Below are 264,161 nucleotides of genomic sequence, written 5' to 3' on the forward strand. Positions count from 1 at the left end.
ACGTCAAGAAAGAAAGAAAGGAAAGGAAGGAGAGAGAGAGAGAGAGAGAGAGAGAGAGAGAGAGAGAGAGAGAGAGAGAGAGAGAGAGAGAGAGAGAGAGAGAGGAAAGAAAGAAAATGAAATTTATTTTATTTGCCAAGTAATTGTGTTTTCCAAGTGTTTTCGTTTGAGTATGAAATATATACTTAGTCCCCCACTGGTGGGCTCAGCTGGAGGAAGTTGGTCACTGGGGATGTGTTTTTGGAGCTCTATCTGTCTGTCCTCTTCTCTTTTACTTCTGCTCTTCTTCCTGCCCACAGTGTGAGGTGAAGAAGCCTTTGTACCACAAGCTCCTATATGGATTATTGTCTCAGGTATTGTCTCAGGATTATTGTCTCTGGTAGCAGAAAAGGAATTAAGAAAGGAGCCACATCCCACCTGCAATCCTAGCTACTCAGGAGGTGGAGACCTGAACATCATGGTTCAAGGCCAGTCCAAAGGCCAGGCAAAACCAAAAATTGTTCAAGAGATCCTTTTCTACCAATGACTGGGCATGGCAGTGTGCACCCATTGTCCCAGCTATGGGGAAAACACAATGTCTGGACACAGAGGTGGCCACCTGTCATCCCCAAAGACACAGGGAAACACAAGTAAGGATCACATACCAGACTGGCCCAATGCTAAAGCAAGACTCTATTCTGAAAATAACCAATGCAAAAAGGGGTCGGAGATGTGGCTCAAGTGATAGAACACCTGCCTAGGAAGAACTAGAACCTGAAGTCAATCCCCAGTATGAAGAAGGAGGAGAAGGAGGAGGAGGGGAGTGGAGGAGAAGGGGGAAGGAGAAGAAGTCGTCTACCCAACCAAAATGACCAAAAAGGGGCAAGAACTGGTATTCCAAGGGAGACAAGGTACTGATCTGTTGCCTCTAAGGACACTGGCTGAGCTTTACACTTAAATGTCACCTTGGCTAGGTATAATATTATAAGAAAATAGAACACTAGTGCTGAGGATGAGACCCAGGGCTTTGTACCACTGGCTATATCCTCAGCTGTGGATGCAACAGTAGAATGCAGACAAAGCAAACTCTGGCTGGACAGAGAAGTCTTGCCTAAGCATCGTCATCAACTAAGTTATATTGAAGACTCAGTTTAACCTCCACTCATCTTTAGAATCACAAGGAAAAGACCTTGCAGAACTCCTGGGGCTGTAACATGTTTCACAATTCACAGAGCTGAGACTACGTTTGAATGAATGTAATTTTTAAGCTGTTGAAAGGAATACCTTTTCCCTTCTACAAATATTGGGGCACAAGCTCCATCTTCTCAGGGCAGTTTGGTTGGAGGGAGTCGGGAGAATGGAGATCTGTTTAAAAACAGGAAAAGATATATGGATGGCAAGTGGAGAATCTCAAGAAATTGGGTGGTGACAGAAATAACAGCAATGGGTAACACTGAGGCTGTGGATGCTTTAGAGATGGGCAAGTTGTAATGTTGAATGCTAACAAGCAAGTTGTGAAGGGAGTAAGGCTTAAAGAGGTGACCAATGAGAGCACTTCTTGGAAGCAGTAGGCAGGAAATGGGTTCCAGGGCCTTGAGCTGAAGTGGGAATCTCTCCCACTTCTCTCCTGTCCCCTGTCCCCTGTCCTACAGAACTTCTGCAGCCAGATGGCCTGGCTATGCAGCCAGCTGCACCAAGACAGTGGGACTTTGATCAACTGACTTTTCCCAAGGCAGAGGTTTGCAAAATGAGGGTCAATGGTGCCTATCCTGTAGAGTTAGGAAGACTGACACACCCCGAGCTCTGCAAGTACATGGAAAGTACTCATAACCGAACCCTGCATATAAAAAGTGCTTGAAAGAAGCACTTCAGTAAAAAATTAGCCATTAGCTAATTAGCTCTTAGCTCATTGATCTTGCAAAGCTTGAGAGAAGAGAATAAATATTTCTATGGCCTGTAGAAACCCTGCTTGGGGGGAATGGAGGAAGTGCTCACACTAGCTGTTTTGTTCTTCAGCCAAGGATTTGGAGTTAGAAATGGCTTCACATCATCTCACCATCCTACATCTGTTTTTCTATTTGGAAAAAGCTCCTGCTCAAAAGGCAACGAGCTAGCACAAGGGACGCACACCTATAATCCTAGCTACTCAGGAGACTGAGATCTGAGGGTTGTGGCTCAAAGCCATCCTGGGCAGGAAAATCCGTGAAACTCTTATCTCCAATAAACAACCAAAAAAAGCTGGAAGTGGAGCTGTGGATCAAGTGGTAGAGTACTAGCCATGAGCAAAAGAAGCTCAGGGATAGCACCCAGGCCTTGAGTAGAAGCACACATGCACACACACACACAGAGCAGAGAAAGAGTTCACACCCTAAGTGGTAAGGTATTGTGGCCAGGCAGGCACTCAAGTGCCTGGTGAATTTGGTAGTTCCCACCTGTTCCCTTCCCATTACCACAGATTGACAAGAGCTCTGCAGAGAGGGAGAACAGAGCTGGGATTGGACACGCTTTGATGACGTGCAGGGTGCTCTCAGGGTTCTGGATTGTGGGATCACTCCCACCCAAGTCCAGGCTGATCAGAAAAAGAAGAGAGGCTAAGAATAATGTCAGATGTGAGAGGAAGGAAGGCAAAGCTGGAGAAGAGGGAGCAGGGGAAGGTTTCTGAGGGTTTGTTGTTGTTACTGTTTGGTTCCAGTCCTGAGGCTTGAACTCAGGGCCTGGGTGCTGTCCCTGAGCTTTTTTGGTCAAGAATAATGCTGTACCACTTGAGCCACAGTGCCATTTCCATTTGTTTGGGTGGTTAATTAGAAATAAGTTGTTTCATGGACTTTCCTGCCCAGGCTGGCTTTGAGCCACGATCCTCAGAATCTCAGCCTGAGTAGCTAGTGTAGGCATGAGCCACCAGTGCCCGGCTAGGATTTCTGAATTTTATCAGGCAAACTTCTTTGAGTACTGTGAAATGTCAGCATCACATGTGGCATTTTACAAATGTGACCTAGTCCATCATCCTCCCTTCCCCCAATCCGATACTTAGCTTGTTAATCTAAGGGACTGTCCTTCCTTCAGATCAGTGAAGGGCCTGTGACCCCTGATCAGGTGCAGATCACAAATAGCTCTATATCTTCTGGCGAGGCTGGGGAGGACAAAGCAGCAGGGCCAGTCAGGTTCCCTCTGTATTCATAAGGACCCAGAAGGATGGGAAGGAGGCAGGAAGGAAAATTACAAAGGACCCAGAGCAAGGAACCGTAGCATTGAGTTGTAGCCATGAGGATCACGAGTATGCACTAGAGCAGGGATTAGGAGGAAGGAGAGGTTGTCAGGGAGCCGAGAGGAGCAGGGGCAAGAGGAGGAAACCCTCCCAGCTGCACAGGAGCAATAAAGACCCACTGACAAGAGATGGAGAGAGAAGTTAGCCCCCACCTGGCCTCTTTGCCACCCCCAATGTTCAGGGACCCCATTCCACTCCTCACAGCTGGCTCATGATGCAACTCCACTCCGTCCAAATAACCTCATGTGATTTTTCTGTTCTTTGTAATGAAAGAAATCCAAACAAAACCTATCCCCATTTCTCAGGTGAGAAAACCAAGGCTGTGAAAAATCACGTTTAGTTAAGTGGCAGAGTTGGGCCTGGACTTCAAGCTCCTGGTTTCTCCAGAACCCATTCCTCCTCCTTCTCTGTGTCCCCAGGCCGTCTTCTTCTGGTCTCTTGGGAAGGGTGGCTTAATTCAGGGCTGATTCTGTCTCCCAAGTCCTCTTACTTTAGGGCTTCTCGCTGGCAACCCCTCCCCTCAGCCCCTTATGCCTTTTAGATTTCCTCCATTCTCCTGGAGGGATTAGACATTCATGTAGAAAGCACCCACAGGGGCTCAGCATCCAGTCTTAAGGGGTCTGAGGAAGAGTTCATGGGACCTAGGGCCAGACCTGAGTAGTAGGGGATGAGAATGAAGGTTCCCCCCCCTCAGAATGGGTCTCAAGGACTTAATTATTTATGACCAGTAATTTCCTTGGAGCTGCACAACTTCCTTGTTAAAGTCAGTATTCCCATCCTCACTGTACAGCTGGGGAAACTGCCACTCAGAGATGAAGTCACCTTCCCAAGGCCCTACAGGGTTTCCCCCTCTGCCTGCAGGTTTCATGTCCTGGCACCTCTTGCTGCTGCAGCTACCTGGCCCCTTCCCTGGAGCACAGCTGTTCTATGCAGCAGCCATTGCTGCCCTCCCCTGGCCCGTGTTGAGTGGGAAGGGGGCTCTCAGATTTATGAAGTCAGTTTCTCCATAGCTGGGCCTGCTCCAGGCCACTCCCCACCCACCTCCAGCTCCCTGATAATGAATCTGCAGCCAGCAGGCCCAGCTGAAACACTTTCATCATCCAATTACCGGAGCGGCTGGCACAATAAATCTTGGTCACACAAATGCAGGCAAATCTGCAGCTATTTTCATGGCCATTAGTGTGCATAGGACATTGGGACTCAGGTCATTTGCCTTTCTGACAGAGTCCTGTCCCCCACTGGCATCTTCCTTGCCTTCTTTCATGTTTCCTTAGCAGCTGTCTCCCCCCACCCCTGCCATCCTCCTCCCCTTCATCAGTCCCTCAGTGCATGTTCCTACCTCCCCTAGGCTGAGGGGCCAAGAGCATAAGACTCAGTGTGACCTTGGCAAAGTCCATGTACCTCTCTGTGCTTTCATTTTTCTTCCTCTGGGAACCAGTGACCTCATAAGGTTATGTGGAAATTAAATCACCCAAATGTGGTGGGATCTAGGATGCTTGTCAGTGATCTTTGCTATGTTTTAAATAGCTATGTATTTGCGGTCATGTGCCAAGGGACAAAAACCCAACTCATATATCAAACCTGTGAGTGTCATTGCTTAGGAGACCGTGACAGGTGATATTTACATAAAATATACTAAGGATAAATATTAAGAACAATCGATTTAGCAGGAAAAAATGGAGAAAATACATGATGGAGAGAAACTCTAACAGAGTATTAGAAATAAGGGATGTGTGATGCTTGCCTTCAGGAATGTTTCTTCTTTCTCTGCCCTTCTCTACTTCCTGTAGAGGGAAATGTGAGGCCCGTCAGAAGAAAGGGGTCTGTCCTGAGACACACAGGGAATGGGCTCAGCTCACCCTTTGTTTACAGGAGAAACAGTCCTTGAACCTGTGGGATGCTGGTCCCATGCTGAGTGTTGGGGACAGAACCTCCCCAGGGGAGCGCACAGTCTATCTCTCTTTGACATGAATTCTGTCACAGTCAGCCAAGGTAGGTGTCATGTTTGCATGATAGAATGTCAAGTTAGGCATTCCCTGAGGACTTGCATCTGTGGAATCATGATGGGGACCCCAAGATGCAGACTGGAGTCCCCGAGACTGAACCCATAGAGAAAGCTAAAGGAGCTAGCACAGGGGCCTGAGGAGGGAAAAGTGAGAGGACAGCAGGGGTCTTGTGAGAAGCACTAAACTCATGATGGAGAGTGGAGAATATTCCAGAGCTACTCATGGAAACTAGGTGTGTCTGCAGCAGGGAATCTTCAACCTTATATACAAGCAGGATGTTTGTGGAAGCCATCAATGAGCGCCATTTCAAAGAGCAAGGGGAAGTATCAGGAAGAATCCAGGACTTCCTCCCAGTTCTTCCTGGCTATAGGCAGGCATGGGCCAGTCACAGCCACATGTCACACGCGGCCCCATATACAGGAATGCCTGGGTCAGAAGGACCTGAGGATCTGTGGAGCGCTTCCCATGGTAGCCACAGGGTAAGACTGACTCTATCTGAACAAAGGTGTCTGGCAGAGTCCAGGGAAAGCTCAGCTACCATCTCTGAGCAGAGCTTTGGCAACCAAGGTGACACAGGAAACTGAATGCTGTGCTTGTAAAATCAAGGACACTGATTGTCAGGTAATGACAGGTCTGCTGTGCTACCATCCTCCAGGGGACCCGAAGCAGAGGCTAAGCTCATTCAAAGGCCAACACACACAGCACACAGAACTTCCTCCTCTGGGAAGCCTTCCTTCCTCCACAGGCACCTGTGTTGCCTGGGGACAATAGACTGAATAAACAATGACTCAGGACAGTTGGGAAAATCCAGGTGGAGATGGCTGTTTTGTCACTACCCATCTGTGTAGGCACTGGGGTTTGAGACACCAGGTTGCCTGTGTCCTCCTGGAGTTGGAAGAAGATTGCCACCTGGTGGTAAGTGTTGGTAATGCTTTGGATAGAGCTGTTCGGGGGGGAGGCAGGTGCAGCAGCAGCCATGGATGATTCTGACTTTTTACAAAAGGGTCAGATTTTAGTCTCCCTTGGATCTTTGTCTTACCAATTCCATGGTATATTTTCCAGAAGCAAACTCAGAACTGATCTCTGGCAAAGATACCCAAATCTAAGTTATCTATTCTGTTAAGGCCCTGTGATCCTCTGCGGTTTGGGGACCGCGCTACTTGACACTTACCACTTACAATCTCCCCCTTCTTCTCCCTATAATTTTCCCACATATGTCCATGCATTCAACAGACCCCAGGGTTCCCATACTCTGGGTGATGCCTTGCTGAGTTCTGTGGACATAGAAATGACCAGATATGGTTCCCGCTCGTGGAAGAACTCCCAGTCAGCAACAGAACATTTCATACCGCATAGTCAGTGCTATGCCAGGGGTGGAGCTATCCTGACCTGTGGTCAACACAGGTTCTTCAGTGCATGGAACATGTAAGCAAGACTCTGGGAGGAAAATGAGTTTGAAAGAGCATTTCAAGTGAACAGAGCCACATTGAGGCAGAAACACTGTGGCTTGTTCAGGAATACCCAACTGTCTGTGTAGACAACCATTGTGGGAGGTGAGGTACAAAGCTAGACTGGATCCTGAACCCTGAGATAAAGCCTCTGTCCTATTGGGAAAGGAGCCACTAACTGTGCAGAATGAACTAGAAGGGTAATGTAAAGCTCAAGGGACAGTGAGGACACTGACTGACCAGTCTTGATTAGAAGTGACAGGCCCACAGCCTTACGTCTGCAGAGATCCTTCCATGCCCCCAGTTCAAGCCAACTCAAGCGAAAAGGCGAACTCTGAGTTTACCTCATTGGCCAAGTTCCCACCTACCTGGTTTTAAAAAGTGAGGAGGAGGAGAAGAAGTGAAGGAAGAGATAAAAAAAAAAAGAAAGAAAGAGCTGAAACTGGAATGAAGACTTTAGCTCTACTCTAAGCATCCTTATGATTCCCAGCATAGCTCTTAATTTCATATCATTTGTCCTAATCACTAAGGTTCTTTCAATAAATGATAGCCATCTAAGTATCATTTGTTTCTCTTCCTCTAAGTGTTGTCATGGAAACAGAAGTACACACACACACACACACACACACACACACACACACACACACACACACACACACACATAGGTTTGAACTCAGGGCCTTGCACTTGCTAGGCAGGCACACCAGCATTTAAACCGTGCCCCCAACATTTTTTTTGCTACAGCTATTTGTTTCAAAGGGATCCCACTTTTTGCCTGCCTTTGCTTCCCACAGAGCAAGGAGGACAGGCACACACTACCATACCCAGATTTTTATTGGTTGTGATGGGGTCTTGTGAATTTTTTCATGCCAGGCTGACATCAAACCATAGTGCTCCTGATTACCATCTCCCAAGTAGCTAGAACTCCAGGGATAATACACTGGGCCCAGCTAAAAAGTATGACCTGTTGCAACAATGAGAAGTACAAGGTTATGTTGAAAACGAGCTTTACAACGTTGGTGCGGGGGGAGGGGGGGAGAAGGGGGAGGATTGAGTGGTGGGGAGGTAGGGGGAAGGTAGGGAAGGGATGTGAAGGGTAAACAAAGGAGGAGGCTGCAATGCTTGGTAAGAAATGTATGCATTATCCTGCCCATGTAATTGTAACCCCTCTGTACAGTATGTTCACAAAAAATAAAATTAAAATTAAATTTTAAAAAATATGTTTTAATAATCCCTGCCCTCAAACTAGAAACACCATGATCAAGTCCAGAAGCCTGTTTTGAGCATGATTTCACCTGTAGAAAAGGTATTTCCTAGGCTTTAAGTGGATTCAACCTGACTCAAGTCAAGGTCAACTTCTCTTATACATAGCAAGGAAGAGAGTCAACCTTTGGTCTTAATAACATCCTAAAACAGAAGACATGGACTACCTAGACCAGAGCTCTCAGGCAACCATGATTAGTACCACATCACATACCCCAAACCTGGATTTCCCACTGCCCACTCTGCACTAAGTAGGAAGAGATGCCCCTCTGGGTAGTTGGTAGCCTTATAATTCATGGCTCTACTCTTGGCTAGCTGTCAGCCCCCAGTCCTGGCCAAGCATTTTTATACAGCATATCAAAAGCCTTGCCTAAACACAGCATGATGTCCCCATCTGATCCCCAAATAATTTCTAGCAAGCAAGATCAACCTTGGCAACACAGCAGATGATGCCAGAACCTGAGGCCCTGGATTCGGGTCAGCCCCCATCGAGCTCAGTGATGCCCCAGCCCTGCTGACTCTTAGTATAAGCAAGGCCTGTGCCCTCCTGTGGGAACTCCTGGAATGTTGATATTCATATTCCTGGAAGTGTACATGAACCCCAAACCTCAAGCCCCCTCCTGGTCCTCCTTAGTGTTGTAAGGAAACTAGCCAGCTCACCAGGCTCTTACTTCCATATTCATTGTCACCTTTAGGTCTTCTTTCTCTAATTCCAGCTGCCACCACCACATCTGGACTTTGGAAGCCTCACAAGCCCACTGTCAGGCCTCAAGCCAGATGTGTTCACCCCTTGCATTTCTTAATGCTACAGAACAACAGATACCAGACTGGACTGATCAGAACAGGCCTTAGGGAAGGTTTCTGATGAACAAATAAAGAGCATGGTATGGACTGGGATGGCAAAGTCAATCTTCCTCCCCTCCCAGGCTGGAGGTGGCCCTCCATGAATTCACAGGTTTGCTTTAGCTCATAGTACCCAGGGGTTATTCTCTGGGTCATTTCAATGTCATAAAGTCTCAAGTCCAACAAACAAAGTCAGGAAGGGTAGCACTGTTCATCGCTAAGAGCTACTTAAAAAATATTATTATAAAGGTGATGTACAGAGGGATTACAGTTTCAAAAGTCAAGTAAAGAGTACGTTTCTTCTTGTACAATATCACCCCTTTCCTTGCTCTCTCCAGCTTTTCCCTCCCATCCCCACCCACAGGTTGTATAGTTCATTTTCAACACAGTGTCTAGTGAGAACCATTGCTGCATTTGTTTACCCTCCATCTCTGATCCTCTCCTTAAACTCCCAAAGACATAGAAATGAACAAACAGAACAAAAAGAAAACAGAAACAATAAAGAAAAAGCCTCTTGTTTCCATTTCCTGGATTCATTTCAATAAATATTATTTTATATATTTTATATGACCAGAGAGGCACATAGGCATTGTACTTTTCTGCTCTCCCCTAAGAATATCTTCCTTTGGTCTCACTGTGTGTGAATGCCTTAGCATCCTGTATAATTTATCATGTCCCAGTGTGTTTTAGATCTAGCTTCAACATGAGAGAGAAAACATGAGCCATTTGTCTCTCTGAGCTTAGCTTAAGATCTACTTTTGAGTCCTCAATTTCTCTAAGAGATAAATTTAAAAAAAAAATAGAATCAACATCAATTCGTTCATTCTACAACTATCTATTGAGTCCCTATTATGGTAGAGGAATAATATGATGAGCAAATAGACCTGACTTCTCCTCAAAGATCATAGCTATGAGCTTTGTCCATAGGCAAAATTCCATGCTCTTTAAAGCATCCTGCATTTTTTTTTGTCAGTCATGGGGCTTGAACTCTGGGCCTGGGCTCACTGTCCCTGCTCTTCAACTCAAGGTGAGCTCTCTACTGCTTGAGCCACAATGCCACTTCCGGTTTTCTAGTGGTTTATTGGAGATGTGTCTCACCGACTTTCTTGCCCGAGCTGGCTTTGAACTGTGATCCTCAGATCTCAGCCTCCTGAGTAGCTAGGATTATAGGCATGAGTCACCAGCACCTGGCCAGCCTGAATTTTTTTTTTAAACACAGAAACCCAAGCTTCAAGTCAGGCACATGCCATAGCAAGGAGGGCGCTGCCATGGCTTGACAATTTTCCAAAGAAACCTGAACCTGGGGTCTTTGAGGAGAGCTATGGAGAGAGGTAGCAAGAGGCAGCCTGACATAATGTCAGTTCAAAGTGACCCCCTGGATCTCGTATTTGGCCCTCATACTCATGGGGCTCCAGTGTGGCAACAGTCCAGACAGCTCATGCTCCATACCCTGACACTCATCCCCCAGCCCCACTTTGGTTAACCTAGGAAGTCCCTTTACATAGAGCTGAGTCCTCAGCCACCCAAGAACCTCCATTTCTTCTCTATAGCCTACCCAGTGCTTGGTAAAGCCCACAGGTCATTGAAAGCTGTCCTGCAGATGTAAAAGCACCCTGTGCCCACAGGACCAAGGCTCTGACCAAGTTCCTGGGTCATCATTAGCCTCCATGATATTTGGAAGGAAGGCCAGTAGGAATCTCAGGCAATTACCATGTGGTGGGAAAGCTAAATTTCTGATCCGGGAAGAATGGAGCTGCCTTGGCAAGCCAGGGGCCCAAGTTAAGACATCTGTTTGGGAAATGAAGCTTTGCTCTGCGTGGACAGTAGAGTGACTTCTGTAATGACTTCATAGGTTTGGCAGGAGTGTGGGTAGGAAGAAGATGGGCAATAGATGAGAGGTCAGTACAGCAACATTACTTGAAAGCTGGTTAGAAATAAAATTTCTCAGGCCCTACCCTAACCCTATTGAATTAGCTTCTTGAGGACTAAGGCTTGAGGGAGAATGAGGTGTTGGGAACCTTTATTTTAAATCTCTATAAGTGATTCATATGGATAAAGCAGTCTGAAATGTATTACCACTCAGTCTAGGATGGTATAGCAAAAATACTGCATCCAGTGTAATTTATAAACAAGAAATTCATTGCTTACAGTTTGGGAGCTGGGAAGTTCACAATCAAGGTGTCAGCAGATATGTCTGCCTCTTTGATGGCCCTAGAGACAGCATCTTCATATGGCTGAGGGCAGGGGGACTGGAAGCCTCTAGAACACTAATCCCATTCACGTGGGCAAGCTCTCGTGACTTCATTATCTCCTAAAGGCTCTGATCTAACATCTTGGGTGTTAGGTTTCAACATATGAATCTAAGTAGACACCCACGATGGACTGAGGTGATTACTACAGGAAAAACAACAACAATCAATCCAGTTCTTATTGCTGATTATCTATGTGCTGAGCATTTCCTTTGTGTGTGTGTGTGCCACTTTGGGGCTTGAAGTCAGGTTCTAGGTGCTGTCCCTGAGCTCTTTTCCCTCAAGGCTGCTGCTCTGTCACTTGAGCCACAGTTTCACTTCTGGCTTTTCAGTAGTTAATTGTAGATAAATATCTTACTGACTTTTCTGCCCTAGCTGGCTTCTTTGAACCTTGACCATCAGCTCTCAGCCTCCGGAGTTGCTAGGATTACAGTGTGAGCCACTGGTTCCTGGCTACCTTTTACTTTTATTTAAGTTTAACCTTATCTTACTTCATCCTCACAACAGCCTTATAAGGTACATTTTCTATTCTTTTTACAGATGATTAAGTTATAAAGACACTTAATCCCAACCACATAAACCTTCCCAATGCTCGGTTTCCTCATCTGTAAATTCATGGCAATACTGTCTTTCATCTTTGGTTGTTGTGAAGACTAAAGATGGTATGTGGGAGGGCCAGACCTAGCCACTGTGTGCAGCTCCCGAGACTGGCCTACTGTGGGGAAAGGCAGAAGCAGCATTGCTTACTGAGGCCTAGCACAAAAATCTCTCCCCAACAGTGGCTAGTGCCTACTTGACATTAAGTCAGCCTCACCTGTTTCCAAGTTCTCCCCGTAGGAGACCCCATGCAGTCTTCCTCATTCTATTCCTACTTGATATCAACAAAAATCTATATTTATGATGATTCTGGGTCTTGGAAGGCAGCAGCCCTGAATGCAGGGACACTGGAAAGTTATTCTAGGTCTGGGTTTCCAAGGAAAGAAATGAATGCATTTATCTTGGGCTAAAATGGAGAGATCTTTGGTTGAAGAGATGTCTCCAACACATTATTACTGAGGTCATCCTCTTGGCCTCTTACCAGCTACTGAATGCCCAGCAGATTCCAAGGACTTGAGATATGATCCTTGCTTCACGCCAACTGTGTAAGGTTAGCATCACCACGCTTCAGTCTCCTCTTCGTCTGATGTTACACATACAACACACAGATGCACTTGGAAATAGATCTGTTTTCATCTCTTACTGGTTGTGTGACACTAGAACATATCATGTATCTGTGTTGAATCTAGCTTTACCATCTCTGAAACAGATACATACATACATACATACATATATATATATATATATATATAAAATACATATGTGTGTGCATCTATCTATCTATCTATATCTTAAAGCACATCTCTCTGCTATTCTTTCTTCTACTATGATATGCTGTCCTAACAGTAGGCACAGGGGACAGCAATAACATAGTCCCTTCCTGAATCCTTGGGCTCTTCTATACCTAGGCTAGGTTTTTCTTCGTAGTAAGAGTGAAAACATTTGGGGATGAATTTAGAAGGTTAGGCAAAATCAGGCCAGCAATTTGCTTAGTAGAACGTGGGTCTACCTTGGAGTGCCTTCCTCCATCACCTCATTCTCGAGTCAGATGTTATCAATGCATAGGATAATGGAGACCAAAGGTAAGACAAAGGCAATTTATCTTTCCCCTATTCACACAATCCATCCATTTGAGGATCTTGCTAGCCTATGGGATAAACAGAATGTTCTGGTGAGGTAGCTGGAAAAGGTTGTGCCCAGGCCACAGCAGAATTAACTGGTTTCCAGAGAAGGCCAGTGACTTGCACAAAATCATCCCTCTAGATAGTGGTAAACACCTGAACAAAGGCCTGTCCTGCTGCCTCCTCCTAGAAAGTCCTCTCTCTGTTGAATCCCAATATCCTTTTCGGTAATCTACACTGATCTGACTTTGGTTGATTGCAAGTTCACTTCCGATGTCTTGTCTTTATTCCAGTTAGTGATGAATAGGTTCTGGTGCCAACTCAAATTTTCCATGAGGATGGGTATTTAAATTTTTGTTGTTGTTGTTCAAGACTGGGACTCAAACTCAGTATCTGACTCACCCATTATTAGCTAGAGCTCTACCCACTGAGCCATGCCCCTAAACCCAGTGGATATTTAAATTCTTTGGGTTGCAAGCTATCCAAGGTAGATTTAAAAAATAAAGGTTAAGCCAGGTGCTGATCATGCCCGTAAACCCTGCTCAGGAGGCTGAGATTTGAAGATCATGGTTTAAAGCCAGCGTGGGCAGGGAAGTCTGTGAGATTCTTATTTCCAGTTAGCTACCAAAAAAGCTGGAAGTGGAGCTATGGCTCAAGTGGTAGAGTGCTAGCCTTGAGCAAAAACATTTAGTCCTAGGACCCTACAAAACACAATTGATTAAGGAGTCATTGATCCCCACTATAATGAAGGACACTAGTGACTAGTATCAGGACTCCTCCAACCTGCATCCATTCCTTCAGGTTTCTCCAGCACACCAGTGAAAGGTCTCTGGCTTCAAAAAAGAGAGCTTGCCTAAACTGATGCTCCTATTCTGGAACTACTATTATTAAATCCTAGGGGTTTCCCTAGGTGTGTGTGTGTAGTTGTAGTAATAGTAGTAGTAGTAGTAGGTAATTCCTAAATGCCTAGCAGCTTTATAAATAAAAATTCCCTGGGGTTGGAGGCATGGCTCAGGTGGTAGAGTGCCAGCCAATAAGCAAAAGTGTCAGATACCAAGTTCAAGTCCTGGTCTCAGAGTTAAAAAAAATTAAAACTCCCCAAAGAATAAGTACCAAAGTTAAATCCATGACATCAGTGCTTTGGATTCCATTTTGGAAAAATGATATGTTTTATTAATTGGATGAATTATATTTTATCTACTTTTTAATGGTGTTTGAAATGTTCAAAGGGATCTGCTCTACTCAACTGGTATTTATTGGTAATTGGTATTTATATTTAAGGCAGTTCTGTCAAATTTGTTGTTTAAATATTTAAGAGGTTTTAATGTTTTATTGGATGAGTTTACTAAATTGAAACACTGTTTATGTAATAGACTTGAGTAGTTCTCTCGAGCCCCAAGGTCCCACAGACATTGAACAATCTAATGAAACATGCAAAAGTAAAATAGATAATTAGATTTTAAATGATCATGTAAGTAATTATGATAAAACTATTTTAAGAGGGAAATTAGCAGCATTTATTTTTCTCATTATGGGATTTGGTATGAAGATAAAAGATGCCCATTTGAAACCTTTTTAAAAAATGAATTTGTTGCCAGGTGCTGGTGGCTCATGCCTGTAATCCCAGCTACTCAGGATGCTGAGATCTGAGGATCACAGTTCAAAGCCAATCTAGGCAGGAAAATCCATGATCTCCAATAAACTACTCAGAAAAAGGCAGAAGTGGCATTGTGGCTTAAGTGGTAGAGTGTCAGCCTTGAGCACAAAGAGGCTCAAGGACAGCACTCAGGCCCAGAGTTCAAGCCCCAGGACTGGCAAAAAAAAAAAGCCTTATGAAAACAAGCTGACCTACTAACAAACAGAATGTAAAATGCGTTAAAATATACAGCAAAATCCAGGTAACCCCCTTATAAACATTCTAATGGAACATCATGAAGTTCAGCTCAAATCAGGAGTGATGTTAAATTCTCACCCATTTCACTTAGGTAATATTGTTATAATTTGATAATAACTTCAAGGTTGGTTTGAAAAATACATTAGACATGCAGTGATGAGACCTGGGGCTGGGGTCAGGGTGACTGTGTGGACCCTGATTCCCCCACTTAGAAACAAATGTGTACCATTATGCTATCTAGCTAGCCAGGTACTCCCAGCCTACCTTCCCTCTGACAATGTGCAGAGGATTATCAAAATCTAAAAGTCCTTCTGGAAAGAAAGTGCCCCAAACTTGTATTTTGGAAGTACATACAAGATATTAAGATGATCACCTCGATTTCCTTAACAACAAAAAAGTAAGTGTTCACCAGAATTAAATCTTTATTCATCTGTCGGTGATGATAGTTTCTAGGATATAGAGATACTTCTGATACATGGATGGCATCACGGAGCCCAGTCAGAATCTGCTCAGCTCAGCATCCCCCTTTAAGTCTAGAAGGAATGGCAGTTACAGAAAACCCAGTCTAGCACAGAAGTAATACTGCAGTGAAATGAGCATTCCACACATCGCGGCTTGGCTTTGGCTTGGGCTGTGATACTTGAGCCACCAGGCAGCACCAAGCTCAACCCAGAGAAAAGCCCGTTCCGAGAAAGAATTCTGACTGACCTAAGAATCAGGTCAGCACAGAGAATCATCATTTAGAGCTAGTTAAAACACAGAGGGATGCCACATCCTTGCTGATGTAGAATGCCCCAGGCTTCTTTAGGTAAGTTCCAGACGTCTAACAGTCTTTGAATCACTCATTTACTAATTCATTCATTCAGCATATCTTTTCTGCTATGCTTTTCCTGGCCAATGCTGGTACAAAGACAGGAATAAGATGACCCTTATGTCTGGTCAATCAGAATGCAACAGAGAAAGCACTGTGATTAACAACAAAACAAAAGACAGAGGAGGCCGGGCACCAGTGGCTCACACCCGTAATCCTAGCTACTCAGGAGGCAGAGATCTGAGGATTGCAGTTCAAAGCCAGCCCAGGTAGGGAAGTCCATGAGACTCTTATCTCCAATAAACCACTCACTTAGAAAACCGGAAGTGGCGCTTTGGCTCAAGTAGTAGAGCGCTTGTCTTGCTGAGGGACAATGCCCAAGCCCAGAGTTCAAGTCCCACAACCAACAACAATAACAAAAAGACAGAGGAGTCCCCAGTATGGCAGAGGCCTAGAGGGCACAAGACAGACCGCCGAGCATAGTAGTCTTGGAAAGGCACAAAGGGAGTGCCAGGCTATGCCCTCTGGCAATGCAGAGATGGATACTGTGACACCTCTTAAAGTAATGTGCTACTAGTAAGATGCTGTAGAAGAGTGAGAAGAATAAAAGGACTCTTATCTGTGCCTGCAGCCACTTCAAATCCTATGGCTACATGGTTCTCTTCATGTGGAAAGATTAAAAGCCTCCTACCTGCTTCCCTCTATTCTTCACAGCTACCCCAACTGCCTAACTTTCCACTCCACCAGGATAGCTGAAATGGGCCCAGAGAGGGTGCCAGTAGTTTGGGATAGGTTCCAGGGTCTTGGAAGGATGGAGAAGTTGAACCAGGTTAGAGGACTGGGAGGGGCTGGACCTCCTCTGTAGGCTCACCTGCCCAGGTCTCTCTTCCATGGGTTTCGGTGGACAGCTCCAGCCCACTGTCACTTCTTCAAAGCAGCTGCCCCTCATCAGCCCAGGCCTCGTGTCTGTGCCATTGTCCATCTTTATAAATGCACAAGAATGCCTGTCTTCCTCTTCACAGTTCCCATCACCTATTCTGTCCCTCTCAAATCCTCATTCAGGCCTTCCTTTCTATTTCTATTTCTGAAACAGGCACAGAGGGCTTTTCCAAATTAGTTTCCCTGCTAGGAAGTGCTCCTTCTGCCTTGCCCACACCAGCACAGCATATGTGGGGCTGAGCTCCAGCCCCATACCTCACACATTTCTGAGGTGCCCCTTCCTCCCCAAAGGTGGAGAGGATCAGGACCTTTGAACAGAATGCCCTTGTGTGGTCTCATTTTAGTGTCTTCACCCAGCAGCTCTAGAGGAAGAAATGGATCAGGAATCCTTTGATAAAGTGGAACACTCTGTTCCACAGCCAAAACTTGTAGCATGATCACCAGGAGCCTCTGGAAACAGCAGAGTCTACAATAGACCCTTCATTTCCTTACCCTGGAAAGTGTAAGGGTATCGGTCATTATGCTTTTGGTATATCACTCTTTAACAAATGCTGTGGTTTCCCATTAAGTTTGCTCCAGATTTCTCTCTTCTAAGACCTGGAAATAAAGCTCTAATGAGCCTGTCTCTTCAAAATTCAGACTCAGGTATCAGTGTTCTTATTAATTTTTTCACATACCAGAATGTAATGGTGATGGTGTTTGATGACAATGAGTTCAGCTCTAAAGATGGTACACTAAGACAAGGGCGAGGTTTTAGGGTGACTTGGCTATCCCATTTCTTTAGGAAATACTGACACAGGATTAAAAAAAATTTTTTTGACTGCTTGTGATTAAGGAGACAGAAGCATGAGACTGGGAAAGAGTAAGAAGGGCTATTTAGATGTATCTATGAGCACCGGTAGTAGGCATCTCTGGCCCAGTGTATTGTGATATTAGCCAGCACCAAATCTATTCAGCTCATACCAGTTTAAGGCATTGTCTTCCTAAAATAGAGACACAGAGACAAGAGAATGAATCTCTTATGGTGGAATTTCCAACACAATGGCAGACTACTGGGGAAATAATCTACAATGGAAGCAACCATCTGGTACCAGCTGAGAGACCTGGCACAGGCTAAGTGCCAGAGCTGTTAGATGAAGAGGTGCCTTTGCTTTGCAAGCAGTGATCAAGCCAGGTGTGGTGGTTCTCATTGGAAATCCCAGCTACTCACAAGGGTGGGGTTGAGAGGATCAGGCAATTTAGGGTCAACCCAGATAAACAGTGGTGAGACCCCATCTTAAATCAACAAGTCAGGCATAGGGGCATGTGCAAGTGATCCCAGCTCCACAGAACTTCAGTCTGAGGCTTCCCTAGGAAAAAACTTGAGACCTTACCTGAAACGTATCTAAAGCAAAAGAGGGCTGGGGCATGGCTCAAGAGGTAAATTGCCTGATTAGACAGCACAAGGCCCAGAGTTCAAAACCTAGTTACCACACACAACAAGAAAACCTAACAAACAAACATAAAATAAGTATCAATTGCAATAAGGTCGAACAAATTGGCTTGATTTGGCAGCCCACAGACCCTTCTAATGATGAAGCCCTTCTCCCTAGTTAAGAAGTCATTGGATCACAATAATATTCTGAGTAAAACAAACTGGTGAGAAAGCCAGCAGCCTGGACACTTCTGGATATACCACTCCAGGTATACTAAAGATGCAATGAAATAATGTTAGGAGCTATCATGACCCCAACATCTGCATACTATTTATCACACTTCTTCTAACCACATAAACTGAGGATTCCGGAGGACACAGGCCATGGGAAGTTTTGTCCAATTTTCTTCTTGGCTCTGATTTGATTTTTAGATAAAGGTCTCACTTTGTTGCCCAGGCTTAGCTTGAACTCCTAGGCTCAAACAATCTTCTTGCCTCAGCCTCTATATAGCTGGGACTACCATGCCCAGCTTTGCCAATGCTGTAGAGTCCTAACACGTGTCCTTTCTGATCAGGAAGCATTCTATTTAGTAAATGAACTTTAGGCTCATCTTGCAAAGAGGTGATGGCATCAGAAGCAGTAAGCTCCATTATGAAGGGTGGCTAGCACTGAGATTATCATTTTCCTCTCTAGGAAACTATATTCTCTGGATGAAGAAGGGGAGGTTGATTCAACCTGAAGGGTAGAGACGGTGAGTGACCTTATGATTCTGTGTCTTGCTCAGTTCTTCTGGGTTAACCTGCTTGTAGAGCTCTGAGTATGATTAAAGAATAAAGGTGTTTTGTTATTAAAAATAAAATAGCTGCTGGATACTACTCAGTAGACTGAGATCTGAAGATCACGGTTCAAAGCCAGCCTGAGCAGGAATTAACAACCAGAAAACCAGAAATGGAGCCGTGGCTCAAAGTGGTAGAGCACTAGCCTTCAGCAAAAGAGCCCACGACCAACAAATACAAAAATAAAGAAACCTAAAATAATTAGGCACTGGTGGCTCACATTTGTGATCCTAGCTACTAAAGAGCCTGAGATATGAGGATGGAGGTTCAAAGCCAGCCTGGGCAGGAAAGTCTGTGAACCTCTGGTTTCCAATTAATGATCAAAAAGCTGAAATGGAACTGTGGCTGAAATGGCTCAGGGACAGTATCTAGGCCCTGAGTTCAAGTCTAGAACAAGCACAAAAAAAGAGAAAGAGAGAGAGAGACAGAGAGAGAGAGAAGGAGAGGAGAGAGAGAGAGAGAAACAGAGAGAGAGAGAGAGAGAGAGAGAGAGAGAGAGAGAGAGAGAGAGAGAGAGAGAGAGAAACCTGCCAGTGGCTCATAATTATAATCCTAACTACTCAGGAGGCTGAGATTGAGGATTGTGGTTGTGGTTTGAAGCCAGTCTGAGCAGAAAAGTCTGTGAGATTTTTAATCAGCAAAAAGCCAGTGGTAAAGGGCCAGCCTTGAGCAAAAGAAGCTAAGTGACAGTAGCAGGCCCTGTGTTCAAGCCCTAGTACTGACATCAAAAACAAAAACAAAAAAAACCCACAACTTCCTTCTTGCCACACAAAAACCTGCTTGAACAAGAGTGGACCATCTGAAAAAAGAAGCCCTCTGACCTCCATTCAAGCTCAGTCCTTCATGTAAGCCAGGACTTGCTGACTGTGGAGCACACGGGCACTATCCTTCACCTAGCAATGGGAAGATGAAAAACCACAAGTTAATTCTATCACTTTAAAAATGGAGACCTGAGCCCCCTAGAGTCCAGGAGGCATATCCAAGGTCTTTAAGCAGGTCAGTGGCAGAGCCAAGATCACACTGTGGCCAGCCAACTGGCAGTTCAGCAATTAACTATGGAAAAAACTTTCCTTTTTCTCTTTAAAAAAGAAGGAAAGAGTAAGAGGCAAAATAAGTGAACTGAGCTGTTAGAAAGCTCTGGTACCGCAGCTCTGGTTGTTACTCCCTTCTAGAGATAGCAAGTCAGTGCTGAACTGGCTCAGGTTGCATCCCAGCAGGTCTGGCACAGTCCTCTTGTGTGTGGCTCAGGACATCTAAGTGCGTAAACAGGCGAAAGACAATCTGTTCACATTCATGCTCACTCCCACACTCAAACAAACATCCAAACAAGCCCTGCTCCTCCACAAGAGCCAGATCAGAGTAACCACTGGGTCCGTCGTGCAAGATCCAGGGTTGAGACCAGCCGGCAGTATCCAAGGGGCTCTGGTTGAGGTAGATACCTAGATTGATTCTCTTTTTCTTATTGGTGGGGTGTGAGTACAAGAGCCATGTTCCTGACAATTTTCCAGCTCTTTCCTCCAGCTGCAGTAATTTGTCCATTTGGGAACTCTTCTCCGTGGTGGGAGCATCTTTGTCATCAGGATCCTGGCATCGATGCGGGATCTGCAAGGGCTGGATGCTCAAGATACTGCCTTGGCAGCCATTGGGGGGCTCGCACAGCTTTAGGTTCAGGGCCTGCCTCTGAAAGCATTCACCATGATTAATACTCAGAGCCTCTGCCCGGTACCTGTTTGGTGTGCGGGCGCTACAGTAGAGCACAGGGAAACCAGATTTCCCAGTCACTTCTGCCACTTGGCACTCCACGGTCACCAGGCCCCTAATGAACTTGCCATGGTGCCACGTGAGGCCGAAGTCATCACTGTAGATCATCAGGGAGTGAGCCTTGGTGAAACATGGCAGTGGGAAGCCACAGAACCGGTGTGAGAAATAATAGGCATACGCAGGGATGATCAGCCTCCCTGACTGAATCTGGATGCCGTGACCTGGCCCCACAGCAAAGGTGGCCCAGTGCTCCATCTCTGAGAACTCAATCACCTCCTCTGTCAAATCTCTCAGCTTACTCCATGTATGGCCTGCATCCTGGCTGCAGATGAAGCACAGGCGGGCAGCATTCCTGCCTGACACAATCTGGTGACTCTCAGTGACATGTTCTCGTATACAGATGAAGAACAGGTATACACAGCTGTTCTTCCGCTCCCACACAGGACAGGGGTTCATGGTCCGATGCCCAGGTAATATTGCTTCCATCAGTGGCTCCTGGGGTCCCCACTAGTCAAGAGAAGAGAGAGAAAGAGAATGAGATACAAATGTGAAGACATGAGGCTCACAAAATCTACTAGTACTTTTCAAACAAGAAATAAATGGTATTGAAATCTACAAAATCCTGAAGGCCCAAGTAGTAGCTAAATTCTTAAATGTTCTAAGATAACTTACAAAGCGAGAAAGAAATAATGCTAGATGTTAGATAGGCTATGCTCCATCCCCATCTAGAATGTTCTTCTTTGCTTTGTCTGGACTTCCAAATCATCCTCCAATACCCAGCTCAAATGTCACCTCTTTTGTGAAGCCTTCTGTGAAATTTTCTCTCTTCCTCTAGCAAGTTATAACTTATATAACACTGTGAACTCTTACGATTGTCTCCTTTCTTAGTCTATGAACATTTTGAAGATAGAATCTAAATTGTAGAAATGTTGTATCCCTAGAGTCTGGCACTTGATAGTAGCTAAATACAATTTTACAAGAAAAAGAAAGGAAGAAAAACAAAATGAGAAAATAGGGAGGTTCTAGATGAAAAGAAAGTAGTTTAAGACAAAGGCTTTGACTTCCTGTGCTATCTGGTAGGTCATTTATAAGGGTATTATTAAAAGTTCAAACCTAGAATTAGAGACAGCTAATCAAAGTCTGCCTGCTCCACTACTGGGAAACATTAGTGAGTTACTCAGTCTCACTTTACTTCAGTGTTTGCTTCAGTTCAGTGGAAAATTTCATAATGGAGTAGGTGTTGAAAAGATACAATCACATAGATAATGCCTAATCAGACATACCACAAAGAAAGATGGATCTCCTTTAGATTTAGATTTCCCAATAGAAATGGGCAAAGGGTAAGATCAAATAAGTTACAGACCAAAAAAAAAAAAAAACCCTCACACATACAAAAGAAATACAAATTAAAATGACAACAACACAGCATTTTTCATCTTACAATTTGTCAAAAATCATTAACTTTGGGAAGTGGCGCTCTGGCTCAAGTGGTAGAGCACTCACCTTGAGCTGAAGAGCTCAGGGACAGCACCCAGACCCAGAGTTCAAGCCCCCCGACTGACCAAAAAAAGAAAAAAGAAAGGAAGAAAAAAAGAAAGAGTTTCCTTTATAGATGGGTCAGAGTGCAAATGATTCAACTCTTTGGTAAGATATATAATAATTGTACATAATCTTTCATATATTTAAATACATTCTTTCTCAGGATGTTCAGTTCTGAAAGTTTATCCCAAAACATACCTTGCTCATCAAATTATGTATGTATAGCTGGGTATTTAGTGGCTCATGCCTGTAATCCTAGCTACTTAGGAGGCTGAGATCTGAGGATCATGGTTCAACGCCAGCCTGGGCAGGAAAGTCTATGACTCATAACTCCAATTAGCCACCAAAAAAAAAAAACAGGAAGTAGAGCTGTGACTCAAGTGGTAGAGCACTAGCCTTGAGCAAAAATGTTCAGGGACAGCTAGGCCTGGAGTTTAAGCCCAAAACCCATGTGCCCACAAGCACACACCTGCACATATATACACACACACACACACACAATTAAGTATGTATAGGCAGATGCTGGTTGCTCATGCTTATAATCCTTGCTGCTCAGGAAGCTGAGATCTAATGGTCACAATTTGAAGCTAGCTTAAGCAGATTAATCTAAGAGATTCCTATCTCCAATAAAGCAGCAAAAATCTGGAAGTGATGGTATGGGTCAACAAGTAAAGCGCCAGACTTGAGCAAAAAAGTCAGACAATTCATTTGACAGCCTTATGTGGTAAGACGTTAAACATTAGAAGCACTGGTTAATCTTGACTAATTTGGATTAATCCTTCAAGAACAATTCCTAAAAATGTAGGGAACAGAATCAGACCAGTCTTTCCAGCCACCACTCTGGAATACAGGTCCCATTGTCTTCTGCAATGGGACATACAGTATATATAGCCTATGTCTCAGTCATTCCACTCCAAGAGAGATACCCAACAGAAATGTCCATAGGGCCAAAACTGCATACAAGAGAAGTTTAATATCATTACCTATACTCATACCAGTTAACACAAATGTCAAAAGTACAATAAAAGCTTGATTGTAGTATCTTCATAATAGAATACTACATAAAGATGAAAATAGGTAAATTACAACTACATACTACAATTTAGATAAATCACAAAAATATATTAAATCAAACAGCCAGACATACACAATATATAGATGAAAATTAAGCAAAACTTGACTCTAGAACTATAAGTCAGCATAGCAATTACTGGTGAGAGAAGTTAGGCCATGAGGGAAGTTTCTCTGATGCTGGCAGTATTATATTTCTTGGAATATTGGAAGCAGTTTTTGTGTTCACAAATGGTATATATTTGTCATAATTCCTTGAGCTGACATTAGTGTTCTATGCATTTAACATTACATCATGATGTTTATACATTATCACATTTGGGGGGGAGGGATAATTCAGACTTGAATTCAGGGCCTACACATTGTCCTTTAGCTTTTTTTTTTTTTTTTTTTTTTTTTTGGGTCCGGTCGTGAGGCCTGAACTCTAGGCCTGGGCACTGTCCCTCAGCTCTTCAGCTCAAGGCTAGCGCTCTACCACTTGAGCCACAGCGCCACTTCCGGCTTTTTTCTTTTTGCTTATGTGGTGCTAAGGAATCGAACCCAGGGCCTCAGGCTTGCAAGGCAAGCGCTCTACCACTGAGCCACCTTCCCAGCCCTCCTTTAGCTTTTTTTGCTCACGGATGATGTTCTAGCACTTGAGTCACAGCTCTACTTCTGGGTTTTTGGTGGTTAATAGGAATTAAAAGGCTCATAAACTTTCCTGCTCAGGCTGGCTTTGAATTACAATATTTAGATTTCTGCCTCTGAATAGCTAGGATTATAGGCATGAGTCACTGGTACCTGCCATATTATCACTTATCACATTTTAAAAAAGAGCATTAAGTATATATATATATATATATATATATATATATATATATATATATATGTATGTATGTACTTGTTAACAAAAAATAATATATACTTGCTTTTCTTTGTTTTGTATCTAGAATGTATGTATAAAGGATAGACAAAAAGCAATAATGCCTGGAAGAATAAGAATGGCATATTATTTTTTACGGTACATTACTTCTTATACTGTATTTGCTTTTAGCTATATAAGTATATTAACTGTTCAAAGTAGATAATAAATTTAATTTCTGCATAATTGGGGAAAACAGGTTAAGCAAGGTTCAGATTTCATAGAATCTCAGAGCCCTAGAAGACCATAAGAGTGACCTAAAAGCTGGATGCTGGTGGCTCATGCCTATAATCCTAGCTATTCAGGAGACTGAGACCTGAGGAACACGGTTCAAAGTCAGCCCGGGCACAAGAAAGTCCATGAAACTCTTTTCTCCAATAAACCACCAGAAAACCAGAAGTGGCACTGTAGCTCAACTGGTAGAGCACTAGCCTTGAGCTGAAGAGCTGAGGGACAGCGCTCAGGCCCAGAGTTCAAGCCCCATGACCGACAAAAAAAAAAAAAAAAAAGAGTGACCTAAAACTAATTTCATCCCACAGAGTGTATCCTCTAGTCTTCTGGGTGAATGACTCCCCTTGAGCCAGTGTACTGATAAAACTCATCTCTTGAGCAACTAATTCTATACCAGAATGCCTTGTGAACTCTCACCAGTTCAAAGATAAGAGAGTAAACTTAATGATAAAGTGGAAAGTCAGAAGCTGAGCTGATCTGGATTGTCCAAAGAGAAAATTATTAAATATTTCTAATGTACAGTTAAGGAAGAAGTAACAATGTAAAGGAAGAAAAACAATACACAAAACAGGATAACTTAGAAATCACATGAGCTAGACCAATAAGATATGTCAACTAGGCTGAGGCTTAAAAGAGGTAAAACAGAGTGTATGACCTTGAAAAATCTGTATGGGGAAACATGATTTAAAAACAATATAACAGGTCTGGGAGTGTGGCTTAGTGGTAGAGTGCTCGCCTAGCATGCATAAGACCCTGGGTTTTATTCCTTGATACTACATAAACAAAAAACAAATAAATTAAATTAAATTAAACCAAAACAAAAAAGCAATGTATCTGAGCAGGTGGTACACACTTGTAATCTCAGCCTCAAAGGCTAAGGCAGAAAAATGTTAAGTTCAAAGCCAGCTTTGATTATATACATAGTGAGTCCCTATCTCAATAAACTGATAACAAAAAATAATCATCAACATATGTTTGAAAAGAAGTTCATCATCATTAATCATTAGGGAAACACAAATCAAAGCCACATTGATTTTGTGGGGGAGCAGTTCATTAGTAGAAGATTTGCCAAGCATGTAGCCTTATTCCTCAGCACCACAAAAACAAAAACACAAGATATTGCCTCTTACCCATTAGAATAGTTACTATAAAAACAAACAAAGTTGGGCACCAGTGGCTCACGCCTGTAATCCTAGCTACTCAAGGAGGCTGAGATCTGAGGATCATGGTTCAAAGCCAGCCCCGGCAGAAAAGTCCATGAGACTCTGATCTCCAATATATCACTAGAAAACCAGAAGTGGCACTGTGGCTCAAGCGGTAGAGTGCTCAGCTTGAGTTGAAGAGTGTAGAGACATTGCCCAGGCCCAGAGTTCAAGCCCTACAACCCATAAAATAATAATAATAACAATAACAATAACAATAATAGGGTATTGGCAAAGTTTTGACAAAATTGGAATACTTGTACACCACTGGTGGAAATATGTCAGTTCTTCAAAAAATTAAATGTGAGCTGGGCGCCAGTGGATCACACCTGTAATCCTAACTACTCAGGAGGCTGAGATCTGAGGATTGTGGTTCAAAACCAGCCTAAGCAGGAAGGTCTGTGAGACTCTTATCTCCAATTAACCACCAGAAAACCAGAAGTGGCACTGTAGCTCACGTGGTAGAGTACTTTCCTTGAGCTGAAGATTTCAGTGACAGTGCCCAAGTCCCATGACCGACAAAAAAAAAAAAAATATTAAATGTGGCTGGGCACTGGTATCTCATGCTAGTAATTGTAGCTACTCAGGAGACTAAGATCTGAGGATCACGATTCAAAGCCAACCTGGGCAGGAAAGTCCATGAGACCCTTATCTCCAATTATCTACCAAAAAATCCAAAGTGGAGCTGTGGCTCACGTGGTAGAGTACTAGGCTTGAGATGACAGTGCCCAGGCCCTAAGTTCAAACCCTAAGGCACACACACACACACACACACACACACACACACACACACACACACACACACACACACACACACACACACACACACACACACACACACACACACACACACACACACACACACACACACACACACACATTAAATATGGAATTACCATCTGTTACAAAAATCCTACTTATGGATGTGTATCAAGAAGAATTAAAAACAGTGTCACAAAGAGCTATTCCCATACCTTCATTTATTGTAATGTTACACACAACAGCCAATAGATAGAAACAAACCAACTGTCCAACAGATGGACAAATAAACAAATATATTATACACATGCATTGTTGTATTACTCAGCTTTTAAATAGGAAGGAAATGCTGATGCCCACAGCAACATAGATGAGCCTTAAAGACATTATAAAGTGTACGTGAATCCACTTAAAGTAGCCAGAGTAGCCAAATCTACAGGAACATAAAGGAAAATAGTGGCTGCCAGGGATTAGGGAGAAGGAAAAGTGAGGAGTTCTTTAATGGAAATAGAAGTTCAAGGATTTTTTTGGAATAGGGAGGCAGTACTGGGGTTTCAACTCAGGGCCTGGTACTTACTAAGCTGGCACTCTACCACTTGAATCTTGCCTCTAGTTACAGTTAACATAACACAGTTAATGGTGCTATGCAGCTGCCAAAGGTGTCATTTCACCTTTGGCTGCATTTAAGGACTCAAGATAGGATGATGACCTAGTTGCCAAGCTGTTTCGTCTATAGTTGAAGCTCTTAGGTCCAATTCTGAGCACCACACTTTGAAAAAGTACATTGACATCCCAGACTAGATCCTAAAGACACCAGCAACCATGGCCTAAGGAATCACTAAAAGGACCGATTTAGCTAGTGAATAGAAGCCTAAGAAGGCATGAGGAAACTTTCAGGACTTCAAAGAATAGTTTTCTGAAGGACTATTATCTATATTATATATGGATTGACTGCCCCAGAGGTCAGAACAAAATCATTGGGTACTTATAGAGAAACAAAGGTCACCTTATTTTTAAAAAACAAACATGTTGCATCAGGATTAAGGCCCATTATGGAGCATAATTAATGTTGAGTTGCTGAGTTCTTACTGTGTAGTGTCTATTTCAATCACATCCTGCAGATGGTTTAAAATGAAGAGCTATGTACCAGAATGCCTCACCCAATAAGTAGTTGACTGACCCTAACCACTACTTTATTAGTGGCTCTTAATGGAATGTAGATTTCTACACTGAGGAGGAAACAGAGCTGATGATTCCACTAACTTCCAGATTCTACAACTAAGTTAACTAGAGGAAAAAAAATAAGTAAAGAGAGACTGGGTTTAAAGTGAGCACATATGTGAATCTGTGTGACTACTGAGCAATGAGGTCATGTAACAAGAGTATAAACTTGTTCAACCACACCGGAAAGCAGTATGGAGGTTCCTCAAAAGACTATACATAGAGCTCCTCTATGACCCAGCAATTCCACTTCTAGGCATTTACCCAAACGATCACAAACAAGGCCATACTAAAGCTACCAGCACAACTATGTTTATTGCAGCATTATTTACCATAGCTAAGATGTGGAATCAACCCAGATGCCTATCAGTAGGTGAATGGATCAAGAAAATGTGGTATATTTACACACATACACACAGAGGAATTCTATGCTTCCATCAGAAATAATGACACGGCCCCATTTGTTAGGAAATGGAAAGACTTGGAAAAAATCATAAATCATATTAAGTGAAGTAAGCCAGACCCAAAGAAATATAAGTCCCATGGTTTCCTTTATTTGCAGTAATTAGTATACGTCTAGGATAATCTTATCAGATAAGCAGAAAAGCTCAAAAGCTATGTACATATGACCATATAAGATGATGCTAAGTGAAATGAACCCCAAGATATGGACACAAGAGGTTTCTCTTTGTTATTGCTGTTTATAATGTACTATGTGATTTTTTTGTTTCTTTTGTATGCTCTTTTATATGTTATATGGTATATCCCCTGTTGTCACTGTATTTGATTTTGGTACCCTGTATCTTGTATATACATTTATCTAATTTGGGGAGGGGAAGGGGAATAACAAAATGCTGAAACAAGGACACAGGATGATCCATTCCAACAATGAGACTCACAAGACACTATGTTGGAAATGAACTTTACAACTTCGAGGGGGTGGGGGAGGGAAGGGATAGTAGGAGAAAAACAAAGGAGGGGGTAACAATGCTCAACAGAAATGTACTCATTACCTTACTCATGTAACTGTAACCCCACTGTACAACATCTTTTCAGTAAAATAGAATTTCTTTTTTAAAAAGATTTAAACTAGAAAAAGAAAAAGAAAAAAAGCTGCTAGGCACCAGTGGCTCACGCCTGTAATCCTAGCTACTCAAGAAGTGGGGCTGTGGCTCAAGTGGCAGGGCAGCAGCCTTGAGCAAACGGAGCTTAAGGACAGTGCCTAGGCCAGAGTTCAAGGCCCAGGACTGGAAGAAAAAAGGAAAAAAAAAAAAAAAAAAAAAAAAACAACACTCAATGACTCTTAGGCTATAACAGAACACAGGGCAACATGACCAGAGGTAATGTCTGTCCTAGAGATAATGAAATAGGCTGAGCCTTGATGGTGGCCTGTTATACAAGTCTGTTCCTGGGAAGCCACGAAGAAAACTATAAACAGACTGTGAGAGCATCTCAATGAGGTGATAAGAAGGAGGACTAGAATTCCTCAAAGTAAAAACTGCCCTATATGGAAATGTGAGCCAACATCATCAAAAACAAAGGTCATGGAACAATTGGTTTGAGGGTCCCCCACTGCTCACTCTCCTGAGTGGCCTTTGTTAAAGTTCTCTTTACTAAATAAACCCTTTGTAACTGCACTCATCCTTCCTGGCTTTATTTCTCTACTACCAGAGAACAAGAACCTACCATGCTTATGTATCATCTTGGTGCCCAATGTGGGGCAGAAGACAACAAAATGTAATATAACCCACTGAAAATCTGATCCTTGTCTCCTTGGTGATCTGGACTTTAGAAGCTCAAGTGTTCAGGGGCAGCCCCTTGGCCAAGGTTTGGTAGGGACCAAACTTCCCAGTGTGGCATCTCTTCTCTGTCCTCTCATGAGAGGGCTTCCTGAGGGAGCTGGAGAGCTCCTCTCAAATCAACTTTACAGGACCTTCTCCCTCATGGAAGGGAGTTGCTACCCCAGGGGCCAATAGGGGTGGGGAAGATTACACCAACTGCCCATACCATATGGCATACTTGTTCTACCTCTCTCCCCACCAAGAGTGGCTGGCCCCACAGCAATGGAGGACTTCCTTATTCCCTGGGTCAGAACTATATGTCCCCTGAGATTAAGATTTATGTCCTGCCGGGCGCTGGTGGCTCACGCCTGTAATCCTAGCTACTCAGGAGGCTGAGATCTGAGGATCTCGGTTCAAAGCCAGCCCGGGCAGGAGAGACCCTGAGACTCCTATCTCCAATAAAACCACCAGAAAACCGGAAGTGGTGCTGTAGCTCAAGTGGTAGAGCGCTCGCCTTGAGCTGAAGAGCTGAGGGACAGTGCCCAGGCCCAGAGTTCAAGCCCCACGACCAACCAAAAAAAAAAAAAAAAAGATTTATGTCCTGCCTTTGTCCCCAAGCAGCACAGTGCTCTCCTGACTTCTGAGCCAAGAGAGTCCACACTTCCTTAAAAGGAGCTATAAATTGTAGCTTATCCCTGACATTCACTCAGCCACACTCTGGTCCTCACCATAGTTTGGGGGTTTTTTTCTCTCTTGGGAATTCTTCTCTGATCTCCCTCAGGAGTGGGTTACTTCTACAGTTCTGGAACTCCTATATAAAGTGCTCTGGCATTAGGTTCAAAGCCCCACAGACATGGTCTCCTGCAGCTGTATAGTTACTGATGTGAAAATTCATTCCACAGCTCCCACATTTCTGTAAGCAAGCAAGCAAGTGGACAGACAGTCACACTTTGACAGATAGAGTGATGGTATTCAAAGGAAAACACACTGAGCTCAGCTAAGTGTTTGTCTTTCTTTGCTCTTATTCATTCTTGGTGTTACACTTTTATCACTTGGGCTCAGGATCTCTAAGACTTGCTCTTTAAATTTCTGACTGCACCCCTTCCAGAAAAAAGAAATACAGCCTGCTATGAAACAAACTTATTCTTGAGGTAAGGGCTTTGTGTAGGACAGGTCATTCTCCCTGGCATTTGCCTTATCAGAATGTATATCTTTTTGTGCTGTCCTTTCTCAGTTTCCAGAGCATTTGGACCAGCAGACAAGGTCAGACAGAGGAAGTTTCTCTTCCTCTTTTCTTTCTCCTTGTACTAATATTGCAGCTTGTAAGAGAGTATAAAAAAATAAAGCAAAAAATTACTATTTCTAAGTGTCTAAGTCCTGGCTTCTATTTATCATGCCTCATTTACCTTATTATGCCTTGATTTTACTCTTCCTGGCCAAAGTATAATTTGAGCTTAAGACTTTCCAACTTTGGTGTGATTACTAATAGTAGGGACACAAAACCTCACAGGCAGGAACTCAGAGGCGGGCAGTGGTATGCTGGTAGGGTAGGTGCAATCCAGTCCCTTACTGTTCTTCAATAAACAGTCCTCTCCTGTGGAAGATCCAGTCGGGCCTGTTTCCTTCCTTTCTCTTCCATTTTCCTAACAGTAGTCATTATTAAGTTGGTACTTACACTAGGTAAAATCTCCTATAAATAATTGCCAATCATATAATGGCGGCAAACTTAGCCAATACAGTGTCACCGACCTCTAAACAGATACTACTAGCTATAAAATATTCAGCAATCCTTATCCTTTCTTACTTACATGGCACTAACAAGTAAACGTCATCCTCTAACAGGCTAAATGGTTACAAGAACAGTCCTTACAAACCTACCTATCTTTGAGGTATTAAAAACAAGTATAGTCTTGATTGCTGTCAACCACTTAGCTCCTGACATTTTTGGGGCCACTGATAGGACTGCTCAGACTCCTTATGTATTTAAATTACTAACAAAGTTTGTGCCCTCTTGCCTAGATCAATTCAAACTACAAATAATCATGGATGTAAAAACTAACCACCAACCACTGAGGACCTGAGGACCAACATTACTACAACCACCTTTAAGCCCCTCAGTTTCTCTGTGTCCTCTCTGGCAGCTGTCATGGGCACCCTTAATCACCCCCATTCAGCAGGAAGTAGTCAGAACTGAGTTCAGTACTCCCATGTCCCAACAGCAATCAGAGAAAAACATCAAGGGGAGGAAATGAAGGAAAACATCACCCAATAGGTCCAGGCCAGCTTTCTCCCTCCCCAACTGGTGGCCACCACCCAGGGTAGAATCTGGCTTTTTTCCAACAAACCAATCACCATCTGACAAACTGCCCAGAAGGAAAAGAAAAAGGTGGGTAGGGACAATAGAAAACAGCTGCTCTCTGACCACAATGCAGAACAATGGGTTTCCATATCCCACTGCTTACTCTCCTGAGTGGTCTTTACTTTCCCTTTACTAAATAAATTCTTTAAGACTGTGAGAACAAAAATAAAGGTTAGTAGGAAGGCCCATGTTCAGCAGAATAACATTTGCAGTGAAACAGAACTAGGCATCTGCTATGGATGTGAAGGTTAAATGGCAGGACAAAGCAAAGCAGAGCAGGTTAAGGGAATAAAGGACCCATTATAGAGATACTGTACTCATTTTTCAAAAGACCCGCAAAATCATTGTCTCAGGAAGCTCAGGGAGAAACATGGGGTTTGAGGTAACCTTGCAGCTCCCAGTTTCCACAGCAGTAACCATTCTTTCCCTACTAACAATTCATTAAGACTATGCTGCTTAAGGGCAATGGCTCCAGCTTCAATTCTGCTTATTAGCTGTGGGCCCAAAGCAAATCACTTTAATTCTCAGGCCCAGATTCCTCTTATAAAATGGCAATAACAATATGTACCTCATACAAAGCATTTAGTAGTAATAGTAACTTGGTAGTGATTGTTATTTTCCCTCCATTATCTACTGATATCATCTTAAGTCACTCAGCTGGATACTGGTGGCTCACGCCTGTCATCCTAGTAACTCAGGAGGAGGGTGAGATCTGAGGATGGTGGTTCAAAGCTAGCCCAGGCAGACAAATCTGAGAGACTCTTATCTTCAGTTAACCAGCAAAAAACTAGAAATGGAGGCATGGCTTAAGAGGTAGAATGCCAGCCTTTGAGTGAAAAGCATAAGTGATGTGAAAAAAGCATATTTTCTATCAAAGTAGTTTGCTTCCTTTCTGTTAATCTTGTGAAAATTGTTTTTCTGAAAAGGTCCTGCTTTTGACGCTTTTTTTTTTTTTTTTTTTTTTGTCGGTCGTGGGGCTTGAACTCTGGGCCTGGGCACTGTCCCTCAGCTCTTCAGCTCAAGGCGAGCGCTCTACCACTTGAGCTACAGCGCCACTTCCGGTTTTCTGGTGGTTTATTGGAGATAGGAGTCTCACAGTCTCTCCCGCCTGGGCTGGCTTTGAACCGCGATCCTCAGATCTCAGCCTCCTGAGTAGCTAGGATTACAGGTGTGAGCCACCAGCACCCGGCTTCTGACGCTTTTTAATTACACTTTAGTTACATACATCCTTTTTCTGCTGCACTTTAATGAAGACATCCTGTCAGAAGCTCCTTGAGTTTTTTTTTTCCAGTCCTGGGGCTTAAACTCAGGGCCTGGGCACTGTCCCTACACCTCTTTGTGCTCAAGGCTAGTGCTCTACCACTTGAGCCACAACACCAGTTTTAGCTTTTTCTGGTAGTTTATTGGAAGATAAGAGTCTCACAGAGGACTTTTCTATCTGGCTGAAGAAGTGCCTTGAATTTTAACTGCATCCTGTTAATTAAGTCACATCCTTTTGCAGATTGTGAACCTGAGCTCAGCCAATCTGAGCACAGGGGTGGGGTTAAAAATAGAAAGGGAGGGGTTGGGAAGGTGGCTCAGTGGTAGAGTGCTTGCCTTGCATGCCTGAGGCCCTGGGTTCAATTCCTCAGCACCACATAAGCAAAAAGAAAAAAGCCGGAAGTGGCGCTGTGGCTCAAGGGGTAGAGCGCTAGCCTTGAGCTGAAGAGCTGAGGGACAGTGCCCAGGCCCAGAGTTCAGGCCCCACGACCGGACCCCCCCCCCCCAAAAAAAAAAAAAAAAGAATAGAAAGGGAGCAGCCAGCCTGCTTGCTAGGTGTGCTTGCCTGCCAGATGTTTGGCTGATGATACAGAAGTAAAGTTGGCTTTGCCAACTTCCTTTTGAGTTGGTGTCCTTATTCCTAGGTGATATCCCAACATCCTGATAGTGAGAGCAAGCAACCCTGAGTTCAAGTCCCAGTACTGGCACAAAGCAGGGAAGGTCTACTTCAAAAAAAAAATTTTTTTAAACCAAGTCACTTACCTCATGGAGTACTAACCTTCATCAGCAAAATGGGATTGACAATGGTCACCCCTCTGGGTGAAGAGGAGGATTAAAGAGAACAGAAATGAAAAGCACACAAGTTCTTATCACAAGTCCTCACAGATGTGAACCCCAGAGGACTCTGGAGTCTGAGACCAGGTGTGATGCCTGCTGTTGAACTGTTATACCCTCAAGCAAATGGCAAGTTCCATGAGCTTCACTTTGTTCGTATGTCAGAGTGACTGACAATAGTACCTAATGGCTGTGAGGAGTCCTCATGCCCCTGGCACACCATAATCAATTACTCTGGAGAGCCGTGGTTTTTACTGCTTTTCCCCATTCAGCTCCCCACACAGAATTTTACCCTCAATGACAGGAAGAGGCCAAGACCCATGGAGAGGAAATGAGACCCAGGCCCAGATGTGAGATGAGTCACCTGTACTGAGTGTCCAGTCCTCAGTCCTCGCCTCATCACCAGGTAGAGCACATCCTCATCCTTAAGTGTGGACCGCTTTTCTGCAAAGGCCAGGAAGGTATGTTTGTGGGGAATGTAGAGCAGGGCGGGGATCCTGTAAGTAATCCCATTCTTGTCTTCCTGCTGGAACAAAGGTCTGTTCATTTCTTCCATGACCACTGCAAGGATAGGAGGCAGCTCAGTGTGTGTCTGTACTTACATCCTGGCCTACACACATATCCTCCACAATCCACTGCTGGAGAGCACAAGGGGGATACACAAAGGTATACAAATGTTTATTGTTTTATAGAAAGGAAACATAAGGAACTCAACAGCACAAAGAAAAGAATATCCTCTCTCATCTAACAATCTGTTCTCCAGACTCTGTAGCATGTATATGTGTGTGTAGTATGTGTCAATGGTCTCTTCAAAGAACTTCAGCATTTGCTTCTGCTCAGCGACATTCTAGAAGAACTGCATAGGTAGTTTCAGTTGCTACAATGGCAAGCTTATTGAAGCCCAGGCTTTTAGGTTAGATCAGTAAACATCTAGTGCAGCCAAGGACAGGTTTAGGTACTAATTCCAGTGATTTTGTTTGCTCTTCAGGGGCTTTTCCAGGACCTTTACTTTCTTGCAAATTCAGCTATTAAGAGTTTTGTGGTATTCTAGCTATCATTTTACAGGCTAGCTGACCTGTCATAGTTCTGACAATAGAAGCCTCTAAGTACTCTTCCAAAAGCAAAATAAAACAAAACAAAAACCCAAACAGCTGAGCACCAGTGGCTTATGCCTGTAATCCTAACTACTCAGGATGCACAGATCTGAGGACTGAGGTTTAAATTCAGCCTGGCCAGACAAATATAAGCAATTCTCATCTCTAATTAGCCAGAAAAAAGCCAGAAGTGGAAGTATGGCTCAAGTAGTAGAGCCCTAGCCTTGAGTAAAAAATGCTGGAGGGAGAATAAAAGGCCCTCACTAATACATAAAACAAAACAAAAAAACAGGTATTCCTCTTCTTGGAGTCCCAAGAGGGGAATCAAGCCAAACAAAACCAGGTTAGGATGGTTATTGTCATCAAAATATAATATATGCATGTCTGAAACACACACACACACACACACACACACACACACAAATAAAACAGACTTAGAATTGTTTTGTCTTCCATCCAAGCACTGCCTTAATAAAAAGTACTGTGCAGTAAGAGGTAACCCCTATTCAATAAATATTAATGTTTTTAACAGATCTTAGCCCACTCTTTCTTGCCTGTGTTTTAATTGGCTATTAAGAGCCCAAATTGGCCAAGCATTGGTAGCTCACACTTCTAATCCTAGCTACTCAGGAGTCTGAGATCTGCAGTTCAAAGCCAGCCCAGGAGGAAAGTCCATAAAACTCTTATCTCCAACTAACCACCAGAAATCTGGAGGTGGAGCTGTGGCTCAAAGTGGTAGAGCACTAACCTTGAGTGAAAAAGCTCAGGGACAGCACCCAGACCCTGAATTCAAGCCCATGACTGACAAAAACAAAACAAAACAACAATAAAAAAAAAAAGAACCCAAGATTGGAACAAAGGGAAGCTTTTCTTCTGATTCAATGAGGCCACTTTCCCTACTCCCCTTATGATAGAGTACCATGGTTCTCTCTCAAGTCAGCGATTAAATGAGTCATTCATAGAAATTTATCAACTAAAAGGCTATAGCTGAAACCTGCAAAACATTGCTCTACATTACTCTCTTACTTAATGTATTCTCCAGACTGTAGAAGTCCTGTTCAGTATGTGTCAATTTTTCTCTTGACATATAACTGTATAGGACACAAACACAGGATGATGGGCATGGACAAATATGAGCTGCTGTATCATGTGAGGAGAGCAAGTAATGAGAGGCAAGCATGAGGACAAGCAGGCCCCCACATTGGGGCCTCCGAGGACTCCAGGAGAACCAGTGAGCTTCTGCTTCAGGTGGTTATATGCTGCCTGACACTCTTTTCTCCCATAGTCACATAGCTCTTTCCCTCCCTGCCTTGAGCTCCATTCAGACATACAATCAGTGAAACTCCATGAGGGGCAAAGGTATGTCTGCTTCATTCATAGCTCCTTCACACCTAGAACCATGTTGAGTACATGAAACACACTCAGCCAGTATTTGTTGAGTGACTGGATGACTGAATGAAGAAAGCTGCCTACAGACTGGGTTAAAAACTCTGTTGAGTGCCTTCTTATCTGTGAGATGTGATTAGATGCCAAAGACTCCAGGATTAGGACTCTGCTAAACACCTCAGTCATCTCTGCTTACAGCTTTTACATTCACTTCAATTTATCACACTGCTGTACCATGGCTGTACTGCGGGCCCCACAGCTCTGGTTTTTGATGTCCAGTCCTTTTGTCCTACTGTGCATCCTTAGTTGGCTAGCTCACTGTTCATTCTTTTTTTTTTTTTTGGCTGGTCGTGGGCCTTGGACTCTGTGCTTGGGCACTGTCCCTGTGCTCTTCAGCTCAAGGCGCCACTTCCAGTTTTCTAGTGGTAAGAGTCTCATGGAGGTAAGAGTCTCATGGACTTTCCTGCCTGGGCTGGCTTTGAACTGTGATCCTCAGATCTCAGGCTCCAGAGTAGCTAAGATTACAGGAGTGAGCCACCAGCACCTGGCTTCACTATTCATTCCTCATTAATCTATCCAGTCACTCAACTAACACTGGCTGAGTGTGTTTCGTGTACCCAACATGGTTCTAGGTGTGAAGGAGCAGTGAATGAAGCAGATATACCTTTGCTCCTCGTGGAGTTTCACTGATTATATGTCTGAATGGAGCTCAAGGCAGGGAGGGAAAGAGCTATGTGACTATGGGAGAAGAATGTCAGGCATAGCATATAACTACCTGAAGCAGAAGCTCACCGGCTCTTCTGGAGTCCTCAGAGGCCCCAATGTGGGGGCCTGGTCATCCTCATGCTTGCCTCTTACTTGCTCTCCTCACGTGATACAGCAGCACATATTTGTCCATGCCCATCATCCTGTGTTTGCTGCCTATACAGTTACGTGTCAAGAGAGAAAATTGACACATACTGCACAAGACTTCTAGAGTCTGGAGAATACATTAAATGAGAGAGCTTATTACTTGAGAACAGAGACCTCCCCTGATTTTTTTTGGTCTCCTTAGCAGGTGCCTGCAGTCTGACATAGGTAGCAGGCTATAGCTAAAAGCAGTCTATTGCATAGAGAGCTTCCCCAAATTGGTCTAAGGTGATCTTTCCTCCCAGTTCAGGCCCTTCTTCCATAGAGGGTCAGGCTTTCTTCTGAGTACATTATCTATTCTCAAGCTAGGCTATTGTAAAGCTTCACAAAGGATTGTGACAAGAAGAACTACATACCCTTGAATACTTTATTTAATCTCTCAGTGCTTTAGGATCCTCATCTATAAAAATAAATAAGCCAGGTGGAAATGACTCATACCTGTAATCTTAGCTACTTGGAAGGTTGAAATAGGAAAGATCTTGGTTTGAGCACAGCCTATCCAAAAAAAAAAAAAATGAGACCTCCCTTTTCAACCAATAGCTGGATGCTCTGATGTATACCTGTCATCCTAGCTTTGTGGCTAAAGAGCTTTAAGTAAAGTGTTGTTAAGAGACCTATCACATCACATGAGCACAATACATGCCAGCTATTTTTAAACTACCTATCATTGTATATGATTCCTTGAATCCTGTGAATGATGACGATAAAAGTACAGTCATAGTCAGGTGTTAGTGGTTCACACCTGTAATCCTAGATACTCCAGAGGCTGCAATCTGAGGACTGTGTTTTGAAACAGTACTATCAGACAAATCTCTTATCTCTAACTGGAAAACAGTTTAAAGTAGAGGTGTGGCTCAAGTGGTAGAGCACTATACTTGAGAAAGAAAGCTAAGGGAGAGAGCCTTGAGTTCAAGCCCCAGTACTCAGTTCCCCCCCCACACACACACTTCTCATACACACAACACAAAGTACAGTCAAGAGCAGTGTAACAATGTATAACTTAATGACACACCACATAAATGATGGAGGTCCTATAAAATTGTAATGGTGCTGAAAAATCCCTATTATCTAGTGACATGTTAGTCATGTTAATGTCACAGCATGTTATTCACATGTGTTGGAAAACTTACCATGCTGCCCGTCACATACAAGTGTAGTACATATAATTGTATACAGTTCAAAATACTTAAATAATAACAAATAACTATGTTGCTAGGTTGTGTATTTACTACACCATGTCTTTATCATTAGAATGTACTTCTTCTGGCTAAAAAAAAGTTCACTGTAAAACAAGTATGCTATGTTATCTTATGGCAGACACACACCTGAGTTTCCAATGGCCTCTTGTGCTTGATTTCACTTGTGTTTTGTTCATTGTGGTCCTAAAAGCAATAGGCTAGACAGACAGACAGACAGACAGATATAGATGCTATATAGCCTAGGTATATGGTATATACCATCTAGGTTTATGTATGTATACTCTATATTTGCATGATGAAATCACCTGACATACTTCTTAGTACAAATCTTATCTTCAAGAAATGCATGATTATAGTAATAATTCCCCATTTTTTACAATGGAACTGGGCTTCGAACTCAGGGCTTCCATCTTGAGGCAGAGTATTACTTTTTCCAGGCTGGCCTGGAACCACAATCCTCCTGAATTTAGCCTCTCATATAGCTGGGATGACAGGTACATGCCGATTTGCCCAGCTAATGGTTGAGATGTTGGGAGGTTGGGGGGTGGGAGGAGTCCTTACGAACTTTTTTGCCCAGGCTAGCCTCAAACTGCGATCTCCTGATCTCAGACTCCCAAGTAGCTAGGATGACAGGTGTACGCCACTGGCACCCAGCTACAATTTCCTCTCCACCTCTTGAAGAGATTGGACTTTAAACTCTTATGAGTTATATCAACCATATTGATCATTGGCCAATGAGAGATCATGTAAATAGGAATTCTCAATAAGAATGGAGCACAAAACTAGGAGAGAGGGAGGGAAGGGGTAAAGTTGTACAAAAGAAATGTACTCTTTACCTGACTTATGTAACTGTAAGACCTCTGTACACCAGCTTTATTATAGCAATTTAAAATTTTTTAAATAGAAGGGCTGGGAAGGTGGCTCAGTGGTAGAGCGCTTGCCTTGCATGCCTGAGGCCCTGGGTTCGATTCCTCAGCACCACATAAGCAAAAGGTAAAAAAGCCGGAAGTGGCGCTGTGGCTCAAGTGGTAGAGTGCTAGCCTTGAGCTGAAGAGCTAAGGGACAGCACCCAGGCCCAGAGTTCAGGACCCACGACCGGACCCAAAAAAAAAAAAAAAAAAAAAAGATTTTGGGCTGGGAAGTTGGCTCAGTGGTAGAGCGCTTACCTTGCATGCCTGAGGCCCTGGGTTCGATTCCTCAGCACCACATAAGCAAAAAGAAAAAAGCCGGAAGTGGCGCTGTGGCTCAGGTGGTAGGGCACTAGCCTTGAGCTGAAGAGCTGAGGGACAGTGCTCAGCCCCAGAGTTCAGGCCCCACAACTGGACCAAAAATAAAAAATAAAGAAAATAAAAATTTTTTAATAGAGCACAGGATGAGCAATAAGTAGGATGTAAGGATTAGAAAAAGAAAAGGAAGAGGAAGTGGAGAGTTTGCCATATAACAACTTGTTATATGGCAGGATTCATGTCCCAAATCCACTTTGTACTGGCATCCAGTACTGATTACTCAACTTCTCTGTTTTTTATCTTTTTTTTTTTTTGAGACAGGGTATCATTATGTAGTCCATGCGGCCCATGAACTCATGTGATCCTCTTGCCTCAGCCTTCCAAATGCTGAGTTTACAGGCATGTACCACACAACCTCCTCCTGTTGGTGAGACGTGGATATTATTTACTTAAGAGGACCAAAAATGAAAAACCACTCAAAAGGGCTCTATTAATAAACACTAAAGCAGGCTGATAATGTGGATTAGTGGAAGAATGTTTGCCTATCATGCATGAAGCCATGGATTCAATTCCTCAGTACCACATAAACAGAAAAAGCCAAAAGTGGTGCTGTGGCTCATGTGGTAGACTGCTAGCCTTGAGCTAAAAGGAGTTCAGGGACAATGGTCAGACCCTTAAGTTCAAGCCCCAGGACTGGCAAAAATAAAAAAACAAAATAAACACTAAAGCACTATTCAAACAAAAGTCATCATAAATTTTGACATTTTCCCAATTTCACTTATGGCTCTCCTATCAATATAGATTACAGTCATTATTGTTCATTTTCATTAACTATGATTGTGCTGGTAATTTTGAAGACACTGTCATAACTACAGGGTTTTTGACAGGAATGGCAAGATCCTTTCAGACTAATCTGTAGGCAGCCTCCTGGGCTGAACTGCCGGGCTGTTACTGTTTTTGGTAGTCTATTTAATCAAGATAAACATACAATAACATATGAATGACCTATGGAATTGTCATACCCAATCATAACAGAGCCATGGGTGGAACTTGTGAAGGAATTGGAATTTATAATAGAAACTTCTGTTTACTATGGCTTTAAGAGCTAAACTTTTACACAAGTGTCTAGAGTTAGATATGGGAGACAAACCAGATATCCAGGTCTGCTTTGGAGTTGTTATTTTAGTGGAGAATTCCAATTACGAACTGGACTTCATGTAATCAAATATTCCAAAGTGCTCTCTTCTATCTTTCTGTGTCGAGTGGCGTGGATTCTGGAATCTCACTTGGCTCTGAAGGGGGGTCTGGATACTCATTAGCAAAGCCTGGACTAAGTTCCAGGTCTCCTAAATTCCAGCTCAGGAATTCGTTTTCTTCCAGTGGGAAGAAAGCAAAAATACAAGTGGCCAAGAATACTTTCTGGCTACCTACTACGTATGGCGGACTCCACATTCGCTCCAGACTGCTTTCACAAGTGCAGATAGTGCTGCTGAAAGCCAGAGGAACCCTCTGTTTTTCGGGGGGGGGGGTGATGTTGTGGCCTCTGGTCCCCTGACCCGGCTCACCTTCGCTGCACCCGGCTCTGCAGTGGGTGTCTCTGGGCAGGGGGTGCTCCTCCGTGGGCGCGAAGACAGGCCGTCAGATGTCAGACACCGAAGCCTAGGAGAATGACCTGCACCCGGGTCAGAGAGACGAGCAGAACGGAGGAAACAAGCCAGAGGTGATGGGCACAAAGGCCCGAGAAGAGAAAAAGCCGGGAGGTAGCAAGAGAGAGGGCGCAGAGACAGCACTGGAATGGAAAGACCAGCTGGACGCCCGCGGATAAAGGCTGCAGCCAGCCCGCCGGAAGCCCCGCCCCTCGGGGGGCCGGCCTAGAGCGAGTCCCCGCCCCCTCTGGACTGCGCCCCCTGCATCAGCCTCTGAGTCCCTATGCTCTGTGATCTATTGGTTGGTATGTCGGTAGGTATCACTGTCTAAAACTTCCCCCAGATAGCCTAAGAAAGCAACGAAGGTTCCGGATCTCGGAGGGGAAGGGGGGGCTGAGAGGAGAAGGGGATGGGATACAAAAAGGATTCAGAGCCTGAAGCACACCCTTTGCAAGAAACGCAAAGTACATTTGTGTAGTTTATTTCCATGGACATTTTTCTTTTGGAGCCATAGGTTGGTAAAGTAAATTTACTAAGGTAGGAGAACAAGAGAAATCAAAGGGTAGTTGGCAGCTAAGCAGAGGAGCATGGTGCTACTGTTGCTCCTGCTGTGACCCCTGCTCTTGCTTGCGCTTCTCTGCCCAGGCAGATCTCAGCTCCCTGAATAACTCCAATTATAGGCTTGCGTCACCCACACTAGCCTACTTGACCTGTTTTGTGTGCTTGACTCATTGAACCTGTCAATCATGTCTCCTCAAATGGAATTCCTCCACATTTACTATTTATGTGTATATACACACATCGACACATATCTATTAGAGCACTGAGTTTATTCTAGTTTCTTATAGAAATGAATACACACAAAGGGAAAACAAAGACTTCTCTTCACATAGTGCAAAGGTGGGTCAACAAATGAATAGGAGGCAAAGAAACCCTAAAACAATACATATCAGCCTTTAAGAGCTATGTGGTTAATGAGCCTACCAGGAAACAGACACTCAGAAAAGCAAGTGAGAAAAAAATGAGTTAATTACAGAGGTTTTAAAATAGCAGAACCACTGCATGATGCAGTAGTTAGCTATAAGCTATAATTATTTTTATTGTGTAAAAATAATTTTAACTTTGCTTTCTCTGAAATAATAGGAATGACATTCTCCTAGTGGTGAAATATTGTATAGAACTGTCATTCAGGTATACTATAGTAAATAATCTTTACCTCATCATAATAGTAAAAACCACCCCCAAGGTGAATTTAACATTATGAAATGTGCAATGCATGAATCATAGCAATCAGGTAGAGTGGGGAAATGCAGGCACAAATGGAATTCTACTTCTACCTGTGATGGTGTGGAGAAACAGGGCTCTGTTCACCTGAGAAACATCATAAACCTTTGTTCCTCTTTGATTCAGCTTGAGATTTTCTATTTTTGAATACTGGTTCCCTTACTTTTGGGATAAATGTAAGAATAAAGAGTCTTGTTTCTCTTTGTCAGATTCTTTTTTGTTTTGTTTTTATTATTATAAAGGTGATTATATACAGAGGGGTTAGTTTCATAAGTCAAGTAATGAGTAGTACATTTCTTTTTAGACAATGTCACCCCTTCCTTTGCTGTCTCCCAGTTTCCCCCCCATCTCCACCCAGTTGTATAATTCCTTTACAACATAGTGTCTAGTGAGTGCCACTGCTGCATTTGTTCGCCCTTCATCCCTCCATTTCTGTGTGCTCCCTTGCCCTCCCAAAGACATATAAATGAACAAACGAGGCAAAAAGAAAACAAAAACAACCGGATTCTTCTAAAAGGGAACATAAGAACCCACCAGAGCAGTAACAACGTATGGTCACTTTTAGTTGAAGCCAGGTAAAAGATAAAGGAATTAGGCAAATGTCAACAAAGGGAAAGACAGAGTACTAATTAGAGGATGTAAAAAATGTTAAACTTCTCTTAGTCTGAATTCATGAGAGAGAAGATAGAAGGTAAGTCTGGAATCTTTTGTTGTGCCATAAAGAATGAGTCTGAAAGCACAAGCTTTATCCAGAGCACAGAAGCCAACCTGAACACAGCCTGATGTATTTTTCTTTAAAATTTGGAGGGTTAGCCAGGCATTGGTGGCTAACTCCTGGAATCTTAGCTATTTGGAAGGCTGAAATGTGAGGATACTAGTTCAAAGCCAGCATAAGCAGACAAATCCTCAAAACTCTTATCTCCAATTAATCAGCATTAAAAAGTTGGACTGGAAGCATGGCTCAAATGGCATTATGACTCAATGGTAGTGTGCCAGCTGGGAGAGGAGCCAAGCAGGACTAGAATAAGAAATTAACTTTATAGCAACAAGCCTAAATAGTATTATTTCCTTCTAAAAGGAATCAGGGACAATTACTGATTTCAGATCCAGAGAAGAAAATGGACAAAACAATCTGACAACATCTTATCCTTCTAGAAAGCAAAGGAGGGGAAGGGAAAAAGCAAATAGTTAAAACAGGGATACAGGTTGACCCATTGCAACAATGAGAAATACAAGACTCTATGTTGAAAAACGAACTTTACAATTTAGGTGGGGGGGGGCAGGAGTGTAATTATAGAGATGGGAGAGTAGGGATGGTAGGGGAAAAACAAAGGAGGAGACAACAATGCTTGATAAGAAATGTACTCATTACCTTGCTCATGTAACTGTAACCCCTCCTCTGTACAGTATTCTCACAATAAAAAACTTATTAAAAAAAAAAAGAAAGCAAAGGAGCCATAAAAGGCTATTGGGTCATGTCACAAGAGCCATCTTATTTTTTCTCTTTTATGCATTTTTATTGTTACTGTAAAGGCGATTTACAGAAGGATTACAGCTATATAAGTCAGATAAATAGTATATTTCTTTTTGAACAATGCCACCCCTTCCCTCACTCTCTATAAGGGCAAATTTAATTAAAGGTTTTGAATTTAATTAAAGTAATATACGTAAAATATATGTAAAATGTGCATTATATGTACAATCACAATGAACCCTTTATACAATTAATTTATACTAATTAAAAATCTATTATGGGGGCTGGGAAGGTGGCCCAGTGGTAGAGTGCTTGCCTTGCATGCTTGAGGCCCTGGGTTTGATTACTTAGCACCACATAAGCAAAAAGAAAAAAGCCGGAAGTGGTGCTGAGGCTCAAGTAGTAGAGCGCTAGCCTTGAGCTGAAGAGCGCTAGCACTGAGGGACAGTGCTCAGGCCCAGAATTCAGGCCCCACGACTGGACCCCCCCCCAAAAAAAATCTATTATGCCAGAAAATATCTAAATTGGAAGGAAAATAGATGCTTTTTAAAAAAATGATGGTATTGGCATTTAATTCCAAGGCCTTTAGCTTGTGTTATCACTTGAGCCACATTTGCAGTGTAAGAGTTAGTCATCTTGAACGTGACATCATAGAAATTGGAACTCACTAAATATGGAAAGTTTTGATATAAAGAAGAATAATAATCTGCGAAGGGTTGAAATGAGTTAAAATTCATTAACTTCATAGAAAAATGTCACTTTGGTTACCTCAGAGATTGCTAATGAAAGTCAAGCTTTCATTCTGCTTTCCTATATAAACCATATTTGAGTGACTAAATAGTTGGAGAAAAGTTCTTCCTTATAAAAACAATGTAAAACTAACAACTTCCAGAAAAATGATAAAATATGCTCATTTTGCACTCTTGAATGAAATAATGAATCTGATAATTATCAATGGCTTGCTCAAATCATAAAATAGGTATTACTAAATTTTATAATAGAAGGATAAGACAAAAATCACCTGAGTCCCTTGAGCAATTATCACTCCACACATGAGAGGCAAGTTGTAGCCTCCTGATATAAAACAATAACAGCTACCTGGCCTCCTCTATGAAATCTTCCTGCCAAATATAATCAAACTTGTGATAAAACACTTACAAAACACTTATGAATCCCTCAGTCCATTGCCCAGTACTGAAAAAAGTTAAATAAACAATATAGTGGTGTCTGACACCTGCAATCCCAACTACTCTGGACCCAAAGACTGGGAGACATGTAGTCCAAGACCAACCAGGACAAAAAACTAAGTGAGATGCCCATCTCAACCAAAAGCCAAGTATGTTAATCCATGTTTGTTATCACAGCAAAGCAGGAGACATATGTAGGAGGATCACAGTGGCTTTAGGCAAAGAAAGCTAGACTCCAACCAAATGATAAGCAAAAATGGGGGGGGTGGGGCAGAGGTGTAGCTCGAGCGAGTGCTTATGTTTACCCAGTAAGCACAAGGTCCTGAATGCAAACCCCAGTATAGTCAAGGGGGAAAAAACAAAACCAACAAATTTGAATCTGCTGTAAAACAAAACAAAACAAAACATGTTTAATGCCATTATCAGAATACAATCTGCCAAATCTATAAATGAAAAAGATGGGGAAACTGTTATAGATTAAAATTTAAAAATCAACTAAATAAAGTGTGAACCTTATTTGTATTCCAGTTTGAGTAAATCAACTGTAAAATGGACACTCAGACAATTAAGGTCATTTTACTAGTGACCAGGTATTAGGTGATATTGAGGAATTATTAATTTTTAGGAATGATAATATTGTAGTTATTTTAAAAAATCTTCCCAAGTGACAATGAGCACCAAGTCCCCAGATCTTAGTTTCTAACATTATTCTTTTTTTTTTTTTGGGTCCGGTCGTGGGGTCTGAACTTTGGGCCTGGGCACTGTCCCTCAGCTCTTCAGCTCAAGGCTAGCTAGCGCTCTACCACTTGAGCCACAGCACTGCTTCCGGTTTTTTTTCTTTTTGCTTATGTGGTGCTGAGGAATCGAACCCAGGACCTCAGGCATGCAAGGCAAGCGCTCTACCACTAAGTCACCTTCCCAGCCCTCTACCATTATTCTTTAATAATAAAAGTAATCAAGACTCCTTGTAAACATAGTTGATATTAGAATGGGAAAGTACAGGGGAAAAGTACAAGGTAAGTGTGAACATCTGTGATACATGAAGTTATTTAACTAAGAACAAACTATTATCACACAGGAGCTCCTAATAGCCAAGGTTGGAACCATTGGGTCAGAAAATATTAGCAGTATTAGGTTGTATAACTCATAGAATAAAGTAAAAATGAAGTCCATATTGACACGGTTACTGATTGTATAAATACATTCAGGAGAAGGGCTCTTTTTTTTTTTTTTTTTTTTTTGGTTGGTTGAGGGACCTGAACTCTGGGCCTGAGCGCTGTTCTTCAGCTCTTCAGCTCTAGGTTAGCACTGTACCACTTGAGCCATAGCACCACTTCCAGCTTTTCCTGCTTATGTGGTGCTGCAGAATAGAACCCAGGGCCTCATGCATGCAAGGCAAAGCACTTTACCACTGAGCCACCTTCCCAGCCCCAAGGGTAGCTCTTTTTTACAGTAGAATTCCAATTAATAAATGTAGGAAGAAACAAAACCACGATTAGCTTCCCTCTAAAGGCTGGCCAGAGCACTTTATTCTAACAAGATGACACAGAAAATATAATTTAATTTCTAAAAGACCAAAATGTCTTGTAGGCATTTGTCAGTGTTTCATTCAGAGTCTGAGGCTCTGCAAGGGGATGAGTTAATACAATTTCTTTGATGTGGTAGACCTGCTTTCCAGGTTCTTCTCCACAGCTGTGTCCTCAGCTGCTGACAGGCCATGTCCTTCCCGAGGTTGACCCACAATCTATCCAAAGAACTAATCAATTGGTCTAGCCAAGTAAAAGTCTGGCTTATAGACAGCAGCTGACCACAAGGATGGGGGGAAAAACAACTTAAAATGCAGGAAGAGATCAAAAGGTCTCTGAGAGAAAACACTGTACTGTAATTAAAACTTCCCTACTCACAGGAAAACTCAGCCATGTAAACTGGACCTAGGAATTTCTCATAGGCAATCTCAAATTCCAAAGGCTAATGCTGTTGTTCTCATCCTAGAGAGGACCTGCTTTCACTCAACTAAGAGTGTATTTATGACAGATACTTAAAACTGTGTTTTGCTGCCACAAATTAACTAAAAGCAGGAGAAAAGCCCGCTATCTCTGCCTCCCTTTTGTACATCTCGATGCTAAACTGTTCTCTTTAGTTACTTTGCAATCAACTTCAGTTCCAGGAAAGGCAAGAATGTGTTGTACTTATGACAAGGAACTGAAACTATCCCTAAGTAATAGGCTATCCTTGAAAGACATATTATCTAGAGACAATTACCTATAGTGACAAGGATGCACCCTGGAACAGGAAGAATCATTTTGTGGCAGCCAGATTGTTTCTCTCAAGTCATGACAGTGGTAACAACTTCTCCAGAGCCTGGGAGAACCAGAACTGAGATAATGACCAATCAGGTCACACTTGTAACTGGAACACTTCACATATAGTCTTTGTCCCCTACCCCTAATTTTGCCTCTATTAAAACTTAACACTCAGGTTTGTACCCTGAAGATGACTGAAGATGAACTAATGTGTGGTCTTCTCAAGGCATGCCCCTGCCACATTATAAATCTCCTTTCTTGGCCCTTCATCACATCTGCTTATGTGGCATACAGGGGCAAGTAGCTGAACCTAGCATACTCCTCTCTCTTCTCAAGGCATGCCCCTGCCACATTATAAATCTCCTTTCTTGGCCCTTCATCACATCTGCTTATGTGGCATACAGGGGCAAGTAGCTGAACCTAGCATACTCCTCTCCTAATTGACGATCCTTTCATTCACTGTGTTTTCCTATCTTGCCCAGAAGCAAGAACCAAGGTAGATAGCTGGGCTGCCTACCATACCGTGACCATTCTAACCCAGCTTAGCTCCAGAACAATGCATGCAGTTAAGATTATCTCTAGACTTGCTCATTCTTTCTCTTGTTTGAGGGGATTTTCTATCAAATTGGTTATAACAGCTTTGAGACTATCACTAAAACTAAAAGCTCAAACCTACCAACCTGCATATTATTTTCTTTTTCTTAGGTATATGGCAAAGAATAGTTTATTTGCAAAGCAAAAGCACACCTCAAGGCAGTTGAATAAAGGCTGTGTTGGAGCTATGAACCTATTGGGTCTTGGGGTTTTATTCAATGGGGTTGCTATAGGGTACAAAATGGAACCAGGCTCCTTGTACTCCCTTGCTAAATGGTTTGATGACTGGGCAGTGGCTTTCAGGTGTGAAATCACCTATCTGTACTGTTGAGGCAGGATCCTCTTTGCCCTTGCTGATTCAGTGCCACACAGTGAAAGGTCACATATTCACTCAAGGGATGTGGTATGGAGATGTGGTATCTATAAGGATAAAGGGCCACTATCTGAAACATGGGTCCATCTCAGATGTAGACCAATTCAGGTTTTAAAATGAAATCTTGCAGTTAGGGCTACCTATCATTTTGTGCTAATGATCCACCAGTGAGACTGAAAGGGAAAATACCTAGGGGAGAGAAAGAACAGATAGGAAACCAAAGAATGAAACTTCAGATGACTAAGACATTTGCAGCACCCTAAAATTGAGAGATAGCTGTTTTTAGCACAGTCTAGGCTCTTTTATGTATATTTTAACATTCCCTTTACCATCCTGAAATTCAGAAACGAGTTATGTATATAACTATTTTAAATCACTTCAAACAGCAAGTAGAATGGAAATGAAACACCATTCCTGATAACATACACATTTCAATATGTAAATTCTTTACCATGACTACCCTAAACACATGAGACTGTCAGATATTTGCAAGTGAACAAAATATGATGATAAAGGCAGCTGGAGGACTGGGAAGGTGGCTAGGGACACACTGGAAGTGTGTCCCTAGCATGCAAGAAGTCCTGGATTTGACTCCTCAGTACCACATAAACAGAAAAAGCCAGAAGTGGTGCTATGGCTCAAGTAGAGTGCTAGCCTTGAGCAAAAGAAGCTCAGGGACAATGCTCAGGTCCTGAGTTCAAGACCCAGGACTGGCAATAAAGCAATAAATAAATAAATGCAGTTGGAAATGCTGAGGGGGTTGTCTTACCAGAAATAGTATCTAATCACTCCTGCTTTCTTGCCCTTAAAGTCTGATGATCTGTGTGTGTGTGTGTGTGTGTGTGTGTGTGTGTGTGTGTGTGTGTTGGTATTTAGTTTGATCTTAGGGGCTTACACTCTTGCTCAGCTTTTCACTCAAGGCCATTTGAGCCATATTACTACTGGCTTTTTGCTGGCTAACTGGAGATGGAGTCTCTCAGATTTGACTGCCAGAGCTGACTTTGAACCTTGATCTTTAGATCTCAGCCTCCTGAGTAGCTAGCACCAGCACCTGGTAAAGTCTGATATTTTTGAAATAAGTGCTTTATACCACTCCAACAGAATTAAGTGTGGTAAATATGGTAACGTTCCATTTCTTACCTCACTTTCTCACGTTGCTAGGGTGCTTGCTATAGCACAGTTACCATCTGTCTGAAGAGTCTGCCTCTGAGAATGAGGTCTCACATAGGTATTTACATGAGTAACCATATTAACAGCTGAAGTTCATTTCCAGTCTGTAGACACAAAGAATAAATTGTTTGACAGTCTTTAATCGCTCAAGTGGCAGCTCAGATAAGGCTAACGGCAATAGTTTAAGTCAATAAACATGTAATATGTCTAGCCCCTAAGAATAACCTTGCCTAAATAAGGCAAGGATAAGTTTTCAACAGCTTTTTTTATTTTGGTCAGTTGTGGGTCTTAAACTCTGGGCCTGGGCGCTGTCCCTGAGCTTTTCAGCTCAAGGTGAGCACTCTACCACTTAAGCCACAGCGCCAGATAAGACTCACAGACTTCTCTGCCCAGGATGGCTTTGAACTGTGATCATCAGATCTCAGCCTCCTGAGTATCTAGGATTACAGATGTGAGCCATTGGCACCTGGCTCAACAACTTTTTGTTCTGATGAGACTTTCATTTTCATTTGATGAGGAAAGTCTGAATGACCCAAAATAAGGATCTTAGGCCAGAATTACAAGGTTTTTGAAAATCCTGTGAATAATTCCAAGGAGAACCAAGAAGCGAAGAGCTATCTGCCTCAAGCTGTCACTTAAGTTTTTTTTTTTTTTTTCCTGCTCACAGATGATATTCTACCACTTAAATTATGTCTCCAATCTGACACTTCTGCTAGTTAACTGGAGATGGGAGTCTCACAGATTGTTCTGCCCAAGCTGGCTTTCAAATTGAAATCCTCCAGGTCTCAACATCCTGAGCAGCTACGATTACAGGAATGAGCCAGTGGTTTGGCTTATATACCTTCTTTAAAAGAGTGTACATTATGTGTACAAAGTGCAGGTTTCACCATATAGAATTTTAGTTAAAATAGGGCAGATATGAGCCTGATTGTCCTATTAGTCAGGAAGACCTTTAACAAGATAGTGAATAACCAAGCTACCTTGTATGCAGCTATCTTGGAACTTATTTCCCACTACTCAGCCTACCATCTTTCCAATGCCTGTTAACGAACAGGCTGTATGATTTGGAACCGTTAAGTCTATTCAAGTCAAGTTTAACAAGCTGAGAATTAGGATAACACGATGCTGGTGTTTCCTGGTGAGGATGCTACCAGAGGGTGAGGAGCAGCCCCGCAGCATCCAAAACAGGCTGGAGAAACCACTTGGAAATTCATGTATCAATAGTAGGCCAAAGGTGATCTGTAGGCCTACAGAGTATGCTGGTCATGAGGCCTCAACATGCAAAATGTATTTTGGAATCATGTAATGGGCAACTGTCTTTAAATGCCACAGGTGTGAAGGCAGTGTAGGAAGACTAGAACAAGGGCTGGATGTGGCTGGACTGATACCCACCTTGACAGATCTAAACTGCTAACCTTCAAAAAACTGATTTGCCAAAGGCTTCTAAAAAAAAGGTTTCAACTTCCATCTTGTGCAGTTCCTTAACACCCCCCACCCCCGTTCCCCCCACCCCCCCCCCCACATTCCCAACCAAACAGGAAGTGTTCTATGGGTGAGTTGAGTTCTTTCTTTTTACATTTTCTTTCCTTCCTTCCTTCTCTCTCTCCCTCTTCCTTTCTTTCTTTGTGCCAGTCCTGGGGCTTGAGCTCAGGGCCTGAGCACCATCCCAGAGCTTCTTTCTATTCAAGGCTAGCACTCTACTACTTGAGCCACAGTGTCACTTCTGGCTTTTTCTATTTATGTGATACTGAGGAATCGAACCCAGGGCTTTGTGCATGTTAGGCAAACACTCTACCACTGAGCCACATTCCCAGTCCCTACTGGTGAGTTCTTATAAAGTGAAAATAGTTTTGGGTACTAGATTCAGCTAAGGGTTCAGGGACAATATTCCTAATAGTTACAGGCCCTAAACAAGTACTTAGTACTTCTCTTACCAGGCAGTTAAAATATTGGAAAAGACACTACTGTGCCAACTCTAGGGGAATATAGTGAAACCAGATTATCCCTGTTCTATCACCACCTGTGTGATTTTTGTATCTCAGCTTCCTCATCTGTAAGATGAGGATAATAGTATACCACCTATCTCTTAGGCTTGCTGTTAGTTCACATGAAGTACTTGGAGTATAAAACAAATGCCGAGAATGATTATTATAGCTATGCCTATTATTAGAACTAAGAGTTTCTCCAGTCACAGGTTCTCAGGGGACTCTGAACAATGAAACAGCCCAGAAATACAATATATCTATAGTGGAAGCAAAGCTGCTTTGTCCCTTCCATCAAGACTATGACTCCATTTTTTCACATCTTCTTTCCTTTTATTGAAAAAAATTTTAGAAAATGGCAGTTAATAAAGGGCACAAATCAACAAGGACATACTAGTGGAAAACATACATAATATAAAACTAAAAATGCTATTGGCTTCTTTAATTGGTTAAGAGCACAAAATGTAACAGGCAGGTCTGTTTTAAACAAATTCAAAAGCTTTTTTCTTTTTAAACCTCTCCAAGTCAGATATGCACACACCCACAAAAATGGTGTGCGAAGGAAAGCTGTTACACACAGGAGTTGTATCCTGAATTCATCAGGAAAACAGTTGTTAAAGCAGGTATTAACACAATGTCAGCAATAGGTTAACAATTCTTAAAAATTGAATCTTCAAATGCTGCATGGCACAAAGCTATACTATACAAAGTACTGCTGGGTACAAAGGAAAAAGTCTGTACGGCTTTTAGCAAAAATGCTTTTTCAGAAAAGCAAATCAGAACACAATCAGCAGACTAAGGAAGCTACAGCTAGACATCAGAGCTACAACTTCTCATATCTGGGCTAGAAAATCCTATTTTTCAAGAATGAACTAAATTTTCAGGACGAAACAGGAACATTTTTAGCATTTCTTATTTAACTCATTTTAATTTGTTTCTCCCCAACCACCCACCCAATAATTCAGCATGATCCAGAAGAAAGAGAGCTGATTTTAGAATTGGCTATTTTATTTTTCTTTCTGTGGCAAGACTGTCATGGAGCCTAGATATTTCAGGTTCATATGCATCCATAACCAGTGTCCCGCTGTGGTCAAAAAACTTAGCAATGGACCTGGTGAACTCGGCTTCTCGCTGCTGCTTTGTTCTCCCACTGATGAAGGTCAGCTTCAATGTGTATTTGTCATCGAACCTAGCAGTACAGAAAAGATAACAACTCAAAAACCAAACAGATTCAACCAGTAGCACCAGATGTTTTAAGGATAAGGATAAGCTAGGCATTAATAATCAAGGAAAATAGGCATCCTTATAACAACCCAGGGATACTAACTGCCTTCTTTCCAGATTTAGTTACCATGTATCTCCCTTAACCTTACAGAGTTGTTAAGCTAAGTGGATCATCTCTTACCTCTGGACTTTGCACCTGCCACATTAGACTGATCTTCCTAGATGTTGCTTCTATCTCACTTGACTAGCTCCCATTTGTTAATGTACTTGGCCACAAAACTTTTCTGGGGGCTGGGTGCCGGTGGCTCGTGCCTGTAATCCTAGCTACTCAGGAGGTTGAGATCTGAGAATCACAGTTCAAAGCCAGCCCAGGCAGGAAAGTCCGTGAGTCTCTTATCTCCAATAAACCACTAGAAAACCGGAAGTGGCACTGTGGCTCAAGCAGTAGAGCGCTAGCCTGGAGACAGCGCCCAAGCCCAGAGTTCAAGCCCCATGACCAACCAAAAAAAAAAAAAAACAAAAAACAAAAAACCTTTTCTGGGAAAGCCTTCATAAACCCTCCCAATCTGAGTCACATGTCTCCTTTATCTTTCAGAGCACGTTCAATAGTCATCCAACTTGAATTCTCAGTGCCTAATATATGCCAAGTCCCATGACAGGTTCCTATGCTATCTATCGAATTATCTGTGTTGAAATGATGTTTGCCTATTTGTGCTTTTCACCACACTGAAGAACCCTTGTTTTCAAGGAGGTTTCTCAAGAGTAATGGCAGGGAGTAAGTCTAATCCATGACAGGTTCCTATGCTATCTATCGAATTATCTGTGTTGAAATGATGTTTGCCTATTTGTGCTTTTCACCACACTGAAGAACCCTTGTTTTCAAGGAGGTTTCTCAAGAGTAATGGCAGGGAGTAAGTCTAATCAAGATACACTGCATGCATATATGGACAAAACGTAATCCAATCAAAATCCATGTCAAAATACAATCCCTTTGGACAACTCATTGACATGAATTAAACAATGTAAAAAGGAAGCTCCCCAATTCTGGTTGGAGATTCTAGTTGGCTTAGCCCTTACAACATGTAAACAAACGAACTCCAGGTTCTACTGACCCCAGAGGCCCATTCCCTAGCTACACCCACGGTATCTTTAAGGCCTTTATTATTGCTGTCCATTCAGGAGAGTTTAATAGGGTGATAGAACACTTTAAGCTCAGAGTTCAAGCCTAACACAGCAAAAAAATAAAAAGGAAGGTTTAATGACACCAATTTCTTGTTGGGCTGACACCCCCTCATCACCTGTTTTGGTTGCCATTTATAAGAGCATATTCAATGACTGTTAAACCTAGGGTCATCTTTAGGTGAAACGTTTTGTACATGTTTAAAGTGGAAAAACCTCTAATTACTGTAATTAAATTAAAAAAAACACATAGCTCCTTAATAAATTGTTGGTGTGGGGTAATACAATTTGGATTAGTAATAGTGAAGTTCTTCAACTATTTTCAAAACTTCAAAAGATTCCTCAAGGTCTGACCACTTTGCTGATTGACAGCAGTAATTTTTGTACCTCTGGGTCTAATTTTATTGGCAATTACATTGCTTTTATGGCAAGATATGACCTGATGGGTTGTGACCTGGTGAAAATGTATTAGTTCAAGAATTCATGATACTTTACTTATATGTGTTTTACATGCTATAAAAGTGTTTAGATGCTATAAAAGATATCTGCGTCAGGCACTATTAAACCACTAAGTAACCCTAAAGGGAAAAGGAGAAGGCAAGGCTGGGAGGACAAAGCAAGAACATTCATACTACTCTAATTAACAATAGGGCAGTTGACAAAAGTCAAGAGGGAATGTGAAAATTTTTTGAATTTTTATATCATTCCAGTGGCATTATAAAATGGTGCAGCCACTTTGGAGAACAGTCTTGTGATTCCTCAAAGAGATCAACTGGCCAGATATGGTGATGGAGGCTGAGAATCCTGAATTCAAGGCCAGCGTGAGCTAACTAGTGAAACTCTATTCCTGAATAAATGAATGAATAAATAGTAACTATAAAATTCAGTCATTTCTGTCCTCCATATATTTGCCCAAAGAAAACAAGCCCACTGTTTATGTATCTATCTACACACAAATGTTTATAGAAGCATAATTCATAATTGTCAGAAGATAAATCAAATGGCAACTGACAATAGGTAAACAAAATATTGTGAGGCTGTATAATGGAGTATTATCCAACCATAAAAAAGGACTGAAATACTGATACAGGGGACAACATGGGTGAACCTTGAAAAAATTATGCTAAGTGGCAGAAGAAGCCAGATGCAAAAGGATATATATTGTATGATTCAATTCACATGAAATGTCCATAAGAGATATTTGTACAAAGAAAACACAGACTGATAGTTGTTTTGGGGTGGAGAAAATAGGTAAAGAGGTGATAGCTGAAGATTATAGGATTTTAAGGTGATAAAGATGCTCTTAGGCTGACTGCTGCAAGTAACTGTAAACACACTAGCAACTTTACATGAATGAGTTGAATGGTAAGAGAAATATATTTCAATAAGGCCAATCAAAAACATGTCAAAATAAAAATAACAAAATAAAGAGGTTGTTAAGATTCTAGATCTGTTTCCTTGGCCTGGCAAAGCATGCAGGCTCACAATGATGAGGCAAACGGGCAGCAAGGGCTCCTGCCAAAAAACAAGAGCAAGAGTTCAACTACATCATCAAATGAAGGTCTGTAATGAGTGAGTCCATTTGGTGCTGAAATATAGTTAGCTTCACATATGTGAATAAGAATAGTTTGAGGTCCCACATAATAATGTGCTAGGAAGGATACCAAGTGTTTTGAGTTAGTAATTAAGAGTATGAATTCTGTGCTCAAACTTGGGCTGGAATTCCTACTCTACCACTTTTGGGTAGATCCTAGAATTAAATAAATCTTCTGGAACTAAATTCCTACCTATACAGAGATATTTTAAGGTTTAAATGAACACAATGCATTTGCCAGAAGACCAAATGTAAAAAAAATGCTTAGCAGATGTTTGCTATGACAGATGGCATCTCATCTTCCCAATAAGTCTAAGGAGTCATTTTCGACCTCACTGAATAGTTTACATTTTTTACCAAAAGCTACATAACTAAAAACATACTGGAATATGAATTTAGTTCTGGGTACATAAAATATTCCATCATCCGTCAGAAAAAACCCTTGAAGTGTACTTTTTGGAGTTATATTGAGCACTGCTCTAGAGATGCCTAACTACGTTCACAGTGCAATCAGGATCACAGAACACAAAGAAAGGAACTGGATGTCTACAAAGATAATTGACCTCATATGTTTGGCTCTTATTAACTTACTACAGGGGAAAAAATAGAGTCATTCTTCAGTCTTCTGGTCCAGTTTGTCCTTAGTACATCTGTATGATAATGCAATCTCAAAACTGCACTGCTAGAAAAACCTTCTAGATCATTCGTACCCTTTACTTCACATTTATATACCTAGCACTACGATATGCAAAGAATAGGCACACAAGAGGGCAAATCCAGTACCAGGAATAAAGAATTAGTAGGGATAGTCATTACCTTTTGAGACTGGAGGACAACTGCCAAATATCATCAGGATCCATGCCTGTAGGGTCTTTCCTGTGAGCCACCAGAAAGATGCTCTTCTCCTTATATGAGGTATAAATGGTCAGAATCCCCATCATCACAAAATAGGTTCAAATAAGTTAAGGTGAAAATATATAAACATGAAAACAAAGGGAAACAAAAACTAATACACAAGAGGCATGGAAAATTCTATGTTAGACCTAAACAAGATAGTTTTGTCTTACTTCAAAAGCACAGAAAATATAGCTATTTCACTTTCATTTTCTTTATATGCCAAGAGAAATAAGGTTCTCTCTGGAAACTCTCCACAACACCTCAAAAATGGAAGAAAAACGGTAGAAGGCACAAAGCAGTTCTTATCTTCTTTCTTGATGGACGATGGTATCAGAAGATTGTGTTACCTAGCCAGTCCTGTGTTTTACACCCATAATCCTGGCTGGAGGCTGAGATATGAGGATCACAAAATGTTGGCCAGCCCAGGCTACAAAGTGAGACTCTGTTGGAAAATACAAAAACAAAGCAACAACAAAAAAACCATACTCTACAATCACTAGCCACAAGGAACTTGACCATTTTCAACCACTTTCAAGGGTCATTAGACAATGACTGAATTATTTACTATATGATCAGTTATGTGCTATGTATCTATAAACTTACTATTACAGTCAATTTTATGTGTTTCTGGCACAGAGGATGTGATTAAGTATGGTATTAACTTTGTATGTGTAGTGTTCTCATTCAATTTTATAAACCAGAGAGGCAGGAAAGTATAGTGCAAAAGATATTGATTGACTTTGCAGGGAGGCAGCTTTGGATCTGAATCTTGGCCTTTCATCAGTATAGTTATAATAAATTACTCCACCCTCCCCAAGTATTTTCACCACTAACGCAGGGATAATACTGACATTTTAAAATGGTCATGGGATTTATAGTGTCCAGCACACAGAAGACATTTATAATGGCAATCACTAGTAATATATATAAAACATGTGATTATAAGATGCTGCTTTGTTTTAAACAAATATAACAAGTACCACCAGAGTAGTTTTCTTGGGAGGCTATGTAATGTTACAATTATATCAATGTCATTTCAATTCTCTTTGGAACTCCTTTGGGAATGGTCTACAGAACCTATGACATGTTCATACTGGAATTCATACTGAAATAATCTGATTAGTGAAAATAGTTAAGAATCACTTTGTGCCAATTCTGGGAACTATGATTTGGCACCAATCTGGATAATATCATTTTTGATCAGATGTTTTATTAAATGACTTGTCGACTATCTGAAAGTAGTTTTAAAAAGTATTCCAGAGAGAAATATTTCAGAAAGAGCAATCGATGAGCTTAGGCTGACAGAACTGTAACATAAGAACTGTAGTGGTGAATCTCTATAATATATCCTGGGGGAAGGGAGGAGCGGAAAATCATGCTTAGGATCTCCTCAAGACAAGCAGAGATCTGAACCTGCAAAATCTGATGCTTTTCTAATATTCTGGAATGAGTGACTTAAAACAAAAAAGTTCTGGGTTACAAGCAATAAGAACTATAATTGTTTGTTTTACTAATGAGTGCTCATATTACAAGTAAAATAAATTCTACAATAAAATGTGCCTTATGGGTAAAATTAACACATTAAACCTAAAATATCAACAGTACTACTTAACTTTACAGATGCTTATGAGTCAACAATATACTTAACTCTACAGATATTGTAGCTATCATTAACAGGCCCTAAGATGAAAGTTTTTGTTAGGCACAGGGAGGAGAAACAGCAGAGATATTTAAAAATTACTACTAAAAAACAAACCTGAGCACAAATAAAGGATATGATATGACACATAAAGCCAAAACTGGCTTGGACTCTGGAAAAGGATGCATATAATCCCAAATCAAAGCTACGATGGCAAAGAAACAGGAGATGGTACAGATGGCGAGACGACCATCAATTAGACCAAAATTCTCCACATATTTGTATTTTTCCAGAAGTACCTAGGAAAAACAGCAAGAATCAAACTAACGGAGTGCTTCCCACCTAGCACCTGCTTTTATTCTTCATCTCAATGATAAAAAAGTATGTTGAAAATCATATGAAACATCCCATTGGTATTTTACCATTCTAAAGAAAACTGAAACTTTTTAAATGATTTCAGAGCACAAAGTTTAATTCCTTACATAATTTTTTAACAGTTAATTTTTTTTCAAATAGATGACCCATCATGGATGAATGTCCTATCTTCTCTCAACTTTCAATGGCCTAAGCTAATTAGTTTCAAAACAACAATCAACTGTTTCTATTTTAACATACATTACTCTGAGACTTTTAAATTTTGCTTTCTGGCTCAATTTGTAACACTGAGAATCCAAGTAAGAGAATAGACCCTATACATGTTCATGGACACTTCCTCAATGAAGTACCTTTTTGGCAGAATCATCTAGAGAGTTTTTCACAGCTGATCCATCCCACTTGTCAATTTTTACAGGCTTATCATCAATTTTCCACTGTAAAACAAATAGAAAAGTGGTGCATTACAAACCCTGAGCTACACATTTGTTAAGCAGGTACTCTACTGCCTGAGCCATACCTCTAGCCCTTTCTGATGTGTTCTCCCTTCCCGCCACCCCCCCCCCCCCCCACTCAGTCACGGGGCTTCAACTCTAGATGATATGGCCATTTTTAAATTGGGGGTTTGCTTTTTGCCTATATCGGCCTGGATCACAATTCTATTTGTTTCCTGCCCTAGCTGACTTGATAAGCATGTGCCACATCCCCAGCTTTTTCTGTTAAGACAGGGTCTTGAAAAAGAGTATGGCCTCAAACTATCATCCTCCCCATCTCAGCCTACCAAGTAACTAGGATTACAAACATGACCCACTGGATGTAACTAAAATGAGCTACTTTTCTTAAGAACATCCTCAAGTACATATAGCATTTACTCTGTGATCTGACATTGGAGAGCTAAAACAATGAAAAATAAGTCTAGAGACAATGATGTTTCTAAAATCAGGAGGAACCCAAGCTGTCCAACCCTAAGCAGAAAAGTCAAAACTCATTTACAAGTCCCAAACAAAACATACACACAGGCTAGAGAGACTCTGTGAAGTGTCAACTTTTATCCCAAACTCATTTTACCAAATGTGAGTTTTGAAAAGAGCTCCCTTTGTCCATCCTTTTATTCTGTGATCCCAAAACTCAGAAAATAGAGACACAGTAATAGAGACACTGACAAAATGGAAAGGGTTTCTCTAATACACATTTGTTGGTTACCAACTTTTATATTTTACCCAAATGTCTTAACTCTAAGAAACCCAGTATATGGGAAGTGGCGCTGTAGCTCAAGTGGTAGAGCGCTTGCCTTGAGCTAAAGAGCTGAGGGACAGCGCCCAGGCCCAGAGTTCAAGCCCCACGACCGACAAAAAAAAAAAAATAAAAGAAACCCAGTATATCTACCTTAATAGAATATTACATGTGGTTTTTGATCAAGCATGGCCAATAAATGAATAATCATATAAAAAGAAAATTCATAAGCAAAATTTTGAAATACAACCCATACAAAATCCAGTGCTGGAGATGTGGAGAAGTTCTCGGTCATTCCTATGTTATCATATTTGTGTGAGCTGCTATTTCCTACCCTTTGTTTTGTGAAAATCTGCCTCCCAAAGTAGTGCCCCAAAGCAGACACCCTGTAAGGGTAGAAGGATATGGGTGTGTGTGAGACTTATAACTATGCGATTTGGCTAGCCTAAGACCTTGGGTTAGGGACAAATGGCTATGAGGGAAAAAGTTAGCAGGCAATTCAAAATTCATTTGGCTTTGGAATGGACTTGAAAGAAATACCTCATCAACATTTTCTTTTTAATTGTGATTTTACATACTAGAACACAAACAAAAACTGAAGTTTGTTGAGAGGGAAAAAATGAACTAAAACATTCATACTTGAGGGGATTAAAAGACAGTTACCCCTCTTGTGCCTTATGAAAACAAAATTCTTTTAAAAAAAAATTTCTCAGCCATGTGCTAGTGGCTCATACCTGTAATCTTAGCTACTTAGGAAGCTGAGATCTTAGGATCATAGTTCAAAGCCTGGGCAGATAAGATCATGAGACCCTGATCTCCACCAGAAAAGTGGAAATGGCGCTGTGGCTCAAAGTGGTAAAGCACTACTAGCCTTGAGCAAAAGAGCTCAGGGACAGCACCCAGGCCCTGAGTTCAAGCCCCAGGATGGACCGCCCATCCCCCCCAAAAGTTACTCATCATACTACTTAACAATATTAATTCTCACTTGTCAGTCTACAATGAAAAACGACACCTAATTTTAAAAGTACAAACTGACCAAGAAGAAAATAGGTTTTTCTAGTCATAGTTAGTTTGTATACACTTGTCACATACATTTCATTTTTAAAACCACAAGCAAAAGAAAAGCTTAAGAGTCAAACCCACAACAGAAATTCATTTATGAAATGAAGTCAGAATAAAGCCATTTTTTATTTGAAAAAGAAAAATATAATCTCCTAGTAACCTAGTCAGACACCACTGTGTGGCACATCCCACTGAAGCTTGCTTCTATATTCACAGCATAATTTCTTTTTTTTTTTTTTTGCGGGGGAGGGGGGGGGTCCGGTTGTGGGGACTGAACTCTGGGCCTGGGCGCTGTTCCCTCAGCTCTTCAGCTCAAGGCAAGCGCTCTACCACTTGAGCCACAGTGCCACTTCCGGCTTTTTTCTTTTTGCTTATGTGGTGCTGAGGAATCGAACCCAGGGCCTCATGCATGCAAGGCAAGTGCTCTACCACTGAGCTACCTTCTCAGCCCCTTCACAGCATAATTTCTTAGCAATTTCAGGGATCAAAGGCAGAAACAGCCATTATAATATGTGTTGAACAGCCTTAACTCTAATTCCATTGCCTTGTACCTAAAAGTAATTTTCAGTAAGTGGAACACGAACATTTATAAATGGTAAGAAAGGTTATAATTTTGATTTCTGAGGTGATAGAAGCATCATCCACTTTGTGTGCATAAAAAAAACCTTAGCTCATTTGAAGGCAAATAGGATCCCTGCAATAGCACAGAGAAACATCTGGAAGAGGGAGGAGCCAAGGTCCTAAACCCCAGACATAGACAACACACACACACACACACACACACACACACACACACACAAACAAAACATATACACAAGATGACAACATGAGATTGCCACTCTCAGAAAGTCTGTTAGAAGGTTAGTCTTTGGCTGACTTCTGACAAGTCTGCTAATACATAATTCTCTACAATGAAAAAAAAAAATTCCCTACATGGTAAGTGGATTTTTGTGCCTAAATTATATTAACAAGGTGATTTATGCCAAATGCCTTTCCTTCTGACTCTGGCATAGGCTAGGCAGATGTCTGCAAAACTAGTCCTACAGAAAACTAAGCACTGGAGCTTCTCTGGCAGACATTTCACATGTATACTCACAATGCTGTTGTTGGAGAGATTAAACATGTTGTATGAGACTCCAACAGAAAAGGCCTCTTGGAATCTTGTAGCTATCTGGCTTCTGCTCAACTTCATTCCACTTAGCTTTCCTCTTTATTGCTTGTTGCCTTGCATCCTTTTGCTGTAATATCCCTTGCCCAGGAGTAGCATATAGACTAAGTCCCATGCATCTTTCTAACAAATCACCAGTTAGGGTAATCTTGAGAACCCACAGGTATTGCTAAATACAAGGTATTTCAGATGTTATAACTTCATACATAATTTCTCCTCATTCCCTCTTGTATATTTTATACATGAAGATTGAGTATAACCAACAATCACATGAATTTACTTATTTGTACCTAATATCATCTATGTACATAAAAAAAAGTCTCACATTAAAATAGTAACAGGTCCCTGCTTTCCCTTATCTTTGTCATTATCATTTCTTACCCAAAGAGAGGGATAGCTGGGTTTTGTTTTTACTTCTGTTCTCTTTTTAAGTTTGCACTGTTTTTCTTTTTCTTTTCTTTCTTTTTTTTTGTCGGTCATGGGGCTTGAACTCTGGGCTTGGGCGCTGTCCCTGCGCTATTCAGCTCTAGGCGAGCACTCTACCATGTGAGCCACGGTGCCACTTCCAGTTTTCTAGTGGTTTATTGGAGATAAGAGTCTCACAGACTTTCCTGCCCAGGCTGGCTTTGAACTGTGATCCTCAGATCTCAGCCTCCTGAATAGCTAGGTTACAGGTGTGAGCCACTGTCACCCGGCTCTGTTTTTCTTTCTTTCTTTTTTTTTTTGTCAGTATAGGGATTTTAATTCAGGGTGAGCTTGCTCAACTGGTGGTTGACACATCTCCAGCCTGGCTTTTTGCTGGTAATTTTGGAGATGTATTCTCTTGGACTTTTCTGTTTGGGCTGACCTTACAGGGTCATCCTCCAGATCTCAGCCTTCTGAGAAGTTAGAATTATAGCATGAGCCACCAAGCCCTGACTTACATAGTTTCTTTCTTTTTTAAAACTGGGGTTTGTAGAAGGACAGCCAACTAACTGGGAAAAAGTATTTACCAGCATTGTATCAGACAAAGGGCTAATATCCAGTATATACAGGGAACTCAAGAAACTAACCCCTCCCAAACCTAACCAACCAATTACTAAATGGGCAAAGGAGCTAAAGAGAGACTTCTGCTCAGAAGAGATAAAAATGGCAAAGAAAAACATGAGGAAATGTTCACCATCCCTGGTTGTAAAGGAAATGCAAATAAAGACAACCCTGAGACACCACCTTATTCCAGTCAGAATGGCCCACATCCTAAATTCAGCAAACGACAAATGCTGGAGGGGATGCAGAGAAAGAGGATCCCTATTACACTGCTGGTGGGAATGTACTCTTAAACAACCACTTTGGAAAGCAGTCTGGAGGGCCCTTAGAAAGCTAAATATAGACCTCCCCTATGACCCAGTCATACCACTCCTAGGCATCTATCTGAACAACAGGAACCAGGATACAAGGACACATGCACCTCCATGTTTATTATTACCTCCATGTTTGTAATAGCCAGGATATGGAAACAACCCAGATGCCCCACTACAGATGAATGTATCCAAAAATTGTGGTATCTATATAAAATGGAATATTATGCAGCCATTAGAAAGGACAAAATAATGGCATCCGCAGGGAAATGGATGGAACTAGAAGAAACCATGTTGAGTGAGAGAAGCCAAGGGCAAAGAGACCAATAGCACACGGCCTCCCTGGTAAGTGGGTATTAAATCCAAAGTAATGAGATACAACAAAGGAAACAAGACTCGACAAAGTAAACAAGGTAAACAAGACTTGTGAAAAAAAGGACCTCCACTCATCTGGTCAAATCATTACTAAATGACCCCATGCTGATGACCGCATGTATGGTATACATATATGTGCACATCGGAGGGAAACTAGGAGGACACGGAAACAGGGAAAAGGGAAAACATACAACAGCGGGACCCATCAGCTGCACTGGTCATTGATCTAAGCAACTCAATGGCAGCGATAGGAGGGAGGGAAATGAGTAGGAAAGAGGGAACAGCTCACACTAAGCAAAAGGAAAGAAATGTACATATCATCTGATGTGGAAGAAATAACTGTATTGTCAAAGCTCATAGAATTCATAAACCTTATAGACCACAATAAAGACAATTTACATGAAGGTTAGAATGTGTTTGTGACTTTAAATAAGTATCACTATCCCACAATACTGTGAAATTTGTGAAGTTTATGTAATCACCTAATCACAATAAAAAAAATTGTTAAAAAAAAACAACTGTGGTTTGAACTTAGGCCCTCACACTCATTGGACTTGCTTACTCTTCTGGCATATTTAGTTCTGAAACAATGCCAGCCATACCTGATTGGCTAATTAGTGCACAGAAAATAGGCATTTGATGACTCTGAACATTATGGCAATTTGTTTTATTTACAAATCTCTACTGCCTATTTGAAGAAAAAGTTCACAGAGATACTTCACTATAGGTATGGTATCAGGAATTCCATTTTTTTGGGGAGGGGGGCCGGTCGGGGCCTGAACTCTGGGCCTGGGCGCTGTCTCTCAGCTCTTTACCTCAAGGCTAGCGCTTTTCAACTTGAGCCACAGCGCCACTTCCAGCTTTTTTTTTTCTGCTTATGTGGTGCTGAGGAATGGAACCCAAGGCCTCATGCATGCAAGGCAAGCGCTCTACCACTGAGCCACCTTCCCAGGAATTCCATTTTTGAGTACTGAGAAAGATTTTTTAAATTCAACCCATGATGTAAGGATCTGTAAATACTGCAGGAAGTTATTTTCTGAAATAGCCTTCTCATTCTCTGGCTTTGAGGGGGATTGGTGGTCAGTCATAAAAGACAAAATCCTGCATCACCATGGCATGCCAAGCAAAACAAATTTGTCCTGAGTATGACATGTATCAGCATGAACATTTTCCATTTTCTTATTTTAGCAATAGTGAAAGTAGAAGTTATGCAGTAATTTCAAAGACCTCAGTGGACTGCTTCACAGATCTCCTCAGCTGGACAGGTTAGGACTCAAAGTTGATTCCTTAGTTCACACTGGCATGATGGAAAGCAGGAGTGAGAGGGTATCAATGGAAAGACCCCATTCTGATTTAGAAACAATTAAACACATATCCTTCTTTAGTCTATTCCAGTTCACAAAGTAGATAATAAGCTACAAAAAGGAAAGTGGTAGAAAATGCAGCACTTATGATGAAGTACCATATCCTAGATGGCACTGTTTTCAAGGCTAAAGAATTTTATTCTGAGGCAGGTAAAGGGAGAGTACTTTAAGCAGATGAATAACAACCACATTTATGTTACATTTTACTGGCAATGTGACCGATGGTCTGGAATGGAAGTAACATCACAGACAAATGCATCAAGATGAAGCCTGATTTAAGGGAAGAAACTGAGTGCTCAAGACATATTACTGCCTGCTGGTGATAAACAAGTGGAAAGTAGAGGAAGAATAGTGGGAAAGGACTACCATAGGCTGTGGTGGGCTCACTCAACAGGAAGGGGTGAGTTGCATACCAGTTTCCAATGCTCTTATACCACTCCAATCTCCAGAACATGTTATTGTTCCAAAGGAATGGTGTGACAGCATTCATGAAGCTGAAGAACAAGATTTCCTATTTTCACTGGCCAGGCTGCATAGCCAGTCCCAAACCCGCATGTGCTAAATACAAAGCAAGACCTTATCTCAAATTCAAATCCAAAGACACACAAAGACGTGCAGAGCTGCAGACGTGGTAGAGTACTTGCTTAGAACATACACACACGTGGGGAGGGGGAATGGGTTGATCTGGATCTGAATTAGGTACCTCAGTATGATCAGTTATTCATTTTTAAACATCTACCACTTGTCAGGCACAATGAAGCATGAAAGCTTTTCAAGTCAAGTAAGGAATCCTGTTCGCTATACTAAAGATACTGTGCTTTTACCTTATTAAACTTTGCCCAGAGCCCTACAATGAAAGAGAACTGGGACGGGACCTTACTGTTTACTACGGATAAACCCTTCATTTTGAAGATGAAAACAGACATAAAGAGAACATATTTTAATAGTCACATTGCTAGAAGCAGAACCCTGTTTTCTATGCAGCCGCTTCTTTGTAAGCAAGGTCAACCAAGGAGCAGTTTTCCACTCTTTTTTCTTTAAGCCTTTATTGCTGGGACAATTAAAGAAAATTGAAAAGAAATTTAAGAAGAATGGGCAGAGGGGGGGAGGGGCAAAAGCTGGACCAGGCAGCAGTGCCCTTGGTGGAAAGCAGGAGAAACGAGGGGGGCGAGGGCAAGGGAGGAAAGAGAGGAAAACATTTAGCGGTCGGGTCAACCCAGCAAGGCAAGACTCTATAGTTATCCAGCGTTATCATTAATAAAAGTGGCTTAGGAACTACATCAGCCAAAAGGCCGAGGAACACTTTGGAACCTGTAGCAGCCCGGGAAGGTGACGATGACAGTGGTGATGGCGGGGGATGGGGGGGGGGGAACTAAAGGATCACTAACTTCGGGAAGATTCTTTCAGCTCGCTCAGAGTAGGTGAAATGGGGCGCTTTCAAAAGTCTCCCCCCACCCCGCCCCCACCCCCGCCGTACCGCAACGGAAAGGCGAAGGCCGCGTAGGATCATGGGGGTGACCAATTACGCCAAGCCGGTGAGGCTGGAAAGATGCTTTGAGAAGGAAAGACAGCCCGAGAAGGCTGGGGCTCGCAAAGGCTGGGGCGCGCGTCGGGGATCCAGACAGGCGCTCCCCACAAGCCGCAGAAAACGAGGGGGGCGGGGATGGGAAGGTGGGCCAGCCATCACCTGCTGGGCCTCTCCAGGGTTCCAGTGTCCCCTGAGGTGGGGGCTCCTCCTCACCTTATCCAACAAGCCGCTGCGGCTGCTGCCCGCGCCGGAGCTGGGGCCACCTCCACTACTACCACCGCCACCACCGCTCCTCCCGCCTTGGGCAGCCGCTGCCGCCGCCGCCGCCATTTTGCCTGCCTCAGCGTCTCCCTCCCCCTCCGACTTGTCCAAAGCGGATTGGCTGAAGCGGCGGGTCTGACGAGCCACTAGATGACCGTGCCATCGGGGGATCCGTACTTCCGGAGGTGTGCCGACGCGAAGTTGAAGGTGGAAGTGGCCGCGGAGCTTGCTGGGACTTGTAGTTCGAAGCTCCGACTGCCGGTTGCCGCCTGCGCCGCCAGCCGTGGTGGTCGCGGTTACTAAGGAGGGGTTGGGGGAAGGTTAGTGGTCAGCGCCACGGTGGAGCGGCTCCGAAATCCCCGAGAGGCTCGTCTGCGCGCGAACAGACTGGCCGGCAGGTCGCCTCCGCGAATCGCCCGGAGGCGGAAGCGACGCCGGAGGCAGGTGTGGCTGGAAACCTTACTCGCCTGAGTCTTCCCGCCTCGGCTGCGGCGTCCCCGAAAGAGCGGGAAATAGACCTTCCTTCTGTCTTGCCCTGTTAGGTGACCTAACCCAGTTAATTCTTCTCCGTAGCAACTGTCATCTTGCCTGCTTCGTAAACAACGCACATTTATTGAGTGTCTCCTGGGCCGTGGCCTACGTACATTTCCATCCATTCTGTCATTTAATCCCCGTACAGCCCCGTGAGGTTGAGCAAACTAAGGCGTTCATGCAAGGCCAGAAAGTATGTATCCGCGCCCAGAACCGATTTGATGCCAGGTTGTCTTTGTTTTATTTTGTTGTTTTAGACTTCGAAACCCATGGTATTTCCTCTCTGGCATCTCGTTTTTAGGATGTAAATAGTATTCTAGATTTAATTTTTAATTCATCTTTTTTTTTTGGCAAGTTTTTATTGAGCATAGTTATTGCCTGGCATTGTACTAAGGTTTAAGATAGAACTGGCTGCTACTCTAAGAGATGTAGTCATTACATGGCGGTATTGGATTTTATTATATGCTGTTAATTTGCATTATAAGTTGCATCATGCCTTTCGCATCCTCCGTTAATTGTACAAATGATGGGGCAGATAATTATTGAATTGCTTAGTAATAGCCTCTATTCTCGTCACTCAAGATATATCTTTGAATAAAGCAGACAAAAATCTGGCTTGGCAAAGCCAACATGAGAAAATAATAATCAGATTAGACTTTTATCACTTCTGTCAATTCCCCCTCCCAGTTTTTGTTGTTGCTGTTTATCTTTCATAACTTCTCATTTTTCTTTTCTTTTTTTGTCGGTCATGGGGCCTGAACTCTGGGCCTGGGCACTGTCCCTCAGCTCTTCAGCTCAAGGCTGGCCCACCACCATTTGAGTCACAGCGCCACTTCCGGCTTTTCTGCTAATGTGGTGCTGAGGAATGGAATCCAGGACTTCGTGCATGCAAGGCAAAGCACTCTACCACTGAACCACCTTCCCAGCCCACTTCTCATTTTTCAAGACTCAGTTCTAATTTTTCAAGACCTGCTGTGTGAAACTCTCCCTGATCCTTGCATCTTCCACCTTTGTAGACAAAATGAAATTACCAGTAGCATTGTTCATTGTTCAGTTTTGTTAAGATTCTCTCTTAAGTAGACCTGTTCCTGTATGAGGTGCTGTGGAGAGAGTTAACATAGGCCCAGGCTTGGCCTTGGAGCAATTCAGCCTCAATCTGAAGTTAGTGGGTGGAGAATAGTCAGAGATGCAAGTCATTATAATACAGTATGGCACAGGGCTTCTGAAGTGAGGCAGAAGTGAGCTTGAGGTGGTACCTCAGCTGAGAGTCAACCTGAGGCTAGGGAGAAAGTTACCTGCATGAGTCAAAAAATAAGGTAACAGTATGATAAGCCATGGGATGAAAGGATTACATATATTCAGATATAGGTGAGGAGCATTATCGCCTTTTTTGTGGTGGTATTAGATCTTGAACACTCAAGACCTCATGCTCTCACTTTTCATGCTCAACTTTTCTGATGCTCTGCCACAGCTAGCTTTGAATAGTGATTCTCAGATCTCAGCCTCCTGAATAGCTAGAATTAGGTGTGAGCCACCAATAGCCAACTCTGTCTACCATTTTTATGCTGCAGAAATGTATTTTATTTAAATGATTGTATAAATGATTTTTTCCTTTCTGATTTATGTTTTTTGTATTTTACATAACCAATCCAAGAATACTCCATTATCATAAAACTATTTTCCTATACTCTCTGCCATCTTTATCCATGTCTCCTATCTAGGTCCATACACATATTTTTATGAATATACATTCCATATATCCATATGTATGTTCAGCTATTTCTTCTACCATATGGTTTTTCCCCTAAGCCTCTGATAAGATGCACTGTAGACCAGAAGGCTCATTGTAAGATACAATTGGAAAAAAAAACTTTAGGACTGGTGGAGTGGCTCAAGTGGCAGAGCATCTGCCTAGCAAGGTCCTGAATTCAAACCCCAGTCCCACAAAAAAAACAAAAAAGTCCAAGAGCTCTGAGTGACAGACTAAGAGGGATTTAATATCTATTTTACAGGTCAAGAGACAGATCAAGAAACAAAAGAAAAAGGAAAGCAAGGGTTTATTGCCAAATTTAAAGCTCAAGTAAGTACTATGTTGAAAGCTGGGTCCCAATATTCTAGAAGAAACTGGATGCTTTCCCAACAGCCATCATCTTTCACATTTCCCAGGCAGTGATTTACTCCTTTATTCCTTTATTCACCTCTTTAGTAGAAAGGATTTCCACTGAAGGGCAGATCCACTGAATGTGAATCTGTCCTCATTCATCCATTTAGCCAAACAATCTTTCCAACATATTTTGAGTGAGTACTGAGTGTTAACCTTAATGGGAAGTTAGTGATGGGTCCAAACCAATATGATAAAGCTGTAAGTAGTGTACTAGAACAAGAATGGGTACTATAGGAACACATAAGAATACCTCACCTTTTGCAGAGGAGGTCAGAGATCAGAAAATCCAGAGAGAGAGAGAGAGAGAGAGAGAGATAGGGAAGCTGTTTTATGCCTTGTGTTATATATATTAAGGAGTGTGTGTGTGTGTGTATACGCAAACGCACACGCGCAAGCGCACACCAATCCTGGGGCTTGAATGTAAGGCCTGGGCACTGTCCTTTATTTTTTTTCATTCAAGACTAGTGCTCTACTACTTGAGCCACACTTCCACTTCCAGCTTTCTGGTGGTTAATTAGAGCTTAGAGTCTCATAGACTTTCCTTCCTGCCCAGGCTGGCTTTGAACCATGATCTTCATATCTCAGCCTCCTGAATAGCTAGGATTACAGGCATAAGCTACCAACTCCTGGCTGATGGTTTAATACCATAAATGGTGCTCTTTCCCATGAGGATCCTGGAGTCTAGTAATTAATTCAGTTACACATACACTTGTAGGTCCCAAGAGTGCCATCATATCCTTCATTTGGCTCACACATATCTATTGGGTCTTTTTTATGAGCTGGGTCCCAGGAGTGGAAGAGAGACAATGAATTGGACATAGATTTGGAGGCTTATAGTTCCATGAAGGAGCCCTTCATGATATTTAACAATCTTTTTTTAAAATTAAGTATTGTAGATTGAACTCAAGGCCTTGTGGTTGGTAGGCAGCTGCTCTACCACTAGAGCCACACCTCTAGCCCACTTTTGCTTTGATCTCTTTTCAAATACGTTATATTTCTGCCTGGGATGTCCTGGACTTTGATCCTCCTATTTATGCTTCCCACATTGCTGAGAGGACAGATGTATACCACTGCCTATGTGTTGGTTGAAATGGCATCTCATGGATTTTCTATCCAGACTGGTCTCAAACTTTGATCCTCTCTGCCTCCTGATCAGTTAGGATTATAGGCATAAAGCACCGTGTCTGTCTCATTTAATTTTTACTAAAAGTCTTAGGAACACAGAACTTTTATCTTCATTTTTGATATAGGAAATCTGAAGCACAAATAGGTCAAATAATTTGATAAAATCAGTCAGCTTTCTTTGTAATAAAAACTAAATTCAAACTTAAGCTTCCCATTCCCCCAAATTACTTCTTTTCCTACTTTCACTCCAAAACACTTGGATCCCAGCTCTCCTCACTGGACCTGCCTGCCTTTTACTGAACGTTGCCCCATCCTGTTAAGTCATGATTCCATAGTCTTCATTGGTCTCCCTTCCTCTGGCTAGGGGCTTACAAATCCCTACAACTTTGCCACTTCAAATTGTGTGGACCTGTCTTAAAGCAGATCTGAGAATGGCTAGATTCCTTTTAAGAGAAATTTCTAAGAGCTCACGACTTAAGGAACTTAGATCTCTAGTGTGGCCCTGGGGTTGAATTTTAAAGGATGACAAGGTGGGAAAGGATATTCAAAAGAATACCTAGAACAAGGCTCACATGTGAATGGTGTGCGTTAGGGTTAAAGTACAGCCTAGAGAGCCTGAATGGGCAGGACTGGCTGGAGCTAGAAAGGTTAGAGAATAGGATGCTAAGGTCCTTCAGGACCAGGCTCTGGCATCTAGCCTTCATGCTCAGATGACAGTTGCAGTAGTCTACCTGGGAGATGATGCAGTATTTTTGAGCCCAAAGTGTCACTCAATAATCACTTAGCTACATGAGATAAGAAGAGGGGCATTGGTCTAGGATGATATCCAGGATGCATTAGTAATGCCCAAATGTGCATTTTCAAGAGAGAAGGAAATATTTGTTATTGAAATTGAAAACCAAAGCAAAGGAGTTGGTTTATTTATTTGAATAGGACCTACTATATTCTTACACCATGAGATCAAAAATTTCAATCAGAAAAAAATATACAGGAACCCTTTGGGTTGAATCTACTCCCCACTGGTTTGGCCTATACCTTATTTCAAAATGGTATATTCATTACCAGCACTCAAATAATCAGGAGTTTTTCTGCAAATGGCAGAATTCTTTGGAAAAAATGGGAATATCTGGCAACACTGACTCATATTTGTATGTGGTAGTGGTTGTGAAAGCTAAATAGGAGCCAACTCGTTTGCTGTCACTGGCTTTTGAGACACAGGGTCTTGCTATGTAGCGAGGCTGGCTTCCAATTCATGATTCTTTTACCTTAGCCTCCTGAGTGCCAAGACCGTAGATATGCTCCACCATGTCTGGGTGTGATCTCTGTAGGCAGATGCATACTCATACACTTGCTCCTCTTCCATGCTCTTCCCTCCCACATTCAGGTTTCTTCATTCACATGGTCTAGCCAACTTCTATAACCATTTGTATTTCTAACTCTTGATTAAAATGCAGGGGTTTTTGCAAGGTTTGTCATCAGATTGTGACAGAGTTCAGTATTAACTTAAAAAGTTCTGTTTCAGATTTTTTTATATGGTTGGTTGACTTTTTTGTTGTTGTTGCTGTTTTTTGAGACAGTATCATTCTGTAGCTCAGGCTGGCCTCAAACTCACTGCAAAACTCATGCTGGCTTGGAGCTCATGATCCTTCTACCTTTACCTCCCAAATGCAAGGATTACAGGATGAACCACCATTCCTGGCTTTATGGACTAGTTTTTATCCTAGCCTTGCCTGACTGCTCTTTCTTTTTCCTGGAACTTTCTCTTCCATTGGTTAACTTGACAGCTTCCTGCCTGACCTCTACCCCTTAAATCTTTTCTACAATTCCTTTCTTAATTCTCCAGGTCTGCTCCTCTTTGCTTCTAACTTAAATGCTTGTACTTGCAGTTGATCTGTTGCTCTTTTTCTTGCCTTCCCTTTCTTCTTCTCTTCTTTCCTTCTGCTCTGTTTGTTTTGCTTTTGTTACTCAGTGTTTGGCATGGACCCTCATTGCTACAGTGGTCTTCATACAATCCCAGCTGTTAATCACTTTCATCCAGTACGTTTTTGTCAGACCTCCCTTTCTAAAGCATATTTGGGGTCATGGCTCTCCCCAGCTCTCATCATGGCTCTCATTATTCATTATTTGCATATCATCTTCCCTAAAATGTGAGCCCCCCTTCTCTTGAAACTCAGTTAAAACAGAAGAGTTTGCGAACTTGTAATATGTACTTGGTGCTCCCCTTCTCACTTGATGCTAGTTTCTCTATTAAAGTGGGATTATTATGCAGGCCTAGTAATTCTAGCTACTTGGGGTGCTGAGAGCAGGCAGATTGTCATTCTAGGCCAGGCTGGGCAGAAAAGTTCATGAGACTCCATTTCAACAGAAGTGAGGTACAGTAACATGCCCCTGTTATCCTAGCTACAAAGGGAAATGTAAAATAGGAGGATCACAGTCCACGTATATTCTTGGGCAGGAAGCCAGTCACAACCCTGGTATAAATAAGGTATACTTCTCCCTTGCCATACCAGTACAAAAATGGGCTGGAGGCATAATACAGTATAGAGTGCTTAGCTAGTAAGTGTGAGGCCCCGAGTTTAAACCCAGTAACATAACAAAGTAAGATTGTTTGTAACCATTTTACACATGAGGAAACTGAGGATCCCAAGGAAAGAGCTTGCCCAAATACACAATTTTCTTAGAACCAATATTCAAACCAGGTCTGTATAAGCCAAAAGGTAATGCTGTTTTTAGTTTTCTATTGCTAGTATTTCTAGTAGAGTTAGACTGATTTGAGCTGGAAAACCCAGGACCCGTCTCCTCTCACTTAAATGACAGCCCATTTCTGCCATAGAGTGGGTGTGGGGGGAGGGGCATCTCTGGAACCAAAGAGGCAGGTATTCAGGGCACAGTGGTCCTACAGGGCTCATGAGCTATTCTGGAGTCAAAGAGTTCAGCTGCTACTTCTGCTTATCTTACTCCTTGCTGTCCTTGCTGGTCCTTAGGGAGATGACTACCTCAGGAATATACAAGCTGGACGATGGGAAACCCTACCTGGGCAACTGCTTTCCAGCCAGAAATCTGCTACGGATGCCTGAGGAAGGTCAGGTGACTTCACATTCCTCATATCCATGTCATCCTCCCCAGCTCCTTCATAACATTTTCCTCTGGTACTCTCAGTGCTGTCCCCTCCCATCTATCCTTCTCACAGCCGCCTCAGTGGGTCTCCTACAGCAGTGCCCCCTGCTGTTCAGTAGCCTCATTGCAGACATATGTCCTATCCTTTATAGTCTCTCTCACCTGTCCTACTCTCAACTACAGCCCCATTGCTTTACTTATGACTCATTCCACAGTACTCTATTTTCACGCAGCTTTTTGATTTGCTTTGAATGTTCTAGTCTTCATTCCAGAAATCTAAACTCTTCCCATCCATGAAACCCACTCTCCACCTTTTTCAACAAGCCAGCCCTAGTCTTTGGTGTACCTTTCTGTGTCACTTACTTGATAAGCAATCATATTCTACCCAGCTCCTAACTCAAAGTGCTGAAACTTCACACTGCTATCCCTCGGACCCCCCCTCCTAACACTGAGCAGAGACCTGTAGATAGAATACTTTCTAGATAGAATGCTTTGATTCTTTGAAAGGGCAAGAGAAAAGTACACCTTGTTTATGCCAGGGTTGTAACTTGTTGTTAATCCATTTATATTTGTGGAATATGTTCCAAGAGCCCTAAATGGTGCCTGGAACCTATACAGACTGTCTATATATATATATATATATATATATATATATATATATATAATAACATGTAATTTGTAAATTAGGCATAGTACAAAATTGACATATATGGTTATAGTTACTCTAGTTAGCTAATGAAACAATTATAACAATATATGGCAAAAAGTTCATTAAAACTTAATGAATTTTCTACTTCCAGACTTATCTATTAATATATTTAGATTGTAGTTGATTGCCAGTAACTAAAACCACAGATAGAAAAGCCTTAGATGACAGAGGACTGCTGTATATAGAAAGTTAAAGGAACCGTGTCCTCCAGTCAGTCCTTCCATTTTTCTAGAATAATTTCATTTTTGTATATGGACCTTCCTTGGAAATGGACTTGTTTAAAATCCTGCAAGAGATCTATGAATTCATTCATTCATCTTCTCCCTACCCTACAGATGGAGAGCTACAGAAATATAGAGCTGTTATCTGTGTTTGTATACCTATGTATATTTCTGCTGAGAACACCACCACCTTAGCAGTAAAGAACATACTTCTTAGATCTTTGGTTTGTAAATACCATTCTCCAGTGAAAGAAGCAAGGACTCCTGAGAGAAATAGATGTTTCTCCATTCTTGGCTGAACCAAATTGGGCCTAGTGTTATCAGAAAGTAAAGAAGTTCTCAAAGTGATGGGGAAAGATTGAAAAGATACTAGCGCCAAATAACAGGGACCAAGCTGGAACAGTCTAAGCAATGAAATAAACTATTGAATAAATGAATATTTATGAGTCCATAGTGATACAAATAAATATTTGAATAAATATATAAGTGGGGGAGAAAGAACAACTTTTTCATATAATAGAGCCTAACTAATAAATATAAAAGGAATGAGAGAAATAGGAAATCACTAAAATTTTACAGGTAACAGCCAGGACTAGTAGGAAATAGAAGTAGAGATAGATAGATTAGATAGATAGATAGATAGATAGATAGATAGATAGATAGATAGATAGAGATAGATTGATTCCTGTTCTCACCAGGAATCAGCTTATTGATTTTTTTGGGGGGGGGGGTTGAGGAAACTGTAAGAGCTGATACTGTAGTATTTTTTTCCTGGTATAAACATTGGTACCAAGGGCCTTGCACATATTAGACAACACTGTATTACTAACTATACTCCCAATATCAAGGTATATTTATTAATAACAAGGGAAAGAGTAATTTTTCAGTCAAGAAATGAGACAGCACTTCAACTGAGTGATCAAAATTAATATCACAATTCTAGATGTAATGACACACACCTGTAATCCCAGTACTCAGGAGGCTGAAGTGGGCAGATTGTGAGTTCAGAGTCAGCCTGGGCTATATACCAGATAGACCTTGTCTTAAAAAAATTAACATCACCAGAAATGAGGCATAATGGCTTCACGAACTCTCTGAAATCACATGCTAAGGAAGTTCCATCTTTGCTTCTGTGGTAGCTTTGCCAAAGGCATGTCTTCAATTTAATCATGGAAAAGTATCCAGTTCGAACTTAAAAATAATTTAGAAAACAATTGACAAGTGCTTTTCACAAATGTTAAGGTTACACAAGGGGAAAAAAAGCCTGCACAGACTGGGACACACTGAGGTACTATGACAGCTGAGTGGATATGAGGCCCTGAAGCAAAACAAGAACATCAGTGAGAAAACCGCAAAAGGAAAAAGGGTGAGACAAGTAACTGATACCATACCAGTATTAATTCTTGGTTTCAATCACTGTATTACAGTTACATCAAGAGGTGAGCAGTTAAGGTAGTTAGGTGAAGGCTACATGGGAATCTGGACTACTTTTGCAATTGTTTTTGGAAATCCAAACCTATCTCAAGATGAAAAAACATGAAGGAGAATATTGTCTCCCTTGATGCTCTTCCTGGTAAAAGCCTAGTTCCATGACAACCCTTCGTGTGATTTTTCAGGACCTCTTCTCATAGCCTGACTCTGCTGACCTCTCCAGCCTCATCCTTATGTCTTCACAATGCTCTTCTGACATGCTCTGGGCCTTTCTTCCTAGCCATGTTGAGAATTTTGGTACAAACTTAGACTGGTGTCTTAAGGAATGGAGGATTTGAGGATAGGATCAAAGAGAACTGAAGTCCATGTCTGGATAGTGAAATAGTGGGCAATGGGTTACCTGGACTATTTGGCCCAGAGTGGGAGTGAGAAATGGTTCATGCAAAAACACAAGGCAGGAATTGTCTCAAGTCCCCAATGCAGGGTTTCAGCTGTACCAGAGGACAGCCAGTGGTAGGAGGCTGGTTCCCACAACTATTTGTCTCTGCTTGGTCCTCATCTCTATTTCTGTGTATTGCTTCTGTGCTTTCCTCTGCTTGGTTTCCAGTCTTCACATAGCAAACTCCCTTCAACTTACTATATCCACTCATGCCCTAGTCTGGTAGCTTCTTCTCTGGGCTTGCATAACAACTCATAAATCGTTAAAAGTTTTTTGGGTTTTTTTTTGGGGGGGGGGAGTCTTATCCATTCATATATCCCCAGGTCCCTGCACAAAGTAGATGTTCAAAAAAGGACTGAATGGGCGAGTTTGTGGGTGGGAGCCATGGCTCAGCCTTCACTAAGTCAGCAACATTTACAATATGGTAAGTTCTGTACAAGCATTGGCTATACCAGGTTGAGTTAGACAAAGTCCCTGCTTTTTTTTTTTTTTTTCTGATTCTGGGGCTTGAACTCAGGGTGCTGTCCCTGGGCCTCTTCGTGCTCAAGACTAGCTCTCTTAATACGTGAGCCACAGAGCCACTTCTAGGTTTTTTGAGTAGTTTACTGGCAAAAGAGTCTCAAGGTAACTTTTCTGCCTGGGCTGGCTTTGAACCATGATCCTCAGATCTCAGCTTCCTGAGTAGCTAGGAATATAGACAAACCGTTGGCACTTGGCACCTGATTTTTGTTAGGTCAGCTTACTAGTAAACTTCATCTTTTTCTTTTTGCTGACAAATTTCTTGTGTTTTTTCTACAGTGAACATAATTGTTTGTTGTTGCTTACACCTCTTTTTTTTCCTCCTTTTTTTTCTTTCAGTGATGGGTATCAAACCTGGGGTCTTATGCAAGCTAGACAAATGCTCTGAGTTATATCTTCATCCCTCTTCTCGCTTTCTTATTCGAGTTTTCAACATAACTTTCTACAGTGATAGAAGTCTGGGAAGAGGGATCCCACTGAGTTGAGGTCTTTTATCTAAACTATGACCAACCAAGAGAGTAACTGACTGACATAGGAAATAGGGAATCCAGTCCTTTGTTGGGGTCAGGAAAAACTTCACAGAATAGAAAATACTTGATGTTGGGTCTTAAAGGAACAATAATGAACATGTGAAGAAAGAAATTGAGTAAGCATTCCACAAGAAATTGAGTAAGTATTCTTTTAGTCTAAGCCTTTTCATCTGTAAAATACAATCAGTAACATGTCCTTCATTTGGACTATGGGAGGCAGTTAAATGAGATAGGTATGGTGACATCTCCCACCCCTAGCAGAAAGAAGTACAGCATCTGTTGTATGGTAGTAATTAGGAGCTATTTTTGGCTGAGTGTTATGTAATTGTACTCACTGTAACTTTAGAGGACTTTACCCCTTTCTCAGTGTTCTGATCTTTCCAACAGGCCGAGGACACTGGTTAGTGGCTCGGAGAAGTAGTGCTAAGAAGAAAACTGTGCATGAACCTCAGACATCTGTTGAAAGTCAACAACAGCTGAAGAAGGTTTCTTTTGAGATTCTGGATAAGAAAGCATCTCAACAGGAAAGCGAAGTAGACATTTCTAGATACATTATGGACCGGGCTTTTCTGGTGAGAGTAAATGCATCCTAGAATGACTGGCAGCATCAGCTGGGAGATGAGGAGGAGGAAGAGGAGAAATGACAGGACTGCCCTGACCTACCCTTGTCCTGACTGGGGTAAAGGGTCACCCTGACTGATACAACTACCACAGCTCATGAGAGTGATATTGGCAAATTCCATGAGGAAGGGCCCAAGACTTTATATGTAAAGCCTCCTTTGGATACACCTTGTGAAATGGGCATGTTATTGCCATCCTTATTATATTGTTACAATTGGGCACATGGGAAAATGAGGCCCTGAGAGGTCATTGGCCATGGCGGAAGTCCCACAGTCAGTATATGGCTGGGTCAAGATTAGAACTCTGGTCTATTAGCTCCAAAGCCTGTACTTTCACATTATATGAAGTATTGGAGAGGCACCACAGCAGTTGAGTGGGAGTCAATTGAGAAGACTATTCCAATGCATAGGAAGATCGAGATTCCTGCTCTGCTCTGCCCTAAGGTGACTTTTCTAGGAGCTGGTGGAATTGGGGAGGTCTTCCTTTCCCATAGCCTTTGTCTCTTGGCTTTAGCATTTAGCTAAATGCCAGAGGAACTGACCAGTTATTTCTCAGAACCTAGGGTAGTCTTTGATGAAAAGAGCTAAGGTGACAGGGTTGGAGACCTGCCAGCTAGTTTCACATCTGCTCTGTGCAATGCTTCAGGGACTTTGCAAAGAAAGACTTATTTTGTAAATCAATATTAATGAGCAGTCTGGTTCACATTGCTTCCTGGGAAGAATTTCCTGGTAGCCTTCTTTGTTCTCAGCTTCTGCCCATGGGTCCCAAGAAATGGTTTCTGCATAGATCAGGAGTTGCAAGAGAATGTGGCTGGTTTCATTTCACCTCAACTGAGTAATGCAAGCTTTTGTGCAGAGCCTATGGAATTGGTTTCATTGTTACCTTCCTTTATGCACCTCATTAGAGGTGGGGAGGACTGAAACAGTAATACTGAGGCGAGGCAGAAACACTTGCCATGGTGCTCCTTCTCTTTATTGCCAAATGACCATTGGCCCTTCATATGCATGGGTATGAAATATTCAATCCATAGATTGTAAATATTTGAAAAAGTGAAATAAAACATTTCTCTCTACTAAGCATGCACACACTTTTAAAAGTCACCGTTCCTTAAACAATACAACAATTTTCATATTATTTATTTATATTAGGTATAATAAGCTAGAAATGGTTCTAAGTATACAGGAGGGTTACTCAGACTACATACAAATAGGACACCATTTTATGTAAGGCACTTGAGCACCAACACATTTTGGTATTAGATGAGGGTTCTAGAACTAGTTGCTAGCAGATACTGAAGGACAACTATATACATATATGTATATATATATATATATATATATATATATATATATATATCCTCCCATATTTCATGGGTATGGCTTATTACCCAATTCCACTTTGGGTAGAAAAAGAAAGCAAGTTTGGTTTGTTGTTTGTTGTTTTTGGAGTAACAAGATACACATTCTGCCAGTTGGATGGTTCTACTTGAATGCTTTGCTGTCAAACCCTTGTTAAATTGTCCTCCCTCTACAAGTCCCCAAATTGTTTTTCTCCAGTATTACTATACTTTATGTTGGCCTGACTATTTACCTAGTCCCAAGCCAATAATCTGGGGGAATACTTTATACCTTCCTCTCCCTCACTGTCCCCAACACCAACCCTTACCTAATCCTGGAATTTTGTGTTGTTTTTTTTTTGGTTTTTTTTTTTTACTAAATTTCTATGGCCACCATCTTTAACTTGGCTACCATCATCTCTTATTGGAGTGATTGATAACTTCCTAACTAGTTGAACAAGTGAGGATGCCTTTTATTAGGTAGATTAATTTGCTGGTTGAATAACATCTTACAAGGTTCAGGTTCCTTCCATCCTCCTTCTCTGACATCCATCATCTTCTGTCATCTTCGGATGATAGCCTTCATGATCCTGAGGTTGCTGCAGCAATTCTATCATCACATATAGAGGATAGCCAGTGTCTTACGTCAATTTTTAGAAGAAAGCTTTCCTTAACTGGTCATCCAACCTTACTATCAGCAGCAGCCAGTGTCTCATTGGCTAGTTTATGACACATGTCTAAACAGTCATCAGTGAGAAGGAGATCTCTAGGATTAGCTTAGGCAGGTTAAGACTTGTATCTTGGAACTAGGACTTAAAATATATTCACTTAAGGTGAATATAATCGGTCCACTTTAACATAGAAGGAGCAGAGAAGTAGTTATGGGAAAGTAATTAATAAATCTGGTACATTCTTCTCTTCTGTCTTCTTATCCTTTATTTGTTTCTTGCTTTAAAGAAAATCACCAACAGCCTTTTATTGGTTGTAGGATAAAAATCATAATTTGGTTCAGAACCAGCAAGTATCAACATGATGACCACCTTTCTACATTGTTATGTTTGTCATTCCATTAAAAACACCTTATCTTTTCCAGCCTGGTAGACTTCACCATCCCTGATACCCACTTCATAGGACTAACTCCTGTTCAACTCTTAGCTCTCAGCTTAAATATCATTACTTCAACTTATCATTTCCTCACTTTCACACTAAGGTTAGGATCCTGTTACTGTCTCTCATAGGACTTCAAATCTTTAAAATACTTATCACATGTATAATACTTGTTTATCACTCTTCCATGAGAGTTTAGAGTCTGAAAAAGCATGGACTGCTTCTGCTTTGTTTCCATTGTCTTCCCACTGCCCAGCATAGTTCAGAGCCTAAATATAGCAGTTACTGTGAATAATTAATGGAACAAAGGAAAGAGTTCCAGTAAACATGAATAGAGGTTGAGATTTGCTTTTAACTTGTGTGTGTGTGTGTGTGTGCGTGCGTGCGTGCGTGCGTGCGTGTGTGCGCGCGCACTAGGGCTTGAACGCAGTATCTGGGCATGATTTCAGCCTCCTAAGTAGGTAGGATTACAGGTGTGAGCTACTGGTGACCAGCTGCTTCTAACTTTTTAAATATGATATATGGCAGGCAAATATGTGTAGAGTTTAATGATAACAGATTTGAATTCAAATCATAACTATCAATTACTTACGCAAGGTATTTGTCCGTTCTTGACCTCATGAAAAAAGAGAGAGAGCTGGAGGCTTAATTCAATGGTAGAGCATTTGCTTAGTTTGTGAGTTTTATCCCCAGTACCACATACAAAAAGAATGAGATAATTTTACTTATGACAAAGGGCTTAGTTATAAGGCAGTGTGCTAATATATTTAGTATGGTATATAGCCCAAAATAGTGCTTAGTAATTACTGTGCTATAGATAATGAATGAATGAGCAAGCAAGCAAATGATAAATGTGTAAGAGGGCCCAACAAGAAAATACTGAACAAAAATAGCTTTTAATTGGTTGCATTTTGTTGTGGTCTCGAGAGCTAACTCTGTATCTTGTGTCCCAAGCTGAAACACCATAGTGTGACAAGGCCATCAGACCTTTGCAACATCAACGTGAGTGGCCTAAAGTTATCCCAGGTAAGACCAGTAGTAAACACGTGACTAGAGTGAGCCAAACATGAGAGGTACCTGGTTCTTCTGGTTTGTGTGTTGCCCCTCCAGAGTTTCTGTGGATTAGAAGGAAGGAGGGACAGGTTAAACGATGAGTGGAAAAAGTATTCAGAAATCAATATTTGCTAGAGATTGGGTTTTGCCATTGTCCCATTTGGTGTGAATTAAGAGAACTCACCATAGAAATCTACCTTTGAACTTGCAGTAGAATTTTGGTGGGCTTTCTGGCTGGGCATGGAGGCCTAGACATTCAATGGAAGTTACTTAGGAGATGGAAATTAAGAGGAATTTGGTTTGAGGCCAGTCTGGGGAAAAGGGTTAGTGATACTCCATCTCAATTAATAATTTTTGTGATCCATCTGTATGGGAAGCATAGGTAGAATTGTGGTGGTCTGAGACAAGTCCTGGACAAAAGCACAAAACTTTACATGACAAAGAACTAAAACACAGAGGGATCAGCTGCATGGCTCAAGTGGGGATAGAACACCTGCTAACAAGTATAAAGCCCTGAGTTCTGTCCAGTACTCCCCCCACCCCAAGAAAGAATTTTGATTGGATTTAATTCTTTTTATGACTCTTGAGTTTCCATCACAAGTTCCCACTATCTGGTAGGGATATTAGAGAAACTCTTCTGATGGGAAGGAATGTACAAAGAATGAAAGTTTGGGGGCTGGGAAGGTGGCTCAGTGGTAGAGCGCTTGCCTTGCATGCATGAGGCCCTGGGTTCGATTCCTCAGCAAAAAGAAAAAAGCCGGAAGTGGTGCTGTGGCTCACGTGGTAGAGTGCTAGCCTTGAGCTAAGCTGAGGGACAGTGCCCAGACCCAGAGTTCAGGCCCCACGACTAGACTCCCTTCTCCCCCCCCCCCCAAAAAAAAAAAGAAAGCTCGGAAATAAACTAGGAGAAGCTATAACTTATAAAACATTCACACAATGGGAATAGTACCCAGGAATTCAAGTGGATTCAAGTGGATGATCTAGAGCAATACACATATATGTATATGTATATCAACACAAATCACAGAAATATACTGTGCAAATGCACAATGAAGCATATCTACCATATTGTTGCACTTAATGTAAAGTTTTAAAGTATTTAAACAGCACTATAATTGACTGATGGATACACATGTAGATATGTGCATGACTATAACATAATACAAAACAGGAATGGAAATGGTCACCAATTCAAGATAGTACATGATTGGGAAATGTGGAGGGTTGTGGTGAGGGTCAACCCTCTAATAGTTCACTTATTTCTTCAAAAAATTTCAAACAAAGATAGAAGGTTTTATATTTATATATTTTATGATTTATATATTTTATAGTGGTCACATGGGTCATCAAAGTATCATTCATGATGATTTTCCTACAGGTGAATGAAAAGGACTTCAAGCATTTTACTTCTGTGATTTATATCAATGCCTCAGAAAACCTGCTGCCTCTAGGTAAGCTTTTTCTTCTGGAAAACTATCTTCTGCCTCCTGGTTGGCACAGCTATTCACCTGTGTTAGAATTTTTCTGTCTGTCTGTCCATCCATCATCAGCCATTCATGTCCTTTGTGGAGCACAACATGCTGGGTGCTGGAGAGTAAATAGAACCTCTTCCAGCCTCATGATGACTGCTTACTTAGTATATTTCTCTGAGCTGAAGCTTTTTTTTGTTAGATTCTTTTTTTTTTTTTTGGTTGTTGTTGTTTGTGCCAGTCCTGGGGCTTGAACTTTAGGGCCTGGGCACTGTCCCCTTGAGCTTTTTGCTCAAAGCTAGCACTCTACCACTTAGCCATAGCTCCACTTTCAGCTTTTTGGTAGTTAATTGGAGTTAAGAGTCTCACAGACTTTCTCTGCCCAGGCTGGCTTTGTACTACACCCCTCAGATCTGTTTCCTGAATAACTAAGATTACAGGTGTGTGCCACCGGTGCCCAGAGTGAACTGCAGAGGTTTTTTTTTGTTTTGTTTTGTTTTTTGGTGTCCTCTAAATGAGATAATCTGCTACCTACAAACTCAGATGAAAGTTTGGATTTAGCTCAGTGGAAGAGCATCTGCCTGATAAGTGAAAGGCCCTGAGTTGAATCTTCAGCTGTGCAAAAAAGCAAAAACAAAAACCTCAGATGAGATACATATTTACACCTGCAGATACTTCTAGAGGAAGAAAAAGTTTTGTTATTCACCAAGGCCACAGTGACCCCTGCTGGTGTTAGAACTACTATGAGATTGTGTGAACTGTAGAGAATGTGTCTAGTTCTTCCCCTGGTGATCCAGTGGCTTGTTAAAACTTCAGAAAAGGAAAACTTAAGCTAAGATTAAAAAGAAGGAGAAATAAAAGTAGTTCAGGAATTTAGAAGGTAGAAAGGCATTTCAGGCCAGTGAAGCAGATGGAATAGCAGAACTGATCAGGGAGACTGAAAAGGTTTTGGATGATTACAAAGGAAACACGAATGGGAAAATTGAGAGTATACATTGTGTCAGGGACTTGATCATCATGTATCTTCACAGACTTGGACTTAATCCTTCCAACAAGAAACAGTCTTAGCTGACTTTCAGTAGGAAGACTTAATGGCAGCTGTCAAGAGGATTGTACACTGTAATATGATTCCATTTTTGTAGAAAGAAGTGTGTGTGTTTCAGTATACACTGGAAAAAATTACTATTCTTATTGAAAATAATCATGGAATATTATTATCATCATTACTATTATTATCTGGGTGTTGGGATTAAAGGGAAATTTTGTTTTCCTGTGATGTTTAACTATTTTAGTGGGTATGTTTAACTGCTATGATCAGAAATATTAAAGATAATTTTTAAATGGGCTTTGTGATTGGGAAGACTTAGAGTCAATGCTTATTTCTTTCACTTAACAGCAATTTCATTTCTAGCAAATCACTTAACCAGGCTGAGCCTTAATTTCTGCAGCCATAAGAGGACTAGCAATCCTTATCTGTGAGGATCATCAGAGATTTAGAGGCCAGGTGTGTAAAACGCCATCCACAGTGCTTGGCCTGACCCAGTGGGAACTGTCCTTAGTGATATCTTTCTCTTAAGTCCTTTGAAAGCTGCAGCTTCTCTCTTTTTCTTCCCCATGTAGAGGCATTTCACACATTTCCAGCCTTAAAGGAGCTGGAGCTCGCATTCAATGGCATCAAGACAGTCTATGTGAAATATGGAGACTTTAAGTTATTGCAAGTAAGTTGGAGGGTAGGGAGTTTTTGGTGTCCACCGATTTCCCAGAGAGTACAGGGCTCTCTCATGGTTATTACTTTGGGAAAGGAAATCGCTGGGCCTTTACAAGTAGTGTTTCTTGGCTCACCTTTGTGAGGGTAGTGGTGATGACAGTGATTGATAGTGGGGTGCTAGTGATGATATAAATGGTAGGGGGATGGTAATAGCATGATAGCAGTGGCAGCAGGGAGATACCAAGGGCCATGGTACATGATTCTAGAAAGTAAAGGTCAAGGATTATTTACATTGAGGGAGTTTTGTAGAACTGTATCTGAGAAGGACAAATTTAAGGGAAAATCTTGACCTAGTGAGGACTAGTTGCAGAAGATTGTAGCTGCTGTCAAAAGGCCTATATTGGTCTTAGTAAACTAGATCAGTCCCAGCAGGCTACAGTAGAACAGCCTACAGTTCTAGTCCATAGACTCAGCAGTGAAGATGAAACACAATTAGGCAACTATGATTCTACAGCCAACTCTAGACACAAGCACAGCACAACCAAACTGGTCTTCAAAGCCCAGATTCAAAATTTTTTTTTTAATCGTTTATATTCCTGGTTTTCTCTTGAATTAAATTTCCATAGTCATACATTTTCCTTGAATGTCCTCATACTTCAATTTTGTCTCTTGAGCTTTCACGAAGACTTTAGGGACACTTTAAACAAAGGGATAAAACATTTGTTGCTACCTAAAAGTCACTGCTTTCATGAAGCCAAGAGTGGCTCACTCACTTGCTAAGAAATGCACCCTTTCTTACATGCCAGTCTTAAAACCTTTCTTATTTGTACTTCAGCAAACTGTCTACAAGCTGTGAACCTTGGAGTTAAGCCCAAAGAGATGGTAACTGAAATGATCTAATCTGCAAACATCAGGAGTAAACCATTCTTCACATAAGCCTCACATCATCTTAAAGGAGTGAAAGGCCTTCCCCAGGACCAGCATTTTTACAGTTCATCATCATTATATGCATGAGTTGTAAAAAGCTTTAAACTTTTTTTTTCTTTTTGGGGTCCGGTTGTGGGGCCTGAACTCTGAGCCTGGTTGCTGTCCCTCAGCTCTTCAGCTCAAGGCTAGTGCTCTACCACTTGAGCCACAGCGCCACTTCCGGCTTTTTTTTTTTTTTTTTTGCTTATGTGGTGCTGAGGAATCAAACCCAGGGCCTCAGGCATGCAAGGCAAGCGCTCTACCACTGAGCCACCTTCCCAGTCCAGCTTTAAACTCTTGGAATGAGTATCTTCCCCAGATGGATCATATGTCTTTATATTCTTCAAATATGTTATGTTGAATGTATTAATAACTTCTCCCTGAAGTCTCAAATCACATTGAAGGATAGCATCAGTTTACTATGATTTACCCAGGAAGCAGTTCTCAAAAGTCCCATGAAAGTAAATCTGCAACAACTGATGCAGTTGGGGGCTATGGGGTGTGTGTGTGTGTGTGTGTGTGTGTGTGTGTGTGTGTGTGTGTGTGTGTGTGTGTGTGTGTGTGTGTGTGTGTGTGTGTGTGTGTGTGTGTGTGTGTGTGTGTGTGTGTGTGTGTGTGTGTGTGTGTGTGTGTGTGTGTGTGTGTGTGTGTGTGTGTGTGTGTGTGTGAGAAAATACTGTACAGAGGGGTTACAATTACATGGGCAAGATAATGAGTGCATTTCTTTTTGGGGGGGGCGGGGGTCCGGTCGTGGGCCCTGAACTCTGGGCCTAGGCGCTGTCCCTCAGCTCTTCAGCTTAAGGCTAGTACTCTACCACTTGAGCCACAGTGCCGCTTCTAGCTTTTTCTTTTTTGCTTATGTGGTGCTGAGGAATCGAACCCAGAGCCTCAGGCATGCAAGGCAAGCACTCTACTACTGAGCCACCTTCCCAGCCCTGCATTTCTTATCAAGAATTTTAGCCTCCTCCTTTGTTTTCCCCTTCCCATTCCATCCTTCCCCCCGCCCCCCCCCTGGGTATTTTTTAAGTCTGTTTTTCAGTAGACAGTGGGAAATGGGTCCTAAACACTCTAGAGATCCAGGGAACCATGACCTTCAGACATGGAAGCGTCTTAAGGACTTTTATTTGTTCCTTTGACTTTTCAGAGCCAGTCATTGAGTTCTTGCATGTTGTTCAGTGTGCCAGGCATCTCTCTTCCCCCCACCTCCCCATTCCAAATACTTATTTCAAGTGTTAGTGCCATGGACAGGTGACATGGCCACAAGCTCTGTCTGTACAACTGACTAGCTTTGTTTGTTTGTGCCAGTCCTGGGTGATGTCCCTGAGCTTTTGTGTTCAAGACTAGAGCGCTCTGCCTCTTGAGCCACAGTTCCACTTCTGGTTTTTTCTTTGGTGGTTAACTATAATGCTAGCTACTCAAGAAGCTGAGATCTGAGATTCACAGTTCAAAGCCAGCCTAGGCAGGAAAGTTTGTGAGAAACTTATTTCCACTAAAACTACCCAAAATTGCTAGAAGGGGAGCTGTGGCTCAAATGATAGAAGACTAGCGTTGAACACAAAAGCTTAGGGACAGCACGTAGGCCAGAGTTCAAGTCCCAGGACTGACAAAAAAAAAAAAAAAAAGACAAAAATGAGTGTGTCATGAACTTTCCTACTCAGGCTAGGTTTGAACCATAATCCTCAGATCTCAGCTTCTTGAATATCTAGGATTATAGGTTTAAGCCACTGGTGCCCAGCTCTGAATACCTTTTTAAAAAATTTATTATTATTTATTTATTTGTGTGTTTATTTTTTATCGGACATGGGGCCTGAAGCCACAGCGCCACTTCTGCCTTTTTCTGCTTATATGTTGCTGAGGAATTGAACCCAGGGCCTCATGCATGCAAGTCAAACACACTACCACTGAGCCACCTTCCCAGCTCCTACTTTTTTTTTTTTTGGTCTGTTGTGGGGCTTGAACTCTGGGCCTGGATGCTGCCCCTTAGCTCTTCAGCTCAAAGCTAATGCTCTACCACTTGAACCACAGCACCACTTCTGGCTTTTTCTGTTTATGTGGTGCTGAGAAATTGAACCCAGGGCCTCATGCCTGCAAGGCAAGCACTCTACCACTGAGCTATCTTCCCAGACCAACTGCTTTTTTTTGTGGTTTTTTTTTTTTTTTTTTTTGGGTCCGGTCGTGGGACCTGAACTCTGGGCCTGGGCGCTGTCCCTCAGCTCTTCAGCTCAAGGCTAGCGCTCTACCACTTGAGCCACAGCGCCACTTCTGGCTTTTTTCTTATGTGGTGCTGAGGAATCGAACCCAGGGCCTCGAGCATGCAAGGCAAGTGCTCTACCACTGAGCCACTTTCCCAGCCCCCAACTGCTTTTTTTATTCAGATTGTATTTGTATTCAATTGTATTCAATTTGTAGTCAGTGGTTGATCACCGTCAATTTTTTGCATGCCCTATTTTGTAGTTGGATAGCATTTGATGGTGATAATTTATCCAGCAGACCCAACCGTCCCCAAGAAATTTATTTATAAAAACAGACCTAATTTAGGATGCAAAACATAAATGAGAAAAGGAAATCTCTTGGCCAGTCATTTGTTTTCATCTCTCCATGATTTGCAAAGGCTCCTTATGAAAAAAGATAAACCTGTCAAATATCCCGGATTTGAAGCTTCCAGTAATGAATACTTCAATGTGTAATAAAACTTGATGTGACTCAGCAGATACAATCACCAAGTTAGGAGTCTTTGTCCTTGTTTATCAGAGAGGCTGCCCCAAAGAGAAGAGCCTAGAGGAGAAATCTTCATACATCAATATAGAAAAACTTACTTGGGGCATGATTTGATTCATTTATTTTACAGACCTGAAACTATTCAGTGGGATCCCTGCTCTGGCAATCAGAAGACCTTGTTTCATGTCTTGCTTCTTCCAGTCCTTTGCCATGCTTCCCTGGCCAAAGAACTTGCTCTTTCTGGGACTTAAGTTTTCCCTTTTTAAATTCTAGGTCAGCTCCAAAGTCTATGATCTGTGATTCTTAAGGCAGATCTGTTCTTTGAGCTGTCCTTATATGTATATAGAAAGCAAATTTGCATTCAGTCGTAAATACCCAAAGCAGCTGAAACAGATTCCACAGGCTTTTTCTGTAGGAGGTCAGGAAGTAAATATAGACTTTTCAATTCATAGGGTCCTAACACCTCACAACTATCATGATGGTCAGCTCTGCTGCTGTGACCAGAAAGCAGCTGGAGACAATTAGGCCTACCTGGCTTTCAAAAAGCCTTTATTTATGATACTGAAATTGGAATTTCACATCATTTCTGCATGTTAAAAAACACTTTTGGTCTTTTATTTCATAAATGTAAAAATTATTTGCAAGCAGACATTAGGCTGGATTTGGCTTTCAGGCCTCTGTTGGCCAACTCCTAAGTACAAACACAGATAAGATTATAGAATGGACATAGAGACCCAGTAGAGGCTGGTGTTGTATGAGCCTGGAGAGGTGGCTAGAGAGACCATGAAAACCTTGGCCAACTTGGCTAAGGAGCTTAATTCTTAGGGATGCTATCTGGGAAGTGGTCTGATAAGAACTGCATTTTAGGGTGGCTATTTTAGCTGCTCTATGAAGAATGGATTGGAATGAATAAGTACTATAGGCCAGACATAGGTCTTGATGACTGTCCACATATGAGCTTGAGGATGAGGAAGAGAGATTTCTCCTCCCTTGACTCTGCTTCTCTCTGCTGGCTTTCCAACCCATTCTTTTCTCTTTGCTCCAACCTGGTAGAATTGCCCCCTTGTGTGAACAGACCCTCCATTTAGAATTGACTTGGTACTCCCTTGGTGCCTGGTGTGTATCATGGCCTGCCAGTCTTTATCAAGCCCTCTTCTGATAACATAGGGTAGGTCATCCTCAAAACATTTGCAGTGCTCGGCTCAAGTGAGGCTGCCTCCTGCCTCCTCTTCCTGCTCCTTGCTCATCTCAATGCCTCTTTGCCCTGAACAATTTTGCAAAGATACAACTACTAAGGACAGCTCAGATGTCATCTGCTCTCTGAAGCTTGTCCTGACCCCTTGGTAGACATGACCATTCTTCTTTTGTGCTCTGTGTATACATGTGTGGCCATCTATCCTGGCAGCATCCCTCTGAAATGGACATAGGTATCTAGCTGCCTCAAAAGGCTGCCAGTTCCCAGAGGACAGGGATTGGTACAAAGTTAGCCTTCAGCAGGGGACTGATGAATGAAAGGAAGAGGAGGAGGACAAACATTAATTTAGCACACTCCAGGCTAAAGGTTTCATCTACATGAGAATGATTTCTTTCTACTTTATAGATAGGGAAGCCCAAATTAAGTAATTTACCCACATGGCACAAGCCACAGTGTAAACCCAGTTGTTCAGAGCTCATCAGTTAATTACTATTGCAGAGTGAAACCAAACTCAATCCTTGGGCAGAGACCTGCCATGTGTATAAGTCTGACTGTATGAGGCTGATCAGAGACATTGCTCCCACTCCAGCTTGAACTGTTTAAGCCACTGAACCTAACCACACTGAACAGGCTTTGTTTGCATATGATGGAGAGTCCAGGTGCACATAAGTGGGGAGAGGAGGAAGCTGACTTACGCAGAGTTTCTAGAGAGGTTCAGGAAACAGAAGGCAGAAAATGAGCAGATATCATTTGTCCCAACTGCCTCTGTCTTTGTAGAGAGAAGCTAGCTTCCTGGCTGGTCCCTTAGCCCCAATGAACTATCTTATGAATCCAGGAAGCTAGTCAGAAGTTGGCTGATGATGACATGTCCATTTGGGGCCAATGTCAAAAGCTAGCTCATTTCAGGTAGTTTTTTAAGTGCATCTTCCTTGTGCTAGGTCCTATGCTAGACTACAAGTGTTATTGTGGCATGGCCCTTGATTTCAAGGGCTTGTGATTTCAAGGTCATCCATTGTGGGCCAGACATTGTACAAAGCACATCCACTTCCCAGTGTCCTATTTCCTCACAGGTGCCTAGCTGTCTTGGATACCTGGAAGACTGATAAGTACCCTGAGACCTGCTTAGATAAGTCAGCTAAATTACATCTAGCCAGGGATCAGGAAAGATTGTATAAGGAGGCAACTTTGATTTGGCCTTTGGAGGCCGGGATTTAGATGCATGGGGGAAGGGAATTCTGTATAATTGGAAGGAAAAGGTAGGAAGCTATATAAGTGGAATGAGGCAAGAAATGGAAAAGAGTCCATGGGTCCAGTACCACAGGAAAGACAAAATGTGCAGTGGCAGCAATGGCTAGAATATAGATAGAACTGACTATACTGGGCCTCGAATGTTAGCTAGAGAAGGCTTATCCTGTTGCTCATGGATCTGGGAAGAGGGATGCTGCCAGCCTCTGCCTCATGTATTGAGTGCTCCTGTTCCCCCTTTTGTTTTCGCATGGTAGTTCTTGGACCTTTCCTTCAACAACCTGACTGGAGAGGCCATCCGTGATCTGGGGATTCTGCCACACCTGCGTGTCCTGCTTCTCACCGGCAATGGGCTCACCTCCCTGCCAGCCAATTTGGGCGTCACAGAGCAGTAAGTTCTGCACCCTTGAGTTTATCCTGTGTGTTCCCTCAGAGCCTTTGTCTGGGTACCAGTATTCAAAGAACTAGTCCAAAGAAGTAGCTTGGAATTCACCATAAAGACAGGCAGGAAGTACTCAAAGCCAAGATAGCAACACCTATTGAAGGTCCCAGGAAAGACTTCAGATGGATACCTACACTTTCCTGGTTAAGAGAGACCCAGATATTTGTCATGACACTTTCCCTACCTCTGATTGGTCATTTGTATACTGTAGATGTTATTTTTGCCAGAAGATTCACCTCATTTTACATTCTCACCCAGCATCTTTATTGAGGCCATTTCTTCTTGCCAGAACATACTGGATCTCTCTGTGTAAATAACAACACATGTAGTTCTTATAATGTGCCAGACATAGTTCTCAACACTTTACATATGTTCACTCACTGAATCTCACAACAGTTCTGTGAGGTGGATGTCCTACCTTATTTTTACTTTTGGGTTGAAGAAATTGAGACAAAGACAAGGTTACAAAACAAGAGCCAGACTTTGAGGCAAGTAGACAAAGTCATGATCATCATATTCTTGCCTTATACAATCTAAAGTACCATAAAATTTTCCATTTCTTTTGATCAGATGCCTAGAGTCACTCAATGTAGAATCCATTTAAATCAAATTCCTGACTAAGCTATAGTTTACAAGACCACCAGTCTCCCCCTAGAGCTTCTCTTCACCTTAAGACAGTTTTCCTGGCTATGAGATGAAGCAAATGTGTTCATTTCTGATTTATGCTATCCTAACGGTAAATCCCAGATTCATGGAGGGAGTCTCTGATTGCCCAAGGCACACTCACTGTTACACCATGGTTCCATTTCTTTGGACCCATTTCAATTGAGTATAGTTCCATTTCTTTCCCTTCTGTTCTCCCTTACCTCCCTCCCTCCCTTCCTCCCTCCCTCCCTCCCTCCCTCCCTCCCTTCCTTCCTTCCTTCCTTCCTTTGCTCTCTTTCTTTGTAGCACTAAACTCAGAGCTTCCTATTTTCTGGGCAGGCTCTCTACTGCTGAGCCATGCCTCTGTCCCTTCTTTTTGTACTGGCTATTTGTGAGATAGGGTCTTGCTTCCTGTCTGAGTGTGAACTCAGACCATGATCTTCCCAAGTTTCCTATAGTGGTATGACAGGCACTAGCCACCACACCTGTCCTCCATTGAGATGGAGTCTAGGGCATTTTCCTGCCCAGGCTATCCTTGAACCATAGTCCTCTCCATATCTGCCTCCTCTCATGTAGTAGATTACAGGCATGAACCACTGGTATCCACCTTACAGTTCAATTTTAAATGGGAAGGTGGTAAGACAATTCACTGAGGATTAACTGGCTTCTGATGTTTGATTTCTCTTCAGGATTTGGATTTGCCATATTGCCTCCTTTCTTCCTTCACATCTCTTACATGTGTTCAAATCATGGATCTCTTTCTTTCTTTATAAATTTGATTTATCATTCTAGAAAGCCTTGGGTTTTTTGTTATTGTTGTTATTTGGTCAGTCATGGGGCTTGAACTCTGGACCTGGTACTGTCCCTTAGCTCTTCAGCTCAAGGCCAGTACTCTACCATTTGAGCCACAGCACCACTTCTTTCTGGCTTTTTCTGTTTATGTGGTGCTGAGGAATTGAACCCCGGGCCTCATGCATGGAAGGCAAGCACTCTACCACTAAGCCACCTTTCCAGCTGGAATGCCTTCTTATACAAAGTAACATAAGTCTCTCCCTGCATTTCCATTGTATTTCAGCTTTTTGTTACTGTGACAAAATACCTTAAATAAATAATTTTTAAAAGGGAAAGGTTTATTCTGCCTCACAATTTCAAAGGTCACTTGGTTCCATTGATCTGTGTCACGGCCGAATATCAAGGTGATGCAGTGTGTGTATATAGGGCATAACTGCCCAATTTAAGCTGGCTAGAAAGTCAAAAGAGGGAGGGAGGGAAGAAGGGACAAGATATGCCCTTCTAAGGCATCTCCCCACCATGACCAACTTCTTCCCATGAGTCCTCACTTCTCACATTACACAGCTCCTAGGAATGCCATCAGCTGACAACCAGACCTTTAATTCATGGCCTTCAAGGGTCCACTTCAGATCCAAACCATAATACATTGCCTTGTATATGAGGGGCAGAGTGGACATGCTCTTGTCTGCCTCAGATTACCTATTGTGATACTGCTGTAGAAACTGCAGGGCTTCAGGCAAATGTTATCAGTATTATTTTCTTTCCTGTTACATGTCTACACTCAACTGTTCTGTGCATTGTTCTTCTATCAGCCTCTTGTATATTAATGTGACCTGATTATCTACTTTTAACCCTTTAAAAAGGTAATTTATTTTGCATTAGCATATATTGGAGGCTTCATTGTGATATTTCCACATATGTATACAATGTCCCCTAATCAAATACACCCCTTCTATTACTCTTTGTCTCCCCTCTCCCTTCTTCAATCAACTGCAGCAAGTTTCACTGTTCCATTGTCATACATGTACGTAAAGTGCTTCAACCACATTAATCCATGTTCACCCTCTATGTTCACCATCCTCCCTTTCTCTGGTACTCCACCATAGAACCTGCTATATATAGTCTCATCATTCACTTTAGTATATGTTCATTCTACAAAATGAATTCACTGTAGTTTTATATATATATATATTGAGTCATTTTAATCCCCTCTATCATTCTCTCTTTCCATCTGTTCTACTATCCAACAGTTTCTTTATGCCAGCCTTATGCATAGACACAATGCATTTTGATATTATTTACCTTCCACTTCAACCAACCTTGAAAAAATACTTTTTCTTGGTGAGCTTGTCCTTTCCGGAGGATTTCATCTGTTTTCAGAGCTCTAAGCCCCTACTGCCTCCTTATCATACCAAACTCACCACCTCACCACTCACATCCTGTGCCAAATTCTCCTTCTCTTGGTTGATGGTTTCCTCTCTCCTTCTCCCCCCTCCTCCCTCTCCCTGTGTAGTCATCTCAGCTGGATAGTTGAGGTCTACCTGCTCTCTGCCCTCTCTCACTCCTACCAGATGCTGTGAACCACTCTTCTTAAACGTTCTTCCAGCTTGCTAATTTTGCGTAGTCTTGTTTAGTCTCAGCCACCAGGTTCGTGCTTCCTAACACTTTCTTACCATCAACTAAAGTGACCTTTTTCTTACAGGCACACATGCAACTCTATCACTGTCTTAGACCTCCAACTGCTTTCTAGTGTCCTAAAGAAAAGCTGGGCATCATGATGTAAGTCTGCAATCCTAGCTATGCAGGAGGCCAAGATGGAGAAATTCCACAGCTAGTCTTGGGAAAAATTAAGTAAAACAAAAAAGGCTGGGAGCATGGTGGAATGCCTTCATGACAAGCACAGAGCTAGGAGTTCAAACCCTAGTACCACCCCACAGGAAAAAAAATGTTCTAAATTCCATTGAGGGTGCTCACAAGGCTTTTCATGGCCTGACTCTGCCTACTTCACCTTCTTTCCTTCTTACTTTTTCATTTTATGACACATCTAATCTGTTCTGAACTGGTTCTGTCTCCATTCTGGGGCACCACATTCTTCTCTCTGGGTGAGTCAGGGGAATCCTCCTTGATCCACTCCATCTTTACACTGCTCAACTACTTGTTTTGAGCTGAAATCTGCTACTTGGGCTTCTTTAACCCTGTTCCCCTTCTGCCTTGGACCACTCATATCAGCTTCCTCTGGCATGACCAGCACAGAAAAGAGGGGACTGTGACTCTCTTTCTAGTCACTTTATCCCTAATAACGACACCTAAAAGAGCTCCAGCTGTTTACCAGCCCCATCATAAGTCCTGTTTAATGCAAGTGGCCAACCCTCCCTCATCCTAGGTGTGGATTTCCTAGAGTGGACCTTCCGTATGTTAACACAGAAGTCGGTCTCACATTTGCACCAGTGTACAAATGCTGAGATTCATCTTGTTTGCTTTGCCACAGCATTTAGTTCAGTCTTTGGCCAATATTTTGTCCTAATTCAAGTTCTTATAATGTAAGTCAAAAGAAATCCCCATTTATATATTGCATATATATTTCACATTATAATATATGTATATATATGTTTGTGTGCACACACAAATACTATATAGACAAATGATCTAGGTCCAGAGATGCTCAATACCAGCCATAGTCATACAACAAGCAAGGCAGCCACACCACAGGAGGCAGAGCTCAGAGCTGCTGGACCCATTCTCAGGTATCTTATGATAGGACATATGAATTCTCATGATGGCTCCAACTACTGGCCATATACTAAACTTCTACACTAAATTGATATGCTAAATTGGTAGGATTTTAAGTGATGGTAACTTCACTTGGTCAGAGAAAAGATAGTAAAACTGGAATCATTCTGAGCAGCTGAAATCCCAGCTTCACCCTTGGAGAGCTCTGTCACTAAAGTGCTCATCCAGTATGAGCAGTAGAAAGGCTCTGCAGCTGCCGCTGTTCTTTTAAGGGGATTTATATTTCTAAGACTAAAATGAACATTTCTATTACTATTGTTAGGGTATAACTTTAGAAAGTCAAAGCAGTGTAACTTGTCACAGAGAAGACTGAACCAGCTTCTCTTTGATGGCATGTTAGAGGATTTTTTTTTTCTTGGAAGGCTTATTTCAAGTGCCTTATATGTCATGGAGTAAAATAAAGATTGGCCAACTAATTATAAGTCAACAGAGCTATTGTACACCATTCTGTTCTTAACTTCAAGTAGAGATGAAAAATTCAGTGTGTGAAAGTTGGTCCTTCTAGGAAAGGGAAAAGAGTCCCTATGACTTTGAAATACCAAGGCCCCCTGCTCTGCCCTATCCAATGTCTTTGGATCTTTGAACTTCAGGCCTATTCCCCACACTGCTGCCACAGTGTCCCCTACCAAGATCTTCCCTGTACCTTCTTTAGTCAAAATTATCATGGTTATCATCAGTAGAAATCTGTCCAGTTTGCAATAAGCAAAAGGGGGAATTCATGATCAGAACACAGAGGAATCACACAGCCATGCCTCAGAACCATGCTTTAGTGCCCTTGTTGAAGAATGTAGGTAGTAAGCATGGTAGACCACTCAGCTCATCTGTCTCCCAGCTTCCTATCTGTTCCTCTCTGTGACTCACTGCATGTCTCTGAACAGCTGGACTCTATGAGTAGTGTCTTTGGTAGGAAACATGGCTGCCCAGAGCTTCTAGTTCTGTGACAGACCCAGCCACCAAGAGGTGATCTTTCTCCCCATTCTTCTCTCTTTCACAGTAGTTAAGAGCATGGCAGGGTTGATGGCTAAGCATTACCTTCCCTGAGCCTTCAGCTGCTTCTGTTTCAGCATTTTGTCCCACTGTATGCACTGTGCTGGTCTCTTTCAGGAGATTATAAGCATCTTTAGGGAAGAGCCACAGTCTTTGTCTCTTTGTGTTCTCATACTTGGCTGTGTAAGAGATTAAAAAATGTGAATGAGTGAATGGCTATATACCCTCTCTAAGTTTACCTGTGAGATATTTTTGACCTAAGGTGTATGTTCCACTACTGTCTACCTTTGTCAAGCTGTCCCTAGCCCAGAAAACAGCTGTCCCTTCTCCCTCCCCACCCTTTAACCCACATGTCGCTTGAAGATGTGAATGGGAAAGGTGGTCAGCAGAATACAAAGGGCATGGGATTGGGTATCAGACAGAACTAAATTCTAGTTGAGCTCTGCCTCTTTCTAGCTATGGGACTTTCAGCAAGTTGCTCAGAGCTTGAGTTTCCTGATCTGAAAAGTAGGTAAGTAATACTTACCCTCCCTATGAATAATACATAAAAATAACACATATAAAATACCTAACACAAAGCTGGGTGCTTGTGGCTCATGCCTGTAAAATTCTAGCTACTCAGGAGGCTGAGATCTGAGGGTTGCAGTTCAAAGCCAGCCCTGGAAGGAAAGTTTGTGAGACTCACATCTCTAATTAACCACTAAAAAACCAGAAATGGAGCTGGGGTTCAAAGTGGTAGAGTGCTAGCCTTGAGTGAAAAAGCTCAGGGACAGCACCCAGGCCCTAAGTTTAAGCCCCATGACCGACCAAAAACAAACCAACCAACAAACAAACAACACAGCTGGACATGGTGGTGCACATCTGTTACTAGGTAGACAAGAGATTAGGAGCATAGTGGCAAAAAGTTAATGAGACTCCATTTCCACAAACAAAGCTGGGTATGGTGGTGTATGCCCTGTAATCCCAGCTGTACTGGAGGCATAGTTCAAGACTAGCCTTGGCAAAAAATGTGAGCCCCTAACTGGAAAACTATAACTAAAAAGGGCTGGATGTTGCTCAAGTGGTAGAGCACCTGCCAAGCAAGATCAAAGTCCTGAGTTCAAACGTACACCCCCCAAAATAATAATAGTAAAGAAATAAAACACCTAACACAGTGCTAGGAGTTCAGTAGGATCTGAGTAAATGTTCATTTCCTTTCCTGTCGTGTCTGTGTTTGTGTCTTACATAGGTGAATATCTGTCTGTGTCTGTACTTCCAGACACTTGGTATGTAAGTAGAACAAAATATGGAGAGAAGAAGGAAATAGTGATTTGAGTCCTCTGCCTGTGGGTATTTAGTTACCCAGGCCTTAGCCACCTGCATTTACAAGGTCACAGGAACCATAAACTAGGGCACCACCACTTCCTGCCCATCTGTGGAATTCAGGGCTTGGCTTATTCAATCCCTCTCAGATGTTTCCATGAATTCTCAGAGACCTTAGCAAAGCTGTGATTAAGGCCAAGAGCAAGTGCTCCTCTGCCAAAATTGTGCTCTGTTCTGCCTGCAGAATGCTCCCCTAACTTGGTCATGTCTCTTTCACTCTGGTCTAGTCCAGAGCACCACCAGTGCCCACCCTGCCCAGCCTAGCTAATGGTGTGTGTGTGAACATTCTCCATAGAGAAGCCTGTGTGTATCAATGGTGTTCGGGAAGGTGTTGGGTGGAGAGGCATTTATATCTTATGTCCACCTCTACAGGGACTTCCCTGAGGCACAGAAGAAGTTCCCAAGCTGGTTAGTCCTCTCAGTTGATTCCCTGTCCTCCATGTCATCTTGAGGATGTTGGAGCTTGTTCCCTGCCCTTGCTTGGTACCCAAGATCTCTGCTCTCACAGGGAGGCATCCATAACATCGATGACAAGCAAGAGGTACATCCTGAGGTTCCCAGCACTGGAGACACTGATGCTGGATGACAACAAACTCTCCAATCCCAACTGCTTTGCCAGCCTGGCAGGGCTCAGGAGGTAAAGCCACAAGCCTTCCTCAGCAGGGCCCTTCCCAACTCCCAGCCCTGCTCACACCCCAAGGGTTACTCAACAACCCAAAAGGCCTGGTTAAGTTCTGGCTCTGTCACTTACTTCTGCTGTGTGGCCTTGGATAAGTCATTTCTCCCCTCTGAGCTTTAGCTCATATAAAAATCAGGGTACCAATAAGGCTATTTCTGGTCATATGACTGGCTGGGAAGTGGCAAAGTGAACAGAGGGTAGAGGAGATACTACCCAAGACAGCTTGCTCATGTGAGAGGAGACAGACCCTCTCCCGTCCCCCCAAAATTAGAAGTTTAACTGCTGAGTTCTACTTATTTGGTTAAAGGAAAGAAAACATTGGCCTTTAAAAAGTTAAGTTTTAGACTCCTGAAAAGTTTCTTTTGAATTCAGCTAGCATTGACTGAATATTACATATCATCCCATTCAATCTTCCCAAGGACCTTGAAAGGTGAATAAACATGCCCAGTTAGAAACAGGCACATTGAGGTCAAGTCACTAACTCAAGGTCACACAGAGGAAGGAGTACATGTCCAAGCCTGCTTTCAGGTTGTTTCCTAAGTTGCTTGGTAATATTGCTGAGGTATCATTACTGCTGTGATTCTGTATTCACTTTCCTTAATTGAAGACTGAAGAAGTTAAGCCTGGACCAAAACAAGATTTCCCGGATCCCGTACCTACAGCAGGTTCAGCTCCGTGATGGGTCTGGGGAATGGGTTGGAGGCAGGGCAAGTCCCAGGAAAGAGTCCCAGTCTGTGCTACAGTCCAAGTCGTGGAAGTCAGAGGCCCAGGATGAGCAACCAGATTATACTGTTCTGCCCATGAAAAAGGACGTTGACCGCACAGGTGAGCCATGCTCCTGGTTCCAGCCACTAGCTAGCTGCTCTTACACTGACTTACTTCCTCAGGGGTTTTTACACTTAAGATGCTTTTGAAATCCAACATAAAAGCAAATCATTTTGAAAAATCTCAAATAATGAGAAACTCAGAAGCAAGGCTTTCCAGAAATGGTTTAGCTCTGTGGCACATCAGTGGCCTCAAGGGACACAGGCCTTTCCATCCTCTTCTCTCCACTGCTAGCCTGTTTGCTTCTGACCTTTTAGGGTACCGAGGTGGACAAACACCACTGCTCTAAGATTCACATCCACATGACAGTGTTCAGAGGCAAACCTTGAATCATAGACCCAAATCCCTTTAACAGAGGAGTGTATTTTTGAACTAGATACTATTCTACTGATCTAGTTGTCTATGATTGTGCCACTGCCTCCTGTTTGTTTAAATGTACTCTGCATTGAGGAAAATAACTTACAGTGGTTAAAATACAGAAATCTTTCACAGAACCAGAATTTTTACACACGAGCCCTCTTAGCAACAATTCACGTTACAATGCAGAACATTTCCAGTGTCTCAGTAGTACCCCCTGCCATCAATACCTTTTCAGAGAATTACCACCATTCCAACTTCACGTTCCTCCCACCTCTCCCCACCCCTCCCTCTCAATCTCTTTCCTGCTTGTCAGTACTGGGCTTGAACTCAGGGCCTCAAGCTCTCACTTGGCATTTTCGCTCATGGCTCATATGAGAGGAGACAGACCCTCTCCCGTCCCCCCAAAATTAGAAGAAAGAGTCTTGCAGATTTGTCTGCCTTCTCTGATCTCAGCCTCCTGAGTAGATAGGGTTTTAGATAGGAGACACCGATACCTGGCTCAAGTTTTCTTTTATAGGAAGTGGTTGGAATGTGAAAAAATTAGATGCCCTAAAAAAATAGAGTCACCCTAAAACTTAGACCTCAGGGCCTGCTTAACTACTGGGACATGTGAGCTCAGACAGTCTGGGGTGGCAGAGACCCAGACTTTTTAGGAGGGGACACTGGCCAGCATCAGGCTGTGTCTTGAAAGTGGGAAATTTACCAACTGGATTCAGGTGTTGCTAGGATAAAGCAGCATGATTCTGTTGGCAGTCGTAGAAATCACAAGCAGGCAGGAAACCATGGGAAGCAGATGAGATTAAGTGGGCCCCTTCTCTTCTTTCCCAGTCTTCTCTCAGTCGTTGTCAGAATCGAACAGGAAACCAGCTGTAGAAGTATTCTTCAGAGCCTCAGCTCCCACACTCCAAACAGGCTAGAGAAAAAGATATAGAGAAGGGTGGGTTTGAGATAAAGACACCGAAAAAACTGTCACAATTATGTTATTCAGGTTTTCCCCATAAAATTTTTCTACTTAGTTAATTTGGGAAATAGTTACATTGAGTCTCTCACTGCTCTTGAGGATTTGTCACTATCTAGGTTTATTTCTGGCATCTTACTATTAAGTTGGTTCCATTCTGTTATTAGGTTTGCAATCTGTGTGTATGTGTCCATGTGTCTGTGTGCACCTGTGTATGCATGCATATGCGTACACGTGCTCTGGAACTGGGGCTTGACTATAAGGCCTTGAGCTCTCATTTTACTTTTCACTCAAAGCTGGGGCTCTACTTCTTTAGCCATACCAACATTTCCAGCTTCTGCTGGTTAATTTGAAGTAAGAGTCTCATGGACTTTCCTGCCCAGCTTCAAACACAATCCTCAGGTTTCAGACTCCTTAATAGCTATGATCACAGGCCTGAGACACTGACATCCAGTTCATTTCTATATTTCCAAATGATTATCCTAAAGCCCCAATTTCTAGTGGTTATTCTAAAATTCTATCCGCATTGCAAAACTTTGTCAATAGCGAAATCAACTAAATGCAAACCTTCCCTTTAATAAGAAGGAAAAAGGTTGGAGGAAAAGGTGTACTGGGTTTTGAACTTGAGGCTTTGCTAGACAAAGCATTCTACCCCTTGAGCCACATCCCCAGCCCTAAAAGAAAATTTAGTAGGCATTTATTCTCTCCATCTTACTAATAGGTATAAATCCTAATAACAATTTGGACCAATTTTGATTTTTTTTAAAGTTATTCATCAATCTTCAGACTAAGATACTGTACTGCTGGCTTCATTTCTTTCTCTCTACAACTGCTGATGTGTCAGATCTTCCTCCTCAGGGGGGAGTAGGTGTGGGAGAGTGGTGGAGGGCTGAGTCTCATCACAGTGCCTGTACAGATATGCCACAACGAAACCCCCTTCTACAACTCACTGGTGCTAATTTTTAAAAATGTGGCTTAGAACAGATCACAGAGTTGTCACATGTAGGTCTGGGCAGCTGGCTGGTTTGAGTATCAGTTTGAAGTGGCTTGTATGTCACAGACAAGGAAACTGCTTAAGTTGGAGCCAGAGGACAGAGGCAGAGGTCCTTGCTTCAGCCATTTCCTGGACATAGCTTACAGCTGGTAACCATATGGTGGGGTAGACATGCATGCCACATTGGTATCTTCTTTTATATCTGCTCTCCTCCTTTTATACTCCCAGATGAGGGGTTATGTCTGGTATAACTGGTAAGTTTATGTGTGTCTTGTGTTTCTGATATGTTTTATATATTGTTTACTGGTACAAAATATCTGTTTGTACCTCAAAAATTCTTTCTCCTTCTCTGATTCTGTCTCATGTGCCCATGTGTAACTTAGAAAAGAATGGAGTTCACAGCACAACCCGATTGCATAGGGTAGGGATTGTACCACACAAGATTGTTCTTGCCCTCCTTTATTCTTCTATTTTGCTATTCTCATTTCTCTTCTATTTTGCTATTCTCATTTCTCATTTGCAAATAAATACATGTTCTTGTACTGTTTTTTGATCCATGTATGTGTCTTTGTAGGGTATGTTTTGAATATAATATGTTTTAATTACATAGTAGATATATACTATTGAACCCATTCTGTTACATAACATCATTCAGCACCATTTTGAAGACCTTTCCTTATCATGGTTTATTCTTGTCATATTTCTGAGATCCTGGGGTTAGGTTTTCATATAAATTTGAGGTGTTAAAAAATATCTCTCAACCCATAATACCAAATCTATTGAATTTCACCTTGCAGTTCATGAGTCCAGATTCTTAGAAATACTTTCTAGTAGGATTTCTTTTAAGACATGCCAAAAAAAAAAAAAAAAAAGAAGGGAGGGAGGGAGGGAGGGAAGGAGGGAGGGAGGGAAGAAGAGAAAGGAAGAAGTTAGGAGAACGTAGGGAAAGAAGGAAGGAGAAGGAAAGGGAAGGGGAGGCCCTGAGGAGGGAGGGAAGTAAAGAAGAAAAAAATCTATTTTCCTTTCTTAAGCTCTTTATCCAGGGGATCACTGCTCAACACCCACAGTTGAAACATAGCCCATCCCCTGACAAACTGTGACTTTGTTTGTGGCTCAGACCTTTCCTAAATTCCTTGCAGATCCACATCTAGAATAACTTACTTTTAAATAAACTTACTGTTTATTTTCACTTGATCAGTCTCACTACCACTAATATGGGGAAGGGGGCTCATTCCCCAGGGTAACAGGATCGAGTCCCTTTCTTGGGATGAGTTCAGCTGTTTGGTGGATAATCTGTCTTATGATCCCAAGAATGAGCTCATTCTGCAGCTTCCTCCTTAGGACTGTGCTGCTGAATTCTGTGACAACACATTCTCTTCCACTAATAGGACAAAGAGTATTTTCAGTCATCTCACAGAATACCCCGATGCACATTTCTCTCTTCTAAGAAAGCTGCTTCACTTTCTATTCAGTACAGACTCTCTAGTGAAGCTTTGCATGTTGCAAAGTCAAGAAGAAAGTCTGTGCACTGAAATAGTGTCAGGGAGAGGGTCCTGAATATGAGATGAAATTGGAGGAGTCAGCAGAGGCCTGACCACATGGGACCTCAGGTGTCGGGCCAAGGAACTTGGACTTCATCCTGTGTGCAAAGGGCCTTGTTACCTGATGGCTGTCACTGCTGCTTCTTTACCAGTTATGATTGGAACCAGTCTGGGAAGCCTTGCTGTACAGAGTGGGGGGCAGACCCAGACCATGCCTCTCTGGGGGTCAGTTCAGCATTCACAAACCTTGTCTGTTTCCCTTTGTTTCAGAGGTCATCTTCTCATCTTACCCTGGATTCTCAACCTCAGAGGTAGGAACTGCCTGTTTCTCACTTGTATAGTTGAGTTGAAACATCAGTTTGTTTTCATTCATTCATTCATTCATTCATTCATTCATTCATTCATTTGCATTCCTGGGCTTCACACATGCTAGGCAAGTGCTCTACCTCTGAGCAACATTCCCTAGCCCAAGAACATTAATTTTAATAGACTAAACAAATAAATGACAAGGGATATAAAAGACATTTCTATAGATCATGCCAAGAAAGCCCATCTATTGAGCAGATGGTTGCTGGGCACACAGTATGCACCAGACACTGGTGATGGAGTAGGGACCTGTTGGGGCCCTACCGTCCTCCACCTATAGTCTGGCTCTCAGTGCCCTCAGAACTGTTAGTGATAGACCTAACTGAAGGGACCTGCCTTGGGGCTGTGGCTCAAGGTCTCTCCCCACACCCCACAAAGCTGAAAAGCTCTTGCTAGATATACCTAGAATCTAACCTTCGGTGTCAAAGGCTTAGACACTTGATTGTTGTCAGCACAGGAAATTGGTTTTTGCCTTGGGTTCAGATCCTAGTAACCAAGCTCCTGGTGATTAATGCACCTAACTAAGTGTCAACATATTCATTGATAATAAGAAGTACAACTATATATTTGGTCAACCTGTATCCTCAGGAAACAGCTCAGTACCTTGCCTCCTCACAGATATGCCTGTATGAGGATTAGAGGGATGATACCACGTAACAATTGCTGCAGAGCAAACTCAGTTGCCAACTTCAGACAGTAGCAATTCTTACTTGTTACTGTTACTGGAGCTAGCAATGCAGTTCTGCTGGTTTCACCCCAGCATACCCTGCAACTGCAGTCTGCTGATAGATTAGTTAGGAGCTAGGCTAAAATGAACAGTTGCCATAGCTGGGCCTCTCTGTCTCTGTCTCTGTGGTCTTTTCATCCAGATAAGGACCAGCTACCTGAAAAGCCCATAAGGTGAGATCTGGAAGGGACCCATGCCCCCATGGAGTCAGAGGCATTGCATACTCACCCAGCAAGTATGCTTCCCAGCTAGGAAGGTCACCTTCAGAGCCTTTCTTGGAGAATCTTTGGCTCCATGCTTGAACTCCATCTCTACCCTACTTTCCTTCCCAGAGGTCAGCTTGGTTCAAAGGTCCATCCTCATCTAGCCCCCATCCTCATCTCATTAGCAAAACCTCAGGCATAATTAAAAACCCTGAATTAAGAACCCTGAACCTATCACTCAGGAAATCTCAAGACTTTTGGAAAAGTTTTAGTTAGAAACTGGGTACTAGGAACTTGGGACTAAGACCAGACAAATTCTATATTATACAGAAGCCAGTCAGATTTCAAGGGAGTAGAAACATAGATTCTTCTACCCCTGAATGGGAGGAGCAGCAGGGTGACCCTGCAAAAAGACCTGTCCATGAGCAGGACTGTGTACCATAAGAATCAAGGTAATTCCTAGGACTGTTCCATGTTCAAATCCTAGTTGTCTAGCATTTGAAAATCTAGAGAAAACGTTGGATGATTGAGACTTTCAGTGGACCCTAAAAGTCAGATGTTTGTCCCTCTAATATAGGGTCCTCTGTGCTCCTCAGCAGAGCCAGTCATACCCTAAGTTTAGTATACTCAGCCTGAATCTCTGATTTCTCCTATTCTGTGTTCCACTGTGACTTGCTCCCTTCAGCTCACCTAATCCAAATAGGAGTCCCAGAGTCCTAGGCCAGAGACCTTCCTACCAGATTTGTCATCCACCACTTCAAGATAGGGCAAGAAAGAACTGTATTACTGAGAGTAGCTACACTAGAAAACCAAAAAACCAAAAACAGAGGAACACTGGTCTTAACCCTTGTCTTTGGAAGTACTGGTAAGAGCTTCAGGATTACATAAGGGAAGGATAAAGCACCAGACTAGGTGAAGGAGAGAGGGAGGGGGTAGAGAGAAGTGTACATACACAGTCCTCTGGTTTGGTTGACCATTATCCCAACTCTGGTTCTGAGAGTCCAGCTGATTTTCAATTATGGCTTGTGAAGGAAATGATGACATGAAATGATAAAATGTCTGCTTCCACTTGGTGGGGACAGCCTCGATTCCTTACCAGGGATGTCTGCCTAGAAGACTCCTTGGAATCTTGAGACTACCTTCCTCTTACCTTGGTGTCTTCAGCCTTGAAGGGAAAAAGGAGAGGTTATATAAATTTAGAGCTAATCAACCTTGTATTACTAGATTTTAGGCAGCTACTACTCAAATGATTAACATGTTTGTGTGAGAGTTCAACAGTACTCTGACCCAAAGTTTAAGGTAGCAAAGAGGACAGATTCAGGCCCAAGTAAAGAGTCTGTGTGTTTAGCCAAATCAGCCTTTAGGGCCTCTGTTTCAGGGAGTCGCATGGCAAAGGGAGATGCCACATCAGATTGCCACAGTCCGCCTTCTCAGATTGTGTGGGGGGTCACCTGGAAAGGGAATCATATTAGCCTTTGTTTTACTCTCATCCATGACTGACCTGTCCCATGGATGGGGCTTTACAAGTTGGCCTAGGAGGACACAAAATACTTGGCCCAAAGTATGTATCCCACAGATATTCATTGAATGAACACATGGAAATTGAATAATTTGCTCATGATTACATAGTTGTTAATGGAGCTCAGAGCATTTAGTTTATCTTAACCATTAACCCCACTTCTACCCTTGTAATACCCTCCAGTCATATGGCTCTCAAGGAAGCAATAAGTGAAATTAATGTTAGATGTGGTCCATGGTATTTCCATTTTGTGCCTGATTAAACACATTGACCCTGAGGCAGAATTGAGTAGAGAGACCATGACCCTGCAAGTGACCCATATGGACCTTACCACATTCAGGCCCCAAGGCCTGGCTCACATCATTCAGACTTAGCTATGGGTTCATCCTAGAACAAAGAATCTTCACTGTGCTGGCCCATTACCAATGCAAGTACTTCCCTTTGCCTTCTGGAGAGATTTTTGTCCATGTCTGTAGAAGGGCCAAGCTGCTGTGGGAACAGAGGGTAGGAGGTAAGGCAGAGAACCTCTCAAGCCCACCTCAGTGTCACCATGACCCCTGGCTCAGAGAACTTGAAACTGGAACTTTCGGTGCTAGAAAATCAGATCACTATGTGACCTCAGAGAACTTGGAATCAGAATTCTGAACCCTATATGCATCTCTTTGCCCAGGCACAAAGCTCATGACAGTACACTCCATAGGAAGGGTCTTAGTCATCACCAGCTTCATCTCCTTTATTATTAGGACACCTTGACTTTTAACTTTTTTTTTTTCCTTCTAAGACAACCAAGGTATGTTTGTTCCCTCCCATATTCGAGATACTTCCTGTGAAGTCACTGAAGGTCAGGAACCAGACGTTGGCCCCACCCTTCCCAGAGCTGAGGTACCTTAGCCTGGCCTACAATAAGGTGACTCTCTGCCTCTCTACCTGCTTCCTCAGGGGCACAGATGGGTGGTGGGATGAAAGCAATTCTGGCCTGAGCCCAGCCTTTTAGTTCCCTGTGTTATAGGTTTGTGGGCCCAGGAATTCTCAGGGAAGGGCAGATATTTATTTGGTACTTAGTGTGTGCCCAGCTTAGTGCTAGGCATTGGGCACACAGCTGGAAAAAAAGACTTGGCCTCTGTCTTTGTGAAGCTTGTCAGCTGTAGGGAAGACAAATACTGGACAACCACAAAGTAGATGTGCCTGTGCTATGATGTAAGTACTATGTGGGCAGTCTAATCTAACATTTGGAATCTGAGAAAGTTCTCAAGGTAAAGTGTTTAGGTTAAGGTCTGAATCAATGAACCTAGACAAGTAACAAGGAAAGAAAAAGCAGATATAATGTCCGTGGACAGATTTCATATTTCTCCATGTTTATCCAATATTCCTGTCCTCTCTGATGTTCTATAAACTCTCATTTATTTTTGGGTGCTGGGGAGCAAACCCAGAGCATCAAGTATACCAAGCACATGTGCTTCCATTGACCTAAGTTCCAGCCTCTATATTTCTGTCTTCCTTCAATTAAGATATTTTTAATTTTTCCTATCATTTTTGTCTTTGATCCATGGGTTGTTTAGTTTCCAAATCTATGGGGCTTTTCTTGGATGTATTAATTTTTAACTACTTCCCTTATGGCCAGATAGTATAATCTATAATTTCTCTCTTTCCATGTGTGTTAAAACTTGTTCTATAATCTCTGATGTGACCTATTTTGGTGGATATTCCACACACACTGAGGAAAAAAGTGTATTCTGTAGTGTGGTGGGGGTGTGGGGAGGTTTTAAATGTCATTTAAGGAGGTCGGTCCAGCATGTACTCTTCTCTGTCTGTTGCCGGGCATGGTGTGTTGAAATCTCTGTTCCTTGTGATTTGCTTTATTTTATTTCTCCCTTAATTCTGTCAGCTTTTTTGCTTGTTTTTGTGTGTGTGTGTGTGTGTGTGTGTGTGTTTTCTGATCCTAGAGCTTGAACTCTGGGCCTAGGCACTGTTTCTGAGCTTTTATGCTCAAAGCTAATGTTCTACCACTTGAGCCACAGCCCCATTTCTGGATTTTTTGTAGTTAATTGAAGAGTTTCATGGACTTCTCTGCCCAGGTTGCCTTTGAAGTGTGATTCTCAGATCTCAGCCTTCTAAGTAGCTAGGATTACAGGCATGAGCCACTGGCATTCAGCAGTTCTGTCAGTTTTTGCACTAGGTAATATGAAGCCAGTTACCCAGTACATATACATTTAGAATTGTTATATTAACCAATTGTATAAACCCTTCTTTATTACAATTACTCCCTTGGCCTGTTAACAGTTGTCCTTGCATTAATGTCTTTTTGTTGTTATTGTTGTCTAATTTTAATATAGCTGCAAAGCTTTCTCACACTTACTATTTGCATAGATCTCTACCCCTGGGCTGTCAGCCTGCCAATACCCGTATTGAAAACACATCCCTTTCAGCAAGAGACCTGGCCCTTGCTAGGCTCCCAGGGCTCTATCCTTGTGTCTGCAGCTCAGGGTCTAACTCCACTTTTCTTCCCAGCCTGCAGTAGGCTGTTATAATTGCATGCTTGGTGCTTGCCAACCTGGAATAGGGACTAGAGTAGGTTCTAGCCCCAGTTTTTGGCAGCCCTGATGGGTCTAGATTCTCTGGAATTTCTTTTCTCAAAAGAGCTCCACTGGGGGCTGGGAAGGTGGCTCAGTGGTAGTGCTTGCCTTGCATGCATGAGGCCCTGGGTTCCATTCCTCAGCACCACATAACCAGAAGAGGCCAAAAAGTGGTGCTGTGGCTCAAGTGGTAGAGTACTAGCCTTGAGCTGAAGAGCTGAGGGACAGTACTCAGGCCTAGAGTTCAGGCCCCATGACTGGCAAAAAAAAAAAAAAAAAAAAAAGACCTCCACTGTACCAGATAAAGTGGGTTTCCTGCCCCTACCCAGTAGTGTGGTAGTATTTTTTCCCTACGCCTGGATACCATGCCTGGGTTAGCAAGGTTTTCTGTCCTTACTTGCCAACCTGTGCTCTAGAAGATCTAGTATTAAATTCCCTCCAGCCCCCCTCTCCTAATCTCTCCCTCTCTCTCTCTCTCTCTCTCTCTCTCTCTCTCTCTCTCTCTCTCTCTCTCTCTCTCTCTTTTTCTCTCTTTCTCTCCCTCTCTTCTTCTCTCCCTCCCACCCCATTCTCCTCTCTCCTAAGGTACAACTTCAAATATTCACTATCCCATGAAAAGTGGCTCTTAAATGCGGGCTCTCTTCTATATTCCAGACCAGTGTCCAACTGCCTTCATGGAGGTCTCAAAGGGGCCTCCAAGATGAGTTGATCCTCCTCTAAATTTTATGTCCTTCCATTGTCTTCCATCTTAGTGACTGGCTCCATCATTTACCTGCTTACTCAAGCTGGAATCTTGTGGCCATCCTGGATACTCCTTTAAGTCCCATCTCCTGTTCTGTACATAAATCCATCACCAAAATCTTGTCCAATCTCTGTTGGCTTCCCCCAGGGCTACCCTCTTTAGCATTAGTGTGGCTCCGCCATACATCTCCAGCTTCATTTCATAGTCCTCCATGCTTCCTCCCTGTGCTTAATCACCCTAACCTTCTTTAATTCCTCTAACAGGCATGCAGCTCTCATTGCACTAGTTAGAGTAATACTAGAGTAATATTGCGGCAGCAAACTCAAGCATCTTAGTCACTTAGCACAAGAAAAGTTTAGTTCTTATTTTTATTTCTTGTTTTTATTTCTTGTTTTATTGTGGATATTCCTGGTTGGCAGAAGGCCTCCACATGGGCATGTGGGCACGGTGCTGGAAGGAGCATTGATCACTTACGCCCACATTGTACCAGCTACAGCCGAGTCACGTGACTTCACTGAGCTGCCTGTCCATGCTGGGGTGGAAATGCCTCCTTCACACATTCTATCCCCCACTGCAGTTGCTCATTACCTCCTACCTTCTTCGGTCTCAGCCACCTATCTCTTCCCTCTCTTCCTAGGTCATCTCTCCTCCCCCTGTCCCATCTCCTGCTTCATGCACTTCTCTGGTGCCATCTTTAGGTCCTGCACCCAACCCAGCTGCAACATGGTCCTGTGTGTTCCAGTGACTCACGAAGGAATGTATTGTTTACCTACCAGAGGCTGGCTTGGTCAACAGTCCATCACTTACTAGCCAGCTTCATATGGGATAGAGCAGTCTCTTGGCCATGAGGTGCCCCTTACAGCTGGCCCTGCTCATCCCCCCATGGTTGAGTTCCTGAACTCCTGCCTCATTAGACACATGATATCTAATGCTGACCTTAGGAATGTAAAGGGATCCTTCACATCCATCCCAGGGGACCATGCAGAAGCAGGCAGGCACAGGAGAAAGATTATTATAAGGTTTATTAGAGGAGCCATATTTTCCCCAAGAGGGAGCATGTGGCACCCTTCACTATCCAGGTAGCAGGAGGGCCTGGGGATAGGAAGTGAGGTAGTGGGAGCTCAGGTGGGCCTGAGAGGAGAGAGAGGAAGTAGCTAGCTGAAGGTTGGGAACTCCAGGACTTGGAGGAGCTCAGGTTTGGGTGGAACTGAAGACCCAAGTTGGGCACAGTGCTTCCAGAAGGAAGCCCTCAGGAGTGGATGATTTGCTGCTGGGGTGTGTGGAGGTTTGCCTGAAGGAAGGTGACATGTTAGCTACTAACTCTAAAGTTAGAGTCAGTGCCTGGACAACCTGTAGCCTCCTTGCCCAGTCCCATGCTCTGTGTGTTCATTCTTATGGTCTCAGCGATCTCACTGATACTTGATAAGGGCTACATATCCAGTGTGGAGGAGGGAGGGTGACTCTCGGGTATCAGACATGGAACCATGCAGATGGAGTCTTAAAGACAGTGGGCAAAGCATCCTGGGCATGAGCAGGTAGCACAGGAGAAGGCACTGCCCACAGTGGCACCTCTTCTCCAGTGAGCAATGGGAGCCTGATGTACCCTGGTAGAGGTAATGGGTGCCATCGACCTCATATCTGCCCTGCCTTTGTTACAGATCTCAAAGGAGGATGCCGTCCTACCAGTGGCTCTCTTCCCCTCTCTCTGCGAGCTCATTCTTCATAACAACCCTCTGGTGTCCCACACACGAGGTATGAGGCTCACAACCTTCCCCTCCAGCCCAGTGTACAGGAGCAGTGTGGGCACCCACATTCCCAACTCCTGGATACCAGGCCTGGGCTCTGTTTTGGGCTGGGGTGGGCGAGATCGATGAGGCACTGGGAAAGGAGAGACAGCAGACACTGCTGAGTACCCCCTCCATAATGTTCATCCTGCTTGCATTCATTGTCTCCTGTGGACTTTGATGGGAACTGAAGCTCAGGGAGCCTTGTGCTCTGTCAGGGTCACACAGCAAGAAAGAGTGGAAAATGGAATTTTCTAGAGCTTGCATGCACTCTTTGAGCTACACCTTGCTTTGTAGAGCAGATGTGGTGTGGCTTCATTTCCTACTTCCCAAATGGTAGGACCCTCCCTGCCAGAGCAGGCTGAACACAGGGCACTGTCCAGTGGTGGAGGCTGCTGTCTCAGACAGCAGCTGGGCAGGTGAGTGTCCTGGCTCTGCATCAGTTCCAGGGAGTCTAATCCTCCCCCATCCCCACCCCCACCTCAGGCAAATTCTTTAACCCCTCTGGGCTTCTGTTTGCTTGTCTATTGAATGAGAACTATATGGTACCTTCTTCCTGGGGTTGATGAGAAAATTAAGCTGTATTAGCAATTTGAATAGTGCTTTTAGCACATAGGAAGCCCTGGTCACTGTGAGCTAACATCCTGTTTTCCCCTCATGGAACCAGGGGTCCCACCACTGTTAAAGAGCTTCCTCCAGGAGCGACTGGGAATCCACTTAATTCGAAGGAAGTTAATAAAAGCTAAGCATCATATGTTGATGCCTCGGAAGGAATCACGAAAGGTAAGTGTTCCAAAGCCCCAGAGACTATATGAATGAATGCACCCACTCAAGCCTGAGCAGAGAGGCTCCCTCTTACCTTCCCTCTCCACAACAGACAGTGTCCTTTCCTGTAAAATACAGATTGAAATGGAAGGGCCTGACAGCCAGAGAGGCCCCAAAACAAAAGGAGGGGCCTTAGATATCAGTGAGTCAGGGATCCCCTGATTTTACAGAGACACTAAGGCCCACCCGAAAGGAAAAATAAGTCTTGAGGTTGGAAAACTTAGGGAGAGACTTGCTCTGACACTTTCCATAGCTGCCTGACCTTAAATAAGAGTTTCTATCTCTAGTCAGGTGCTGGTAGCTCACAGCTGTAATCCTAACTAATTAGGAGAACAGGAGGATTGCAGTTCAAAGCCAGCAAGCCAGAGAATCTTGAGAGACCTCTACTTAGTCCATAGGTAAGCACATAGCTGTCATACCAGACTAAGAGACTGGGGGGGATCACAGCCCAGGTAGCCTCCTGACAGTGGAGGTGAAGGAGGAGAGAATAGTTAGGCTTTTGCTAGTTAAGGAAATTGAGCCATTCAACAGGAAGGAAGTTTTCCTTTTGTCCAAATCCTAAGGGAGATTTGGCATTTGAGATTTGATATGCACATGTACTTTATATGCTGGTATACATATACCCTAAAAGTGGCCCTCAGAGTCCCAGAGTAAGGTCAAGATCACTGTGGTAAACCTTCATCAGCCCCCTAGGGCAGAGCAATATGGTCAGGGATGATGCAGCCTAAGGATGAGGCCTACAGTCCAAGTTGGAGTCAGAAAGGCCAGGCCTTGCAAATGGGGCCTTCCTTGGTCTGTGTACCTTTCTAAGCCCCAGTTTCATTACTATAAAATGAGGGTGATTGAGCCAAGCACGCTAGCTCACACTAGTAATTCTAGCTACTTTGATGGGCTGAGATCAGGAGATTGAAGTTCAGGGCCAACTTGGGCAAAAAAGTTCATGGGACTCCATTTTGATGGCTATGATGACACATGCCTGTCATCTCAGATTTGATGGGAAATGTAAAATAGGAGGATGGCGATTCAGGCACTAACCCAGTCAGAAAGTGAGAATCTATCTCAAATAATTGGTACAAAAGAGGGCTGGAGTCATGGCTCAATATTAGAACACCCGTCTAGCAAATTCAAAGTCTAGTACTATCAATAATAATAATTAGTAGTAGTAGTAGTAGTAGTAGTAGTAGTAGTAGTAGTAATTGTTCCCTGGTGATTCTGAGGGGTAAATAAAACAGTTATGCATAGGATAAACAGATACACAGTTGTATTATTTCCTTCCCTGCCTCACAGTTTTCATACCCAGCATTCTCAGGTTGGTGAAGCATAGGAATAACTCCTGATCCACCCCAGCCTTCCTCCCACAACAGGTGAAAAGCCAGATCCCCAAGGTGCCGAAGCGGCCTGTGATACCCCAGCAGCTATACATGGTTACAGCTGAGTCGCCCTTGCGGGATGTGACAGAGCCAGAGGCAGAGCTGGAGGAGGAGCTTCCCCGTGCCAGGAGTGCCACTCAGGACATACACCTGCCTGCCGAAGGCCTGGAAGGCCTCTCCCTATCCCGCAGGACCTTCGTGCCGCTGCCCCCCATCTGCTCTGACTCCACCCTGCAGAGTGAAGAGAGTACATCCTGCCCAAGTGACACAGCTGGCCGTGTCAGTCCCGAACACCTGTCGGATGAGGACATCAAGAACACAGAGTCCATCTTCCTGACCCAGGTGCCTAAACTCCATTTGCCCACCCATTGTCTGCAGAGCCCATAGCAAGCACAGGACAAGTCTGGAGACCCAAGGGCAGCCCTGTTGGCAGGGCTTGTGTGCCCACCCTGCGAGCTCCAGACATGTGAGATTACAAAGTCACCAAAAGGCACAGGCAGCATCTGGGGTCTGTCTGGATGGGGTGCTGTCTCTGCCTCCCTGTGCCTCACCTCTCATGCTGCCCCTGGGTACCAGGAGCAAGGATGCTCAGGGGCAGGGCCCTCGGAGCACCTACAGTCTACTGGGAAAGCTGAGCCTGAAGGAGACCTAGAGGAAGGTGGGACACCTCTGCCCCACACCAGATGAGCTGAGTTTTGTAGGCAGAGTAGGAGCTAGCAAGGTGGAGACTTGGGCCGCAAGGGCTTTCTGGCAGAGAGCACCACATGAATCAGGGTAGTATAAAGGAAGGTGCTATAGACGGATGACATATTGGGAAAGAGAATACAGGTTGAACATCCCTAGTCTGAGAGTCTGAAATCCAAAATGCTTCAAAATCTGAAATTTTTCCAAGTACCACCATGACCACAAGTGGAAAACTCCACACCATAAAACTTTGTTTCATGCATAAAATTATATAAAATATTATGTAAGATTTCCTTCCAAGTGTGTGTGTGTGTGTGTGTATATGTGTATATAATACACACAATATAAACAGATTCAGGATTGGGTCTCATCCCTGAGGTACCCCACATATGTGTGTGTATGCGCAAATATTCCAGAATGTAAAATGTTTCAAACCCGCACAAGGGTCAAAGATTTGACAAAGTCTACTTGAGCATCTTTATTGTATTGATCTCCCTGCATCCAGTCTTCCCCTTCAGGCTGCCCATGACCAGATCTCTTCAAGAGGTACACCATCCATACATTATGTCTAATTCTCTACTCATTTCCTTTAGTCCACATAGAGAAGATAAATTGATAGGGCATAAAGGTACCTCTGTGAGCTGGCTTAGAACCTTTCTAGACAATGCAGAGCTGGGTGCTAGTGGCACATCTGGAATTGTAGTTTCTCAGGAGGTTGAGATCTGAGGATCTCAGTTTGAAACTTTGTCTGCCCCAGCAGACAAATCTGTGAGACTCTTTCTCCAGTTAACCAGCAAAACAAACAAACAAAAACAACCAGAAGTGGAGATATGGCTCAAGTAGTAGAGCACTAACCTTGAGTGAAAAAGCCAATCAAAAGCTTAAAGGTGTGAGTTCAAGCCTGAATACTGGCATACAAGGAAAAACAAAACATTTAGGTAGGCTAAAATCCTCCATAGTTTGCCATCAGATAAAGAAAATGTAGACAAAAAAGACACCCTCAATTTGGCATTTAAAGGCCCTTACTCATCTGGGCCCTGACTGTCACCTGTGACTACTTGGCTCTCCAGCTGCATCAATCTTTAGTTGCCCTACATTGCACCTTGATGTGTCTGGCCTCTCTACCTTTGCACATTCGGTTCCTTACCTGCTAGTTCCCTTTTCTCAGACTTGCAGTCCTTCTCCCCACCTTGCTTATGGATGGTTCTCCTGGCTCCTTCAGACTTGGCTCAGGCTAAGAAAACTTCCTGGTGGGATTGGTTTTCCTCTGCAATCAACCCAAACCACTTGCCTCCTCTGGTAACGGCATTCATGGAAGTGTTTGGTCCTTACCTTGTTTCCTATCTGCTTCCTCAGTCCCAATCTCCGTCTTGCCCTTAACAAGGCCTAGCATGGAGACCAGTGCAGAGCTGATTCTTGAAAGTGGGCAGGGAATGAGCCGTGTGTTTTCTTCCCTGCACAGGTGAATGACCTGCCTGGCCCTAGTACCCAGAAAGGTGATTTGAAGGAGAAGCACCAAAAGAGACCACTCACAGCACCCAGAGAGGTGAAGAGGACTAGACGGAAGCTCCCATCTGCTACCACAAGCAAGTATGCGGGCTATGAGGAACTGCTGACTGCCAAGCCTGATCCAACCTTCGTGGAGCCCAAGGGTATGTCTTCACAGATAAGGTCATGGCCAAGTCAAAGTGGTGCCTAGCAGCCTTTGCCAGCCAGGATGCTGACTTCTGTCTAAATGTCATCAGAGGTCTCTTTACCCGGTCCTGGCTTGAAGCCCTGCATGTTGGGATCCTTATCCATTTCTGGTTCCCCACTGGCCTTGGGGGCCCGGGGCTTGCTCAGCTTGTCTGGCTGGAGAAGCCAGGGAAAGGTAGTTCCCAACACAGCTAAGCTCCAAATTGCACATTCACAACCTTCCTTATCTGGCTTGAGGCAAGGAAGGCATCTCCTTCTCAGAGCCCCTCCTTCCTTATTTCCTATGCTCAGCTGGGCTCTTCTAGGAGTGAGGAGGGGGGTGTTGGTCACATGGCAACCAGCCTTTACTCCAAAAAGCCAATACTATGCTTCCGTTAGGACCTGTGCTCACAGGGGACATGTGATGAACTTTAGGCCCTGGAAGGTTAGGGAGCTCCAGGAGCGGTGCTTTCTTGTTGAGGATTACCCTTTCTAATTGCGGAGGTTGCACTTGGAGGCTGGGGAGTGCAGAAATAGCGCATGCCCTTGTTCTTTCCCCCCAGGCATCCAGAAGAACGCCCAGGCCCTGCAGCGCATGCTCAAATACCCGCTTCTCTGTCGCTCTTCTAAGCCCAAGCTGGACTCTATTCAGAAACCCTACATCCCCAAGCGGAAGCGGGTAAGCACCCAGCCGCGGAGACTCCCGAGGACCCTGCGGGTTGGGATGGGGCTGTCTCCGTGGGACCCTCCAGGCCTGATTTCCCCAGGCATCCCTCTTCCTGCTGCTAAACTGTGTGAAGTGAGGCTCAGAGGGTCTGCAAGGGGCCTGGCCCTAACCCCCTCCTTCCCCAGGGCGCGAGGGTCCCGGTCCCACCCCCGCAGAAGACCCGCGCGCAGGTGCTGGACAACATCCTCATTCGCATGCGGGACCCGCGCAACGTGACGGAGGCACCACTAGGTACGGCTTGGCCTCCGGCCTCCGCGGTCCTCGCCCTGTCTGGGTGCCCATGAGATCAGGGGGCCTGGCCCCGGCGGGAGGGAGGTTGCCCCAAGTCCCAAGGCCGGTTGGGATCCGCACCATAGCTGGAGTAGATGCCGTGGGCTGGCGGCCGCCAGCAGAGTGGCGGGTCTCGGTCTCCGGGAGTGTCTGGGTGGGAACCGGGCGAGCTCTGCGGCGCCCCCCGCTGGTCCTCCTGCAGGTGCGGTGCTGCGTCGGCGCAGGGAGCAGCGGCTCGTGACTCAGAAGCAGTACCGTGAGGCCAAGAGGCTGCTCAAGGAGTTCCGCGCGCGCTACCGGCAGCTGGTGCGCGGCTCCCTGAGGACAGTGTTCGGGTCGACCCCGCCCCAACCCCACCCAGCGCTGAGCGCGGGGTCCCCCAAGTTCGGCCGCTTCCTCGAGATCATGGATGAGTTCTGCCAGGAGCCCACGACCAGCGACTCACCAGGCTAGGCCTGCGCCCCGGGTCGTGCGCTGCCTGCCTGCGCCCCAGCCCTCCCTGTGGACTCTGCGCCCTTGTCAGGGCCTAGGAGGCTGGGCCTGGCACGGGCCTGAAGGTTCAGCTCCAACTCGAGGGACGCAGAGTAGGGAGCTCGGCAGGTTCTCCCCTTCTCGGGCTGGGCTGCACCTGGTGCCTGGCCCAGCAGCAATAAAGAGTGGTGCATAGAGCAGTGGGGTGCGCGCGGGCGTTCTTTCTTGGAAAACGGGTCAGGGCCACAGCCCTCATACCCTGGAAGGAGCCTCCGGGAGGCAGGCACCCTCAAGGAGCCAGTGGGAAACACCTGAGCCACGTGTGTAAGACAGAAATGGGGTGAGGTGCTGGAACAGAGAAGCCGTTCCGAACCTAAGGCCCAGAAGTTACCTGTCTTGCCCATGGTCATTACAAAGGGGGGTAAAATCGAGGCTTTGAGGCCTTGTGTTTTCTCTATGAGGAAAGCGTTTTCTCTTGTTTGGGGGAAAAGGATGATGGGACCAACAAAGGCCAACATTTATGTGGGATTTCCCACCGTTCGGAAATCCAGGACACAAATTGAGGACTCAGTACAACCGCATTGGCTTTGCCTCCACAACAGACCTCTGGCTTGTGCAGTGTCAGTGGTCAAGGCAGTCTGCCCCATTCTTGGTGCATGCCCAGTTGCCAGCATCTGCTACAGAAGAGGAGCTGGACAAGGCCACCAGGCTGGATTCCAGGATGAATATTTGGGGACAAATGTTGGATAGATCCAGTCATTTGGACAACTCTTGCTCCAAGGTTCCTTTCCTGAAGATGCCACCTGGAGATGGCAAGCCTGCAACCCCTAGGATCCAGGAAGCACTGGTATAGGGATTATGGATCCTCAGCAAGCAGAGACAACCTGATTTGCAACTAAATATGTGCATGTGAGTGTACTCAATTTTTAGTCTCACACAACAGCCAATATTGACAGGATGGTATGCCATCATGCAGCATAAACACAGGGAACACCAAGTGAAAAAGGCTCCTGAAGAGATGCATGTAATGCATGCTGACCCACAGCAGCAGCTATGTTTAAGGGCATGCTGCTGACAGCATGGATTTCCTGGAGTACCAAACATACTGCGTTGTAAGAATCTACCCAACAGTCACATCACCAGCTTCAAGTTCGAATACTGGAGAATCCCCTGGACTGCCCCTTTAGTCAGATTGGTGATCAGACTGTAGACACATCCCTGTACAACCTCAAGGCAGCTTCTATTTAACCAGCAAAATGCCAGAACTAGAGGTCTGGCTCAAATAATAGAACAACTGTGAGCAAAACTGCTGAGCAAGAACGATAGTTCCTGAGTTCAATCTGCACATGCACGCACACACACACACACACACACACACATACATACATACACATAATATCAGATTTCTAAATATAGCCCTCATGCAAGGACAATGTCATCCTCCACATTCATTCTTTACTCACACTCTGGGCTGAATTGATCATGAGAGAATAAGTGGTATATTGGAGACAACTTACATCATAACATATCCAATGTCATCCTATACCTTGGAAATCTCATCCCAGATTCTAACTTCTCCCATCATTCGGGATGTAGCAGCAAAGCATTTCAACATGGGGGATCTCCACGTTCACAGAACCCAACACATCGTACAGTTGAAGCTTATTCATGTTTGTCAGACATAGCTCTCCAGAGTCAAGACTGATAAGAAGCAGAACATTAACTTTTCATGAGTTTGCTTTACTGTATTTTCAACTTGGGCCTTGCCTCAAGCAGGCAGACAATACATTGAAAAATGCACTTTGGTACTGTTGAAATAAACACATCATCCCACTCAATTCCACATCATTTCATTGTGATAGAAGCATTCCTGACAAGTCATCCCTGTTCCAAGTTCTGTCTTTGTCAAAATGCTCTTTATGATGAATCAGGCGAAGGGAAGTCCACAAGGATCCAGGCCTTCTTCCAGTTCTAATGAAGACAGCAAGTTGAATATATTATCACTGGACCACCAGGGAGCTGCAGCAGGCTGACTAAGCCCAACAGACAACCCATTTTCCATTTCCAGGAGAGAAGGGGAAAGTCCTTAGGCAACTGTATTTGTACACATGTTAAGGGTACATTGTGCACAAAAGAAAAATCCAATAGTTGGCATTTAAGTTCATCATAAAACCTGTTCTCTCAGGATTTTTTAAGTGCTCTGCTAGAGGCCCAGCATTGGTGATGCCATGTTTGATGCAAACCTGATTGAGGGAAAACCCCTGCTCCTTTTGTGGCATAGTTCAGAGGGTAGGTGGTGACGACCATGGAGAATCTGCTGCCATATTAACTTGTAACCTGGGCCAAAAGGTACTCGAGGTTTAATAACTTGATACTTAGCAAGTACATTATTTGTACCTCAAATTAAATGACAGGAAAGGAAGATGAACAAACCTTGCTTTATCTTGGCTTTCTCTCTAGACACTAGAAAAGGGGTGGGTGGGTGGGAGCCTGCTTTAGAATCTGAGGTTGCTTTTCACATATAAAAAGTTGCCACCTTCCTAGCAAAACATTAAAGACCCATTTACTCACAAAGAAAAGAGTACTTTTTTTCTACGTAGAAAAAAATACACACTGATAACACATAAAAGCAATCAGCCCATTCAGTCTTGGCACTTTTCCTCTTTATCCAACTGGGCTAATATCTAAACAGGTAACCTCTGCATATCTCTAAGTCTCTTTTCTACAGATGGTGGTCTTCAGAATGTTCCAGTAATGACCATCATGTATAAAGAAACAATTCTGAATCATCTTCAGAAGAAAATCTGCTTAGCCCTCTTGCCCTAGAATCTGACTCACTTTCTACTGAGTAAGAATTCATAGCCGGGTCAGTTCATTCCAAAGACCAGGCCAAAAGACCACTTTATTTGTTGATGAGAAAAAGATTGGTTAAGAAACATTTAAAAACACTAAGGAGTTTCTGATTTTCAAGGAGAAAATGAAGGGCTGGATAGATTTTAGCCCTTAGTAAAAATGAGTTACACCAACCCAAATCCTATCCGTTTCCATGATTCCACTCTTACATTACATCATGGGGGTTTTCCCTACCTGAGTGTATACTTAGGGGATTAGGTATATTTTAATCTTAATAAAAAAATAAGAAAAAGCTATTTAAGAACCTCCTACATAATTTGGGTATGCCTTTTATTCACAAAGTGTGTGTATGTGTAGAACTTCATTTGTTAGAAAAAGGGGTGAGGAATTTTAGCTTGAATGATTTCAATGCCTATTCCAGCTCTACCATTCCATGATTATCATTCTTTCTGCACTTTCGCCATTCTTGCTCTTGACAGCAAAAAGTCAGTGAGAGAAAAGAAAAGGGATCTCAAATTGCTGCCAGATCTGGTGAGAGGTGAAACTGGAGGTGAGGTTGGGGAAGTGGTTAGGAAGTTGCAAAAGTGACCATGTCAGTGATCCACAACTTGTTTCATTTCTAGGGGCCTGACTAAAAGCTGCTCCTGAAGAGGGGTGATTCTTCTGTAATCATTACAGAAGAAGATTCATTTTTCCCTGGTAAAATTACTTTGGAAATGAAAAGCACTGTTACAATCAAAAGCCTAAATACTGATGGGGTGTCTAAAATGTTCAAGGCAGCCTGCTGGGTGCTGGACATGCAAAATAGGGTCATGAAAGAACACTGCTATAAAATTAATGGCCTTCTGTAAGACCATTATCATACTGTCCAGTCACACACATACACCCACCACACACATTCAAGTACATTCCACTGGACATTAAGCATCTCCAGAGCAGAGACTATCATTGTATCTCACGACCCACCACAGGATTGGCACAAGTTTAAGATCTCCTATGTATGCATCAAATTAACAAAGATAAACACTGCAGCCTTTAGTCCTCTGCCTCCCATTTTAGTCAGTTTGTATTCAAAAAACCAATGAAGTAATTTTAATCTCTGGAGGACATTTTTCCCTTTTTCTTAAAGGAAAACGAGGAAAATATCTGTGACTAGCATTTCCTTCAGGACAAAAAAATCTTAAAAAAAATTAAAAAAACAAATGAAAACACATAGAAAAAGGCTTCTCTGGCAGGCCTCTGCCAGATGTAATCTTTTCTAAAAAGAGGCAAGTCAAGGAAAGGGCCTGGGGCTGGGTGCATAATCCTTTGATCTAAAGCCAAGCCAACAAGGCTCAAGATAGATGACTTCTTCCAACTGGGACAATCAACAAGTCATGAACATGTTCCCAAAGTGTAGAAAAGGCTAAGAGACTCCTGAGGGCGACACATTTCTTGGACTTTCCATCAAAATGACTCCCATTCTTCCACCTCTCAAAATTTCCCTTTTTGCATGGAAACACAAGGTATACACACAAGGAACACTGTAGGACTACTTCAGTGATTTGTGAGCAAAACAAAACGATTATTTTGTGTGTCTCATTCTATTTTCCCTCCCCCATTATATTTTCTCCTCTTGTCTCTTGCTATGCTATCAATTCTGTGACCACGTTCACAGATGAGCAACAAGAGATGGAAATTTTTCTGAAGGTGTTCAGGTTTCAATTATTAAGTATGAAAAGAATCTTAAAATACAGATAATACCTTAGTGATGTTTTTTTTTCCTTCTCCAAAGCCAAGCTGATTACAGAGTAAGTCTCTTCCCTCCTTAACTAAACTGTTGAGCCTACATTTGAAGGACTGCTGTTCAGCAATCGGTGTGGGAAGTGGCCTGGCCCACACCATCTTGGCCGTCACGGCAGGTGCACAGGGAGCGATCAGGAAGCTGGATCTAGGGTTTGGATTATCTGCTACAAGAAAGAGCTTTTCATTCTGCACCTGAAAAAACTTGTTGCTGCTACTATGCACATTCTTAAAGTATTCACTTGGGGAACTATTTAAAATATATAGCTTTCATCTATTAAAAATATTTATCTTTTTACCAAAAACAAAATTCCAACTGAAAGCACTTTTCAAATTATTGGGGATATAGAAAACGGTGGCAAGTGGAAAAATACGTGTTTTTGTTTCTACCATCAAGATTAGCCTTCCCCATAATATTTACTATGATCAAAAGTGGAGATATAGGAAGTGGTAAGTTTTCTTTACAAGCATTTAGAATGGTCACCATCCCTGTCCTCTGTAGACCAGTGCCAGCTCTTCTCCTGGAACCACTAACATGCCCTCTCACAGCCCCGAGAGGCCACAGATGCACAGGTCCTAGAATTGAAGGGAGCAGTGTAAATATAAAGTATGAGACCGATGCATGTTTTTACAACATACACATCTATACACATGCACACACGCACACACACACACACACACACACACACACACACACACAGAGGACACAGTATTTACCACCAAAGTGGTCACTGAAGAGACCCCACATGTCCCACTGATGACCACAACCCGCCTGGCACCTCTGGACATCCTCCTCTTTGAGAACTGTGTGGGAAAGGTGCGCTACAGAAGAGAATGGCTCGGACTGCTTCACAGTGACATCTTATTTTTGACTCAACACCCTTGATTTTGATAACCTACTTGTCTTCCAAGAGACTCCAAGTCATTTTTGGCTAGTTCCAAATTTAAAATCCTCTCTCTTGTAACTCTAAATTTGAGATAAAACCTGTCCTGAGAAGAATGTGCTATTCGTATTCTATGGCCAATGAGTCTGTTCTGGCCCTCAGCCTCTGCCTTAGCCAAAAGAGTAGACTAGAACAGAAGACTATGTTCTTTCCCATTCTAACATTTTAGAGTGAGTCTATGCCCCTAGGTGTTTCCAGACTTTGAAGGCAGTTTCAGAAACGTTTTGACCAAAGGTAACACCATTAGGGAAAGCTGTAGTATCCTGATTGGGGACTACTCAAGGGGAATATCACACATTGCAATATACAAGCTCCAGGAGGTTTGTTAAAATGCCAGTCACATGACTATGGTAACAACTCATACAATCACAGGGAATGCTAGCCCATCTGAGATTCTCTAAAATCATAACCTAATCTCTATTAATGAGCCCAGAAGGGCAGAAGCACCAAGCACCACTTGGGATGCAAAAGACACACAGTGTCAGCTGCTAAGAAAAATAACCCCAAATGTCCATGGGACTGAATTTACCAGCTGCATCCAGCTAGATACCTTGTTTCCATAGTATGGAGTTTCAGCATTGTTCTTTGCCTGACTTTGGGACAATTTGTTTTTAGGATTTTAAATCAACATTGCAGATAACCATTGCCATGTAAAAAGTAATCATAAAGCCCCAATTGTATTTTGTCTCACAGGCTGGAACCCCTAGGAAAGCTTAAGACTATAGACTAGGGATGGGGGTGGAGGGCACAGTAGATAACTTATAGCACATGTTTATGCTCCCCATCCATCTAAGGACTTGAAGGTCAGTTTTGCACTATCAGTGCTTCTTCTAGGTATCACTGACAGTTCATTTGAGCAACCATCACCGTGGACTATACTGCTTAGTAGCTGCAAGAAACTGAACATGTGCGCTGCAGTTTCATCATCTACAGTTGGGGCTAATATCACTTACAAGTCAGGTCTCTTAGGATAAACAAATTAAACAATGTCTATGAATGTGCTCTCTCAGCCATACAGCATTTGCCAAATGTCATTTTTAAATCGAGAATGTAAGCCAAGTTGCAGAAGAATAAGCTCCACTGATTTAGGATGACAGGGTTATCTGTGGCAAGAGGAAAGAGAGGAAACATATCTAATCTATCCTTTTGGATATTCCAAAGTACCACACAGCTCCACTTCTTTGAAAAAGATGGGATAAATGTTTTATCTGCAAGGCTGATTTAAAACAAGACACAATTGAAAAATGTCAGGAGGTCTATCTATTTGAGAAGGTATCCCTCTTCCCTCTACCATTTCTAACTCTGGCCACTGTTTTCCTGAATGAGGCCATTCCAAATCTCATTCCAAGTGGGTGCTACCAGATTTGACCCAGAAGTTCTCCAAGTTGGGTCACTCAGGGAGGAGTGCTTCTGGCCTGGGTCAGAGAGAACAGAGATGCAGTTCCCTTGGATTTTAACTTACCAAGACCCTGGTACCTCTCAGAACCATTATTAGACAGTGTTTTGCCATGAAAAGAAACCCAAAGTGAGCACACTCAGCTCTTCTAGATGAATGATCCAGGGCAAAGACCTCTTAAAAACAGATACCACTGTTCATTAAATGCTACTTGGCCCCTGCCATGCTGCTGGACCTTAAGAGATACTGATCCACACGTCCTTTTCGCCGACTCACAGTCCGCCTCTCATTGTCAAACGCACGTTGCAACTGCAGAGCTAGCTGTCGGTCTTGTTCTTCTTGCTGCAATTTCTGCTCCATCTCTCGAAGTACTGGATCTTTTGGGACCAGACCCACTTCACTGCTAGTTTGTCGCAGTTTCTTAAGGGAGCCATTTTGTTCCAGGTGCTTGGTCTTACAATGCCTTTTCCGACCCCGACGCAAGGAAGGAAGTGGCTCCTCATTGAAGCCATCTACCAGAACACCATTAGCCCCATCAAAATGATTCAATGCCTTTAGCTGTTTCTTTGTTTTGAGGACCCCATCCAAAACATTGTTCTGGGGTAACACTGAATTAACTGCAGAGACTTTCATAGCTGTGTTTATACAGGTCTTGTCTAATGTAGCATCTGCAATTGACCCCGACCCCTCAAATTGCTTCCCATCCAAAGAAGTCCCACTGGTTGCCCTTTTGAGTTCTATGGGATGGCAGGTTTCCAGTGGGACCTCGGTGCTCCTTTTTCTACCACTGTCTTCTTCTGATTTTGTTGGGCTATCAGAGGAGAAATTCTCAAGCTCAGCAGAGGTGACACACTCACAGAGTATCTGCTCACTGGACCATCTTGTAGTTAAAGCCAGAATTGGCTTCTCCTTACTAGAATACAGAACTTCAGAACTGGGTAAATCTTCCCCTGTTTCAGGGGCCAAAGAGGTGAGAGTGGCTTTTGAAAGGGTTTTTTTGATCTGCCGTTCCTGAAAGATCTGCTCCCATTTCTTGAGAATTCGTGGACTGGCCTCATAAGAAGTCTGCTTCTGCAAGCTTCTGCTGAGGTTTCGAGGGGTCGATTTGATGATGAGGGGACTCAGAACACGCCCATCAGGGAGTCTCTTGGGAGGAGTGCATGGAGAGCAGACAATGGGCTTGAAATGGTTTAGTTCTTCGGAGATGCTATCATTGCTTTCAGGACTGATGGAACGTTCTGGCTTATGCAAGGAGGCCAAAGATGAGAGGGAACTGAAGGGTAGACGTTTTTCAATTGTTAAGTCAGGAGCTGAGAGGCAACGATTGTTTTGAGTAGACAAAAGGACACCAATAATGGGGTTGGAGGCTGGAACCATAGTTGTGACCTGAAAGAGATTTCAGAGGTTTTATGTGTGGGTATATGTGTGTTTCTACATAATTACTACAGATGGTGGGAAGATAGGGAAGAGAAGGACAAGATAATGAATGAGTAATGTGAACCTATGAAACAGGAAAAAAATCTAGGTACCAGTGGCCCACACCTGTAATACTTGCTACTTAGAATGCTGAGATCTGAGGTTCCTGGTTAGAAGCCAGTTCAAAGCATCCAGGCCAGAAAAATCAGTGAGACATCCTATCTCCAATTAACCAACAAAAAGCTGGAAATGGAGTTGTGGTTCAAATGGTAGAGCAGTAGCCTTGAGCAAAAAGGCTCAGAGACAGCACCCAGGCCCTGAGTTCAAGCTCCAGAACCAGGCCAAAAATTAAAAAGGAGGGAAAAAAATCTTTAACCTAAAATTTGTATCATTTAACAGAAATTCCTACATACTTGAAACAACAAAGACTTGAAGAAGTGGACTAATTTAGAGCATTTTTTTCTCGAATGGCCTAATGACATCCATCTGGTTACTAATTTAAACCTTCCTCCTTCACACCTTTGTGTAGAATTCTCCACTATAGCCAATACAATGTGCCTAGGACCCATTATGCCTCTTCTCACTTGGAATCATTCTTTTGTGGCAATGTGCAGAAGAAGCCATGTGTGGCTAGGGTACCCTGGAAGCCTGTGGCTGCGGTGTACCTTGGCTTTGTTGGGTTGAGCTGCTCTGAATCTGCTCTTCACTCTGTCTTGGACTGTGTCACTGCAGCTTTGACTCCTCTGCACTTTAGAGTTGAGCTTCCTGCAAATAAATAGATTAATAGATGAAGGCAAATGTCAAAATTAGACCATATAATTGAGGGAAAGATAATCTCTTTTCTGCATTCTAAGTCACTAACCAAGAAAGATCCCTTGTTGTGCTACAATAGAAAATGAATTAATTTATTAATGAAACACACTCTAAGAGCAAATCTTGCCAAAAGAGAAAGAATGTTCTACAGAGAACACCTTGTTCAAGCTTTTACTTCCACAGTAGACAAAATGAAGCAAGATCAATGTCTATTCTGCTCATGTTAGAGACATATTAGGACACTTCATCATTCTTAATAGGGTGCATTCAGCAGTAAATCATTCTTACAAACATTTTCTAGTTATTAAGCTCAAACCTCTTCTCAAACAACCAAAACTAGCCTTTCCAAACGCGCGCGTGCACGTGCGTGCGTGCGTGCGTGCGTGCATGCGTGCGTGTGTGTGTGTGTGTGTGTGTGTGTGTCAGTCTTGGTGCTGGAACTCAGCCTAGGCATGGTCACACTGTCCCTGAGCTTTTGTGTTTAAGGCTAGTGCTCCACCACTGAGTAACAGCTCCACTTCCTACTTTTTGGGCAGTTAATTGGAGATAAGAGTCTTGAGGGCTTTACTGCCAGGGATGGCTTCCAACAATGACCCTCAAAAATCTCCTGAGCAGCTAGGATTACAGGTGTGAGCCACTAATGCCTGGCTCATGGTAGGATTTTTATGTAAGGTATCAAAATTAAATGTAGTCTCTACCTTAACTCATTACATTTTAGTTTCCAAAGTCTAAATCTTGGTTATTTAAGAGGCTTTGAGAACACATGATTTTTTTCTTATGACTTACACTATGACTTTACAAACCCAAATGAAACTCCACAGTACCTATTTGTATTTTGAAGTCCACTAAATTTTAGCAAGATGAATGCTGAGAGAAAACAGTTCCTATGTAGCTAACTCCCTTCCCCCAAATGTTTTCTTCTAAGCATTTTACAGTTTGGGTGCTTGCGTTTAGGTCTCTGGTTCATGCTGATTAAATTTTGCATATGATATGAGGCTGGGGTCCAACTCCAAATTTAGGTGTCCCAGCTAGCTATATGTAAATTTTATGTTGTGATAGAATCACATGCAACTTTCATCTTCCCTGCAGACCATAATTAATTTCTTACCTTTATTTCCTACTCCACAATTCTTGCCTAATATATCTCACCAAGCAAGCACTTATCATGTACTTACTACAGGCCAGACATTGAGAGGTACTATCCAGACACTGAGAATCAGAAAATGAGACAGTGGAAATGTGTAAAAAATCAAAGCCCAGAGGGTAGGTCAAATATGTAATGCAATATGGTGATGGGGCACAAAAAACGTGTGTATAAAGGCAGGAGCAATGATTACATTACACAAACATAACAGGGCATATCTGCACATGTCTAGATGGTATAACCTACTTAGGCTAGCACTTAGGCTATCTAATATAGACTGTCATAGTGATCTACTGATCAAAATGTTACGGTGCACACTGATTATATTGTAATGGTATAGTATAATGTGTATAATAGTATAGTATACAATATGCAAATCAGATTTCTCCCCTGGATTTGTTGTTTTTGTGTACTGCAGTTGTTTGATGAATTTACTTTTTAATTTTTGTATGTGCTGTTACTGGGACTTGAACTCAGGCCTGGGTGCTGTCCCTTACTTTATTACTTAGGCCATAGCTCCACTTGCAGCTTTTTGATGGTTAACTGGAGATAAAATTCTCATGGATTTTCCTGCCCAGGTTGGGCTCAAACTTTGATCTTCAGATCTCAGCCTGAGTAGCTAGGATTATAGCCACCTGGGTCTTAATTAGTAACTTTTAAAAACTGATTTTGAAAGTCTATTATTTGTTACATGTGGCCACTGAAGTCTCTAATACAAGTTGGCTTAATAGTCAGTTATTAATTGAAGAATTCCTTAAATGCCAAGACTCAGCTCTCTTCTTTCCCCCTTAATTAAGCATCCATTAATTGCTATAAACTTTTGATTAGTTTCTGGAGTTCCAGATAGTTTTAACTGTAAAAGAAATGGGCTTTTTTTTTTTTTTTTTTTTTTTGCCAGTCCTAGGGTTTGAACGCAGGGCCTATGCACTGTCCCTGAGCTTCTTTTGCTCAGGGTTAGCTTTCTACCACTTGAGCCATAGCACCACTTCTGACTTTTTCTTTTTATGTGGTATGGGCATCATGCACGCTAGGCAAGCACTCTACCACTAAGCCACATTCCCAGTCCCAAGGAGATGGGCTTTTGGAGGTCCTGGCTCTGCCAATTTTTGTTGATATCACTAGGTAAAGTATCTTTTTGATACTGCTGAATATCTAATTACTGGACAAGAAAGGGGTTTTATTACCAGTACTATTCTGAAGCCCTCCTGCAGATATGGAGTAATACAAAGAGTCACTAAAGTCATAAATATATTGTATAAAACATCAATATAGGCCTAGTGCTAGTAGTTTAAGCCTGTAACCCTAGCTACTCATGAGGCTGAGATCTAAGAATCATGGTTTAAAGCCAGCCCAGGCAGAAAAGTCCCCATGAGACTCTTATATCCAATAAACTACTCAAAAAAGCCAGAAGTAGTACTGTGGCTCAAGTGGTAGTGCACTAGCCTTGAGCACAAACAGGCTCAGCACAGCACCCAGGCGCTAGGTTCAAGCTGCAGGACAGGCAAAAAAAAAAAAAAAAAATCAATATGTTATAAAGATATTATTATTTTTGTTGTGTAGCTTTCATTAAGTAAAGAATCTTCAAAATGCTGGCTCAGAATATTCAAGAACTTGTTAATGCTCTTAGGACTGAAAGAATTCAAACAATACTTTCACTAAAAAATAGGGAAAGTAATTACTTCTCCCTCATTCTTGCACATTCATTGCTGTAACCCCAAACTCAAACATAGTATGTCTTACAAATAAATAAAAACATGTGCAGAAATGTCTCTCTCTTAAGAAAAGGGGGAATTTTTGAACATTCATTTGGACCCCATTTTCTGTCAGGTACTGTGCTAAATATTTTAAATATATTTTCACATTTAATCCACACAGAAACTCTGAGATGGGTATCATAAATTCCCAATTTGTAGACAGAGAAATGAGAGACATGGTCTTCTCTTTCCTCCGTTTCTGGGATGAAGCTTAAAACCAGAGAATCACTATGAATCTACACTTATGTTCTTATTGCCACAGAATACTAACATTCTACTCTACTCTGCCTTAGGAGAGACCCGATACATCTAGGAAAGCACTATTTGAACACATAATGAAGTTATAAACAAGAGAAAGCAGCATTGTCTAAAAGTCAACAGGTTTAAATTTTTCACTGCCAAGAGCCAGATGGTTTTCTAGGACGCCTAGTTGGCTAAAAATACCCACAACCACAATGAGTCTGACTTACAAAGAAAAGCAAGGCGGCAGCTGGTATAAACTTGCAACTAGAAAGCTAGGACACTTAATGCTTGTAAAATGCTGTTTGAAAGAATTCAAATGATAATAATATGACATAAAACAATAATCAGATCATGCTATTGGTTCCTCACTCAGTACTTTTATCTTTCAGACCTCTACACCACACAATTTTCTTGGGTTCTTTTGTTGTTATTGTTTGGTTTTTGTTTCTTATAGAGTTTTTTTTTTTGGGGGGGGGGGAGTTGGTCGGTTGTGGGGCTTGAACTCTGGGCCTGGGTGCTGTCCCTCAGCTCTTCAGCTCAAGGCTAGTGCTCTACCACTTGAGCCACAGCGCCACTTCCGGTTTTCTGAGTGGTTTATTGGAGATAAGATTCTCACAGACTTTTCCTGCCCTGGCTGGTTCCTCAGATCTTAGCCTCCTGAGTAGCTAGGATTACAGGCTTGAGCCACCGGTGCCTGGCTAGGGTTTTTTTTTTTTTCCTTGTTTTTGTTATTTTTTCTTTGGCAGTAACTGGGTTTTGAACTTAGTGCCTCAGGCTTCCTAGGGCTGGCACTCTACCACTGAACCATGCCCCCAGCCTACAAGTTTCTTAGTTAAGAAACTGGCATACCTTCAAGTCACATTTTGAGAGGATGGGGATACACACATATGAACATGTGTGCATAAGTGTACACACACACACACACACACACACACACACACACACACAACTACCAGAAGCTTCCTTAAGCTTTGGCCCAGCTGCTATGCACACAAAAATGAGTGAGATTTTGTTACAACCCTCTTCTTGTGTGTTCATGATCTGGAATACCTCCTCTGTCTATACTACAGCATTCATTTTATGTTTAAGTATAAAACATAATAAATTTTAGTATATTCAGAATTCTTTAACTATTTCAACAATTAATTTTGGATTACTTCCAAAATTAATTGGAAGGAATTGAAAAGGAAGCCAGTGAGAATGAGGGTGTGGCTCAGGGGTAGACAGATTGTTTAGCAAGTTTGAGGCCTTGGATTCAACCCCTGGTACTGAAGGAAAGAAAAAAGAAAGCCAGTATGCTTATTTGTCTATTCTGAACATTGAAATAATAGAATTCTAACAATAAATCGATCCTCCCTCCCTTCTTCTCTCCATTTCTTCCTTTCTCCCTTCCCTAATATATTAACTATAAGTCCATCTTTTCCTTCCTTCCTGCTTTCCTTCCTTTTTAGTACTCAAGTTTGAAATGAGAACCTCCCAGGACCTTGTCCTTGCTAGGCAAACACCCTAACACTTGGTTGTATGCCTGAAGCCCTTTGTTTTGTTTACTTTTCAGATAGGGTTTTGATTTTATTCAGGGTTGACTCTGAGACTGCATTTTTTTTCTATCTTCATTTCCTATGTAGCTAGAATTACAGGTCAGGTGTGCATGACTAAACCCAGTTTTCTTCTTGCTTCTTTTTTCCTTCCTTCCTTCCTTCCTTCCCTTTCTGTCTTTCTCTGTCTTGCTCACTCTCTTTTTTTTGGGGGGGGAATAGGACTTCTCTAACTTTTTTGCCCATGCTAGCCTTGAACTACAATCCTCCCATCTCTGCCATTCACACAGACTACTATTTATTTTGCTAAGCAAGTGAACAGGAACACTTTTCTTGGCTCTATTCCAAAAGGCCTAGCAGAATATAAAAGTATTTAAGTTTCCTCAAACAGTCTTTCACCTTCCTCTGTAGTAACCTTGTATTAAAAACAACAACAATAACCAAAAAAAAAAAAAAACAGAAACAGTCTTCTGTTCCAAAGACAGATTATTTCAAGACAAATATTCAAATACAGGGCCTCTTGTCACAGAGCTTTGACAACTGACAGAAAGAACATATGCATCTGGAGTCAAAAGAGAACTAGGTTCTAATGCTAGCTGTCACTCCACTGAGTGGACAGGTTCTTGAGGCAGTACTGAACCAAAGTTTGTTTACACATAAGCACATACACAACAGCTTCTTGGAGAATGGTCTTAGGATCAACACTTCTGGGGGAGAATGTGTGACAGCAGAACTGGGAGAGGGACAGTTCAAGTGTAATGCATCAACCAATCCCACTAAATGCTCTGTAGCTAGAATGCCTAATGAAAACCTCTTTGAACTGCAGTTTCCTTCGCTATAATCTAAACATATTACATGAGGTATAGAAAGAACTAACATGGCAGGAAGAATTAGGAAGCATTAGGCAAAAGCCAGTTCCCCTCATTCTATCCCTCACCTTATTCTAGGCTTTTCTGGAAACTACAGGACATTTCCATTCTAAAATGACAAAGACACTACAGACATCTCTAAACTCTGTTGAATTTCTAACATGCCTAGTTTTTTGTTGTTGTTAAAACAGGGTATTGCTAACTTTTGCACTGACTAGTCTTGAACCTCTGAATCTATACCTCCAAAGTAGCTGATATTACAGCTAACATACCCAGTAATAACAATAAATCCTATTTTGGGGGGAGGTAGGGGATGCTGATACTGGGGCTTGACTTGGGACCTCACACTCTCAGGAAGCTTTTACTGAGCTGGCACTCTTACCATTTGAGCCACACCTCCAATTTTGGCTTTTTTCTGGTTGGTTGGAGATGAAAGTCTCCAAATTTGTCTGCCCTGGCTAAGTTCACACCTTCATCCTTAGATCTCAGACTCCTGAATTTGGGTGAGAAATTTCATCAGCTTTATACAAAAACAAACTGGAGTAAAGATCGTACATTTTTGCATCATTAAAACAGACCAAAGGTACACAGTAGCTAGTCCCAGAATGTCTCCTGAATGAATGATTCTTCCCACCTTTCCTATCTCCATGTCTCCCTCCCTTCCACCTAATTATCTTTATAATATTCATCTAGTTCCTCTCTTCTTTCATCCCCAGAACATGAAAAGTCTAAAGGATCAAGAGATTTCTTAAGAAAGGGCTTAAAAATGTTTCCTTTTTGAAACACATGAAGATACAGTTAGTTAGTTGTAGGCAATCAAAAGGATATCAACTTTGGCCTCAGTTCCTACTAAAATTTTTTTTAAGTCCTGAGAGAGAGAGAAAAAAAAAAGAAATAGTAAACACTATTCACCTTAAGCTGTAGAACTGAGGGACAGCACTCAGGTCCAGACTTCAGGCCCCACCACCGACCAAAAAACAAAAAAGAACCAAAGGGAGAATCTATGGATGTTGTCAGACCAAAGATGACTTTGTTGTTTCCCTTTAGGATACTTTGCAGCAGATAAATTAGCATAATTCTACCCTGAGGATGGCAGAAAATATTGCTTTTCTTTAACAATTCTCCATCTATGAAAACTCCCCCAGAGTAGCTACAACAATACCTGTGCACCCTTGGTCTGTTTTGTCACCATCAAATGAAAGAACTTGAACAGAATTTGACATCAGTCTCTTACCCTGCCAGGAAAGCTAAGGAGTAGGAGTTGTTCTTGGAAACAAATGCCGAGCGATGTGTTTGTGTCATCTGGCCTCGAGAAGGTTCTTCATTCTCTGAATCTGAGAGACGTGCAGGACACTGACAAGGAGACAAGGTAGACAACACTGTCCATTTGGGATTCTTGTGGAATATGTTCTAGCTACAGCTTCAAAGCTTGCTTTTTCTTAATCACTTTTTGAGTTCTGATCGATGTTTGCATATGCATCCTAGATATCCCAAACCCAAATGTAGTTCAAATTCATATATCCAAAATCAAACTCACTATTTCCCTTCTCTAAGTCCTATCACCAACTATCTAGACACCTCAATGCTATCTATGACTCTTCCCCCCCCCCTTACTTATAAGCTATTATACATTTAAATAGAGGTTTTTGGATACTCTAATACTTGTAAATACTTCAACAATTTTTTATATCAGACCTACTAAAACAATGATTGTTATTATCTTTCACTGATGGTGAATAGACTCAGAATAGTAGCTTGTGCTAGCCTGATTCTCAATCCTCCTATTTATACTTTTTGAATACCTGGGATGACAAGTACATGCCACCATGCCAGCTTTTATTGGTGGAGACAAGGCCTCGTGAACTTTTCTCCAGGCTGACTTCCAATCATGACCTTCCTGCCTCAGCCTCCTGAATGCTGGGATTTTATAGAGGTATGTTACCACACTGGCATCTATGTAGTATTTTTTAAAATAATAATTGAAGAATAGTTACTATTATTATTATTATAACTGGAATCAGAAGCCCGAAGCCAGGCATTAGTGGCACACATCTGTTATCCTGATTACTCAGGTTATCCTGCTGAGATCTGAGGATCAAAGTTCAAAGCCAGCCCAAGCAGGAAAGTCCATAAGACTTTTATGTCCAATTAACCAGGAAAAAGGCAGAAGAGAAGTAGAGCTTTGGCTCAAGTGACAGAGCACTAACCTTGAGCAGGAACAGTGCCTAGGCTTCAAACTCCAGGGGACACAGACACGGACACACACACACACACACACACACACACACACACACACGCACACGCACACGCGCGCGCGCACACACACACACACACACACACAGCATATGGCAGTCAGAAAGTATCATTGACCCAGTTTAAATAAATTTCAATTTCTGAAGTTCAGGGCAAATGTCTTTGTGTAAAAATTAAACCAGAAGTTCAGACATTATATAACTTGGCTAACAGTGTATAGTTAGCTGCAACACAAGGGCCTAAGAGGTAGACTTGTGTTCCAGGATTTTTTTTCTACTCTGCTATATTTTATATATGCTAAAGCTTTATTAACACCAACTTACTAAAAAGATAACCTAAAATACAAATAAATCTGCATCAAAATGTTGTAAAAGATGTACAAGTCTAATTATATCCAGTTTAGACTAAATAGATAATATTGAGGAAGTATCTTAAAACTAAGCACTGTTCTGTTTACATGACAGTAAACCACAGAGCAAAATACACCCTTTAAGGAAATCTATGGATATAACATATACAAAACTTAAATGTCAAAGACCAATAGTGAGTCTAAATGACATTACACATATAAAACATCACATGCGCTAAACGACACTACATTTTCCTTTTGCTGTTCTCTTCCTCTTACAGATCTCACCGTCCCACTTTCTCCAGCTCTCATCTGGATGAGAGCTGCCCTTCTTCGCTACCCTTAAATGACACAGCCAATGACTATTACTGGTCTCTTACTTCACCAACACAGTTGCTTTCATATTCATGTTTCTAGGCTAACTACTGATTTGTGAGGTGTCCATCCAAAAGGTAAATGTACTTACATGTTCCAGATTTGTTTTCAGTACTAATGGCTCATCTTTTTTTTTCTGATCATCCATTTTCCTTTTCCCTGTTTCTGTATCATCTGGTAATAGTTTGTGGATGTGATCTTCAGAAGCCTTTTCTTCTTGTAACTTTTCTCCTCTCAACTAAAAAATACAAATTACACAGAAATAGTAGAATTTTAGGAAATTCTGGACTTAAAATCCTCTTCTACTCTAGTCTAGAAAAAAAAAAAAACATATGAAATGGTTGTTTTAAGATTGCTTTTCACTGGGTGCTGGTGGCTCATCCCTATAATCCTAGCTACTCAGGAGCCTGAGATCTGAGGACTGCTGTGTGAAGCCAGCCCAAGCAGGAAAGTCCATGAGACTCTTGGGGTTTTTTTTTTTTTTTTTTTGGGTCCGGTCATGGGTCCTGAACTCTGGGCCTTGGCGCTGTCCCTCAGCTCTTCAGCTCAAGGCTGGCGCTCTACCACTTGAGCCACAGTGCCACTTCCAGCTTTTTTTCTTTTTGCTTATGTGGTGCTGAGGAATTGAACCCAGGGCCTCAAGCATGCAAGGCAAGCGCTCTACCACTGAGCCACCTTCCCAGCCCTGTCCATGAGACTCTTATCCCCAATTAACGACCAAAAAGGCCAGAAGTAGAGTTGTGGCCCAAGTGGTAAAAGTGCCAGCCTTGAGCACAAAAGCTCAGGAACAGCAGCCAGGCTCTGAGTTTAAGTGCCCCCCCAAAAAAAAAAATCTAGTCCATTGATCTATATTTTTACTATCATGTCTTCAATTCCCTCTTTAAATAGCCAAGATTCATGGTCACAATAATTTGTAGGGTTCAGTGATACATACTTACAATCCCACTACTCAGGGAGAATTAAGGAGTTTGAGGCCAGTCTGGGCTTCCAAGCAAGACTCATGTCTCAAAAACAAATTTTTAAAGATACCGCTAATAACTTCCTTGTATATGCCTTCAATTCTACTCCATCTCTCCATCAAACTTTTGTTAAAATCCAAATTCTAGTTAATCCTAATACATTATTTTCACTACAAATATTCAAACTGGTCCTTTTTAGTGTTTTTAAATTTTGTTTTTTATTATCTTGTATGTTGAACAAAGACAACTCAATTCAACATGTCAATTTATGAGTATAATACCTAACTGTGCTTATCTCCATTGTTATCCATGAGGCAGAGACTGCTAGCTATCTAACCAGTGTCCACTTCTTTCTTCCTCACTAAGAACACTCTGATTTTATTCAAGAAATTCATATCCCTGCAGGGGAGGGAAGGGATAGTGGAAGAACAACAAAGGAGAACAACAACAAGAAATGTATTCATTACCTTACTCATGTAACTGTAACCCTCTGTACAGCATTTTTAAAATACAATAATTTTTTTTTTTTTTTTTTTTCCGGTCGTGGAGCCTGAACTCTGGGCCTGGGTGCTGTCCCTCAGCTCTTCAGCTTAAGGCTAGCACTCTACCACTTGAGCCACAGCGCCACTTCCGGCTTTTTTCTTTTTGCTTATGTGGTGCTGAGGAATCGAACCCAGGGCCTTGAGCATGCAAGGCAAGTGCTCTACCACTGAGCCACCTTCCCAGCCCTACAATAAATTTTTTAAAGAAATTAATATCCCTAGCTTAGACAGTGTATTTCCCAGCCTCCTAGTAGCAAGAAGCCTATAACATTAGAAAATAAAATATAAGTCACAGGGTCAGGGGAGCTTTGGAGAAAGCTTTTAAGATGACATCATTCAACTGGCATGTGCCCTTCTATCTGGTGAGTGAACATGCATCTAGCAAAGGACCAGCCATCTCATCCCACAAGGAAGAATGTATATAAACAGAAAAATAAAAAGAAGCTCAAACCTCAATGGTGCAGAACTGCTGTATCAGCCATATACTGTCTCCTCCACATCTGTTTATTTTAAAATATATTTTATTGTGTATATTTAAAGTATATAATGTTACAAAGTAAATATAGGCATAAAAATGGTTATAATAGTGAAGGAACTTAACATATCCATCTCTCAGTTACACATTTTCTTTGTTTTTATCACAAGAACAACAGAATAAAATCCATTCACTTGGCAGGATCCTCAAATATTTCATTTGTTGAGTCATTATTTTGGGGTCACTAATATTCACAATAAAAACAATTAGACTCCTAGACTTATTATAGTTTTATGTCTCACACAGTGACCTGAGACTGCATTATCTGTTTCCTGTCAACCTAAAATAAATTTATGCTGTTTACCAGGTTAACTAGGTCTTCTTTGACCTGGCTTTTTGATATCTCTCAAATCATTTCTGTCCATATCTCTTACTGCCCTTACACCTCTACTTATACATAGCTCTAGATGCACTGAATTATTCTCCCCTAGAACAAGCCAAACTTGTTTCTGCCTTGGCACTTGCTGCTCCCTTTGCCTAGAATCTTCAGTCTATATACCTTTACTTATTTCAGGTCTCACCTCAAATGCTGCCTTCTCTGAGATACTTTCCCTAACCACTCAATTTAAAATTGCATTTCCTCAGTTTTCCCTCATGCTCCCCTTCTAACGCTTTCTATCTTGCTTTATATATGTTTTAAATTATTTGCTTATGATTTGTAGGTCTTCCTTCCTAGAAAGGAATCTCCCTGAGGCCCAAGACCATGCTACCCTCTTCACTTCAGCATATACCTGGCCCATACTAGAGGAACAATAGGTATCTGATTAAGAAATGAATATACAAGGGAAACTGAGAGAAAGCAAAGGAAGAGATGACAATGTCTAAAGGTGACATTATCTAAAAAAGGAATGTACTCATAAGCTGACTTATGAAATGGTAGCCCCTCTGGGTAACACTGTAATAGTAACAATAAAATGATTTTTTAAAAGAAAGAAATATACACCTAGCAAGTGCTAGGCCCTGAGTCTAACCCTGGTATTGTCACAAATAAATAAATAAATACACACCATGATCCCATTCATACTGAAGATTTTTCTCTCTCTCCTTCTCTCTCTCTTTCTCTCACTTTCTCTCTCTCTCTGTGCATGTGTGTGTAAATACATAAGGGCCTAACTTACCCATCATTAGTACTAGTTACCTCTAGGAAAGGAAAAAGTAGGAAGAGACGTTTTGTTCTGCATATTTCTACATTAATTTTATGTTAGAAAGACATTATAATACATGATAAAAAGAAAAAGACTAACATATTTGACAATATGAATCTACTCGTAGTCACAAAATTTAGCAACTCCTAGTAATCTCAAAAAGCAGAAAGTCGGTCTGAGAAGGTGGCTCAAGAATGCTAGTCTTGGGCTGGGAAGGTGGCTCAGTGGTAGAGTGCTTGCCTTGCATGCCTGAGGCCCTGGGTTCTATTCCTCAGCACCATATAAGCAAAAAGATAAAAGCCGGAAGTGGCGCTGTGGCTCAAGTGGTAGAGCACTAGCCTTGAGCTGAAGAGCTGAGGGACAGCGCCAAGACCCAGAGTTCAGGCCCCACAACCAGACCCCCCCACCAAAAAAAAAAAAGAGTGCTAGTCTTGAGCTGAAGAGCTGAGGGACAGCACCCACGCCCAGAGTTCAGGCCCCACAACTGACAAAAAAAAAAAAAAAAAAAATAGCAGAAAGTCAAGGATCCTTGACTGGGATACTGAGAGTCCACCTCTACTACATGAGTGAATGTTGGTGATTACGGGGAAGGAAATAGGAAAGACTTTTCAAACCTAACTTCTGTGCACAATCCCCAGAAATTAGTTTGAAAACAACAAAAATAATATCATGTGGAAACAATTAAAAGCTTTCCCAGTAATAAACATTTCCTAATTAGATAATTTTTATTTGTCTTCATTACAGTTCTTCTAGAATACTTATCAAAGTAAGAGCAACAAAAATAACAATAGCTCCATGTGATTCCTAGCAAGACAAGGAAAAATAATATGAACAATTGCTAGCAAGAGCATTTGCCAAAGTTGCCAAAAATACCTTTCTTTCTTGGTGGCTAGCTATTGTAGCAGGTATATAATAGATCATCTGATTTACATTTCTAGCTTTGTAAAAACTCAAAAAAGGAATTCTTAAAGTTTACTTTTAATTTAGCTCTACATTTGAGTAGAGTGGCATAAAGCAGTAATTAAAAACAACAAAAAAGCAAAGCACTGGTGGCTCACACATGTAATCCTAGCTACTCAGGAGGCTGAGATCTGAGGCTCTTTGTTCAAAGCCAGCTCAGACAGGAAAGTCCATGAGACTCTTACTGCCAATTAACTACCAGCAAATCAGAAGTAGAGCTCAAGCAGTAGATCACTAGCCTTAAGCCAAAAAGCTTAGGGACAGCATCCAGGCCCTAAGTTCAAGCTCTAAGGTGCGCGCGCACACACACACACACACACACACACACACACACACACGCGCGCGCGCGCACACATGCACACACATGCACACACATGCACACGCTCTATGCTGTAAAATTTAAAACCCCAGTGAATCAAAACTCCCCACTAAACTTTCTTTAATATTATTATGCCAATTAATTTTAATGAAATAAATACTGGACTGGACATAGGGGCTCAAGCCTGTTATCCTAGCTACTTGCAGGGCAGAGATAAAGGCTCATGGTTTGGAGCCAGCCCAGGCTAACATGTTTGTAAAACACCATCTCAACCAATGGTGGTACACCTCTGTCATTTCAACTACAGTGTGGAACCACAATGTCTAGACACAATTGCACATGACTGTCATACCAGTAACATGGGGAAACTCAAGGAGGACCACAGCCAAGGCCAGCCAGAGTGTAAAAATAAGACCCTACCTGGACAATAACATAAACAGGGGCTGTAGGCTTGGCTTAAGTGATAAAGTGCCTGTCTAGAGAGCATGAGGCCCTGAATTCAATGCATAGTACTACCAAAAGAAAGAAAGAAAGAAAGAAAGAAAGAAAGAAAGAAAGAAAGAAAGAAAGAAAGAAAGAAAGAAAGAAAGAAAGAAAGAAAGAAAGAAAGAAAGAAAGAAAGAAAGAAAGAAAGAAAGAAAGAAAAGAAAGGAGGGAGGGAGGGAGGGAGGGAGGGAGGGAGGGAGGGAGGGAGGGAGGGAGGGAGGGAAAGAAACAAAGAAAGAAAGAGAAATGCTATGATAATATGTATACTATACCTTTCTTAGGCATTCATATTCCTCACGAAGTTCACTTGGCTTGCTTAATTTGATTGGTGCTCTGAATATAAATTCTGGAGGAAAACAAAATGAAAATATTTTTAACAGGACTTTTAGTCTAACAGATGTCCCATATTACAAATTATATATAAAGTTGTAGTCCTCTTAATTTGATCCAAATTAAGTTGGATGTGAGCTCAAAGCCTAGGTATTGTCCCTGAGCTTTTATGCTCAAGGCTGGTGCTCTACCACTTGAGCCAAATCTCCCTTCCTGGATTTTTGCTGCTTAACTGGAGATAAGAATCATGGAGGGTTGGGAAGGTGGCTCAGTGGTAGAGTGCTTGCCTTGCATGCATGAGGCCCTGGGTTCGATTCCTCAGCATCACATAAGCAAAAAGAAAAAAAGCCAGAAGTGGCGCTGTGGCTCAGGTGGTAGAGCGCTAGCTTTGGGCTGAAGAGCTGAGGGACAGTGCCCAAGCCCAGAGTTCAGGCCCCACGACCGGGCCCAAAAAAAAAAAAAAAAAAAAGAATCATGGAATTTCCTACCAGGGCTGGCTTCAAATCACATTCCTCAGATCTCCTAGGTAGCTAGGATTAAAGGTATACACCCCAGCACTTAACTCTCAAATTAATATTCTTAAAGGCTATATAAATTTATAGTTCCATTAACAATAATGAATACCATTTTTTCACATCTTTTCCAGTATAACTGAATGCTGAGAATTTAACTTTGTCAATCTAAAAGGTAATGTTATTCCTTATATACTTAATGAGTGAGGTTGAGTTCTTTTTACAAAACTAAGAGCAATTTGTATTTATTTTAGTATGAGATGTGGGTGCACATTATTTCTTTTTCTTCTTCAGTTGTTAAAAGCTATCCCTATACTAGGTACTAGTGACACCTATATTCCTATAGCTGACATCCTATAATTCAACACCTAAAATCCTAACTACTCAGGAAGCTAAGATCCAGAGGGTCATGATTCCATGTCAGGCCTTAATAGAAAATAAGATTCCATCCCTAAAATAACTGGCAAAATAAGGGACATAGGCATGGATCAAGTGATAGAATATCAACCATGCATGTGCACAACCCTGGATTCACAACCAGTATGAAGGGAGAGAAGAAGGGAAGAAGGGAAGGAAGAAGGAGGGAGATGTCACTATACAAAGAAAAGTAGCCCTACATCTCATGAAAAGTATTACTTTCCCCAGTTTATATTTGTGTTGACTTTTGCTTATAGTAGTTATTTTTGTATAGCTATGTTACTTTTCTTTTATGGCTTCTGGGTTTTGTATACTTTGAAAGATGTTCAGAGCAAGATATAATCAATTCTATAATAATTTTTTTCTGGTACAAAATTCTTCTCAGATCTACTTTTAAAAATTCTAAATCTTTATTTCTATTTGGGAAGAACATAAGGAGTATAATCTTATTCAGACTTATAAATAAGTCTACTCTCCAACACAAGAAACCAAAAATACTTTTAGTGATTGCCTTGTAGAAATGATCATTTTAACTGTTAAAATTTTTTTCTAAAATAGTTCTTGCTGACATTTAGTACAAAATGTCTCTTCAATGAAAACCATTATTTTGTACAACTAATATGTTAATAAAAAATTCATAAATGTCTCAAGAGCTTAACATCTTCATCTTGTAAATTACAGAAAAAGAATTTATTCCCTACATGCAAGTTTCAGAACTCAGTAAGTTAGTTTCAACTACTTCTCCTCTAAAATCAGACTATTACTGAATATATTTCAAGTTAATAACAATTAAATCATGGCAAGCTATTATAAGTATCAAATAAGTATAATGAGTGAAAATATTTTATAAACTATTTTGGTTAGTAAGTGTGCAAGACACTTCATCAAGTATAAAATTATCTCCAGTATAATATAATCTACAGTGATTATATTCTTTAAATTATAATCAGATTTGCAAGCATAATTTATATGAAACAAAGACAATGACCCCACTACCTTGATATGTGCATTACATGAAAATATAAATTCCTTTTGGAATATTTATTTAAAAATCCTAAAGTTTTTGTAATGCCTTAATAAGTAGAAATATAGGATATTGACTGAAATTTGACTATACTTCTGATTGAGATGAAAAGATACAGGAATAGACTGATCGTATGGCACAAGTGGTAGAATATCAACTAAGCAGCCAGCCAAGTACCTGTGCAGCCTGAGTTCAAACCTGGAACCAAAAGAAAAACTTTTAAGGCAATAAGCAGGCAGGCACTGGTGGCACATGTTTGTAATCCTAACTACTCAGGAGGCTGAGATCTGAGGATTGTGCTTTTAATCCAGCCCAGGCACTGAAGCCATGAGATTCTTATCTCCAATTAAACACCTAAAAAGCTGGAAGTGGAGCTGCAGCTCAAGTGGTATAGCACCCAGAACTGCCACAAAAAAAGAGGTAATAGGCAATAATAAGGCACAATGGCACATATGTATAATTCCAGTACTCATCTAAATGAGACAGAAGGCTAGCAAGTTCTAGGCTAGCTTCAGCTACATAGTAAGACCCTGAGTCAAAAAATAAAACAATAGAGCTAGGGCCGATGGCTCACTTCTGTAATCCTAGCTATTCAGGAGGCTGGTATCTAAGGATAGCAGTTGAAAGCCAGCCTAGGCAGGAAAGTCCCTGAGATGTTTACTTCCAATTAACCACTTAACATCCAACTGTCCAGAAATAAAGTCCTGTGGCTTAAGTAATACAGTATTAGCTTTGAGTGGCAAAGCTAAGGGATAACACCCAGGATTTGAGTTCAAGCCCCAGTACAGGCATAAAACAAAACAATGGGCAGGAATAGGGGTAAGATACCAATTTAGTGTCTATATAAATCCTCTTAATCCTAGGTTAGGATTAATGATGCTTTTGTTTTAAGAGTATATACTACTAGCTGGGTATTCGGATCACTTCTATAATCCTAGATACTTGGGAGGCTGAGAATGGGAGGATTATGTTTCTCAGCCAGCCCAGACAGAAAAGCCCACAAGACTCTGTCTCAACATACAAAACCAGGCATTGTGGCATGCCTGTCATCCCAGTTTCAAAAGTAGATGTAAAATAGCAGATTGTGGCACACACGCACACACGCACACACGCACACACGCACACACACACACACACACACACACACACACAGAGTTAAGATACTGACAAAATAGGCAGATTGTGGCCCAAGCCCAAGTACGGCGTGCGCGCGCGCACACACACACACACACACACACACACACACACACACACACGGCTACCTCAAATGCATAATACACACACACACACACACACACACACACACACACACACACACACACACACACACACACACACACACACACACACACACACACACACGGCTACCTCAAATGCATAATCCTCCTGATTACTGGTGTGTGACCCTAGGCCCCGGTTTGAAATCTTTTTATATCTCAGTTTTTACCTGAGAAATGAAGACAACATATTAGTTAACTTCTGAAGTTATAATACTTTATATATAACTTCTGAAGTTATAATAATACTTTTTTTTTGGGGGGGGGTCCGGTCGTGGGGCCTGAACTCTGGGCCTGGGTGCTGCCCCTCAGCTCTTCAGCTGGAGGTTAGCACTCTACCACTTGAGCCACAGCGCCACTTCCGGCTTTTTTCTTTTTGCTTATGTGGTGCTGAGGAATCAAACCCAGGGCCTCATGCATGCAAGGCAAGAGCTCTACCACTGAGCCACCTTCCCAGCCCCTATAATAATACTTTTATTTCACTTTCATTTCCTACTCCATGTTTCTCTAAATTCTATAAAACTCCATTGAAGTTTAACATGATAGGAAAAATGCTATTAGGATTTTAAACTTACATAAAAGTAGTTACCAAAATAGGTCAAGTGAAAACCAGAAAAATGAAAATCTCATTTATTTATTTGTCTATTAATTTTTGGCAGTACTAAAGTTTGAACTTGGGGCCTCATGCTTATTTGGCAGATACCATCCTACTTGAGCCACACTCTCAGCCCTGAAAATCTCCCCTTATAAAGTAAGGTCTTTCACAATGTCTCTTATAGTTGAATGGAGAACATGTACAGAGAATTTAATAGTATTAATTATACTAAGACCACTAATAGTAGGTTAATTAATAATTCAGATTCTCTGATATTTACTTTAAAAAGAATAGTCATTTACAATAAAACAAACCCTAGGAAGTTAATTTTCTCTTCACTTCTTTCTTCTTTCAAGGGTAATACGTCAGCTTCCTCTACTCCAAAAGAGGAAACTGTGGTTGAAATGCAAGCAATACTGCTACAAAAGCAGAGCAGCAAAATGTCACATCAGAATCAGAAAAGACACCATCTCCTTCCTTTGTCCAAGGTGCTAGCAACAAACTTACCAATTCTACCACCAGCTTTTAAGATTTTCAAATGTTTTAATAAGACAGGAAAAAAAAAACACTCTTCCTTTGCTTTATAAAGAAGAAATGCTGGAACTACATCCATACTATTGGGATGCTGAATAACTTAGCATTCATAAATGAATCTAATGGAGGAAATATTTTTTAATGCCTATCTTATGGCTACAACTATGCATAACAGGAAGAGAAATTCTTGAAGGATATGATGGATGTCTTAAGAATGATATACACCTGTGGCCAGTGACCTAGAGCTGAGTATTGCCTTCAGTCTAAATGTGAATTATAGAAACAACTATACTTCCTTCAAGGTCATTCTTGAAAAAGATTTTTACACGGGGTGGGGTGACTGGTACTAGTTATATATAAAGACAAACAAAAACAAGCTACAAGACAGATATTTGCTACATGCATCAAATCAACACATCCACATCTAACACAATATTAGAAATGGAACTTACTCAACTGTGTTGAGAAGACACTAACATAAGAACTCTCAAATCCAAAGTAAATGGTCCCTGGATACCTAGATATGTTTGAATTTTTACCCCTCCCCACCCAATCTTAATTTCTTATGATTGCAGTAGAATAAAAGTGAATTTTGGAGTTACTCTGTCTTATAACTGATTAAGTATTAGATTCTAATTTGAATAGTCCCACTTACTAGCTATTTGACCTTAGATAAATCTCTTTGCTTGAACATCTTCATCTGAGATCTGGAAAAAATATAACCATATCTCAGAACTTACATACCAATAAAATCAATGAATTTGGGAGCTTATAATACTAATAATTTGGTGACTTTACTTAGCAGTATGAAAATATATTAGTTGTTGTAAAATAGTTAACTGAGAAGTAATACATTTTCTTTAAACATAAAGGGATGATTGTCTGTAAATACTACTTATAGTTTAATATAGCAGACATAAATCTGTAAGACATGATCTCCTCCTACCTCTTTAGTTTACATCACTTCATTCCTTCTCTACAGTCCACCAACAGTTTATAGTACCTAGGATAAAACTATCTCTATCTCCATCCCTTGCCTAAAATGCTCTCAACTTCCACTCCTGTTCTTCCCAGCTACCTCATATCAGGCAAAACAAAAACAAAAAACAAAAAAGCCTCATCCTCAAAACTCACTTTAAATTTCTACAGAGTAGAGGATAATAAAAGCCAAAAGACAAAGTTGGAAAAAATGTTTAGCCAATCCATAATAAATGAGAATTTCTATCTCTATTATCACCAACAGCATCATTATGATACAGGCAATTAGGCAGCACTTACGCCTAACACATTTAATTTTCATAATGATCTAGCAGGGGCAGAGAAACTTTTTTTTTTTTTTTTGCCAAGGGCTCTTAGGATTCCTGGGCCATACAAAATTACCAGTGTAAGAGTTGATGATAAGTATATATGTCTGTCCCATTATGTACCAAATTATTTTGAGGACCTTATATGGCCAGGGAGTCTCAAATTTATATCTGAGTCAGCTTCAATTGCAATTCTATTTATACCAGCTTCTTAACATTCTTTCACAGAACTTTATGACTTTGTAATCCTACTACCTAGAGGAGTGCTTGACACAAAACATGTATGTACAAGTGATTAAATACATATAACAGCTAATTTTTATTAGGTATTTTATTTGTACATGCACTTAGCATGTATCACCAATTCATTTAATTCTTACAACTGTATGTTGTGGTTATTTCAATCAACAAATTAGAAATGAAGACATTTAGGCACAGATTTTAAGTAGTTTGCCCAAAGTCAGTCAGCTAATAATGTGACAGGACCAAGATTCAAACTTACATCCACTAATTTTCAATACTACATTCTTTACAGAATGCTATGTAGGATATAAAATTGTTATAATAGAGTATTAAATGGAAAATATTATCATGAACATATTTTATAATTCTTTTGATCTCATTAGAAGTATAAACATGTAAGAATATTGCTATTCTTGAGATTCAGTAGGTGAAACATTCAGTAAACTTAAAAAGAAAACTGACCTGCTGGTACATTTGAGAAATGACTATTCTTGTTCTCCCTTTCACACTTCACTTACACTATTATTTTTTTATGCTACTATAATCAAGTCATATATGCTGATAAACACATGTAAAAGTTCTTTCAACAGTATGAATGAAATTCAGAACAGTAAATTACAGTCTATAAATCAATCAGCTTTCAGTTAAGAGATTGACTAGTTGGGAAATTCTAAATTAGGCTATAGTAAAGGCATTAATTCAACAAATGCTTAAAAACCTACTATATGTAAATTAGTGTATCACCATGGAAATCAAAGCCATCTTTCCTAAATCTCATCCCTGATCTCAGAGTTTGATGATGAGAACCAAAAGCTCAATTTAACTCCTTATAAATTACTAAAATCAAATTATTTTTCACTGGCAAATGTGACTAAATCTATGCCACTAGATTTCCAAACAAATATAAATACATAATTTGATAGTATATATCCATTACAGAGTAAATGCTGCTAACATTTATTGATGATATGTTATACTAGACAGATACTATACAGTACCTAATAGCTTTCAAGTATTTTTGAACATAATTCACAATAGGAAAAACGTTTTACATCATTCCCCAGTTCATTCCAGAAAACTCATATAAAACTGAAATTATTCATTATTTCTTAACTCTTTCTTTTGAAAAAATTATCTCATCCCATTAACCTGGTTTTACTTTTTTTTTTTTTTTTTGTCAGTTATGGGGCTTGAACTCAGGGCCTGAGTGCTATCTGAGCTCTTTTGATCAAGGCTAGGGCTCTACCACAGCATGACCTTTGGATTTCTGGTAGTTAATTAGAGGTAAGAGTCTCACAGACTTGTTTGCCCAGGCTGGTTTTGAATTTCAGCCCTCAGATGTTAGTTAGCCTCCTGAGTAGCTAGGATTACTGAGGTGAGCCATCAGCACCCAGCTTTTTTTACCATTTAAATATCATGCTAAACTTTACAATGGGTATCTTGTTTATGCCTTAAAATAATCTTTGAGGGTTGTTACCATTATTATACCCACTTACTAGGGAAGCAGAGGCTCAGAAAGGCTAATACCCTATCCAAGGTAAAAGAGAAAGAGGGATAGGGGGTGTAAATGAGAGAGCAAGAATTTAAACCAGAACTCACAGAGTAAGAGTGACACTGTATAGGACCTACCACAGTGTGATCCAGAAAAATGCATAACCAGTAAACTAACACTTAATGTATGTTTAAGTGTCAGGCACTGTGCTGTTTCCACATATCTACTTTTTTTTAACTTAAATTTTATTGATGTACAGAGGGGTTACAGTTACATAAGTAAGGTACATATAAAATTCTTAAACCTTAAAACAATTCTATGTGATTTGTGGTATTTATTTCTTATAAACCAGAAAACTGAAACCCAAAGAAATTAGGCAGCATTTGCCAGGGCCAATCCAAAAAAGGTAGAAGAGTTAAGACTCAAATCCAGGTTTTCCCTTTCCCTAATCTACATGATTTGCATAAATAGTGATTTCCATTTAAAAAACAGGATTCAAGGGAATCATTCATAAAGCTAATTCAAGTTGCCAATGAGAAAATTAAAACCTTTCTTATTTTCCCAACTGCTTTACATGTTATAGAAGCATTTTTCATAATGCTCAAGAGCCAAACACTCAAAACCATAGCAATAGGCTTTTTAAAGCTGAAGTCTGTATGATATGATGTAAACAAACAATGAGCCATTTAGTTAAGAAGTTACTTTTATGCTAGTATACATAAGCAACAATAGGGCAGATGGCAATATACAAAAACAGAAAGAAAATCTAATGTTTTTGTAATGCTGGGTATGCTGACTTAATTGATTGCAGAAGTCTATTCTTTCCTCATCATTTACTTAATGGAAACACACTAGCCAACAGGCTAATTGTATGTGGGGTAGAGTCTAAAGCAGACAATAAACATATTCACATACATTATTTTCAGAGGAACTACAAGCAGCTATTCTGTGGGGATAAAACAGCTACTGGTAGATGTGGCCCAGCACCAGTGCCTTATTCCTCTAATCCTAGTTACTCAGGAGGCTGAAATCTGAGGATCATGGTTCAAAGCCATGAAAGTGAGATTCTGATCACCAACTAACCACCAAAAAGCTGGTAGTGGAGCTGTGGCTCAAGTGGTAGAGTGCCAGCCTTGAGTAAAAAAGATAAACAGCAACACTCAGGTCCTGAGTTCAAGCCCCAATAATGGCGCACATGAAAGCGTGTACACACACACACACACACACACACACACACACAACATCACACACACCACACCAATTTGGAAGATCATGTTCCATAGTCTATACAAACAAAATGAACAAACAAAAAGCTTCAGCCAGGCACTGGTAGCCTAGCTACTCAGGAGCTGAAATCTAAGATCGAGGTTCAAAGCCAGACGGGGCAGGAAGGTCTGTGAGACTCTTATTTCCAATCAACCACCAGAAAACTGGAAGTGATGCTGTGACTCAGTGGTGAGCACTAGCCTTTAGCAAAAGAGCTCAGGGACAGCGTTTAGGCCCCCAAATTCAAGCCCCATGACTGATAAAAACAAAACAACAACAACAACAAAAACCTTTCAGCACTATTAGGCCTGATCCTGACATACTGTGAGCCGTAACTTTTATTCTATTATCTGCTCTCTCCCCAAAATTAGATAAATATCTCCATCATCTGAAAAACTAGTCACAACTTATAATCAAACTGGTAGCTTATTTATTGTTCCTATAATATATAACAAGAGAAAAAAAAATCTACCACTTAGATTGTCAAGTTCTACCCAAACTTCAGGAATTGTAGGCTTTCCAAAAGTACCGTGATGCCTAGTTCTGATTAAATATACTTTCTTGATTCTACACAATTGTTTTCCTGCCCTTTCTTAAGCAAACTATTTTCCTTCCTTTCATTATCAAGCCCTTTGAAAGAAATTGATTTGTCCCTGTTTCTCACTCCTTTACCTTTGAAATGACACCTAATTTGTGTACCTTTTTTATTTGTATAAATGGTATCAAATGAAAGTCTTTTGAAACTTTTTTCAAAATTTGTTAATAAAGTTCATTCATTCTAACCGCTATAGGAACCATTCATTATATTCATCCCTTCTGCTGAGGCAAACTTACTTTTTCCAACACTCCAGTGCTATAATAAACTGTCCCCACCCCTACCCCTTGTGTGTGTGTGTGTGTGTGTGTGTGTGTGTGTGTGTGTGTGTTTGCTAGGCAGGCGGGGGAGAGAGAGGAAGGGGGGAGAAATGAGGAAGATGAAGAGGGAAAGGTTGGTAGGGGAAAAACAAAGGAGAAGGTAACAATGCTCGATAGGAAATCTACTCACTACCTTACTCATGTAACTGTAAGCCCTCTGTACAGTGTGTGTGTGTGTGTGTGTGTGTGTGTGTGTGTGTGTGTGTGTGTGTGTGTGTGTGTGTGTGTGTGTGTGTGTGTGTATGAATGTATCTCTTGGAAGTGGAGGTGAGGCTTAAGTGATACAGCATCAACCTATTAATTATTAATTTGTTTCTAACTTTCACTTCCTTTGGATTTAATTTGCTATTACTTTTCTGACTTCTTCAGTTGGCCACTTGGTATTGTTCTTCAATCACACCTTACTTCTTCTTGCTGTTTTGTCCACGACCAGGACTTGAACTCGCTATCTGACACTTGCTTTCACTCACTGGCTAGCACGCTACCACCTGAGCCATTCTTCCAACCTCGATTTAAAAAATTTTTTTTCAAACATCAACTGGAGAAAGATGGAATTAATTTATTTCCCTCTCCCCAACTCCACACTTCTCTCCTCCTCCCTTCTTTCCTCCCCTTCACTTACTCTTCTGTCTCTCCCTCCCCAACCCCCAGCTCGTTTGTTTCATAGCTAATGCTCTACCACTTGAGCTATGACTCTAGTCCAGCTTTTTACTAGTTTGGTATGAATCATAGGACTTTTCTGACTCTGTGTGTGTGTGTGTGTGTGTGTGTGCGTGTGTGTATGCGTACACACATGCCAGTACTGGGGCTTGAACTCAGGAGCTAGGCACTATTTTGCTCAAGGCTGGTACTCTACCATTCAAGTCATAGTTCCACTTCCAGCTTTTCAGTGGTTAATTGGAGATAAGTCTATCAGACTTTCCTGCCAAGCTGTTTTCAAAGCACTAACTTCAGATCACAACCTTCTGAGTAGCTAGGTGACATGTGTTAGCCACTAGTGCCTGGCTTGCTTAGGCTTTCAAACTTCTCTGGATTTCAGTCTCCTTAGTAGCTAGGGTTTACAGGCATTGAACCAGGGGTGCCAGGCATATTATTAATTTTTACCTTTCCATACGAGAATCAAATGACATGGTTTATACAGATGCTTCTCAATTTAGGAAGGGTATGCATCTTTTATGCCCATTTTTACTTGAAAATACCTTAAGCAAAAAATTCATGTATTATACCAAACTTATAGAACATCATAGCTTAGCAACACAGTATAGAGTATCATCTGTTGTGATCTCACAGATCACTGAGTAGAGCTGCAGCTTGATACCAATTGCCCAGCATTACAAGAGAATCATACTGCATATCATTAGCCTAACAAAACATCAAAACTAAAATTTGACATGAGATTTCATTTATACTCCCGTGAGGCAAAAAAAAAAAAAAAAACTGGGCTGAGGGTGTAACTTTGTGGTACAGTACTTGCCTGTTATACAAGGCCCTGCATTTGATCCCCAGCACTGAAAAAATAATTAAAAACTCCTATATTCACTGTGAGGAACATTGTTCTATCAGTTTTCTTTATCTATTCAAACTTTATGCCTAAATATTAGTGCAAGAAAGCAATGTAAATGTTCAATGGTTATATGTTCACATCAGTTTAAAGAGAACGTATATCCCTAATTTAGGTGCTATACGTTTTACACATATATATGTATATATATATATATATATGGAGTAGATGAAGTTATACTGTACAATTTTAAAAAGCTTCCCTTGAATGCTTTCTAAGGGTTGGGTTTCATTTTGTTTGCAGTTAGGCTGGTACTCTTCTACCACATCAGCCATGCCCCCAGTTCCTTTTGCTTTTTAGTTATTCTCCATATAGGGTCTTAAGTTTATGCTCATAGCCAGACTGGCCTAGACCTCAGTCCTCCTATTTATGATTACCACATGGCTAGCATGAAATTTGTGTACCATCAGAGACAGATTTTATTAAGATAGGGTCTTGCTAAGTTATTGCCTGGGCTAACTTGAAAATGAATCCTTTCCAGACGCTGTCTCTGGGGTTAGCCCAACTAGGTATAAAGTTAATCATTAGCTCTATCTTCCTACTAGTGTATATACAGAACTTTAGAACTGTTAACAATTACCACTTTCATTTCCAGTCACACATTTTCCTTGGTTTAAGCCTCCTATAAATTAGTCTTATTTTTGTTTTACATAGTCAATATTGCTTTACTTACTTATTGGCCTAATTTTTATTTTATTTATATCTCACTTGATCTCCTTACATTTCTTTCCTCCTGTAGGAAACCATTTAGTATAACAGTTCTTTCAGAAAGTATAGTTGGGCTGGGAAGGTGGCTCAGTGGTAGAGTGCTTGCCTTGCATGCATTGAGGTCCTGGGTTCGATTCCTCGGCACCACATAAGCAGGAAAAGCCGGAAGTGGCGTTGTGGCTCAAGTGGTAGAGCGCGCTAGCCTTGAGCTGAAGGACAGCGCCCAGGCCCAGAGTTCATGCCCACAACCGATAAAAAAAATATATAGTAATCCCTCTCTATATTTTTGTCCAAAATTTATCTTGCCCTCACTTCGTGTGTGTGTGTGTGTGTGTGTGTGTGTGTGTGTGTGTGTGTGTGTGTGTGTGTGTGTGTGTGTGTGTGTGTGTGTGTGTGGTGTGTGTGTGTGTGGCGGGAGGGGGGAGGGGGGAGGGGGGGGAGGGGTGTCCTGGACAGTCTTTAAGCTTTTTTTGCTCGAGGCTAGTTCTCTATCACTTGAGTCACAGAACCACAGATCTATTTCTGACATTTTGGTGGTTAACTGGAGGTGAGAGTCTTACAGACTTTCTTGCCCTGGCCAACTTTGACAGCTGATCCTCAGATCTCAGCCTCATGAGTAGCTAGGATTACAGGTATGAGCCAGCAGCACCCTGCTTGCCCTAACTTGAGTATAAAATTCTAGTCTTTCTTAATACTTTAAAATACCTAATTTCTCCTTAAGAGGTATCTGTTCTTAAAGCCTGATTGTTGCTCCTTTTGGGTTTTATTTAAAGTTGTCTTTTCAGCCAGGCACTAGAAAGTCCATGTGACTCTTATCTCCAATTAACCACCAAAAAAGCCAAAAGCAGAGAGATAATTCAAGTGATAGGATGCTAGCCTTGAGCAAAAAGCTCAGGGACAGTGTCCAGGCTAAGTTCAAGCCCCAGGACTGGCACAAAAATAAAAAGTGCCTTAGTTGCAAATGTGACTCAGCTTACCTAATATGCACAAGGCTGATGTTCTATAATTACACATGCAATGTATTTAGTTTGTGGGATTATTTTGTTAATTCTTTTCCCTTCTTTCTCTTTCCTTTTTTTTGCGGGGGGGGGGGGAGGAGAGAGGGAGTTAGGGCTTCATGAATCTTAAACCTATGGATTTGAATTTTTAATTCAGAAAAATTCTCAAGCTACCATTTCCTCCAATGCCACATCTCCCTCACTGTATCTGCATTTTTCCTATAATATTGTATGTTGGACCTTCTTTGTGTAAGTGTATGTGTGTGTTATGGAGCTTCTTGTTTTCTATTTCTCTCCATAATTTCCTTCATTTCATCTTGTATTCTCAGGAATTTCCAAATATTTATCTTCTACTGATTTTCTCTTCATCTGTATAAACTATTTAACTTATTTATTAAAACTTTTAAGCTGACTAGATTTTTCATTATATTCAGTCCTTTTTCAAATGTGCCTGTCTCTGGGAGAAAAGGAAAAGAATGATGAAAGGGGTGACATCAATCAAGATGCACCATATTCATAAACTCATTTGTTAAATGATAACTCCTTTGTACAACTAATGATTTTTAAAAGTCTGCCTATCTCATGATTGCTTATTCATTTATTAGAATGTCAATTATCTAGTCATATAAAATGGTAAAGTATCGTTCAAACTACCATTCTACCATCCCAATTGTTAGAGCTATAATCCTTCTGATTGTTCTATCTGCTGACTCTCATTTGTGACAGAAAACTCTGTTTATATCTTGTAATTTTTAATTGTAAAAATAGTTCATCTTTGGTTTAGCTGATTTCTTCTCTAATGATCCCTAGGACCTGAGATGTAAGAATACTCCTCAGAATTTACTTTTTAATTCTCTAAGTAACTCAGATACATAATGAAGTCAGTTTTGTTTTTTGGTCATGGGGTTGAACTCTGGGCCTGAGCGCTGTCCCTCAGCTGTTCAGCCTAAATTAGCGCTCTACCACCTGAGCTACAGCACCATTTCCGGTTTTCTGGTGGTTTATTGGAGATAAGAGTTTCAGACTTTCCTGCCCCAGCTGGCTTGAACCGAGATCTCAGATCACAGCCTCCTGAATAGCTAGGATTACGGGCGTGAGCCACAGGCACCCGGCATGAAGTCAGTTTTTATATTAATATCTCAGCACAGAGATACCTGAGCCAGGTAACAAACTTGAATCCAAAATGTGAGCAAGGCATGTATCCTGTGCCTCAATTTCTTAGGGAAACTTTTTTCATTTTCTCTTTCTATAGAGCCCAGGAAAATCAAGACCAGATTGTGTGTGTGTGTGTACACACACATGTGCATATTCAAGTCTTACAGCTTGAATTTAGGGCCTGCACACTGCCCCTCAGCTCTTTTGCTCATGGTTAGCATCCTACAAGTTGAGTCACAGCTTCACTTCGAGCTTTTTTGGTAGCTTATTGGAGATAGAGTCTCATGGACTTTCTTGCCTGGGCTGGCTTCAATCCAAGACTCTCCCATTTCAGCCTCCAGAGTAGCTAGGAATATAGGTGTAAGATACTGGTGTCCAGCTCAAGACTAGATTTATGTAGAAATCTTGGTTACTTTTTGTACATAGCACTCCTCTAGGAACCTCATCTTTTTAAAAACATTCACACCACCCTATGAGTGTGCTTCAGAGTAACACAGGCCTCAAGAGCTTAGTTTTGACTTCAGTTCCATTTTTGTTCCCGAACCCTCAAGATTACCTTGTCTTCCCAGCAAAGTTCAAAAATGCATTTAAAACAATTGCTCTGAATTATATAGCTTTTCTGGATATTTGTAGCATAGGAGTTTTCAGCTTATCTTGGCCATCTTGCAAAGAAAATTTGGCTCTCCAATCTATTTGCTATTTATTACCCTCATGGGAGTGATCTCACTAAAGCACAAAGATGAAGAATTCTTTGAAATTCTTCAGGAGATCTTTATTCTTTGGCATAACATGCAAAGTCCAGCAACTGCCTCGTTCTGCTATTCCTCATCCATCTACTCTTATGTACACTCTGTTCTAGCCACTCCTGTTTACAATCCCCAGAATATGTTGTTTCGTGCTCCTGTGTCTTTAAGTACACTCATTTTTCCTTCTCCTTTTTCCCTGCCCTCATCTACCTGTTGATGGTCATTCCTAACCTATCCAAATTGGGTTGTCTTCTTTGTGAAAATTACAATTATTGAGCTCTATATATGCATAACATTGCTAACAAGTTATTTAATACAATTTTGCTACTATTACTATCCCCATTTTCTAAATAACTAAGTAAGAAACAGAGAGGTTTAGCAATTGGCCCAATTACATGTAGCTACAGCTGGCAGAGATGGAATACGAACACAAATGGTTCATAACCAGATCCACCTCTCCTAATCTGTTCTACTAATATAAATCATATTGCCTTTTACAATTACGCTTTGCATTACAATTATTATTGCACTTGTACCACATGTCAGAGCACATCTTTATACCAATCTTCCCAACTATACTTTGATCTTGAGACAGAATCATGTATTTTATATTTGTAGTACGATGACAAGCACATTGAAGGCCCTCAAGTGGAATGAATGAATGACTGAAGGTAATATTCTACGGACATTGTTTTAGCTCAGGTCCTCTTTATCTCTAGCCTGAACTAGCTGGACTTACTCCCTCCAGTTCATACATTTTCCTCCTTTAACCAATACTCCCTTTCTTAAGCACATGGTGATATCATAGTGCTACTTACAACTCTTTACAGGCAACATCCTATATGTAGAATAAAGTCCAAAATTCTTTTAGTATGATCTAAAATATGGCCTTTACCATATGATTTCTGCATGCAGTCTCTCCAGCTTCCCTACTCCACTCCCACACAGCACCTATACTTAACTTCTTGTCAATACATGAATATACATACAATGGCCTTCTTGACTTTGGTTATCCAAGTGCTCTTCTGCCTGGAATGGCAATCCCTTCTCCCTAGCATGGTAAATTTCTATTCTCTTCAACATATATAATCCAAATGCCTTGCTAAGGTTTTCTCTAGATTACCAGCCCATTCCTATAATTTCTTGGCATTATATATTTTCCTCACTTACAACTTCAGTTTGTTATTTCGCTGTGCACTTACCAACCAGACTAAGGAGAATGGAGGAACAGGGACAAAAATATTCACTGATTATAGAATGAAATCTAATTAACGGATCCTATATAATAGTCTCAAGTAAAGTCAGCTATTAATTCAAACTGGGTAACCTCTTCAGAAATTAACTGGATGTCAGGCAGGGAATGGAAATATGAGTAAACAAAAATAAATACCTGAAGCCAAGTGCTGGTTGCTTATGTTGATAATCCTAGCTACTCAGGAGACTGAGATCTAAGAATCTTGGTTCAAGAGGAGGAGACAAATCTCAAAGACTCTTATTTCCAATTAACCAGCAAAAGGCAAAAGAGGAGAATGACAGCTATGAGTGAAAAAGCAATGCCGCAAGCCGGGCGCTGGTGGCTCACGCCTGTAATCCTAGCTACTCAGGAGGCTGAGATCTGAGGATCGCGGTTCAAAGCCAGCCCGGGCAGGAGAGACCGTGAGACTCCTATCTCCAATAAACCACCAGAAAACCGGAAGTGGCGCTGTAGCTCAAGTGGTAGAGCGCTCGCCTTGAGCTGAAGAGCTGAGGGACAGCGCCCAGGCCCAGAGTTCAAGCCCCACGACCGACAAAAAAAAAAAAAAAAAAAAAAAAGCAATGCCGCAGTAGAGCAAATAAATAAACACCTTCTAAATTACTGCTGCTCAATCTTGAAATTCTATAAATCAGGGCAACTCTTTTTTAAATTATATTTTTATTATTTTTGTTGGTGGTGGTGGTTGTGGGACTTGAATTCAGGGCCTGGGTGTTGTCCCTTAGCTTTTTCACTAAAGGCTAGTATTCTACCACTTCAAGCCACAGTGCCACTTCTGGTTTTCTAGTGGTTAATTGGAGATAGTCTCATGGACTTTCCTGCCCAGGCTGGATCCTTGGATCTCAGCCTCATGAATAGCAAAGATTATAGATGTGAGCCACTTGTGCCTGGCTTATTTTTATTTTTTTTTATTTTTTTTATTTTTATTTTTATTATTTTTAAGTAGTGGTACAAAGGAGTTACCATTCAACAAACTGGAGCAATCCTATTGTTAATTAATTGGTAAAATATGGTGAGATAATCTCAACATGAGTTTTGGAAAATACATAAGCAAGCACAATGCACATTTTCAGGAAGGCATAACATAAATTCTGGACTATGTGTCACTGAGGTTAAAAGAATGAGTCATTTTATGCATTTTGAAACAACCCTCATAGACTAGGGAAATCCCTGTCCTTTTATTTAACAGTCACATAGTTTCATTATTCTCTAGTCTTAAACACAATTTAGGTGACAAAATTAGCAGATATTGTCAACTGAGTAATAAAGCAGAACTATTTTTTTTTGCCTCCCCCCTCAAACCAGAACTATTTTTTACTAAGGAAATTGTTAAAATGTATATAAGGGAGTGTTTACAGAGAGGATACCGTAGGATAAACAGTAAGAATAATTGAAGCACTACTCAATACTTTTTATCTACTTAATTTTTGAAAAAAAATTGGCTGAGTGCCAGTAGCTCATGCCTGTAATACTAGCTACTCAGAAGGCTGAGATCTGAGGATCTGGGTTCAAAGCCAGCTGAGGCAGAAAAATTCCTGAGACTTCTATCTCTAATTAACCACCAAAAAGCTGGAAGTGGAGGTGTGGCTCAAGTGGTACAGCACCAGCCTTAAGCAAAAAAAGCCAAGCAAGAGTGAAGAGCAAAGAAAACAAGAGGTTTCTTCTTTGTTGCTATTTTTGTTTTCTTTTTTTGTCTTGTTTGTTCATTTATCTGTCTTTGGGAATGTAAGAGGGGCACAGATACGGAGGGACAACTGGGAAACAAACAAATCAGTGGTACTCATTAGACACTATATTGAAAATGAACTATACAACTTGTGGATGGAAGGAGGAGGGAAAGACTGGGAGGGAGCAAGGGAAGGGAGATATTGTCCAAAAAGAAATGTGCTCATTACCTGACTTATATAACTGTAACCCTTTCATACATCACCTTTATAATAACAATTAAAAATTTTTAAGAGAGCCCTGAGTTTAAGCTCTAGAAATGACACAAAAAAATAAAATTCAAAAATTCTTTTCTTTTCAATCATTGTCTACGTAGAATTGTCACAAAAAGTAAAATTTTGAGCTTCAGATTCAAAGGTATTATAATTTAGAACCATTTTGACTTCAAAACAATTCTTTTTTAAAAAAAGAATTACTAAAATACATTTTTTTGGGGGGGGGGGTCCAGTCGTGGGGCCTGAACTCTGGGCCTGGGCGCTGTCCTTCAGCTCTTCAGCTCAAGGCTAGCACTCTACCACTTGAGCTACAGCGTCACTTCTGGCTTTTTTCTTTTTGCTTATGTGGTGCTGAGGCATCGAACCCAGGGCCTCATGCATGCAAGGCAAGCGCTCTACCACTGAGCGACCTTCCCAGCCCCACATCAATCATTTTTAATGAGGTTTATGGTAGCTGCTATGTATAGTTCTAAATCTAACTATGAATACAACTGTGTGATCAATTTTTTTAATACATTAATAGAAGCTTCTATAGCAATAGAAGCAAGACACTAGTAGTTCATACCTATAATCCTAGCTCTTTGGGAGGCTGAGACTAAGACCTAGAAGACGGTGGTTGGAAACTAGTCTAGGCAGAAAAGTCTGTTAAACTTCATTTCCAGAAAATGCTGGATTAGAGGCCTGGTTCAAGTGGTAGAGTGTGAGCAAGAAAGCCAAGCAAGAGTATGAGTACCTGAGTTCAAGCCTCCATATTCATACCCACTCTAAATTTAGATTATAAACTCAAAGAGAGAGAATGCTTTAATATTCATTCACTGATGCTTTTCAAGGACCTAAAATAGTACCTAGCACTGAGATAGGAGTCATAAAAATCCCCAAATACACATCAAGATGGTACAAATATTTAGTATGCTAAATAGACATGAGATGGAGATCCTCGAAGAACATGAAATTGAAGTCTAAGTCTACCTCAACAGGATCACTGTTGCAAGCCTTCACACACAGCGTTTCACAAATCAACAAAAAAACAAATCCCCAAAAAAGTATATTGATAATGCATATAAGAAATAAATTAAAAGTTTACACCCCAGGAGTCATTGAGGTTCTGAAACCTTAAACTTACAAAAAAACTGTCATAAATAAACAAATCACAAAAATGTCACCAGCACAACCAACATTTTTAACATAAATGAAGCTTTGTACTCTGTTCTTAAGATAATCCAATTAAACAAAAAAAGATACTAAGCTTCAAAATAAAAAAAAATTAAATTAGCCAGTATGGTGATACATAACAATAATCTCAGCACTCAGTAGGTTCAGGTAAAAGAATGTCAAGGTCAAGGCCAGAATGAGCTACTTTGAAAGACCCTGTCTAAACAAATACAACAAAGTAAATTTAAAAATGGGAGGGATGAGATTTAACTTAAGTGGTAAAGTGCTTGCCTGGCAAACAAGAGGCCCCAAATTCAATCCCTGGGATTTCAAACAGTAATTTAAAAATAAAGCTAGCTGTGACCACACACATCAGTATCCCAGCTATTCAGGAGGCTGAGAAGGGAGAATCACTTGACAGGAAGAGTTCAAGAACAGCCTAAGTGGGCTAGGAAGGTGGCTCAGTGGTAGAGTTGCTTGCCTTGCTTGCATGAGGTCCTGGGTTTGATTCCTCAGCACCACATAAGCAGAAAAACCAGAAATGGTGCTGTGGCTCAAGTGATAGAGCACTAGCCTTGAGCTGAAGAGCTGAAGGACAGCACCCAGGCCCATAGTTCAGGCCCCAAACAGAGGACCAAAAAAAAAAAAAAAAAAAAAAAAAGCCTAAGCAACACAGAGATCTTGTCATAGACAAATACATACTAAATATATAAAGAATACGATTTTCACTTAAATACCAGCATATCTGCTATAAAATTTCATTTATAATCATAAGGAAAGTAGGCCTTTATCAGCTCATTTAACTATGCTAAAGGAACAATGCTAAGCAATATATTTCTGAATATTCTTAAAATTGCTAAACAACTAGTGGATTCTAAGTAACTCAACAGATCCTAATTTAGAATCCCAATTTAGATAAACTTCCTTAATCAATAGTGTTTTATGCAAAAAAAATTTTTTTTCTTCAAGGGCAAAACATTTACACAAATCAGAAAGTAAAACTCTCATGGCTCAAAACTGAAATATTTTGCAATGGCTCCTAGGCTCAGAAAAATTTTTAAGAAATGTCTAATCTGTTTGACTATATAATCAACAATACCGGTAGGAAGACCAGATTTTTATAATCTCAGACTTTTATTTTTATTTTGCCCTCATTGACATTTGAACTCAAGAGTCCTGTGCTTACTGGCCTGGTACTCTACCACTTGAGCCATACCTCCAGCCTTGCTTTCTACTTACTGGTTCGAATATATAACCTTTTCTGATATGTTTCCTGCAAATATCTTGCTAGGTAAGCATTTTTTTGAATTTGATTCTCTGGATCTCAGCCTCCTGAGTAGCTAGGATTTTACAAGTGTAAACCCATCCACACCCAGCTCATAATCTCAGAATTTGAGGTAAATTAACTGAGCAGCTCTCAGAATTTGAGGTAAATTAACTGAGCAGCAACCCAATGGAATTGGATTTCATTCTTTGGCAAGGTACTTAACCTCCCAGGGCCTCAACTGTGCCTACAAAATGGAAACAAAGTTGCCTATCTCGCAGAGATGTTGTGATGCTTAAAAGGAGTACCAAGAAGCATAGAGACTAAGAGAGGAAACAAGGTATCCTAGAACAGAGCAGTGTCTCAGCTGAATCAAATCAGATTGCATTCTGGAACTTGTAGTCTTTAGGGAATGCACTTTTCATACATAAGCAATGCTCCCCTTCCCTTACTAAAAATAACATCATAAGGCACAATATTAATTATATGGACTTTTCTGATTTGTGTTTCCTGAAAATATCCTGCTAAGTAAGATTTAAAAAAAAAAAATCAAACAGCTGTAGATGTGGTGACTAGATGTGTCCCCAAGAAGTCTCAGTCTTGGTTTGTGTTTTAAGCGGGACAATTTCTGTCTCGAAGCTCAGGACCGAATAATAAGCTGCTGATGTTAACAAAAGGTAAAGAAGTTCGGGTCAGAGTCCCACAACAGACTTTATATTTAACTTGCCAGGATAGTGGAAATCTATACAGCTAGGGAGACAGAAGAGACCCTGGCCAATCAATCTTGGTTTACAAAACTTTTAAACCCCACCCACCCAGCTTTTCGATCGGGCGCTAGTGGAGCTTTGCCCTCGTCTGGTAACAAGTGGCCATCTATCGCCTCCCCACTATGTGCCACGCTCGGTGCTCAGTATGCACTTTTCAGGATTTCATGAAAAGAACTGCACGCGTGAGCTCATTCTGCAACCCCACTCGGCTCTCAACTCTGTCCGTCCGTACCCTCAGATCCAACCTGTCTTAACTCCACTCGGGCCCAGGAACCCACTTCCTCCCAAGCAATCCGACTCCAAGCCCAACACGGAGCCAAAGCACTTGTGGGCTCCTCCAGAGCCCCTCCCGCTCCGCACCCCAGCTCCAACCTGCCTCTAAACTTGTTCCAAGAATTGATTCCCTGCAAACTTCGGACTTAACGCAAGGCGCGGGGTCCCCTCACCGTCCCCCCCCCCCCGCCTCCAAATCCCAAGGTACGCGGTAGATCGATTACCCCACACAGTTCAAAATTCACACACAACACAGAGGGCCCGGGCACAGCCGGTTCCGAACCCACGCCAACTCCCCACACTCGCTCCACCAGGACCCAGGGCCGTCCACCCCCACGAAATCAGGCCCGGCCGGGGCCGCGGGGCCTGGCACCCGGACCCCCCCCCCCCAAGGGGAGGAAGGGAAGGAGGCTCCACCTGGCTCCGCGGGCGCCGCGCGCAGCTCCGGCTCCGGCCTGGGCCCCGCGGCGGCCGCGCCCCCGTCCCGGCGCGGGCGGCAGCGCTCCGGCGGGTCGCGGCGGGCGCGCTCGCCCGGCAGCTCGGCGTCGGCCTGGCCGTCGTCGCGGGCCCGACGGCGGGCCCAGCCCGGGCCGCGGACGCCGCAGCGCGAACAGCCGGGGCCCACCGCTTCCGAAGCGCGCTGGGTGCACGCCCCGCTCAGCGAGTGTCCGCACGGCAGGGCCCGCGCTTCCCCCGGAGTCTCCAGGCACCCGGCGCAGCCCGACCCCTCCGGCCGCGGCGGCGGAGGCGGCGGCGGCGGCGACAACACCAACAAGGCAGAACCAGAGGCCGAGCCTGGAGCCCCAGTCTTGGCGGCCGCCATCTCGTCACAGCGGCCTCGCCGGCCCCGCCGACTCAGAGCCGCCGCGGCCGCCGCGGAAGAAGCCCGAGTACTCGGACCTGCCGCCGCCATCTTGTTTTTCGTTTGAAGGGAGAGTCGGTTGCGAGGGAGAAGAGTGGCGGGCGGGACGGCGCGGGGCGGAGTTCTCTATCTGCATATTCATGAGGGGGCGGGTCTACGGCGGGCCTGGAAGAGGTTCTCCGACCTGGTTGGCGAGAGAGGACACCTCATTAATATTTATTAGTCATTCTCTTTATATCCGGTCTTCGGCCTCGCCCTAACAGTCTATTGCTGAACCCAGCTAGGATGGTTCCCTGCTGAAGGACTTTATTTGGAAATTCCGGACGATCTTAAAACTTCATGAAATAATTACGTATTCTATCTTGCAACATCCTGGTAGAATGAGCAAGCTACGGGGAGTGGGAATCATATGAAGTTTCCAGAAACCTGCCTAGGGGCTGCATTGGATATAAGGGTCTGGGCTTACTCTGAAGGATAGGATCACCCAATACCTGTGATCTGATTATTGACCTACTATGGCCCATAACTAATTGAATCAATAGCTGCTGAAAGTAACAGCCTCTAGTCAGTCCTGACTAGAGTCAGTCCCCCTCTTTACACATCCTTTCTTGAAACTCCCCTCCCTTTACTGGCAAAACCATACATCCTTGTTTTTGTTGGCTTTCTTCTCTTCCCTATTTCCTAGCTCCTCCAGTTCCTTATCTGAGTCATACTCCTGTCTAGGGCTCAACTGTAGATATTCTAATAGCCTCTGGTCTCTGTCCCCTTCTCTTCTCACTCTGCTTGCTTCTCTGGTCCATCTCACGCTTTCTTCTGAAACTCTCTAATTGGTTTCTGCAGGCCAGACTTCCTGAGACCCACCATGAAAATTTAGTTGCCTGATGGAGGATGTCTGCATCCCTTATTCCAAAACTAGCATTGCTTGCTGGTGTTACATTTTATTTGGGGGGGGTTACACTTTGTTAAAAGAATTTGCCAAGGGGCTGGGAAGGTGGCTCAGTGGTAGAGCACTTGCCTTGCATGCCTGAGGCCCTGGGTTCGATTCTTCAGCACCACATAAGCAAAAAGAAAAAATCCAGAAGTGGCGCTGTGGCTCAAGTGGTAGAGCGCTAGCCTTGAGCTGAAGAGCTGAGGGACAGTGCCCAGGCCCAGAGTTCAGGCCCCACGACCGGACCCAAAAAAAAAGAATTTGCCAAGAGAATATAAAAAAACAAGGTTTATTAGGGTATTGATTGAAAAAAGACAGACAAATAACAGGCAGCTAGGTAGAAAAGCATGGTGCTGTCCCTGCAACTGCTCCTATTGCTTCTGCCCATGCTGTTACGTAGATGTGGAGTTGAAGACAGGCTTTTATGGAGTTAGTGGGGCTTTTGTTGATTGGCTAACTTTTTTTGTGGACCTATTGGTTAGCTGTCTCTTTTTCAGACCAAATTTGGGGGGAGCTGTAGCAGCTTGAGCATTCCAACCTGGTCTGTCTGATGGGCTAGGCTCACTGTATTTCGAGTAGATTTTGGTATCTCTCTGTTCGCCATGTCCCTTTTAATGGAGCCTCCTCCACGTAACTGTCTCCCACCTGCCTTTTAAAGCAGCTGTCTACTCCTATTATAGGTCCAACCTTAAAGCTCCAAACCTAGTCTTTAACTTTAGCCTCATCTTCCATATCTGCTTAGTCCAGTCAGTTCTTCCACAGAAATGACTTTCTCCACCAATCCTTTCCTTCTTATCCACTCCCACTGCCCAAATCATTTCTCATCAGTTTTCACTTAGATTATTGCAGTAGCTTTTACAGATTGCCCTCTTATTGCACAAACTCTCTTTTAATCACAGTCTGCTTGTTTCAGAGTTGTTTCATAAAGGCCAGCTTTTGACCATGTCATTCTAGCTTGGGCCAGGGGGAGGTGCTCAAACTTCATTACCCTTCTCTTTCTGAATGCCCGAGGGGTGGGGAAAAGAGAGGCTTCCCCTCCGAAGCCTGGAGAGATGGTTCTGCTACAACAGGCCTCCCACTCTGCTTCCTTTGCCCTAAGGTAGATTTGGAGCTAGAAAGGCATTACATAAAAGGCATTGTTGCTTTATAGAAAAGCAGAAGCTGGGCTGGGAAGGTGGCCCAGTGGTAGAGCACTTGCCTTGCATGCATGAGGCCCTGGGTTCGATTCCTCAGCACTACATAAGCAAAAAGAAAAAAGCGGAAGTGGCATTGTGGCTAGAGTGCTAGCCTTGAGCTGAAGAGCTGAGGGACAATGCCCAGGCCGAGTTCAGGACCCACGACTGGACCCAACAAAAAAACAAAAACAAAAACAAATAAAAGAAAGATTGATTCTTGAAATGAGAACCACATGTCTAAAGGACAATCAAAAACTGAAGGGAGCTGGGAAGTTAGCTCAGTGGTAGAGCGCTTTCCTCACATGCATGAGGCCCTGGGTTCAATTCCTCAGCACCACATAACCAGAAAAAAGCTGGAAGTGGTGTTGTGACTCAAGTGGTAGGGCGCTAGCTTTTAGCTGAAGAGCTGAGGGTCAGTGCCGGAGGAGGAGGAGGAGGAGGAGGAGGAGGAGGAGGAGGAGGAGGAGGAGGAGGAGGAGGAGGAGGAGGAGGAGGAGGAGGAGGAGGAGGAGGAGGAGGAGGAGGAGGAGGAGGAGGAGGAGGAGGAGGAGGAGGAGGAGGAGGAGGAGGAGGAGGAGGAGGAGGAGGAGTCAATGAGTAATGGATACACAGAACTGTGGCTTCGTGGGTTGTCCTTTATCCATGGGACTTCACTCCTCTCCCTTCTTGAACTTGTTGAGGTTATTTTTCCCAGTTCTGACAAGAGAGGCCTATAGTTCAGAGATCATCTTTTGAAATGGAGTCCTTTATGTGAGCTGTTCACTTCTTTTTTACTGTATATTAATTGTACAAAGGGAGCTTATTGTTATATTGTCTATATATATATAACTTCCTCTATTAGTCTTTCATTTCTACCTTTTTATTTTTACTTTTATTTTTATTGTTATTATAAAGTTGATGTACAAAGGGGTTACAGTTACATAAGTAAGGTAAAGAGTACATTTTCTTTGGGACAATGTCACCCTTCCCCTTTTTTAAATTTTGGTGCCAGTCCTGGGGCTTGAGCTCAGGGACTAAGTGCTATCCCAGGGCTTCTTTTACTCAAGGCTGGATCTCTAGTTTTTTGTTTTGGGGGTTTTTTTGTTGTTGTTTTTTTGTTTTTTGCTTTTTTTTTGGTCAGTCATGGGGCTTGAACTCTGGGCCTGGGCGCTGTCCCTCAGCTCTTCAGCTCAAGGCGAGCGCTCTACCACTTGAGCCACAGTGGCACTTCCAGCTTTCTAGTGGTTTATTGGAGATGAGTCTCCCGGATGTTTCTACCCAGGCTGGCTTTGAACCGCGATCCTCAGACCTCAGCCTCCTGAGTAGCTAAGATTACAGATGTGATAGCTCTCTAGTTCTTGAGCCAACAGCTCCACTTCTGGCTTTTTTTGGTAGTTTAGTAGAGAAAGTCTGTGAGATTTCCTGCCTGACTGGCTTCAAACCATGATCTTCAGATCTCAGCTTCCTGAGAAGGTAGGATTACAGGTGTGAGCCACCAGCACTTGGCTCCCTCACTGTTTAAATAAAAAAAAACAATTTTAATGATTTCATTATTGTTTTCATACTCTGGATAGCTTGGCCCTTTAAAGAGCTTATTTACTACTGGCCTGCAATGATGTAGCACCCTTTACTAGCTGCAAATAGAGACAGGAAGTTTCCTTTTACAGGAGGGAAAAGTAAGAGGTCTTAGAAGCATTGGGCCAGATGCCAGGAGATCACAGCTTAGATCTGGCCCCTTGAATTCATTGTGTGATTTCAAGCAGCTACCTTCTCTATGGGCCTCAGCCTCCTTTAAAACAAAGGTTATAATTCTCAGCTGATATTCACCACATAAATATGCACCAAGGTTCCACTTCAGTGTTTTAGTGGGACCTACTCTTGAGTGGGATACCTGGATATGTATTTTTTTTAACGTTATAATAATTCCAATGAATACTCCTAGGAAAACCCACCACTCTAGGTACGTTCAAAGGTCTATTCTGGCTCTAACATTCTAGAAGTCTGACTCAATTTCCAGTCTCTCTGCTCCCCTATGCTGTTGCCTACTAAAGCAGTAGCAATGACAGAAGGCAAGGCAAATCTTAGAAATCCAGAATTATTCCTGATGAGAAAGGGAATGAGATAAGAATAAGTCTTAAGTTTCAAGCCTAGCAGCCTTGAATTGTAATCACAATTGCCTACTGACAATAACAGAACTAGAAGACTAGCCTAAGCGGGGGAAGGGGGTGGGGAGACTGAATTGGGCATGGTAGATATTTTGCTTGTTTTGCTTTGCCCAGACAGCATTCAAAACTCATTCCTGCCTGGGACAATGCCCCATTCTAAGGATAAAAGGGAAGAGGCTGAAGCAGGGGGCTATTCTGCTACTCTTCTCCCTGCCCTCAGCAGCCAGGACATGACACATGACCCGGGCTCAGCCCCCTTCTGACCTTCTAATCTCCAGTGAGTGACACAAAGACATAGAGACAATTGGAGTTGCTCTTAGCAACAGAATTAGTAGGTATCCAACTGCAATCGCAGCAGTGGCTGTCAGATACAGACTTGGAAGAGGGGTAGTTGATGTTGTTACCTTGGGGATGGTGGCCGTGCCAGATTGTCCCTAAGACAGGAACTCAGTTGTGCACCCACTGCCTGGTCTTTCTAGATTATAACCACATCTGACTCTCCCACCTTCCTGTCACCCCTGCATCCTTTCAACAAATTCTCTTTTTTCTTTTTCTTTCTTTTTAGGTTGTGGGACCTGAACTCAGGGCCTGGGAGCTGTCTCTGAGCTTTTGCTTAAGGCTTATTATACCCTACCACTTTGAGCCGTGGCTCCACTTCCAGTTTTTAGGTAGTTAATTAGAGAAGAGTCTCATGGGCTTTCCTGCCTGGGCTGGCTTTGAACCTTGATCCTCAGAGATCTCAGCCTCCTGAGTAGCTAGGATTATAGGCGTGAGCCACCAGTGCCTGCCTTCTAAATTCCATTTTTTTCTGAAATCATTTACAATTTCCATCATTTGCACTAGGGTACTCTGACCAAGATGCTGGTTTTGTTTTTCAAGGATTACCTTTAAAATGGTAATTAAGAGTTCTCTGCACTTGAAAATGATCCAAGAAGCTTAGTCTAGAGCAGAACCAGCCCAAATAGCACATGTTGCTCTTTTTTCTCAATATCTACCTATGTCATAGACCCCAGGGAAAGTGGGATTGGAGCACTCACTTCAATGCAGGGTAGCACCTAGAACAACTGACTGTGTAACCACACACACACACACACACACACACACACCGATACTTCCTCCAGCTGCTCCTTGCTCTACCATCCATGCAGTACTTCCCGAGTATTGCATCCCTGCCAGAATCTTCTTCCATTCCTCCCTGCAGTGCCTACACCCAAGTAGCTCTGCATGATGCTGAACTTCCATTATTAAGCCTTCCTCACTTCCCATCCACATCACTGCAAACCTTTACTCCCTCTGGATGGTGACTCCAGCTTCTCTCTCTCGTATTGATTGACTCGGACTCTGGTGTGAATCAAAACCATTCTGAGCCAGGCACTGGCTGCTCATTGTTATAATCCAAGCTACTCAGGAGACTGAGATCTGAGGATCCTGATGAAATGGCTGTGAGACTCTTATCGCCAATTAACTAGCTTTAAAAAAAAAAAAAAAAAAAAAAAAGCCTGGCTGGAGGTGTGGCTTGAGTGTTAGGTGGAACACTAGTCATGAGTGAAATGAGTGAAAATCCCAAGTGAGAGTGGAAGGCCTTGAGTTCATACTAACACACGGGCTGGGAAGGTGGCTCAGTGGTAGAGCGCTTGCCTTGCATGCCTGAGGCCCTGGGTTCGATTCCTCAGCACCACATAAGCAAAAAAAAAAAAAAAAGCCGGAAGTGGCACTGTGGCTCAAGTGGTAGATAGAGCACTAGTCTTTAGCTGAAGAGCTGAGGGACAGCGCCCAGGCCCAGAGTTCTATTAGAAGACCTTTCTGCAGACCATGAACTCCCTGTTTGCACTTCTCTTCCCCCTTCATTTCTTTGGTGACCACTTCTTCCCTTGCCACCTTCATAATATCATTCTCCTACAATTCCTTCCCTTTTGTTTCAGAGGAGGAGGTGGAGTCCTTTTTGCCAAGCTAAAATCTCTACCCTTGATGTTCATGCCATCTTCTCGGCCTCCTTCACCCCTTTCCACACATTCCACGAATACAAAATATAGTAAGACTTGGTCTCTGCTCCCTCCAAGTCAAGATTCATAAAAGAATAACAGAATTATATAACGAACAGATGTGAGGTGTTAAGAAGAGAGCAAAAGTGGAGGTCCTGGGGAAGGTGTCTGTAAATGAGATGTTTGAGCTGTGTTTCGAAGGATGGGAGGGAATTCACTGGGCAAAGACAGGGGTAGGCATCTCAGAGTGAAAACTGAGTGTAGGCACAAATATGCAAAAGTTTAGAATCTGTGTGGAACTAATGAATGAATTGGATGTGGCTAGAACATTGGGTGGAGTAAGACTAGAAAACAGAACATGAATTAGAAAAACTGTAACTTATTGAGCCAGGTACCATGCTAAGCAATAACATGCCTATTTTATCTAACACTCCTGTAATATGTCTCTTTTATAGAGCAATACACTTATGATATTAGGGGAACCATTGAAAGATGTAATATTTGGATCAAAGGAGTATTCCTGATAGATTTCTATTTTATAAGGATAACTATCAGACTGTAATTACCAGCAAGGAAAACAATAATCTTGTTTCAGGAAAGTCAATGAGTTATCTCAATTCTTGCATTAGAGTAGAGAATTCAGGCAAGACTTGAAACATAGTGCAAGTGGTAACAAAGCTCATTAGGAAAGGAATACAGTTTCAATAGACTGAAAAGAGGTGTGTGTGGGGGGGAAATGACAGGATGAGCCTTTGAGGTTTGAGTACATACGGAGATTGGCTATGAGAAATGTCTAGCCCCAGTTTCAGCCTAGAGTTAAGGTCACCAGTAAGCAGCAGTGTCACAAGGTTAGAACTTTGCAGAACTACAATGTACACATCAGTATGGGGGCTACCGGATCCCTAGAGTAAAGTAAGTTAAAGATCCATTGCTCCAGGAACAGTTTGTCTCTGACCCATCTTAGACTGAAATAAAACCTTGGCTTAATCTTTAGGTGGATGAGGAACTCAGAAACATCTTAGGATATCCTATGACTTTAGGAGGCTACTTTGATCTTAGCAGGGATTGGTCCTCTATGGGTTGGAAAGTTTAATTACAGTGTTGTCTCTCAGAGACCTTGTGATCACTTTCTTATGATCTCTTCATTTCTGGTTCCCTTTGCATTTCCCCAGGCCCATTTCTTATGTTCCAGAGACTCTGTGTGTGTGTGTGTGTGTGTGTGTGTGTGTGTGTGTGTGTGTGTGTGTGTGTGTGTGTGTGTGTGTGTGTGTGTGTGTGTGTGTGTGTGTGTATGCACGCACCCCAATCCTGTGGCTTGAACTCAGGATCAGGGCCTGGGCATTGTCCCTGAGCTTTTTGGCTCAAGGCTAGTGCTCCAGTATTTATGAGTCTATGAGTATGTTATGAATCTAACATACTTTCTGCCTGGGCTGGCTTTGGACTGTGATCCTCAGATCTCAGCCTCTTGAGTAGCTAGGATTACAGGCGTGAGCTACCAGCACCCAGATCTATTTTGTCATACGTAAATGGATAGACAATTATACTGAGAAGAATGAAGAATTTGCCTCAGAAGAAAATGTCAGAGGAGATACAAAGCAGCTTCTCACAGACTGATTTTTCTCTAGAGAGCACTGATAGAAGATGGGCCAGTTGAAAGGTGGGAACAGATTGCGTGCTTTCCCATCCCAAGTTCCTTTGTCCTGAAGGAAGACAGGTTTGTACCACAACCTACCAGTGATCAGTGAGAAACGTGGTTGCTCTATTTATTCTACAGTGATCATAACCCCACAGTTCTTTGTTTACTAGGCATGAGCTCTCCCCTCCCAGAGAATAGTCTGCTAGTGTCTAGGGACTGTGATATCTCTGAGTGACCACAAGGGGGCAAACTGAGACTAATAGTCTCTCCCACTCGGTTTCCATGGAGCCTAACAGATGTCAGAGCTGGTACTGTTTTAGAAGCCTTAGATCTGAGGCATCTGATCAAACCTCTTTGTTTACAGAGAAAGAAAATGAAAATCTAGAAAGGGTAAATAATTTGCCAAAGTCATGTAGTAAGTTGTAGGAACTAGAAACCAAGTCTTATGATTAGTCCAGTTCTTTAAACATTCTACCACACTAAGATATATATATATATATATATATATATATATATATATATATATATATATATGTCATATTTAATTCTAGGATACACTAATTTTTAACTATATAATTTCTATGGCAATGACTTTTCCCCTTCAATTTAGCTTTAAGAACATGAAGCCAGGGACCTAGTTTTGAACAGCATTAACTATCTTGTCCAGGTACCTAGCTCATCATGCCACAGGCACCCCAAGCCCCATGCAAGACTGGGGATTTTGACAAATACTGTGCAATTGCTATGTGGCAGATCCAACAATAGCTCCTGAGCACACAGATGAGTTCAGTGTCTAGGAGGCAAGAAACCTTTAGCTGAGGGGGGGGGGGGAGAGAGAGAGAGAGAGAGAGAGAGAGAGAGAGAGAGAGAGAGAGAGAGAGAGAGAGAGAGAGAGAGAGAGAGAGAGAGAGAGAGAGAGAGAGAGAGAAAGAGTCTGTGTGCTGGTCCTGGGGCTTGAGCTCAAGGCTGGAGTGCTGTTCCTGAGCTTTTGTTGCTCAAAGCTAGTGCTCTACCACTTGAGCCTCACTTCACCTTCCTGGCTTTTGCTGGTTAGTTGGAGATATGAGTCTCATGGCCTTTCCTGCCTGGACTGGCTTCAAACTGCAGTCCTCAGATCTCAGCCTCCTGAGTAGCTAGGATTACAGGTGTAAGCTGTAGGCACTCAGCTAACTGAAACCTTTAAATGAAATTCAGGAGAGGAGCTGTGAGCAGTGGTATAGAACAAAGCCACATGGAGGGGTACAAAATTGAGTCCTAAAGGAAGAATGGGAAGTCATCAAGGCAGGAATAAGGGAAGAATAAGTAGAAGAACAACACAAAAGCCAACACATGGAGGTAAGAAGCTGTGGGGTACAAGGTGAAAAGATTGGTTTTGAGCAGCTGGAGCATACTGTTACCAGAGTCAGTGCAGCCTTCTACCTGAGCCCTTTGCACCCAGCAGGAGAACAATTCAGGCAACACATAAAATGTAATGAAAAGATCATCTATTAGGAAAAGACTATGCCAAGTCTAATCAGACATTACTATGTCAAACATTGTGAAGAGCAAAGAAATACTAAGTGGCAGGGGCATGGCATGGGATGATCGCACTTTGGTTTGTCTTCAGCCATCTTTAGGGTACAAACATGTTAGCTTTAGAGGAAGAATTAGAGGCAAAGGTATACATAGTTGGCGTCCTGGTTATAGGTGTGATCTGCTGGTCATTATCTCCATTCTGGTTCTCCCAGGCTCTGGGGAAGTTACCACTGTCATGAGTTGAGGGGAGCACTCTTTTTTTTTTTTAATTTTTATTGTAAAAATACAGAGGGTTACAGTTACATGAGTAAGATGAGTACATTTCCTATGCAGCATTGTTGCCTCCTCCTTTGTTTTTCCCCTACCATCCCTTCCCTCCTCCCAACCTCCCCAACTACTGTCCCCCCATCGAACTTGTAAAGTTCATTTTCACCATAGTGTCTTGTACACCTCGTTGTTACAGTGGGTCAACCTGTATCCTTATTTAAGCATTGTGTTTTTTCCCTTCCCCTCCCCGAATTAGAGAAGTGTATATACAAGATGCAGGGCACGACATCAAATACAGTGAAAATGAATTCTACTGTGGGGGAGGACATACAAAAGAAAAAAAAATCACATAGTACATTATAAGTACATGAAGAACAGCAACAAAGATAAAACTCTTGTGTCCCTATCTTGGGGTTCATTTCACTTCACATCATCTTATATGGTCCAATGTACATAGCTTTTGACCTTTTTGGCTTGTTCTAGACATATACTAGTTATTGCAGATAAGGGAAACCATGGGACCTATGTTTCTTTGGGCCTGGCTGAGGGGAACATTCTTGTTGCCATGAGGTGATTCCTCCTGCTCTAGGTACAGCCTTTTCACTGTAGGTCCCTCTAGGGTCTGTCCTCTGAGGCCACCCTTAGGGATAGTTTCAGTCCCTCATCATAAATGTGACAGTCTTGCCTTTCCTGGAACCCAAGGTGACTACAAAGTGACAGTAGAGAGGACAGCTTACCGCAGAGACAAACAAAATGGAGGCAACGATGACAGGCTTTTCTCCTTTTATTATTTTGTAGGTCCAAGTAAAGAGGCAATGCTTTTTAGGAACAACAGAAAAAGCTGGCTAAACACTTGTTGTAAGCACTTGCAATAAACCAGAAACAGATCATCTCCAGGGCCAACTGCATTCATGGATGGGTTCTGAGCATTTATTGAGATGTTCTGTGAGAAATTCTTATCCGTGGCTCAGTCTATAGGACTCAGGACACTGATGAATCAGGAAAGGTTGTGGGGTGTGTGTGTGTGTGTGTGTGTGTGTGTGTGTGTGTGTGTGTGTGTGTGTGTGTGTGTGTGTGTGTGTGTGTGTGTGTGTGTGTGTGTGTTACTTTTGTACCAGTCCTGGGGGCTTGAACTCAAGGCCTGGGTTTATCCCTAAGCTTATTTTTGCTCAGCTCTAACACTCTACCACTTGAACTCCAGCTCCATTTCCAGCTTTTTTTTTTTTTTTTTTTTTTGAGTAGTTCATTGGAGATAAGAGTCTCACAGACTTTCCTGCCTGGGTTGGCTCTGAACTTTGATCCTCAGATCTTAGCCTCCTGAGTAGCTAAAATTACAGATGTGAGAGTCACCAGCACCCAGTGAGGATGTTTTAATTACAGTACAATATTTCTCTCAGAACACTTGTGATCTCTTCCTCACGTGATCACTGCTTATATCTCTCTATTATTTAAAATTCCTCAAGGACTGGAAGCCTTGAAGAATTTTCCATTTTAGGTCTTCTTTGCATATTCCCATCATTTACAGCTAGCAGCTACCTATTCATACTATGTGAAAAAAGCTGGACTCTAGGCAGAAGTGGAGTAAATAAAACTAGAAAGGACATTGGCAGTCTGTTATAAAGTTGTTGTTCATTCATTCAACAAACACTGAGTACTTCTGGTGCCTGGCATCCCTGTTGTTTTTGTTGTTGTTCATGATGATGATATAATGAAGATGACAATGATGATAATTTGTGTGTGTGTGAGTGTATGTGTGTGTATGAGAGAGAGAGAGAGAGAGAGAGAGAGAGAGAGAGAGAGAACAGTGAGACTTGTGATGATGAAAATCTTAAGCTGGCAGGCTGGCTGAATATCAAATATTTAGAGGTTAATTCTTCACAGGACTCAGATAATACAAATAAATATTCTGTCGTCCTCTGCCTTTTTTCTGTTCACCGCACTTCCAAACATGATAAATGTTCCTAAAACTTAGTAGCCTTTCTGTAGAAGTGTAGCAAGCACCCATCCCACAAAGCAACACTGTATAAGGACAGGATTCTCTGTCATTCCAGGGAAATTAGTGTAACAGGAAGCGGAGGGCTCTGTGGTAGGCAGACAAAGCCAATTTCTCTGGGAAAAAAAAGGCTAATACTACAAAAAAAAGACTGTGCTGAGGCTGGCATACGGTGAGCCTAATTGCAGATCTAAGAGAACAGGCTATTAAAAGGGGCAAGCATCATGAAATGGGAGGAGACGGAGTCAAAAGGACTGACTGATCCACTTCTAAGCTTCATCATTTATTATGAAGACAAAGTCTTGAGGTCAAGTTCACACCTACACACACACACACACACACACACACACACACACACACACACACACACACCAATCAAGACCTTCCTCTGTGCTAGGCACTGTTCTAATCTCTAAGGATATAGCAGTGATTGGGACTAAAGGCCCACTTGGGCATTGGTGGCTCACAGCTGTAATCTTAGCTACTCAGGAGGATGAAATCTGAAGATTATGGTTCAAAGCCAGCCTCGGCAGATAAATCCAAGAGATGCTTATCCAATTAGCAAGCAAAAAGCCAGAAGTGAAGGTGTGACTCAAATGGTAGAGCACCAGCCTTGATCAATACAGCCAAGCAAGAATGCTAGGCCCTAGGTTCAAGCCCCACGGGCTGGAGGCATAGAAATGGTAGAACATCCACCTAGCAAGCATGAGGTACTGAGTTCAAGCCCAAGTACCACAAGAAGATAAGGTTCAATCTGTACTAGACCTTTCATGCTCATGGGGGAAGACAGATCACATACAAGTGAGGAAATGTATGGACATAAAAGAAGACACTATATAGAAAATAAGTAGAAGGCAGACACTGCTACCTAAGTTAGACCAGGGAACCTCACTGAAGAAGTGATATTTGAGCTGGGCAGAGTGCCATTGTGGGAAAGCATTAAAAGCAAGAGAAACAGCCAAGGCCAAGATGCTAAAAGGAGCTGAGCAACTCGGTGAATTCAAAGTCCAGAAATAGAGCCAGTGGGCCACAGCACAAGGGAAGGAGGTCTGAAGCTGTCATATAGGCAGGGGAAGCTCAGAGAGGGGTTTACAAATAGTAGTACAGATTTGGATTCTAAATGCAAGAGGAATAATTTATCAGGGATTTACTTGTTTGTGTGTGGTGGTAGTACTGGTGTTTGAATTCATCATGATTGCGAAGCAGGCACTCTACTACTTGAGCCATGCTCCCAGTCCTTTTTGCTCACTTGTTTTTCATATAGGTCTTTGCACCTTTGCCCTAGTCAGTCCCAGATCACAAGCCTCCTATCTCTGCTTCCAAGCAGCTCCAGGCATGCTAGTGCCTGGCTTGTTGCTCCTGTTAACATTTTACTTAGGCTGACCTGATCTATTTATCTCTGCCTCCTGAGTAGCTGGGTTTACCAGCATGTACCACCACACCTGGCTCTGACTGACATTTTTAAAAAGAAAAAAGACTTGTACTTATTACTTGATTCATGTAACTGTAACCCCTCTAAATATTACCGCTATAATAAAAAAAGAAAGAAAACGCTGATAGCTCCTGATTCCCACCTTTGGGTGTATACAGATCCTACTGCCATCTGGGCTGTGTGTCCCAAGTTATACAGCACCACCCAGTGGCACTCTACTTCTCAGCAGACCTATTGACAAAGGCAGAGGAGGAACTGCTTTGTAGAAGTCCCCTTGAGTGATAGAAGGTCCATTTGCCATGATGCTTTGTTAGTGAGAATGTCTGCAGTAGAGGAGGCTCTAGAACCTAGATAACTACGTTCCATGTATTCCACTAACAACACATCATCTCTACCCAGTTTCCCCCAAGATGGCTCTTTGAAATTAAGTCTTATGGGTTCTCTAATATGGCTTCTTTTTTCCTTCCCTCCCTCCCTCCTTCTCTCCTTCCTTTCTTCCTGCCTTCCTTCCTTCCTTCCTTCCTAACTTCTTCTTCTTCCTCCTCCTCCTCCTCTTCCTCCTCCGCCTTCTCCTTCCCCTCCTCCTCCCCTCCTCCTCCTTCCTTTTTTTCCTGGAGTTTTGAACTCAGTATCTCATGATTTCTAGGCAAATGCTCTACCACTATCAGTGCTTTTTGCCTTAGTTATTTTTCAGATAAGAGTCTCAACTTTTTCCAAGATCAGACTGTGTTCTTCCTACCTAAAGCTTCCCCTAGAGCTGGGATGGCAGAATCATCACATCACCAGCTAACCCTGGCTTCTTGATACTCCCTCCACCACACTTGATATATATAAGTGGGAGGAAATGGTCCATGAGAGCCGGGGAAAGAAAGACAAAGATGTTCATACAGTTACATAAAGCTCAAACAAATAGTGAGCTTCACTTTGAGAAAATCCAATCACTCATTCACATAGATGTTTATGGAGCACTCACAATGCACCAGCTACTATTGTAGATAGTAAAGATTCGTCTATCCATTCCAAAACATAATAAAACTATGTGCACATTATTGGAGGTCCAGGTGAAGTTGGCCTAAAATAATAGTAGGTTTTAAAAATACACATAGATTGGGGACTGCGGCAGAGTGGGGATTGTTCACTTTACAATTAAATTCTGATAGCTCCTTTAAACAAGATTTTCCTCTGTGTGTGTGTGTGTGTGTGTGTGTGTGTGTGTGTGTGTGTGTGTGTGTGTGTGTGTGTGTTATCTGTGTTATTCTCATGTAATCATCCTGTTGAAATTTTCTTTTTTTTTCTTTTTGTTTTATGATTGTACTAAGGTTTGAACTCTAGGCCTATGCTTGCTAGGCAAGTACTCTACCAACTGAGCCACATCCTGAACCCATTTCTTTTTTTTGCCAGTCCTGGGGCTTGAACTCAGGGCCTGGGCACTGTCCCTGAGTTTCTTTTGCTTAAGGCGAGCACTCTATCACTTGAACCACAGCCCCACTTCTCCTATTTCCATTTTTAAGAATTTAAGTTTATATTAAATTAGATTCTGTCACTGGGGTTTGAACTCAAGGCCTTATATTTGCAAGGCAGGCCCTCTACCACTTTAGATATCTATCCAAGCCCTTCCCCTTTTATGGTTTTAGTTATTTTTTGGATTGGGTCTTGTGCTTTTGCTGGGACCAGCTTTGGACCCTGATTCTCCTATCTATGTCTCTCACATAGCTGGGGCACAGACACTCACTATCACACCTGACATTGATTGAGAGAAGAATCTCACCTGGCCTTGGAATCTTCTCAGTTTTTCCAACTCCCAAATAGCTAGGTATGAATCACCATGCCTGGACAGTTTTATTGTTGCTTGATTGGTTCATTGGTTCATAGGTCTTTTTTTTTTTTTTTTTTAAAGCTGGTCTCAAACTCATGATCCCTGTGCGGCCGCCTCCTTCTTGATTATCATCATGTGCCACCAGGGCTAGCCATCCTTTTTGTTTGGTTGCGTTTAATAAAGTCTTATACTTTTGCTTGGGTTGGCCTCAGACCTTGATTCTCCTACCTCTGTCTCCAGAGTAGCTAGATTACAAGTGAGTACCACCATGCTCAGGCCCTGTGGTAAATCTATTTTAGAATCATACTGTCAGAATTTAGTAGGCTATGAGAAGGCTTTCCTTGACCCTAATACTTATATCCATATCACAGTGACAATTTCACATAGTTAAGCAATCTACTTTCTAGGAGGAGGCCTTTTAGCCACAAATAACATGCCACAAGAGGAAAGGTTACAGTAATAGAGTATTGCTCAATAAACTATTTACTACTGGCAACGCTAAAGAAGACAGGAGGTAAAGAGCAGTTTATAGCTAAAGGCACTCACTGCAGAGGAGGTCACAGTAAACTTACAGATAAAACAGTATGAGAATGATGTAATGGAAGAAGAGAAGTAAGGAAGAGGAGAGCAGATGCTTTACTTTATTTTTTCCCCATGCTCTGGTCTTGGGGTTTGAACTCAAGGCCTGGGTACTGTCTCTGAACTTCTTTTGTTCAAGGTGAGTGCTCTACCACTTGAGCCACAATTCCACTTCCAGCTGTTTGGTAGTTAATTGGAGATAAAGTCTCATGGACTGTCCTTCCAGGGCTGGCTTCAAACTGTGATCTCAGATCTTAGCCTCCTGAGTAGCTAGGATAATAAGCATGAGCCACCAATGCCCAGAGAGCAGCTACTTAAAAGACAACCTGGGTTCTGTTTTCTGTGTGTGTGTATGACTTGAACTAAGGGCTTCTTGCTGTCACTTCGCTAGTTCACTAAGGGTGGTACTCTACCACTTGAGCCACATCTCCACTTCTATCTTTTTGTTGATGAACTGGAGATGAGTTTGTGGATTTTATATTTCTGCCCAGGTTAGCTTTGAATCATAATCCTCAGATGGCAGCCTCCTGGGTAGCTAGGATTACAAGTGTGAGCCACCAGCTCCTGGCTCATTATCTATCTTGTTCCTCACTGTGTCTCCAGCACCTACCACTCTGCCTGCCACTGACTGTGCACTCAGTAATTGTTGCATGCAGGAAGGATGCTGGTAGCAATGACCTTGACCTTTGAAAAATAAGTAAGTTTGCTAGACAGCAAAGGTGGGTACAGGAAGGGCATTTCAGGCAGAAGAAACAGTATATTCAGAGGTACAGAAAATTAAGAGCTCAGCACATTTGAAAAAAAAAAAAAAACACCTCACTGTGGCATAGGGGCCTGAAGACAGAACTGGTAGGGGCACAAGTGTGAAGAGGAGATCTTTCTCCCTCTGATCTCTATAAAGCTCTCAGAGACAAAAGGAGGACCGAGTGTATATATAATATAATATAATCACAGCTGCTCTGGAGGCTGACGCAAGAGGATTGAAAGGTCAAGACTACCCTGGGCAATTTAGTGAAACTTTACCTCAAAATTAGCAAGGTAGATACTGGTGGCTCACCCTCTCATCCTAGCTACTCAGAAGGCTGAGATCAGAGGATCATTGTTTGAAGCCAGCCCAGGAAGAAAAGTACATGGGATTCTTATCTCCAATAAACTTCCAAAAAGCTGGAAGAGGAGCTGTGGCTCAAGTGGTAGAGTGCTAGCCTTGAGCAAAAGAAAGAAGTTCAGGAACAGTGCCCAGGCCCTCAGTTCAAGCCCCAGGACTGGTGCGTGCGTGCACACATGCACGCGCGCACACACACACACACACAGGAGAGAGAGGGGGGGGGATCTGGGAAGTAGCTCAACAGCAACCCACTAAGCTTACACAAGGACCTGGGTTCTACTCCCAGTACTAGAAGAAGATAAAAGACAAAAGGAGTTAGTTTGTTGTGTAGATCCATGGGAGTGAAGTCACAAAGCATCTGATTTCAGTTTCACATAGAGATCTGACAGAAATGTCTAACACTGGGGTAAGCTGTCTCAAGCACTGAGCCAATTTCCCCAGCACAGAAGCAAGCAAACGTCTGACAAATTCTCTGTTCGGGAGATGCATTATTTCTTTTCCTGACTAGCTTTGGAAGAATTTGTCAAATCTCATTTTTAAAGGATATTAGATAATAGATGGGTGAGTATCTTCAATCCTTTTTCTGCAGAAATCCCAGGAACTTTCTTCAAATGTTTGATTTCTTTTTTCTTTTTCCTCTTCTCTCTCTCTCTCTCTCTCTCTCTCTCTGTCTCTCTCTCTGTCTCTGTCTCTCTGTCTCTCTGTCTCTCTGTCTCTCTGTCTCTCTGTCTCTCTGTCTCTCTGTCTCTCTCTCTCTCTCTCTCTCTCTCTTATTTTTTTGGCTATGGGGCTTGAACTCAGGACTTGGGCACAGTCCTTGAGCTCTTTTGCTCAAAGCTAGCACTCTACCACTGTGAGTCATGGCTCTACTTCCAGTTTCCTGGTGGTTAATTGGAGATAAGAGTCTCATGGACTTTCATTCCCAGACTGGCTTTGAACTGTGATCCTCAGATCTCAGCCTCCTGAGTAGCCAGGATTATAGGAATGAGCCACCAGCATCTAGTTCAAATGTTTGATTTCTTTCTTCTCCCTCTTACCCCTTCTTCACCTCTATCCTAGGTGCTGGGGATCCATCAGGGCCTTACTCTGGCTAACCAAGCACTCTACCCTTCCCCCCCCCCCCGAAAAAAAAAAAAAAAAACAGAGCTAGGTGCTGGTGGCTCATGCCTATAATCCAAGCTACACAAGAGGCTGAGGATCAAGGCTCAAAGCCAGCTCAGGCAGGAAAGTCTATGAGACTGTTATCTTCACTAAACTACCAAAAAAGTCAAAAGTGGAGCTGTAGCTCAAATGGTAGAATGCTATTCTTGAGCAAAAAGAAGGTCAAAGACGGAGCCCAGGTCCTGAGTTCAAGCCCCAGGACTGGCACACATACATACCTACACACACACACACACACACACACACACACACACACACACACACACACACACACACACACACCTTATGTTTCCTACTGATTAAATCTCAGGCCATAAGAGTGTTAAAACTCTCCCTTGAATAGACAATGTTTTTCAAATTGCTAGTCTTTACTCAGTAGTGTAACTATCATTATTACTATTGTCAGATGTGGGGCTTAAACAAAGGACCTGGGCACTGTCTCTAAGCTCTTTTGCTCAAAGCTAGCACTGTACCTCTTTGAGCTATAGCTCTACTTCCTGTTTTTGAGTGGCTAATAGGAGATAAGAGTTTCACAGGAACTTGTCTGTCCAGGCTGGCTTTGAACTGTAATCCTCAGATCTCAGCCTCCTGAGTAGCTAGAATTACAGGTATGAACCACCAGGGCCTGGCAGTAGTATAGCAGTTATTAATTCAAAACCTTTATGTGCTAGAGACTTTGCTGAGTGCTGGAAATTGAAGCCTAAATGAAAGGAGAAAAAAGCTCTGTACCTACAGTGCAGGGCATTATGTAGATAATTATTTATACTACAATAGTTACAACACAAAAAATTCATTTGTCAGACAGGTATGGTAATGTGCATGTCTAATCCTTACTACTTGAGAGGGAGAGGTAAAATGATCTTGGTTCAAGTGTAGGCCAAATAAAGTTTGGGTGACAATAAATACAATACAATACAATACAATGAAGGCCCAGTCTTAATGGGTCACTCTTGTCATTCTACTTACTCAGGAGGGTGAGATTGGGGAAGACTTAGGTTCAAGGCCAGCTGGGCAAAAAGTTTGAGAGACTTCATCTCAGTCAATAAAAGTCAAGCCTGTCATACCAGCTACTCAGAAAGTGTAAGTAGGAAGATTACAGTCTGAGTCAGCCCAGGCATAAATACAAGATCCTATTCAAAAACTAGCTATGGCAAAATGGCCTGGGGGCATGGCTCAAGTGATAAAGCTAAGCTTAGGTCTCTGGGTTTAATTTCTTTTTCTTTTCTTTTCTTTTTTTTTTTTTGGGGGGGGGGGTCTGGTAGTGAGGCCTGAACTCTGGGCCTGGGCACTGTCCCTCAGCTCTTCAGCTCAAGGCTAGCGCTCTACCACTTGAGCCACAGTGCCACTTCCAGCTTTTTTCTTTTTGCTTATGTGGTGCTGAGGAATCAAACCCAGGCATGCAAGGCAAGCGCTCTACTACTGAGCCACCTTCCCAGCCCCTCTAGGTTTAATTTGTATGTAGCATAAATAAGTAAATATGAATAAATTAAGTTTTGTATCACTTTGTCTGGAGGGCATTTGGAAAGACCTCAGAGGGGAACTGACTCAGAGACGACTTTGAAAAGCAAGGTGGCATTCATTAACCAGGTATAGTTTACACATCTGTAATCACAACTACTCAAGAGACTGTGGCATGAGGATCAAGAGTTCAAGGCCAGCTTGGATAAGTTGGTGAAACACAGTTTCAAATAAGAGTTTTAAAGGGCTGAGGATATAGCTCAGTGGCAAAGCAGTTGCCTAACATGCTCTACTCCATGGGTTCATATCCCAGACAGGGATTCAGTATATGAAGGAGGAGAACATGGGATCCAGGAAAAGGAAAATATGTACAAGGATGTGCAGGTATGGAGATGAATGGCTACTTTGGGGATGTGAGTGGTTGGTAAAAGTGTAAGGTAAGTGATAGTGAAAAGAAACCAAATGTTCATTGTCTTGAAACCAACAGTGAATTGTTTTAATTTTATTTAACCTGTAAGTGATAGGAAGGCCATAGTGGGTTTTTTGGTAGGAAAAGTGATGTAATGAGATCTGTAGTGGAAATAGTCAGTAGAACTCTTATGGCAAATGTGAGGAAAATATATTGGGGTTGGGTGACCCAGAGTAGGAACAGAAGACTTGCTGTTTAGTGGATGCTAGGGAGCTGGTAATGCACATCTGTAATTCCAGTTCTCAACATGGAGGATGAAGTAGGAAAGTCATGAGTTCCAGGCCAGAGAAAACAAGCAAAGAAGGAAGGAAAGGAGGGAGGGAGGAAAGGAAGGAGGGATAGGGAGGGAAGAAAAGAAAAGAAGAGAAAGAGAGAGAGGGAGAGGGTGGAGGAAGGAAGGAGAAATAAATGGAGAAATAAATTAAGAAAAAGGAACAAAGTAAGAGACTTAGACAAGTCTAAATAAGGAATGCTGAAGTGCTGAACTCCTGCATAAGGCAGAGGGAGGGAGAGGAGAGATGAGAAGTGGAGTCATTTTTGTAAAGTAGGATGAGTAGAATGAAGGGAAGGTGAATCTTAAACCACCTCTTACATCTAAGCCATGAATATATGTGTACACATATTTTAAACAAAGATGGAGAGCAGTAAGATCTCATTCTCAGACATTTGGGATGAGCTTGTACAAAAGTCAGACATGAAACTGAATTCTCCAAAAGCCAAGGCAAGGAGGGATTCATAAGGGCACACATAGCTTCAACTATCTGTTAATACGAAGTACTGCACCCTCAGGGAGAGGGAGAGATGGACAGATGCGTAGTGGAGAAGTAAATTTGAAGGACACTGGGGACAGGTCATGTTGTTATGTGATTCTGAGGGCTCTATCTGGGCACACTGGTCGTTTCTACTGCTCACTGTTTGAGGGGCCAGGGGTGCCCAGGGGAGCCCAGCCTTGGCCCAGGAAGTTGTCTTTACACACTACCAGTCACAATATTGGAACCTGGGGGAGTCAGGTGTGACTCCACACTCCTTCTTACTTCTTAACTCCTGTGTTCTCCTCTACATGCCCAGAGAAACTGGGCACCAACATAATGGAGCCAGGACATGACTCTGCCTTTTTGATTTCAGAGCCCAAACATTTCTTTTTCTTTTTGTGCAGTTCCTGGGGCTTGAACTAGGGACCCGAGCTTTGTCCCTGAACTTTTGTGCTCAAGGCTAGTGCTGAGCCACAGCTCCACTTCTGGCTTGGGGGGAGGTGATTAATTGGAGCTAAGAGTCTCATGGACTTTCTTGCCTGGGCTGGCTTTGAACCAAGTTCCTCAGATCTCAGCCTCCAGAGTAGCTGGGATTCCAGGCGCCTGGCGAGCCTGGATATTTGCGGCATGGAAGGAGCTTGCTTGTTTTTTCCTTAGGGTCCTGTTGGTTTATGTGCTCACACAAGGCATGGAGCAACAGGCCACCGACTGAGGGAGGTTGGGGGCCCTGCCCTGAAGACTTGGTGGCCTCAGGTGACACTCTCCTTTGACCCAGCTCTGGCTGAAACTGAAACTGACATCACCTGTGAGAGGCAAGGCCACACACACACACACACACACACACACACACACACACACACACACACACACACACACACACACACACACACACACACACACACACAGGTTAAGAAGAGGTCTCTAGGAGAGAAGGCTTCTTCGGAAAGTTGGGGCGGGGTCCCCCCCCCATGCGTCCAATGCAGTCAGGGTTGGAGGGCGACGCTGGGGAAGGGGTGGGAAAGGCAGCTGACACCCAAGACACCTGGAGTTTCTGCCATCTTCCCTTTGAGGCTCGAGTGATGTGCCCTTCATGATCTCATTCCCCACCACTGTGGGAAGATATTAAAGATATTATAAAGGCATTAAAACCCCTACTTTAGAGCCGGAGCAAGAGACTCCGAGGTGGCGTGCCCGAGACCACAAACTGAATTAAGAATGGCAAGTGTCCTGATTCCATCCAGATGCCGAGCTGCAGGCACGCACCGCCCGGCGCCCGGCCCGGAGCGGTCTCCACCTCCCCATCGGATCCCAACAGCTCCTCCTTTCCCCACCTGAAAGTCCTACCTCGAGCCTAACTAGGCGTCGCCCCCTCGCCTCCCGCCCCGCACCACTCCCCCCCCCCCCACCCTCGGCCTCCCCGCCCCGGATCCGAGCACTCGGGGCAACGCGGGGAGTCAGGGGTTAATACCCCCTCCTCCCGGAGCCCGGGCGGCCCCTTCCCCCTCCCCAGCCTCCTGGCCTCCCCTCGGCGGGCGCCGCGCCTGCAGCGTCGGTCCCGGAGACCGGCACGCGGGAGGAGGGGGGAGAAAGTGGGGCTGCATCGCGAGTGGCCAATCCACGAGTCCGCGGAGCGCCGGGGGCGGCGCCAGCGCCGGGCCAGCGCCAGGCTGGGGCTGCCTGCTTCCCGCGGCAAAGTACAAATGCGCCCGAGCGCGGCGCCTGGCGCCCTTGGCGAGCAGCGCCGGCTCGCGCTCAGCCTCCCCCGCGGCCGCCGCGCCGGAGCCGGAGCCGCAGCCCACCGAGCCCCGGGGACTCCCCGCCGCCGGCCGCCCGCGCGCGCCGAGCCCCGCCTCGGCCCCGCGCCTCGGCCCGCTGCCTTCCCCTCTCCGCCCTTGTCTTTGGTCGCGGACCTTCCTCCTCCCCATCGCGCCCTCCGTGTCCACCCTTCCCCGATCCTCTCCCATCCTCCGTTCTCCGACTCCTCCCAGGGCGCAGCCGATCGGAGCCTCCGGGGCCCTCTCGGCTCAGGGCCGGGCTGCCCAACGCCCCCGGGCCGGGGGGAGAGGAAGGATGGTTCCCGAGGTGAGGCTCCTCTCCGCCTTGCTGGGACTGGCGCTGCTCTGGTTCCCCTTGGACTCGCACGCCCGTAAGTGGGGGGCTGAGGCTGGGCGGGCGGAAGGGTGCGGGTCCCCCCTCTGGGGTGCGCAAAGGGGCCGGGGGGGGGGTGGCCGGGACCTGGGCGCTCCCTCCTCCTCCTCCCCCGCCCCAGCCGTGGCGACCGTCATCCGGGCAGCACCTGCCACCGAGCGGGTGGAGACGCCTTTGCCCACCAGTACGGACTGGTGAGTCTGGGTGGACCGGAGCTGCGGCCAGCGGAGGGGACAGCGCTGCCGGGGACGGTAGACCGAGGGCAGCGATCGGTGGGCAGGGCACCCGCGTTTGGAGAAGGGCATTAATTCCTAGAGAGGAGTCGGGGCGTGTTCGGCTGCAGCAAAGGGGAGTGACAAGACAGACTGTTGCGTTCGGGAAGAACCTTTGAAAAGCCAGGAGAGTCAGGAGCCAGGCACCAATGGCTCACGCCCGGAATCCTGGCTGCTCAGGAGGCTGAGATCTGAGGACCGCGGTTCAAAACCAGCCAGAGCAGGAAAGTACATGGGACTCTTAGCTCCAGTAAGCTAATTAAAAGCCAGATAAGGAGCTGTGGTTCAAGTGGTAGGGTGATAGTCTTGAGGGGGAAAAAAGAAACTCAGGAACAGAACTCCTAGTTCAAACCCCAGGCACAAAAGTAAAGAAAGGGAAAGACTGAAAAGGAAGAGGCAAGAGGGAAGGAGAGAGAGACAAGGAAAGGAAGAGAGGGAGAGAAAGGGAGGGAGAGAGAGAGAGAGAGAGAGAGAGAGAGAGAGAGAGAGAGAGAGAGAGAGAGAGAGAGAGAGAGAGAGAGAGAGAGAGAGAGAGAGAGAGAGAGAGAGACTTGGAATTTACAGAGCCATCCAAACCCAGAACTCTCTTACTCCAAAGCCTGCCCCACAGTGTCAGGAAAGGACTTTATTTTGGAGTTGTGAGACTGGAGGCAGCAGGACACAGTGAAGTCCACCGCAGTCTCCACAATGCAGGCTCCACGGACTCCCAACTGGTGGGAGGCAGGCCTGGAAGGCATCTCTCGGAGCTTCAGAAAATCTAGAAAATGAGAGGTTGACAACAAAAATCACCTCCAGGTTTGTCATAATAATTCAATGATAGAAACCAGGTAAACAGCTAGCACAAGGGTGGAGAGTGATAATTATACACACACACACACACACACACACACACACACAGAGTTGTTAAAGCTGGGCATGGTGGTACATACCTGTAACCATAGCATTTGGGGAGGCTGAGGCAAGAGAATCACAAGTTCCAGGCCAGCCTGGGCTACATAGCAAAATCCTCTCTGAAAAACAAATCTGTGTGCCTATTTCAAGTGCTTCCACTTCATACACAGCACAACCTCAAGCAGTTTATATAATTTCTCTGGGCTGACTTGTCACTGCCCCACACATAGACTAGTTAGACCCCTTCGTGTCTCTTGACCTAATCGCTTAGAATACTGTGAGGATGCAAAACCAAACGAAAGATTCTTTTAAGGAAAACTAAGGAGCTCAGTGCAGATGCTGAAGTGCTTGAGAAAGAAACCAGGGCAAAGGAGAGGAAGTAGTTTATTCAGGTCACAGGGGGCTGAGCGTGGCATAAAGTTCCCATCGCCTAGCTCCTAGCCTAGTGCTCTTTTGTCTCCACAGCTCAGTGCTAACTCCGTGCTTTTCTTTTGCATGTGACTTTCTGGAGCTGGTGGGATTGGCTTTTGTTTCAGAGAAACATCTCTGCTAGTGAGGAAAAGGCTGACATATGTCTGACATCTTTGGCCTTCCAGTGGCATACGACTCACGGCCGACCTTAGGAACAGGTCATAGAAAGAGCTCAGCACTGGGTTCAAGTCCTAACTCTGCTTCTTATACCTGAGTGACTTCCTAAGTCACAAGTTCTCTGAGCCTCAATTTCTTCATCATGCCTAAAAGAGATACTACCTGGAACTGGAAAGGTTCTAGAAAGATAATTAAGGCTGTGTTAAACCGCCCAGTACAGTACTGACTACTCTGTAAATACCACCTCCCCTTTGACAAACTCTGCAGTGGGCTTCCTTTCTAGTACTTGCCTGCTCTTGAAATAGAATTAGTGCCAAAGGACCTCCATGCTTTGCCTGCCTTTCCCTCTGCCTTTATCCTTTATGCCCCAAGACTTCGCTCCAGATATCACTGCCCTGGTGCATTGTGGAAAGATGTTCTAGAAGATAGCACTGTGTTGGATTTCTGGTGTATTCCCCATACCCTTTACCTCTGTATCTTATCAGCTTTTCACAGCTTGACCTTCCTCATCTCTACCAGAAACCTCTATTTGATGACCTGATCCCCTGTGACCAACCCTCCTGTGCCTTTCTGGCCTTTGAGTGTGCTCATCTGCCACCAGGCTCTGACATTATGCTATTTCCCCTACAGGCTTATAAAGATAGGGCTCCAGATTTGGCAAAAAGCTGAGGTGTGCTGGACTGGCATTGGGGAGAAGGAGGAAGACTTTAGCAAGTTAGAGCTAGAAGAACTTTCTCACCTGTTTTTACCCATCAGATACCCTGTCCTTAGAGTTAAACCCAAGACTAAAAGGGAATGATTTGTCACAAGGTCACACAGTAATTTATAAAAGAAAAGAACAGAGATCTGCACTCTAGTCCCTGATTTGTCATTTATTGGCTATGTGAACTGGAACAAATCACTTCCTCTCTCTGAGCCTCATGTTGTCTAGGGCTGACAGTCTATGGGTCTTAGATGATCCTGCAGTCATTCTCTAGGATCCTGTCTGCAGTTCACTTTTGAAGGGCCTCATCTGAGTGTGCATGAGATCTCCAGCCTACTATGGATAGGACATTTCCTGGTGCCATGCTAGGTGCTTTCAAAAGTGATGCTAAAAGATAGGAGTCCACACTCCCGGGTGGCCATATCCTGCAGGGGTGCCAAACCTCCTGTAGGCAGAGGTTTTAGTGTGTTCCCTAGCCAGCATCCAAGGCTGCTGAGCAAAGGTTATTCCTTCTTGGAATTTTATTTCTAGCCATAGATTTACACCTGATGCCAATCAGCCACAAACTGAATCCTAACGTTTCAACTCTGACCACTGACTAAACTTCAGCTTCCCCTACCCCCTTTCTGCAGGGCCCCTGGCCTGGTTACTGATTGCAACTGACTCTAACTCCAGGCTACGCCATAGGTGATGTTGGTAACTCTGCTGGGACCTGGAAGTGGTTCTTTCTCCTTTGTTGGCTCTCTTCCTCCCCCTCCTTTATACTCTTCTCTTAATAACTGTCCCTTGTAGATGGCCAGCATGCTTCTGCTTTCCCCTCCCTGCCCCATCCAGTGGTGCTTTTGAGAGAGTCAGTTACCCAGTAAAAACCTGCTCTTTCTTTAGGGCTTTGTATATGATGGTTCCCAGGTGATGAAACTGCAGAACCCAGGCCTTGACAGGAAGGAAGTTCCCCATAGTGTGATGTTGTTTAGAGGGCAAACTTGGAATCAGGTCATGAATCCTTGATTATTTACCTGACTCTACCCTGATTCCAGCTGTGACCCAGGGCAAATCACCTTTCTCTGCCCCTCAGTTTCCCCATCTGTAAGGTGAGACAGTTGGACTCAAATGGATGAGCAATGTCATGTTTTTGTTTGTTTGTTTGTTTGTTCCCAGGGCTTGAACTCAGGGCCTGGGCGCTGTTCCTGAGCTTCTTTTGCTCAAGACTAGAGCTCTACTACTTGAGCAACAGCTCTGCTTCTAGCTTTTTGGAAGTTTTAAAAAATTATTATTGGAAATAAAAGTCACTTGAATTTTCCTGCCTGGGCTGGCTTTGAACCACAATCCTCAGATCTCCTGGTAGTTAAGATTACAGGCATGAGCTACCGGCAGCTGGCTGAGCAACATAATTTCTTAAGAGCCTGTCATTCTAAGCGTCTAAGATCCAAAAGTGTGGTTGCTTTGTTCCTAAGTCACTCAGACCTTTGGAAAGGAAAGAAGAGTTGAAGAGTTGTATATATTCCTGCCCTTTTAGGGAGGATCAGACCCTTAGACACGAGGAAAAAAAGTTCTTAGAGGGCCTGGGGCAATGGGTATAGTGGGAGACTCACTATGCTTTTCAGCTTCAGTCAGATCCTATCAACTTGTCCAGCTACACATGGAGAAGGGGCACCCAAGCAGCGGCCTGAAGACTGGCTCCAGGCAGGATTCCCTCCCCGTTTCTGGCCAGGCGGCACTGCACTTCCCTTCTCCCACCAGTAGAGGTCTCTGCCTCACTCACTAGCTGCTGGGCTGCTGCGCTTTCAGACAACAGCTGCGAAGTTGCTCCAGCTGTTGCACCTGTTCCAGGACTGGCCTCTCAAGTTCCCCCCGCCGCCGGCTGTGGCGCCGGTTCTGAGAGAGGACCTTGAATCCCTTGAACTCCTGAAGAGAAGGACTGGTGTTGAGAGTGGCGTCCCTGGGAGGTGCAGTGCTGGAGAACATTGAGTATTCTGCCTCCCTTCTTGTATTTAGGAGTTCTTTAGTGCGTTTTCTCTCACTCCTTTTGTTTGCAAGTCAAAGCCATTTTCCTTCTGACCCTGTCCCTTAGAGTGTGGGCAGCCCAACAGGCATCCTCTCCAGGTGTGCAGACTGGCTTTGGGAGTTTCTGCCTGAACAGATCAGTGATCAGGCAAGTCCTATCTCTCTCTCTGGAGCTCAGAGTAGATAACAGAGCTCCCCTTCAAGGCCCTCCAAGGCCTGTCTGTGCTGCTGGATTGCTCGCCTGTGCTAAAGGAAGAGAATCAAGTTCAGAGAGACCCATTCATTTTCCTAAGTTGCACAGCTCAGCCATTGAGGCCCTGACATTTTTCTTCTGATGCCTTTCAGAGATCTCCCCCATGGGTGTCAGAGCCCAGAGCACAGCTTATGTCTCAGAGGGGAGCAGGTTTGTTTGTGTGAAGAGAGGACTATAAATAAATAGGGAAAGTATGGCTGTGGGGGTGGGAGGAAAGAGATGAAAAAGTCCTCACATTCTCCAGCAGCCTGGATCACTCAGGTTTCCCGAGTTCTTGCAGGCTGGAGACAGGCCAGCCACAAGAACAGATCTCTCTCTTCTCACCCTGGTCCCTTCTGGTTCATTTTCATAACTTTCTCCAGCCTCCCCTCCAACCCAGAAGCTTCTTGCTGATGGACTTTTTTTGCCTCCTATTGAAAAAATTCCCAGCCACACTACCCATCCCTATCTGATTCCCAATGAAACCATTATCGACATAAGAGTTTTAGGTCAGACTGTGGGCTGTACTTGGATTAAGATTACTTTGGAAATTTTGACTTACATGCGTAGATCATGATTATCCTCTTAGCTACCCCAGGCTCCTGAGCTTTGTGTACATGGTGTTCTTTGGTGTGATGGATGGTTAAGAAATCAGTAGCCAGGAGCTGGACAGAGAGGTCAAAGTCTAATTGCCATGAGGTGGCAAGGTAAAGGTGCAGAAAGAGACTTGGCTCTCTTTCAGTAATGAAGTTCTGTCTTTGTCAGAGACCTTTCCACAATCAAGTGCTGTCAATCAAATCTCCCATAGCCGCGAGGTCTTGGTCACCTCTATTCTCCTTCCTTCACTCATTCAGCAAGACCAGCTTGATGGAGGATTTGTCCAGAACCCAAAGTGCAGTAAGATCTGGTCCTTCCTCTTAGGAAGCTTACTGTTCAAATAAGGAAGACAAATCCATTACCATGGCCTTCCAACTCACAATGAAGAGAGTTGTAACAGGACAGAACTCAATCCTTTGAAAGAGAAACAAGGGCCCTACAGGGTGGAGGTGGATATACATACATATTATATATATATATATATATATATATATATATATATATATGGGTATATATACGATATGTATGTATATGACATTTATATATAACATATACATATGTGTGTGTCAAATGTTCCTCCCGCAAAAAGCCTGTCTTTACCCTTTGGGCTGATAAAGCCCTTCTTTTTTTTTTTTTTTTTTTTTGGTTCCAGTCATGGGGCCTGAACTCTGGGCCTGGGCGCTGTCCCTCAGCTCTTCAGCTCAAGGCTAGCGCTCTACTACTAAGCCACAGCGCCACTTCCGGCTTTTTTCTTTTTGCTTATGTGGTGCTGGGGAATCGAACCCAGGGCCTCAGGCATGCAAGGCAAGCGCTCTACCACTGAGCCACCTTCCCAGCCCCTGATAAAGCCCTTCTTAAGTCTCGACCAATCTCTTCAGCTTAAAACTTCTTTTTTTGTACTGGGACTTGAACTCAGGTCCTCCAAGTCTTAGCTTTTTTTTTTTGCTCACAGCTAGCACTCTACCACTTGAGCCATGGCTCCAGTCCAGCCTTTTGCTGGTTGCTTGAAGTTGGAGTCTCACAAACTTTTCTGCTAGTGCTAGCTTTGAACCTTAATTCTTTGATCTCAGCCTCTTAAGCAGTGAAGATTAGAGGCGTAAACCACCAGCATGTGATGAGCCTGCACTCTTTGTTCTCATTCTTCTTCCTACTTTCTGCTTCAACCTTTAGAGTGATTTTCATCTCTCATCCCAGCTGAGCTTTGTGAGGACACAAGTGAGCAGTACTGAGGGATGGAGCTGGCTTGCAAATGCAGCTAGGGAAGACTACAAAGTCCTTCTGGGAAGCTGGGAGCTTTGACCTCTGTGCTCACTGTGGAATTCATGCTCTAAGAATTCTTTTTTTTTTTTTTTTGGGGTCCAGTCGTGGGGCCTGAACTCTGGGCCTGGGTGCTGTCCCTCAGCTCTTCAGCTCAAGGCTAGCGCTCTACCACTTGAGCCACAGCGCCACTTCCAGCTTTTTTCTTTTTGCTTATGTGGTGCTGAGGAATCGAACCCAGGGCCTCAGGCTTGCAAGGCAAACGCTCTACCACTGAGCCGCCTTCCCAGCCCCTCATGCTCTAAGAATTCTATGGGGCTGCCCCCTACAACTTTTGAACTAAAAAAAAAAAAACATAGAAGCCAACTGTTAAGAAAGTTAGGAGCTGGCACCTAGATCTGGCTTTTGTTTGTCTATTCTCATCTATTATTTAAATGATCATCAGGCACTAGGCATATTACATATACTATCTGATTTAATTCTATAATAATCATGAGAGGTAGAGGTGATCACTAGTCCCATGTCACAAATGGGGAAACAGGCCCAGAATGGTTAAGTAGTTTGTTTAAAGTCAGGCTATGAAAGAAGAGTAAATCCATGATTGAAATCCTGCCCTGTATAACTCAAGGTACTTAAGAGAAGATGCGCTTGGCCTCTAAGTTAAGGAGAAAGCCCTGGGCACAGGTGGGAGCGAAGAGGAATGGTGGTAGGTGAGAGAGGAAGTAGAAGAGGGCCAAGGTAGGAGAAAGAGGAAGGGGGGGGGACACAAGGAAGTTGGGGAGATAGGAGAGAGACAAATTTGTCCTCCTTTATTATGTCACTCAGGATTGGCCTCAGTGGCTTAAAAAACCTGAGAAGTTGCTGTGAATGGAGCCATCAACCTCTCCAGGAATCATAGAATCTTGAAATGAGCCATTTTGGAATCACAACATAGTGCAATTCTACAGACTTCAAGTTCTAATGAACTAACTGTAGCCTCTTAGAAACATGGATTTCTCACATTCTTTCCCCTCCCCCCAGTGCTAGGCACTGAACCCAGGGCCTTGCTCATGCTTGGCAAGTACTCTACTGTTTGAGCTACACCAACAGCCTTTTGTTTGTATTTTCAGAGATAGAGTGTTAGGACATTTATTCAGGCTGGCCTGGTACTCACAACTCCAGAGTTACTGGGATTATAGCTATGAGCTACCATACCATGCCTGGTGGAATTCTCAAATCTTGATTCTTAGAAACCTAGAACTTGGAGTCTCCCAATCTGAAATCCTAAACTCCTGAATGATGCAGGCAACCTTGGAAGAGCATGGTTTATCTCTACCCTCTTGGTTTGCAAGTGGGAAACTGAGGCTCAGAGAAGGAAAGAGACTTTTCCTGAACCCTACCACAGTACATTTGCAGCTCAAGGAAGGAGAGCTCTTCCCACCAGCCATATGAAAGGGCAGTGGCTGGCACCAGGGCAGCCAGTGCCCAGCCCAGCAGGTTCTCTTCCCCGTGGCGTGGCCTTGAGCATTCACCTCCCTAGAGGAAGAAGGAGCTCCAGGCATTACTACCTTCCTGGTGCCTCTCATCTTCGAGGGTGTGGTGTGGTGGGGACCATGGCCACAGGCCAGGCCCCCCACAGTCTCAGCTTCTGCCAGGTCTGTTGGGGGTAGGGGTAGGAACCTCCTGGACCAAGCACTGACTGAGCCTCTCCCTGTCTTCAAGCTCTGAGCAGGCGGGAGGTAAGGGGCTGCCAATTGGCACAGGGGCCAAGGCTGAAGAGCCACCCCAAGGAAGGTAGGGCAGGGTTGATTTTTTTTTTTTTTCTACAACAGGCTGAGACCTAAGGTGACCACAGTGTTGCAATCACCCCTCCCCTGGGTAGGGAGGGGACTGAGGAAGAAAGACATTATTCACTCCTTGGAGAGTCAGTCTGGCTCTAACCTGCATCCCAGCTGGGCCTGGCTTCCACCTGATGCCAATGGAGGCTGAGAGATAAACACAGCGCATTTGATACAGGCCAGCCAGGGGCCTTGTTGGCTCTTTGGGACTGGGATCTGATGTCTGGTCACTACCTCCCCTAGAGGAGCTGGGAGGGGGACCTAAGCTATGTGTGTCCATGGTCCTCAGAAGCATGGATCATTGAAGCATTGTGATGATGGCCTCAAATGTTTTTCCTGGAAGGCCTGAGTGAGCAGAGAAGGCACAGTGTGAGGAGCTTTTCAACTTTCTAAGGGTTAGGAATGGCTCGGGAGCTCCTGTTCCCTGGTGGTATGTGCTAGGGGGCCTTGGGAGTGAATTAGTTATGAGAGGTGAAAGAGAGATGGAAGGTTCCAGAAGGCAGGAGAGCAGGAGGGATGTCACACTAGTATTTCAGTTATTTTTAGAAGAGTTCCTCTATCTGGTAACAAGTGAAATGCAGATTACTGAAAGGTCAATAAATGAGCCAACCACTGCTCAGAGTAGCTGCAACAAACATTTTAAAGGATGTGTAAACATCCCTTTCTTAGTTATTTATCCACCATGGCTAGCTGAGATACAGGGACATTGTATGCTATGAAGGTAGGAAAGTGCTATGAGTTGCTTTGTTGCAAATGGAGATCACAAACTAGGGGCCAGTGATGCACACCTGTAATTCCAGCTACCCAAGAGGCTCAGGTGAGAGAATCAGAAATTTGCAACAGCTGAGGCAAAAACACTAGTGAGACCCTGGATTAAAATAAAACAAAACCAAAAGGAGCCAGATACCAGTGACTCATGCCTATAATCCAAGCTACTCAGGAGGCTGAGATCTGAGGATTGTGATTTGAAGCCATCTCAGGAAGAAAAGTCTGTGAGACTTATTTTCAATTAACGTCCCCCGGCCCCATCCTCCCCATAAAAAAGCCAGAAGTGGAACTTTGGCTCAAATGGTAGAGAACCAGCTGTGAGTAAAAAGCTAAGGAACAGCATCCAAGCTCTTCATTCAAGCCCCAGTATTGAAGGGAATTTTTTTAAAATAAAAACTGAAAGGGTTCAAGATGTAGCCTTGAGCAGAGTTCTATCTCAAATACTGAAAATAAAAAAATAGAAAAAAAATAGGTAGGTCACAAGATCCAAAGATGGGTGGGGGGGGGGGGAGAAAGAAAGAGAGAGAGGGAGAGAGAGAATATGAATGGGGAGGAAAAGAAAATGGGATGAAGGAAAAGGAAACAAGCACTTATCAGGGCTGTCACCTCTGCTTGGTGGTTGACTTGCTGCCTGGCCTTGTAATTTCTTCTCCTGTGCCTCCTATTATCCTTCTAGTTGTACTAACATTTAGAGCCCCAAGTTGAACCTGGAAGGCCTTTTCACTGCTCCATCTCTAACTTCCCTGGAGGAGAAATGTCTAGGCTTGGAGAGCAGCAGCTACATCTGCCACATCTGGGTGTGGTCAAGCTGAGATTCAGACACAGGCCCCCTGACATGGAGCACATGTTCAGTGGGTGTCTTCTGCCTCAAGCGAAGACCACCTGAAGGATGGTCCAGATGACTCCCAGAGAGGTGGGGAGAGGAATCTCCTGGATTAACAGCCCTTGTTGCTTTGCCAGGCCCAGACATGTTCTGCCTTTTCCATGGGAAGAGATACTCCCCTGGTGACAGCTGGCACCCCTACCTGGAGCCCCACGGCCTGATGTACTGCCTACGCTGCACCTGCTCTGAGGTAGGTTCCTCTGGTCCCCAGGCCAGAGGCACTGGAGGTCAGGGGCACCCTAGAACTAGGTCTCTGAACCGGGCTGTTAGAGGTAGTTGAGGGCCTTGGGCAAGCCATCTCACTAGGCAGGACTAGATGGCCTCCCTAAGCCTCCGGAGGTGAGTCCCACAGTGGTTCTGTGGCGGGGCTGGTAAAGGCCTGGGTCTCCATCTCTCATCCCCGCCTCCTCTGCGGCTTGCGCTATTGTCTATCCATCTGCTTCCCTCCCATCAGCCAGCCAGAGCCTTTGCAATCTTCCTTCCTGTTCCTCCTTCCTTTCTAGGTACCATTGCCTCAGCTCACCTTCCTGGCCCTGCCTTAAGATTCTTTACCTCAATTTGACTAGCTCTAAAATGTGTTCTTGGAGATTTTGTTCAAAAAGGAAGAAAATAACATTAACCCCTCATAAGTTTCTCTGTCCCATTCTCCTGGTCACTGTGGAAAGCTGTCTGTATCTGTCACCCCTGGCCCTAAGAACAGATCACATCCATGGCCCAGTGTGATGTCCTGGCAAAGGCTAGCCAGCAGGGCAGAGGCTGAGTCTTAATTTTCACATTGTCCATTCCCACTTCACCCCAACTGTTAGCTTTCCATCATGCTAACAAATAGCCTGAGGCAGAAGGATTGTAAAGAGAAAAGTTTGACTTTGGTTCACAGCAGCTTCAAAGGTTCCAGTACACGATTGATTGGCCCGATATCTTTAGACCTGGGGCAAGGCAGGGCAACATGATATGTGTGGCAGAGCAAAACTGCTCACCTTGTGGCCAGGGAGCGAGGAAAGGAGTTAGGGACAGAGAGGGAGAGAGAAGGAGAGAAAGAGAGTAGAGCAAGAAGGAGGGAGGGAGCAGGAGAGGCAGTGAAGGGGGAGAGGAGAAGAGATCAAGATAAAAAGGAAGGAGGGAAGAGAGAGAAAGAAGGAAAGAAAGAAAGAAAGAAAGAGAAAGAAGGAAAGAAAGAAAGAGAAAGAAGGAAAGAAAGAAAGAAGGAAAGAAAGAAAGAATTCAGAGTCCCATAAAGCCATTCAAGTGTGCATTTTCTAAAGGTGTACAACACCTCCCTAGGGACTAAGCCTTTACCACATAGGCCTTTAGGAGACATTCAGTATCCAAACTATAGTTTCAACTCAGTGCCTCTACAGAGCCTTTCATATCAGCTAGGTGGACTAAGGGAGATCCCATGTGGTCCATAAGTCTCTGTCAAGGTATGAGGATGGAAGGGAAGGAGAGGGGGAAGGGACTTAGGAGAGTTGGAAAACCCTTGGCTTTAGCTCAGCTGGTGGGAACCAGTCAGGGTGTCCCTCTTTTTTTTATCTGGATGTGGTGGCGGGAGAAGCTCCTAGCAAATGCCCCTGAGCCCCCCCCCCTCTTTCCCTCACAGGCAGTGAAATCTCCTAGTGAAGACAGACCCCTCTGGGGTTGGGGCAGAGAAGAGCTGCTGGGGATATGGAGGACAGGGAAGGGGCACAGTTTTTCTCCAGGTTTCAACTCTGGGGACTCACTTTTCTCTAGGATTTTTTTCCTCCCTCTGACTCCCAACTGATTTCATGGTGATGGCCTCAGATAGAAGTCTAATGCACACAGTGCTGGTGGCTCACACTGTAATCCTAGCCACTCAGGTGGCTGAGATCTGAGGATGGAAGTTCAAAGCCAGCCCAGGCAAGGAAAGTCTGTGAGACTCTTTTTTTTTTTTTTTTTTTTTTGTCAGTCGTGGGGCCTGAACTCTGGGTCTGGGTGCTGCCCCTCAGCTCTTCAGTTCAAGGCTAGCACTCTACTACTTGAGCCACAATGCCACTTCTGGCTTTTTCTGCTTATGTGCTGCTGAGGAATTGAACCCAGGGCCTCATGCATGAAGGCAAGCACTCTACCACTGAGCCACCTTCTCAGCCCCTGTGAGACTCATATCTCCAATTAACCACCAGAAAACCAGAAGTGGCACTGTGGCTCAAGTGGTAGAGTGCTAGCCTTGAGCTGAAGAGCTCACGGACAGGGCACAGGCTCTGAGTTCAAGCTCTAGTACTGGCACACACACACACACACACACACACACACACACACACACACACACACACACACACACACACACACACACACACACACACACACACACACACACACACACACACACACACACACACACACACACACACACACACACACACACACACACACACACACACACACACAGAGATGCCAATGGGACACAACTTGGCCTCCCTTTGATTTTCCTTAGTCTGTCTGAGGCCAACCAGCTTTCTCAAAAAGAACTTTTATGAATATAGCCAGAGAACAGAAAGGAAACCATAACAGAAAATTCCAGACGTATCATGTAGTCCAATTGACAAAGTCCAAGCTTTGTGATCCATTGGCACCAACTCACTTCTCTTTCCCCAGAGTCCACTCTGTTTCCTCAACCTGTAGAACTGTTGCCCATATTTCCAAAGTCCACCCTGCTCCCTGTCCTTCCACCATGTTTCTCATTCATTTCTTCATTTAGCCACCTCCATGTCTCACCTAGGTAGTTACACAAACCTGAGACTCCATTGCCCACCAAGAAGTAGAATGATCTTTTCTGAACATACTAGTGATAATGTCAATATAAATGTTACCTCCTCAGGAGGGCTTCACATATAGCTGTATCTAAAACAGTAGCTGATCCCGGACCAGGCATATTGGTACACACCCATAATCTCAGGAGACAGAGGTAGGAGAATCATTATCTGGGGTCTGCTGGAGCAAAAGCATGAGATGCTATTTGAAAAACACTAAAAGCAAAAAGATAGAGACAAGTTGAAGTGATAGGACACTTGCCTAGCAAGCATAAGTTTGATCCACCTAGTGTGCGTGCAACAGTCAGCTCTGTTAATCTAATCACATTACCTTGTTTTATTATTGCTATAAATTTAACATCCAATATTGGTTTGTTTCACTTTGTCCATTCCCATGATGTGTATGTGTGTGTGTGCACACGTGCGCACACACGTGCACACACACATGCACACATGCACATATACACATGCATGCCAGTCCTGGAACTTGAACTTGGGCCTAGGTGCTGTTCCCTGAGCATTTTTTGCCCAAGGTTAGTGCTCTACCACTCGAACCACAGATCTACTTCTGGCTTTTTTGGTGGCTAATTGGAGATAAGAGTCTCATGGACTTTCCTGCCTGGGCTGGCTTTGAATCATGATCCCCAGATCTCAGCCTCCTGAATAGCTAAGATTATAGGCGTGAGCCACCGACTCCTGGCTTGATTACTTTACTTTTTTATAGTCTTTCTCTAACCTCTAGTTTCATAGAGGTTAGAGAGCATAGAAAGCTTGTCATACTCACTCCTGTGTTCCTAGTGCTTAGAAGAGGGCCTGGCACCCAGTAGATTCAAGGCACATATTGAGTGAGGGAAAGAGTGAATGCTCTGTCCACCAGAGCTTGCTCGGCATCCAGAACAGTGCACAGGTCCTGGCCACAGTGTTTACCTATGATCATAGGCAGTTAACACCTGGATATAATACTGATCGTGCCAATGTAAATTTTACCTTCTTAGGAGTCCTTTTTTTTTACAACTCTTTCTAAAACAGTTAAGGCCAGGCCAGGCATGTGATTGCACACCTATAATCCTAGCTACTCAAAGGCAGAGGTGAAATCTGTGTGAGTTAACCTTATAGTTTTTTCCTTTCAAAAGTGGGAATGGGCTAGGCACTGATGGCTCATGCCTGTAATTCTTGCTACTCAGGCTATGACCTGAAGATCACAGTTTAAAGCCAACCTGGACAGGAAAATCCATGAGACTTTTATCTCCAGGTAATCACCTGGAAGTAGAGCTGTAGCTCCAGTGGTAGAGTCCTACCCTTGAGCAAAAGAGTTCTAGGACAGTGCCCAGGCCTGAATTCAAGCCCCATGACTGACAAAAAAAATTAGTATGAATTGGGGGGGTGTTGGAGGCATGGCTCAGATGGTAGAGAGCCAACTAGTGAGCAAAAACACATCAGATACTGAAACCAAGTCCTGGTCTCAGACAAAAAAAAGTATGAATGGGCTGGGCATTGGTAGCTCACACCTGAATCTGAGCTACTCAGGAGGCTGAGTTCCAGAGGATAGAAGTTTGAGGAAATCCCAGGCAAGATGGGCACCCGTGGCTCATGCCTATAATCCTAGCTACTCAGAAAGCTTGGGATCTGAGTTGAGCAGTTTGAAAACAACTGAACAGGAAAGTCTATGAGACTCTTATCTCTAGTTGACCACCAAAAAGCTGGAAGTGGCACTGTGGCTCAAGTGATAGAATGCTAGCCTTGAGCAAAAAAAGCTAAGGGATGGTGCCCAGGCCCTGTCTTCAAGTCCCAGGACACACTCTCTCTCTTTCTCTCTCTTTCTCTCTCTCTCTCTCTTTCTCTCTCTCTCTCTCTCTCTCTCTCTCTCTCTCTCTCTCTCTCTCTCTCTCTCTCTCTCTCTCTCTCTCTCTCTCTCTCTCACACACACACACACACACACATGCATGCATGCATGCACACATGAAGTGAATGGCTGTTCCTTCCTCTTGTGCTCTTGTTAAAATGAACCCCTCTGTGCACATATACTATGAAGCTCCTGCCTCTTGGCTTCTCCACAAGGGATGCTATGCCTTTCCTGAGAGGTTCTCTTGAGCTACAATGGGCCCTACCAGGTGCCTTGCCTGTACCCTTCTACCCCTAGCCTGTCTCCGCCTGATTCCTGCTGACCACCCCTAACCCATGGCTCCTACATGGCCAGAGTAAAGGGGAAAATTCTAACATTTCAGGTTAAACACTTCTTCCCATTCCAATTTGGTTTCTAATCTGAGGACCTCAGTTTACCATCTCAACATTGAGCAGCCATGTGTGCCAGGCCTTTAGAAGGCTTCATTGGAACACAAACAATTCTGTAGACTTGGCCATACCTCTTGGCATTCACTAGACCTTGCAGTTACCTCTGGCCATCTTGGGCAGCAGTGACCCCAGTGGGCTCAGGCAGTCAGACCTTGTGCCTCTATAGAAAGGCTCTCTAGAACTTGTGCTGTGGGAAGGGCAGGAGGAAGGACCCAGGGGATAAGAGGTAGAAGTCAACTTTGCCGCCTGCAGAGTCTTGAACAAAGCTGGTTTAGTTCATGTAACAGAGCCTCTCTGCCTCCTATTCTGGCTCTCGTTGCTCACTTTCTCATTCATTCACTTATTCATTCATTCTTTTGGATAGCAGTCATTTTCTTGGAGCCAGGCCATAGGCTGACAATTCCTTTGGAGCTCATGATTGAATAGCAAAGCAGGTGTGAATGGCTGGTCACCTGGTAATTCATTGAGCCTGTGACTGGGAAGAACAAGGCATAGGCATGCTGAAGAAGGTCTAGAAGCTGCCTGGCCAAACTGGGAACACTTTGAAAATGGGCAGTGGCCCCTCATACTATTCTGCTCATTTGTCTTTGGGGATCTTTCTCCAGCCAGTTTTCTCCTACTTACTATACTTGAAGAAGCAAACTTTGGAGCCTCTTGTTTTCTGGTGCCAATTCTAAAGGCTCTGTCCAGAGTTGGTGATTTAGGGAGACTCAAGTAGTCGCCCTCCTCCTCCTCCTCCTCCTCCTCCTCCTCCTCCTCCTCCTCCTCCTCCTCCTCCTCCTCCTCCTCCTCCTCCTCCTCCTCCTCCTCCTCCTCCTCCTCCTCCTCTTTCTTCCTTTTGGTCGGTCATGGGGCTTGAACTCTGGGCCTGGATGCTGTCACTGAGTTCTTCAGCTCAGGGTGAGCACTCTACCACTTGAACCACAGTACCACTTCCGGTTTTCTGGTAGTTAATTGAAGATAAGAGTCTCACAGACTTTCCTTCCCCAGTTGGCTTTGAACTGTGATCCTCAAATCTCAGCCTCCTGAGTCGCTAGGATTACAGGTGTGAGCCACTGGTGACTGCTGACTCAAGTCTTCTCTGCATCTAGCTTTTAGTCTTGTTCTTATCCTGACCTGCCCTCATATGGTCTATTCCTCCCTTGGGCCGGTACTGGGGTTTGAATTCTGGGTCTCATGCTCTTTGTTTAGCTTTTTCATACAAGGTTGATGCTCTACCACTTGAGCCATTACCTCCAGTTCTGGTTTTGCTGGTTAGCTGGAGATAAAAGTTTCTCAGGTTTGTCCATGTGAGTTGGCTTTGAACCCCAATCCTCAGATTTCAGCCTTCTGAGTACCTAGGATTACATGTGTGAGCCATAGGTGATTGGTCAAGTTGTCCTGTAGGATGCAAACCACAAACAGGCCTACCTTCCCACAGGTGGGAGGGGGGTTCAGATGGGATGAGTGAGCCAAGTGAGCAGGGGGAGGGGCTGGGCTCCCAGTTTGCTTTTAATCTCCTTATTGGTTTAGGACTAGGTAGAGTTCTGCAGCTGGGGTGAAGGTTTGGGAAGAAGATCCATGCAGGCAGAACCACCGCTGACTCTTGTGTCCTCTTCATCTTCAGAATGCCCATGTGAGCTGTTACCGCCTGCACTGCCCACCTGTGCACTGCCCGCATCCTGTGACCGAGCCCCGGCAGTGTTGTCCCCGATGTGTGGGTAAGTAGCCTCGCTCCTCCTCTTACTCTGACCTCTCCCTTGCTTACTGACCAGCATCTCACTCCTGATGCAAGCCCCTGACCAAGTGAAGCTCCTAGGAGGAGAGGGGAAATCTCTGCCCAGCAGAGGTGTTGAAACACTGAGATTCTCCTAGGATGCATCTTGGATCCCCAAACGGGGCTGACATCATAGCTAATTTCTGTTTCTTAAGTCTGTGTGCATGTCAGAAAGAGGAAGAAAAAGTAGAAACTAGTTAATGGAGGTAAGGACTTCACCATAGGAAGTGAAGATGTGTTGTCTTAGGCTAACCGACCCTTGTATTAGTTCATTTGCTGATGCTAGAACACAATATAAAGACAAGAGGGTTCTTTAGCTCAGTTTTAGTGGCTGACAGTCCAAGATCTGGTTGCCTCATCAGTTCAGCTCCTGGTAGGATCCATCTTGATGGAGTCATGGGGAGGGAGCCGGCTGCACGTAGAAAGAGGCGAGTGATGAAGTTGCTTTATTAGCAACTTATTCCTGCTAACTAACTAGAATTCCATGAGAACTACATTGTCCCAAATAGCTAGCCAGGGCCTACTTCTTGGGTCATACCAGCACCTAAGACCTCCATACTGGGGACCAGACTTTCAGCACACAGACCTCTGAGGACATAAACAATATCTAAAGCATAATAGTTCTGTAGAGGAGACTTCATGATTACCACCTTAGGGCCGGGAGTAACCAAAGGGGTTAGTGTATGAACTCAGAGAGTCTTCCCTGGACTGAGATTTGGAGGCTCTGTGGGGCCTAGTATGAAATGTTTATGAGTCCATGAGTCAAGACTCCAAGAGTCTGGGAGCCTGGAATTCTCTGAAGTAGAGGTGAGGGAGGAGAATTGACCTGAGAAGAATCTGGCATGACTGAGTAGCCCGTGCGAGAGAGCCAGGAGGAAGGGGAGAGCCTGAGAGGAGAATAAATGTTCAGAAGTATCATGAAGGTGATCAGGGATGTGGCTTACTCCTGGAATCTTAGGCACACAGGTGAAATTGGGAAGATCCCTGCTTTAGGACACCACAGGCACAAATAGTAGTGAGACCCCCATCTCAATTAATAGCTGGGTCCAGTAGCTCATGCCTTTTATTCCAGCTATAGTGTAAATCGTAAATAGGAGGATCAAAGACCAGGCTAGCCCCAGGATTAAAAAAAAAAGTAAGACCCTATTTTTAAAATAATTGTTAGGGGTGGGGAGGGAAAGAGGGAGAACAATGAGAGAGGGGGTAACAAGTTCAACAAGAAATGTAATCACTGCCTTACTTATGTAACTGTAATCCCTCTGTACATCTCCCTGACAATAAAATTTTAAAAGGAATACATAAACTATTAAAAACCATAAAACACATTAAAAAATAAAACTAATTGTCCTAAATTGGGTGTTGGTGGCTGATGCCTGTAATCCTAGCTACTAAGGAGGCTGAGATCTGAGGATTGAAGTTCAAAGCTAGCCTGGGCAGGAAAGTCTGTGAGATTCTTTTCTCCAGTTAACCACCAGAAAACCAGAAGTAGAGCTGTGGCCCAAAGTGGTTGAACGCTAGCCTTGAGCAAAAAAAGCTCAGTGACAGCACCCAAGCCCAGAGTTCAAGCCCCAGGACCACCACCACGATGATGATGATGATGATGATGATGATGATGATGATGATGATGATGATGATGATGATGATAACAGTAATTGTCTTGATCCTCACTACACTGCAGAGTCAGTGCTGTGCCTTGTCTCTACCCAGTCAGATTGTGAGCTTCTTCATGGCAGGGGCAGAGTCTTGGTCTTCACTTCATTTATAATGCCCAGCATGGGGCCTGGTCTATGGGGAGGAGCCTAGTATAGGAATGAGCAGTGTTGTCTCAGGACCAAGGGATACACACCTCTACCCAGAAGGATGAGGGCTGACAGCATGTAACTCCCAAGGGTGAGGTCCCTGTTCTTCCCCAGCTGTATGGCTTAGCATCTAGAACAGTGCCTGGAACCCTGAGATGCTCCACAATGCTTCTGGGCCTCAAACACTAAGGGGCTCTGGGGCTGTGGTGGAGGGAGATATCCAGTGACACATAGGTATCAGCAGGATCTCTTAGATACCTAATATGGAGAATAGCTGGGAAGACAAAGCCAGGGCCTAAGTAATTTGTTTATTTTGATGATATTGGGGTTTGAACACAGGGAATTACACTTGCCAGGCAATCACTATCCCCTGAGCCACATGCCTCTGTATGTTTGGATTTAGTTATTATTTTTAAAATAGGTTCTCAGGCTTTTGCCCAGGGCCTATCTTGGTCTGTAATTTCCCACCTCTGCATCCTGCATAGCTGGACTTATAAACGGGTACCACATCTGGCCCAGAAATTAGTTTAAATGCCAAGAAGAGATTTAAAAAATGCAGGATCTTAATGAAGAAAGGAAGGGTTGGCCAAGGCAGTCACACTATTCAACGTACATATGTGAAAATGATACCAAGCAAATTGAGGAGATGGGTGGGGTCGGGAGAGATGGGGGAGAATAATAAAAGGGGTGACATTGACGGAGATGTGTTGTACTCACAAACTCCCATGTTGAATTGAAACCCCTTTTGTACAACTTCTTAAAGATACATTAAAAAAAAATCTTCAGAAAAAAATGGCCTAATTCTATTGGGGATCTTTGAGCCACATGAAACCTCATTTTCTTCTTCCCCCTACTCTTGGTCTCCTACAGAACCCCACACACCCTCTGGGCTCCGGGCTCCCCCCAAATCCTGCCAGCACAATGGGACAATGCACCAACATGGAGAGATCTTCAGTGCCCAGGAGCTGTTCCCCACACGCCTGCCCAACCAGTGTACCCTGTGCCGCTGTACTGTAAGACCTTCTACGTCCCCATAGCCCAAGCCAGTGCCCACCCCACAAAGAACACAGCTGTGTGGGCAGGGGTGGGGGAGCTGAGACGAGAATGAGGGAGCTTAGGGGGAAGGGAACGTCTGGGGCCCTGGATGCCCTACTTCTAAGGTAACCTTTCTTGGACTTCTATACACTTCCAAGCTGCTGCTGCTGCTTTGATCCTCCTCCTCCATCTCCTTCCTCCTTCTTCCTTCTTCCTCTTCTTCTTCTTCCTCCTTCCCCTCTTCTCCCCCTCCTTTTCCTCTCTTTCCTCTTCCTTCTCCTTTCCTTATGGTATCAGGCCTTGGGCTTTGCCTGGGCTCTTTACTTGAGCTTTTTTATTTTTTGCTCAAGACTAGCACTCAACTCCTTGAGCCACAGCAGCACTTCCAGCTTTTTTTTTGGTGGTTAATTGGAGAGGTGAGTCTCACAGACTTTGCCTAGGCTGGCTTTGACCCATGATGCTCAGATCTCAGCCTCTTAGCTACTCTCCTGAGTAGCTAAGGTGACAGGTGTGACTAACCAGCATCTGGCCTCCCAAGCTGCTTACTAAGCACTGGTCACCTGGTACTGACAGTAGCCCATTTCTGGTTTTCCCAGGGGACACTGCACTCCTTGAGAGGAGAAGCATTTTGTATCTGTACCCTCCACTGCTCCCAGGCCAGAAATCTGACACACAGGGGATGCCTGTAGTAACTTCAGAGTGAGTGATCAGTCACAATCAATCATCAGTCCTGGGCCACAGAGACAGGATTTAATTGGAATTTTCCTTGTCAGTAGTCAGAGCTGGGCCTGGAGACAGACAGCAAGATGAACTCTGCCATGTGGTCAGAAATAGAAGCCAATGAGCGGTGACTGACCTGGAATGTCTTCATTCACCCTTTCTCCTGTCGGGTTCTAGGTGTGGATGCTTCCAAGCTGGCGAGAGGCTCCTGGCATATTATGTTTACCTTGGGGCTTAACAACCAGTCACTGAATGGTGGGAGAAGCCTCTGTTCTCCAAGCTCCTGACCAGCTGAGCCTTCTCTGGCATGAGTTCCTCTGAGCCCATGAGAAGTAGGATGAGGTGATCACTGACATCCTCTGTAGATGAGGTGTCAGAGACCCAGGCTGGGGCTCCAGCTCTGTCCTGGTTCCCTGTGTGACCTTGGCAAGTGACCTTCATTGATAACTTCCCATCTGTGTTTCAGTCCACAACTTATGAACAATGAGGACTGAATCCTTAGTAAATTTACCGATGTTTATATATAGATGTATATGTGTGTGTGTGTGTGTGTATGTGTGTGTACACACACGCATACACACACACACATATTAACTTAATGGCCCTAGAAGGCTATTTATTACTACTCCTCTTTCAGATGAGCATCCCTGAGTTTAGAGCCGTTACATGGCTTTCCTAAAGTCACAGAGCTTATAAATGGCAGAGCCGAAAGCCCATGTTATTCTCCCAGGAAGGGAGAAGCCTGAGTTAAGAGGGGATTGTGGGAAGAGGCAGACATGGTAGTCTTGGGCTGGTGAAAACATTCTAGTAATTCCTTGAACCCATTCTCCCTGGAGACATGAGTTTCCCTTCTTCCTTTTTATCCCTAGCTATGGGACTGGCCTGCTTTCTGGCATCAGTGGAGGCCATGTCTCTGGGTCATGGAAGGAACAGAGAAGGGACTCCAGGTCACTTGCTCTGGGAACTCAAGGCCTTGCAGTTATTTTTCACAGCTCTGCCCTCTACTGATCTTCACAGCCCACATGGACATGCCCCTGGGGAGAAATGCACGCCCTTATCTCCCAGAAAGCCCTGTGCCCTGCAGTGCTGCCATTCTTGAATAGGCCCTGAAGTTGGAGGTGAAGGGCTTCCAATAAGATCAATTAAGCCAGACATCACCCACCCCCACCCCCACCCCCCATCCCCTGTCCATGCTTGGATCCTGCTCCAGGTCAGCAAAGAAGGATGGTGGTTTCTATAGAAAAAGCCAGAAGAGCAGGCTCTGGTCTATTTTGGCCCCATTGTGTCTCTGAGCAGACAGCAGGGCCTCCATCATCTGTGGGTTGGGATTAAAAAAAAAAAACCCTTCCCTCCTCCCTACACAGTCTGCTATGAAAACCTGGGGAAGACTGGTTTTGAAGTGATCTTCAGGGCCTAGGGTAGGAGGGTACTGGGGACCCCTCTGAGATCACCAGGCAGTTTGCTCCCAGCTCTGGAGTCTGGTCGGTGGTCCTCAGGCCTCATTTCCAGCCCTGTTTTGCTGTTTCTCAGGAGGGCCAGATCTACTGCGGCCTCACCACCTGTCCGGAGCCTGGCTGTCCCGCACCCTTCCCCCTGCCTGACTCCTGCTGCCAGGCTTGTACAGGTGAGTACGCCCCCAGCGCAGTTCTTTTTTTTTTTTTTTTTTTTTTTTTTTTGGTCGGTCGTGGGGCTTGAACTCTGGGCCTGGGCGCTGTCCCTCAGCTCTTCAGCTCAAGGCGAGCGCTCTACCACTTGAGCTACAGCGCCACTTCCGGTTTTCTGGTGGTTTATTGGAGATAGGAGTCTCACGGTCTCTCCTGCCCGGGCTGGCTTTGAACCGCGATCCTCAGATCTCAGCCTCCTGAGTAGCTAGGATTACAGGCGTGAGCCACCAGCGCCCGGCTTGCCAGCGCAGTTCTTAGGCTTAGCCTGCACCCCTTAGAGAGGCTTCTGTGACCATTATTATTGCTGTCCTAGGCTGTTTACCCCCAAGAGACACACACTGGGCCCAGAGATTATGCATAGTGAAAACCAAGGCCTAGTTACTTCAAGTAGAGCTGAGTAGAGTGGTTGCCTGGGGGACTGTAGCTAAGCTGGCTGTAGGAATGGGGTTCTGGCCACTCATGATGGCCACTGAGGGATGCCCAGGGTCCTAGAAGAGGTGACTTAGACAAAGAGACCAAACAAGATGCTCAGTCCAGGCTTTAGGGCCATCGCCATAGCCCAAGGCTGACCCAGCTTGTTTTTGAATTTTCAGATGGAGCAAATGAGAAATCTGCTGAAGACCACACCATGTCATCGCTTCCGGGGGTGGTAAGTTCCCTGCTGTCCAGCCAGGATGGGGACCCGCGGCTATCCCCAGGGCCAAAATCTGCCCGACTCAGGAACGAGCAGGAGGGCTGGTTATTGTCCTCATTTAAAAAACATTTTTATTTTTATTTTTTGTAATGCCAGTCTTGGGGCTTGAACTCAGGGCATGGGTGCTGTCCCTGAGCTTTTTTTTTTGTTGTTGTTGTTGTAAAGATACTATACAGAGGGTTACAGTTACATGAGTGAGGTAATGAGTACACTTCCTCTTGAACATTGTTATCCCCTCCATTGTTTTCCCCCTACCATCCCCTCCCTCCCTCCCTTCCCCGAGGTTCTTTTTTTTTTTTTGATTGTGATTAAGTGATTACTTAATTTCCAGAAATTCACAGTATTGTGGAATAATGATGCTCATTTAAAGTCACAAGTTCATTCTAACTTTCCTGGAGCAAATTGTCTATCACAGTCTGTAATATATAACGGTGCTCACATGTTATATACCATATATGTGATCAGCAGCATGGGGATATTTGGTAGTGGTTCAACCAGATGAGTGGAGTTCTTTGTTTCTTAAGTCCTGTTTGTCATATCACCTAACATTTTGGATTTATCATCCACTTATCAGGGAGACCATGTACTGTTTGTCTCTTCGTTCTTGGCTTACCTCGCTCAACATGATTCCTTCTAGCTCCATCCATTTCCCTGCAAATGCCATTATTTTGTCATTTCTAATGGCTGCATAATATTCCATTGTGTATAGATACCACAATTTTTGGATCCATTCATCTGTGGTGGGGCATCTAGGTTGTTTCCATATCCTAGCTATTGCGAACAGTGCTGCAATAAACATGGAGGTGCACGTGTCCTTGTATATTGGTTCCTGTTGTTCAGGGTAGTTGCCTAGAAGTGGTATGACTGGGTCGTAAGGGAGGTCAATCTTTAGCTTTCTAAGGACCCTCCAGACTGCTTTCCAAAGTTGTCCCTGAGCTTTTATGCTCAAGGCTAGCACTCTACCGCTTGAGCCACAGCTCCACTTCAGCTTTTTAGGTGATTAATTGGAGATAAGAATCTCATGGACTTTCCTTCCTGGGCTGACTTCGAACCATGATCCTCAGAGCTCAGGCTTCTGAGTAGCTAGGACTACAGGCATGAGCCCCGAGTGCCTGGCTTTGTCCTCATTTCTGGCTTGCCTCCTGGGTCAGCTACACCCTGCTGGCCACACTTTTATCCCCTCTCTCTAGCCTGCCATTGGCTCTCCTCAAGTTGCAAGGCTCAACCCTCAGATTCCCTTTTCAGAATCTCTGACCCTCTTCTAGCCTCCTGGCAAAATGGCCTCTGGCCTGGGCTAGTCTTCCTCAACCAGTTCCTGGAGTACTGATTCCTTTTCTGGGATTGGGCCTCTCTGTTCTCCTCCATATTTTGTCTCCTGTCAATCATGTCTAAAGTTCAGATGATTTAAACATACTAGCTCTCTGGAGTCTGAGGGGAAAGAGATGGAAGAATGGGCCTGACTTGGTTTCTCTTTTGTTCCTCTATGTCTTGTCTACATGTAAAAAACTCCTTCCCTTTTCAGTCTGAGTCCCCTGAGCCTGGAATACTGAATGAAGCCTGGGCTCCCCTTGTCAGAAATCCCCAAGAGTGTGAGCTCATGACCTTTCCCCTCTATTCTAGTCTGAGTTCAGGTAGGGCCTATGCCATGGGGCAGAGTTACTCCATCCTCTTATGTCCCATCCCATCCCTAAAAGACTGTGTGGGTACTGAATCACTAGGCATGGTACTTGGTCTGAGTTGTTGGGTCACTTGAGCAGGTCATCACTTGGGGGTTAAGTTCTTGGAGTTCTTTGTTACTATTCTTCCTTTCTTCCTTCCTTCCTTCCTTCCTTCCTTCCTTCCTTCCTTCCTTCCTTCCTTCCTTCCTTTCTCTTTCTTTCTTTCTTTCTTTCCTTCCTTCTTTCTTTCTTTCTCTCTTCCTTCCTTCCTTCCTTCCTTCCTTCCTTCCTTCCTTCCTTCCTTCCTTCCTTCCTTCCTTCCTTTCTTGCTCCCTCCATTCCTACCTTCCTTTCTTCCTGCCTTCTTTCCTTCCTTTCACTCTTCTCCCCACCCCTCTCTCTTTTGGTGTTGGTCCTGGGGATTTAACTCTGGGATTGGGTACTGTCCCTAGGCTTTTTTTACTCAAGACTGACACTCTACACTAGAAGCACAGCTCCACTTCCAGGTTTTTTGAATAGTCAATTGGAGATAAGAATCTTATGGACTTTTCTTCCTGGTCTGGCTTCAAACCACAGTCTACAGATCTCAGCTTCCTGAATAGCTAAGATTATGGGCATGAGCCGCCAGCACCTAGCTTCTCTTTTTTAATTTTTTAAATTGTTATTATGAAGGTGATGTACAGAAGGTTACAGTTAAATCAGTCAGGTAAAGAGTACATTTCTTTTGGGACAATATCACCCCTTCCCTTGCTGTCTCCCAGTTTTTTGGTCCCATCCCCACTCACAAATTGTACAGTTCATTTTCAACGTAGTATCTAGTGAATACCACTACTGCATTTGTTCACCCTTTGTCCCTCACAAAGACAGATAAACAAGCAGACAAGACAAAAAGAACACAAAAACGACAAAGGGGAAAAAAAACCTCTTGTTTGCATTTCTTGGGGTTCGTTTGGTTTTTCAGAGACACATACATTGGCTTCTGAATCTTTCGAAACATCAAGATCTTCACATTCCTGACCAGTTGTGTGTCTCAGATCAATATCTCAGCACTCCCACATCTCAACACCTCAGCCCAGCCCCAGAGCCCCGGCTCTGGCAAAACGTGAGGGCTTGCTGGTGGCTGAGTTTTCAAACCACTGTTCTTTGTGAGTTTGCAAATATGTATTGCCTGATAATACCTTAGACTCCATCCAGATCATTCTATCCCAAGCTTATGCCCTCTCCTCGCAGGGTCCACACTCGGGCTTCCTGTTGTGGCTTTGCTTCTGGCTCCATCACCAGCGATGGCCTGTCACACTGTCAGTGATCCACACTTTTCCTGCCATTTGCAGAGACATTCCCAGCATCCATGTTCTGGCGATGGTGGGAGGAGAGGCCTGGGCACGCCGGCCCCTACTGGCTTCAGCTCCCCTCTGAGCTTCATCCCTCGTCACTTCCGACCAAAGGCAGCAGGCAGCACGACTGTCAAGATTGTCCTGAAGGAGAAACATAAGAAAGGTGGGATCTGGGCCCTCCTCAACCTTTTGATGGGAAAGAAGGACCCCAAGTGCTCCTACCAGCTGCACCCTCTACTCTGGATCCCCAATCTCAACTTGACCATGAGTTTTGTGAACTCATAGACTATCAAAACTGAGAGTGTGTTTGAGTGGTCATGAGGTCTAGCACCTACTTGACAGCTGAGGACACTGAGGTGCAGAGCATTGAGTCAGACACAGAACCAGTCCTGGGACAGTACGACAAGATTAGTTTTTGTTGTTTTGTATAAGACAGGGGCTTTCTGTGTAGCTCAAGCTGGCCTTAAACTCATGATCCTCCTGCTTTAGACTCTGAGCTAACAATATATTTTGTTATATCTTTATAACAGAATAGAATAGATAGAACAGTAGGACTCACAGGCATGGTAGTACATGCCTGTAATCCCATCACTCGGGAAGTGGAGGTAGGAATATTTTGAGTTTCAGATCTGTCTGGGCTTCATATTGAGACTGTATCTCAAAACAAGCAAGCAAACAAACAAGAACAGAGAGATGGGGGCTGGGAAGGTGGCTCAGTGGTAGAGTGCTTGCCTTGCATGCATGAGGCCCTGGGTTCGATTCCCCAGCACCACATAAGCAAAAAGAAAAAAAGCCGGAAGTGGCGCTGTGGCTCAGGTGGTAGAGTGGTAGCCTTGAGCTGAAAAGCTGAAGGACAGCGCCTAGGCCCAGAGTTCAGGCCCCACAACTGGACCAAAAACAAACAAACAAAAAACCACAAAGGACAGAGCTGACAGATTAATTGAGGGGGACAGACAGATGAGTCAGTTTAATTTCATTTAATATGAGGTGGCACTGAGGGAAATTTTGGCAAAGGCAAGAGGGAACAGAATTGGACTACAAGAGGGCAATGGGGCTAGCATGGGGGGAGTGGTAGTGTCAGAAAGGGGAAGAGACACCCCCTGCAGGGCTTTCTGACTGATGAGAGAGAAGCCAGAACAGACACTGAGCTAAAGAAGGGGAAAAGGACCTGCCAGAACTCCCACAACCAGGTGGTAATAGAAGGTGATCTCAATTCTGCTGTCAGTCAGAACTCCCCTTTTGAGGCCAGGAGAGCAAGTTTCTATCAGGCATCTCTGAGATGGATTCTGAGATGGGGGGTCAGGTATTCTATCATGGTCTGCACTTTGCAGGCAAGGTGGCTGGGCTAGATTGTGTGTGTGGAGAAGGATCGCGGGGAGGCTTTCCCTGAGGCGCCTACCACACTCATTGCTAGGTCAGGGTCTCTGGCCAGTTCCTGAGGCCCTGAGTCTCCTCCCTTCCTGCCCTCCTTCCTCCAGCCTGTGTGCATGGGGGGAAGACATACTCTCACGGTGAGGTGTGGCACCCGGTCTTCCGCTCCTTCGGCCCCCTGCCCTGCATCCTGTGCACTTGTCAGGATGGTCACCAGGACTGCCAGCGTGTGACCTGTCCCACCGAGTACCCCTGCAACAACCCCAAGAAAGTAGCGGGGAAATGTTGCAAGATTTGCCCAGGTAAAAGGAAGTGGGGAGGGGGATGATTGGGAAGGCAGAGAGAGCACAGGCCAGTGTGAACTCTACCTCTGGCTCCAGAGCTAGAGTGTGTGCACCTAGAGCTACACGCCACAGCATTTGCAGATGCAGTTAGCAGCACAGAAATGGACATGTCAGGCCTGAATGAACCCATTTAATGTTACAGTAAAGACTTAGAAATGATGCTCTGGGCTCTGTTGTAAAATTGTAGACTACCAGAATTGTCAGGAGGAATAGTCAATGTGGATTTAATACTTCATCAGCTTCGTGTCTCCCTCAGAGAATAAGGTTGACCCTGGCCATAGGGAGATCAGTTCCACCAAGTGTCCCAAGATGCCTGAACAAGTCCTCATCCACATGTCAGACTCCCCAAGCCCAGACAACCTGCACCGCTTCGCCCTTGAGCATGAGGCTTCTGATCAGGTGGAGATCTACCTCTGGAAGCTGGTAAAAGGTGAGTGGCCTGATGGAAACTTGGTGGTCCTCTGGCCTGTCCCCTTTCCTGTCCTCAGACCCATCAGATGCCCTGGCTGCCCTGTGGGTACAAGAGTCCCAGATTCCAAGATGTAGGGAGATTGTGATTGTGACCATTGTGATAAACTCACTCGCTCTGAGATGCCAAGGCCTCCAAGTGCTCCCTCTCCTGGAGGGATGGGGTTACTGCATCCTGCAAGGAGCCAACTCATGCAATCCATAGATGTCTAATGCTAGGATTGCAGGCAGAAGGCCCTCATAGCATTAGGCCTTGAGACTAATTTCACTCAGCCTTTTCCGTTACTCTGTGGTAAGTTGACATCAGAATGTATTTCTCATTCTGTGAGAACTCATGCATTTACCAAGGCTGCTCCTACCACCAAGTTGGGGGTCAAGAGAAGTTTTCATCAATAATGGGATTGTTGAGAGTTGCACCTCTTCCTATAAAACGTGAATTCCTGGGTAGAGTGGAACATTAAGCCCTCATCCAAACGATCAAAAGTTATAAGTGTGGCTCCACTGGTGGGTTTGGCTGGGGGTGGAGGTGGAAGAGGACGAGGGAAATAACAGCCAATGTGTGCAGCACTTTCTGAGTGTACAAAGTGCTTCCACATTCACTGTCTCCTTTGATCCTCAACGATTCTGAGAGTTAGGTATTATTATCCCCATTTTACAGATGAGGAAACTGAGGCTCAGAGAGGTGAAGTACCTGGCCCAAGGCCACACAGCCAGTAAGTGAAGGACGGGTGCTAGAGCCCATGTCTTGTGGCGTCAGATGCGGCTCTCTCCCTGCTCTACTCTGCCCCCCTGTCGTAGGAGGAATGGAAGACGAAAGTGGAGCTGTTCAGCCTGGAGAAGAGAAGACTCAGGGGGCCAGGACTGCTGGCTTCATGGTTCTGAGGGGCTGCCCAGGCAAAGGGAGCAGCTGTGTTCTGAGTGACCACAAGGTCAAGTCATAGAGCAGGAGCTTTGGAATCAGGCAGACCCTGGGTCTGAACCCCAACTCTGCCACCTCGAATCCTGGCTCTGTTCTTTCTTAGCTGTGTGATCTTGGGCAATTCACTTGACCTCTCTGGGCCTCAGTTTCTCTTCTGTTCATTGGGAAAAAGGGATTTTGGGTGCTTACATAAAATGTCGTAGGGATGGCCCCTAACCTAACCCTAACTCTAACCTTACCTCCAACTCTCTTCCATCCTACAGTAGCCACTATAAATGACATTATCTTCTTCTTACTAGGTAGGTTGGTTTAAAAATGGGAGAGGCAGATTTCTACCCAAGGAGGATTATACCCAGCCTTGCACAGGGGAAGGGAGGGAAAACAAGGCTACTCGTGGCAAATGTGCAAGCCAGCGCTGCACGGGGATTATTAGAGCCAGGAGTTAGTCAGCAGCTCTTACCATTGCTTGAGTCTTAAGATTCTGCAGCCCCTGGCTGTACATTAACTCCAGCTTCCTGCAATCCCTGGTGCTGGGAAGGTAGAAAGAGAAATGCTCAGATTCTGTGTTCAGGAAAACAGGCTTAAAGGCTGGTGCAATAGGAGCTTCAAGTGAGCCGAGGCTACGCAGGGAAGGCTTCATGCAGGATAGATCTCCTGAGGGAGACAGAGGGAAGTCAGAGGGATTCAGAGTCATGAGGCGATGACACTTTGCAGACAGGATGGCAGGGAAGTCTCGGATTCATGCTCAAGAGCCTACGCTTACCTGCCTTGGGCTCTGGGGATAGATCTGGAGCAGTCCCCATGTGTAATGGGACTGCATTTAATTCTCATGAGAAACCCACCGGGTCTGTGCTAATGCCCCCACTGCATGCCTAAGAGCCAAGTATGGCAAGTCAGGTGACTCGCTGACAGTCACAGAACAGTAACACAGATTCAAAGGCAGGTCTGGCTGTTCCCAGTGGTGGCACCTGCTTTGAGGGAGGGACCTGAAGAAGACCAGGAAGTGCCAGGATGGCACAGGAGAGGGGGGGTTGGAGAGGCTGCCAGGAAGAACAAATTGCTAGCGCATTGCCAATCACAACCTCACTAGGCCAAGCAGGTAAAAGAAAATGGGGTCGGGGCAGAAGAGGGAGGGCAGCTTGTCATCTTCGCGTGCCAGGCCTACTGTGTTGTGTCAGATGGCCCCCACCCTGTCTGCAAAGCCCCTGGACTACTCTTCATTCTGGCCTTCTCACCCAGTCAAGCCCGCCCAGCACACATTGTCAGATACCACTCACTGCTTCCTTCCTCCATGTGGCCAGTGGGTACTGAATCTGTGTGAGGAAGATGGGACCAGTGCAGCCAGCAGAACCACAGCAGAGTGGTTCAAGGTTAAGGGCCTGAGATTCTGGGAAGGTATTAAGAAGGGGGCAGGGAGTCCTCAATTCTTAGGCCCTGCCAGGGCTTCAGCGCTCTGCTCTTCAGTCTCTGCTCCTGTCTGCACTGCCTCACGCTCAGCCAGAGAGGTGCCAAACCTGTTCTGTTCCTTGGAACTCACCCTGCGTGCCAGCACTACCCTGAGGAACCCACAGGGCCCAGCTGCCGTCAGACTTGGCACAGCCCTCAAAGGGCAAGTGGCACCATCATGATCCTCACACTAGCTTTTCACTCCCAGCCAAAGAGCCCAGCCCTTTTATGACGCCTTCCATCATGACCACAGTGTAGGGACCCCCACCCATCCCTGTCACCTCTTCTCCCATTTTACTGTGTCATGGGAGTGTGCAGAAGGGCCTGTTCCTGCCTCATCTCACACTAACACCAGGCCTGTGGAGCTACCTGCTAGCCTGTGGCACTTAGGCTGAGGCCTGAAGGACCAAGCTGGTATTTCTTAATGACTGCAATGCAAACCTGGGATCTTTGCTTTCTGTCTCCCTTGATGGGGTCCCGCTCTGACTCCATATGCAGGTCTGCTTCTGGGCTTTCTTGAAGGCTGTGCTGGCCTGGCTGAGGTCTCACTGGCTACATCTGTTGTTTCTGGACAGAGGCCTTGGTGGGTAACAGCTGGTGCAGCCTCCCAGCTCATGAGCTCAGGGCCTCAGGGCCTGCCATGCATGGCACCAGGGGCTGGCTGCCCTTGAGATGCAAACATCAGGGGATCCAGCAAATACCTCATTCTTTCTCAGGGCAGACTGGGTACAAATGTATTTGTCAATTCGTCTATCTACACATTCATCCGTCTATCTACTCACCCACGCATCCATCCATTGACCATCCATGGCACCTGTGACAGAAGCAACATCAGAAAAGAGGCTAAAGGAGTTGGGTTTTATAGTGGAGGTGACAGGAAGTCAGGGAAAGGGAATGTCAGGGTCCATGTTTCCACCATCCATTCACAATCCATCTACCTATGTATCCATCGGTTCATTCACTGTCTATCTGTCTGTCCACCCATTCACCCATTCTCCACTCAACCATCCTTCCAGGGCTTCATTTACTCTACATGACTAACTTGAGCCAAACTCAGGACCCAAGAGGAGAGAGGAAGCAGGCATAGACGTAACGAGAGCATCTAGGAATGGTATAATGATAAACAGAATCCAAGTGCCACTGGTATGCCAAGGCGAAAAATAACTGCCTTCCTTGAGGGTGGATCAGGGAGGGACTTCCTAGCTAAGACCGGCCAGATGGGTATCGGCGGACGGTTGTCCACATGGCCCAGTAGCAGTAGGTAGCAATAGTAGAGGGTCTTACAGTAGAAGGGTTGGTGTTTGTATGGCCTTGGTCCCCTCCAGGGGTCTTTAAGTCAAGTTAGAGTAGACTGCAGGCAAGGCACTACAATCTCCAAGTTCTTTGTGGTCCAGATAAGTACAGCTGTAGACTCTTACTATATATGCCATTCCCAAAGAAAAGATGGACTAGCCCATTTGGGCCAGCCACCAATCTCTCCTGCCCTCCCTGCCAGCATGGTGGACAGGGGACACTGTGAGAGCAGATGGCACTGATGACAGAAACAGCATCAGCAAAGAGGCAAAGGACATGGGCTTCAACGGTGACTGGATGTCAGGGAAGGTGAATGACAGAATCCAACAGGGCATGGTGTCTGCCCAGGACGGGAGCAGGGAAGAGGAGGTGGCTGGGTCAGTTCTGAACCTGACATGTTGTCCAGAGGCCACAGAGTGTTACCTTCTGTGCTCACATGGATCTCTTCCCCCCCACCCCCTGCCCCCCAGGAATCTTCCACTTGATTCAGATCAAGAAAGTCAGGAAGCAAGACTTCCAGAAAGAAGCACAAAGCTTCCGGCTACTTACTGGCACCCAGGAAGGTGGGACGTTGGGGCTGAGCATGGGGCCTGGGAGGAGGCTGGGCCTCTGGGGACTTCCAAGACTGCTGGTGCCAGGGGGGAGGAGCTGGGGGGTGTCACTACAGACGTCAGTTCCCAGCACAGGAATCCAGTGGGCAGGGGGGGGGGGGCAGTTGGAGTGCTGAGATTTCTCAACCTGGCAGCAGGAGAGAAAACGGGAAGCCAAGCTGCTGGCTTTGGCCTTGGGATTGGCTGCAGGGAGGGGGGGGGCGGGGGGTGGAATAGGGCTGCAGAGGTGGGTCTGAGCCCCAAGTTTTCATACTACCCACTTCATTTCCACTACAGCCCTCCTAATCACTTTCCTCAATGTCCTTAGTTTGCTGTGCATTACTCAAAGACTTCAGGTAGGGGAGAGCAGGTTCCGGAGGAGAATCATTACCCACAGTGGTCAGGAAAGCAGCAGCTCGGCCCTAAGACAGGTTGTCGGAAGGCTGACTGGGACACAATACCATGGGCTACTCACCCCCACCCCTCCCTGAGGGCTCCAACCTCTGGCTCACACAATCCCTTCTGCCCTGAGCTTTTTCTGCTCATAGCCACTGCTGTACACTCAACACACACACACACACACACACACACACACACACACACACACACACACACACACACACACACACACACACACACACACACACACACACACACACACACACACACACACACACACACACACACACACACACACACACACACACACACACACACACACACACATCCTTTCCTTCTTCCTCCCTCCATGCAGGACACTGGACTGTCTTCCGAGCCCAGACTCCGGAGCTGAAGGTCACAGCCAGCCCAGACAAAGTGACCAAGACCTTGTAACAAAGACCTAAACAGTTGCAGACATGAATTTTATTGTTTTTGTTATTATATATTAATAAAGAAGTTGCATTACCCCCAACTTGGCCTGTTGCATTGACATTCATGCTCCTCTGTGCTCCTGCAGAGACTCTATAAGGAGGCCCAGCCTCTCACATTTTATGGAAGTGTAGGCAAGTACAGAAGGGGCAACCGCAGGCTCCAATCCAATGGTAGGTTGTCACTGGAGCCAAGAGTAGTTCCTACAGCCTCCCCATCCAGACCCTTGTCTTCTGCCCTGCCATTTCTTCTGTCCCCAAGCCCTTAACCATAGCAACTTCCTGATTTTATGGGTGGTCTCCTTCCCTGAGCTTAAGGAGGATTGAGCCAGGTACCTGTGGCTCATGCCTATAATCCTAGCTACTCAGGAGGCTGAGATCTGAGGATCAAGGTTTGAAGCCAGCCTGGGCAGGAAAGTTCTTGAGACTCCTATCTTCAACTAACCACTAAAAACCAGATGTAGAGCTGTGGCTCAAGCGGTAGAACGCTAACTTTGCACAAAAGAAGCTCAGGGACAGAGTTCAATCCCCAGGACTAGCACAGAAAAGGAGAAGGAGAAGAAAGAACAGGATCAACTTTAGTAAGGAGATTTGCAACCAGAAGTCAGGGGGCCTTACAATCATCAGCTACGAAGACACAGTGTGTGGAGGACAAGAGACAAGAGACACAGATCACACCCTTCTCCAGTTCCACACTGTAGACTAGCATTAGATGCCCAGGCTTCCTCATCTCCCAGGGTTTTCACGAGTGTAGTCAGATGGCCAACTTAGCCCACAATCTGAGAAGAAAGTCTGACACAATTAAAGGCAAATGACAATCCATCTTTCCTGTGTGTCCAAGTCCTTGTGATGTCGAAGATGTGTGAAGGCCTCGTATTTCACCGTAGGCAGACAACATAGGACTTACCTACATTTTACAGAGGAGGATTTGGAGGCTGAAGAAGAGCAGAGATTTTTCCCAAAACCTCACAATGATGAGCAGTAAGGCAGGACCATAGCTCAGATCTTTGGTCTCTCAGCTGGGCTCTCAGGACAGCTGATCAGAGCCCTGCTGCAGCCTCACCCTCCTCACCTCTCCCAGCCCAGGCCCATCCAAAGCTCCATAGAGCTAATAGAAGGAGCTTCTGGATGAATTTATGCACCTGTTTAGCCAGCTCTGGTGGTTATCTCCATTGGCTTGGTTTCTGATCCAGGAAGTCCATTAAACAGCCCATCAATGCCAACCTCACTAAGTAGGGATGAGAGATGGGTGTTACACCTTTCTCTCCAGGTCAGGAGGAGAAGGTGGTGGTGATGATTTGAGAGTTTGGGGTTTGAGGAACATGGCTTGAAACTCTCTCTTGCACCCCTGAAAGAGAAAGCACTTACTTTCTCCTCACGTGTCCCTCCTAAGAAGATTTATTTTGAAGCTAGGTGCTAGTAGATTCTAGGTGTGAGTTGTTAATCCTAGCTGCTCAGGAGGCTGCAATCTAAGAATCATTGTTGGGAGCCAGCCTGGGCAGACAAATCCATCAAATTATTATGTCCAATTAACCAGTAAAAACCTGGAAGTGAAGGCATGGCTCAAGTGCTAGAGCTCCAGCCGTAAGAAAAAAAAGCTAAATAGACATAACCATTAGAAAGAATAATAGGGCTGGGAAGGTGGCTCAGTAGTAGAGTGCTTGCCTTGCATGCAGGAGGCCCTGGGTTTGATTCCTCAGCACTATATAAGCAGAAAAAGCCAGAAGTGGTGCTGTGGCTCAAGTGGTAGAGCGCTCACCTTGAGCTGAAGAGCTGAGGGACAGTGCCCAGGCCCGAGAACCAAATGGGACATATTTTCTCTCACATGAGGAAGCTAGATCTAAAATACACTGAGAACGATAAATTATACAGGACTCTAGGCATTCACACACAGTGAGATCAAAGGAGGATACTCTTTGGAGAGGAACACAAAGGCGCAATGCCTATGCACATCTGATCATATAGAATAATATTTATCAAAATGAACTCCCCTCCCACCAAAAAAAAAAAAAAAAGCAGAGCTCCAGGCCTGGAGTGCAAAATGGGCCAGACAGCAAAAAGAAGACTCAGCCAGGTGCTGGTAGCTCATGCCTGTAATCCTACCTAGTCAAAACACTGAGCTCTGAGGACCTTGGTTCAAAGCCAGAAAAGGCAGAAAAGTCTGTGAGACCCTTACCTCCAGCTAACCACCAAAAAGCTGGAAGGATAGCTGTGGCTCCATTTGAGCAAAAAGGCTAAGGGACAGCATCCAAACCCTGAATTCAAGGGATCAGGACAGAGCCCTCCAGCTTCAGTGAGGGAGCAGGGGAGGAGGCCAGAGGGAAGGTAGGAGACTGGCAGCAGAGGGGTGCCATAATAAGACCTGAAAGGGCCCTCTGTGGAGACTAGCAATGTCCCGGGAGCTGAGAAGCAGAAGCTGGATTGGGGGAGAAGGAGGAATAGGTGAGATGGTGTCCAGGAAGTAAGGAAACAGATAACTCTTTTAAGAAAATCTCTTAAAAGAGTTATCTGTTTCCTTATTGCCAAATCGGCAATAAAGGAGGAGAGTGGTAGGCTGCTCCTGTGGAATGGAAGAAGGGCTTCCAAGGAAAGCCATATTCAAGCCAGTCTTGGTGATGAGAAGAGGCAGAGAGAGGGAAAAGGAGGCTCCTGCCTTAGGAGCCAGGCTGAGAGAGACAGATTGAGGGATGAACTAAAATCCCTTCCTCCTCCTTTGTTGTGTAGTGACTACACTTGCCCTCCTCAAGGGGAGAGAGAAGTCTCCAGGACTGCCTTCTTGTTCCTTCTGGGGTTCTCCCGAGTCCAGCAGAGAGCCCCAAGGATCTGGTAACTACTAACTCCCCTTTCTCACTCACCGCCCTCCCCCTGCCCCATGCCTGGCTGTGACACAGTCTCATCAGCTCAGTGGAGCCACCCAGTGAGGTGGGCATTAGTAGCCACATCACCAAGGTGAGGAAATCAAGGTTCAGGGAGGGACAGTGGCTAACCAAGACCACACAGTAGTGAATAAAGTTGGATTCCAACTGAGGTCCATACAGATCCCAGAGTGCTCGAGGTGCGAGGTCCTGGGCTGGGGCAGGTGTAGACCTACTCTCCCAGCCTCTGTTCCACCTTCTTTAGTAGCTCCTGGGCCCCAAACTGGACCATCCTATTATGATGCCAGGCCTGGCATCCACATTTCCTGGGGTGTTTTCTCTTCCTCTTTCTCAGTAGCTATAGAGCCATTTCTTTTCATTCCCCCAAGAAATCCAAGCAGTATTTCTGAGAAACAGGAGGTAGCCTATGGTTTCAAGTTGGCCTGGGGGCCGGAGGAAGGCCTGGGGCCCCACTGCGTACAATGATGTCTTTCTCTAGGGCTGGTTCAGCAACTCCTCTTTCCTTATTCTGGTCCTTGAAAGATACCCTTGCTGCCTTCTCCTCCTCCAGTGTCCACTTGTGGAGGATCATAGGAAGTGCTGGAGGAGGGTGATTACAATTGGAAGGGGCTGGGTTGGTAAGAGTTTCTGTAGCTGGACATTCTATGCATCTGGAAGTTTTTTTCTCAGACTCTCCAGGGTTAGAACCTACATACTGAACCTGTATACACAACTGTATCTCTAGACCAAGGCTAGGGTGTGTGTGTGTGTGTGTGTGTGTGTGTGTGTGTGTGTGTGTGTGTGTGTGTGTGTGTGTGTGTGTGTGTGTGTGTGTGTGTGTGTGTGTGTGTGTGTGTGTGTGTGTGTGTGTGTGTGTATTCCCCCCTCCCTCCCAAAAAAAGAAAAAGTCTGGGATTTATTTCAATTCATAGGAGCAAATGTGAAATCATTTAGATCCTGTTCTTTGAGATACTCAAAACTAACCCATCACATGAGTAGTAGCAAAGATTTAGAAGGATCACTTGAATCTCATATTCTCATTGGACACCAGACAATGTGTCCAGAGTCAACTATTGACTTTAGGCTATTCAAGAGTGATGATTTTTCTCGATCTTGTGCCCAGTGTAGTGTCTTACACACATCATGCTAGTTCGAGGTTTGTTTAACGCCTGCATAAAATCAGATTTCTCTCCCCAATACCATCTTCATCGCCCTCTGGAACAATCAGATTTCACCAAATTGTGTAAAAGCAAACAGCAATGAAAGTTGGGACTGGGATTAGAACTCTCATGGTTAGACTGAATTCAACCTCCCCCGTCCCAGGATGTCTAGATTAAGGATGAGAGGTCGGCCTGCTCACAGCTGTCCTACCATGGAGGCTGTGGGAAGTAGCTTCCTTCTTTCCAGTAAATCCTGCATAGCAATCAAGAATGACCTTCCAAAACCATAATCTGAATCATGTGGCCGTGCCTGTAATCCTATCTAATCAGGAGGCTGAGATTTGGGGATCATAATTCAAAGCCAGCCTAGACAGGAAAGTCCCTGAGACTCTTATCTTCGATTAACCACCAAAAAGCCAAAAGTAAAGCTCTAGCTCAAGTGGTAGAGTGTCAGCATTAAGTGTAAAAGCTCAGGGACAGCATCTAGGCTCTGAGCTTAAGCTCTATTACCAACACACACACACACACACACACACACACACACACACACACACACACACACACACACACACACAACCAAAACAAAAAACAGCCTAACAAAAACAAAATAAAAATACCTCCCATAATCTAACCCCCCCATCTCTCTTATATATTGTATATTAAGGCCCCATTTTCATATGTTCTCACTATCCTCAGGATAACACCAAAGCTCCTTTTTTGGGGGTCAGTTGTAGGACTTGAACTCAAAAGGTTCCTTCTTGTGGCTCCTGCTGGCTCATCCACCTAATCCCTCCTCTTTGCCTCCTAGCAGTAGTATAAGCTCCACTCAGAGTCCCACTGCCCTCCCCGATCAAGTTGGGATGGATCCCAGATCCTGGAAGACCTGAATCATGGACTCTGACAATGGCAGGATATACTCTTCTTTCTCAATCTTTTTGACCCTAACTATCAACACACCAAGTCCTGCTTAGCATCTGATAGCTCACAACCACATGGGGGAAAAAAAGTCCTCATTTCCCAGTAGAAACGCTCCTGGTGGAGCATACAATGTATCCCAATCAAATTCAACCCCTGTCTCACACGCCCACTCCTCCTCCCCTTTCTAAAACAACAGGTTTCATTGCTCTGTTTTCACTTGTGCAAACGAACAGCATCCATCATATTCATTTTCATTTATCCTCTTCGTTACACTTCTCTCTCTTTGGTACTCCCAATCATGCCTGTTTCACTTTTTGCCATTCACTTTTTTGTTTGTCTGTTTTGGTTTTTTGTTTTGGCCGGTCATGGGGCCTGAACTCTGGGCCTGGGCACTGTCCCTCAGCTCTTCAGCTCAAGGCTAGTGCTCTAGCACTCGAGCCACAGCGCCATTTCTGGCTTTTTATTTTTCTTTTTGCTTATGTGGTGCTGAGGAATTGAACCCAGGGCCTCATGCATGCAAGGCAAGCACTCTACCTCTGAGCCACCTTCCCAGACCATTTTTTTTGTTGTTTTGTTTTTATTTTTTGTTTTGTGCCAGTCCTGGGGATTGAACTTAGGGCCTGAACTCTCTCTGAGCTTTTTTGCTCAAGGCTAGCATTCTCCCTCTTGAGTAGTTTTTTAGAGGTTAATTGGAGATAAGAGTGTCATGGAATTTCTTGACCTGGCTGGCTTTGGACCTTGATCCTCAGATCTCAGCCTCCTAAGTGGAGAGGATTATAGGCATGAGCCATTCAATTTTTTAAAGTGTGTGTTAATTAGAGCAAGAAGTTTCAATGTGGTAAAATATATTTTAACTTTTTGGTTAAAAAAGAAGTAGGGATTTGAACTCAAGGCCTTGTATTTGTTAGGTTGGAGCAATAGCACTAAGCCTTTGAGTACCTTTTTTTTTCCTTTAGTTATTTTTATTGTTATTATAAAGGTTATATACAGAGGGGTTAGTTACATAAGTCAGGTAAAGAGTACTTCATTTATTTTTGGACAATCTCACACCTTCCCTCATTCTCTCCCAGTTTTTCTCTCCTATCCTCACCCACAAGTTGTATAGTTGTTTTTTTTTTTTTTTTAATCAGTCATGGGACTTAAACATGGGGCCTGGGCACTGTCTCTGAGCTTTTTTGCTCAGAGACTAGTGGTCTACCACTTTGAACTACAGCACCACTTCCAGCTTTTCTGATGATTAATTGGAGATAAGAGTCTCAAGAACTTTCCTGCCCCAGCTGGCTTCAAACCACAATCCTCAGATCTCAGCCTCCTAAGTAGCTAGGAGTACTGGCATAAGACACTGGTGCCCAGCTGTCTAGTGAGTGCTACTGCTGCATTTGTTCACAATTTGTGTTTCCATTTCTGTGCCATGCCTTGCCTTCCCCAAAATAGATAAATGAACAAATAGAAAAAAAGGAAAGAAAACATTTCTTGTTTCCAGTGTTCCTGTTTCCATTTCCTGGAGTTTATCTCAATAAATATTATTTTATATGATCAGAGGCACAAAGGCATTGCTCCTCTGTGAATTTTTTTTTTCTTGTTTGTGTGGTGCTTAGGATGGAACCCAGAGCCTAGGAAAATGCTTTACTATCCCTAGTCCCAAATGTAAACTTCTTCTTTTTTTTCTTTCTTTCTTTCTTTTTTTTTTTTTTTTTTTGGTCATTGTGAGGCCTGAACTCTGGGCCTGGGAGCTGTCCTTCAGCTCTTCAGCTCAAGGTAAGCACTCTATCAGTTGAGCCACAGCGCCACTTCCAGCTTTTTCTGCTTATGTAGTGCACAGGAATCGAACCCAGGGCCTCATGCATGCAAGGCAAGCGCTCTACTACCTTCCCAGCCCCCAAATGTAACCTTTTAATGACCTTGAGGACTAAGTTCAAATACAGTGTTCTGACTTCTTTGAGTTCTCTGCCAGGACATGGAAATATAGTAATAACCGATCCTTGGCCCTTGCTTTTCAGCTGTTAGCTCACTTCTCTTCTTTTTCCAGTTTGTCCTGTACTGCACAAACAGATACAGATGGACAGCTTTTATACTCCTCTTATAGTCAGGTATGGCCTGTATCTCCTCTTAAATCTAGGTGGGCTGTGATCATTTGTACCAAAAATATAAAGGAAAAGAGGCCAGGAATGTGGCTTCGTGGTAGAGTGCTTGTCTAGCATGCATGAAGCCCTGGGTTTGATTCCTCAGTACCATATAAACAGAAAAGGCCAGAAGTGGTGCTGTGGCTCAAGTGGTAGAGTGCTAGCCTTGAGCAAATGAAGCTCAGGGACAGTGCCCAGGCCCTGAGTTCAAGCCCTAGGACTGGCAAACAGTAGCAACAACAAAAGAAGAAAGGAGAGATTAGGTCAGACAACTTCCAAGACTAGGTCAGAAAAGGCAATATGATTACCATTTGGTTTACTGCAACTTACATTCAGAAGGCTAAGCCACTATGTACCAGGGCCAATAACTCAGGCCACCATGCTATGAGGAAGCCAAGAGCACACACAGAGGCCATATCTACATGCTCCAGTCACCAGCTCCAATTGAGCTCCAGTCCCATTAACTGGAATGACAGCAAACTATATGAATAAGGACCAGATGTTTCCAGCCTCCAACTCTTATTGAAACTTCTCAACTAAGGCCACAGACATTGTGTGGCAGAGACAAAGCATTGGTTGTTTCCTGTTCAAGTTCCTGATCCACACAGTTCATGATCTGGATGGAGTCAGGAGGATAGAGGCAAACCTTGAAGATAACAGGAGGTTCTTAACTGAAAAAGAAAGAAAGGAAGAAAGAAAGAGAGAGAGAGAGAGAAAGAAGAGAGAGGAAGGAAGGAAGGAGGGAAGGAAGGAAGGAAGGAAGGGAGGGAGGGAGGGAGGAAAGAAGGGAGGAAAGAAGAGAGGAGGAAGGTAGGGAGGGAAAAAGAAAGACAGAAAAAAGAAAGAAGAAAGAAGGAAAGAAATAAAGAGAAGAGTAAAAGAGAGTAAGAAAGAGAGAGGAAGGAAGGAAGGAAGGAAGGAAGGAAGGAAGGAAGGAAGGAAGGAAGGAAGGAAGAAGGAAGAAAGGAAGGAAGGGAGGGAGGGAGGAAGGGAGGGAGGGAGGAAGAAGGGAGGGAAGAAGAAGGGAGGGAGGGAAAAAGAAAGAAAGAAAGAAAGAAAGAAAGAAAGAAAGAAAGAAAGAAAGAAAGAAAGAAAGAAAAGAAAAGAAAGATAGGAAGGAAAGAAAGAAAGATAGGAAGGAAAGAAAGAAAGATAGAAAGGAAAAGGAAATTAAAGAAACTAAAAACATGGGTGCCAGTGGCTCAAACCTGTATCTTAACTACTCAGAAGGCTGAGATATGAGGATTAAGGTTCAAAACCAGATCAGGTAGAAAAGTCCTTATCACCAATTAACCATCAAAAAGTAGAAAGTGGAGCTGTGGCTCAAATGGTAGATTGCTATCTTTGAAGTGGGGTAAGCCCAGGGACAGTGCCCCAGTGTTGAGTTCAAATCCCAGGATTCATACAAAAACAACAACAACAAAAACAACAAGATAACTAAAAACAAAAGGGCTGGGGAGTGTAACTCCAGTTTAAAAAAGAAAAAAAAAAAAACAGCAGTTGTTTTAAGCTGCCAAGTTTGGAGAAGAGTGTAATTTGTCATCAACCAAAGTAAGTGGAACATGTCAGATTTTACCCATAGTTGCCTGGCCACCTCCAGAGGCAAAGATCCCTGAGGTTGAGAATAGCCTCAACCAGAAGACTGTGCAGTCTCCCAAGCCGACTCAGCTCTCCCTGCAGAGAATTTAAGGCTTCTGGGGTTTTGAGCATGATCTAAGGGAGGAAGGATGCTATGGTTAATAGTTGCAGGTGAGCCAAGGTCTGCATGGGACTGCTAAAGGACTTGGCCTGGGATGGGGTTCTTCCTGACTGAGCTTCAAGCTGGTCTGTTCTTCACCACTACCACCACCACTAGCACCCTCTACCACAACTCCATCCTTAAAAACCACAAGTCTGAGCCAGGCATGATGAGCAGGAGGATAGCATTCCAAGCCAGAGGGGCTATTTATTTATAAGACCCCCCCACCCCCAGCCTGTCTTCCCCAAAAGTTCCTAGTTTGGTGAGGTGAAAGATACAGTGTCAAAAGAAAGTGGCAAACCCGCAGGAGAACTGAGAATCATGGCTGTGGGGGGAGGTGAGAGAATGGGCAGGTGTAGAGAAAGCTGCAGGGGTGAGGGATATCTGAGAACCTGCAGGAAAGCTGGGCTGTGGAGAGCGTGGCATCAGCAGACAGTGGAGGTGATGGGAGGGACACTGTGTCTACAGCAAAAGCCTAGTGTGGCAGCAGAGGCCAGCGCTTCTGGGGCCAGCCAGGGCTGATGTTCAAGGAGGAGGTACTGCTAATGCCTGAGTCTGTCCTGACGTCCCAGGGCCCCTTTCCAAACCTGCAGTTATTTTGACTATCTCTCTCAGTGTTAAGCTTGGGAGAATCTGGAGCTGTGGAGAAGCTTCATCAGAGTTGTGTTCTACAAAGATTCCTCAGAGCTGGGTGCTGGGGGCTCAATACCTGTAATCCTAGCTACTAAGGAGATGCATCTGAGGATCACAGGTCGAAGCCAGCCTGGGCAGGAATGTCCTTGAAACTCTTATCTTCAATTAACCACCAAGAGCAGGAAGTGGAGCTGTGGTTCGAGTGGTAGAGCACTAACCTTGAGGAGAAAAGCTCAGAGATAGCACTTAGGCTCTGAGTTCAAGTCCCAGGGTGCTTGAGCTCTCTCTCTCTCTCTCTCTTCTCTCTCTCTCTCTCCTCTCTCTCTCTCTCTCTCTCTCTCTCTCTCTCTCTCTCTCTCTCTCTCTCTCTCTCTCTCTCTCTCTCTCACACACACACACACACACACACACACACACACACACACACACACACACACACACACACAAAATCCCTTAGGCTTCTGTGCAACAAGATTCAGAAGGAGTCAGAAATGGAAAGAGGACTATGAGTTAGAAAATACTACAGCTCTCAGTGATGGAAAGATGATGATGTAAACTGGATCAGGACATGGCCACAGAGAGAGAAGTGGGTGCTTTGTGAGCTATGTTGAGGGTACAATCAATAGGATCCAGGATGAGTCAGACACAGCCCTCCCCACAAAGAATTCAAGGTACAATAGAGAAGAAATGACGTACCATCTCACCAGAAATGTCAGCGGCAGGTATCAGTATTCCTGCTTCACCACTCAGAGAAACTGATACCTATGGCATGCTGTTGGCTGCCAAAAGCCTTTGTCCAACTTACTCTTTTCTGATAGTTCCTCACTGGGACACATGCTCAGACTTGGCAATTCAACTTTTCTTGTTGGTGACTGATCTATGCTGGGAACAGGACCCAGTGCTGATGAAGTTATGATGGGACATTTTCTTCCTACAGGACAAAACAATTTGCTACTGCCTTCCCTTTGCTTCTTGCTTCAGATGTGAAGAATTAATGACAGGAAACACAATGCTAAAACAGCCATCTTGTGACCAAGAGGCTGGGCATTTGAGTCTTCTGTGACATGGATGGGACCCATTGAAGCAATCAGGGCACTATCTTCATTCATTGTTATTTATTTGTGTGTGTGTGTGTGTGTGTGTGTGTGTGTAGTAGTAGTAGTAGTAGTAGTAGTAGTAGTAGTAGTAGTAGAACTTGAACTCAGGGTCTGGGCACTGTCCTTAGCATTTTTTTTTTACCCAAGGCTGGTGCCCTACCACTTGAGCCACAGCTCTACTTCTGTATTTGAGGTAGTTCATTAGAGGTAAGAGCATCATATACTTTCCTGCCAGGGCTGACTTTTGAACCACAATGCTGAGATCTCAGCCTCTTGATTAGTGAAGATTACAGGCATGAGCCACTGGTGTCCATCTTCCATGTTTCTTATTAGATGTCCTCACAGTTCATATTGCTGCAGAAGAAACCCTCTCTCAATCCCTCCCACCCCTTGCCTTATTCGCAGGCTGCCAGTATTGACCAGCATCTACCTTCCTTTTTCTTACTAGAGAACTGCCCTTGCCTGGGCTCACCAGAATCCACTTTGCCTGGAAAACCAGATGAGCCTGGGAATTTACACTCCCCTGCTCTTGTAGGGACCCTTAGCCAATAGTGACTGGTGGCATAAAGTGCTAATCCTGCTCCCTTGAGTTGGTATGGATGATGGAGCATCCTGCAGACCCCAAGAGTTTCTCTGGGAAACTAAGGCAAGTCCCCAAAAGGCTTGTGTCACACTTGCTTTTCATCTTTCCCTTCTCATATCACTACTGTCCTGTTTGAGGAAACAAGCTCAGGAAATACATTTGGGAGGGGCAGGGGCAGTCATGGAGCTTGAAGTCAGGGTCTGGGCACTGTCCCTGAGGTCTTTTGCTCAAGGCTAGCACTCTACCACTTTGAGCCACAGCTCCACTTCTGACTTTTGAGTGGTTAATTGGAGATAAGAGCCTCCTGCCTGGTCTGGCTTTGAACCTCAATCCTCAGATCTCAGCCTCCTGAGTAGCTAGAATTATGGGCATGAGCCACTAGCTCCTGGCTAAGAAACACCTTTGAACACATCACTGTCACATGACCTCTCATCTCAACTTCTGCTTCTAGGAATCCCAAGTGAAGATAACTGCCATCAGTCAGGCATTTCATACTTGCAGCCTAAAGCATCCTAATGGTTACGTATCCAGCAAGAATGTCTCACTTCAGGTTTGCTCCAATATGAGGTTCTTGCCTGCCAAAGTCTATGATTTTTTTTTTTACAGTAATGGGGTTTGAACTCAGGACCTCATGTTTGATAGACATTCTACCACTTGAGCCATATCCCTCTCTACCTATGGTCTTTTAAAAAAATGCTAATTGGTGAGCTGCTGATTGAAACCATATTTTTGTAAAGCACTGTGTCCTAAGTATGACAGTGGCAGCTAATGACTGCCAAATTATTGAGTGCCAAGACCCACACCTCACCTCAATAGCCTGGTTTGGTCTTTACTAGAACCCTTTAAGATGGATACTGTTGTATTTGTCTTCTAGGATGAGTAATAAATTACCACAAACATAGCATGTTGAAACATTTATTATTTCACAATTTCTGTAGCTCAGAAGCCTGCCACAGTTGTCACTAGCCTGCAATCTACGCATCAGTGACGGCCGTGATCTCATCAGGGACTCAACTGGGGAAAGACTGACTCCCAAGCTCCCTCAAGTTGGCTGTGGGCAAAATTTCTCCCTTTGCAGTTATAAGATGAAGGTCTGGGGGCTGGGAAGGTGGCTCAGTGGTAGAGCGCTTGCCTTGCAAGCATGAGGCCCTGGGTTCGATTCCTCAGCACCACATAAGCAAAAAGAAAAAAGCCGGAAGTGGCACTGTGGCTCAAGTGGTAGAGCACTAGCCTTGAGCTGAAGAGCTGAGGGACAGTGCCCAGGCCCAGAGTTCAGACCCCACGACTGGACCCCCCCCAAAAAAAATGAAAAAAAAATGAAGGTCTGTGTTTTCTCTCTGATCATCAGACATCTTGTTCCCAGAAGGCTCCTGAAATTCCTCTCCACATGCATTTTCCTAGGTCCTCTCATAACACAAGAGTTTACTTCTTCAAAATCAAGATCAGAGAGAGGTAGGCAGTCTCCAGGGAAGGTCCAGTTCCTCTTTTAAGGGCTTCTACCTGATCAAATCAGGTCCACTGAGGAATCAATTACCTGTCAAATAACTCAAAATCAACTAATTTGGGGCCATAATTACATCTGCAAAAATATCTTACACTTAGCCAGGCATAGTATTACATGTCTGTAACCCCAGCACTTGGAGGTGGAGCCAAGAAGATCTTGAGTCTGAGGCCAGCCTGTGCTACACAGCTGCAGTCCAACCTGGGCTACACATTGAGACAGTCTTTAAATACATACATGCACACACACACACAAACATACATGCATGCATGACTAAATACACACAAACATACATGCATGCATGAATAAATACATACACACATATAAACATACATACACACATACAAACATACATGCATGACTAAATACACACAAACATACATACATGCATGAATAAATACATACATACATACATAGATGCATACACACATACAAACATATACATGCGCACGCACATACAAACACACATACACATACAAACATACATACACGCATGAATAAATACATACATACATATATACACGAATAAACACACACATACAAACATGCATGCATGCATACACATATACATACATACACACACCTATACATACATGCACACACATGCAAACATACATGCATACATGAATGAGGACATGCAAACATACATGCATACATGAATAAATAAATACATACATGAATGAATACATACAAACATACATACATGAATGAATAAATACATACAGACATACATCCATGCATGAATAAATACACACAAACATACATACATGAATGAATACATACAGACATACATGCATGCATGAATAAATACACACAAACATACATGCACGAACACATACATGCATGTATGAATAAATATGTGTAAATATACATACATGAATACATACATACATGCATGCATGAATAAATACACACAAACATACATACATGCATGCATGAATAAACAAACAAAACATAACTTTAGCTTTGCCATATTCCATTGGCCAAAAGCAAATCACAGGAGGATTACACAGGATGTCAGTATTCTGGGTGCCACCCCAGGCTCTGTCCTGATCTGGAAACTCAGGCAAAGAGTTGTTCAGTCATCAAGCAGTTAGTGAGCAGGAGTAGAACTTCACTGAAGCTCTAGGTCAGTGCCTATACTCTTCATTATGACTCTACTTCCCAGATGCTGCCTCAAATACTTTCCCTTTGTGTCCTTGAATCTTCTCACTTTTCATGAGCAGGAAAAGGAGGCTCAGAGACATTAAGGTCACACAAGTGGTAGCATCTGAACAACAAACTAGGTTTCTCAAACTCCAGAAGTGGTTGGCTGCTGGTGATTCATGTCTGTAATCCTAGCTACTCAAGAGGCTGAGAGCTGAAAATCAAAGTTGGAAGCCAGTGAGGGCAGGAAAGTCCATGAGACTCTTATCTTCCGTTGAAAAGCCAGAAACGGAGCTGTGTCTCAAGTGGTAGAATGCTAGTCTTGGGGGGAGGGGGAAGCTCAGGGTCAGTGCCCACAGCCTAGTTCAAGCGCCAGGACCAACCGAAATAAAACAAAAACCAAAACCCAAACTTCCAGAAGTGAATATCTTAACCAGCAGACAAGGTAGACAGACCTGAGCCAAAGAAGCCAAAAGAAGCAGAGAGACAAAGATCCAGGACTGGGGGATAAGGATGAAGGAGGAACACTTCCAACAGGGTTATTAAAAAACAAAAAAAGCAAAACCTAGCTCCCCCTGTCCTCCCCACACACCAAAACCTAGCTATCTGAAAGTAGAGGAAGGAGGGGGGGGGACTACATATTTTCAAGGCAGTGACAGCTCCCAGAAAGGCAATGAAGCTGGTGAGCCTAGGCATTTGGAATGGGGTGCCATTGTGACCATTTTATGAGGAAAGGCCAGGAGGCCCAGTGGGGGGCAGCTAGGCTCGGTGGGGGTAAGCATGTCCCCGTCATTGCTGGGGAGATGGGGACCAGGACCTGGCTCATCCACTCCCCAGAGTCCCACCTGCGTGCAACAGCATCCACATGGGGACTCTAAAGGGGACTTTGGGGGTCCTGGAGGTTCAGATGCAGGCAGCATGGGCTGGCTTTGGTGGGCAAGTGTTATGGCAGAGCGCCCCAGGTGCGCGCAAAACATCTGGCCACCCTTCAAGAATCCCTCCAGAGCCTAAGGGTCCTAACGCTGCTTCCCCAGGATCCACACCCCCGGGGGGGGGGGGACTCACACATCACACAGCTCCAGCGTCAGCCCCCCCCACCCCCAGTCTCCGCAGGCCCTCCCCGCCTTGGATCCCCCCTCCCGTGAGCATCCAGCCCCCTTACCCGCACTTGTGTCCCCTAAGAATGTCTCCGCGCTTTGCCCCAGGGCTGGCACACCTGCAAACCTAACTTCTCCCAGCGACACTCCTGGGCAAGGCCTGCCTGGCTAAAGGTGCCGTGCTCTTCCTGAGGAGGAAACTGAAGCCCAGGGAGACTCGAACTCCTGGAGGGCGGAGTCCCCCGGGGAGCGGGAGGCGGGGAGCCGGGGCTCGGGCGCTGGAAGAACGCGGGCTTTGATTCCCGGCTCCCGGCGCAGACCCAGACGCTAATTAAAATCTCCTGGGCCGCGGGGCGGCGGGGCGGCCACAAAGCCGGCTTTGACCCGGGTGGGCGCGGGGGGCTCCCGAAGCACTGAGGCCGCCTGGGGCGCGGGGACCGTGTTTGTGTTTGCTCGTAAAGCGCCGAAGCCTAGCGGTGCCGGGGCGTCGAGGGGGGGGGGCGGAGCCCGGCGAGGGCCCCTGAGGCCACGATCGATCGATCGATTGATCGCTGCCCCTGTGGTCCCCGCGCCCACCGCGCCCACCGCGCACGCACGCTCGCACCACGGGCCTTGGGCCAGGAGCTACACCCCCACACACCCCTCAGCCTCAGTTTCCCCCTCTATTCCACTGTGCTTGGAGTGTTGTTGGGTTCCAGGCCCAGGGCTAAGGCTTTTCCCACACGTGTCATCTTGTGCCATTCTCCCAGATCGGGGAATACCCTGTTCTCAGACGAAGCTTTCCTGACTAGTGGTGCGTGGGTCAGCCTGAGCTCCCCAGCCCGGGGTGTCCCAGTCACTAGTGGGGGCGGGTTCCTTCATCTTGGGCTGGGCTAGGTGAGGGATGATGGGAATCTGTATTGTTCTCATAATCCAATGCTGCCTTCATGGCCCCCCTTGACAGCCCGCTCCCTCCCCTCATCTCCACCCAGGGCCATTCTTGGAAGTCCCCACCTTGGAGCAGTTCTCCGAAAAACTTCACCTGTCTAAAAATATGCATTTGCCGGCAGTGGAGCCTTTTGCCTTGACTCCCTGAGCTGACTTCCTTGTTTGACTTGAACCCCGGACCCCTACTTTCTGTGCTCTTTGATCTCCGACTTTGCTTGGCGGTACTTGGTGCCCCTCTTCAGTAATGAGTAAAATATGATCTGATCTGTTGAGGTCTCTGCCTTCTTTCTTTCCTTTTGTCTGCTTGATCTTTGACAAGGGGCAGTGTACCAGGACTGCAGGGTACAGGCATGTGCACATACACATGGACCAGGAAGATGGGAGCCTCTTAAAGCCAACATGGGTGGAGGGACCCTGAATCACCAAATCATACATTTATCTTGGACCTTTGGACTTCTCTTGGACTAGACTTCTACTGGCCTTCAATTCTCTGCTCAACGCAGGCTCCCACCACTTCATCCAAACACCCATCCCAGGGTAATGGTGGGCTCAAGACCTTGTTTGGTCGTACCAGACCAGGAGTTGTGTTGCTTGCTCCCTGTCTGTCTTGACTACTTGTTGTCTGGCCTAGACAAATGCGCAAGGAATGCTCTGGTGCCTCTGGGCCAGGCCTTGGCCTAGCACTGGCTGAGGGACTTTGGGAGATGGGGTGTGGGCAGAGAGCTACAGAGCCTGGCTGAGGGCCTAGGTTCACTGCCCAAAGAGGTGACAGACAAATCGACTGACAGTTCCCATCCAGAGACATGACAGAGCCACCCTGCCTCTGATACCTGCTCCTCCAGCAACCTCGGCTCTGTGCCTCTGCACTCACTGGTCCAGTGTGTGTAGTTGGACATCTCGGGGCGGGGGGAGGGAGCTCCTACAAGGATGGAAGTCTCCCCCTGATCCAAGCCACCTGTGAGGAACATAACACAAACAAGGACAAGGAGGAGATGGGGAAGGAGGGAGGACTACTCAAAGGCTCTCCCCCTCCCTAAGCCCTGGGAGCCAGAGCTTGGACAGAGACACTATTAATACAAAATTTGCAAACATGACTTCTAAAAATAGCCCAGGCTGGCAAGGCCCACCTGGCACCAGCTGCACCTTTGCGGCTGCTGGCCTGCTCCTCGTGGAGTTCTGGCCATTGGTCTGTCAGCAAACATGTAACTCTGCCCTCCCCCACTCGTGGAGAGGGGTGGCTACAGCCCTGGGATGGGCCCAGAGGAGACCAGCAGGACAAGAAGACTTGGCCCAGTTAGGATATACAGGCACCAGGGGTATGGGGAGAGGACTTGTGATCTATAGGGTACTGGGGAGACCATTCTGTTGCTCACAAGGAGTTCTCAAAATGAGGTGGGATGAAGGAACAGTGCATGAATGTATGCAAATGACCAACACTTAAACTCTACAAATGAGAACAGCCCCAGGGCAGAACATACCTAGACGATAAGGATAAAATGGGGGGGGGGGAGACAGTAAGACATTATGGATACAGATTGTGGGGGAGGCCATGTGGTTACCCCCTGCTCACCCTCAGGATCTCAAAGCTAAGAAAGAACTTGAGCTCATTTGCCTTGTCCAAATCTTTCACTAAGACAGGGAGAAAATTGAGGCCCACACTTCTGGGGTGACTCACCAGGCCCCTCAGCAAGCCAGTGGCAGAACTCAGGTCTGTGGGCCTGCTGCCATGGCCAACAAGCCCCCAGCCTCCCTTTCTTAATTAGCAATGAGTGTCAAGTCAGGTGCCAGGGGCTCACGCCTGTAATCCTAGCTACTCAGGAGGATGAGATCTGAGGATGGCAGTTCAAAGAGAGCTGGAGCAAGAAAGTCCATGAGACTCATATCTCAAATTAAACACACACACACACACACACACACACACACACACACACACACACACACACACACACACACACACACAGAACCAGTAACAGAGCTATAGCTCAAGTGGTAGAATGCTAGCCTTGAGCACAAAAGCTCAGGGTCAGTGTCCAGGCCCTGAATTCAAGTCTCAGGACTGGCACCAAAATATAAAAATCTAAACTATAATGAGTGTCAAAACATTCATTTGCCATCATCAATTGATTGAGAAAGGATTTACTGAGCACCTATGGTATGCCAACTACTGAGCTCACAAAAGTGACTACACAGGCAGACCCCTGCTTTCCAGTAAATTCCATCTTAGTCTGATGGTAAGAATGGCTCAGGTGAGCCCACACTCTACTGTACTTAGGTGCTTTTCCATAAACTCACAGGGTAGTCCACATACTGTGTCCCCCAGGTTAACACTAAGGAAACAAAAGCTCACAGTGGTTAACCCATCCGAGATCACCCAGAAAAGTTGGGATTGAATCCTGCCACGTTGCTTCTGGAGGCCTGGGGCCCCCATGGGGTCACTGGGGACAGGCTTGCAGGAGGCCTGCTTGTGGGAGCATCCTGTTCCTGATGGACCCCTGGGAGAGAGCCACAGTGCATGCTCTATACACATTACACACAGAGCTTGTGAGGACACCTGGCTGTTCTCTTCTGATTCCACCAAGCAATGCACAGATGCCATTCCCAGAATAGCAGAGTGACATAAGAGCCATAATCTTCCTCCTGGGTCTCATAGTGGCCCGATTCACAGACACCAGGGGTATGGGGGTGGGGAGTAGGCCAGGAAGTAGAAAGACAGTGATCATCCTCAGAAGTCCCTGACTGCCGAGCCCCTCACAGCAGCCCCGGTGTCTTGTGCAGAAGCCCAGGCTCACTCTAGGTGGAACCTGGGAACCAGTTCCTCTCTCCCACACCCTGCTGGCTTCCCTGCTGAATGAAAGGGAACCACCCTGCCCTGTCCCCACTCATGTACATTACCCCATCTATACCTCCCTGCTTGCTGCCTACAAATTGCCAGAACACCATGATACCATCCTTGCCTCAAGTCTGACCAGCTGTCACACACATTGAGGGCTGCCTGGGCTCTGACCATGGGCCCAGGGAGGAATAGCTGTCTTATTCTGCTCACAGCATCTGGAGATCCACCTGCAGCATAATTGTCCCATGTGGGAGAGAGCCTGTGCCCTGCACCGCACCTTTGATGCACACAGTCATTCTGCACAGAGAGTGTCAGTTTGGAGTCACATGTCCCTGTGTTCTCCTGAGAGACAACTGCCCTGTAAAGTGGGTTGGCTCTGGAAGAGGGTAAGTAGAGGCCAAACCCAATTGAAAGGCTCTGAAAGTAATGGTAGCCATTCCTTCCCTGTGCAGTAGTTTTACTCTTGGGGAATAGCTCCCCCACCCCTTTCAAGGAAGCTGTGCTGGGAGGTCTTTCTTTGCCAGGAGAGGCCACTGCTTGGACTGAGTTGGTGAGAGCACCAGTTCATTGGCTCCCTGAGCTCTCAGGGATCCATCACCAAAGTTGTGATGGATCCAAGCTGTCTGAGGTCCTCTCCAAGGTTTTAGATCAGGTTCAGCTCAGAGCACTGGGCTCTAAGGTGGCATGGAGCATGCAGATGGAGGCTGGGGTGTTCCTTTCCCAAAGAAGTTTCCCTAAGACAGGTCCAAGCTCAAGAGCCTGAGCTCCTTGCAATGAAACTGCCTGCTAACAGACTTCACCTTCTAGGGGGTGAAATGGGAGGCCGAGAGAGAGCACAGAAAGAGAAGCAGAGACTACGGGAGGCCCAGAGTCAGGACTAAGCAAGGCTGAGTGAGAGAGGAGTTCAGGCTGCTCCTTTTTACTACCCTGGAGTGACCACCAGGCCAACAGCTGCAGCTGCAACCCTAACACCAAAAAGGCTGTGTTGCTGGGTGCTGGTAGCTCATGCCTATCATCCTAGCTACTCAGGAGGCTAAGATCGGAGAATCGATGTTTGATGCTAGCCCAGATGGAAAAGTCCATGAGACTTATCTCATGGAAGTAGAGTTGTGGCTCAAGTGATAGAGTATCAGCCTTGAGTGAAAAAACTAAGAACCAGTAACCAGGCTCTGAGTTCAAGCTCTAGTACCGGGTGAGAGAGAGAGAGAGAGAGAGACAGAGACAGACAGAGACAGACAGAGACAGACAGAGACAGACAGAGACAGACAGACAGAGACAGACAGACAGACAGACACAGAGACAGAGAGACAGAGACAGAGAGACAGACAGAGACAGACAGAGAGACAAACAGAGACAGACAGAGACAGAAAAACACACAGAGAGAAGGGGAAGAGGGAGAGAGAGAGACAGAGAGAGAAAGAGAGAGATACTATGCTGTCTGAAAAGTCCTCATATCTCCATCTCCACGATCCCTTAGTGGCTCTCTACTCCTGAACATGAACAACCCAAACTGGACTCCTGAAAAATAAAACTGGGCTGGAAGAAGTGTCAACTATGGTAAGAACTATAACATGACCGAGACAAGTCACTCGGCCCCTGCCAAGCTCAGCTTTCCCATCTTGTAAGTGGGGAGAGCAATCCCAGTTTCTCCATGTCCTCCTGTAAGATACGATGTTAGCAGGCTGTAGGGGTTGGGAGAAGAAAATGAGTTTACAAACCAGAAACCACAAAGAAACTCACAATCCCAAGTGACCCATCCTGTGTAACCTTAGTCACACAGAAACACCAGATGGCAAGTCCTTGCTCACAAGACCGCAGCACAAGCCTCCAAAGGCTTCAACTCAGAGATCAGCCCCAACATCTAGGGGTGCTGTCCTCAGTCCTCACAAACAGATGATGGCCCTGAGCTTAAGAATGCCTGCTGGGTGGCTTGTCCACTGTCATGATGGGTAGTGAGGAATCAGGATGAGTTGTCCGGGGCCTCGGCAGCAGCCCTGGTTGCCTGTGGTGCTGCTGAGAGGAGAGGGGAGGTGCTGTTCCTCATTTCACCTCCTGAAGTCCATGCTGGTCTGGTATCCAGGGCCAGAACCTTGAACCTCAGCCCCCCAGAATGCATAGTACAGCCACAGCAGACTCAGCTCTCAGCTCAATGCTCCACCACAGTGTACCTAGCCCTGGTACCATATTTTAACCAGGAAGAACTTCAGGCATGCATCTCCCCAAATCCTGTGAGTTCCTTGTTTGACAGGTTGAAGAACCTGCCAGCACATGGCACTCAAGAGTCTCAGCAACAGAGCCCAGTGTAAGCTCGGGACGTCTGCACAATCACACACATACCGTTCACCTTGGATCAGCGTGTGCCAGGCTCCATACCAGGCTCTGGACTCAAATCATCTTATTTCATGAGCACATGAAATTGTCACTGTTCAGCTTCACAGAGGAAGACATAGAAGCTTGGGGAGGCTGAGTGGCTTGCCTTGAACTCAGGGCCTAGTACTCTCTTGGCTCTTTCATTCAGGGCTGGTGATCTATCACCTGAACCAAGCGAAAGAGCTTTTTGCTAGCTAACTGAAGTAAGTGTCTCATGGACTTTTCTGCCCAGACTGGCTTTGAACCTCAGTCCTCTGATCTCAGCCTCCCGAGGAGCTAGGATTATAGGCGTGAGCCACCAGCACTTGGCTCAATCATCAGCCTTTGGAGTAAACATCAAATTTTTCATCATCCAAGATGTTTTCCAAGATGACCTTAAAACCACCCACTGGTCTGCTTCCCCTCCACCTTACCCTGCTTCTTCTCACGGATCTTCCTGGAGCTCTTCTCTGTCCTTCTCTATCCTGAGACATGAAGGTACGGAGATGGCATGGTGGAGCCTAGGAAGGAGAGGTCAGGGGCAGGAGGAGAAGGAGGTGCCAAGACAAAGATGACACAGGAACACAGGAAGATGGACCAGTACCTCCTCAGGGCTGGCTGGATTTCTTCTTCCCCCACTCCCCCCCATGAAGGCACTCAGTGTTAGTCACATGGCTGAAGGCTTCAGACTGAGTGTGACTGAGGAAAACTCAGACCTTCTCCAGAGAGGGTCTTCCATTTCTTCCTGTCTGGGAGAAGTAGGCCTCAGATCTCTAGGACCTCATGTGCTCTGATAGTGCCTCTGAATGGGGCATCTCTAAGGCCGCCTTCCTCCCAGAGCACACCTCAGCTGCAGGTAAAGTGTGCCCTGGATGCACTGTAGCTCTTACCACATATATAGTACTCAGCGTGGAAAGGGGTCTTCATAGTCCTGGGATGAAGCAGGAAGCCTAGATCCTGGGTTGGCTCTTCCAGCTGGTGTCTAAGTGTGCTCCAGTCCTAAGATGAGGAGTTTCATGAAGGGAGCAGAAGTGGAGGCGTTGCAGGCATTGGTGGGGAAGATGGGCTAATTTTCACCCCTGGGGAGCAGGGCATTTGGCCAGAAGCACACTTGTTCTCCCACACAGGCAGCCTCCTGGCACAGCTGAGCAACAAGTACAGGAGGAGATGGGGGCAGAGGAGACAGGAAGGAGGCGTGATGGGGACTTATAGATGATAGGAGTCAAAGGAGAAGACAAGGAAACTAGGCTGGGCAGAAAACACAGAGGTCAGACAGGTGAGAAAAGGCCAGTAGAGGAGCCATGCCACATGGGGGCAAGAACTGTCAAGGGTGGGTTGACATCACTGGGCTACCAAAAGCCAGATGTGTGAAGAAGCCAGTCCCATAATTGGCCACGCCCCTCCCCGGCCCCGGGAAAGAAGCTGGCCGTGGTAGCTCTTGCTGTGACCCCACTGAGCACTGGAAGTCTAAACCAGGTAGACTTCAGTTCAAGGAATGCCCAGGTAGTAAGGGAGACCTTATTCTAAGAATTAAAAAAATAAATAAATAAAAACATGGCTGGAAAAAAGGCTCAGCAATAGCTTGCCAGGTTGGCATGCTTAAGACCCTGAGTAATCTTTCCTTGCCTTAAAGAGAAAATCTTGAAGAGGGAGGAAAAAACTGAGCAGTAATCATGCCAGACTTTAATGACCAATCTTAATTGATAATGGGGTGATGTTCCCCTAATAAAACCATTTTAAGTTTAAAATATCAATTGAAAATGCATTTCACACACTTTTCCTTCATTATGTCCAGAACACTTAATCAGGCGACCAAAGTCACTCAACTCAAGCTAATGTGTGTGTGTGTGTGTGTGTGTGTGTGTGTGTGTGTGTGTGTGTGTGTGTGGGTGTGTGTGCGCGCGCGTGCGTGCACATGCGCGTGTGTTTATCCAGTTCTGGGGATTGAACTCAGGGCCTGAGCTTTTTGCTCAAAGCTATCTCTCTACCACTTGAGCCACAGCTTCACTTCCAGGTTTTGGGTAGCTAATTGGAGAAAAAAGTCTCATGGACTTTTGTGCCCAGACTGGTTTCAAACCACGATCCGCAGATCTCAGCCTCCTGAGTAACTAAGATCATGAGGTGTGAGCAACTGGCACCCAACTTACAATGTTGATTTTATAATAAAGTATCTAATACCTCTGTACAAACACAGATGGACATTTGTTTATATGATGGGATGGGAAAATCCAAAACACCTATCTAAAACTCACTGGCAACACAGTATGTGTGAAGTATGGACTGTGTTACGATGGTATTGCTGTTGGGAGCTATGGCTTATTGTTGCCCCAGAGCCAAGAGGGAATATTATATGGTCAGGGAAAAGATCACCATTCAAAATTCAAAGTTTAGTTTCTAATGAGGTCTTATCATTTTCCCACTATTGCGAAGTTGAAAAATCCTAAGGCAAGCCATTGTAATCTGGGGACAATCTGTACAGATGTAATAACTTATTTCTTAAGCTGAAGGGTAAGAATGTGGGTGTTGATCATATTATTCTTACACTTTTTCACACGTTGAAGTGTTTTATTTATTTGTTTGTTTGTCTGTTTGTTTTGTGCTGTGGCTTAACTCAGGGCATGGATGCTGTCCCTGAGCTTTTCTGCTCAAGGCTAGTACTCTACCACTTGAGCCACAGTTCTACTTCCAGCTCTTTTTTTTTTGGTACTTAATTGGACATAAGAGTTTCATGGACTTTCCCATCTTGGCTGCCTTCAAACCACAATCCTCAGATCTCAGCATCTTGAGTAGCTAGGATAATAAGCATGAGCCAATGGCACTCAGCTTGGAGTATTTTATATTTCTCAAAACCCTTGTAAGGGAACTTGCCAAAATAGTGATTCTTTGGGAATTTGTAATTATCATGATTGTTATTATCTTCTTTTTAGTTGTGGTATTTTCCAAATGTTCTACATTGAGCAGATATGGAAAAAATAACTAAACCTTCTAAAATAAATAAACTCTTTGTGCTATGATCATAACTTTACTCTTTACTGGAAATTAGGCACAACTGATTGAGCCACTGCATTCTCACACCCTCTCTTTCATAGCTTCACAGACTCAACAAATCATCTCTTCACCCCCTTCTCCACTCTACCCTACAGCTGCTGCCTCTCCAGAGTAAGGCTCCTGTCTTAGTCTCAGACTCAACAATGAATGCTCTTAGGGGAAAGACAATAGCTTTGTAACAGGAAAGATCTTAGAACTCAGCTTCAATACCTTCTGCTCTGTCAGTTCACTGACATGAATCTGTTTCTTTACTGCTAAAATAATCCAAGATTTTGTGAGGACCAGATGAAAGAATAAAAAATAAAACATTTAAGCTGGGCACCAGTGGCTCATGCCCATAATCCTAGCTACTCAGGAAGCTGAGATCTGAAGATTGAAGTTCAAAGCCAGACAAGGAAGGGAAGTCCATAAAACTCTTATCTTCAATTAACAAAAAGCCAAAAGTGGAATTGTGGTTTAAGTGGTAGAGTGCTATCCTTGAGCTAAAAGAGCTCAGGGGAAGTACCCAGGTCCTGAGTTCAAATCCTAGTATCAGTAGGAAAAACGGAAGGAAAGAAGGAAGGAAGGAAGGAAGGAAGGAAGGAAGGAAGGAAGGAAGGAAGGAAGGAAGGAAGGAAAAGAGAAAAAGAAAACATTTGATATTAACTAGCACAGAGTAAGTGTTTGATAAGCTGTCATCATAATAGAGATCATCAGTGATTACCATCATTGTTGATGACTATGCCTATTACTTTGACTAGGAAAGTTTCTGAACTTAATAAAAGAAATATTTCTGCAGAAATGGAGAGACAAAAGATAAACAAATGTGGCAATGCTACTCACTAGACACTATGTTGAAAATGAACTATACACTTTGTGGGTGGGGACGGGAGGGAAAAACTGACAGAGAGCAAGGGAAGGGGTGATGTGGTCCAAAAAGAAATGTAGTCTTGCCAGGCACTGGTGGTTCATGCCTGTAATCCTAGCTACTCAGGAGGCTGAGATCTGAGGATCACGGTTCAAAGCCAGCCCGGGCAGGAAAGTCCGTGAGACTCTTATCTCCAATAAACCACTTGAAAACCAGAAGTGGTGCTGTGGCTCAAGCCACAGCTCGCCTTGAGCTGAAGAGCTCAGGGACAGTGCCCAGGCAGAGAGTTCAAGCCCCACGACCCACAAAAAAAAAAAAAAAAAAAGAAGAAGAAATGTAGTCTTTTTTTTTTTTTTTTTTTTTTTTTTTTTTGCCAGTCCTGGGGCTTGAACTCAGGGCCTGGGTCCCGTCTCTGAGCTTTTTTTTTTTTTTCTCAAGTCTAGCACTCTACCACTTGAGCCACAGTGCCACTTCCAGCTTTTTCTGTGTATGTGATACTGAGGAAATGAACCCAGGGCTTCATGCATGTGAGGCAAGCACTCTACCACTGAGTCACATACCTAGCTCAAGAAATGTACTCTTTACCTGACTTAAATATCTGTAACCCTTTTGTACATCAATTTATAATAACAATAAAAAAAGAAATATTTCAGTCTAAATGGGGCACCAACCTGGCCTTCTATTCCTGCCAAAAGATCTAGGTTCTAGGCTTAACTCTGCCACTCACTGTATGAATTCCTTCCATGCTCTGTGCCCCAGCTGCCTCACTGGCAAATGGAAAGCATGGGCTTCCTGCTCCGTCATCTGGGACTAGGGTAATCACATAATGCATTCTTAAGATCAGTTTTGAGAGTGAGAGGGGTTACTATCACCAGTGTGCTCACTCCTCCACACTCAACAGATCCATTCCACTGCTTCTTTGCCTGCCAACGTGATAGCAGCATAATGCCCCACCACCACCACACACACACTAAAGAAGATGGCCACCTCCTCATTCCTAGAGCCTAAGGATATGTCAGATAACAAGGCAAAGGGAGATAAAGAGATGATTTTGATCATATGAGTGAGCCTAACACCATCACAAGGATCTGAATACACGTAAGAGGGACACAGGAGTGTTAAGGGTTTCACAACAACCAGACAGTTTGAATTTGGATGTGCAAAGGGCCCAGAAGTCAAAAGATGCAGGCAGCTCACAAAAGCTGAAAAAGAGGTGAGAACATGGAATCATATCTAGAGCTTCCCGAAAGGAATTTGGATCTGCTAGTTCTGGGTCTATTGGCAGCCATTTTGAACTTCTGACCTCCAAAACAGTGAGGTGATAAATCTGTTGTTTTGAAGCTACCAAGTTTGTGGTGACTTGCTAGAGCAGTAGTCACAAACTAAACACTGTGAGTATGGCTTTACGCTCAGCAGGTCTCTTTAGCTGGATGCTCTACAAACACTGTCCCTGACATGGAAGAGGTCTAGTCATAGCTTCAAGAGGGTGGGATTCTAGTTCCTTCTCTGCCACCAATCTTCAAGGGACCTTGAATAGATCAGATAACTCCTTTTGAACCTTAGTTTTCTCTATAGAATGGGGATTAACACCCCTTGTCTTATTGTTGTGTGGTGGGGGGGGTTCAACACTCAATGAACACTTACTTATTAGTGATCCATCCAGGGGCTGTGGGTTGGGGTCAGTGGGGAGAGGGGGGACACACAAGGTGAACCAGGCTCCATCCCAACCATATGAGAAAGTCTCATTCTAGTTGGGGGAGACAGACATGTTACAGATAATTCACATTCATGTGGTAAGTATATACATTGATTATAATTATATAGACTCGCCTGTTGGGGGTAAGGTCAAGAAAGGCCTGATGATACCAGAGCTGGGCTTTAAAGGATGGGCAAGAATTAGTGGGGGCAAAGCAGCCAGAAGGGTGGAGGATAGGACACTCTAAGCAGGACTGGAGGAAACAGAAGCAAGACCCTAGAGATGTGAGTCAGCACTATGGGGGACAATGAGAGGCAGAGGCTGTAGGGAAATTGACTTGTAAAGCATGAACGTAAAGGGGATGCAGTGGGCTGATGGACGAAAGCATGACGTGAGCCCGGCTTGTGTTATCAGTCTGTGTGCTCTCTGGACCAGTGCTAGGTCAGGAGAAGGTTTGTAACACACAATTCCTCTTGACCTGGCTTGAAGTGATCCCCACTTGTGTCTCATCCTCACATCCCCCTAGATGTGTGCCAGAGGCCTGACAGCTTCCCCAGCTGACAGGGGTGTAGGGGGTGTGGGGGAGAGGTGGGAATGGGGCCACTGCAGAGAGGCCGGCGTGACCTCAGGAGCTGGGTTTCATCATTCTGAAATCATGCTCCTGGCCTTAGCCAGAGCCAGAGAGGTGGGGAGGAAAGGGTGGGAAAGCACAGTGGGTGGCAGAAGGTTTGGGCAAGGTGCCAGGGCTGGAAGAAGGAGACAGCTGGGACCAGCAGGGAGTTAGACTACAGCATCAGAATAGCCTGATGCTATCCATCAGGCTGTGTGACCTTAGCTCAGATCCTTGCCCATTTTGGGTCTCTCTGGGCAGCACAAGCCCTTTGATCCCCAGGTCATTCCCAGTGGTCCTTCCTGTGGAGATGAGAACTACAGGGCTTTTGGTCATTTCTGTGGATGTGGCTTATTGTGGGTGAAGCATCCATACATGCTTCTGGGACAGTTGTACTCAGAGGCTAACTACCTGCCCTCAGGGGCAAATCCATAGATAGCGCTAAGCTTTGGGCTTCTCAGCCAACAGCCCACATAGCCTAGGCTCTCTATTTGCATTCTGCATTCTCGGCCAGCTCACTTAAGGGGTAACTGCTGGATAAGGCCAGGTACATTTGTTTGCTAAAGCTTCCACCACAAAATACCGCAGACAATGACTTTGCCTCCCCCCCTTCTCCTCCTTCTCTTCTTTCTCCTCCTCTTTCTTTGTGCCAGTACTGGAGCTTCAACTCAGGGCTTCATGCTCTCCTTTAGCACATCCACTCAATGCACTACGACTTGAGTTACACCTCCATTCTTGGCTTTTGGCTGGTTACTTAGAGATGAGTCTCATGGACATTTCTGACCCAGCTGGCTTTGAACCACAACCTTCAGATCTCAGCTTCCTGAGTAGCTAGGATTATAGGCATGAGCCACAGGCACCTGGCTCACTGAACTAGAGCCTATCTTAATAACATCATTACTCTGAACTATGTTTTACAGACCTTATTTCCAAATATGGCCACATTCTGAGGTGCTAGGGATTAGGCCTTCAACATGTGAATTTTAAGTAGACATAATTCAGACACTGGGCTTGGAGTCCCCAGCGAGGCTCTTATCAGTTAAACACTTTGAGGACACGGGTTGTGCTGCTGCTGTATCCCTATCACCTGGTATATGGTGCGTGGTATATGGTATGTGCTCACTAAGTACCTGTGGAATAAATGCACTATTTCCTAAGCTTTCTTAATTCCCAAAACATTTGGCAATTCTGTGTGTGTGTGTGTGTGTGTGTGTGTGTGTGTGTGTGTGTGTGTGTGTGTGTGTGTGTGTGTGTGTGTGTGTGTGTGTGTGTGTGCGCGTGCCAGTACTGGGGCTGGAGCTCAGGGGTCTGGATGCTGTCTTTTAGCTTTTCTGCTGGAGGATGGCACTCTACCATCTCAGCCACAGTTCTAGTTTCAGCTTTTTGGTGGTTAATTGGAGATAAGAGTCTTATGGACTTTCTTCCCAGATGGCCTTCAAACCAGAATCCTCAGATCTCAGCCTCCTCAGGACAATAAGAAACAATCTAGCTCTTTCTTTCCTTTCTTTCTTTCTTTCTTTCTTTCTTTCTTTCTTTCTTTCTTTCTTTCTTTCTTTCTTTCTTTCTTCTTTCTCTTCCTTCCTTTTCTTTCTTGTTTCTTTTCTTTCCCTCCTTTCCTATTTTCCTTCCTTCCTTCCCTTCCTTGCTCCCTTTTCTTCCCTCCTCTCTTCCCCAAACCTCCACTTTCAGCTTTTTGTTGGTTAATTCAAAGTAAGAGTCTTTTGGGTTTATCTGCCAGGCTGGCTTTGAACCATAGCCTCAGATCTCAGCCTCCTGAATAGCTGAGATCACAGGCATGAGTCATCACAGACTATTCCATGGTTTTTATTAGTATATATTAGTTGTACAAGGAGGTTTCATTGTGACATTTCTATTCATACATACAATGTACTCCATTTCTTCACTCCCTCTGTTGTTCTCCGTTACCCCCTCTCACTGCTTCTTAAAACAATTTCAACAGACTTCACTGTTCTTTTTCATACACGTATATAAAGAACTTCAGTTCTAGTCCTAGTCACTGGCATTCACCTTATCCATCCCTCCTGCCTAACCTCCAAAGCCTGTTCTACTCTCCTCTCATTCATTTCCAGACTTGAATTCTACTCCCATCTCTCTCTTGCTGCTTCAGAGACATTCCCTAGCTCCAACCTTTAGCAACCTCCTGCCTTCTCTGGGCCTCAGGTTCCACAAAAGGAAGCAAAGGGGTTGGACTAGATGGTCACTAAGACTCTCTAGAGCTCTGGCCACCAAGATTTAGGACCTATGTGGCCACCTTAAAGGTACATTTAAGAAGATTGGGTCCAGGATGCACACAGATTTCAAGGGCTCATCTCGTGGGCCTGGGAAGAACTGGACAGTTTCTCTAGGCTTCCTGTGTAGGACCTTTCCCGAAGGTCTGGCAGGCCCAATGGGACCCTCAGAACTGAGGCTGGCCACCTGTGGAGCATAGAAACTTGGCCTGGCCTATTTTGTGGTGAAGCCACACCACTTCTCAACCTAATCCTGAGGTGAGGCTCCTGAATGTGGCTGAGCAGCATCTTTCACAGCAAAGCCTGGGACTCTGCACAGCACATCTGGCAGGGTAGGGCCCAGTCAGTTCCAAGCCACAGGAGCCGAGGGACCAGGTCTTTGGCCATGCCAACGACCTCTGTTGGCCTGGTGCTCCCTAGGTCCTTCTCCGCCAGGACAGGGGCCTAGGGGCCTGCTGTCCTGGGCCAGTGCCTGCAACCATTCTCTGGACCATGATTTCAGATTCAATTGGTGAAGACAGGGCTCTCAGGAGGAGCCAGTTGGCCTCTGCCTTTTATTTGCTTCTCAAAGTTGGAAAAACTATGCTGTGCACCTGGCAGTACTTGCTGCTGCTGTTGCTGGTTTGTTTTTTTTCTTTCTTTCTTTTAAAGAAATAGAAAGTAACAACTGTGCTTACTGCAACCAAATCCATCTCCCACTGCAATAATAAACCTCTTACATTTGATGAGTCTTTTAGTATTTATAAAGCAGTGTGTGTGTGTGTGTGTGTGTGTGTGTGTGTGTGTGTGTGTGTGTGTGTGTGTGTGTGTGTGTGTGTGTGTGTGTGTGTGTGTGTGTGTGTGTGTGTGTGTAGACTTGAACTCAGGGCTTGAGCACTGTCCCTTAGTTTTTTCTACTCAAGGCTAATGCTCTACCACTTGAGCCATACCTCCATTTCTGGCTTTTTGGTGGTCAGTTGTGAATAAGAGTGTTATGGACTTTGCTGCCCAAGTTGGCTTCAAATCACAATCCTCAGATCTCAGCTTCCTGAGTAGTGAAGTTTGCAGGTGTGCGCCTCTTCCTCTAGGCTTACAAAGCACTTTCTGCTACCTTCTTCTTTGACATCCTGCAACAATTTTGGAAGTGAGAGCGGGCTGGCATTCTTGTCTCTAATGACAAGAGAGGGAACCGAGCCATAGACAGCAAGTTCAGCTGCCCAAACCCACACAGTACCATGGAGCTAACACCAAGAACTTGGGTCTTTTGACCACAGTCTGCCTGGGGTACAACACACTCTCTTATTGTCTGAAGGCCCAGGGCCTTAAACACCCTCATCCCAAAAGAAAGAAAGGCAGATGGCTCAGCTGCCTGCTTTCTGTGCTTGCATTTCTGTGTTCTCCCCCCCCTTAACTTTAACCATTTCCTCACCTGAAACTATTACCTCTAAGTCGTGACTCAAACCTTTGCTTGCCTCTGAAGCCTACGATCTTAGGCTCCTCCCTGCCTCTCAAACTAATGGCAAAATATTTTCACTTAGTTCTCCAGAAATGCCTACTGAGTGGGATTGAATGTCCAGTGTCAGTTTTTAAAAGCCAAGAAAAAAAAGAAAATAAAATAAAAACTCCACATACTTTGTTTTTGTGTGTGCTGTTTTTGTGCTGTACTGGGGCTGGAACTCAGGGAGGGCCTGGACATTGTAGCTTTTTTTGCTCATGGGTAGTGCTCTACCACTTGAGCTGTAGCCCAACTTTGGGTTTTTTGCTTGTTAATTGGAAACAAGAGTCCAAAGAACTTTCCTGTTTGAACTGTCTTCAGACCACAATCTTCAGATCTCAGCCTCCTGAGTTTCTAGGATTGCAGGCATGAGCCACCATCACCTAGCTCAGCTTGGTAATATTTAATTGAGGATTTTTGTCATTTATAAAGATATATTAGTGAATATTTTCTTTCCTTGTGATATTTTTGTCTGGGTTTTGTACCAGGGTAATACGGACCCCATGGAATGAATTGGGAAGTTGTGAGGACTTGGTGAAGAATCAGTATCCAATCTTTATTTATTTATTTATTTTTTGTTCAGTCATGGGGCTTGAACTCTGGGCCTGGGCGCTGTCCCTGAGCTCTTCAGCTCAAGCCACAGAGCCACTCCTGGTTTTCTGGTGGTTAATTAGAGATAAAAGTCTCACAGGCTTTCCTGTCCGGGCTGGCTTGGAAACTGCAATCCTCAGATCTCAGCCTCATGAGTAGCTAGGATTACAGGCGTGAGCCACCAGTGCCCAGCTCCAATCTTTAATTGTTTAGTCCAACTCATTCTTTTTTTATTGTTGAGTTATATTTTATCATATGGATATGCTAGAATTTGTCTATCCACTCATCTCGGCAGATACTTACGTGTTTCCAGTTTTAGAATAAAGTTGCCTTGAGCACTGGTGTTCAGGTTTTGCAGGGACATAGATGTATGTATATATGTATATATATAATTTTGTAAATATTTACAAGTAGAATTGCAAGGTCATTTGGAAAATGCATGTTAGCTTTCTGAGAAAGTTCTAGACTCATTTTCAAAGCACTGGCATCACTTTATATTGCTACCAGCCCAGCCTATGTCCATGGAATTTGAATATAAGAGTGCTCCAAGCCCTACCATACCAGGTATTACCTGTCTTCATTTATAGCCAGTTTGTGGGCATGTTGCGGTATCAGTGGAGATTTCACTGACATTTTACTGATGAATAGTGACATTAAGCATTAAAAAAACTGTACTGGGGTTTGAACTCAGGGCCTTACACTTTCTAGGCTGACATTCTAAGTCCAGGCACTCTAGCCCAGCCCTTAACCACATTTTAATGTACCATATATACATTGTGTGTGTGTGTGTGTGTAATCCTTTAAAAAAATATCTATTTGCCTATTCATATCTTTTGCTCATTAAAAAAAAAACTGATTTTAGCTGGGCACCCATGGCTCATGCCTATAATCCTAGGTACTCAGGAGGCTGAGATCTGAGAATCACAGTTCAAAGCCAGCCCGGGCAGGAAACTCTGTGAGACTCTTATCTACAATAAACCACTAGAAAACTGGAAGTGGCGCTGTGGCTCAAGCGGTAGAGCGCTTGCCTTGAGCTGAAGTGTGCAGACACAGTGCCCAGGCCCAAAGTTCAAGCCCCACGAGTGACAAAAACAAACAAACAAACAACAAAAAACCCACATTTTAGTTGGGTCTTCTTAATATTGAGCTATAATTGTTTATATATTCTAGATAGAAATGCTTTGACAAATATATAAAGATAAATGTGTAGTATACATCAGTGAATATTTAATCTCAGTCTGTGGCTTATTTACTCATTCTTTTTTTCTTTTGGTGGCACTGGGGATTGAACTAAGGGCCTCTTACTTGCCAGGAAAGCACTCTACTCCTTCAGCCATGCTTCTAACCTCTTTATATGTTAGTTATTTTCAAGGTTGAGTCTCACTGTATACCTAGGGCCTGGTCTGTGATCCTCCTACCTGCGCTTCCCTGTGTTTCTGGGGATGGTAGATGGGCACTACTGCCCCCTGCCATTACAGCTCCTCTATAGCTGAGATGAAGATGGGTTCCACTGCCCCAGCCACTGGCCTGACTAGCCCTGAACCATGATTTCCAAGCCTCAGCCTCTCAAGCAGCTGGGCTTCCAGAGCTAAGCCACTGTGCCCAGCTCCTCTACTTATTTTTCTTAATGGGGTCTTTTAGCATGGGGATTGAGCTGAGGCTGGGAGAGAGGGAGGAGAGGGAACCCTAGGCTAAAATACCACAGACACCAACTGTTCCTACCCAAGGTACAGTAATTTTTCATAAATAAGTGCTTCTTAAATTGTTGTAGGCCTGGGGGAAATTTTTGTGTTTGCCTTTTCCATCCCAGTTTTAACATAATGACTTATTTTTGTTTTTTGAAGGAGTTTCTAAGCTCCTTTTCTGCCATTCCAATTATCCTGCTCTCATCACTGGGAAGCCTTCTCGGCTACGGGCTTCCTTACTTCTTTGCTCAGTTCTGTCCATTTTTACTTCGTGAGACAGTGTATGTAACTGTAGTACTCTTGAGGAACTGGTTTTCTTCTTACAAAGAAATAGGTCTCTTTACATCTGGCAATCCTCCTTGTCCTGAAGTCTATTTTATTTGCTATTAAAATAATGATTTCAAGTTTCTTCTAATTTATGATTGCATCTTGGGGGGGCAGTATAGGGGGCTTGAACTCAAGACTTCAAGCTCTTCCTTGGCTTTTTTCTACTCAAAGCTGGTACTCTATCGCTTGAGCCCACACCTCCACTTCTGGCTTTTTGCTGGTGAATTGGAAATAAAAGTCTCATTTTTCTGCTGGGACTCGTTTAAACCAGGATTCAGCCCTAGAGTAGCTCCAGGATTATCGGCATGAGTGTTGTCACCTGGCCATATTGTCTTCTTTTTATTCCTAGACTTTCATCTTAACTTCATCATCTTTAACATGCTCTCTTGTTGACAGTACATTTTCGTCCAGCTTGTTTTTTGTTGTTGTTTTTAATTTTTTTGAAGTCTGATCTGAGTTTCTACCTTTAATTGTAGTAGTCTGTTTATATTTTATGTTAATATAGTTATACTGAATCTATCAACTTTCTAGTGCTATTTATCCCATGCATTCTTTGGTTATTTTTCTTTCCAATCTTCTTTAGTCTGAGTATTTCATTTTCAGTATTCCATTTCATATCTGTTGTGCTTATTAGCCATATATATTTTGTTGTTTATAGTGATTGCTCCCATGTATGTGTATCTTATAAATCTATCTATCTATCTATCTATCTATCTATCTATCTATCTATCTATCTATCTATCTATCTAGCTAGCTATCTATCTATCTATCTATCTTATTGTGGTGGTGAGGTGCATATGCTAGGTAAATACTCATCACTGAGCTGCACTCCAACAGTTCATTTTAAAATTATTATACCATTGAAATATAACCTAAGAGTCATACAAGAATATATTTTCACATTTCCTCCCTCTGTCATTTGTACTAGTTTTGTCATGTATTCTTTTTTGTATTATGGGTCCCATATTATTACTTTCCTTCTTAAGCATTGCCTTCTTAGATTCTTAGGATATGATTTTTGTTCTGATTCTGTTGTTATTGTTATTTTTGAGACCAAGTCTCACTCTGTAGCAGGAACAAATGAGGGAATTGTAAGTATGAAGCACCACACTAGACCCTCAGGTTGCAGTCTTATTTTGTGCCAGTACCATGGCCTTGAGCTCTTGTATGGCTGGGGCTCTACCATTTACACCACACCTCTAGTCTAGCTTATTTTGATGCTGAGCAAAAAGGAATGGAAGTGGCAGTAACAAACCAGATTTTACCAAGGAATGCTGTCATGTGAAATACATTTGAAACTCAAGAAGGAAACAATTGAATTCCCAAACAGGTAAATATATATGGCCCCCAAAATGAAGTTGTTTTTTGTTTTTAAAGTCCCACGTTCAGTATACAGCAAAGTCCATTCAGCCCCTTCAGCATGCCCAAAACAGCCATGAAGTGGCTGTCATGGGACCCCTGCTGGTGCTGCACAGGTCCTGGAGCAATGAGGCTCTGATGGCAGCCTCCAGCTTCGCTTGCTCAGCCACCATCCTTGTGAGGAGAGCAGCTGTGTGATCTGCACAAGCTCACATCAGGCTCATCCTGTGCAGCCAAAACTGCATCCATGACCATCTCTGACACGAGACTCCACATGGTGCCTGTACGTAGTTTTCTAGAAAGTCAGAGGAAGGCCTTCTCTAAGCTAGAGTAACTTTTAGCAGAAATGTCACAGTGCTTCTGAAGGTTCTTTTGGTAGAAGAAAACAGATTTTTGCCTTCACTTTCTTGTCCTTAATAGACCCTTGGCTTGCTATACATCATGATGGAGATGCTTCCACATACTTGCATCAGACCACTGTGCTTGTCAGGCACGACCTTTCAAGTCATTCCTATTACGTCAAATAACTAGGCCTGGAGCTGGCAGGGTGGCTCAAGTGGTAGAGTGCCTGCTTTGCACCCAGTACTGCCAAAAACAAACCCAAAAACAAACCTCAACAAAAATAAACTGAGCGGGGATAAAACAGTCACTTCTCAGCCTACCAGATCTCTCCTCTGTACCCCACACATTGAACTTAATAGTTTATTCTTGGTGGAGAATATTCAAGGCGGCCATGTATGATGCAACTCACCAAATATTCCATGAATGTAGTTTCTCAGTACTACCACCACAAAGCCAGATGTTTACCTACTGAGCTTAAAAAATTCTTTGGTGTGGGGGCTGGGAAGATGGCTCAGTGGTAGAGTGCTTGCCTTGCATGCATAAGGCCCTGGGTTCAATTCCTCAGCACCACATAAGCAAAAAGAAAAAAGCCAGAAGTGGTGCTGTGGCTCAAGTGGTAGAGCGCTAGCTTTGAGCTGAGGGACAGCACCCAGGCCCAGAGTTCAGGCCCCACAACCGGACACTCCGCCCAAAAAAAATTCTTTGATGTTTTACGTGTGTGTGTGTGTGTGTTGGGTCAGTTTGGTCAGGCTTGAACTTAAGGCCTGGGCAATGTTACTGAGTTCTTTTCCTCAAGGCTAGTGCTCTACCACTTTAAGCCCCAGAGTGACTTCCAGTTTTCTGGTGGGTAATTGGAGATGAGTCTCATGGACTTTCCTGCCTGGGCTGGCCTTGAATTGCAACCCTCAGATCTTAGTCTCCTGTGTAGTTAGGATTACAGGCACGAGCTCCAGCTCCCAGCTATGTTTTGTAGAATAACCTTTTGTCAGGTATGTCCTTTGCAAATATTCTCTCCCAGGCAGTGGCTTGTTTTTTTCATTCCTTTAATAGTGTCTTTGACAAAGCATGTCTTTTTTTTTTTTTTTTCCATTTCAATGAAGTCTAGTTGATCAATTCTTTCACAGAAATTGCATTTGGTGGTATATTCTCTTGTTATCTTTGGGAGTTTTCTAGCTTTATGTTGCACATTTAGGGCTCTGATCCATTCTGTGTTAATTTTGGGGAGGATAGGTCTTGCATGGCCAGTTTTTCCAGCATCATTCATTGCAAAGACTGGCTTTCCTGTATTATATTGCCTTTGCTCTGTTGTCAGTGAAAGGTAGACTAGGTTAATGTGATCTATTTCTTCTCTCTTTATTGTGTTCCATTTATCTATTTGACTGTTCTTTTACCAATACCATACTGTCTTGATCACCGTAACATAGAGTTTGTGGATTGTTGTTGCTTTTTTAAATAGGATCTCATCTTGAATTTGGGCCCTCAGCCTCTCAAGTGCTGGGTGTTTGCTGTCATGATGGCCTGAAGATAAGTAGTGGAAGTTCTTTGGTTTTGTTCTTTTCTTTCAATATTGGGTTGATTATTCTGGGTCTTTTGCCTCTCCATATAAACGTTTTCTACCTGAGTTGGTTTCAAACTACAATCTTCTAGATTTTAGCTTTGAGTGGCTAGGGTTATAGGGATGAACCACCAGCACCTGACTTTTCATATTAGCTTTACAATTAATTTGTCCACAAAATAACTTGCTAGTATTCTCCCTCTCTGCCTCCTCCCTCATTAGTCTTCCTTTTATTAGGGGTCATATTTCTAGCCTGCTTGCTGTCCAGTATATGAAAACAACTATTTCATAGGTGATCAGTTTTAGTTTTTGAGATGGAAGGGGTAATTCACAACCAGTTAGTCTACATGACCAGAAGCAAATATCCTCTAGTTAAAACATTTTTAACTATGTGATCATGAGCAAGTCACTCAGCCTCTCTAAGCCTCAATTTTATTTGTTATTTTTTAGCAGTAGAATGCTTGCCTACCACTGGGTTTGATCCCCAGTACCAGACTAAAAAAAGACTGTATTTAGCTGGGTATGATACCTATAATCCCAGTACTCAGGAGGCTGAGGATTATGAGTTTGAGATTAGCTTGAGCTGCATAGTAATGACTTGAAGGTGAGACTGGGCTACCTAGTGAGATTCTGTCTCAAAAACTAAAATAGATAGATAGATAGATAGATAGATAGATAGATAGATAGATAGATAGATAGATAGATAGATAGACAGACAGGCAGACAACAATAATACCCAAATTAGGTTTGCTAGGCAGGGCATTATGGAAGATAAATGAGGCCTATAACACTGGCCCTGGAGACAATCCAAGGGTGAGGGTGACAACCAGCAAGATCTCTGGCTCTTGAGTCTATGTCTGCTGTTAGTGTCAATACTGCTTCTCCCAGGTACCTACCTGGTCTCAACTCCGCTGGTGACCAGTCTCCACCATTCTCTCACAATACTGATGCTCCACCCCATCTACCTCTGACAGGCTTCCCTTTGGTCTGTACTAATCAGTCTCTGTAACAACAGGACTTGTCCTCAATAACTTCCCTTTGCCTTTATAATGACACCTCTGACCTGCAAAGTTCTGAGCAAGCTTTCCACACCAACCTCTCCAACCTCATCTTGGGGACACCCTCTCTGTTGACCATTGTGTTCTAGCCACATGCCCACCCTTGGTTTTCCTGGCTAAACATACCTATCTTCAAAGTCTGAGCTTAAATTTCACAGGAAATCTTTATGGACATGGCTAGATTCCACTAGCAGAGCCTGTCATTGTACCATATAAGGCTTATCACAATGGTCATTAAATCTTTATTTATGGAGCCAGGCATGGGTGCTCATGCTTACAATCCTAGCTAATCAGAAAGCTGAGGCAGAAGGATCACCAGTTTGAGATCAGCTCAGAGAAAGGTAGCAATGAGACTCAAGAAATACAAAAGGTTCTACAATAGATGAGAGGATCAAAAAATATGGTATGCATACATAGTGGAATTTTACTCATCCATTAGTAAGAATAATATTATGTCACTTCAGGGAAATCAATGGACCTAGAACAAATAATGCTAAGTGAGGTAAGCCAAGCTCAGAGACAAATGGTTCATGTTTTCTCTCATATGTGGAAGCTAGACCTAAAACACAACTGGACATGACAACTTACACAGAGGTCTATGCATTTTCTCACACATACACACACACACACACACACACAGACTAAAGGAGGATACTTAGGGGGAGAAACACAAAGGCATAACTCCTCTGAATATCTAAAGTACTTCTTATCAAAATGAATTCCCGTAAATAGAAACATGTTTTTGTTGTTGTTATTGTTGGTGTTGCTTGTTTTGTTGATGTCTTTTTAGGGGGGCAAACAGGGAGGCATAGAAATAGACAGAGGAAGGCTAGGAATGTGGCTCAGAAGTCGAGTGCTTGCCTAGCATGAATGAAGCCCTGGGTTCAATTCCCCAGCACCACATAAACAGAAAAAGCTGGAAGTGGCACTGTGGCTCAAGTGGTAGAGTGCTAGCCTTGAGCAAAAGCTCAGAGACAGTGCCCAGGCCCTGAGTTCAAGCCTAAAAAGAAAAAAAAGAAAAGAAAAGAAATGGATGAAGGAAGGATGAACAAATGTAGTCATGGTATTCAATGTATACTATGTAAAAAGTAAACTATGTACCTTGTAGGCAGGGATGGGAGGGGAAAGTGAAGAGGTGACAGTATCATAAAACAAATGTACTAATTCCTAAGTTATGGAATTGTAACTCTTCTGAACAACTCCTTAATAATAAAATTATATTTAAAAAAAGAAATGAAAAAGGGCTGGGAGCATAGTGGTAGAGTGCTTGCCTAGCCTATGGAAGGCCCAAAGTTCAATCCTTACTGCAAACAAGCAAGCAAAACAAAAACAAAAACAAAAAACCCCAACTCATTCATGTAATTATTTATTTGGTTGCCCCTCTTTTAAAACTCCATGAGGGAAGGTCCTGTTTCTGACCTGTTCATGGCTGTTTGCTTATTCATTCATTCATTCGTTCGTTCATTTTGCTGGTACTCATTCATTTAATCATTCATTTTGCTGGTAGTGGGATTTAAACTCAGGGCCTTATGTTGGCTTGGCTTTCTTGCTCACAGCCAGCACTCTACAAATTGAGCCAAACTTCCAGTCTGGCATTTTGCTAGTTAACTGGATGGAGTTTCATGGACTTCTCTGCCTGGGCTGTCTTCAAACTTTCATCCTCAGGTCCCATTCTCCTCAGAAGCTACGATTACAGGCACAAGCCACTAATGCCCAGTTATGGCTGTGTATTTTTTTTTTTTTCTTCTGTCAGTCAGTCCTGGGATTTAAATTCGGCCTGGGTGCTGTCTTGAGCTTCGTTTTGCTCAAAGCTAGCACTCTACCATTTGAGCCACCACACCACTTCCAGCTTTTTCTGAGTAGTTTATTGGAGTTAAAAAGTCTCATGGACTTTTCTGCCCAGGATGGCTTCAATCTGCAATCCTCAGATCTCAGCCTTCAGAGTAGGATTACTCTGGCTGGGTATGTTTTTTTTTTTTTTTTTTTGGTAGGTCATGGGGCCTGAACTCTGGGCCTGGGCACTGTCCCTCAGCTCTTCAGCCCAAGGCTAGAGCTCTACCACTTGAGCCACAGCGCCACTTCTGGCTTTTTCTGCTTATGTGGTACTGAGGAGGTGAACCCAGGGCCTCATGCATGCAAGGCAAACACTCTACCACTGAGTCACCTTCCCAGCCCCATGGGTATGTATTTTTGAAATCTTGGCAGAATGCCCAATACAGAGGCAGAATATAATTTCTTAAACATATATATATATATGCATATATATATATATATATTATTTAAGTCTAAGACTAGGACTTTTGTTCATTGACTAGTACTCTTATCAACTGACCCATGCCTCCAACTCCTTTAAAATCTTGATATATCAGGGAGACCCAAGGGCTTCATTTTGGAATTGACAAAACTGAAGCCTGGAGAAGACAAATGACTTTCTGAAGGTGATCACATGGCCATCTTTGGGATTCATTCATTTGATAAATATTTTCTAAGAGCCTACTAGTTCCAGTCACTGTCCTAGGTGCTGGAGCTAGAATGATGGGCAAGACAGTCCCTGGGTTGCTGAAACTGGCATCGCAGTGGATGGCAAGTATGCAGATAAATAGATAACACATCTAAGATAGTGATTACTACTATAAAGAAAGCAGCACCCAGTAGAAAGAAGTCACACAACCCAGGAGGGCTCACACCCCTGCCTTCTGCTTCCAAGGGCAAGGCTCTTTCCACTACACCATGCTGTCTGCTCGAAGTAAACAAACAAAGCCATAATTTATGAGGCTCCCTCAGCTGCCCGTGTGTGCACTTGGTGGGGTGAAATCCTCATGCTGTCCATGAAACAGAGCCAACATCATCAGAAGCAGCAGCTGACTGGCCTGCCTGCTAAAGCAGGTGTCATGGCACTAGCCAGCCTGGCTTCTGCTGCCTTGAAACTTCACATCTGGTGCCCAGAGAGGGGGCGTGTTTAAATAAGACAGCTATTGAGTGAGTGTACTTAGGGGGGAGGGGCACGTGGAGTTGGCTGGCCTCAGAGAATGATGCAAACCACAGGGGACAGTACTTAGGGGGTGGACAGAGAAAACAGATGGGCTCAAACTGCCGGCATGACGACTGCCTGAGCACCCCATACATCACTGGGGGAGGCCTCTTCACTGTGGGAGATCTATTTATTCTTTCATTAATAAAGACACCCTGCGATGTCTGGCCTTGGGGAAACAGAACATATACTCAAACAACTAGCTTTCCTCCACACTGTGGCAAGCAGAAATGTGGGTGAAACAAGTATATTCTATATGCATGGAGCCGGACATGCATATAGAATATGCACCTAAGGTGCAGTGCTGGTGGCTCATGAGTTTGGCAAGTAAACAGAATCAGAGGCTGCACTTGAACACTGGCCCATTAGCATGCCCTCCTCACTCTGTTAGGGCATCAGTTCTGGTAGTCCAGTGTGTTGTCTCTAAGGTGGGCACTCTAATACAGGCTAACTGAATCCAGGTGCCAATGGCTCACATCTGTAACCCTAGCTGTTCAGGAGGCTGAGATCTAGTGGTCTGAAGCCAAGGAAAACAGGAGAGACCACAAGATTTTTATCTTCCATTAATTACCAAAAGCCAAAAGTAGAGCTGTGGTTTAGGTGGCAAAGTGCTAGTCTTGAGCAAAAAAGCTAAGGGACAGTGCTCAGACCCTAAGTTGAAGCCCCAATACTGACACAAAAAAAAAGAAAAAAGAAAAAGTTAACTGAAAACATTTAGCAAAGTACAGAAACTCATTTTTCTCCCATAAGTAAGATTAAAGCTCCCAAAGCATTGTTCTGATAATAATAATAATGAACATTTATTACCAACCACTATGAACTGGGCACTTTCTATTTATCTCTAATCCTCAAAGCAACCTTGCAGTAGTTATTTGCTTCATCTTACAGGCAAGCTGAGAGACTCAATGAGGTGACTTTTGGAAAGTTACACTAAGTGGGAATATGGAACTTCAGACTTAAAGGTCAAGTACTTTCTGCAACACCAAAAAGTGATCATCTCCAGCTGCTCCACAGCTTCTAAAGTACACAGGCTGGGAAGGCTAGGGGACTCCAAGATTCATGCAGTAACTTCACAATAGCTGTCCCCATATTTGAAGGGTGAAGTTTGGGATTCACAGCAAACAAACTTACTGCTAGAGAAGAATTAGATCATCCTATAATACCAAGTTCAATGGCTGTTCAATCAACGCCTAATATGAACACCAACTATTATACTTAAGATTGCTTATTGTATTTCACACCACTAGAAACAGCTCAGATAAAAAATGGATGACAAGGGCAAGTGATGTAGCCCCGTGGTATAGTTCTATTATGTATAGGGCTGTGAGAAACCAACCCCTCCCCCCTCACACCCCGAGGACACTCAGCCTGTCTCCCAAGTGCCAACTTTGCTATCCACATACTAGGTGGGCAGCCTTAGTGTCATTAAATTCATGTAACTGGGCTGATTATATCTCACAAAACATAATGATTCAATGATATAAAGTGTTTGGCAGGCCTTTGCAATAGAATGGATATATGATAAACATGACCTGGGTTGAGTTTAGGTGACCAGTCTGAGACTATGGGTCACTTTGGCCCAAGAATTCCAGGCAGATGGAGTCAGTTCCAGGTCCAAATCAGAGTGTGTGCATGTGCGTCAGAGAAGGGCCTACATGAATTCTGAGTGGAACGGTGGAACCAATCCCATCTCCATGCTTTAACTAGGACCATGGCTCAGGCAGGAGCCAGAGGATTTCCAAGCATGAAATGACCCAGTAAGGGAGGATCACTCCACACTGAAATTGCTCCTAAAACACTCCTGTCCTGAGTTTCCAAGTGGATCAAGGAGTCATCTGCCTCAAATGGAACAAAATCCAACTTCAAATTCTTTTCCTCTGCTTGTTCTGTCTCAAGATGCAGATACAATCTGGCTCTAACTTTAGCAGTTCTCTTTTCAGGTAATAAAGGGTGGTTTTTCTAATTGCCAAACTTAATGTATTTAAAAAATCTTCCTGTGGCTGATAGTACAAAGTCTAAACTATTTAACAAAAGGCCTCTGTGATCTGGTCCCTGCCTAATCATCTGGCCTCTAAACCCACCAACCAGACTCTCACAAGACCTAGGATTCCTCATGGCCCTGTTTCTTCTGCCTAAAATAGCCGTCTACTCCCACGTTTAAGCCCTCCTTCCTTGCTAAATCTTTCCTTACTCCCCAAGGCAGGCATAGGCCACCCTCTCATGGGACCTGTGATTGCACCCTCCTCTATACAAGGGAAGGAGATGGTATAGTAGAAAGCTCCAAGTTCTTTGAGGCCCCAATTAAAATCCCAGCACAGAAAGCTTCAAGTTCAAGCTTCGAGCCAGAAAGCGTAGAATCCATGCTCTGGTCCTCCCTCCAGGATCGCTAGAACACAACCTGAGGAGTGTTATTTTCCATGTGTAGGGATTGACTCAGTGACTGTCGGCAAAGGGCTGTGTGCTGAGCCACTGTGCAAGAACATCCTACTGCAACCTGCAGTTTTAAAGGTGCCACATGCTTTGGTTAAATCCTCTCTTGTGGCCACCTTAGTTATGGGGCAATCACTGAGCATCCAAAGAATTGAGGCACAATTATGAACACACCACACATTTTGCTATCCTGTGAGTGAGTCACAAGATGCTAAGTTTGAAGATCTAGGATTGAGCCTTGTTATACTCACTGTGAGATGCTGGCCCTACCCAGCTCAACTCCTGGGCTTGTTTTCTGTAAATATGGACAAGACCTTGCTGGTGATTGTAAGGATGAGGCATGATAAAGAAAAACCTTGTTTACATAAATGTAAATCCTACCTAAGAGGAACAAGAGAAACACTCATATGAGGTGCTTTGGTTTGTAGAATAAGGGTTCTGACTTGTGTGCATCCCAACCCAGGAGAGACTAAACAGCATTCTACTATCACCATGCTGTGTGTCAGCTTCACACACCTTTAAGCAACTCTCACTGGAAGATATGGTTTTGATATTCACAAGAGACATGGCCCTAACCTAACCAGGTACAAATCAGGGCAAGTGCCCTGGAGCCACTTTTCTACCAGAGACAAACTTCTTTTTGAATTTCAAACATTCTTGGATTTCTTATAAAGGTTAAGTCAAGGGCAATGCCAAGAGTTGGGTAATTTTTTTTTCCTCAGGAAGTGCTCTTTCCTGATGATCTAAAATTAATCAGAAAGTTTTACTTTCTTCTAGCTTCTCTCTCTCTTTTTTAATCTTTATTGAAAAGGTGATGAGCAGGGGAATTACAGTTACAAAAGTAAGGTAAAATGAGTTCATTTATTTTTAAAGACTGTGACCCCATGCATCATAACATTTATTAGTCTACTTATCTAAATTTGTAATTTAGTAAGTATGGTATACAGAACATAATGCATCTTTGTTTGTAGACTCAGGACCACTTGGCAGGGATGCTATAGAGAGAATTCAGCCATCAGACAGATGAGTAGCTGACTGAGACAAACATTAGGATGGTTTGAATCTGATCAGCTGAGATCTGAAAAGCTAGTTGTACTTTTACTTATAAAAATAAAGATCAGGGCTGGGAAGGTGGCTCAGTGGTAGAGTGCTTGCCTTGCATGCATGAGCCCCTGGGTTCGATTCCTCAGCACCACATAAGCAAAAAAAGCCAAAAGTGGTGCTGTGGCTCAAGTGATAGAGCCCTAGCCTTGAGCTGAAGAGCTGAGGGATAGTGCCCAGGCCGAGTTCAGGTCCCACAACCGGCAATCAATCAATCAATAAACATCAACATTGGACAGTAAGTATGGAAGTACAAAATAACATAGCCAAGAGCATATGTAGCCAATATAGCATAGTGGTTAAGACTGAGGGAAATGGGGTGGAACTGCCAAGGTTTATATCCTGGCTCTGCCATCTTGAATAAAACTGCCTGTTTCTTCATTTACAAAATGGAAACACAAGGACTTACCTCATAGGGTTGCTAGGAGGAAAAGAATTATCTTACTTACTTCTTGAAACAGTGTCAAGCACACAATAGTTGCTAAAAAAAAAAAAATGAACTGTTCTGCTTTGTATTAGTTAATATATGCCAACAACAGGGACAGGGCTGGGAATGTAGCTCAGTGGTAAAGCACTTGTCTAGCATACAAGAAATCCCGAGTGTGATTCCCTAGAACTAAACAAAACAAAAATCAGGGACTACCCATGCATTATTTCACTAAGGCTTTACAACAACCCTTTAAGGCAGATGAAAATGTGGGAAAGACTAAGTAGAGGCCACAGATGAGTACTAGGACTAATGTCAATGGCTCAGACAGGGTTGGGACCTGTGACCTTTTTCTCCCAAACCTGTGTTGTTTCCATCAGAGCAGCCCAGTTTCACTGTTGACCATGTATGGCAAACAAGTTGAACGTATAGAGAATCAGTATAGATCCTGCAAACTTCTGAAATAATCCAGGCACCTGTTCGCTTTCTCATCTATATTTTCATCCTTGGAGTAGGACAGGAATAACTCCATTTAAAGATTCACCTTATTATGGTTTACCTCTATGAATCATGGTATATAAATGGTGAAGGAAATTCAAACAGCTAACACAGGCATCCTAACTTAGGGCACCATCCTCAGCCATCTTAACTCTGTTCTCAACACAGGATTCTAAAGGTTTTGCCCATTAGAGCAATTCCACTTCTCTAGTGAATTCAGAAGACAATATTATTAAGTCCCTTGTCCACAACTCAGCAAAGCATTGTCTAAAGTGCTCCAGGCTATACAGTATGTCCTTCCTGTCCTCCAAAATGGCAACTTCCAGGCTCTTGCAAATAATCTCCACAGTATCTAGTCCAGCACTAACATATCTAGCACTCATCAGTTGCTTGATGCTTCGCATCTGAATGATCCAAAGCAGATACTTAATGTTTTTTCTATTTTTATAGAACAGTCCAGGAAGACAGGACCTATGGAAGAAGACCTTGAGAAAGACAGTTTATGTAGCAAAGAAAAAAAAAAAAAAAAGCCAAAGAAGGCCTTAGCCATAGAGAAGTTTGAGCATTAAAAAAAGAAGGTTGCGAGAGCCAAGGGAGGTCTTAAGAAACAGGAGTCTGGCAAGAGCAAAAAAAGAAAAATAATGGAGGAGGGAGAGTGTGGGGAGTCACACGATATTCTGGGTTTGAAATGGAAGGGGAATTCTAGAGTTAAGGTAGGTTCTGATCCAATGGAAAATTATTGGATCGGAGGCCTAACCAAGTCTCTCTGGCTAAGGAGCCTGGGTGGCAATCTGTGGGTGGCCCAAACTTAAGAACACACACACAAAAACTGGACACAGATACAAGTGGAGAGAAGTGTCATGAAG

General features: G+C 43.7%; 5 protein-coding genes and 1 long non-coding RNA gene across 17 annotated transcripts; 2 read left to right on the forward strand and 4 right to left on the reverse strand.

Annotated features, from left to right (window-relative positions):
* Positions 1–13,957: 13,957 nt before the first annotated feature.
* On the reverse strand, positions 13,958–41,167 carry Neu3 (neuraminidase 3). 2 transcript variants are annotated; one of them, XM_070035006.1, is made up of 3 exons: positions 40,965–41,167; positions 33,950–34,029; positions 13,958–20,934 (listed from the first exon to the last, which is right to left on the reverse strand). In XM_070035006.1, exons 2-3 carry the CDS (start codon positions 33,983–33,985, stop codon positions 19,849–19,851), a joined length of 1,122 nt encoding a protein of 373 aa, XP_069891107.1. In that variant the 5' UTR covers positions 33,986–34,029; positions 40,965–41,167; the 3' UTR covers positions 13,958–19,848. The 2 variants fall into 2 exon arrangements, with proteins under 2 accessions (XP_069891107.1, XP_069891106.1); XM_070035005.1 differs by having other exon boundaries at positions 33,950–34,146.
* Positions 41,168–51,827: 10,660 nt separating this feature from the next.
* Positions 51,828–66,807, reverse strand: Spcs2 (signal peptidase complex subunit 2). Its single transcript, XM_070035017.1, has 5 exons — positions 66,598–66,807; positions 58,671–58,754; positions 58,084–58,244; positions 56,226–56,360; positions 51,828–52,601 (listed from the first exon to the last, which is right to left on the reverse strand). The coding sequence occupies exons 1-5, from the start codon at positions 66,712–66,714 to the stop codon at positions 52,415–52,417; spliced, it is 684 nt and encodes a 227-aa protein (XP_069891118.1). The 5' UTR covers positions 66,715–66,807; the 3' UTR covers positions 51,828–52,414.
* Xrra1 (X-ray radiation resistance associated 1) lies at positions 66,340–117,357 on the forward strand. 8 transcript variants are annotated; one of them, XM_070035008.1, is made up of 20 exons: positions 66,340–66,391; positions 69,189–69,256; positions 73,450–73,547; positions 77,819–78,003; positions 81,450–81,521; positions 82,927–82,999; positions 84,638–84,735; positions 91,107–91,240; positions 98,240–98,275; positions 98,376–98,504; positions 99,154–99,371; positions 103,495–103,535; positions 106,821–106,946; positions 111,013–111,106; positions 111,806–111,921; positions 113,328–113,675; positions 115,480–115,669; positions 116,255–116,370; positions 116,544–116,649; positions 116,891–117,357. In XM_070035008.1, the coding sequence occupies exons 1-20, from the start codon at positions 66,365–66,367 to the stop codon at positions 117,139–117,141; spliced, it is 2,526 nt and encodes an 841-aa protein (XP_069891109.1). In that variant the 5' UTR covers positions 66,340–66,364; the 3' UTR covers positions 117,142–117,357. The 8 variants fall into 8 exon arrangements, with proteins under 8 accessions (XP_069891109.1, XP_069891114.1, XP_069891111.1 ...); XM_070035011.1 differs by lacking the exon at positions 66,340–66,391 and adding an exon at positions 66,816–67,089; XM_070035012.1 differs by lacking the exon at positions 66,340–66,391 and adding an exon at positions 67,123–67,187.
* On the reverse strand, positions 81,502–106,592 carry LOC138836403 (uncharacterized). 3 transcript variants are annotated; one of them, XR_011374948.1, is made up of 6 exons: positions 106,463–106,592; positions 105,473–105,685; positions 100,435–100,644; positions 96,551–96,684; positions 91,476–91,596; positions 81,502–81,610 (listed from the first exon to the last, which is right to left on the reverse strand). It is a non-coding gene; the product is annotated as an uncharacterized lncRNA (long non-coding RNA). The 3 variants fall into 3 exon arrangements; XR_011374947.1 differs by having other exon boundaries at positions 81,503–81,610; positions 106,371–106,592; XR_011374949.1 differs by lacking the exon at positions 91,476–91,596 and having other exon boundaries at positions 81,510–81,610; positions 106,371–106,592.
* A 1,521-nt stretch (positions 117,358–118,878) lies between the features above and the next one.
* Positions 118,879–162,469, reverse strand: Rnf169 (ring finger protein 169). The gene is made up of 6 exons (XM_070035016.1): positions 161,974–162,469; positions 140,104–140,177; positions 134,977–135,123; positions 133,143–133,261; positions 126,216–126,315; positions 118,879–125,520 (listed from the first exon to the last, which is right to left on the reverse strand). The coding sequence occupies exons 1-6, from the start codon at positions 162,467–162,469 to the stop codon at positions 124,342–124,344; spliced, it is 2,115 nt and encodes a 704-aa protein (XP_069891117.1). The 3' UTR covers positions 118,879–124,341.
* A 22,426-nt stretch (positions 162,470–184,895) lies between these two features.
* Positions 184,896–218,045, forward strand: Chrdl2 (chordin like 2). 2 transcript variants are annotated; one of them, XM_070034667.1, is made up of 12 exons: positions 184,896–184,976; positions 195,068–195,180; positions 201,654–201,747; positions 204,473–204,615; positions 206,888–206,981; positions 207,615–207,670; positions 210,705–210,870; positions 212,186–212,380; positions 212,679–212,852; positions 213,549–213,603; positions 217,019–217,111; positions 217,893–218,045. In XM_070034667.1, exons 1-12 carry the CDS (start codon positions 184,901–184,903, stop codon positions 217,981–217,983), a joined length of 1,350 nt encoding a protein of 449 aa, XP_069890768.1. In that variant the 5' UTR covers positions 184,896–184,900; the 3' UTR covers positions 217,984–218,045. The 2 variants fall into 2 exon arrangements, with proteins under 2 accessions (XP_069890768.1, XP_069890769.1); XM_070034668.1 differs by lacking the exon at positions 213,549–213,603.
* The last annotated feature ends 46,116 nt before the right edge of the window (positions 218,046–264,161 follow it).

Source organism: Dipodomys merriami, unplaced genomic scaffold (genome assembly GCF_024711535.1).
Source record: "Dipodomys merriami isolate MVZ:Mamm:240054 unplaced genomic scaffold, mDipMer1.0.p SCAF_25, whole genome shotgun sequence".
NCBI lineage: Eukaryota > Metazoa > Chordata > Mammalia > Rodentia > Heteromyidae > Dipodomys > Dipodomys merriami.

Coding starts and splice junctions, on each gene's coding strand:
- Xrra1 (XM_070035008.1), top strand. CDS start 66,365: ATGGGGGTGACCAATTACGCCAAGCCG. Junction 98,276..98,375: donor CAGAAGAAGTTCCCAAGCTG/GTTAGTCCTCTC, acceptor CTGCTCTCACAG/GGAGGCATCCATAACATCGA. Junction 98,505..99,153: donor AGCCTGGCAGGGCTCAGGAG/GTAAAGCCACAA, acceptor CCTTAATTGAAG/ACTGAAGAAGTTAAGCCTGG.
- Rnf169 (XM_070035016.1), bottom strand. CDS start 162,469: ATGGCGGCGGCAGGTCCGAGTACTCGGGCTTCTTCCGCGGCGGCCGCG. Junction 140,178..161,973: donor CGCGGCGCCCGCGGAGCCAG/GTGGAGCCTCCT, acceptor GTTTTCCTCCAG/AATTTATATTCAGAGCACCA. Junction 133,262..134,976: donor TGAAAACAAATCTGGAACAT/GTAAGTACATTT, acceptor TCTCCTTGTCAG/TGTCCTGCACGTCTCTCAGA.
- Chrdl2 (XM_070034667.1), top strand. CDS start 184,901: ATGGTTCCCGAGGTGAGGCTCCTCTCCGCCTTGCTGGGACTGGCGCTG. Junction 210,871..212,185: donor GAAGGAGAAACATAAGAAAG/GTGGGATCTGGG, acceptor TCCTTCCTCCAG/CCTGTGTGCATGGGGGGAAG. Junction 212,381..212,678: donor ATGTTGCAAGATTTGCCCAG/GTAAAAGGAAGT, acceptor TGTCTCCCTCAG/AGAATAAGGTTGACCCTGGC.
- Spcs2 (XM_070035017.1), bottom strand. CDS start 66,714: ATGGCGGCGGCGGCGGCAGCGGCTGCCCAAGGCGGGAGGAGCGGTGGT. Junction 58,245..58,670: donor TAGATGATTCTGCCAAAAAG/GTACTTCATTGA, acceptor TGTTTTTCCTAG/GTACTTCTGGAAAAATACAA. Junction 56,361..58,083: donor TTGGCTTTATGTGTCATATC/ATATCCTTTATT, acceptor ACTTATTTGAAC/CTATTTTGTGATGATGGGGA.
- Neu3 (XM_070035005.1), bottom strand. CDS start 34,141: ATGGAAGAAATGAACAGACCTTTGTTCCAGCAGGAAGACAAGAATGGG. Junction 20,935..33,949: donor GGACTGGACACTCAGTACAG/GTGACTCATCTC, acceptor TCTCTTGACTAG/TGGGGACCCCAGGAGCCACT.